Source organism: Oncorhynchus masou, chromosome 3 (assembly GCF_036934945.1).
Source record: "Oncorhynchus masou masou isolate Uvic2021 chromosome 3, UVic_Omas_1.1, whole genome shotgun sequence".
NCBI lineage: Eukaryota > Metazoa > Chordata > Actinopteri > Salmoniformes > Salmonidae > Oncorhynchus > Oncorhynchus masou.
The window spans coordinates 46182032-46425824 of record NC_088214.1 but is presented as its reverse complement, the minus strand read 5'-3'; the positions used below and the strand labels follow the sequence as shown (position 1 = coordinate 46425824).

At 41.8% G+C, this 243793-nt stretch overlaps 1 protein-coding gene across 3 annotated transcripts; it reads left to right on the top strand.

Moving 5' to 3' along the window:
- The first annotated feature begins 1118 nt into the window (after positions 1–1118).
- efr3a (EFR3 homolog A (S. cerevisiae)) lies at positions 1119–236804 on the top strand. 3 transcript variants are annotated; one of them, XM_064942642.1, is made up of 24 exons: positions 1119–1179; positions 1449–1607; positions 53568–53644; positions 59660–59787; positions 72243–72393; positions 98860–98981; positions 103297–103446; positions 124939–125079; positions 143007–143085; positions 145909–146044; positions 151560–151730; positions 167944–168058; positions 173186–173237; positions 198163–198335; positions 200211–200286; positions 205198–205359; positions 208377–208508; positions 208671–208738; positions 217670–217797; positions 225441–225526; positions 225965–226013; positions 226377–226480; positions 232335–232384; positions 232702–236804. In XM_064942642.1, the coding sequence occupies exons 2-24, from the start codon at positions 1598–1600 to the stop codon at positions 232805–232807; spliced, it is 2466 nt and encodes an 821-aa protein (XP_064798714.1). In that variant the 5' UTR covers positions 1119–1179; positions 1449–1597; the 3' UTR covers positions 232808–236804. The 3 variants fall into 3 exon arrangements, with proteins under 3 accessions (XP_064798714.1, XP_064798723.1, XP_064798704.1); XM_064942651.1 differs by having other exon boundaries at positions 1124–1179; positions 1490–1607; XM_064942632.1 differs by having other exon boundaries at positions 1129–1607.
- Positions 236805–243793: the final 6989 nt, after the last annotated feature.

The following is a 243793-nucleotide window of genomic DNA, read 5'->3' as shown; positions in this document are numbered from 1 at the left end:
TCAGTGCCCTTGAACGGGGTATAGTAGTAGGGTCCCGGTTTGTGTCAAGAACTGCAACACTGCTGGGTTTTTCATGATCAGCAGTTTCCTGTGTGTATCAAAAATGGTCCACCACCCAAAGGACATCCAGCCAATTTGACACAAATGGGGGACGCATTGGAATCAACACAGGCCAGCATCCCCGTGGAACGATTTCGACACCTTGTAGAGTCCATGCCCCGACGAATTGAGGCTATGAGGGCAAAAGGAGGGGGGTGCAACTGAATATTAGGAAGGTGTATGACAAGTAGTATGGCGCTGTGGCTCAGAGTATTGTCTCTGCATCCTATTTAAAGTATTCTCATTGAATTTATTTATTTTTTATCTGTTCAGAGAAATTTGTATTTGAAGTTGTTAGATTTATGTCCCATTCTACATCCTGATTTAACCAGGTTCTGATCACTAGATAGTATTTTTATTTTGTTTAATTTGTACATTTACAATAACATGTATGTGGATTGTTCTAAAATGTGGTAGATTCATGAAGAAATAGGATCATTTTATCTGCTAGGATGGTATTGAGGCATGTCAGTTAGTCTGTTTTAACAGATGCTAGGGATGCCATCTGTGGGATAAAAGCTTTTAATCACAGATAAATCCATTGGACTGTGCAGCAAAGGCATTTAAGAGATTAAAAAGCAGTCCCTCTGGGAGACTTTCACACGCTTAACCATGCTGATTTCCGACTTCACAACTTCATCGACAGGCTATCGTTTTTGTATAAGTAATTGATAGGCCCTACAAAAATTCACTTGGAGTAATACCAAAGAGCAGTGACCATTGCTTGTCTGTCTTTGGCAGGCTAAAATGACTGTCATGCATAAACATGGCTCCTGTATGAAAGTTTTGGTACGAGTGGGAGGGACTACTTTAGGTCACACTTCCTTATTGATTGGTTGGCATAAGCAAACGTGACAGTCCCCTTCAAATAATTGTCTGGTAAGAATAACTAACTTGCCAAATACCTATATTTCCCCCATTAAACAGATAAATATGTAATAAATGATATTGTTTAGGAGCGAAGAGGTGACATATCGCTTCAAGAGCGACTCCTACTTCCGTGTTGTCCCTCAATGTAAAGCAGTCCTATTACAGGAAGCTGTAGCCTAATCTGTAGGGGTTAATCCGCGTAGTTTACAGGTATTTAACCATTAAAACCTTCGAATGTTACATTGTATCGTTGAGCAACATACGTTAGAATCAATATCAATGTTCGTGACATTCGAATCCACCGAGTAATTATTATTATTTTATTTTTAAATACATACATAGGTTGCGTTATAGTCTATCACAGTGCCATTTATGTAGGTGATGTTAAAACGTAGACTTTTGAATAAACCTACAATTCAGTTTACACAACGTTTTAACGAATTCACGACTGAACTCGTGTTCATGATTTAATGTTACAGTGTGCCCTTGATCGACCCTCTTTCAATGTAATTTGATGAAGTGAAGGAGCAGCGATTTCGGAGAATACGGACGATATAAACTACATGTAACAAAACAGAAGATTCAATCGCTGCCCACGTCAGAGGAACTGCGGTACATTAGCGGAAGAATGCCAGCGGGTAAGCGAAGTGATTTGTTTTTCAAAGATGTTTTAATTTGAAAGGTTGTGGTACTTGTTATCAACAGCGGTACATTGACGAAGGGGGTCGCTTGTTCAACCCATAGCGTGTTTCACAATGAATCATTTGTCCATCCAAAGGTGTTCAAAGCATGGTTTTGATGGAATTATCAGGGCCATCAATAATTGTTTAAAATCGAGCAGACATTTCTTGGGTGCACAAGGAAATCGCTCTGTTGCGTCGTTTTGTGTGTGTCGCAACATTGTATGTTCACTCAACTCAAATATGAGAGATTTTCTAGGCATTGGTGGAATTAGCCTAGTAGAAATGCAATTGTGGTGTTTCAATTAGTTGTCAGTACCTTGACTTGAAGACTACGTTTAGGACTGTGGGCAATATGACATAAAATAAAAAAGGTAAACACAAGGTGTAAAATTAGGCCTGGTTTCTGATTGACAGTGGATGTGTTTGCACGTTCTTGGTTCTAGGTCAAAGATTGAGTGCTGGGTTCAATCTGTATCGCTGACGGGAAACGCACTTTTCACGCCATTTCGATAACGGAGACGTTTTCGTAGCAGGGTAGGAGCCTGCGGTTTGGGTTGGAGAAAATGCTGTCCTAACCTGCGACGAAAATCACTTTCTCGAAGTGGCTTGAAAAGAATGTGGCCCTATAACTGAATTATGTTCACATTTTAAAGGTAATTTCTGCAACCAGCGGGAACATTGCCTTTTAATTGTCAATTGCGCTATACAGCGGATCGTCAGGCTACGGATTGAATAGAGCCCTAATTTGTCTGTAAACCACCCTAAATTCTTCTCATATGCTTCACGATGACGCTATCTAAACAAATGCATATATTTTGAGCCAGGACGTCTTTGAGTCTTAATCCGGAGCAGATATTTAAACGTTTTTGGAAAATGTGGTCACATAAATCGAGGGAGATATGAACGTAATTATGTTACCAAATTTAGCATCTGCACCGTTCTTCCAGTAAATGTGTTTTTGTGACATTCTGTGTACATTTTCGAAGTAGTCCTTTGTGCATAAAAAGTGTATGATTTGTTGAATTTGAAATCAATGGTTTTTGTTTTGCGTAGATTTTGAAGTGAGAAATCTGAGTCTCCGGGTCATTCTGTTACTGTGGAATTGCCCAGCTGTAACATGATACCCTCATACATTGATATTGCTTGGGCCAATCTATCAGTGGAATATGGCCTGTTTGTGTAAATGCTCAAAGAGTGTGTGTTGGAGCAGGGTTTATAACATTTTCTTGCTCTGGCAAAGCGGTGACCCAGGGATGTTTGCAACCCTTCCAAAAAATATTCCAAACATTTGTTTTAATGAAAATATTTGTAGACCGTTTCATTATGTTGACATCACCACAGTTTATTGGAAGTGTAAACTCGATCATACCTTTCTAGCTTTCTTGGCAGCATAGTAAAAATGTTGCTGTTGTAAAGCAAATTTCTGCAATTCAACATTTTTCTATTGAGCTGAAGGACAATTGTTTAGTTTTATGGCTAATGTCCTGCAGTTTTATGCATTTTGCTATGGCTAATCCTGTGTTCCTCTGCTCAAACATAAAAACAAAATCAATGGGCATTTTCAATTGGAATTTCAGATTCTCCCTGACTGTCAAGCTTTTATTTGATTGTTAGTGCTCAAAAATGGTATAATACAAAAAGTGTGTGTGTGTATGATATATCCCCCGTCCAAAGTTTGGACACCTACTCATTCAAGGGTTTTTCTTTAATTGGACTATTTTCTACATTGTCCAATAATAGTGAAGATATTAACTATGGAATCATGTAGTAACCAGAAAAGTGTTAAACAAATAAAAATATATTTGAGATTCTAAAAGTAGCCACCCTTTGCCTTGATGACAGCTTTGCACACTCTTGGCATTCTCTCAACCAGCATCACCTGGAATACTTTTCCAACAGTCTTGAAGGAGTTCCCACATGCTGATCTCAATTGGCTTGAGGTCAGGTGATTTGTGGAGGCCAGGTCATCTGATGCAGCACTCCTGTATGTGTGTTTTGTGTCAATTGTCCCGTTGAAAAACAAATGATAGTCCCACTAGGTGCAAACCAGATGTGATTGTGTTTCGCTGCAGAATGATGTGGTAGCCATGCTGGTTAAGTGTGCCTTGAACCCTAAATATATTAGACAGTGTCACCAGCAAAGCACCATCAAACCGCCACCTCCATGCTTCACGGTGGGAACCACACATGTGGAGATCTTGATCTTGAATTTTTCCTGAATTGATTGACCTTCATGTCTTAAAGTAACGATGGACTGTAATTTCTCTTTGCTTATTTGAGCTGTTCTTGCCATAATATGGACTTGGTATTTTACCAAAACAGGGCTATCTTCTGTATACCACCCCTACCTTGTCACAACAGAACTGATTGCCTCAAAGGCATTAAGACATAAATAAATTAACTTAACAAGGCACATCTGTTAATTGAAATGCATTCCAGGTGAATGCCACATGAAGCTGGTTGAGAGAATGCCAAGAGTGTTCAAAGCTGTCAAGGAAAAGGGTGGCTACTTTGAAGAATCTCACATAAAATATTTAGACTTATGACTGGGACCGTATATGTTGTGTATATGAGTCAGAACACAATCAGAAGATATATTTATCTGGTTTGGGTCATTTAAGTTGACACTGAAACTGAAAATTACCACTTAGACGCCCCACCTAAGAAAAAAAAACCTGTAATTAGTTCCAGTGCCTGTAATTTCCTCCATATTAAAGGGATGGTTTGAGATTTTGTCAATGAAGCCATTTATCTTCTCATTAACACCTAAAGTGTTAAGCACCTCAATTAAGTAATTAGCTAAGACAACCGTTGCTATTATGTCCGCCAAGGCTTGACTGAAGCTGGGGGAGTTATTAAATAAAAAAAGAATACAAAAAAAGGCTCAGCAGCACCGCAGTCTCAGCTGATTAGTGTAGTGCTGTACTTTTGTTTTGTGGCTTCCCATTGTTTCCCTGCACACTATTGTTCAGCTGAGAACTCCACATGTTCCCTGTTTTGAAGTGTAGGCCTAATTGTTTTCCACAGACGAAGGCCTTGTTTACACTAAAGACTGATGGAGATGACAAGTTGGATTGCTTTCTAACGTTCCCTTGGGTGAAGTTGCCCTAGAGGGCCTGGACACTGATCTTGAGTCAGTGTAGCATTTTCCCAACTGGTTAAATATGATCGACAAATGAGGCCCATGGAGTGCCCCCATTGTTGAAGGGAAGACCATGATCTGTTTACACACAATATTAATACTTGAGGTCGTGCAGTGTCTACTGGGTTTATCTTCTCACTGGTAGTCAATGATTCCATGAATTACAGGTCTTTCAATCATTGAATTTAAGATCCTTAATTTACCATCACGTCCACACACATATCTGGGTTGTGACTGGTAGGGAAGAAACATTTTGAAATGGCGAGGTACTACCTGAACTTGTTAGATAAGTGACTTTTTTTTATTTTACTTTAGCGTGCCTTACTGAACAGGATCTTGGTTTCCCAAGTGTAGGCCTAAATCCATTTCAGATTTTTAGACAAATTCCAGACATACGCATGCGTCACCAGACTCAATTACCGGGATGGCTAACTCTGGAAATCCGTTCGGTCACCACTGAGTAATAAGGTAGATCTGCATTTTCATTTAAAGGTTTGAAAGTTGCATGTTTTGGTGCCGCTAGGGCAGTTCAGACGGCTGGGTGATTACTTATCTTAAATTGCTTGTAAATATTGTATGTTTTTATTGCATTGGAATTGTAAATATTGTGTGATTGGCTCCCTTGCAAAGGAGGCTTTGGTCTCAATGGGATTTCCCTGTTTCATTACAAGTGCATTTATTTTTTATTTTTAACCTTTATTTAAACATAAGCAGCCTAAATGGGGAGGGACCTACCTAAATTTGTCAATTTTAATCATTTTAATAAACTGTTTTTCAACGTTGTACATTAAATGAATACACCCCATAGTAGTGTTGCACCCCTGGAAGACTGGACACATTCTGTAGCACACAATGTGAGGGCACCAAAACCTCTCCAATCAGAGCAGTTTCTCCTATGTGTGCCTGCTGAATGCAACCCTGGTCAAGTTTTACAACTTTGAAATTAGTCAAAGCTTATTATACATGGAATTCAGCTATGTCAAGATGCATCCCAAAATGTAATGGCGGTTGCGTCAAATTGGCGGTTGCGTCAAGTCGCCTGTTCTCCATTGTAATTTGTCTTTGTGAATAGAAAACTTAACACAGGCTTCTTTGCTAATTCAATGAAGTCGAGGGATGATGGGCCTTGCCAGATAATGGATTTGATATACATACATACATCCTGCTGTCTCTCTTTGCGATGCTAATTGTGAAACTCAAATGCATTAAAAAGGCAACTCTTACATATGGCTGCATTGTTTTGATCTTCTATTAAGGAATTGGATGTTTGGTGGTACAGGCATATTAAGGATCGTTCCCCCTTTTTCGCAAACTGTAATTTGTATGCATCACCAAAGACTCGTTCGGTAAAGAAGGATTTGGCTTAAATATATGTAAATATATTGCTTTTCCATCGCCTAATTCGCGTATCTTTTTGGGAATGGAATTGTATGCTTGTGTGGGATAAGATTCCTTTTCCCTTTGTGAAATTTCCTGTTTTGGGGGATTTTCACTTTTTAAAGTAGATCTATTTTTGTGTATGTGTGTGCACAGGTGTGTTTCATATTTCACTGGGTCTTTGTCATTATTTTTGCAGAGCGGAACACTAACATTATAACCCACTGCAAAGATTTGTCCCTGGTCTGCCTCCTGCATTGTACTACACAGAGCACCAAGGATGCCAGGTGAAGCCAAGTATATAAGCGCAGTGTTAGTATGACCAGCTTGCAAAATCAGCAGTGAAATGTAAGCAAACACTTTAGTTATTAAGATAACACAAGTAGCTTGTGTGTTTGACATATTTAGCCTATTGGTGATGTAGGCATGGATAGCCCCAGGAAAGTAGGTTACACAGGCATGTACTTATTGCGTAAAGTATACATTTCCATAGTTTCAGGGGATCAGAGCTCCCAAATACTTTGATACTAATGGTGTTGGTGGCAAGCTTGCTGTCTGTGTGGGTAGGTGGCTAGCTAGCTGGCTGGGTGGGTGGGTAGGTGGCTAGCTAGCTGGCTGGGTAGGTGGCTAGCTAGCTAGCTGGCTGGGTAGGTGGCTAGCTAGCTATCTGTCTTGGTGGGTAGGTGGCTGGCTAGCTAGCTGTCTGGGTGGGTAGGTGGCTGGCTAGGTGGGTGGGTAGGTGGCTGGCTAGCTAGCTAGCTGTCTAGGTAGGTGGGTAGGTGGCTGGCTAGCTAGCTAGCTAGCTGTCTAGGTGGGTGGGTAGGTGGCTGGCTAGCTAGCTAGCTAGCTAGCTGTCTAGGTGGGTGGGTAGGTGGCTAGCTAGCTAGCTGTCTGGGTGGGTGGGTAGGTGGCTAGCTAGCTGTCTGGGTGGGTGGGTAGGTGGCTAGCTAGCTAGCTGTCTGGGTGGGTGGGTAGGTGGCTAGCTAGCTAGCTGTCTGGGTGGGTGGGTAGGTGGCTAGCTAGCTAGCTGTCTGGGTGGGTGGGTAGGTGGCTAGCTAGCTAGCTGTCTGGGTGGGTGGGTAGGTGGCTAGCTAGCTGTCTGGGTGGGTGGGTAGGTGGCTAGCTAGCTAGCTGTCTGGGTGGGTGGGTAGGTGGCTAGCTGGCTAGCTGTCTGGGTGGGTGGGTAGGTGGCTAGCTGGCTAGCTGTCTGGGTGGGTGGGTAGGTGGCTAGCTGGCTAGCTGTCTGGGTGGGTGGGTAGGTGGCTAGCTGGCTAGCTGTCTGGGTGGGTGGCTAGCTGGCTAGCTGTCTGGGTGGGTGGGTAGGTGGCTAGCTGGCTAGCTGTCTGGGTGGGTGGCTAGCTAGCTAGCTGTCTGGGTGGGTGGCTAGCTAGCTGTCTGGGTGGGTGGCTAGCTAGCTGGCTGGGTAGGTGGCTGGCTAGCTAGCTGTCTGGGTGGGTAGGTGGCTGGCTGGCTAGCTAGCTAGCTAGCTGTCTAGGTGGGTGGGTAGGTGGCTAGCTAGCTAGCTGTCTGGGTAGGTGGGTAGGTGGCTAGCTAGCTGTCTGGGTGGGTGGGTAGGTGGCTAGCTAGCTGTCTGGGTAGGTGGCTAGCTAGCTGTCTGGGTGGGTGGCTAGCTAGCTGTCTGGGTAGGTGGCTAGCTAGCTGGCTGGGTGGCTGGCTGGGTGGGTGGCTAGCTGGCAAGCTGGCTGTCTGGCTCTGTTGGGTAGGTGGCTAGCTAGCTAGCTGTCTGGTTTTGTTGGGTAGGTGGCTAGCTAGCTAGCTGTCTGTGTGGCTGGCTAGCTGTCTGGGTAGCTGTCTGGTTGGTTGGATAGGTGGCTAGCTAGCTGTCTGGTTGGATAGGTGGCTAGCTAGCTAGCTGTCTGGTTGGAGGGTAGGTGGCTAGCTAGCTAGCTGCCTGGTTGGATAGGTGGCTAGCTAGCTAGCTGTCTGGTTGGGGGGGGGGTAGGTGGCTAGCTAGCTAGCTGTCTGGTTGGGGGGGTAGGTGGCTAGCTAGCTAGCTGTCTGGTTGGGGGTAGTCGGCTAGCTAGCTAGCTGTCTGGTTGGGGGGGTAGGTGGCTAGCTAGCTAGCTGTCTGGTTGGGGGGGGTAGGTGGCTAGCTAGCTAGCTAGCTGTCTGGTTGGGGGGGTAGGTGGCTAGCTAGCTAGCTGTCTGGTTGGGGGGGTAGGTGGCTAGCTAGCTAGCTGTCTGGTTGGGGGGGTAGGTGGCTAGCTAGCTAGCTGTCTGGTTGGGGGGTAGGTGGCTAGCTAGCTAGCTGTCTGGTTGGGGGGTAGGTGGCTAGCTAGCTAGCTGTCTGGTTGGGGGGGGGGGTTAGGTGGCTGGCTGGCTAGCTAGCTAGCTAGCTGTCTGGTTGGGGGGGCTGGCTAGCTAGCTGTCTGGTTGGGGGGGGTAGGTGGCTGGCTAGCTAGCTGTCTGGGTGGCTGTCTGGTTGGTTGGGTAGATGGCTGGCAAGCTGTCTGTGTAGGTGGCTGGCTAGCTGTCTGGGCGGGTGGGAAGGTAGCTGTCTGGTTGGTTGGGTAGGTGGTTGGCTGGCTGGGTGGGTGGGTTGGTGGGTGGCTGTCTGGGTCGATAGGCGGGTCGCTGGGTACAGTGCCATGCAAAAGTATCGCCCTTGGCATTTTTTCCTATTTTGTTCTATTACAACCTGTATTTGAATTGTTTTTATTTGGACTGCAGGTATTGGACATACACATAATTAGTTTAATGAAAGTCCACCTGTGTGCAATATAAGTGTCATATGATCTGTCACATGATCTGTGTGTGTGTGTATATATATATATATACAGTGCCTTGCGAAAGTATTCGCCCCCCTTGAACTTTGCGACCGTATGCCACATTTCAGGCTTCAAACATAAAGATATAAAACTGTATTTTTTTGTGAAGAATCAACAACAAGTGGGACGACATTTATTGGATATTTAACTTTTTTAACAAATCAAAAACTGAAAATGTCGTTCCACTTCATGAGTGAGTGTTCGCCACATGTGTTCGCCAGATGTAGCCTGACTGCCATTCGGTACCGAGATGAGATCCTCAGACCCCTTGTGAGACCATATGTTGGTGCGGTTGGCCCTGGATTCCTCCTAATACAAGATAATGCTAGACCTCATGTGGCTGGAGTGTGTCAGCAGTCCCTGCAAGAGGAAGGCATTGATGCTATGGACATCATGTCTCGCTCCATCCACCAACGCCACGTTGCACCACAGACTGTCCAGGAGTTGGCGGATGCTTTAGTCCAGGTCTGGGAGGAGATCCCTCAGGAGACCATCTTGCACCTCATCAGGAGCATGCTCAGGCGTTGTAGGGAGGTCATACAGGCACGTGGAGGCCACACACTACTGAGCCTCATTTTGACTTGTTTTAAGGACATTACATCAAAGTTGGATCAGCCTGTAGTGTGGTTTTCCACCTTCATTTTGAGTGTGACTCCAAATCCAGACCTCCATGGGTTGATACATTTGATAATTTGTGTGATTTTGTTGTCAGCACATTCAACTATGTAGAGAAAAAAGTACTTAAGAATATTTCATTAATTCAGATCGAGGATGTGAAACTTTAAACATCCGACGGAGCACCATTAAATCCATTATTAAAAAATGGAAAGAATATGGCACCACAACAAACCTGCCAAGAGAGGCCCGCCCACCAAAACTCACGGACCAGGCAAGGAGGGCATTAATCAGAGAGGCGACAGAGACCGAAGATAACTTTGGAAGTAGCTGCAAAGCTCCACAGCGGAGATTGGAATATCTGTCCATAGGACCACTTTAAGCCGTACACTCCACAGAGCTGGGCTTTACAAAAGTGGCCAGAAAAAAGCCATTGCTTAAAGAAAAAAATAAGCAAACGCGTTTGTTGTTCGCCAACAGGCATGTGGGAGACTCCCCAAACATAAGGAAGAAGGCACTCTGGTCTGATGAGACTAAATTTGAGCTTTTTGGCCATCAAGAGGAACGCTATGTGTGGCGCAAACCCAACACCTCATCACCCTGAGAAAACCATCCCCGTGGCAGCATCACCCAATTTTGTGGTATCCAATTGTTAGTAGTTACTATCTTGTCTCATCATTACAATTCTCGAGACGAAGTTTGAAAGCCATGCGTCCTCCGAAACACAACCCAACCAAGCCTTACTGCTTCTTAACACAGCATGCATCCAACCCGGAAGCCAGCTGCACGAATGTATCGGAGGAAACACCGTGCACCTGGCGACCTGAATAGCGTGCACTGCCTCCGGCCCGCCACAGGAGTCGCTAGTGCGCGATTAGACAAGGATATCCCTACTGGCCAAACCCCCTCTAACCCGGACGACGCTAGGCCAATTGTGCGTCGCCCCACGGACCTCCCGGTTGCGGCCGGCTGCAACAGAGCCTGGGTGCGAACCCAGAGTCTCTGGTGGCACAGCCCTAGACCACTGCGCCACCCTGGAGGCCCAGTTGGGATGTTTTTTTTATCGGCAGGCACTGGGAAACTGGTCAGAATTGACATGATGCTGCCACGGGGATGGATGGCTCTAAATACAGGGAAATTCTTGAGGGAAACCTGTTTCAGTCTTCCAGAGATTTGAGACTGGAACGGAGGTTCACCTTCCAGCAGGACAATGACCCTAAGCATACTGCTATAGCAACACTCAAATCGTTTAAGGGGGAACATTTAAATGTCTTGAAATGGCCTAGTCAAAGCCCAGACCTCATTCCAATTGAGAATCTGTGGTATGACTTAAAGATTGCTGTACACCAGCGGAACCCATCCAACTTGATGGAGCTGGACCAGTTTTGCCTTGAAGAATGGGCAATATTCCCAGTGGCTAGATGTGCCAAGCTTATAGAGACGTAGCTGTGTTGCAATTTTACCACATGTTCTGTGGTAAAATGTAGGACTGGTGAACTAGCTATTGTTATCTGGCTTCAACTGATGTTGTCTGGCTCTAGCTAGCTAGCTAATGTCTGAAGTTATTAGTGTAACAAACTAGCCATCTTTCTCTGCCTGTTCGTTAGCGAGCTAATTTTCAGCTGACTGGTGTTGGTAACTAGCTACAGAGGCTAGCTGCTGGACTTTGTACAATCAAGCTAACATTAGCTAGCTACCTCGCTCAGTGTTTCTTAATCCTTGTCCTGGGGACCCAAATGGATGCACATTTTTTGCTTTTGCCCTAGAACTACACAGCTGATTTGAAAAAAAAAAAAACTATAATCCTGGTCCTATCTAATCAAAATGTTTGTATTTATTGATTAACCTGAGTGGATCCCAGGTGACGCAGCGGTCTAAGGCACTGCTTCTCAGTGGTAAAAGCATCACTACAGACCCTGGTTCAATTCCAGGCTGTATCACAACCGGCCGTGATTGGTAGTCCCATAGGGCGGTGCAAGAAATACTCTTAAATCAATTGCTAACGACCCTGTTAAAGAAATCTGGTATGTGATTCTTGGTAACGGCCAGACGGCTCATAACAAGAGGCAGGGAGTATATTGTGTACCGCCAATCAAGTTGTTTCGCAAAACTTCATCGAGATTGGCTAAAATATGATGGTAGAGAGACTTGAATTAACACTGTGCTTCACCTAATGCCTATCATTGCTTCTATAATAAATCCCCTGATGTCATATTATCAGTCTTTTTAATCTCTTCTGGCAAACCAGCTTCACCACATGCACAGTGCATTGTTCAATACTAACTGTATGCCTTGGGTGTGTTCACTATAAAGGCATGCTACGCTCTCCTTTGCACTATAGGCTGAACAAGCTGAGATGTGCTGATCAAGTCCATACAGCTGTGACTCATTGGCTAATTAAGGGTATAATTGACCGCACAATTACATCAATATGTGTTGCATAACCTGCATGTGTTGTACTGACTTTTATGTTACAACAAATAATGTAATCACACCAGATAGTGTATTAAAGGGATAGTTCCCAATTTTACATTGCATCGGGTTTTTGGTCCAACATTTTTTTTATATCTGCATTTAACTATCCCTTTTAACTTTACAAGTTAGGATTCCTTGGGCTCTTTGCAATCACTGTTTTTCTCTTTGTAAAATGCCCTTTCCTCAGTTATCTTTAATGTACATCTCTGGAAGAGAAACATCTAAGGGCTCTGGTAAAGGACTCTCTAACAATGCCACCTAGGACTCAAATCAGTGTCAGGCTGGGCTATTGTGCTGAATAGATGGGCATGGAAGTGCAGCTACTGCCTTTAGCCACCTGGGTCTGTTGTTTTGTTGTCAAATACCGGGTCCAAAACTAGCCAGTGAATATTGTCATTTCTAACCGCCTGCATAGTAATGGGACAGCCCTGCATCTTGTTTGTTTGAGCTACTGCACATTTGCAGCTACCCAATGAGGGCATACAGCAGGGAACTACCACCATAGCCACCCCGGCTAGGCTGCTGCTGCAGTGCTGCTATCTGCACCATTCAGCACTTCTGCTGTTAGCAAGGAGAACCGAAGCACTGCAAGGTCAGAGCTGAGGCTCACAGGGAGAGAGGGGGGAAAAAGTCAGAGGTGTAGGTACCTGCCAGGTCTTATGCAAACCACCCCAGCTGACGAGATGGATTTGGAGAACGATTCTGGTAGGGTGTTTTTTATTATTATTTTTAATATATATATTTTTTGTGCCTGGGGGTGGGGTGTATGATGAAGTTGGGAGCAAGAGACCGGCTCTTGTTTGTGTACTTTTTGAAAGTGAAAATGCAGTAGCTGCAAATGCCCCTATCAATACGCCCGCTTTTGTAATCTGTTAGTAATCCACTTCGTCATGAGTCCCAAATGGCACCTTATTTCTTATGCAATGCACTACTTTTAACCAGGACCCAAGGGATCTCCAGCTCTGGTCCTGGGAGAGCTATACTGGGTCTGTACTGGCTTTGGTTCCAGCCTAGTACTAAACCACCTGAGACCAGGTCCAAGACATTAATTATTTGAAATAGGTTATTTAAAGCTGGGGTTTAACAGAAACCTGCACTCCTAGTAGCTCCCCAGGACCACATCCACCCTTCCGCTGTTCCAGTCTCGAACTTACCTCTTTCAGTTTTACATTACGTAAGCTTTTTCCATCATTGAACAACATTCTGTCATGGCGACTATTTTAGATGACGAATAAGATGTTTGTGACACAGCCTTCTAAACCTCTCCCCTTTTCACTATATGCATTCCCCATTCTACCCCTCCCGACTGACCAGTAAATCCAACTTCTTCTTTTCCTAGTCCCTTTGATGATACACAGCATGGACCATCCCCACGTTTAGCCACCTGATGTTTTCAAATAAAATATTTCATGATAGTGAACCACCAGGAAATTCAAATCAGTGTTTCTTATTCTTAAACAATGTCATTATAAGCGCCTAGGTAATCCTTTCCCGTGTCTGTCCATTTTCCTCATTTTTGATGCCTTATGAACACAAACCAGCTATTTAAAGAAAAGAGAACACCTCTGTTTTTGTTTGACACCACATTGAATTACCCAGGTGTCCTTCTCCCTTGTGACTGGAGACGTGCAATTGGTTGCTGTGCTGCTGCGTTAAAACTGCTCTAAACCCGGAGGTCATCTGTTGTCTTTCATGCTCAATTGCCCCCTAGACACACGCACCCTCACCAGCCAGACCGCTGCCAGACACACAAGCCCAATCCCTCAGTTATCTTGGTGAAGCCTATATTCTCGCTTCCTCCCCCTCATGGTTTTCTCTGTCAACGGACTGTCCCCGGCCTGGGGCCACAGCTTTTAAACCTGCTGCGACTCCACCAACGTCCTACACAGTGTATTCAGACCCCATGACTTTTCACACATTTTAGTTATTTTACAACCTTTATTCTAAAATTGATGAGGAATATTTAAAACTATCTACACACAATAATAATGACAAAGCGATAAATAACGTGTTATTAGAAATGTTTGGAAATTTAAAAGAATAAATGAAGATACCTTATTTACATAATTATTCAGACACTTTGTTATAAGACTGGAAATTGAGCTCTTTTGCATCCTGTTTCCATTGATAGTCCTTGATGTTTCTACAACTTGATTGGAGTCCACCTGTGGTAATTTCATTTGATTGGACATGATTTGGAAAGGCACACATCTGTTTATATAAGGTCCCACAGTTGACAGTGCAAAGACCAAGCCATGAGGTCGATAGAATTTTCCATAGAGCTTCGAGACAGGATTGTGTTGAGGCACAGATCTGGGGAAGGATAACACAAAATGTCCCCAAGAACACAGTGGCCTCCATCATTTTTAAATGGAAGATGTTTGGAACCAACAAGACTCTTCCTAGAGCTGGCTGACTGGCCAAACTGAGTAATTGGGGGAGACGGGCCTTGGTCAGGGAGGTGACTAAGAACCCGATGGTCACTCTGACAGAGTTCCTCTGTGGAGATGGTTGTCCTTCTGGAAGGTTCTCCCTTCTCTGCAGCACTCCACCAATCAGGCCTTTCTAGTATTGTGGCCAGATGGTAGCCACTCCACAGTAAAGTAACCTGGCACCATCCCCACAGTGAAGCATGGTGGTGGCAGCATCCAGCATCATGCTGTGGGGATATTTTTCAGCAGCAGGGACTGGGTGACTCGTCAGGATTGAGGAAAAGATGAATGGAGCAAAGTACAGAGATCCTTGATGAAAACCTGCTCAGAATCACAGACTGGGGTGAAGGTTCAACTTCCAACAGGACCACGACCCTAAGCACACAGCCAAGACCATGCAGGACTGGCTTCGGGAAAAGTCTATGAATGTCCTTGAGTGGCCCATACAGAGCCCGGACTTGAACCCAATCAAACACCTGGAAATAGCTTTGCAGAGATGTTCCCCATCTAATCTGACAGAGCTTGAGAGCGACTATCAAGAAAAAAACGGCTTTATAATGAATATTAAGTTTACATATGACAGCAAAAATAGTCAATTGTCAGCTTGTGCTTGTGTGCATAGTCACGCAATTGCATGAGTTGGATTAAATGTAGTTGTTATCCCTTGTCCTTAATAGTTGTCACTATTTCTAACTTAACCTTGCTTGACACACTTTTACATACCTTTTGTTTGCTTGTAGTACATAATAGTCTCTGTTTTTCCTCTGTGTCACATTGTCTTGTCATTCTTCAGAACCTTTGCACCACAATGCAGGTGCCTTATTGGAGTATAGAATTCCCGTCTCTCTTTGTTCATGGAGCCTGCCAGAATTGTTTTCTTTGCAATCAACTTGTTTGCCAATGACCGCGAAGTGAAGAAATTGTACATGGTGACTTTTCTCCCCTTCCCAATGTAAGGTTCCACAAGCCTCATCATATTCTCCAACACTCGTTTGCTCACCTGCTGTCCGATGTGGATATTCTTCCAGATATTGACAGCTGTGCAGCATGTACAATTATGCACGCTCTGTGTAGCCTACTCCAAGTGGGTCAGAGTAGACTGATAAGACTGCTTTGATTTGGTGAACTGATATAGGTAACATACCATTTTAAGATTAAGCATATAATTACAATGGATACAATAGAATGGCCCATCGTGTTATTCATTCACAATTGGTGATTACATAATTAGGCATCGTTCGCTTCCCCTTGTTCTTCAACTCAACCATTCTCCCCATACTTTTCTGAATTGATTTAATCTGTTATTTCCGTATAGTTTATGTTCACATTCGTGGCATATGTTGAGGTGATTATCAGCTGGGCACTGCACTGTCAGAAGGAGCGGACCGTGCTGTTGGGGGGCGGTAACGGAGGAAAACCCAAAAATGACATGCCTTCCTAAAATTCCAGTTCTGTTTGTGATAATAAGATTCTGACAATGGCTGTGGGTTTTAAATATATTTATTTAGGAAAAGTGAAGGACAGAGAGGGGGGGGGTTCTAGTGTTAATTATGTATATTTTCAAATTGTAGTTTGGGGGGTAGAAGGCCGCCAGTAGTGGATCAATTAGGCCTTGTGTGTGTCTGTAAAATGTCACCCTATTCCCTAGATAGTGCACTACTTTTGACCAGTGCCCTAGGCCTTGGTCAAATGTAGTGTACCATATAAGGAATAGTGGTCGAGCCAGCACAGCACTTTGTTATGAAGGATTTAGGTTTATGGCTATGTGGAATCCACTGAGTGATGACTTTGCATAATTCACAGCGTGCATGATTATGGAGACTGTCTGGATGATGATGATACGTTTGCATATATCAAATTTACATATATACCCCCCCCTCTTAACCGTAACAGGCTAAGCCATGTCACACATACCTTCTGACTTTTGGGAGGGGGTGTGGGTCAATTGAGTATATTGCTAATCTAGATTGTATTGCATTTCCTACAGCAATGGAATATAATTATTTTAGCTGTAACCTTTCTGCAACGCATGCCACACCAACACCCTCAACAATAGTTGGGCCTTTGCAGGATCCATTCTGATATGGACCTTGATATAATAAAGTTGCGCATAAATAATCTCTAAGGATGCATTGGCAGATTTTTGGATTGTGCAGTTTAATTTCAATGGACAAAAAAATGCAGATTTTTAAGCTGAAGTTGCCTATATTGAGTAAAATAAACCTTTTGTGATTCTTGTATTCTGCCGTTCTTGGAAATGGATCAAGAAAGGAGACGAGTAGTGCATTTGTCCCAGGAAAAATATGAAGGTCAGTAGTCCATGGAAAATGATCTGTACAATAGGATTGATTGGCTAGACCTAATAATTTGATTAATGCAGTTGCTGGCACGTCAAGTAGATTACTATTACAGATTCATTTAACTTCAGAGGCAGTAATTGTTTTCTATCAGGCTTGGTAAAAATGACAGTCATTTACTGTTTATATGGATGTATACTCAATTGTGAAATTTATATACCATCACTTCTCTGATTATACAAGAGTTTACTGCCTCGTGAACACACCTCTGGTGTGAAGATTGAACATGGTGCACCATGGGATAGGTTCTTCAGATGATAGCAGAACTCACAATGATTCTGTGATCTGAACTATACTGAACAAAAATATTAGTGAAAAAAAAAGCTTATATATATATATATATATATATATATATACATACACACACACAAATACAATATATTCATTAGGCCCTAATCTATGGATTTCACATGACTGGGCAGGGGTGGAGTCACGCCCAGCCAATCGTGTGGCTGGTCTCTGATGATCCACCCCGGTGAAGCCAGTTGTGGAGGTCCTGGGCTGGTGTGGTTACACGTGGTCTGCAGTTATGAGGCACGTTGGCCGTACTGCCAAATTCTCTAAAACAACGTTGGAGGCGGCATATGGTAAATTATCTGGCAACAGCTCTGGTGGACATTCCTGCAGTCAGCATGCCAATTGCATGCTTCCTCAACTTGAGACATCTGTGGCATTGCATTTTATTGCCCCAGCACAAGGTGCACCTGTGTAATGGTCATGCTGTTTAATCAGTTTATTGATATGCCACACATGTCAGGTTGTTGAATTATCTTGGTAAAGGAGAAATGCTCACTAACAGGGATGTAAAGACATTTATGCACAACATTTGAGAGGAATAAGCTTTTTATGCATCTGGAACATTTATGGGATCTTTTATTTCAGCTCATGAAACATGGGATCATATTTTTGTTAACTATAGTTTCTGTACTTCCCTCTAACCCCCTCCTGAAACACTCAACCAAGCAAACTGACTTTGATTTTTGAAGTCATATAGCGTTGGTTTCCTGTTTTTTTGCTTGGCACAACCTTTGGCTCTCCAAAACTAGGCTTTCTTAACCCAGACTCTGTATGTTTTTATGAGGACATGACATGTTACCTATTCACAGGATAGCTGTAAAACCATAAAGCCCATTCATTATCGTTTACACAGCAGGAGGTTCTGTCCCCCCCCCCCGGTTGCTCTAGTTCAACAGGTTGCGGCCTATTCCCAGAGATAATCTCTAATCTGCCTTATTTCACCAATTGAGATTTCCTTGCTGATCCATCAAGGAATTTCTCAACCATAATCTTTAAGTTGCGGTCGGATTTATAGTGAAGAACATTAGATGAGAAGGGGGTGGTTAACTGAAAGTTGGTTTAAGTCCATGGCACATTCAGTGATTTAACCGCCTGGGGTTTTTGGGTAATGGGACTTTATGGCCTTTGCAACTGGTTGAGGGTTGATTTTGTTGTTATGTCCTGTAAACAGGCAGATTTGGACAGGGGAAAGGAAGAGCTGAGCTGAAATTGCATGGTTTTGATGGGCATCATGATGAACTTCTCCCTTGGTGGTTGGAACAGATGTATTGTCAGCACAACACGCGTTTCATAAAGTAAACGTATGCCTGAACACCATGTCTGCTAGTGGGCAGACTACTAGTGCTATAGGATGATCTAGGTCTGTATTCATTAGGGCAAGCAACGGAAAATGAAAAATGTTTCTTATTGGTAGTACCTGCCTGTTTCAGTCATTTTTTAAATTCTGTTTGTCTAATGAACACAACCAAAAAAGCAACTACCAAATAATTAGACAGCACACAATAGAATATGTGGCTGGCTGAGAAAAGGCAAACAGGTTTTTGAAGCTCACAGTATGGTGCCAAACACTCATTTTATTTCTGTCTCAACCCTCCCCCTTCATGATCAGACAAGAAGTTGAAGGGCTGTGTGTGACACCAAATGGAGGCCATCACTGCTGGTGTATTGGTCCCATAAATGCAGCGATGATGTTGAAAGATTGTAGAAAGAGGTCACTGCCAGATTACCGAGCTTTTAAAGATATGGTAGTTGTAATTTATAGCCTCGTGTCTTCTTGGGTATGACGCAACAAGCTTGGCACACCTGTATTTGGGGAGTTTCTTCCATTCTTCTTTGCAGATCCTCTCAAGCTCTGTCAGGTTGGAAGGGGAGCATCGCTAACTATTTTCAGGTCTCTCCAGAGATGTTTCTTATTGGTAGTACCGTCCTGTTTCAGTCAGTTTTTCTTCCGTATGTTGTGGCTGTGCCGCTCAAGGACATTCCGAGATTTGTCCCGAAGTCACACCTGCATTGTCTTGGCTGTGTGCTTAGGGTCGTTGTCCTGTTGGAAGGTGAACCTTCGCCCCAGGTTCTGAGCGCTCTGGAGTAGGTTTTCATCAAGGATCTCTCTGTACCTTGCTCCGTTCATCTTTCCCTCGATCCTGACTAGTCTCCCAGTCCTTGCCGCTGAAAAACATCCGCGCAGCATGATGCTGCCACAACCATCCTTCACTGTAGGGATGGTGCAAGGTCTCCTCCTAGATGTGACACTTGGCATTCAGGATGAAAAATTCACTTGGTTTTATCAGACCAGAGAATCTTGTGTAGGTGATTTTTTTTTTTTTTTTTTTTTTGTTAAACGCCAAGCTTGTTGTCATGTGGTTCCATTTGGCCACTCTACCAGAAAGTCCTTATTGGTGGAGTACTGCAGAGATGGTTGTTCTTCTGGAAGGTTCTCCCATCTCCACAGAGGAACTCTGGAGCTCTGTCAGAGTTACCATCGGGTTCTTCATCAGCTCCCTGACCAAGGCCCTTCTCCCCCGATTGCTCAGTTTGGTCGGGTGGCCAGCTCTAGGAAGAATCTCGGTGGTTCCAAACATCTTCCAATTAAGAATGGTGGAGGCCACTGTGTTCTTGGGGACTCTCAATGCTGCAGACATTTTTTTGGTACCCTTCTCCAGACCTGTGCTTCGACACAAGCCTGTCTTGGAACTCTACGGATATTTCCTTCGACCTCATGGCTTGGTTTTTGCTCTGACATGCACTGTCAACTGAGGGACCTTTTTATATAGACAGGTGAATTTACCACAGCTGGACTCCGAGTTGTAGAAACATCTCAAGGATGAATAATGGAAATGGGCTGCACCTGATCTCAATTTTGAGTCTCATAGCAAAGGGTCTGAATAACAAAGGGTCTGAACAGGTTTCTAAAAACCTGTTTTTACTTTGTAATTATGGGGTATTGTGTGTAGATTGCATTTATAGTTTTCAATCTATTTTAGAATAAGGCTGTATGTAAACGTAACAAAATTGGAAAAGGGGAAGGGGTCTGAATACTTTTGAAAATTACCATTGCTTTGAAATATTCGCATTCATCGTGCCAAATCGGAGGGATCCAGCACTCATCTGACATTCTAGCGTGATCTCAAGCGTGCCACAACAACTATCTCGCTGGAAACTTATTCCCAGAGGAAATGGGATCGTCGCCATGCTGGAAATGTCATAGAAAGCAATTACATTGTCAGTCTCATAGACCCACTTCAGTGACGCTAATAGCACACCCGATACACGTGTGTGCATCCATCTGTGTTACATGTTTCGTTTTTTTCCATTTATAGGTAGCACGTAGGGAGCACCAATTGGTGTTAGTATGTGTTACACTTGTGCTGGCTTGTCCACCTTGTTAATTGGAAGGTTTCACTTGTGCTAGCCCAGCTGGTTTATGCCCTGCTGGCCTGGGCTTCAGTTGGTTCTTCTGAGATGTTGAGAGAGTAACACCTTTTTGTTGGCTCTCACTATTTAAGTACTGAAACAAAGCCTTTTATGTGTGTTTTCCCTGTTTTTCGTTTTGATCCACATTCAATTTACTCTCCAATTTATTTCCTAAATTGATGTGGTGTTTTCATTTTCCCTTCCCTTGACAAATTTAGTGGGCATCCATGTTGCCACATTTCCTAGTTGCTCAACAACCTTCAGTGGAGAACCACATGGGTGCCTTTTCAGAACTCCTTTTGAACCCTCTCTGTTTTTGTTCTCAAAGTGATTTTCCTTTTGAGAGACATTTTTGAGTTTGTCTTGTGGGACATAATCTCTTCACTCAAGTGAGTGCAGCTGTGTTATTTTATGCTAACAAGCAGGTACATTTTTATTCTGTCGCACCAACAAAATGTCTCAAATTTGGTCTTTGTAGCTTGGTTTCCATCCAATTGGCAACAGACTTTCATGTGAATATTACAAATCTGTATTAAAACAAAATGCACATTTTCACACCAGAGATGTTTCCATCAAACTAACTTGATAAAAGGCTCTGCGTGATGAGGTAGTGCACATAAAAATAACTTGCGGTTCAATTCCCAAGTACTGAATAGTTAAATGGGTTTCCATTGCATTTTCAAATCTACTGATGGTTTTGTCTGTAAGAATGTTTTGTTCTATATAGCAAATGTTCCCACTCTGGTCTTGGCACTTGCACTCTTGCCAACAGCTTGTAGATAGTGTTGATATAGCCTACAGTACATACAGTACATTATTATGGATAAAAGAGCAAGATTATTTCTCCAACGGCAGTCAAGCATCGGTCATCATGTTATTGGAAAGGAGCATCAAGCTCATCACCATGCACTTTCACCACCCTTCCTTCAACTTCACAAAGAAAAAGGGTTTTGACATCCACCAGTTTTAGGTGGTAAACATTTTAAACCAAAAATGATGGACCTTTGTCTGCCATGGTTGTGCACTTTATCAAAGATGACATGCTGCTGTACCAAAAGCAATTAACTACAGCAACTTCAGAAAGTATTCACACCCCTTAACTTTTCTACATTGTTGTTATAAAATTGTTTTAATTGTCGTTTTGTCAACAATCTACCTTTAATACTCTGTCAAAGTGGAAGAAAAATATATCTTGATTTATATAAGTAACCAAAAATCTCAAATGTGGACTCATCAGACCAAAGGACACATTTCCACTGGTCTAATGTTCATTGCTCGTGTTTCTTGGCCCAAGCAATTCTCTTCTTCTTATTGGTGTCCTTTAGTAGTGGTTTCTTTGCAGCAAGTCGACCATGAAGCCCTGATTCATACAGTCATACAGTGAACAGTTGATGTTGAGATAAGTCTTGTTACTTGATTTCTGTGAAGCATTTATTTGGGCTGCAATTTCTGAGGCTGGTAACGCTAATGAACTTATCCTCTGCAGCAGAGGTAACTCTGGGTCTTCCTTTCCTGTGGCTGTCCTCCTGAAAGCCAGCTTCATCATAGCGCTTGATGGTTTTTGCGACTGCACTTGAAGAAACTTTCTAAGTTCTTGACATTTTACAGACTGACTGACCTTCATGTCCAAAAGTAATGATGAACTGTAATTTATCTTTGCTTATTTGAGCTATTCTTGCCATAATATGCACTTATGCACTATTTGGTAAAAGACTGTCTTCTGTATACCAACTCTTACTTGTCACAACATAACTGATTGGCTCAAACGCATTAAGAAGGAAATAAATTCCACAAATTGACTTTTAACAAGGCACGTCTTTTAATTGAAATACATTCCAGGTGACTCATGAAGCTGGTTGAGAGAATGCTAAGCGTGTGCAAAGCTGTCATCAAGGCAAAGGGTGGCTATTTGAAGAATCTCAGAAAATATATTTTAATTTGTTTGACACTTTTTGGTTACTACATGATTCCATGTGATCTTTCATGATTTCTTCACTATTATTCTACAATGTAGAATAATATGTAATTAAAGAAAAAATGAATGATTTGGTGTGTCCACATTTTTGACAATTTACTGTATTTCACCAACAAAAAAACTGTATACCCTTGTCTAAGTATTTTGTTCTGTCGACCATATAGGAAGGTTCTCCGACAATTATACTTTTTCTGTCATGATGATTATTTAAAAATAATAATCTTGACAGGTACTTGGTTGGATGGAAGCCTGGTTTAATATTGATAATTTCTAGACTGTAAAGCTGTTTTTATGTTCTTTAAGTGCACAAAGCTCACGTCTTCTGATGTCCATTTTAGTGCTGTGTAACATGCTTGACCACACGCTTCAATAAACAGTTTCTGTAGTGGTGTATTGTCAGATCCTATCCACATTGCAGCCTGGTTCCAGGTAGCCTAGTGTTAGGCCAGTAAGCGAAAGTTTATGGGTTTGAATCCCCAAGCCGGCAAGGTGGAAATATCTACCGTTCAGCCCTTGAGCAAGGCAATTAACCCCCCAACAACATCGGGCGCCGACGACGTGGACGTCGATTTAATGCAGACCCCTGCACCTCTGATTCAGAGAGGTTGGGTTAAATGCCGAAGACGCATTTAGTTTGAATGCATTGTGGTGCAACTGGCTAGGTATCCCCTTTCCCTTTCTATGTGCTCTTGCCAACTCCATTGTCGAGCCAAACCTATGGCATGTCAATGAGTGACAAGGAGTTGGCATGATTGGCACTCCAGCTAATCACTGTGCTGTAGAGAGGAAAGTAAGTATTGTTCATGAAGAAATCACACCATATAACCTCTGCATCGTAAAATAGCCTAGAATTTTTGAGACCGCTAAATCTGCCAAATTAAAATGTACCAGCCCTTTGAAGTTAATGCTGCCAGACCAGGTTGTTGCGAGACACTCCTCTGGGACACTGTTGTTTAAACCTGCCTTTGGCCCGAGAGTGTGCTTGCCTGTATAGGTGATTGATGCCCTTTTTGGGCTCTTTAGAGATTCATAGTCTGTAGGTGGAATGTGGGAGAGGGCCTTTTTTTATATTGGGCTCATTTGTCACTTGGCGGCAGCACCCCCCCCCCCCCCACCCACCCTCATTCTGTTCTTCCCTCCTCTCCCTGGCGTTGATCTCTCCCTTGCAGTGCCTGTAATTCCGCCCGAGATGGATGGGGCAGGGGCGCAGTCATTCCCAGCGCCTTGATGGATCCTGGCCTTGTTGTTTTCCACCTTCGTCATTTTGTTTTGCGCATGGCTTTTCTGCCCCTCGGTACTCAGTGATATGAAATGGTAGAGAAAAGGACTGGGCTGCTTCTCTTAATGCGTCTGAATTCTTGAGGAATACATTTAGGTCATTTTGTTTGTTTGTAGTTCACTGAACACATTTTCCATATACTGTTTTTGGTTGCACTTTCTGTAAGCCACCTGGCTTTCAATTCACTATAGGTATTTATGCATTTAAATAGTCTCTGTATAAATGAGCCATTATCAATGCTTATACAGCATGTTAAATGCATATGACCACCTTTGTCCTATCAAAATGAACAGTGAGCTGTTATAGATGCTTATAGCAAGTCTGGTGCGCTATGCAATTATAACAGGTACTTTAAGTGCATTTGTAATGCATTGTAAACAGGTGGACCATCAAGTGTTACCAAAAATATTGTAGTTCTACACAGGTTTATTCCCTGAACTATAATTTGTTGTTTTTAATTTGCAAAACAGACATTTAGCTGAGATTCTGTTTGCTTTCGTTTTATGTCATAGCTTGATATTTGATAAACACCTATGCAATTCCAGAGGTGGCACCACAGGTTCAGAAGTGGTGAGGCAAAATTTGTATGTCTTTTCTGGGACCTGAAGTTTTTACTAATCTCTCAACCTGGTCAGGTAAAATCATTCGTAAGCTATGACAAAATATTATTATTGCTGTTGTTGTTATTATAGGTAGCTTCCCTTTTCATCTGTGCGATGAATATATCAAATTCATTTGATTCCTTTTAATGTATGCATATTTTTGCGCGATATTCCAAATGCCTGTATCACAAGAATCAATGTTTTTTGTTGTTGTTATTTGTCATTTTTATGTATTTATGTCCGCTTGTTCTCATATTGTATTTTTGGTCTCGTCTCCTTCGCTCCTCTGTGCTGTGTGCACCTTCCCATTTACACCAGAGATCTGTGTATAGAATGATGAGATGCACGTACTCCCCTAACAATGGGAGTCGGGAAGGCAGGCGACAAACTTCGGTCCAAAATAAGGCTATATAAATGCATTGGGTTTATTTTTGACAGATGATTTTTAGCAAGAGTGAAACCTCTCGCTTCGCCTCTTCCTCTAATGGTTTACACACACACACACACACAGCCCCTGCCTCTCACGCCAACAAAGTTGAGATATCATATCTGCGGTTTGGTCCAGCAGAATCGGTCATATGGACACCAAAACACATTGAGACATTATTTTATTGTAATACAGTAGTTAACTTTTTTTAACGATACCCTTTTTATGTCTCGACTACTGAAATTGAGCGCAAAGCAGACACTACTAAAACAAGACTATTGATTCTGGAAATTGAATGCTCAGTTTGTCACATGTGGCATTGGGGTACCCGCTAGCAGCATTTTAGCCTAAGACTGTTATGCAAGTTGTCTAGTCTGTGTTTTTATAAATGTGCAATAAGCATAAAACACAATTATATGAGGAATTGAGAACGAGTTGCCAGTCTGAGAAATAAGTTAGGCCACTTGATTTTCCAATCTTAAGCAATTGGACAGGCTAACATCCTTTTCAAACAATTGGAGACAAACAGAAGGGTGTGTTCATAACAATTCAACTGTTCAATCTTGTTAGCTAGCAAATAATCCAGGCTGGCTAAACCTGAAATGTAAAGATTAGCTGGCTAATAATTAGGACATGGGTTTGAGACCTGTGTTCATTTTCTGTAGCCTAATGCCTGCTACAAGAAGTTATTCTTTATTAGTGAATGTGCATTATGCATGGTTGTAGTTAAATTTGACGAGACAACCTCAAGCTCTGTCTGGTTGAAAGGGGAGCATTGCTGCACAGCTATTTTCAGGTCTCTCTAGAGATGTTAGATCAGATTCAAGTCCGGGCTCAGGCTGGTCCACTCAAGGACATTGAAACTTGTCCCGAAGTCACTCCTGCATTTTCTTGGCTGTGTGCTTAGGGTCGTTGTCCTGTTGGAAGGTGAACCTTCGCCCCAGTCTGAGGTCCTGAGCGCTCTGGAGCAGGTTTTGATCAAGGACCTCTCTATATTTTAGTCAGGATCGAGGCAAAGATGAATGTAGTCTCCCTGCCACTGAAAAACATCCCCACAGAATGATGATGCTGCCACCACCATGCTTCACCATAGGGATGGTGCCAGGTTTCCTCCAGATGTGACTCTTGGCATTCAGTCCAAAGAGTGCAATCTTTGTTTCATCAGACCAGTGAATCTTGTTTCTTATTGTCTGAGTCTTTTAGGTGCCTTTTGGCAAACTCCATGCAGGATGTCATATCTTTTACTGAGGAGTGGCTTCCGTCTGGACACTCTACCTAAAAGGCCTAATTGGTTGAGTGCTGCAGAGATGGGATAACCTTCCAGAATGACAACCATCTTTGACAAAGCTCCAAAGTTCCTCTGCAGAGTGACCATTGGGTTCTTGGTCACCATCTTGACCAAGGCCTTTCACCCCTGGTTGCTCAGTTTGGCCTTGTGGCCAGCTCTAGGAAGAGTCTTGGTTGTTCCAAACTTCCATTTAAGAATGATGGAGGCCACTGTGCTCTTGGTTAGCTTCAATGCTGCAGACATTATTTTGGTACCCTTCCTCAGATCTGTGCCTCGACACAATCCTGTCTCGGAGTTCTATGGACAATTCCTTCGCTCTCATGGCTTGGTTTTCGCTCTGAGACTGCACTGTCAACTGTGGGACCTTCAATGGACAGGTGTGTGCCTTTCCAAATCATGTCCAATCAATTTAATTTACCACAGGTGGACTCCCAAGTTGTAGAAACATTTTCAATTATGATCAATGGAAACAGGATGCACCTGAGCTCATTTAAGGCTCATAGGAAAGGGTCTAAATAATTTTGTAAATAAGGTATTTCAGTGTTTTATTTGTAACAAATTTGCAGAAATTTCTTAACCTGTTTTCGCTTTGTCATTATGGGTTATTTCATGTAGATTGCTGTGGAAAAAATATTTACTACGTTTTAGAATAAGGTTGTAAAGTAACAATGTGGAAAAAGTCAAGAGGTCTGAATACTTTCCGAAGGCACTGTATATAATGGCCCCACAGTTTTGGTAACACTGGACTGCTGAAGTTACACAAAATTCAAACGGCACTAAGGCACATTTCCGCATATGACCAATTTCAACGTTTTTGCTCTCCGTTTCATACACATCTATGTGCTTCTAAAAATAAAAACGGCTACAAGGATTATGTCTATATTCGTAGTTGCATGCATCTTGATAAGAAATAAATGACAATGGTTGGCATGTTAATTAGTTGTTTTCCCCCAGCTGCTATGACAGATTGGGGCACTAAGGCAGTTGGCTATTAGTTCAGTGGTTGTGAGTTCTAATCCCACATTGGGCACATCTTTAATTTTTTTGAATCCTTTATTTACAATATCTATCTAATTCTAAAAAGTGAAAGCATTCCTGTAAGAGGGGTCACCTTGGTAGTAGTTGTAGGTTTTTAAACAGTACCCCAAACCAATCAGAGTTAATTTGACCATTGGAAAAATTGCTGCTGCGTAAACACTGCAATGCAGGTTGGATTAAATTGAGCTAATCTTTATTTTCAAGGTGATGATTGCACTTTTCTTCCCGAAACAATTGCTGTGGTATTGTTGAGTCCACGTTTCAAAGATTAACACCCCATGGGGGATTAAAATTTACACCAAGTGGCAGTAGATGTCAGGAACTCCACACTTTACCACTCTAACTTTCCAGAGCCGAAGTAGCTGGTGATGCCTATCATTTTAGTATGAGTGTGACATTACGTACAACTACGTTTACCCACCCCCAAAATATATATTTATGAGCAATTCCCCCCCCCCTGAATTCTCACCTGAATGCATTTTTTATTTGGAGGGGTTGGACAGAGGCTGAAATTGGGGTTGAGAGTCTTTTATTTTTTATAAAATAATACCCAGAGGATATAAATGTGCTTGAAAAATAATTATTAGCTCACAAGAATTCTCATCAATGATATTCTCCAATAATGAGTCAATAAAAAAAAATGGATATGTATCATCTTGTACCAAAGAGAAACATTAGTACTATACCGTAGGTCTGTAGATTTATATTATATCACTGGCTAGTGGATTGAGTAGTGAATGTTGAGATAGTAAAGATTGGTCATATGCCCCCCAAGTCCACCACACACACAGTGAATCAATCAAGAGGTGACAGGCATTGGGCCTAGGCTGTAGACCAGGATTAGACTATCTGATAGAATGGGACTTTTCAAGAAGATTACGGATCCATATTCAAGCGGGACTTTGAGGTTTCTCTTTTCAAATAATTATTTTTGGAGATTAACCCTCCGGCCAAGAACTGAATTTGGCTATGATTGTGCCGGATTAAACATTCATGATGCTGCTTCCCAAATTGTACTCTGTTCCCTATAATAGTACTACTTTTGAATAGGGTGCCATTTGAGGCACAATATGGGCCATCTCTCTTAAATGTAGATGTCCTGTCTGGCTAGGACTGTGATAGATAAAAAATGTATGGTGTGGTGCCCCAAATTGCACCCTGTTTCCTATATAGTGCACTACTTTTGAGGTCTAATGGCCCTGGTCAAAAGTAGTGCACTACATTGGGAATAAGGTGCCATTTGGGATACAACTTAGGTCATTGTCTATTTTTGTGTGTGGCCTTCAAGGTTCTGGGGCAGGCTGTAAAGTGGTCATCTCGGTAATAGATGAGAATTGTAATGTTTTATGCAATCGGACCGTCCCGGCTCGCCCCAATGATACACCTGTTGGAGTTTTGCCCTGGTCGCCTGCATTATCTTCTACAGAGGCTTGTGAAAGTATTCACCCCCATTTTTCCTATTTGTTGCCTTACATCCTGGAATTAAAATAGATTTTTGTGGGTTTGTATCATTTGATTAACACAACGTGCCTACCACTTTGAATATGCTAAAGATTTTTTTCTTGTGAAACAAACAAGAAATAAGACACAACAAAAACTTGAGCGTGCATAACTATTCACCCCCTCAAAGTCAATACTTTTTGTAGAGCCACCTTTTGCAGCAATTACAGCTGCAAGTCTCTTGGGGTATGTCTCTATATGCTTGACACATCTAGCCGCTGGGATTTTTGCCCATTCTTCAAGGCAAAACTGCTCCAGCTCCTTCAAGTTGGATGGGTTCCACTGGTGTACAGCAATCTTTAAGTCATATCACAGATTCTCAATTGGATTGAGGTCTGGGCTTTGACGAGGCCATTCCACGACATTTAAATGTTTCTCCTTAAACCACTCGAGTGTTGCTTTAGCAGTATGCTTAGGGTCATTGTCCTGCTGGAAGGTGAACCTCTGTCCCAGTCTCAAATCTCTGGAAGACTGAAACAGGTTTCCCTCAAGAATTTCCCTGTATTTAGCGCCATCCATACTTCAATTCTGGCCAGTTTGAAAAACATCCCCAGAGTACCTTCTTCCATATGTTTGGGGAGTCTCCTACATGCCTTTTGGCAAACACCAAACGTGTCTGCTTATTTTCTTCTGGCCCCTCTTCCGTACAGCCCAGCTCGGTGGAGTGTACGGCTGAAAGTGGTCCTATGGACAGATATTCCAATCTCCGCTGTGGAGTTTCGCAGCTCCTTCAGTGTTATCTTTGGTATCTCTCATTTAATGTCCTCCTTGCCAACGCTGTGAGTTTTGGTGGGCGGCCCTCTCTCTACCTAACTATCCATTTCCTTTCCCAGAAGAAAATTGACGCCAAAGGATATTTATTGATGTTATGGATTTTCTTTATAAGAAAAGGTATTGGATTTAACTTTTTTTTTACCATGTCTGTAAAATTCCAACAACACATTTGTTGAGTTGAAAGTGTGAGTAGAGACATTTTATTATTAGGTTTATTACTATAAACTATATATCAAATTGTACAAATATACTTAGGTCTAGCTTTAAACACTCTATAGTTGCTCAATGTGAATACAGACTTTAATGCTGGATCATGAGTCTGATGCTGTCATCCTTGCAATTCCTCATCCCAGTCAAATTTATTTAAAGTGTGTTTTACATAGACCTAGAAAGTAAAGTGTGCAGAGTGTCTTTCTCTTCTTCTGGGTTGTATGACCTTATCCTCTCTATTACCGTCCAATGAGGAAAAGTAACCTGACCCGGGGCAGACGGACACAGATAACAGCCCAATGGCGTCTCTCCTTTTCTCCGTCAGACTGGCTGATAATTGCAGGTGTTGACTGACAGAAGAGTAGGTTGAGAGTGGCTTGTGTTGGAGTCTGGTGAAAAGCCGCACGTTAATTTCGCATAGGTTTTTAGACAAGTGGGAAAGCAATTTGTTGAATCTAGTGATCCGAATCTAGAATTCTTGCTTGGACTACTGAGTTATGCAGCTCTGCTGAGGTGGAACGGTTACATCATAAAGTTCTGTGGACAAAGTTCTGAAGTTTTTACTATGATCGGATCAACGGAATCTAACCTCCAATAGCCCAGGCATGTTGGGCTCTATTGCAGGCCAGTAAGGTAGAGCAAGCTATACCTTGTTGAGTTCATGGGAATTCTTGGATAATCTGAATTAGCTTCTTGGATTATCTGAGTGGACCAGTAGCTTGTGAGGACCAGTGGCCCCTGTGGATCCTCTAGGGGTGACCATGAGGAGAATCAGGAGATACATGCAGGTACCACATACCGAAGCCAATGGAGCTTCCAACTACAGCAGAACTTGGAACGGAAGATCCCTCCTGAGTTTTGGTAGGTTTTGTTTTGGTTGTTTTGTATTCTGTGCTTCAGGCCACGGTCTCTGCAGACCATGGGTTATGAATGATGGGAATCAACATAGTATCCTGTCCGTATAGGGTAGCAGGTAGCCTAGTGGTTAGAGCGTTGGACTAGTAACCGAAAGGTTGCAAGGTCGAATCCCCGAGCTGGCAAGGTAAAAATCTGTTGTTCTGCCCCTGAACAAGGCAGTTAACCTACTGTTCCTAGGCCGTCATTGAAAATAAGAATTTGTTCTTAACTGACTTGCATACTTGCTTAGTTAAATAAAGGTAATATCACAGGAGGTTTGTGGCACCTTAACTTGGGAGGACAGGCTGGTACGGGAGCAGAATAAGTGGAATGGTATCCATTTGCTCCGTTACGGAAATTACGAGCAGTCCTCCCCTCAGCAGCCTCCACTGGTCTATATACTGAGTGTGTATATGATATAAACTACTCTGTAGGCCATGAATTGTTTGTTAAACCTTTTCTCTGTTATGAAACCAATGTTTTTTTTTCTCTACGCATTCTCAAACTAAAGAAATATTGTTATTTTAAAGTCCCAATGCAGTCAAAATTATTTTGTGTGTTTTGTATCATATTGCACAACAGCTGAAACTAACACTGTAAATGTGTGATTTTTTTAAAATATTTTTTTACCAATGTCATATCCAGTCTCTGGTTGAAAATACAATCTACACGGGACCTTCTAATCAGCAGGTTTGCATGGGTGGCTTTCCATGGTGACATGGACCAATAACAAAAATAGTTCCAAACCTCTCTGCCAATGTCCGCTAGTTTTCCATTTTCCCCTTCCCACTCAGACCACTCCCAGACAGTCCTAATCCAGATTCTTGCTTGAGAATTGTTTTGTTGTTGCTAAAAAGCTATTTTGGCCCATAAATGGAAATCTATTATAGTAAGGTACTTATAGTAAGGTACTTAATTGTTAACCAGAAATGATTTGATATTGATATAAAAATGGCTGCATTGGGTCTTTAATGAAGCATGTTCTTTGCCTTGCATTGTCAAGTGAATGAAATCAGAATTATGTAACCTTATTAGATTCCTTGTTTGTCTGTGGCAAATACGTAATGAATGAGATTGTATTAAGTCATCTTGGATTACATTGATGGAAATTGATTGACTCAACACCACAGCTTTTCATAATGGGCCATCATAGACATTCATAGCTTGTTGTGCCCTGTACACGTGCAATTTTTCAATCAATGAGACTTTAGTGTAAGAGTGTTGGGTGGTGTTATTGTGAAATCTAAGGAAGTCATGACATATGAAAGGGGACTTTTATACTTTGGCCCCTCATTGAGTTGGTGAGTGTTTATCTTTCCTTTGTCATTTAATCAGTTGAATGAAAAGAAACCTATTTCTTGTCATTTCTATGTTGAGTTAATGCCACAGTCAAGACCTTTTGCGGATGCAGTACACTGTCTTTATTGTAGAAGAGACAATCTGGAACATTCCCACAGTGTACTGCATCTGCAAAAGCCTTGAATGTCAGTTCTTCTGGAAAGTTATTCCTTGAGAACTACCAATATAGCATATACATCGCTTGCATGTGAAAATGGAATACAAAAATGATGTAGTCTTTGAGGAGAGTGGAAGTTGCTTCCACAATAAATGCTTCCTCATTGTTCTGACCAACGGGGTATTTAGAAGCATTATGTCAACCTCCACTGTCCAGAGGGGTATCCTATGAAGCAAGCTAGATCTACTCAGGGTTTTCTAACGCTAGCCAGCTTCAATTTCACATTCCAGCCTAGGCTTCATCCGTACTACGATGGTGGATACTGCCGCTAACTCTAGCTTTCAAGTATGCATGCATGTCACAAGTGGCTAGTCGAACACTGAACTGTTCGAGACAATACTGAAACATCAATCCATTGGTGTTTCAGTACCACATTTTTAATTTGTGCCGAAATCAAAATGAAAGAAAAGTTATCTTGCATTTCAGCAGGCTATGGTGTTAAATGAAGCAACAACAAAAAAGTAACACAAAACCTTTGATTGAATAAAATATTTTCAGTCTTCCTCAAATGAAGGAGATGATGATGCAATCTTTGCGAGGGGGAGGGAATATGATTTCATTGGTCCTCAACTTGTGGCTCAGACACTTTATTCAGTATAAATGAAGTTAGCCCTGAGTTAGCCTGCCACGGAAAAGGTTCACTCTGAATGATTTGTTTAACCTGACTAAAAGTTGAGCGACATTCGTATGACTGGTTAGAGCCCAAGTGTAACTTTGAGTTGACCACTGTCATTATTTAGATATTTGTTGAGTGGCCCACTGTGAGGGTACAGTATATGAAATGTATTTATTTGACTGTCATTATTTAGATATTTGTTGGTGGCCCACTGTGAGGGTACAGTATATGAAATGTATTTATTCGACTGTTAGAATATTGATGGCTGTCAAAGTGTCAAATTGGCTTTAGGCCTATATTTTTCACTAGGACTTTGTAGAATTCTACAAAACATATTCTTGATTCTATTTAAACAAATAACTATTGTTGTATTTTTACATGGATATATTTCTAAATGCAATTAATGCTTTACAATTGTTTATGTACTATTTATCAAGCGTTGGTGCGTATGTTTGCCGCTCCTTGCGGGTTGATATGCATCTGACGCATAAGGCGACATCCAGCAACAATCTCTAGCGGGTTCTTATAGGATGAAAGGCCTGGCGGTTCTGAGAGTTATGCGACAGGATTTTGCCATTTTGCAGTGTGGTGAATGGGAGCTCCGGGGTGAAGTTTCTTCTAGGTGCAGATCTAGGATCAGCTTCCGCTGAAACTGACCCAAGATCAATGTCTAGAGGTAACCCTACACCTGAATGGGATGTATGTATCTGATGTAGCATGGCACCTCATACCTATTTACAGCCTCTTCATCCTCTGCGTTTGCTGTGTTTTACTGATCCGAGGAGAGAGATTTAGGGCTATGACCTTTTGGCAAGGTGAAGAAATGACTTCTGAGTAAAATTATTGTTACTATTGTCGTCTGTTTGTTATAGTTCAGATGTCAGTTACTGTAAGGCTTTATCAGCTGATACCTTGTCAAGAGAAACATTTTCTCAATGGATGTCCATACATGTATCTGCGTGGGTGTGCAGATCACTGCCATGTTTTGTGTACAGTTACACCATGTTGTGGAATGGATGGGTAGAGTTGCATTTTCACTGCTCATATTTCAGTCATTTCCTGTGTTTGGGCTATCAGCTCATTAACTATGCTGACCTAGTTAATTATGCTGACCTGTTCCCAGCCTAGTCCTTCACTGTGTTTGCCCTCTCCCTCCCTAAGACTTTCCATTAGGCCAACTGAAATGTCAATGAGTGCTCATCTGCATATTTCTGTCTCCAAGTTGTATTGAGTAGAATGTCAGAATTTTCGGGTTGTCCGAAACAAAAGTCCTCCAAGATTAGATGAGGCTCTTTCAAAAGTCCTCCAAGATTTGAATAATCTATTTTTGAAAAATGTGCTGGGAAGTCCTATTGGGTGGGGTTAGTGTTCAGAGTAGTATGGTAAATTGCTGGTTGGTTTGGGCATTATAGCTCAATAACAATAAGCACACACAGATTAGAGAGAGACATTCGGTGAAAAGCAGCATGGGCTGAAGTCCACAAACAATGCCTGTGCCTTCAATTAAATGAGGCAATCTGGGTGCATCCATTTTTTAAAACTTTTAACCTGAATATGTGTAGCCATTGATTTTTTAAATTTTTTATTTCATTTAACCAGGTAGGCTAATTGATAACAAGTTCTCATTTACAACTGCAACCTGGCCAAGATAAAGCAAAGCAGTGCGACACAAACAACAATGGAGTTACACATGAACAAACGTACAGTCAATAACACAATAGAAAAAAGTATGTACTGTGTGTGCAAATGAGGTAAGGCAATAAATAAGCCATAGTGGCGAAATAATTACAATTTAGTAATTTAAAAGCTGGAGTGATAGATGTGCAGAAGATGACTGTGCAAGTAGAGATACTGGGGTGCAAAGGAGAAAAAAATAATAACAGTATGGGGTGAGTTAGTTGGATGGGCTATTTACAGATGGGCTATGTACAGGTGCAGTGATCTGTGAGCTACTCTGACAGCTGGTGCTTAAAGTTAGTGAGGGAGATTTGAGTCTCCAGCTTCAGTGATTTTTGCAATTCGTTCCAGTCATTGGCAGGAGAGAACTGGAAGGAAAGGCGGCCAAACGAGGAATTGGCTTTGGGGGTGACCAGTGAAATATACCTGCTGGAGCGTGTGCTATGGGTGGGTGCTGTTATGGTGACCAATGAGCTGAGATAAGGTGGGGCTCTACCTAGCAAAGACTTAGATGACCTGGAGCTAGTGGGTTTGGCGACGAATATGAAGCGAGGGCCAGCCAACGAGAGCGTATATGGTGCTTTGGTTGACAACGGATGGCACTGTGATTGTATCCCATTTGCTGAGTAGAGTGTTGGAGGCTATTTTGTAAATTACATTGCCGAAGTCAAGGATCGGCAGGATGGTCAGTTTTACGAGGGTATGTTTGGCAGCATGAGGGAAGGATGCTTTGTTGTGAAATAGGAAGCCGATTCTAGATTTAATTTTGGATTGGAGATTCTTAATGTGAGTCTGGAGGGAGAGTTTACGGTCTAGCCAGACACCTAGAATATGTGGACAACTACAAATACCTAAGTCAGAACCGTCCAGAGTAGTGATGCTGGACGGACGGGCAGGTGCCGGCAGCGATCGGTTGAAGAGCATGCATTTAGTTTTACTTGCATTTAAGGGAAGTTGGAGACTTGGAGAATATAACTTATGAATGTGTCATCAGTTTAGTTCAACTGACTTACCCCATCAGAAACTAAAACATAAGCTTGTTAGTAAACAATGTAATTGAAAACAAACTCTCTAAAGCATTGTAATAACTCTGTTTAAATATTTGAGAACTTACGTTTCCCCATCCCTTAGCTTTTTACCAAATAACTGGCAGAGGTGATTGCTTTGTTGTGGTTTGAATCCCAGCCCTTTAAAGTAATTTCAGTTCACTATGAAGTTTTCCAAAAGTTTCCCTTTATCCCTGATGTAGTTCCAGTGCGCCTTGGGATATATTAAACTGTTTCCCGCTAATCCCACGGGACAGGATCATTTGGGAATAGCACGGAAATTAGTTTTGCAGATCAGAGCCCCCGTAATCCATTTTAATTTACACACACACTGTTTTGACGGGACCGAACGTTTCTTCTGTCGCCAGATCGCGCTAGTGCCCCAGCAGCCCCGGGCCCAGAGTGTGGCGTGTGTGTAATCTAACCAGGCATGATGAAGCGTGACCCCCATCTAATGATTTCACCCGAGCCTGGCAATTGCTGGCAAAATCCCCTCTCCCATGCTTTTCGTTTTGGACTTTCTGCACATCAGAACGTGTACGCCATCTAGTCAGTAGTCAAACGCTACAACATAGAATGTGTGACCTTCTTCGAAAGTCTTGAAGCGTTCGGAGTTTTCTCATGCTTGTTTTAATCTTGACACCAAAATACAATGCTCAGCAGTCAAATGTCATACCACTGATGGTATGTGTCATTTTCTTGGCTGTTATTGTAGGGATTCCTGTATATTTTTTTACATGACACCAAATGACTACAAGACATGCTGTGCACTGGTGTTTCAGTGCCCACAACCCTAGTGCTATGACTCACTGGGTATACATATTCATTATGCAAGTGGAATTTTTGTATTTTATATATATTTATTACGAGGGCTCTTTGATGAAGGGGAGATTTAAGATATGAGAACGACTCATATCTATAATTAACCGTTTGACGGGGAGTATGCTGATGCTTTGAAATATGATCTGGAGCCTTTTGGTGGATAAGGAGGGAAAACGTGGTGGAATTTATTCTTTGTTACTTGTAAATATTGCCTTGAAAGCAAAATGGTAATGATCTTGAAGTGGATTAATAAATGACTGAATGGAGAGCGAAGTGAAACAACCCTTAATGATTGCACTCAAGACTCTTCATATTCACAATGCACAAACTTGATATCAAGGCAAATAGCTTGGGATTCCTTATAAGGGTTGCTATCTTTGAAAGCTTCACAGCAGGATCCTTCAAAAATGGAAAGTACATCCACACTCTTGGCATTCTCTCAACCAGCTTCATGAGGTAGTCACCTGGAATGCTTTTACAACAGTCTTGAAGGAGTTCACACTAGAGGTCAACCGATTAATCGGAATGGCCGATTTAATTAGGGCCGAATTCAAGTTTTCAAAACAATTGGAAATTGGTATTTTTGGGTGCCAATTTGCAGATTTTCTTTAATTTGATTTTTTATATACTTTGTTTAACTAGGCAAGCCAGTTAAGAACACATTCTTATTTTGAATGACGGCCGAGGAATGGTGGGTTAACTGCCTTGTTCAGGGGCAGAAAGACAGATTTTCACCTTGTCAGCTCGGGGGATCCAATCTTACAACCATACAGCTAACCTCTTAGAGTCCCCCCTACTTTGCAATTTCCGCCTGAAGACATACCCAAATCTAACAGCCTGTAGCTCAGGCACAGAACCAAGGATATGCATATTCTTGGTACCATTTGAAAGAAAACACTCTGAAGTCTGTGTAAATGTGAATTGAATGTAGGAGAATATAACACAATAGATCTGGTTTAGATAAAACAATGAAAACAACATGTTTTTTAATTTTATCACCTTTTAAAATGATCAAACAAACATTCAGATAGGATGATGGTGACAATTTCAGTGAAAAATATGAGGGCAACAGTACTTGTGCAAAGTTTCAGAATGATAACTTCCAAAATGAGTGTGCTACATGACATTCATCTTGAAGTCACCCAGGTGTCCCACACAAGTAGCCCAAATGTACCCAAGTGGCCAAATTGGTGAAGGTATACATTTTGAAACAAATAACTATATACAAAATGGTATTCTAACACACCCCCCCAAAAAAAATTGAGAATAATAAATGAAAAAAAAAAATTGGAGAAAAAAATAATGATTGATAAAAAAAAATGAAAAAAAAAATATATAAACATTTACAAAATAACATGGGTAACTATTTACACACTTTCAATATTTGGAAGACCCTCAGTCCTCTATCAAATCTATTTATATAGCCCCAGCCTAAAACCCCAAACAGCAAGCAATGCAGGTGTAGAAGCACGGTGGCTAGGAAAAACTCCATGGAAAGGCAGCAACCTTGGAAGAAACCTAGAGAGGAACCAGTCTGAGGGGTGGCCAGTCCTCTTCTGGCTGTGCAGGGTGGAGATCACAGTGGTTGTGGAGGGTGCAACAGGACAGCACCTCGAGTAAAAATGAACAGTTTAGGGTTCCATAGCCGCAGGCAGAACAGTTGAAACTGGAACAGCTGCAAGGCCGGGTGGACTGGGGACAGCAAGGAGTCATCATGGCAGGGAGTCCTGAAGCATGGTCCAAGGGCTCAGGTCCTCTGAGAGAAAGGAGAGAAAGAGAGAGCAGACTTAAATTCCTGCAAGACACCGGATAAGACAGGAAAAGTACTCCAGATATAACATACTGACCCTAGCCCCGACCCACTTTGCCATATAACCCCACCAACTTTGCCAAAACTCTAGACAATATTCTGCTGCTGATGCCAGATGCCATAGCAGTCTCTTTCTGATGTAAAGCAGAGGGTCACTGAGCATGTGATGGGAGACTTCATCTTGCAAACAACACAGCAATGCCTCCATGCTGTGCCCTTTTGGCCCTTATGCACATCCATGCCTGAACAAATATATTTGGGCAGATTAACACTTGTGGCCGGAGCAGAAGGGACAGGGCTTGGTGCTGTCGCCAGCAAGCTCCTTGATGCTCCCTCCAATGTCAATGTAGACTGATTGGAGGAAGCATGCTGGATGTGTTGAGATGTATGGGTTTGCATTCTACACAATACCATTTTATATATACACATGTATATACATACATACACACACACACACACAGACAGACATAGGCTATGGTCGTTCTCATACAAACAAACAGACCCTCACTCACAATGACTAGCTAACGTGTGCTTTACCCATTTCATTACATCTTTATATATTGCAAATAAAATGTAAAAACAATCACAAATAATATTTTATATTAATTTCAAACAACAGCATTCGCATGAGAGCAACTTACCAGTCCAAAACAATGTCCTCTCCGTTCAAAAAATGTCTGTTTCAGTCTTCCAAATGGAGTCTTCAAAAAGCAAATCTGTCTCACTTTCACGATGAATTTCCTCTAAAATTGTTTCTACATTCGTATATCTAGTCTTAGAATTAGCTTTCATTGACTTATTTGCCATGATGTTGGATAAGTAAACAGCTGAAGATGCAAGTCACCGAAATACTGCTGTGCGTAATAAGCTTTGCACCTTCATAGTTGAATTGGCAATGGTGAAAGAACGGTCCTTATGCCAGCGTTCAATGGAAAGGTTTGGCTTACAACACAGAATCATGGGATAATGCCGTTTACCTCTGCTCATTGGCTATCTACCCAGCTAGATTTCAAGACGATCAGTGGTCATTGGGTTAAAAGACAGTCAATCAACAAGACAGTGGTCATATAATTGGTGCACAATGGGCTCGTCACTTGTTGTCTTCCAATCGTTTTTTCCGGGTCAATACGTTCCGCAAAATGACCCATCAGGTTTGTTTGTGTTACAAACAAACTGTTGATTGCAAGGTAACCAAACATGACTGGATAAAGTCAGGGAAAGTCTGTCTATTTTACGTTGGATGTTACGTTGAAAATTGAATGACACGAAATTCAACAAGATAAGCGTACACAAAATGTTTTGTGTTAGGCTATAAAAAATGGATATAACTGAACACAATACCATTCATTGTGTAACAACGAGCCTTGGGATTGCAACCAGAGCAAGATCTTCAAAGGTAAACAATTTATTTCAATGCAATCTGATTTTGTTACGCAAGTGCTGGCTGAATAAGTAGTTTGATATGGGGGTCTGTGCTCAGATAATCGCAGCGTATTCTTTCACAATAAATCATTTTTTAACAATCTGACAACTCAGTTGGATTAGCAAGATTCTAGGCTTTCGACCATGTGAGACACTTGTATTTTCATGAATGTTTAATATGACTATTTATGTAGCGATCGGTGCACAGAGAGGTTAACAAGACCAACGCAATAACGACCTGCCTCTCTCTCGTTGCACTCCACAAGGAGACTGCCTGTTACGCAAATGCAGTAAGCCAAGGTAAGTTGCTAGCTAGCATTAAACTTATCTTATAAAATAAAAACAATCATAGTCACTAGTTAACTACACATGGTTGATGATATTACTAGATATTATCTAGCGTGTTCTGTGTTGCATATAATCTGACTGAGCATACAAGTATCTAAGTATCTGACTGAGCGGTGGTAGGCAGAAGCAGGCGCGTAAACATTCATTCAAACAGCACTTTTGTGCGTTTTGCCAGCAAGCTCTTTGTTGTGCGTCAAGCATTGCTCTGTTTATGACTTCAAACCTATCAACTCCCGAGATGAGGCTGGTGTGACCGAAGTGAAATGGCTGGCTAGTTAGCGCGCACTAATAGCATTTCAAACTTCACTCGCTCTGAGCCTTGGTGGTTGTTTCCCTTGCTCTGCATAGGTACCGCTGCTTCGACGTGGTGGCTGTTGTCGTTGTGTTGCTGGTTTGAGCCCAGGGAGGAGCGAGGAGAGGGACGGAAGCTATACTGTTAAACTGGCAATACTAAAGCGCATATAAGATCATCCAATAGTATAAGGTTAATGAAATACAAATGGTATAGAGGGAAATAGTCCTATAATAACTACAACTAAAAACTTTTTACCTGGGAATATTGAAGACTCATGTTAAAAGGAACCACCAGCTTTCATATGTTCTCATGTTCTGAGCAAGGAACGTTAGCTTTCTTACATAGCACATATTGCACTTTTACGTTCTTCTCCAACACTTTGTTTTTGCATTATTTAAACCAAATTGAACATGTTTCATTATCTAATTGAGGTTCAATTGATTTTATTGATGCATTATATGTATTATATTAAGTTAAAATAAGTGTTTATTCAGTATTGTTGTAATTATTACAAATACATTTTTTAAAATCTATTTTATTTTTAATCTGCCGATTAAATTAATCGGTATCTGCCTTTTTTGGTCTTCCAATAATCGGTATCGGCGTTGAAAAATCATAATCGGTCTACTTCACACATATGCTGAGCACTTGTTGGCTGCGGTCCAACTCATCCAAAACCACCCAATTGGGTTGAGGTTGGGTGATTGTGGAGGCCAGGTCATCTGATGCAGCACGCCATCACTCTCCTTCTTGGTCAAATAGCCCTTACACAACCTGGAGGTGTGTTGGGTCATTGTCCTGTTGAAAAACAAATGATAGTCCCACTAATCGCAAACCAGATGGGATGGCATATCGTTACAGAATGCTGTGGTAGCCATGCTGGTTAAGTGTGCTTTGAATCCTAAATAAATCACAGATCTCGTCACTAGCAAAGCACCATCACACCACTACCTCAATGCTTCACGATGGGAACCACACATGCGGAGATCATCCATTCACCTACTCTGCGTCTCACAAAGAAGATGTGGTTGGAACCAAAAAACGCACATTTGGACTCATCAGGCCGAAGGGCAGATTTCCACCGGTCTAATGTCCATTGGTCATGTTTCCTGGCCCACGCAAGTCTCTTCTTCTTCTTGGTGTCCGTTAGTAGTGGTTTCTTTTCAGCAATTTGACCATGAAGGCCTGATTCTCACACACTCCTTGATGTGTCTGTTACTTGAACTCTGAAGCATTTATTTGGGATGCAATCTGAGATGTATTGAACTTTCTAATTTGTCCTCTGCAGCAGAGGTATCTCTGGGTCTTCCTTTCCTGTGGCGGTCATCATGAGAGCCAGTTTCATCATAGCTCTTGATGGTTTTTGCAACTGCACTTGAACCTTTCAAAGTTCTTGAAATTTTCCTGATTGACTGACCTTCATGTAATGAAGGACTGATGTTTCTCTCTGCTTATTTGCGCTGTTCTTGCCATACGGGTGGCAGGTATTCTAGTGGTTAGAGCAGTAACCAAAAGGTTGCTGGATCGAAGCCCTGAGCTGACAAGGAAAAAAATCTGTTGTTCTGCCCCTGAACAAGGCTGTTAACCCACTGTTCCCCGGTAGGCCGTCATTGTAAATAAGAATTTGGTCTTAACTTCTTATGGGCAGGTGGTACGGTAGCGTCCCACCTGGCCAACATCCGGTGAAATTGCAGAGCGCGTAATTTAAAAATACAAAATTCAAATATTTAACGTTCTTGAAAATATATGTTTATACATCAAAATAAAGCTTAACTTCTTGTTAATCCAGCCGCCGTGTCAGATTTCAAAAAGGCTTTATGACAAAAGCAAACCATGCGATTATCTGAGGAAAGCGCCCTGCATACAAACACATGACAATCATATTTCAATCAGGCAGGTGCGCCACAAAAGTCAGAAATGGCGGTATAATTCATCACCTTTTGAAGATCTTCTTCTGTTTGTCCCAGAAACAAATGGTCCTTTTTGTTCGATAATGTCCTTCATTATGTCACAAAAATGTCCATTTTTATTAGGCGCGTTTGATTCAGAAATACACCGGTTTCAACTCTCCCAACATGCCTACAAAGTGTCTAATAAGTTACCTATAAACTTGGTCCAAACATGTCAAACAACGTTCCTAATCCAATCTCAGGTACCCTAAAACGTAAATAATCGATACAATTTAAGACGGGATAAACTGTTTCCAATACCGGATAAAAACAACGTGAAGCTCCAGTTCACATGCATCAAAACAGTAGAGTCCACCTGGAGTGACACTTACAATGAATAGCACTACTTCTTCATTTCTCAAAAGAAAACGATTGAACAATTTCTAAAGACATCTAGTGGAAGCCATGGGAACTGTAACCAGGTTTCTAATAATAAGGGTATCTCATAGAAAACAAATGGAAAATCCTGTGATCTCAATTTTATTTTTTCCCTGGATGGTTTGTCCTCCGAGTTATGCCTGCCATATCAGTTCTGTTATACTCACATACATTATTGTAACAGTTTTATAAACGTTAGTGTTTTCTATCCAAATCTACCAATTATATGCATATCCTAGCTTTTGGCCCTGAGTAACAGGCAGTTTACTTTGGGCACACTTTTCATCCGGAGGTGAAAATACTGCCCCGTACCCAAGAGAGGTTAACTGACTTGCCTAGTTAAATTAAGGTTAAATTAAAAAATCAATATGGACGTTAACAAAATAGGGCTATCTTCTGTGTATACCACCCCTACCTTGTCACAACACAACTGATTGGCTCAAATGCATTAAGAAGGAAAGCAATTCCACAAATTAACTTTTAGCAAGGCACACCTGTTAATTGAAATGCATTCCAGGTGACTACCTCGTTAAGCTGGTTGAGAGAATGCCAAGTGTGCAAAGCTGTCATCAAGGCAAAGGGTGGCTACTTTGTAGAATAATAGACCTCAACACCATGAAATAACACATGTAATCATGTAGCAACCAAAAAAAAAATGTATTTTATATTTGAGTTTCTTCAATGTAGAAAATAGTAAAAATAAAGAAAAACCCTTGAATGAGTAGGTGTCCAAACTTCTGACTAGTATTGTATATGGAAAAACTCAAGCCCCTTAACCAAACCAACACAATAACACTCAATTATCATAAACAAACAAATCATCCACAGCATGAAAAAATTTACTTTACTTGAAGCCTGCAGGTATAATGCATTATGATGAAGTACGTTTTAATACATTGTAAGACTTCTTATAAGCATGTTATAGCTGTCATTGATATGTTGTATACTGTATGTATCAGTCATAACATCTCTTGTCTTTACTATTCATAACATCTGTCAAATCATTATTATAATGTTGCCATGAACGTCTTGCGAAGGAGGGTTACCTTATGTTCCTACCAACTGTTCCCTGACCTGGTTGTTATTGAAAGAGCCATTATAAAGAATGGCTCTCTTCTTGGAATGCCTTCTGGATAAACAAAGGTTATTTTAATCCCCCAGTCCTTCGCAGTTTCACTCAAAGCTGGCACTGTGAGGCTTATGGCTTCCCACATGGCACCCTATACTTGTGTCCCTCCCTGGTCAAAAGTAGTGCACTTCATAGGGATTAGGGTGCCATTTGGGACGTAACCTATGGGCAGAGTCGTCCATTAAGCGAACTAACTAACACACATTCACAGGCTCCCTGCTTTCCTCTGTGCTTTAATGTGGCAGGTAATTGCCAGCTCCATAATGACCATCTTACAGGCTGGGCCTGGAAAGGTTGCCTGCTGACTGGCTTTTGATACACTGCATTAATGAAGTTTATGACTCTTGAGCCCTGGGGATCTGTCAAGCTCCCTTGTGCCAGGAAGATAACTTTGCTTAGGTGTTAAAGTGACCTCGCTTTGCCTGTATGATGAGAATGTATTGTATACCAGAAAGCGCCTCTGCGCTGGAAGGGGCAGCTGGGAAATGCTTTTGCAGAAGTTTGTTTGAGCTTTGAAGAGTGGTTTTGTCAAAGACCTGTTAGCAGTAATGATCGTTTTTTTTCTTTTTTTTCTCTCTTCCCCACTGCGTTTTCTGTCTCTTTACTTTACTGGTGCGTAATCTGTCTCATCAGCCATCTTTTTAGAGTACCCACTTTAGTACTCAGATAATTAAAACGTTTGTCGTTACAGAGCGACTGCCCCTATAAATCAACTAATCCCTTTTGAAAATGGCATCAATATGAGTCCGAAACATTTTCTAGTTTTAGAATTGACTACAAAGTGTAATTAGGATAATTTGAGTAATAAAGTCAGTCTTGTCTAAACATTGTATGTTCCAAACTCCATTTTAACAAATCATGCCCCCTTTTGCCAAACTCCACATGCAAATCGCCACTCAGCCCGCTTCGTTCTGTTCATTAAGTGGCGCTCCGTTGTTTCATCGCCCCCAATACTTTCAAAGGATTGCTGCCATTTTAAACTGAATAGCCCTGTACGGATTGACCATGCAGTGCTTCCAGCAGGATGCACAGCCAACTGGTTTGCATGCCCTGCCGATGGAACCTATCATGCGGAGTTCGTTGGTCCCCAGTGGTGGTGAGTATACAGGTAGCTAGACCGCAAATTGCTGGTTGTACGTCTGTAGATTTTGATAATCATTGTCAGCTATGCAAGTGATGATCGTGACGAGTGATGTTAGCTAGCTAGCTACCCTAACGATCTAGGAAAACGATAGGCTAACATTAGCCAGCTAGGTAACGAACTCGGTACAACGCCGATTTTGCTTTGAAACACAAAAATATTACAAAACAAGAACCTTTTTTTATGATTGTGATGTCGCCAGATTGACTTTAGATGCAGTATAACTTTAGCCAGCTAACTTAAGTTTGAGGGGACCACTGTATTTGATCTATTTTAGCATTGCTAGCTATTTTTTTTACAAACTTGCTAGCAACAGTAATGGCAACATTACCATCTCTATAATGAATTTGACTACATCATTGGCAGTTTCCTATTAATTATATGTTACCCTATTTCCATGCCACTAAGGGCTCTATTCAATCCGTATCTTGGAAGTTCAGCTTTACAGCGTGATTTAAATTAGAAAGCAACGTTTCCGCTCTAGCTGAGACTGCGTTCACGGTAAACGCGTCTCAATTCAGAAATTACCTTTTACATTTATATCGTGGAAAATGTAATGCTTCATCTTTACAGATTGAATAGAGCCCTACATTTTTGTGTATTAATACGAAACAGTCACATTAGCCTCTGAGGTGCAACCCCATATCCAGGGAACAAATACATATTGGATGCAGCTATGGTGGTACTAGCTAACTCGTGTCTGACTACAACAATGTACTAACTAGCAGCAACAAACTCAAGCCATCCCAGGGCCATAGCAAAACTTGTCATAGCTGGTTTCATAGTATAATGGCGTCACCGGCCTGAATCTAATTCAATCTCGAGCCAGTCAGCCTACATCTGTTAAGCATAGATTTAGCATCCAAACAAGGTTACGTTATTTCTCAAACTATGTCTATAATTGAGGGTTGATGACAGTCGTTGACCCTGTTTTTCTGTTAGACAAGGTGCATAGTCGGGTGCCAGTTTAGTGACCTCCAACAATAATTTAATTCACTGTTCACTTGCCATTTCACAGCTTGTCAGGCAAGACCTCCGACTAAGTGTCTTGCGACACAATTACCCTTGTGACACCACCTCCGTTGTTGCCAGACTCTTCCTCGACTCCTATGAAAAGGACACGCCATCATGAGGCCTTTGATAGTGACCCGAGTTACTGCCATGATGACAAACTGCTTCGACTACGACAGGTAGTGTATGTTATGTGAAAAGTCATATTCTAAATGAGTAGGCTAATTCCCCAGCAAAGCAGATGCAGCTAGTAGAGTCCTTTTGGTTGTGAAGCGCATCATAAAAAAGCTTCTCCTTTCTTTAGAACAAAATGGCATTTACCACTTGGCTGTCTATATATCACCCTGTCACAGGTCCTCACAGTCAACACCACCTCATAAGATTGCCTGCTGCAGTTGTTCGAGAGCTGTCCAGTTAACAGCAAAACATGCACCACAGAAAAGACCAGAAAGGGGAACCTCTTCAGCATCATCCAAACATGCCCTCACTGCATTCTATTTCACTTCACATTTGATCATATCTGAAGTGAAATAGGAAGGTGAATGCAATGACCAGGTTGGTTCCACCAGGCTAATCATAACCACCATTGATAATGTAATCAGTGGTGTGTGTCTGAGCGAGCAGTATCTTCGATGAGCCAGGAGCAGATCTATGCTACTTTGCCCATCAATTCGGCCTCTGTCAAAGACCTCACCTCCAGCCTCACCTCTTGTCTGCTCGCCTCCAGGTTGTCGATAGGGAGAACATAATTAGTTCAACATAGTATGCAGTGCCTTCGGAAAGTATTCGGACCCCTTGACTCGTATACTGAAATTGATTATATAAAAATAATGCCTCAGCAATCTACACACAATACCCCATAATGACAACATAAAAACAGGTTCATACAAATGTATAAAAAAAACCATAAATATTCAGACCTTTTGCTATGAGACTTGAAATTGAGCTCAGGTGGTACATTCAAATTGATTGGACATGCTTTGGAAAGGCACACACCTGTCTATATAAGGTCCCACAGTTGAGCAAGAATGTCTGACCAAAAACCAAGCCATGAGGTCGAAAGAATTGTCCGTAGAGCTCCAAGATGGGATTGTGTCGAGGCACAGATCTGGGGAAGGGTACTAAAAAATGTCTGCAGCATTGAAGGTCCCCAAGAATACAGTGGCCTTCTTCCATTTTAAGAATGATGAAGTTTGGAACCACCAAGACTCTTCCTAGAGGGGTGACCAAGAACCCGATGGTCACTCTGACAGAGCTCTGGAGTTCTTCCTTCCAGAAGGACAACGATCCAACAATCAGGCCTTTATGGTAGAGTGGCCAGATGGAAGCCACTCCTCAGTAAAAGGCACGTGACAGCCCGCTTGGAGTTTGCCAAAAGGCACCTAAAGACTCTCAGACCATGACAAACAGGATTCTCTGGTCAGAAACCAAGATTTAACCATTTGGCCGGAAACCTAGCACCATCCCTACAGTGAAGCATGGTGGTGGCAGCATCATGCTGCGGGGATGTTTTTCAGCGGCAGGGACTGGGAGACTCGTCAGGATGAAGGCAAAAATAACGGAGCAAAGTACAGAAAAATCCTTGATGAAAACTTGCTCCTGTGTGCTCAGGACCTCCAACTGGGGCAAAGGTTCATGTTCCAACAGGACAACGTCCCAAAGCCGCTCCTGCGTTGTGTTGGCTGTGTGCTTAGGGTCAACTCTCTGAATGTCCTTGAGTGGCTCAGCCAGAGCGCGGACTTGAACCCGATCAAACATCTCTGGAGGTACCTGAAAATAGCTGTGCAGCAACGCTCCCCGTCCAACCTGACAGACCTTGAGAGGATCTGCAGAGAAGAATGGGAGAAACTCCCCAAATACAGGTGTGACAAGCTTGTAGCGACATGCCCAAGAAGACTCAATGCTGTAATCACTGCTAAAGGTGCTTCAACAAAGTACTGAGTAAAGGGTCTGAATTCTTATGTAAATGTGAAGTATCAGTTTTTATTTTATGAATTAGCAAACATTTCTAAAAGCCTTTTTTTGCTTTGTCATTATGGGATATTGTGTGTAGATTGATAAGAAAAAAACTACAATTGAATCAGTTTTAGAATAAGAACTTAACAAAATGTGAAAAAAGTCAAAGGGTCTGAATACTTTCCGAAGGCACTGTATGTTTGTGTCATATCACCAAGCCATAACTGCCATTGGTAATAGAACCGTGACTGTGTGCATGTGTTCAGAGAGACATGGCACTCAACACATCCGCAAGGATGTGAGTACTAATAATACTGTACAGGACAAATGTCCAGTAATAGCAACACCATTTTCATTCCATGTGTCACTGACAAACTCTGCTTATCATTTCTACAGATGGACTGGAGATGCTTTTGCCATATTTCAGCCTAATTCATTTGACCATAGTTGGGAAGGTTGTATCTGACCTGTTCAAACTTCAACATAGTACCCATTTGTGTTTCAGATATTACCTATCCTAACTGCCATTGGTAATAGAACAGTGACTGTGTGTATGTGTTCATGGAAACATTTATATAGCCAGCACATTGATATTTTCAAGATGATGTGATGAAGTCCTGACTGACAGACAGGCTTGGTATTGAAGTCTCTAAATGGAGAGGGACCTGGCACTCAGCATTAAACTTTTACTGGACACAACTTTTACCGGTGTTGTCTTTTTTTATTATTGAATTGAGTGGTAAATATGGGGAGGGAGAAACCATATGTATTCTGCACCAGGATCAGGGAACTCCTGTTGTATACGGGACACCACACATGCAGATATAACCACCATGTTAGCCAAGGTAGCCCCATTACCAACAGACAAAATGCAGATAGGCACAGTATGTGTAACAGCTGGGAATGACAATGAAAGGCGCACATTGTTATATTGGTAGAACACTGCCTCGATGGTATTATGTAAATTATTTTTCATTCTACATGGACCTGTTGCTACATTTGAAACTTATCAAAACAATTTTGTTTAGGATATCTATATACAGTTGAAGTCTGAAGTTTACATACACCTTAGCCAAATACATTTAAACTCACTTTCTCACAATTCCTGATATTTAATCCTAGTAAAAATTCCCTGTCTTAGGTCAGTTAGGATCACCACTGTATTTTAACAATGTGAAATGTCAGAATAATAGTAGAGAGAATGATTTATTTCAGCTTTTATTTCTTTCATCACATTCCCAGTGGGTCAGAAGTTTACATACACTCAATTAGTATTTGGTAGCATTGCCTTAAACAATTTAAACTTGGGTCAAAGTTTCGGGTAGCCTTCCACAAGCTTCCCACAATACGTTGGGTGAATTTTGGCCAATACCTCCTGACAGAGCTGGTGTAACTGAGTCAGGTTTATAGGCCTCCTTGCTCGCACACACTTTCAATTCTTCCCACAAATTTTCTATAGGACTAAGTGATTGGCTTTGATTGCCACTCCAATACCTTGACTTTGTTGTCCTTAAGCCATTTTGACACAACTTTGGAAGTTTGTTTGGGTGTATTGTCCAATTGGAAGACCCATTTGCAACCAAGCTATAACTTCCTGACTGATGTCTTGAGATGCTGCTTCAATATATCCACATAATTTTCCTTCTCATGATGCCATCTATTTTGTGAAGTGCACCAGTCCCTCCTGCAGCAAAGCATCCCCACAACATGATGCTGCCACCCCCCGTGCTTCATGGTTGGGATGGTGTTCTTCGGCTTGGAAGCGTTCCCCTTTTCCCTCCAAACATAACGATCGTCATTATGGCCAAACAGTTCTATTTTTGTTTCATCAGACCAGAGGACATTTCTCCAAAAAGTACAATCTTTGTCCCCATGTGCAGTTGCAAACCGTAGTCTGGCTTTTTTATGGCAGTTTTGGAGCAGTGGCTTCTTCCTTGCTGAGCGGCCTTTCAGGTTATGTCGATATAGAACTCATTTTACTGTGGATATAGATACTTTAGTACCTGTTTCCTCCAGCATCGTCACAAGTTCCTTCGCTATTGTTCTGGGATTGATTTGCACTTTTCCCATCAAAGTACGCTCATCTCTGAGACAGAACGCGTCTCCTTCCTGAGCAGTATGATGGCTGCGTGGTCCCATGGTGTTTATACTTGCGTACTATTGTTTGTACAGATGAATGTGGTAACTTCAGGTGTTTGGTTCAACCTTGGGTGCAAGTTCCAGACTTTTGGAGGTCTACAATTATTTTCTGAGGTCTTGGCTGATTTCTTTAGATTTTCCCATGATGTCAAGTGAACAGGCACTGAATTTGAAGGTAGGCCTTAAAATACATCCACAGGTACACCCCCAATTGACTGAAATGTCAATTAGCCTATCAGAAGCTTCTAAAGCCATGACATCGTTTGTCGGAATTCTCCGAGCTGTTTAAAGGCACAGTCAACTTAATGTATGTAAACTTCTGTCCCACCGGAGTTGTGATAGTGAATTAATATGTCTGTAAACAATTGTTGGAAGAATTACTTGTCATGCACACTGTAGATGTCCTAACCGACTTGCAAAAACAGCAGTTTGTTTAACAAGAACTTAGTGGAGTGGTTGAAAAACAAGTATCTCTCAAGCATGGACTTCAGTCAGGAGAGCCTGTGGTATTCCATGGGTTTTGATCGGTTTTTCCTTGGCATATTTGAGGGTTGGGTTTTGAGTTCTAGTACTGCCCATTAACATGTGGCATTGAGTTTGTAAATTATCTCTCTCTGAACACACACTGAATGTGGTAAAGTTAGTTTATTCTTGGATATATCTATGGGTCTAGTTTTGTAATGGGACAATATTTTCGCATTTCAGCCAGTTCCTTATTTGTTTTCACTGATTACACATTTGTCTTTCTGCTGCTCATAAAAACAAATAAAATGGAGTCTTGGGGGTTTGGTTCCATGTGGATGTGTCACTGCAGACCATATCGAGTTAGCAGCTGCCGACTGTGATCAGGACGGATTTCTTAGAACATGTCTACAATTTAGTCTTCAGCAAGCTGTTAGTGTGTAGCTTGTGCTTTATTTGTGCCCAAAATCACTAGATACTTCCATCTCTGTGTTTGTCAATGAAGGTAGTTCGTAGTAGCTAGCGGGCACATTTTGAAGCCAGGCCACATTAGCGAAGTCACAGACGACTAGCAGAGTCTGTCCTTCTGACCATTTTTTTTTTTTGCTTTACAACTTTTTCACTATCTACTACCTGAGTGTCGATCTGTCTATCAGTGTTTCATAGCGAGTCAAGTTACAAAACAGGTTGCAGCAGGACACAGGATGCTCACTAATGGGTTTTGAATTTTGGAGTATTGACAGCTGGCAGTTGGGATGTAAGTGCGCATCGTCTCAATGCAACTTTTTCCCAAAACATTGGCAGACTTGCATGATCACAATCAAGCAAATCAGGACGTGGTCACTCCATGAAGGGCTTAGGGGTCAAGTGTTTGTTCAACATGTCATGGTGACGTGTTGTCTTATGTAAACAAGACACCAAGTCATAATGGGAGGGTCTGTCCCGCTGTCTGGAGATTCTGCTGCCACAATTGGATAGAGTGCAATCAGTTCATTACAATCCCGTGTTGGTGGGCAAATCAGCATGATTGTAATCCAAAACTTAACCACTCTAAACAGTTAGTTTAATGGTTGTGATAATAGAGAACTGAGGATGGATCAACAACACTAGGTACTCCAAAATACTGTACAGAATAAAAATATTCCAAAACATGCATCCTGTTTGCAACAAGACACTATAGCAATACAGCAGAAAATGTGGCAAAGCAATGAACTTTTTGTCCTGAATACAGTGTTATGTTTGGGGCAAGTACAACACATTACTGAGTACCACTCTACATATTTTCAAGCTTAGTGGTGGCTGCATCATGTTTTGGGTATGCTTGTCATCGGCAAGGACTAGGTTTTTTTGTGGGGGATAAAAAGAAACAATAGAGCTAATCACAGGCAAAATCCTAGTGGTTGTCTGAATTCCAGCAGACACTGAGAGAGGAGTTCACCTTTTCAGCAGGACAATTACCTTAAACACAAGGCCAAGTCTACATTGCAGTTGCTTACCTTGAAGATGGTGAATGTTCCTGAGTGGCCAAGTTGCAGTTTTGACTTAAACCTACTTGAGAATCTATGGCAAGACTTGAAAATGGTTGTCTAGCAATGATCAACAAACAATTTGACAGAGCTTGAAGAATTTTGAAAATTATAATGGGCAAATGTTGAACAATCCAGGTGTGGAAAGCTCTTAGACTCACAGCTGTAATCGCTGCCGAAGGTGCTCCCACTCTGGGGTGTAAATACTTATGTAAATTAGATATTTCTGTATAGCATTTTCAATAAATTTGCTAAAGTTTCTTAAAACATGTTTTCACTTAAGGTTTATTGTGTGTGTGTGTGTCTAGATGGGTGAGAACCCCCCTCCCCCAATCCGTTTCGAATTCAGGCTGTAACACAACAATGTGGAATAAGTCTAGGGGTATGAACACTTTCTGTAGGCACTGTGACGACATTAGTTACAAAACTCCGTTTTGGAATCTACTCACTGACTATCACCAAAATAATGCTACTTACACTTTTTTGTAAATTTTGCCACTGGAATTAATGTTTCTAATATCGAGGATACATAGGACATTTTCAACCAAATAAGCCGTTTTTTTGCGTTGTTGCCCTTTATTATATAAAATGTTACTGTTAATTTTTTTGTGTGTAAAGTAAAATTCTATGGTTGAACATTTTGTTTAATAAATTTGTTACTTTTTACCCCATTTTTGTTTTTGTCCCCAATGATTATGTAATTGGTAGTTTAGTCTTGTCCCATCGCTGCAACTCCTTACGGACTCAGGAAAGGCGAAGGTCGAGAGCTATGCGTCCTCCGAAACATGACCCGCTGAGCAGCAATGCTTCTTGACACACTGCTTGCTTAACGCAGAAGCCAGTTGCACCAATGTGTCGGCAGATACACAGTACAGCTGGTGACCGAAGTCAGCATGCATGCGCCTGGCTGCCACAAGGAGTCGCTAGAACGCGATGGAACAAGGACATTCCAGCCGGCCAAACCCGTGTGATGCTCTGCCAATTGTGCTCCGCCTCAGGGGTCTCCCAGTCGTGGCTGGCTGCGACACAGCCTGAGATGGAACCCGGGTCTGTAGTGACGCCTCTTGCTCTGCGATGCTGTGCCTTAGACCGCTGCGCTGTGTTTCTTATTGTTTCTTTCCTGAAGCCGTTATATAAAATGTGGCCATAGTGTTGGGCTCTGTTCTTAATGTGAAACACCTCTCCACATTGATCTGTTGTCACAGGACTGACTTGTTATTTTACCTTTGCTTTGGTCCACTGCATCCTGAGATCTGTAAAACACCCTCGCTCTGACGTTTCTCTGAAGATGGACAATGGCCTCGTACTGGCCATGAATATGAATTGAACACACACGCGCACACACACACACACACACACACACACTTGTGTGAGCAAACAAGCATACATGTGCACAAACGCATTCAATCTCTTTTTTTCTTTCTTGCACACGCTCGCGCACACACTTTGTCGCCTGTCACTCTAAGTTATTGGTTAATGTTGATTATTCAACTGAGTGATGTTAATACTAATTTGCCTTAATTAAAATTGTTACCCTATTCCATTCTATTTTGTAGCTTTCTTGCTTTTAAGGTCAAGATTCAGCGTGTAGGAACAGTCGCTGTACATAAACAGTCAAGGCAAAATTGAATTACCCATATTAAGGATGTGTGGTAATTTATAGAGTAGTGATATGGTATTTATTGATGCAATGTTGGGATCAGATGATAATCATAATTTATGTTTTATTGTTGTGTTATCACCTGTTGTGTGTTTTTTTTGTTAAATTAGTATGTTTTGTGTTCCAGGTGTGTGTGGCTGCTGTGGACCCCTGAGGCCCAGGTACAAACGCCTGGTTGATAACATCTTCCCAGAGGACCCCAAAGTGAGTATTTTACCTCTGTTCCAAGATGCATTTGACAAGACATTTTAATGACATTTACTTCAATGTCTATAATCAAAGATGTGTTATAGACAGACATTTGTTTAAAATGTCAATCCTTTCCTGTAGTTTTTCCCTAGACTGAGTGGAAATGCCCTCAAAGTAGCATACACGACTGCCAAACAAACATTTCGGGAAGCGTAGGTTATAATTTTGTAGTCATGATGACTTATTCAAATGATTTCCTTTGAGTTTGCAACCATCTTTCAAAATCTAAATTTGCTTATGACGCGTAAATGGCAAACACCATCTCATTATCATAATTAAATCTCACGATTTAAAAAATTGCCTACAGCCCTAAACTGTCATGATGAACAATGGTCATCATCAGCTGACAGACCAATATTAACACATCTAGTCCTAACCCTTGCACTCTAACCGTTTATCATAGCGATAAAAGCCATTTATAAAATAGCTGTCACAACAACCAACTTGATAACACAAATAGGATTGTGTGGTAGTGCATGCATCCAAGCCCATTGTTACTCTAGTGCTTAGCTTGCTTTGGAGACCCTGTGTCGCTGTTATGATGAGAAATTTGCCTCAAGTTCAAACACCATTTTTGGTCAAAAGTAGTGCACTATGTAGGGAATAGGGTGCTATTTCAGACATTACCCATAATTGGCCTGCCGTAACGCGGCACGTAACCGTTATAGTTTGACAAATCTATTTGTGTGACATCGCTTTTGATAACCTTGACACGACAACTTATTAACGGCTGTTTGAATCCTTAACCCTGTTTTTAATGAAAAAAGCAAATTTGTGTGTGGTATTCAGAATCACATAAACAAGGGAGTCTCTTTTTGCTCTCTCACACTGTGTCTGTCTCAATGTCAAGGGCCTTTAGTGTACGCAAACAGGTGCAGGGGGAGTCGGAATGCTCAAATGGTCGCAACATTGTCAAGTGAATTATCACTCAGAGCAGGTGCTGGAAAAATACTCTGGCGACATTACTCTGGGGACAGTTTTTTTTTTCCTCCCCCTTGTGTAAAATGTGTAGGACATACAACGAAGTCTCTCTGTTGTAGATGTATCAGATACACTTTCTATGTGCAATTATAAAACACTATATATAGTAGGTATTTGTAGTCTTTAAGTAGAGCCTGATCATCTTCTTGCCTGATGACTCACCCGGAATTTAGTTTCTCTGCTCTATCAGTTGCTACGTACAGTCGGTCTGAAACTGCCATCCTAGAAGTCATTTTTGTGACTTCAAAAGGAGGTGTGTTATACAAAACAAATGCATCAGTAATTGGATAGTCTCTAACAAATCTAGAAAGAAAGAAAAATGCATGAGAGTTAGCTGACGTGGTAACATTTTATTTGACGGTGTCAATGTATGATATGGGCATTTAAGCGAAGCTGTGCATGCAACTCATAAATGATGTTATACATATGTACTTCATAGAAAGTGTTACCAAAATGGTTTCACTTTATTGTGCTCTTCCTCTCTCTTTTCAATTCACTATAGTAATAGTTCAATATTCCAACCATGTTCTGAACATACAGAGTAAAAACTCAAACGGACGACAAAAAAAAGCTCAAACCAAGTTTATTCAACAGCTGCAAAGACGAAGCATGATGACAACAACGTATATTTATTCCCTCCAACTAGGCGGGGTCAACTCCTTGCACATCTAGACAGCCAATGCATCTCTGTTGCTAGGCAGGAACTTAATTGGTTCCTCTCACTGGTGTAGTCATGACCCTGCCTGATGCTAGATCCTTCGTGGGTGTGGAAGTGAATGTTTTTGAGATAGAACTGTAGTAGGAGGATTGTTGCATTGGGCCCCTCTGGCCCCAGTCCCAGGGGTTTCTTTTCACTTCATCTGTTGACTTGACCTCAAGCTGAATTCCTCGCTCCTCCCTGGTTCCGCAGCTGGCCTGCCTTATCAGAGACGAACTGCAGTATCTTGAAAAGACTAACATGTAATTGGAGGACACAGGATGTAATCTTTACTTGTCGTTTATTAGGAACTGATTTACACCACTATCATGGAGACCAATAACCAACTAACTTTCTCTATTGCTCATAGAACAGTTACCAACCTAGGACCAGTGATAGTGACGCCTATTGCTTAGATAAGTCAGCATCATTTATCACTCTAAAACACTAACTATTGCCCTTCACCTCCCTCCTTGGAAACATGGGACATAATATGAACTTTCTGCTCTTCCCCTTGTCTCACTCAGTAACTTTCCATACACCAAGTTCCTATTAACCCTTCATTGACCCCAACATAATCATTCCTTATACATGTAAAGTAATCAATACATTCTAGTGTGGTACTATTAATAAGTATATTACGGGGTTGAGGTCAATTCCACATGAGCTCAGTCATTTCCTGAAGGGAATTCAATTAGTTGGATATCAATTCATTTCAGGAATTGACCCAGTTAAAATGTAATGGACCGTATTCCATTACTGTATAGTGAAGTATGTGCATAGTTAGGGTTGCAAAGGGAGAGCATGTTACTGGTAAATGTCAAAATTGACTAGTAAACTACCATATTGTTGGGAACTTTAAAGGATTTAAGGTAACATTCATAACATGTAAAATATATGAAAAATAACAAGATGTTTTAATATGAAAAAAAGAATGCCAAAGCTGTAATACAAATAAACCAAAAAACTAAGTGAATACCACTGGTGTTTTTAATTTGAGGGTTTCGGTGTGGAATATCCTTGTTTTACACACTGATTTAATTTATTATCTCTGTCTTTGTTGTAAATGTTTTGTGGCCAAACTGGTGACAGTTCTTAAAGGCAATAGTTGGAAGGGTTGCAGAGTTGATAGCAAATGATATCATTGTTGATTTAGATGCTTTTAAAAATTAATTAGGCTATTTTCTCTTGAACCGTCTATCAGATAGAAAGTCATGTAAATATGGACACGGATATACAGTATAATGTAATACTTTATTTATTATGTATTTTTATTTAATATTGCGTGTTATCATTGTAATGGGCTTGGAGGACATCATGTCATGCAAACACACACACACACACACACACACACACACACACACACACACACACACACACACACACACACAGTATGTGTGGGATGGAGAAAACAACCTGATCGGGAGAAAGCAAGGACACAGGGAATGTGAATTGCCATAAAGCATGCATCCCAAATGGTACTCTATTCCCTTTATAGTGCACTACTTTTGAGCAGAGCCCTCTGCGACCCTTGCCAAAAGAAGTGCACTATATTGGGAATAGGGTGTTCTTTGGGATGCATCCAGAGTGTCAGGAGATCACAAGTTTAATGAACACCCTCCCTCTACATCAGACAGACATCCATCTGAACACGCATGTTCCAGCGCGTGACAGCGTTTTACCATGTCTTAACCTCTGTGATTTACCTCTGAACCTTGATTAATACCTCAACTCTGAAACACTCTTTCTCTCCCGTCCCCCATCTGACCCTAACGTTAACAGCTATATGATTTAAATTCAAGGACAACACTCCGTAACTTCCACCGCCCACACATCGGGTTGAAGTACAGTACCAGTTATAAGTTTGGACACACCTACTCATTCCAGGGTTTTTCTTTATTTTTAAAGAAGACATCAAAACTATGAAATAACACATGAAATCATGTAGTAACCAAAAAGTGTTAATTTAAACACATTTTATTTTTGAGATTCTTCAAAGTAGCAACCCTTTGCCTTGAGGACAGCTTTGCACTCTTTTGGCATTCTCTCATCCAGCTTCATGAGGTTTGTGTTACTGGAATTAAATTCCTACATGTTTTAATACCCAATTAAATTAAACACTCTGCCCACTTCTAAGAATTTGTAAGACTCTTATTTGCATAAAATGGACAGAGACCAGTCTCAAAATCAATCATTAGCGTTTATTCTCGAGAGTACTGAACATGAAACATTTTACCACAGGTTATAAACTGAAAATGACGTCATTAGTTTTTTGAACTGTCCCGTCTCTTCTTCACCCTGGTACAAAGGCAGTATCTCAAGCCTTCCCACATCGTCCCACACCAATGTAATATAATTTATGAGCCAAGGTCTTCCCGTGTAGATAAGCATTCTAGCCAGTCTGACGATAAGTTCATTCATTTCTACCAAGGAACAGACAGTCATTGTTCTAATTCTTGATTATATTTACACACTTTATATTCAGTGCTAGGATAAAAAGAAAAATCATATATCTATACAGTAACATAATAGTATTCTGATTAGTCAGTCCTGATTGAAATGTATACATAATTAGTCATTATTGATAAAAAATCCCTTAAGTTTGTTACCTGAAATGCATTTCAATTATCAAGTGTGTGTTCTTTAAAGTTAATTGGTGGAATTTCTTTTCTTAATGCGTTTGAGCCAATCAGTTGTGTTGGTATACAGAAGATAGCCTTGTTTTGGTAAAAGACCAAGTCCATATTATGGCAAGAACAGCTCAAATAATCAAAGATAAATGACAGCCTATCATTACTTTAAGACATGAAGGTCAGTCAATCTGGAACATTTTAAGAACTTTGAAAGTTTCTTCAAGTGCAGTCGCAAAAACCATCAAGCGCTATGATGAAACTGGCTCTCATGAGAACCGCCACAGGAAAGGAAGATCCAGAGTTACCTCTGCTGCAGAGGAAATGTTCAGCCCAAATAAATGCTTCACAAATTTCAAGTAACAGACACATCTCAACATCAACTGTTCAGAAGAGACTGCATGAATCAGGCCTTCATGGTCGAATTGCTGCAAAGAAACCACTACTAAAGAACACCAATAATAAGAAGAGACTTGCTTGGTCCAAGAAACAGGAGCAATGGACATTAGACCAGTGGAAATGTGTCCTTTGGGCTGATAAACCCAAATTGGACATTTTTGGTTCCAACTGCCTTGTCTTTGTGAGAGGTGTGATTCTGTGGGGATGCTTTACTGGTGACACCGTCTGTGATAAATGTAGTATTCAAGGCAAACTTAACCAGCATGGCTACCACAGCATTCTGCAGCGATACGCCATCCAATCTGGTTTGCACTTAGTCCCACTATCATTTGTTTTTCAACAGGACAATGACCCAACACACCTCCAGGCTGCTTAAGGGCTATTTGACCAATAAGGAGAGTGATGGAGTGCTGCATCAGATGACCTGGCTCCCACAATCACCCAACCTCAACCCAATATTGAGATGATTTGGGATGAGTTGGACCGCAGAGTGAAGGAATAGCAGCCAACAAGTGCTCAGCATATGTGGGAACTCATTCAAAATTGTTGGAAAAGCATTCCAGGTGAAGCTGGTTGAGAGAATGCCAAGAGTGTGCAAAGCTGTCAAGACAAAGGGTGGCAACTTTGAAGAATCTACATAAAAAAAAAAAGTTTAACACTTTTTTGCTTACTGCATGACTCTCTGTATTTCATAGTTTTGATATCTTTACTATTATTCCTCAATGTAGTAAATAGTACAATTAAAGAGAAACCCTTGAATGAGTAGGTGTGTCCAAACATTTCACTGGTACTGTATGTGAATTACAATTTGAATTAGAATTTATGGGCATTTTCAGTGTTGTTGAATTGGACATTTCTCATGAATTGAAATTTTCAATTCCCTGTCCAGTTCAAGTGCTGATTGGGCTAGAATTATTTAAAACATGGCAGAATCTGCTTTTCGAACTGCCTTTCCTGAAAATGACTTGCCCCCGACCCACCCTTATGGTAATACTACAGCGCTGAATTCCAATTCTCCACTCTTCTTCCTGATTTGTTCACTCCGCTCATGGATTTCAATTGCTGTAAGCTTAAGCTAGAGGAATTTTCCACCCTATATCTTACACTTTTCCATTCCTTTGAAATCCATGAAGGGAACTGAACAAGTGCATCATGTTCATTATGCCCGTTTAACAAAACAACAATACTTCTCCTTTTACCTCAGTTTCTGACAATGTTCTTACGTTTGGTGCTTCTGTAACCCCTTGTGTACTACTCTTTCAGGATGGCCTGTCCAAGTCAGACATGGAGAAGCTCACCTTCTACGCGGTTTCAGCCCCAGAGAAGTTGGACAGGATTGGGGCCTACCTGGCGGAGCGACTGAGCCGAGATGTGGTCCGCCACCGCTACGGGTAAGTGACCTTCGAGTGACCATTGACCTTGAAACAACCCCTACCCCAATAAACTAATCAACTGTCTTCTTGTGGCTTCTTTTTCAAATAATAATTATTTTCATTTACATTAAGTTTTTTGTGTATTTCCAAAGTTGTACATCAACAAATAACCTTAAATTCATTACAATTTCATATCTTATCAAAATTAAGACAACCAATATATACATTCACTCAATAAAAATACATTTTCCAAATGGTCTTTCTAAAAACAATGGTATATTGTCCTGTTTAATGCATGGAAAAGGACACCAATAATTAATGCAGGGAAACTTAAATCAGTTTTACCTCATTTCTACCAGCATGTTGAATGTGCAACCAGAGGAAAAGAGAACTCTAGACCACCTTTCCTCCACACACAGAGATCTGTACAAAGCTCACCCTCCATTTGGTAAATCTGACCATAATTATATCCTCCTGCTTACAAGCAAACACTAAAGCAGGAAACACCCGTGACTCGCTCAATATGGTAGTGGTCAGATGACTCCGATGCTAAGCTACAGGACTGTTTTGCTAGCACAGACTGGAACATGTTCCAGCATTCTTCCGATGGCATCGAGGAGTGCAACACATCAGTCACTGGCTTCATCAATAAGTGCATCGATGACATTGTCCCCACAGTGACCATACTTACTTACCCCAACCAGAAGCCATGGATTACAGGCAACATCCGCAATGCGCTAAGGGTAGAGCTGCAGCTTTCAAGTAACTGGACTCTAACCCGGACGGTTATAAGAAATCCCGCTATGCCCTGCGACGAACAATCAAACAGGCAAAGCATCAATACAGGACTAAGATTGAATCGTACTATTGTGGCAGGGCTTGAAAACTATTTCAGACTACAAAGGGAAGCACAGCCGCGAGCTGCCCATTGACACGAGCCTACCAGTCAAGTTAAATGATTTTATGGTCACTTTGAGGCAAGGAACACTGAAGCATGCATCAGCTGTACGACTGTGTGATCATGCTCTCCATAGCTGATGTGAGTAAGACCTTTAAACAGGTCAACATTCACAAGGCAGCAGGGCCAGATGCATTACCAGGACATGTACTCCGAGCATACGCTGACCAACTGGCAAGTGCCTTCACTGACCTGTAGCAGTCATGTCTGTAGCCATTAAGTGCTTTGAAAGGCTGGTGATGGCTCACATCAACATCATTATCCCAGAAACCCTAGACCCACTACAATTTGCATACTGCCCAAACAGATCCACAGATGATGCAATCTCTATTGCACTCAACACTTCCCTTTCCCACCTGGACAAAAGGAACACCTATGTGAGAGTGCTATTCATTTACTACTGCCAGTGTTCAGCACCATAGCTTAGTGATGCGCTTTGAGGGCACTAAGGACCCTGACTTCCTGATTGGCCGCCCCCAGGTGGTAAGGGTAGGTAACAACACATCTGCCACATTGATCCTCAACATGGTGGCCCCTCAGGGGTACGTGCTCAGTCCCCTCCTGTTCTCCCTGTTTACCCAGGAATGACTTTAACACCATCATTAAGTTTGCCGACGACACAACGGTGGTGGGCTTGATCACCGACAGCGATGAGACAGCCTAGACCTGGCCATGTGATGCCAGGAGAGCAACCTGTCCCTCAATGTGATGATGACAAAGGAGATGCTTGTGGACTACAGGAAAAGGAGGACCGAGCACACCCCCATTCTCATTGACGGGGCTGTAGTGGCTCCATCCATCTTCCCATCAATTTTAACCATCTTCCCTGTCCTGCTGAAGAAAAGCAGGCCCAAACCATGATGCTGCCACCACCATGTTTGACAGTGAAGATGGTGTGTTCAGGGTGATGAGCTGTGTTGCTTTTACGCCAAACATAACGTTTTGCATTGTTGCCAAAAAGTTCAATTTTGGTTTCATCTGACCAGAGCACTTTCTTCCACATGTTTGGTGTGTCTCCCAGGTGGCTTGTGGCAAACTTTAAACGACACTTTTTATGGATATCTTTAAGAAATGGCTTTCTTCTTGCGACTCTTCCATAAAGGCCAGATTTGTGCAATATGCGACTGATTGTTGTCCTATGGACAGAGTCTCCCACCTCAGCTGTAGATCTCTGCAGTTCATCCAGAGTGATCATGGGCCTCTTGGCTGCATCTCTGATCAGTCTTCTCCTTGTATGAGCTGAAAGTTTAGAGGGACGGCCAGGTCTTGGTAGATTTGCAGTGGTCTGATACTCCTTCCATTTCAATATTATCGCTTGCACAGTGCTCCTTGGGATGTTTAAAGCTTGGGAAATCTTTGTGTATCCAAATCCGGCTTTAAACTTCTTCACAACAGTATCTCGGACCTGCCTGGTGTGTTCCTTGTTCTTCATGATGCTTCCTGCGCTTTTAACGGACCTCTGAGACTATCACAGTGCAGGTGCATTTTTACGGAGACTTGATTACACACAGGTGGATTGTATTTATCATCGTTAGTCATTTAGGTCAACATTAGATCATTCAGAGATCCTCACTGAACTTTTGGAGAGAGTTTGCTGCACTGAAAATAAAGGGGCTGAATAATTTTGCACGCCCAAGTTTTCAGTTTTTGATTTGTTAAAAAAGTTTGAAATATCCAATAAATGTCGTTCCACTTCATGATTGTGTCCCACTTGTTGTTGATTCTTCACAAAAAAATACAGTTTTATATATTTTTTTGAAGTCTGAAATGTGGCAAAAGGTCGCAAAGTTCAAGGGGGCCGAATACTTTCGCAAGGCACTGTATTACCTCGACTAACCGGTGCCCCTGCACATTGACTCTGTACCTGTACCCTATGAATATAGTCATGCTAATGTTATTTTACTGCTGCTCTTTAATTATTATTTTTACTTAACACGTATTTTTCTTAACCTCTTTGGGCTGAGATCCTGCTAACAGGATCGATATGACAACAGCCAGTGAAAGTGCAGGGCGCCAAATTCAAAACAGAAATCCCATAATTTAAAATTCTTCAGATACATCTTAAAGATACACTTCTTGTTAATCCCACCACAGTGTCCGATTTCAAAAAGGCTTTACAGCGAAAGCAAACCAAACGATTATGTTAGGTCAGAGAGAAATTATGTTAAGTCACAGAAAAACACAGCCATTTTTCCAGCCAAAGAGAGGAGTCACAAAAAGCAGAAATAGAGAGAAATTAATCACTAACCTTTGATCTTCATCAGATGACACTCATAGGACTTCATGTTACACAATACATGTATGTTTTGTTCAATAAAGTTCATATTTATATCCAAAAATCTCCGTTTACATTGGCACTCCCAGGAATCCCAGTTCCACAATAAATGTTTGTTTTGTTCGATAATGTCCATTTATGTCCAAATACCTCCTCTTTGTTTGTGCATTTAGTACACTAATCCAAATTCATGATGCGCGATCACTAGGGGTTGACAAAAAGTGTAAAAGTTCCGTTACAGTACGTAGAAACATGTCAAACGATGTATAGAATCAATCTTTTGAATGTTTTTAACATCTTCAATAATGTTCCAACCGGAAAATTCCTATGTCTGTAGAAATGCAATGGAACTCAAGCTAACTATCACGTGAATGTACATGGTAAGGTCGTGGCATTCTTCCAGACCACTGACTCAAAGAGCCCTCATTCCACCCTCCTTCACAGTAGAAGCATCAAACAAGGTTCTAAAGACTGTTGACATCTAGTGGAATTCTTAGGAAGTGCAATATCACCAATATCCCACTGTATCTTCGATAGGCAATGAGTTGAAAACCTACAAACCTCAGATTTCCCACTTTCTGGTTGGATTTTTTTCTCAGGTTTCTGCCTGCCATTTGAGTACTGTTATACTCAGACATCATTCAAACTGTTTTAGAAACTTCAGTGTTTTCTATCCAAGTATACTAATACTATGCACATCTTAGCTTCTCGGCCTGAGTAGCAGGCAGTTTACTCTGGGCACCTTATTCATCCAATTTACTCAATACTGTCTGTCCCCCCCCGCCATGAGAAGTTAACTGCATTGTTGGTTAAGGGCTTGTAAGTAGGCATTTCACTGTAACGTCTTTACCGGTTGTATTCGGTGCATGTGAGAAATAAAAATTGATTTGATACAACAATCTGTACTCTTAATTTTTTTACTTAAAAAAAAAGATATCTGGCAACCCCACTGCAATTTGACCCAGACCCCACTGTGTTGTGTGATCATTTAGAAAATCCCTCTTTTGTGAGGCTCTGGTTTTATAGTCATATTCTAAGTGATTTCTCTCCTATGATTTAATGTGTTGCGAAATGCTTTGTGGAAAGTAATAAACATTCATTAAGGACTAAAACTGGGGTCTGTCTGATGAAATGTGCAAAAATAGAGTGGCAGCGCTGAATCAATACAGAGATTTATATTGACAGGAACTACATTTCATTGGGATTTATCCCTGAAGCTGAAAACCAAAGAGAGAGACACACGTAGACCTAGAAAGTGTTAGTTTCAAATGGCGCCTTATTTCCTATAAAGTGCACTGCTTTTGCTATGCGCGATTAATCACTTGGCGTTGTAGTATGTGTGACTTAACTGCTTGTCATTGCCCAATACTGCCCATCTAACGTGTTCACTGTCCAAGGGTTGCCAACCCCATTCGCTGGGCAAGTTCTGATTTTGCTGAAGCACCCACAGACCATTTGAATGACAATGAATGGAATGGAAATGTAAAACTAGAGTAGTACTACATTGTTAAATCGTGTACATTACAGTGGCTTAGTTGCTAGTTGTTCATCTTATTTTTTTGGCACAATATCCTGCATTTTTTTCAAACAACATCTTGACTTTTTGGCACAATATCTTGAATTGTTGGCACAATATTCATTCATTTTATGTACAGTCACTTGTGAAAGTTTTCACGTTTTGCTGCCTTAAAATGTCATCTAAAACATTTTTTTTTCTACCTGATTCACTTCTTCAAAGTTAACAAATAAATACAATTTTTTATATATATATATATATATATATATATATATATATATATATATATATATATATATATATATATATATATATATATATATATATATATATATATATATATATATATAGTGCCTTTGGAAAGTATTCCCTTGAATATTTTTGAATATTTTCACATTTTGTAGGCTTACAGCCTTATTCTAAAATGTATTAAATAGTTTTCCCCCCCTCATCAATCTACACACACTAATGATGATGCAAAAACTGGTTGGAAGAAATTGACTAATTTATAAAAAATTGAAAACTGAATTCAGACCCTTTACTCAGTACTTTGTTGACGCATCTTAGGCAGTGATTACAGCCTCGAGTCTTCTTGGGTATTACGCTACAGGCTTGGCACACCTGTATTTGGGAAGATTCTCCCATTTTTGTTCTCTGCAGATCCTCTTAAGCACTGTCAGGTTGGATGGGGAGCACTGCTGTACAGCTATTTTTAGGTCTCTCCAGAGATGTCAGATAAGGTTCAAGTCTGGGCTCTGGCTGGGCCACTCAAGGACATTCAGAGACTTGTCCCAAAGCCACTCCTGCGTTGTCTTGACTGTGTGGTTAGGATTATTGTCCTGTTGGAAGGTGAACCTTTGCCCCAGTCGGAGGTCCTGAGCACTTTGGAGCAGGTTTTCATCAAGGATCTCTCTGTACTTTGCTCTGTTCCTCTTTGCCTGACCAGTTTCCCAGTCCGTGCCGCTGAAAAGCATCCCCACAGCATGATGCTGCCACCACCATGCTTCACCATAGGGATGGTGCCTCCAGACATGACGCTTGGAATTCAGGCCAAATAGTTCAATCTTTGTTTCATCAGACCAGAGAATCTTCTTTCTCATGGTCAGAGTTTTTTTTTTGCTCTGACATGCACTGTCAACTGTGAGACCTTATCCACAGGAGTGTGACTTTCCAAATAATGTCTAATCAATTGAATTTACCACCGGTGGACTCCAGTGAAGTTGTAGAAACATCTCAAGGATGATGAATGGAAGCAGGGTGCATATGAGCTCGATTTCGAGTCTCGTAGCAAAAGGTTTCAATACTTAAGTAAATACGTTTTTTAAATTTGTAATACATTTGCAAACATTTCTAAAAACCTGTTTTCCCCAATGAGGAAAAACAAAGTATATAATCCATTTCAGAATAAGCCTGTAAAGTAACAAAATGTGGAAAAGGTCAAGCGGTCTGAATACTTTCCGAATGCACTGTACTTACTGTAGCCAGCAAATGCAGTTAGCTAGTTTAGCTTACTTAAACACCCTGCTCAAACAGAGGGATGCTATATTAGCTAGCTGGCTATGACTATCCAACACAACAATGGAACTCTTCCAAGGCTAAACTGCTTACTGATTATACACTGCAACATTACTGCATAATTGTAGCGGGTTTACTAATGCGTTAGTTCTATTAGCTATGTTGACTATGACTTTACTTTTGCGAATATGTGACTGACCGGCTTGAAAGGGTGTTTTTTTTTACATTGGAATTAAAGTAGAGACTCGGAGCAAGAAAGGGGTATATCATACACTACAGTTGAGGAACAATGGGAAAGTAATTCTGCTTTGAAAGTTGATAAACTTGTAACCTCACTTTTGAGAAAATGGTCATTGAATGTTTTGGCACCCCCACATGGACAGCTCCTCTCTGTCTACACCCTTTTGAGAAAATGGCTCTTGAATATTTTTGGTACCTACTGGAGAGCTCTTCTTTGTCTACACCCATTCAGCATCGTTCAAACCCTCTAAATTCTTAGCCCCACCCATCCCTTTAAGGATTCACATGTGAGGCCACCAAAGATTTCAAGACTAAAGGCTTGTTTATACTACAGGTCTGTTCGTCAATTTAATCTGGAGTGCCAGAGTGTGCTCCGAGTGAGCTCTGGGCGTTCATAAACTCAGAGCGTTGTCAGATTGGCTGTTCGTAAATTCAGAGAGTTTTGGTATCAGAGTGTTCAGAGCGCACACTGGAAGACGAGTAGGGTTGATCCGAGCATTCTGACCTAACAGCAGTCAAGCACCCAAGCTAAATGGCTAACGTTGTCTATTTTGCGAGCAACTTCTAGACCCAAATGAGAGAACCGCTCATTCAGACCATTTTACTCACCCTAGCAGAGCTGGTTTGGCTGTTTTTATATTATTCAGAGCGTTGGTGACTGCAACAATTTAATTACACTTTTTTCCAACATTTACGGACACTGCCATATTCAACAGGTGTTGAGCGTTCGTAAATTCGTCAGATATTCTTTTAGTTATTGGAATTTACTGTCTATCGACAGTTAGCAGTGACATCATGAACATTCTTTTTACATGGTTACTTGTATAGTGGTCTTTTGTTTAGACATGTAGGTAGTTAGCTAAACAATGAACCATAATCCAAACTCATGATGTTATTACCCTTCATGAAACTGCAGGTAGCGAACCAACCAGGTTCAATGTTAGCTAGCTAACATTAGCCTATAACTAGCAATAAAAATGGCTCAGAGATACAAATATTATAATCATACAGGTAGCATTAGCTAGTGAGCCAGCCTAGATTCCTGAAACAAGTGATATATGGTGACAACGATGTCTGTAGCGGATATATGGAAGGTTTTATCGCCTGGTCACACACAGCTTATGTGTTGTGCATTGAAGTCCACAAAAGAAGGGAAAAGGTGAGAGGTGAGTGCATACATGCGAGAAGGAATACAACGTGGTTGCTATGAAAGTGAACTACTGTATGCTTACACATGATCATGAAAGATGATCTGAGTACTTATGTAAGTAAGGTATTTCTGTTCTATTTTAAAAAAAATACATTTGCAAAAATATCTAAACCTTTTTTCGCATGGTCATTATGGGATATTGTGTGTAGATTTATGAGGAAACAATTCATTTAATACATTTCTGTAATGTAATTCAAGGGGCCTGAATACTTTCCAAATTGTGTGTGTGTGTGTGTGTGTAAACTCAGCAAAAAAAGAAACGTCCTCTCACTGTCAACTGCGTTTATTTTCAGCAAACTTAACATGTGTAAATATTTGTATGAACATAAGATTCAACAACTGAGACATAAACTGAACAAGTTCCACATATGTGACTAACAGAAATGGAATAATATGCCCCAGTACAAAGGGGGGGGGTCAAAATCAAAAGTAACAGTCAGTATCTGGTGTGGCAACCAGCTGCATTAAGTACTGCAGTGCATCTCCTCCTCATGGACTGCACCAGATTAGCCAGTTCTTGCTGTAAAATGTTACCCCACTCTTCCACCAAGGCACCTGCAAGTTCCCGGACATTTCTGGTGGATTGGCCCGAGCCCTCACCTTCTGATCCAACAGGTCCCAGACGTGCTCAATGGGATTGAGTTCTGGGCTCTTTGCTGGCCATGGCAGAACAATGACATTCCTGTCTTGCAGGAAATCACGCACAGAACGAGCAGTATGGCTGGTGGCATTGTCATGCTGGAGGGGCATGTCAGGATGAGCCTGCAGGAAGGGTACCACATAAGGGAGGAGGATGTCTTCCCTGTAACGCACAGCGTTGAGATTGCCTGCAATGACAACAAGCTCAGACCGATGATGCTGTAACACACCACCACAGACCATGACGGACCCTCCACCTCCAAATCAATCCTGCTCCAGAATACAGGCCTCGGTGTAACGCTCATTCCTGAGACGATAAACACAAATCCCGACCATCACCCCTGGTGAGACAACACCGCAACACTTTTTACCAGTCCTGTCTGCACTGATGGAGGGATTGTGCGATTTTGGTGTAACTTCGGCAGTTGTTGTTGCTATCCTGTACCTGTGCTGCATGTGTGAAGTTCGGATGTTCCGATCCTGTGCAGGTGTTGTTACACGATCATCTGTCCGTCCTGTCTCCCTGTAGCGCTGTCTTAGGCGTCTCACAGTAACGGCATTGCAATTTTTTGCCCTGGCCACATTTGCAGTCCTCATGCCTCCTTGCAGCATGCCTAAGGCACGTTCACGCAGATGAGCAGAGACCCTGGGCATATTTCTTTTGGTGGTTTTCAGAGTCAGTAGAAGGGCCTCTTTAGTGTCCTACGTTTTCAGAACTCTGAACTTAATACCTACCCTGTGGAAGCCTAATACCTACCCTTGATTTTTATGAATTATCTTTGAAAGACAGGGTCCTGATAAAGGGATGTTTCTTTTTTTGCTGAGTTGAGGTATACTTTTTTACTTACTACCGGTCAAATGTTTTAGTACACCTTCTCATTCAAGGGGTTTTCTTTATTTTTACTATTTTCTACATTGTAGAATAATATTGAAGACATCAAAACTATGAAATAACACATGGAATCGTGTAGTAACCAAAAACGTGTTAAACAAATCAAAATATATATTTTTTTGAGATTCTTCAAATGGCCACCCTTTGCCTTGATAACAGCTTTGCACACTCTTAGCATTCTCTCAACCAGTTGCATGACTGCATTTCAATTACCAGGTGTGCCGCCTTAAAAGTTAATATGTAGATTTTCTTTTCTTAATGCGTTTGAGCCAATCAGTTGTCTTGTGACAAGTTGGAGGTGGTATAACAGACGATATCCCTATTTGATAAAAGACAAAGTCCATCTTATTAAGCAAAGCGATATGACAGTCAATAATTTATTTTAGACATGAAGGTCAGTCAATCTGGAAAATGTCAAGGAATTTGAAAGTCGCAAAAACCATCAAGCGATATGACACTGGCTCTCATTAGGACCGCCACAGAAATGGAAGACCCAGAGTTACCTCTGCTGCAGAGGATAAGTTCATTAGTCACCCGCCTCAGAAACTGCAGGCCAATTAAATGCTTTACAGATTTCAAGTATCAGACCCATCTATACATCAGCTGTTCAGAGGAGACTGAGTGAATCAGGCCTTCATGGTTGAATTGCTGCAAAGAAACCAGTACTAAAGGACACCAATAATAAGAAGAGACTTGCTTGGGCCAAGAATCATGAGCAATGGGCATTAAACCAGTGGAAATTTGTCTTTTGGACTGGAGTTCAAATTTGGTTCCAACAGCCGTGTCTTTGTGAAATTATGATCAACTTGTGTTTTTCCCCCAGTAAAGCATGGAGGAGGAGGTGTGATGGTGTTGGGGGGCTTTGCTGATGACACTGTTTGATTTATTCAGAATTCAAGGCACACTTCACCAGAATGGCTACCACAGCATTCTGTAGCGATACACCGTTCCATCTGGTTTGCACTTTGTCCTACTATAATTTATTTTTCAACAGAACAATGACCCAACACACCTCCAGTCTGTGTAAGGGCTATTTTTTCAAGGAGTGATGGAGTGCTGCATCAGATGACCTGGCCTCCACATTCACTGAGCTCAACCCAATTGAGATGGTTTGGGGATGAGTCGGACTGCAGAGTGAAGGAATAGCAGCCAACAAGTGCTCAACATATGTGGGAACCTCTTGAAGACTGTTGGAAAAGCATTCCAGGTGAAGCTGGCTGAGAGAATTCAACAGTGTGCAAAGCAATCAAGGCAAATAGTACCAGCAAAACACTAGTCTCAACTTCAACAGTGAAGAGGCTGGCCTTCTAGGCAGAGTTCCTCTGTCCAGTGTCTGTGTTCTTTTTCCCATCTTAATTGTTTGTTTTTATTGGCTAGTTTGAGATGGCTTTTTCTTTGCAACTCTGCCTAGAAGGCCAGCATCCCAGATTCGCCTCTTCACTGTTGACATTGAGGCGGGTGTTTTGCGGGTACTATTTAATGAAGCTGCCAGTTGAGGACTAGACACTCTAATGTACTTGTCCTCTTGCTCAGTTGTGCACCGGGGCCACCCACACCTCTTTCTGTTCTGGGTAGAGCCAATTTGTGCTGTTCTGTGAAGGGAGTAAAAAAAAAGAGATTTTCTTTAAAAAACAAGGACATTTCTACGTGATGCTAAACCTTTGAACGTGTGTGTGTATATCTCTTTATATATATATATATATATATCTATCTCTATCCTAGATCCTAATTAATTCAAAATGAAGATGTATGTCTTTACACCCCAGATGTATTCCTTGGTGGAAGTACCTTTGGCAGCCAGTGAAATTTTTTTTTTATAAACTTGTGCAAATGTATTAAAGATGAAATACAGAAATATTTCATTTACATAAGTATACACTCCCCTGTTTCAATACTTTGTAGAAGCACCTTTGGCAGTGATTATAGCTGTGAAAACTTTAAGTCTCAAAGACCTTTCCACACCTAGATTGTGTAACATTTATTATTTTCAATATTTATCAATGTCAAATTGGATGTTTATCAGTGCTGGACAACCATTTTCAGGTCTTACCATAGATTTTCTAGACTAACTCGGCCACTCAGAAACATTCACTGTCTTCTTGGTAAGTAACTCAAGTGTAGATTTGTCCTTGTGTTTTAGAATATTGTCCTGCTGAACGGTCATCTCCCAGTGTCTGGTGGAAAGCAGACTGAACCAGGTTTTCCTCTAGGATTTTGCCTGTGCTTAGTTCAACTACATTTGTTTTATCATGAAAAACTCCCCAGTGCAGCCACCACTATGCTTGGAAATATGGAGGGTTGTACTCTTTAATGTGTTGTTTGGGGAGAATCCAATACACAGCACTTTTTAGTCAGGACAAAAATGTATTGCTTTGCCACATTTTTGGCAGAATTACTTTATTGCAATGTGGTAAACGGAATGCATGTTTTGGAATATTTTTATTCTGTACTGGCTTCTGTTTTTTTAAACTCTTTTAAATTAGGTTAGTATTGTGGAGTAACTACGTTGTTGTTGATCCATCCTCAGTTTCCTCCTATCACAACCATTAAACTCTAACCGTTTTAGTCACCTCGTGGTGAAATCCCAAGAAATGTGGAGTAGGTTGTCTAGATCTGCACTAAAAAAACTGTGCCATGGGTGTTTAGACTAGGCACTGTATGTTATGTTCTGCATGTAATGGCTGTGACATGAAAACTAACCCCGCTGCCTGCTTGTCATTGCCCTGCACCCTCAACACATAATACATCCAATGCCAGTCTTCGAGAATGGCTGCCTGGCTACCCAAACTCCTTGCTCCGGCCAAACGAAACGCCATGCCCACGGTTGTTAGTTTCTTCTCCGCAATGAGTCTGAATCTGAGTACTTCCCCAACTATTTCTAGAACACACACATTTTGACCATTCTGATTGGTCCCTGAAATACTGATGGGCTGGGCCAGAGATGGAACACATTTGGGTCATGCGGCATTTAGAAAATGTGTCATTGGCTTTGATTCTCTGATTGGTTCGAGATTTTCCAATCGCCGATAACTTAATTTTGTACAACACCTCTCATTTTGACGTCACCACAGACTACTTCAACGATGGCAGTCTCAGACTGAATTATGTAGCAACAAACAGCAGTGGAAGAATGCAGTTTGAGTCGTTAGGCAACCAGAATGGCTACTCTGCTACCTGAACCATTTTATATTTTATAAATATACTGAAAATAATTAACATTCTCTGCAGGTACGTAGTCATCGCCATGGAGGCTCTGGACCAGCTCCTGATGGCCTGTCACTCCCAGAGCATCAAGCCCTTTGTGGAGAGCTTCCTCCACATGGTAGCCAAGCTGCTGGAGTCCCGGGAGCCAGACCTGCAGGTCCTGGGGACCAACTCGGTAAGTAACACCCCATAGTCCTTTGTGGCTCAGCTGCTCCACCATGGCACTTGCCACGTAAGGATTGTGGGTTTGATTACTGCTGTTGACCACCCATACGGAAATGTATGCACACATGACTGGAAGTCGATTATAAAAATGCAGTGCCTTCAGAAAGTATTCACATCTTTTGACTTTTGCCACATGTTGTTACATTACAGCCGTATTCTAAAATGGATTTAAAAAAAATCCTCATCAATCTACACACAATACCCCATAATAACAAAGCAAAAGCAGTTTTTTGAAATATCACATTTACTTAAAGTATTTAGACCCTTTACTCAGGTACTTTGTTGAAACACCTTTGGCAGCGATTACAGTCTCAAGTCTTCTTGGATATGACGCTATAAGCTTTGTACACCTGTATTTGGGGAATTTCTCCCATTGAGTGTGCATTGTGTCAAGAAGCAGTGCCGCTTGGTCGGATTGTGTTTCGGAGTACGTACACCTCTCAACCTTCGCATCTCCCGTGTCCGTACGGGAGTTGCAGCGATGAGACAAGACTGTAACTACCAATTGGATACCACAAAAATGGGCTAAAGAAGCTGTGTCTTTCTGGGTAAGTCTCTAAGAGCTTTGCACACCTGGATTTGACAATATTTGCACATTATTCTCTAGGCAGCCGTTTTCAGGTCTTGCCATATATTTTCCATAACAAAGGGGTTTAATACTTATTTAACATGTCAGCTTTTCATTTTTATTAATTTGTAAAAATTCCTAAAACATAATTCCACTTTTTGGGTTATTGTTTTTAATTTTTTTAGATTTCACCTTTATTTAACCATGTAGGCCAGTTGAGAACAAGTTCTCATTTACAACTGTGACCTGGCCAAAATATTTTTTGTAATTTTTTGCAATTCGTTCCAGTCATTGGCAGCAGAGAACTTGGAAGGAAAGGCGGCCAAAGGAGGTGTTGACTTTGGGGATAACCAGTGAAATATACCGCTGGAGTGCATGCTACGGGTTGGTGTTGCTATGGTGACCAGTGAGCTGAGATAAGGCGGAGCTTTACCTAGCAAAGACTTATAGATGACCTGGAGCCCGTGGGTTTGGCGACGAATTTGTAGCGAGGACCAGCCAATGACAGCTTATTGGTTTCAGTGGTGGGTAGTTGGTGACAACAGATGGCACTGTGATAGACTGCATCTTATTTGCTGAGTAGGGTGTTGGAGGTTATTTTGTAAATTACATCGCCGAAGTCTAGGATTGGCAGGATAGTCAGTTTTACGAGGGTATGTTTGGCAGCATGTGACAGTAGGTTTGGTGTCGCCATCTTGAATGGTGAGTCATTTTATGGAAACATTTATATAGTTATAGTTTTAGAAAGATTTTGAAGAAATTGAAGTTCTTAAAAACTTTAGTACATCACTGGGGCTGAGCTCCCTGCCATCCAGGACCTGTATATCAGGCGGTGTGAAATGAAGTCCGGAAATTAATTAAAGACTCGAGCCACCCACCGCCTGCTCCCTCTGCTTCTGCACGGCAAGCGATACCGGTGCAACAAGCAGACCTGCCAACGTGCACGCTGTCGTGTCTTTACTATCATTAAATTGAAGACTTAGTTTTTATCAAAGATTCTCTGTAATTAGTATTACGTGATCGAACTGATTAACCAAGGAAAATATTCAGATTACAAAGTTATAATTTCCCAATATAACCTTTCAAATATTTTATATCTGATCAATTAGTGTTCGTATTAATGAATGATTTACTTTACCTCACGTCAGTCTCATTCCAAACGTCGTAAATTGTTGGTTATCTGCACGAACCCAGTCCTCACTATGAGTCATCCATACATCAATTGTCTTAAATCATTTATTTATTACTAACTAAGTAATTCACAGAAATGCATAAACAAACAAAGTAAATATGGTTACAAGAAATTATAGGAGAATGTGCCCTAGTGGGCTAAACCGGAATGGCGGCTTGTTAGACAAGAGGGAAGTGGGGGTCGACTAAGAAGTCACTACAGAATTAATAATTATAACAATTGAAATGCTAATCCTTTACACATGAATACTCACTCATTTGGGAACAATTGCAATCAATATATATATATTTGCGCTCAGTGTGTCGTTTTGATCTTTGTTGAAAAGTTAGTTTCTGTTGGAGAGTTTTCGTCCTCTCTCTCTCTCATGTTTAGAAATGATTGTTCAGAGCGACGTTCATTCCTTTTCTTGTAGAATGGATGTTTCAGCGGATGTTGTTCTTCGCTTTCAATGATACCGAATTCCTAGCTGCAGACTTGTAATTAATATCAAAGACTTGTTCTTATTCTGTCGGTATCGATAGTCTAAGAGTTTAACCACGTGGTATGGTTAAAAGATTCAGCAATGGTCTGCAACCTTTGTCCTCCCGTGATTGAGAGAAACATGCTTTACTGAGAATTTCTCAAAGTTGGGTTTTATTCGGAATTGCAGAAAAGGGTCCCAGGATGCCTGACTGGACTCGTGGGCGGTCCTCTGATTTTGTTTAACTCAAAAGGGAATTGGAGTTTCCTTCATTAAACAGTCCAAAATCACATGACACAATTTTACAAACAGTATCATACTCACTCATTAATCTTATACAACATTTAGATGTAAACCTCATATCTGAGGCTATTATATAAACAGCGTTATGGTAATGTAGCCGTACCGTCTCCCATGAGCTTCTCCAAGTTGTAACAAACGGACCAGTTCGTAGCTGGATTCTTCACCAATATTTTATACCTTCTCCGGAACGTAAACGTTGTTTGGACCTCAAGTTCTGTGAGGTGTAAGAAATTCCTTTGTTCTCTATGAAACTTCACTCTATCTCTATACTGTGTGGCCATGAGGAGATCCTCAGGAATTTACAACCTCCCTCTGACCACAGAGGCCTAGTTGAAGGGGGAGTCAGGGAGAGGGGGATGGGTCTTGCTGTACCCAAAGAGGGCAACGTCATGACAACACATTTTGCGTGACAGCTACGCAATTCTCTGTCCATGTACGAGATTGGAGTTAATGTTACGCTGAAATGAATAGGTCCTGATAATTATTGTTATTGTTTCTTTTTTTAAACATTTGAATAAAACATTCATCCACTGAGTAAATCTAACATCCTGATTCTCAAACTGCAACACCGACATGTACAGAGTTTGTGTCAACGGACATGAAGAATGATGCATCATTATTCGACATAGCTACCTCGCGTCTGCCCCTCTTCCTGTTTGTTGTGATGCTGAGATTCCCGACTGTCAGCTGTACATAAACACATGGACAAATCCCTTTGACTCTGTGTGTTGTGGAAAGGTAAACACTAATTGTTTCAAGCTAACTTTAGAGAACATAAGATGGACATTCAGTGGGCTCTGAAGTGCCAGCTGTTCACTCACTTTTGCTAGTGAAAGAAATTAAATGCAAATACAAAAAATAACTGGTTGCATTTGTGCGAGTGTGATATACATTTAATTCCGGGTCCCAGTAGTTGTATTTTCCACGTAACATTACAAGGATCACGCAACCTGATAGACTTTAACTGTAATTTTGATCCACGTCACAAAAAGCATTACAAAAGTATAATCAAATATAAACATCTTGTCGTTAAACAACCTCTTGGAACTACCCATCTCGGATCCGGGAGAATTGTCATCAACTACACTAATTAGCATAGCGCAACGGTCAAAATATATTACTAGAAAATATTCATATTCATGAAATCACAAGTGAAATATAGTGAAACACAGCTTAACCTTTTGTTCATCACCCTGTCATCTCAGATTTTGAAATGATTCTTTACAGCCAAAGCAAGACAAGTGTTTGTGTATAGCATTAGCATTATGTCCAGCTAGCAGCAGGAAGCTTGGTCACGAAAATCAGAAAAGCAATCAAATTAATAGTTTACCTTTGAGCTTCGGATGTTTTCACTCACGAGACTCCCAGTTAGACAGCAAATGTTCCTTTTGTTCCATAAAGATTATTTATATACCCAAAATACCTCCGTTTGTTGGCCATGTTATGTTGAGAAATCCATCGGAAATAGCGGTCACGACAACGCTGACCAAAATTCCAAATTATATCCATAATATCGACAGAAACATGGCAAATGTTTTTTATAATCAATCCACAAGGTGTTTTTCAAATATCTATTCGATTAATATATCAACTTGGACAATTGGCTTTTCAGTAGGAGCGAGAGGAAAAATGGCTACCTCTGTCTTTTACGCGAGAATCACTCTGAGAGCCCCCAGCTGGCCATTTACGCAATGTAGTCGTTTAAGCTCATTCTTCAACAAAAAGGCATGAAACTACGTCAAAATGCTGTAGACACCTTAGTGAATACGTAGAAAAAGGAATCTGTTTGATATCCCTTTCAATGGCCAGTAGGGGTGCATAGGAACACAACTGTTTCAAAACATGAGTCACTTCCTGATTGGATTTTTCTTAGGCTTTTGCCTGCAATATCAGTTCTGTTATACTCAGACAATATTTTTACAGTTTTGGAAACTTTAGAGTGTTGTCTATCCTAAGCTGTCAATTATATGCATATTCTAGCATCTGGTCCTGAGAAATAGGCTGTTTACTTTGGGCACGTTATTTTTCCAAAAAGGAAAATAGTGCCCCCTAGCTTCAAGAAAACGAATTCGGGAGTTTAGAAGACTGTGCGATGAAGAATGAATGACTGTCTGGTATCAGCTATAGAGGCAATACTTCTAAAATGCCTTTGGACTAGATTTGAGATTTGATCAATTTCGAAAATCTGAAATTATTTATGCACTGCAAAGAAATACAGTAGGGCAGAGTCTGGTCAACATGCGCACAGATCAGACCTGGAGAGAAATTGGCACAATGAAAGGGGGAGCGGGCAGCCTGGTCTACTCCCACCTTTCGTCTGTGATGTTGGTGATATTGTTCATATTCCACAGTAATGAAGACTGTGAACCAATATTTAGTCTCGTTGCCAAGAACAAAACCCAGTACAGAGCCTCCCTCAGTACAGACATGCTGAGTGACCTCGTTACCAGGAAGGTTTCAATGATTGCCAGAGGAACTGTTTGCCCTGCTGCGTAAGGCTAAATCTGTTAGCTACCAGGCAAATCTGTCTAGGAAATTATTTCCTGAACGTTTGAAGGTCTCCAGAAGATTTGTGCTCACCCACTGTTTCCTATCATAGCTTTTTCATTTTTTATTATGGATAATATGTTGATTTGATACTGATGCTCTGCTTCAAACATTTGTTCTTCTCATATCAGAGTTTTAAAAAATAAGACATTTGTACCTTTTAAATGTACCTACATTTAAAAAAACTCTAAGTATAAAAGCCCTTTGTGTGTTCTTTCTAATTACATCTTGTTAATGACATTTACCATATGTGTAAATGGAATGCTATAGCAAGTCTGTTGTGTCCTGTACAAAGTAGATGTCCTAAGTGATTTTTTTTCCAACAATTGTTTACAGACATTATTTCACTTGTAATTCACTTGTAATATCACCAGTGGGTCAGAAGTGTACATACACTAAGTTGACTGTGCCTTTAAACAGCTTGGAAAATTCCAGAAAATAATGTTAAGGCTTTAGAAGCTTCTGATAGGCTAATCGACATAATTTGAGTCAATTGGAGGTGTACCTGTGGATGTACTTCAAGGCCTACCTTCAAACTCAGTGCCCTTTGCTTGACTTCATGGGAAAATCAAAAAGAAATCAGCCAATTTCCAAATGTCTGAAGGTACCACATTCATCTGTACAAACAATAGTACCTAAATATAAACACCATGGGACCACGCAGCCGTCATACTGCTCAGGAAGGAGACGCATCCTGTCTCCTAGAGATGAACGTGCAAAAAGTGCAAATCAATCCCAGAACAGCAAAGGACCTTGCAAACGGGTACAAAAGTATCTATATCCCCAGTAAAACGAGTCCTATATCGACATAACCTGAAACGCCGCTTAGCAAGGAAGAAGCCACTGCTCCAAAACCGCAATAAAAAAAGCCAGACTACGGTTTGCAACTGCACATGTGGACAAAGATTATACTTTTGAAGAATTGTCCTCTGGTCTGATGAAACAAAAATGAACTGTTTGGCCATAATGACCATCGAAGACTTACGAAGAACACCATCCCAACCGTGAAGCACGGGGGTGGCAGCATCATGTTATGGGGGTGATTTACTGCAGGAGGGACTGGTGCACTTCACAAAATAGAAGGCATCATGAAAAAGGACATTTATGTGGATATATTGAAGCAGCTTCTCAAGAAATAAGTCAGGAAGTTAGATTGGTCGCAAATGGGTCTTCCAAATGGACAATGTCCCCAAGCATACTTCCAAAGTTGTGGCAAAATGGCTTAAGGACCACAAAGTCAAGGTATTTTAGTGGCCACCACAAATCCCTGATGCCCTGCTGCGTAAGGCTAAATCTGCTAGCTACCAGGCAAATCTGACCTCAATCCTATAGAAAATGTGTTGGCAGACCTGAAAAAGTGTGTGCGAGCAAGGAGGCCTACAAACCTGACTCAGTTACACCAGCTCAGTCAGGAGGAATGGGCCAAAATTCACCCAACTTAGTGTGGGAAGCTTTTTTTGGCCCTCCAATAATCGGTGTCTGCGTTAAATAATCTGTTGACCTCTGTGTGTGTGTGTGTGTGTGTGAGAGAGAGAACATGTGCACAGATGGAGAAAGTAACAGTCAATTGGTGATGAATGAGCTGTCTTACCGTAGAAGGCTTGGCTGGCTGTGTGTTGTAAATTGGGTCAAATGTTTGGCTGGATAGAACTTGAATAATTATTTTATTATTTTATATTATCATCCTCTCTTCTGTAGTTTGTCCTTCAAAATAAGAAGCTGTGATTTAGAATGTGTCTCCTTGAGAATAGACTAAGTTCAGTTCTGTCTTTTTGAAAGGAGACAATTTAGGACATGAAACACCAGTGTAGAGTTTTTTTTCTCAGTATCAAGTCATCACCATATTGTCCTCACAGGAGTCCTCAGAATTGAACAATTACAGCTTAAAATGATTTTTTTTTAAATGAGGGCTGAAATCAGGGAATAAATGCATCACAGAAAGAGGGAAGAAGATAAGACTTGAGAGGAAAGCGTGAAGAAGTGATACAGCTCAAAGCAGAAATACTTTTTCTGCAATGTCACACTGTTCCCAAGCAAGGACATCTCAAAACGGGGGACTGTTGCACTTACCATCCACAAACTGACACAATATACTGTTTTTAACAGGGGTGGTGGAGAGGAGAGGTCACATTTATTTCTGTTTTACACGGATGCACTGTATACAGTTTTACAAAAAATTGTTTGCTCAAATTCCCCCACGCTCGAGACAATGTGTTTTTGTCCAATTTTATGTTTATTTGGTCATTTTTGGTCAGGGTTGCGCTAAATGTGTATTTGCTAATCAGCGTGGACCGAAGGTTGTGGCTATGTTTCACTCTTAAGCATTCTAAAGATGACTGAGAAGTTGCTGTTTTTTTTTTCTTGGCACTGCCGCCTGTTCATTTGAGCCTGGAAACCGAGCCGGTTGTTTAGATGTGAAAGCCGATGAATTACTTATGTGTGGTATAGAGGCTGACTGAGGAGAGGGAGGAAGGAGGGTGTGGGTGGTAGGTTAGAGACTGCCTTTATGTGTGAGCCATGTTCATGGCATGTTCCCTTATGGCACAGGCTAAAACACCGAACTGGTCTCTTTTTAATTTGGTTGTGTACTTCTCATGGTTTCCCCCCCCATTTTAGCCAGTTAGAAAATTAGCTAAGCATCCATGTTTTTGTTCGCTCAGACTCGGTTTATGTTTCATTTGAAAAATATAGGCACCTCAGAGATTACGAAATGTGAAAGTTGTATATGTATGTAGGTGTTTGTATTGTATGGTAGAATATATACATATGTCATGTATCTGAATGTTTGGTGTATGTTCGGTATATTTGTATTATGTTATTTAACGACATAACACATGAAACTGTTGAAGAAGGCAATGTGAAAACTCACTACAATTTTCCAAAAAGTGACAGTTGAAAAGGATCTATATCCTCCCTGTTAGTTTCGATAGATGAGCCACAGTCGACTTGTTACACAGACACATGTAGTCATTGAGTCAGTCACACAAGCGATCTTGGACATGCTATATTCATAACCACAGGGCAGTCATCCACACCGCGTGTCTTATGGATACAACAAAGTTACGATGGAGTGACCCGGGGTACCTGTGTTTGCCCTCGTTCACACTTTCCTCCCATCTTTGGCTGATTAGGCTGCTACTAATAGCCCTTCTTCAATTTTCAGTGTCTTTCACTTCCTGGCCCAAGTTTCCAAACTGAGGAATGGAGATATCAAATGTTATTGGTCACATACACATGGTTAGCAGATGTTAATGTGAGTGTAGTGAAATGCTTGTGCTTCTAGTTCTGACTATGCAGTAATATCTAACAAGTAATCTAACAATTTCACAACAACTACCTTATACACACACGTGTAAAGGAATGAATAAAAATGATAGTGGGGTGAACAGGAAGTGGCTCAGGTGGTTGTTGTCCTTGATGATCTTTTTGGCCTTCCTGTGACATCGGGTGGTGTAGGTGTCCTGGAGGGCAGGTAGTTTGCCCCCGGCGATGCATTGTGCAGACCGCACTACCCTCTGGAGAGCCTTGCGGTTGTGGATGGAGCAGTTGTCATGCCAGGCGGTGATACGGCACGACAGGATGCTCTCGATTGTGCATCTGTAAAAGTTTCAGTGTTTTCGGTGACGAGCCAAATTTCTTCAGCCTCCTGAGGTTGTGGAGGCGCTGTTGCGCCTTCTTCACCATGCTGTCTGTGTGGGTGGACAGTTTCAGTTTGTCCGTGATGTGTACACCGAGGATCATATCTTCCACCTTCTCCACTATTGTCCCCTCTGTGGATAGGGGGCTGCTCCCTCTGCTGTTTCCTGAAGTCCACGATCATCTCCTTTGTTTTGTTGACGTTGAGTGTGAGGTTATTTTCCTGACATTACACTATGAGGGCCCTCACCTCCTCCCTGTAGGCCGTCTCGTTGCTGTTGGTGATCAAGCATACCACTGTATTGTCGTCTGCGAACTTGATGATTGAGTTGGAGGCATGCATGGCCACGCAGTCATGGGTGAACAGGGGGTACAGGAGAGGTTTGAGAATGCACCCTTGTGTGGCCCCAGTGTTGAGGATCAGTAGGGTGGAGATGTTGTTTCTGACCCTCACCAACTGGGGGCAGGCCCGTCAGGAAGTCCAGGATCCAGTTGCACAGGGCGTAGTCGAGACCAAGGGTCTCGAGCTTAATGAAGAGTTTGGAGGGTACTATGGTGTTAATTGCTGAGCTGTAGTCGATGAACAGCATTCTTACATAGGTATTCCTCTTGTCCAGACGGGTTAGGGCAGTGTGATTGCGTCATCTGTGGACCTATTGGGGCGGTAAGCAAATTGGAGTGGGTCTAGGGTGTCAGGTAGGGTGGAGGTGATATGATCCTTGACTAGTCTCTCAAAGCACTTCATGGTGATGGAAGTGAGTTCAACAGGGCAATAGTTGTTTAGCTCAGTTACCTTAGCTTTCTTGGGAACAGCAGACTGAATAGGGATTGATTGCATATGTCCGTAAACACACCAGCCAGCTGGTCTTCGCATGCTCTGAGAACACGACTAGGGATGCTGTCTGGGCCATCAGCCTTGCGAGGGTTAACACGTTTAAATGTTTTACTCACGTTGGCCGCGATGAAGGAGAGCTGCAGGTTTTGGTAGCGGGCCGTGGCACTGTATTGTCCTCAAAGTGAGCAAAGAAGTTGTTTAATTTGTCTGGGAGCAAGACGTCGGTTTCTAAGACGGGGCTGGTTTTCTTTTTATATTCCGTGATTGACTGTAGACCCTGCCACATACGTCTCGTGTCTGAGACGTTGAATTGCAACTACTTTGTCTCTATACTGACGCTTAGCTTGTTGGATTACCTTGCGGAGGGAATAGCTACACTGTATGTATTCTGTCTTTTTTGCAGTCGCCTTGCTGTGATTAAATGCAGTGGTTCACGCTTTCAGTTATGCGTGAATGCTGCCATCAATCCACAGATTCTGGTGGGGAAGGTTTTAATAGTCACCGTGGGTACATCACCACCAATGCACTTGCTAATAAACTCACTTACAATGAGCCTATACGTCAATGTCGTTGTCTGAGGCTATCCGGAACATATCCCAGTCCACGTCATCGAAGTAATCTTGAACCGTGGAATCCGATTGGTCAGACTAGCGTTGAACAGACCTGAGCACGGGCGTTTCCTGTTTAAGTTTCTGTGTGTAGGCTAGGAGCAACAAAATGGCGTTATGTTCAGATTTGCTGAAAAGAGGGCGAGGGAGGGCTTTGTATGCGTTGCGGAAGTTAGAGTAGCAATGATCCAGAATGCTGCCAGCCCGGGTTGCGTGTTCGATATTGTGATAGATTTTAGGGAGCCTTGTTTTCAGATTAGCTTTGTTAAAATTCCCAGCTACAATAAATGCAGCCTCAGGATTTATGGTTTCCAGTTTACATATAGTCCAATGAAGTCCTTTCAGTGCCGTCGGGGTGTCTGCTTGGGGGGGATATACAAGGCTGTGATTGTAGATAATGCGGTCGGCATTTGATTGTAAGGAATTCTAGGTCTGGTGAACAAAAGTACTTGAGTTCCTGTATGTTGTTATGAACACACCATGACTCGTTAATCATAAGGCAAACACCCCCGCCCTTCTTCTTACCAGAGAGATGTTTGTTTGTCGGCTCGTTGCGTGAAGAAACCGGGTGGCTGTACCGACTGATAACGTATCCCGAGTGAGCAATGTTTCCGTGAAACAGAGAATGTTACAATCTCTGCTGTCTCTCTGGAAGTCAACCTTTGCTCGAATTTCATCTACCTTGTTGTCAAGAGACTGGACATTGGCTCGTAGTATACTCGGGATCGGTGAGCGATGTGCCCGTCTACGGAGCCTGACCAGAAGACCGCTCCGTCCACCCCTTCTTTCGGCGCCGTTGTTTTGGGTCGCCTACTGGGATCTGATCCATTGTCCTGAGTGGTGGTCCAAACAAAGGATCCACTTCTGGAAAGTCGTATTCCTGGTCAAGATGTTGGTAAGTTGACGTTGCTCTTATATCCAACAGTTCTTCCCGGCTGTGTGTAATAAGACTTCAGATTTCCTGGGGCAACAATGTAAGACATAATAAACAAAAAAACTAAATACGGCATAGTTTCATACGAACGCGAAGCGAGGCGACCATCTCATAAGGAATGGAGACTTGGTTTCCAAACTGAGGAATGTAGACTTGGTTTCCAAACTGAGGAATGGAGACTTGGTTTCCAAACTGAGGAATGGAGACTTGGTTTCCAAACTGAGGAATGGAGACTTGGTTTATTTGAAGTGCATCTTACAAAGGCTTCATATATCCTTCATATAGGCTTCATAAGCACTACATAGATGCTTCGCAAATCATCTATAACCGTATATCATGCTCTAAAGAGATTCATGTGGCATAACTGTGTGACATAACCATACATTAATTTGGTCACATTCGTTAATCCTTTTTACCTTTTATAAATACAGTTTTTTTCTCATTTAGATAACATGTCTTTTCCAAAAGAGACCTTGTCCAATAGCAGCAGAGGGAACAACGTTTCAGACAAAACAATTTACATACACTAACTCAACATTAAACAAAACGACACACACATACAGTACAAAAAAACACATTTAAAATTAAAACACAAACGTCTTGACTAACAATAGCTGGCCTAAAAACAATTACACTCTTCTATGATATATACATCGATCAAGTTTTTAAACTCCACCAACGAAACTAGATCATCAAATTTTATAATGTTCAGGAGAGAATTCCAGGACCACGGGGCTAAGTAACTAAAACTATTTCTACCATGACCTGTTCTAATTTTTGGTACTGTTAGAAGCAAATCAGAATGGGACCGTAATTTATATTTATTTACTGACCTGACTAAAAAAGAACAGAGATAAAATGGCATTTTACCCAATATGGCCTTATAAATCAGTGTATACCAGTGTTTAAGCCTACGCAAGGTCAATGATGACCAGCCAACAGCGCTGTAGAGATCACAATGATATGTTAGAAGTTTCTGATTTGTACTGAACCTGAGGGCTGCATGGTACACTGAATCAAGTGCTCTCATGGTAATGGCTGAGGCCTGCATATATATATATATATATATATATATATCACACACACACACACACACACACACACACACACACACACACACACACACACACACACACACACAGTGGAGCAAAAAACTATTTAGTCAGCCACCAATTGTGCAAGTTCTCCCCCTTAAGATGAGGGGCCTATAATTTTCATCATAGGTACACTTCAACTATGACTGACAACATGAGAAAAGAAATCCAGAAAATCACATTGTAGGATTTTTAATGAATTTATTTGCAAATTATGGTGGAAAATAAGTATTTGGTCACCTACAAACAAGCAAGATTTCTGGCTTACATACACACACACACACACACACACACACACACACACACACACACACACACACACACACACACACACACACACACACACACACAGTGGGGAGAACAAGTATTTGATACACTGCCGATTTTGCAGGTTTTCCTACTTACAAAGCATGTAGAGGTCTGTCATTTTTATCATAGGTACACTTCAACTGTGAGAGACTGAATCTACAAAAATCCAGAAAATCACATTGTATGATTTTTAAGTAATTAATCTGCATTTTATTGCATGATGTAAGTATTTGATACATCAGAAAAGCAGAACTTAATATTTGGTACAGAAACCTTTGTTTGCAATTACAGAGAAGATATGTTTCCTGTAGTTCTTGACCAGGTTTGCACACGCTGCAGCAGGGATTTTGGCCCACTCCTCTATACAGACCTTCTCCAGATTCTTCAGGTTTCGGGGCTGTCGCTGGGCAATACGGACTTTCAGCTCCCTCCAAAGATTTTCTATTGGGTTCAGGTCTGGAGACTGGCTAGGCCACTCCAGGACCTTGAGATGCTTCTTACGGAGCCACTCCTTAGTTACCCTGGCTGTGTGTTTCGTGTCGTTGTCATGCTGGAAGACCCAGCCACAACCACAATCTTCTATGCTCTTACTGAGGGAAGGAGGTTGTTGGCCAAGATCTCACAATACATGGCTCCATCCATCCTCCCCTCAATACGGTGCAGTCGTCCTGTCCCCTTTGCAGAAAAGCATCCCTGAAGAATGATGTTTCCACCTCCATGCTTCACGGTTGGGATGGTGTTCTTGGGGTTGTACTCATCCTTCTTCCTCCAAACACGGCGAGTGGAGTTTAGACCAAAAAGTTCTATTTGTGTCTCATCAGACCACATGACCTTCTCCCATTCCTTCTCTGGGTCATCCAGATGGTCATTGGCAAACTTCAGATGGGTGTGGACATGCACTGGCTTGAGCAGGAGGACCTTGCGTGCGCTGCAGGATTTTAATCCATGACGGCGTAGTGTGTTACTAATGGTTTTCTTTGAGACTGTGGTCCCAGCTCTCTTCAGGTCATTGACCAGGTCCTGCCGTGTAGTTCTGGGCTGATCCCTCACCTTCCTCATGATCATTGATGCCCCATGAGGTGAGATCTTGCATGGAGCCTCAGACCGAGGGTGATTGACCGTCAGCAGTTCGACACATACAACGACACAGAGTTACACATGGAGTAAAACAAACATACAGTATAAACCCGTTTATATACAATGTGAGCAAATGAGGTGAGATAAGGGCAAAAAAAGGCCATGGTGGCAAAGTAAATATAATATAGCAAGTAAAACACTGGAATGGTAGATTTGCAGTGGAAGAAAGTGCAAAGTAGAAATAGAAATAATGGGGAGCAAAATAAATAAATTAAATAAATACAGTAGGGAAAGGTAGTTATTTGGGCTAAATTATAGGTGGGCTATGTACAGGTGCAGTAATCTGTGAGCTGCTCTGACAGTTGGTGCTTAAAGCTAGTGAGGGAGATGAGTGTTTCCAGTTTCATAGATTTTTGTAGTTCGTTCCAGTCATTGGCAGCAGAGAACTGGAAGGAGAGGCGGCCAAAGAAATAATTGGTTTTGGGGGTGACTAGAGAGATCTACCTGCTGGAGCATGTGCTACAGGTGGGAGATACTATGGTGACCAGCGATCTGAGATAAGGGGGGACTTTACCTAGGAGGGTCTTGTAGATGACATGGAGCCAGTGGGATTGGCGACGAGTATGAAGCGAGGGCCAGCCAACGAGAGCGTACAGGTCACAATGGTGGGTAGTAGATGAGGCTTTGGTGACAAAACGGATTGCACTGTGATAGACAGCATCCAATTGGTTGAGTAGGGTATTGGAGGCTATTTTGTAAATGACATTGCCGAAGTCGAGGATTGGTAGGATGGTCAGTTTTACAAGGGTATGTTTGGCAGCATGATTGAAGGATGCTTTGTTGCGAAATAGGAAGCCAATTCTAGATTTAACTTTGGATTGGAGATGTTTGATGTGGGTCTGGAAGGAGAGTTTACAGTCTAACCAGACACCTAGGTATGTGTAGTTGTCCACGTATTCTAAGTCAGAGCCGTCTAGTGATGTTGGACAGGCGGACAGGTGCAGGCAGCGATCGGTTGAAGAGCATGCATTTAGTTTTACTTGTATTTAAGCGCAATTGGAGGCCATGGAAGGAGTTTTTTTATGGCATTGAAGCTTGCCTGGAGGGTTGTTAACACAGTGTCCAAAGAAGGGCCAGAAGTATACAGAATGGTGTCGTCTGCGTAGAGGTGGATCAGAGACAGAGTCGAAAGCCTTGGCCAGATCAATGAATACGGCTGCACAGTAATGTTTCTTATCGATGGTGGTTAAGTTATCGTTTAGGACCTTCAGCGTGGCTGAGGTGCACCCATGACCAGCTCTGAAACCAGATTGCATAGCAGAGAAGGTATGGTGAGATTCAAAATGGTCAGTAATCTGTTTGTTGACTTGGCTTTCGAAGACCTTAGAAAGGCAGGGTAGGATCGATATAGGTCTGTAGCAGTTTGGGTCAAGAGTGTCCCCCCCCTTTGAAGAGGGGGATGACCGCAGCTGCTTTCCAATCTTTGGGAATCTCAGACGACACGAAAGAGAGGTTGAACAGGCTAGTAATAGGGGTGGCAACAATTTTGGCAGATCATTTTAGAAAGAAAGGGTCCAGATTGTCTCGCCCTCTGATTTGTAGGGGTCCAGATTTTGCAGCTCTTTCAGAACATCAACTGACTGGATTTGGGAAAAGGAGAATGGGGAAGGCTTGGGTGAGTTGCTGTGGGGGGTGCAGTGCTGTTGACCGGGGTAGGAGTAGCCAGGTGGAAAGTATGGCCAGCCGTAGAAAAATGCTTATTGAAATTCTCAATTATGGTGGATTTATCAGTGGTGACAGTGTTTCTTATCTTCAGTGCAGTGGGCAGCTGGGAGGAGGTGTTCTTATTCTCCATGGACTTTACAGTGTCCCAGAACTTTTTTGAGTTAGTGTTGCAGGAAGCAAATTTCTGCTTGAAAAAGCTTGCCTTGGTTTTTCTAACTGCCTGTGTATAATGGTTTCTAGCTTCCCTTCTAGCTTCTAAATGGTTGGTAGGTGATCAAATACTTATGTCATGCAATAAAATGCAAATTATTTACTTAAAAATCAAACGATGTGACTTTCTGGATTTTTGTTTTAGATTCCGTCTCTCACAGTTGAAGTGTACCTATGATAAACAATTACAGACCTCTACATGGTTTGTAAGTAGGAAAACCCGCAAAATCGGCAGTGTATCAAATACTTGTTCTCCCCACTGTATAAATTGACAGTAATGTACATCGTACCAGCTCCTTCCTGGCCTCTAAAGAAAAACCAGCCTTATGCCGGTAATAAAATCATATTCTCAGTTCTGTACATGCACAGTGAAGCTCAGCTTCTCATCAACACACACACCCAAATATTTGTACACTTAAACTTGCTCTATAGTATGTCCAGCCAATGTAGCAATGACATGATTTGTAACATGTCTGGCATTTGAAAATACCACGCATTTTGTTTTACCTGAATTTAGAATTGGCTTTAAATCATACAGATTCTGTTATGATGTTAAATGCTCTTTGGGCATTTTCAAAAGCTAAAGATAAATTACTACTACTTGAATAAAGAACAGTATCATCTGCATAAAAATGAACATCCTCTGTTTCAAAAAGATCCCCAATGTTGTTGATATACAAAATGAACAACAGTGGGCCCAAAATAGAACCTTGCGGAACACTTGAGCACACCTCTATGGACTGCACGATTTGATAGGTAATTTATTAACCAATCTAGAGCATGACCAGTAATTCCACAACATTTCAACCTTTGCACTAACACAGCATGGTCCACGGTGTCAAAAGCCTTCGACAAATCAATAAAAACAGACACACAGTGTAACTTCTTATTAAGCGCACAGTGGATGTCATTTAAACCATTCAATGTTTATAGAGCATGAGAGCAGTTATTTTTGCTGAGGTGTTTTCGTACATGCATTTTCATGCTCCATAAATTCTCTTGCCAAAAAAATAGCACAAAATACACCGAATATTTTAAATGAATTTGAGGAGAAGTTCACAAAGCAATACTGCTCCATTGCTCTCTGTGTGTTTGGCTGTGATTTGCAATCTCTTTAGTCCTTGTTTGCTTATGTAGTTCCACATGGTTGTTCCACTTCCAGGGCAAGCCATTGAAGGACCAAGCTCTTGTTTTCTGACCGAGCATGGTCAACAGAGTCCCACTTCATAAGAGGAACAGGAGAGTCTTTGTTTGAGGGAGAGGGCCGAGAAAGCAACATTAGAAAGCAATGAAGTGGATGCTTCTGACTCAATAAAGTAAAATAAACGTACGTCCTTATCCTAGCTTGAAGCACTAGATGACTGCCATGTCGAGTGGAAAGTGGACACTGCCTAGCCAGGCTACAGTCAGGCTCAGACCCTATTGCTTCCCCCACTTTCCTTACAGATCAAGGAAATTGGATACAAGGAAGGAAACTGATTTGAGTTTTGGGGCATGGCCAAAGATTGAGATTCTCCAACATTCTCCTAAATTGTGCACTTGCACACATCCTGTCATGTATTTAAAAGCATTTGGATTGTTGAAATCATTGGCTAGAGGGAGTTTCCACCAATGTTGAATCCATGATGACACTTTGGGAAAATGGTCGAAATCAGGATGCAGCCTTAGTGGGTGTGGCAGGTAGCCTAATGGTAAGAGCATTGGGCCAGTAACCGAAAGGTTGCTAGATTGATTCCCCGAGCTGACAAGGTCCAAATCTGTTGTTCTGACCCTGAACAAGGCAGTGAACCCACTGTTTCTAGGCCGTCATGGTAAGTAAGAATTTGTTCTTAACGGACTTGCATAGTTAAATAAAAATTGGGTTTCCTATGAACGTGATAATTTGGATAGCCACGTTAGCTTCGCCCTTATGTGGGTGCTAGCAAGCAGGCTAGGTAGTGCTTGGTATCAACAGCCTATCCAGAGGGGTGGAAGCTATAGTTAGCTTCAACTGTTCAATATCACTGAATATTTGCATAAAGTTCAGCTTTCCCCGACTTTGGTCCCATCCTGTTCACGCTTCCTCGCCCATGCTCGCATTGCACAACAGTCCCCCCTGCCAACCTTGCTTTCCTCCATTGAAAATGAATGACTTTCGAGGTTTCATTGACCCCTGTCTTCTTCTATGGTAACCCACTGTTAGATTTATCTTGAATAATTGTGACAGGAAGAGTGGGAGCTGTGACCTTAGTTCACCACCACTGTCCACCGCCTACTTCAGAAATTACACCTACACTTCTACAAGTCTGAAAAGTAACTTATTTTCCTTACACCTGGCAAAGTCCCATATCAAATTTTTAATTTACTTTTCTGTTCATGTAGAAAAAGCTTGTATTTGTTTTAATTGTTCAGATCTTCTTTTGAATGGAAAATCCTTCATTGCAGACGTCACAGAAGTGTTTCCTCTAGTTTATTTCCCTGGCCGGGAACAAAGACGATATGCATGGTGTGACTGCATGGAGACTACCTAGAAAAAAAAAAAATCTCAGGTTGCAACTACAGATTAAAATCACTTTATTCATCAATGTAAAAAATGTCCAACCGAACTTTGACTTAGTTTGTACCCCAACCCCTCCGAAAGAGACACACATAAACAGGTTGGACCAGGTCTGCCTCACTGGGCGCCCGTGGACAATTGTTGTTGTGGAGGTTAAGTGCTTTGCTAAAGGGCACAACGGTAGGCAATGGCATTTTAAAGATTTGATACCAGCAACCCTCCTGTTATCAGCTCACTTCCCGACAGATTATTTCTGTCAGACCCGTGATTCAAACGGTTAAAGTCTCTACCCCCCTGGTTTAATCACTGTCTCCATCTGAAAAAAAATTAATATATTGAAGATAAGTTGAACTCCACTCTCCTTTAAAACAGAAAAGAAGAAAAGCGACAACCTGGAACGTGTCCAGTGAAATCACAGCTGTTGACCTCTGACTCGATGCCTCTGAACTGTGACTGCCTGGTGTTCTAAATAAGATAAGATCACTTTATTGGTCCAACCAAAGTATGACTTCCACTTTGAACCCAACCCCTCCGAAAGAAACACATACATATATAAAGGTTTTGGAGAGATGCTACACTGGATGCCCTGGGAGCTGTTGTTGTGGGGAGGTTAAGTGCCTTGCTCAAGGGCACAACTGCAGGAAATGGCATCTAGGATTTGAAACCAACTTTCCCACAGATTCTTCCCGTCTAACCCGGGATTCGAACTGGCAACCCTCCGGTTGCTGACTCACCTCTCTAACCGCTAAACCTCCCTGGATAAATGGATTATCTACACTAGTTATGTAATAATCTTACTGGGTGTATGAGTAAATCAAGGCTGTTTAAAACGGGGAGTTATTTTTAATGGTTATGTTTTCTTCAAATGTTTTTTTCTTCTTCATTAGAATTTTGCCAAACAGACTCTAGCCAAAGAAATTGATCTGTGCCATTTTGTATATGCGACCGACCGGCTCAAATCGGTCTTATGTTGCAAATATATCTTTTTTTACATTGGATAAAAGAGGAACTGCAAAATAGTATATCATACACTGCATTTGAGGAACAATGGGAAAGTAATTCTGCTTTGAAAGTTTATAAACTTGTAACCCCACTTTTGAGAAAATGGCCTTTGAATATTTTGGTACCTACTTCATAGCTCTGCTCTTTCTACACCTATTCAGCATTGTTCACACCCTCTTAATCCTTAGCCCCACCCATCTCTTTAAGGATTCACATGTGAGGTCATGTACTAAACAGTGAGTAGTGTAGTAAAGATTAAGACTAAAAGTGGTAGTAGCCTACAATAAGGAACCATTCCAGGTAAACAGAAACTGTACAAACAAAAACACGTTATAAATATTATATGATGCTTACCCAGACACACTAAATAGATGGGTCCCGTGAAAGAAATGCTATAACCACGTCTTGCTAAGTGGATGGGTCTCTACAGAGGGTGTAAACGGTGCAATCAAATGGGTACTTGCTCATTAGCAATATAATACAATAATATAATACAAGAATATCAATGATATATGAGGTAGTTATATGCTATCAATCAGGGGTAAAGTGGCTGAGCAGCAGGATAACATGTCTTTATTGTAGCAGCAACGTATGGCGTGTGTGTTAGGAGAGAGTCATTTGAATAGAGGCACTGCAGATAGTGCTGTTGACTGGTCTGTCCAAACCACATACGAACAAGGGAATCTATATTCGGAGAGCCTGTTTCTGTCCTGCCCTTGACTTTGGTGCAGGGCATGTGATGATGTCCTGATCTTCTCAAAAACATACGTTTGTCTAGCCGTGTCCAGTCCAGGTCTTGCTTGTACAGGCAGGCCATCTATGGGAGGAAGCATGTCAGCGTCCCGACTGAGTCTGAACGCTCCTTGGCGACAACACATCGAAGCTGTGAAACAGGAAATAACAAACAAATGTAGAAGACATTACAGCCTTGCACAACATCAATTCACCTCCCATGTCCAAATAAGAATAATAACCTCATACAATGCAATGAAAATGATATTCACCTGAAATGCTGGTACTGTTTGAACTGTGGCAGCGGCCTGAAGTTCGGAGTCAGGTGTTGTTGCCAGCCATAGCTTTCCACCAGCACTGTACCATCCTCAAGTCCGACCAGCTGTGGGATGTTGACCCCTGTCACAGTGCTATCATACACAACACCAGCAATCTCAGACAAAGCGTTCACTCTGGTCATTCTGCTCACTCTGGTCAACTCCGTAGTTGGTGAAGAAATTGTGCATTTAGTTGATGACTGCACTGCTGCCTTTGCTGGATGACATGCCTTCATCAATCAAGTAGTTGACTTGTTGTGGGTTTCCTTCACAGCAGACACCAAACAAGCCACACTTGCGAGGGGTTAAAAAGAAGATGGGGTCTGGCTGCATAGGGTCAGAAGGATAGTGCACCTGCCAACAACACAATAATATTAAGATAAGTTAATGAAAAGAAAATGTAACGTAAAACATATCATTTAAGTTTCACTTACCTATAATGTGCAGAGCAGCAGAACTGCATACAGAAACATCATCTTGTAAACTTGAAGAACACAGTCCGACAACACGTACCTCTGGAAAATACAGAAATAATGTGAGATCAATAAAAGTGGTGCCAATCGTGTTGGAGGTCAATTAAATAATCAAAATGTGTTGTTTGTGCTTTACATACCAAGTGTTGTCATTGATTCCTTGTAAGGACGCCTCACTGCTGCTTTTATCACATGAGATGGCAGCAGCTTTCCACCAAAATGTTTGTGTCCTGGGTGGTGTCCTGGTAACACTATTGCATTATCTGCTGCGCAGTTATTGATGAAGTTCACCACAGTCCTCATGCTTCAGGTGTAATCTGTGCTTGGGCCAGCTCTCTTTCTGATGGGAGGCATTATACCATTCTCCTTGTATGACTGGTGAGGATATACAGGTGTGTTCTACGGGTCTTTTTGATGGGAGGCATTAGACCATTCTCCTTGTACTACTGGTGGAGGAGAGTCAGGCTTGTTCTACTGATGCTGAAAGACAACTTCCAGATACAAACATTTTGGCATTATTATACAATGATAAACGTAATCATCGTCAGACACAGCTGGCTAACTTGAATAGTCACGTAATCATCTGGCGAAATGGAATCTTTTGTTTAGACATGTTGCTAGAGTACTAGCAATACAAACCTAATGTTAGATAAAGTTAACCAAATAGGTTCAATGTTAGCTAGCTAACATTAGGCTATAACTAGCAATGCGAAATGGAATTATGAGAACATTCCTACACACTGATCATAAACATAATGTTAGCTAGCGAGCCAGCCATCTAATGTCAGCTAGCTAGCGAACAGTATGCTTTAACCTCTTGGAACTCCCCATCCGGGATCGTGACTAAAGCCTCAGGCTCATTAGCATAACGCAACGTTAACGATTTCTGAAAATCGCAAATAAAATGAAAATAATGCGTCTGCTCTCAAGCTTAGCCTTTTCTTAACAACACTGTCATCTCAGATTTTCAAAATATGCTTTTGAACCATAGAAATTGACTAATTTGTGTAAGAGTATGCAAAGCTAGCATAGCATTTTGAGTAGCATTTAGCACGCAACATTTTCACAAAAACCAGATAACCAAATAAATAAAATAATTTACCTTTGAAGAGCTTCTGATGTTTTCAATGAGGAGACTCTCAGTTACATACCAAATGCGCAGTTTTTCCTGAAAGCGTCTGTGTGTAGGAGAAATCGTTCCGTTTTCTACATTGCGTCTGGCTACCGAAACGAACCGAAAATTCAGTCACCTACAACGTAAAACTTTTTCCGGATTAACTACATAATATCGACCGAAACATGGCAAACGTTGTTTGGAATCAATCCTCAAGGTGTTTTTTCACATATCTCTTCATTGATATGCAGTTCGTGGAAGCTTGCTTTCCTCTCTGTATCCCATGGAAAAATACTGGCAGCTGGCTTTTGCGCACCAATTTCGGCGCAGGATACCGGGCGGACACCTGGTAAATGTGGTCTCTTATGGTCAATCTTCCAATGATCTGCCTACAAATATGTCACAATGCTGCAGACGCCTTGGGGAAACGACAGAAAGGGCAGGCTCATTCCTCTCGCATTCACAGCCATATAAGGAGACAATGGAAAACAGAGCCTCAAAAATCCTGCTCATTTCCTGGATGCCGTCTCATCTTGGTTTTGCCTGAAGCTCACGTTCTAGGGCACGCACAGAAAATATCTTGGTAGTTCTGGACACGTCAGAGTGTTTTCTTTCGAAAGCTATCAATTATATGCATAGTCGAGCATCTTTTTGTGACAAAATATCTTGTTTAAAACGGGAATGTTTTTCATCCAAAAATGAAATAGCGCCCCCAGAGCATCAACAGGTTAACTTGCAATGAAAACAAAATTAGAAATGTATAATATCTGGAAATGAAGCTAAACTTGCTTCACGGCAGACTGCAACCCCTTTCATTAATTAAGAGGTCCTGTGTCATTTTCGTTGCTTGGCACGCTGTTGTGTCAAGTCACTGGTTCACACTGACCGTGTACAGTGTCATAAGAATCATCTTAAGCTTTAGCCCACAACAAAACTGACCATTTCACTCACCCTAGCAGAACTGGTTAGGCTGTTTTCACGTTCTCTAGAGTGTTGGTGACTGTAACTGTGCTCCTTACAACAATTTAATTATGCTTTTTTTTGCCTAAGTTTACCTACACCAGCCATATTCAACCCGTGTTGAGCGTTTGTGAATTCATCAGTTATTCTGCGCTCTGGTACACTCAGACGAGAGTGCTCTGAAACAGTTGTTGCAGTAATGTTCTATTGAAATGGATAGTTGAGTCTATTCTTTAAGTTTTAATATAAAAAAGCCACGTTAGACAGGTTTACCTACTGACCACCTCAAATAGTCAGAAGCATGCTATATGGCAGACCAATCCAAACTCATATCTATGCATGTCCAGTCCACTCATTATCTCAACCAATCATGGTTAGTGGGAAGGTTGCTGACTTTTTCTGTGGCTTAACCAACAAGGCTCGTTATTTAGCTATTTGAATCACATTTACAGATGTCATACAACTTTGTTATTAAGACAGAAGGCATTTTTGATAAAAAATTAAGTTTACGTTCAAACGGCTCTCCTGTGAAGTAGTGACTTGCGGCATATCCCTAGTTTCCTGAAACGGGTCACATATATTGTTTGTAAAGGTCTCGCCGCAAGGCATTCCATCCAACCCATTATTGGTTTCTCTCTGGCTCATTTGCATGTTTATACACTACCAAACTACAAAGGTTTGGACACACCTACTCATTCCAGGGTTTGTCTTTATTGTTACTAGTTTCTACATTGTAGAATAATAGTGAAGACATCAACACTATGAAATAACACAACATGTAGTAACCCATTTATTTAAAAAAATATTGCATTTGAGATTCTTCAAAGTAGCCACCCTTTGCCTTGATGACAGCTTTGCACACACTTGGCATTCCCTCATCCAGCTTCATGAGGTAGTCACCTGGAATGCATTTCAATTACAGGTGTGCCTATTTTGTGGAATTTCTTTCCTGAATGTGTTTGAGTCAATCAGTTGTGTTGTGACAAGGTAGGGTTGGTATACAGAAGACAGCCATGTTTGGTAAAATACCAAGTCTATATTATGGCAAGGACAGCTCAAATATGCAAAGAGAAATGACAGTCAATTTCTTTAGGACATGAAGGTCAGTCAATGCGAAACATTTCAAGAACTTTGAAAGGTTCTTTAAGTGCAGTCACAAAAACAATCAAGCGCTATGATGAAAATGGCTCTCATGAGGACCGCCACATGAATGGAAGTCCCACAGTTACCTCTGCTGCAGAGGTTCATTAGAGTTACCAGCCTCAGAAATTGCCGCCCAAAAGTAAGACACATCACAACATCAACTGTTTAGAGGAGACTGTGTGAATCAAGCCTTCATGGTTGAATTGCTGCAAAGAAACCACTACTAAAGGAAACCAATAAGAAGAAGAGTCTTGCTTAGTTCAAGAAACACGAGCAATGGACATTAGACCGGTGGAAATTTGTCCTTTGGTATGGATCCAAATTGGACATTTTTGGTTCAAATCGCCGTGTATTTGTGAGACGCAGTGTGGGTGGAGGTGATGTTATGGTGTGGGGGTTCTTTGCTGGTGGCACTGTCTATGATTTATTTAGAATTCAAGGCACACTTAACCAGCATGGCTACCACATCATTCTGCAGCGATACTCCATCCCATCTGGGTTAGGCTTAGTGGGACTATCCTTTTGTTTTTCAACAGGACAATGACCCAACACACCTCCAGGCTGTGTAGGGCTATTTTACCAAGATGGAGAGTGATGGAGTGCTGCATCAGATGACCTGTACCCAATTGAGATTTTTTGGGATGAGTCAGACTGCAGAGTGAAGGAAAAGCAGCCATCAAGTGCTCAGCATATGTGGGAACTCCAAGACTGAAAAGCATTCCAGGTTAAGCTGGTTGAGAGAATGCCAAAGTTGTCATCAAGGCAAATTTGAAGAATCTCAAAGAATCTAAAGTAAAAATACATTTTGATTTGTTGGTTACTACATGATTCCATATATGTTATTTCATAGATTTGTTTCTTCTGTTCTAAAACGTAATTAATTTTGTTAAATGTAACCTATATTTAAGTCGTCAAGTCAGTTAAGAACAAATTCTTATTTACTATGATGGCCTGCCGGGGAACTGCCTTGTTCAGGGGCAGAACGACATATTTTTACCTTGTCAGCTCGAGGATTTGATCCAGCAACCTTTCGGTTACTGGCCCAATGCTTTAACCACTAGGCTACCTGCCGCCCCATTAAGTGTATGTGTCGGCCAAATAGGAGGCCTATACCTGACATTCAGCTGTGTTTTACTCTTAGTAGTCGTCTTGATATCAGTAACCAATCCCTTATCGACGTAACAATAACCAAATTTGATATTCTCCTATTTTATAGTCTAAGGGCCAGTTTTGCTAACATAAATTAAGACTAGTCCTGGACTAAGAAGACATTTCATTGGAGAATCTCCATTAAAATACTTTTTGGATCCAGGACTAGGCTTAATCTGACTCCGGGAGACTGTTACTGAGAGTATTTTGCCGGAGACTGGTCTAGTGGTAGTGGCCGTCAACACTGTCCACTCTGTACCACATTTCCCCCCCTGGCGACTCCAGAGCCCTTCACTTTTCTTCTTGGTAAAATAGCCCTTACCCAGCCTGGATGTGTGTTGGGTCATTGTCCTATTGAAAAACAAATGATAGTCCCACTAAGTGCAAACCAGATTGGATGGTGTTTCGCTGCCTAATTCTGTGGTAGTGGTGCTGGTTAAGTGTGCCTTTAATTCTAAATATATCACAGACAGTGTCACCAGCAAAGCACCCCCTCACCATCACTCCTCCATGCTTCTCGGTGGGAACCACACATGCAGAGATCATCCGTTCACCTACTCTGCTTATCACAAAGACACGGCGGTTGGAACCAAAAATGTCAAATTTGGACTCAGACCAAAGGACAGATTTCCACCAGTCTAATGTCCATAGCTCGTGTTTCTTGGCCCAAGCAAGTCTCATTTTCTTATTGATGACTTTTAGTAGTGGTTTCCTAGCAGCAATTTGACCATGAAAGCTTGATTCACTCAGTCTCCTCTGAACAGTTGATATTGAGAAGTGGATGTTACCTGAACTCTGAAGCATTTATTTGGGCTGCAATTTCTGAGGCTGGTAACTCTAATGAACGTATCCTCTACAGCAGAGGTAACTCTGGGTCTTCATTTCCTGTGGCGGTGACAGCCAGTTTCATGACAGCCAGTTTCATCATAGCACTTGATGGTTTTTGCGACTACATTTCAAGAAACGTTCAAAGTTCTTGACATTTTCCAGACTAACCTTCATGTCTAAAAGTAATGATGGACTGTCATTTCTCTTTGCATATTTGAGCTGTTCTTGCCATAGTATGGACTTGATCTTTTACCAAATAAGGTGATCTTCTGTTTCCCCCCCTGCCTTGACACAACACAACTGATTGGCTCAAATGCATTAAGAATTAAAAAATTCCACAAATTAACATCTGTTAATTGCAATGCATTCCAAGTGACTTCATCATAAAGCTGGAATACAGAATGCCAAGAGTGTGCAAAGCTGTCAAGTGATGGCTATTTTGAAGAATCTCAAATATAATTTAATTTGTTTAACACCTTTTTTTGGTTACTACATGATTCCATGTGTTATTTCATAGTTTTGATGTCTTCACAATGTAGAAAATAGTTAAAATAAAGAAAAACCCTTGAATGCGTAGGTGTCAACTTTTGACTGGTACTGTATTTTCCAATAAGTTAATTGGGCCATTAGAATTTCTATTTACACTAGTCTCTGCCTCCAACAGTTTGTCAAGTTTGCCAACATCGAGGAGGACACACCGTCCTACCACCGGCGCTATGACTTCTTTGTCTCCCAGTTCAGCGCCATGTGCCACTCAACCCATGAAGACCCTGAGACCAGAACCAGGTGAGGAAATAACAGGCTTGAAAATATACCTTGAACAAAAAAATGATTAAAGGAATTGTTCACTTGAATTAAATTATGCTCACTGGGAGGAAATTGCCATTTTCTCCTTGTCCATAGACAAGTAAGGAAGCAAATATGTAAAGTTGTAATTTTGGTTAACCAGTGTATCCCTTTAAAGCTACACACAGATTTTCATGCCATAAAAGAATGGGCCACCAACAAAAAATGTTTAATGGAGAATGTAAATCTAAGTAGTAGGCTAGTTAATTACATACAGTAGCCAGGCTTACTGATTGTTATAATAATCCTAAAATGTTAAAATGAGAATGTAAATCTAAGTAGTAGGCTAGTTAATTACATATAGTAGCCACGCTTACTGATTGCTATAATAATCCTATTCATCTACAAATCACCGTTCCATAGCTCGCTGCTTTCATGAGATGATAGAAAGAAAGCAACAGTAAACAACCAAAGAATACCCATAACAGTGGAAAGAAAGGCAGCGCAACGTTTATTAGATAACACACTGTACAGACCAAACACTAGCAATCCAACCAACCAGTGAAAGAATCTCTAGAACAGTGGTGGTGCATACATCGCTTTATACGCAGGCGCTTTATAGGGACGCCTACTCCACCAGAGATGCTCTTCCTTAATCTCATAAAGACACCAGGAATATATTCAGATGACTATGATTCACTCTCTGCAGAGAGACCTCATCCCACCACCAATATTGCTGTAATTATTTGTTTTAAAAAAATGTGTTGTTTCCTAACCTTACCACCTGGGGGCGGCCCATCAAGAAGTCCAGGATCTAGTTGCAGAGGGAGGTGTTTAGTCCCAGAGTCCTTAGCTAACTGGTGAGCTTTGAGGGCACTATGGTGTTGAATGCTGAGCTGTAGTCAATGAATAGCAATGTCACATAGGTGTTCCTTTTGTCCAGATGGGAAAGGGCAGTGTGGAGTGCAATAGAGACTTTATCATCTGTGGATCTGTTAGGGCGGTATGCAAATTGGAGTGGGTCTAGGGTTTCTGGGATAATGGTGTTGATGTGAGCCATGACCAGCCTTTCAAAGCACTTAATGGCTACAGATGTAAGTGCTACGGGTCGGCAGATTACCTTGGCGTTCTATGGTGGTCTGCTTAAAACAGGTTGGTATTACAGTCTCGGACAGGGAGAGGTTGAAAATGTCAGTGAAGACACTTGCTAGTTGGTCAGCGCATGCTCGCAGTACACGGCCTGGTAGTCCGTCTGGCCTTGTGAATGTGGACCTGTCTAAAGGTCTTACTCACATCGCCTGCGGAGAGCGTGATCAGTCTTCCGGCACAGCTGATGCTCTCATGCATTCTCAGTGTTACTTGCCTCGAAGCGAGCATAGAAGTAGTTTAGCTCTTCCGGTAGGCTCGTGTCACTGGGCAGCTCTCAGCTGTGCTTCCCTTTGTAGTCTGTAATGGTTTGCAAACCCTGCCACATCCGACGAGCGTCAGAGTCGGTGTAGTACGACTTGATCTTAGTCCTGTATTGATGCTTTGCCTGTTTGATGGTTCGTTGGAGACCATAGCGGGATTTGTTATAAGGTTAGAGTCCCACTCATTGTAAGCGGCAGCTCTATCCTTTAGCTCAGTGTGGATGTTGACTGTAATCCATGGCTTCTGGTTAGGGTAGATATGTACAATCACTGTGGGGACGAGGTCATCGATGCACTTATTGATGACGCCAATGACAGATGTGGTGTACTCCTCATTGCCATTTTGCTAAGTTTATTCAAGATGTATTGCATTAGTGGAAACTTGCACTGTTCTCAGGGCAGGTCTGCCGGTTTTGACTAGCAGATGTGACTTTACGCAGCAGGTTAGGAGAATGTAAACTGCAGGTTAGGAGAATTAGCGTGTCAGGTTAGGAGAAGGACATTAATGTTAGGAAAATGCTCAAATTGACCCATACGCGACTCTGAAATATCTAGCCTGCCATTAGAACAGTCTTGGTTTGTTATTTTTTTAACACATTAAGAAAATGTTTGTAAACAATACAAAACATACACAATTAAATGACAGCATACAGACAAACATCAACATCACACCTGCCCAGATCCACCTTCTCACACCCCAGTGCCCACATCACACTCCGCCACATGGCTGCACAAACTGCACCATTTTGTTTCTCTCTGTCACCTATGCACTTAAGTCGCTCTGGATAAGAGCGTCTGCCAAATGACTTAAATGTAATGTAGATATGTAGAAAAATTTGAAATGTTTTTTACATTGGATAAAAGTAAAGACTCAGAGCTAGAAAATGGTATATCATACACTACAGTTGGGGAACATTGGGAAAGTAATTCTGCTTTGGAAGTTGATAAACTTGAGAAAATGGCCCTTGAGTGTTTTGGTAAACCTACTGGAGAGCTCTTTGTCTACACCCATTCAGCATCGTTCACACCCTCTTAAGCCTTAGCCCCACCCATTTCTTTAAGGATTCACATGTGATGTCATGTACTAAACAACCCAAAATTTCAAGACTGAAGACTGGTTTATACCACATCTATCGATAGTTGTCACAGTTACATCATGAACATTCTATTGTCGCCCAACATCATCAAACTTGTCGTTTTCATTATAAAACAGTATAAATACAAAAACTACAGGCTGCCTGTTTGTCCAAAATAGCATAACTAATGTATTTTAACACCAATTAACCCACCTGTTTAAATATGTATTCAGTATATGTCAATCTAGCAACTTTCTAAACAATGTTTTGGTTTGTTTTTAGCTTCTTAGCTATCTAGCTAATGTTACGCTAGCTGGCTAGTCAGGTCAAATAATGACCATATCATATAGCTGACAACTTCTTCACTTTAGCTAATTTGTCTTCATTATTACAGGAAAATAAACTCACAACAAGATCATTATTTACTAGTTAATGGCGAGCCAATTACAGAAAATATCTTGCGGTTGTGAGTTTGTTGAAAGAAAATGAGTGCATTCTACCAGAGTTTTTATTTTATTTGGACCATGTCTTGTTGGCCTAACATTATATCCTAATTTGACTTTGGTCCAGGTCATGTTCTTCACATTACCGTCTGGTAGACACATATAAAATAAAATCAAAGTTGATTTATCACGTGCACTGGTTACAGAAGGTGTAGTGAAATTGATACTTGCATAGTGGAGTCTTTTGTTTAGACATGTAGCTAGCTTGCTAAACAATGAACCTTAATCCTGATTTATACTACCCTGTATGAATCTGCAGGTAGCTAACCAACCCAGTTCAATGTTAGCTAGCTATCTAACATTAGGCTATAACTAGCAATGCAAATGATACAAGTAATATTACTACAAAGATCATACATGTAACATTAGCTAGCTAGCTAACAGTACGCTTTAACTTGCAATGAAAATGACTTTCTGATAAATTAGAAACGTATTATATCTGAAAATGTAGCTAGCTGGACTATCTTACCCATATAGATGGACTCTTCTCCCTCTCTGTCACGGATACCATGGTTGCACTTGAATATGTAATCTGGAGACCGGTTTGTTATACAACCGCCTTCTGTGTGTTGTCTATTCAACTCCCTCTATATATTTGCAATCAAACAGCCGGATTTTCTCCAGTTCCTTAGCTATCACACTGCTTCCACTGGGCATTCCACTGATTTCACATCTCGGCCCTCCAGAAAGTGGAGAGCCACACTTTTTTGCTGTTCTACTATGTGATATCTTCAAACAAAGATGTGTTAGAAAGGATTGCCTACACATACTGATCAGCTCATGTTATAATCCCCAGTTTACAACTGGCTCATTCATCCCCCTCCTCTCCCCTGTAACTATTCCCCAGGTCGTTGCTGTAAATGAGAATGTGTTCTCAGTCAAGTTACCTGGTAAAATAATGGATAAATAAATAGATAGAAGCGTACTGCATGGCAGGCCAATCCAAACTCATCTTTCGACATGTCCAGCCCATCTATCTCAGCCAATCATGGCTAGCGGGAAGGTTCCAGTCTTTTCCGTGGCTAAATAAACTTGTCTCGTAATTTTACATTTATTCTCATTTACAGATGGCCATTCACGTTTGTTATGAAGGCAAATGGAAGTTCACATGTTCCAGAAGGCATTTCTGCCAAAAAACAAATGTTGAATAGAAATGGCTCTCCTGTGAAGTAGTGACTTGCGACATAGTTTCCTGAAACATGTCAGAAATGTGGAAGAAGGGAAGGTGTCTGAATGCTTTCCCAATAAACTGTGACCTCTGAAATGTTTAAGTCCTTCAAATATAGTATTTAAAGTGTGTGTGTGTGTGTGTGTGTATCCTGTTTAGGATCCGTGTAGCCGGTATCAAAGGGCTGCAGGGTGTGGTGAGGAAGACGGTGAACGATGAGCTTCAGGCCATCATCTGGGAGCCCCAGCACATGGACAAACTCATCCCCTCCATGCTGTTCAACATGCAGGATGCTGAGGACCTAGACAGGTACTTAAAAAATGTATATACCCACATGGCAGTCATAGACATTGAAATATATATTTATGCACTAACATCAATACATCAACAATTATTCCTGGGAGGTGGTCCTGACTGTCACAACTTGTGTCCTTAAAGTAGTCATGTGCAGTTAAAATCACAACAAACAGGCCACAGATCAACAGGCCACAGATATGGCAAACAGCTGAGGGATGGGGCTGGAAAAATGCAACCACTCAAATTCATAGACAGACCTATGGATGCATGGACTGACTGTCCATGAGATCAAAATTATAGTTTTAAGCTTTTTTAAATCTTTTTATTTGACCTTTTACTTTAGTTTATTTAGTGAATATTTTCTTAACCAACAATGCAGTTCAAGAAATAGAATTAAGGGCTTGTAAGTAAGCATTTCACGGTAAGGTCTACACTTGTATTTGGCGCATGTGAGAAATAAAATTGGATTTGTTTAGTGTTTATTTACGAACAAAGCAGTAAAACATCATTATATTTTGGGTTCTGATGAGGTTAGACAGTTGAACTAAGTTCCAGAGGCATTTTACATTCTATTCTTCAATAATCAAATGCTATATAACATAAATGCAAAAGTCCAAACATGGATGTTGCCATCGCAGATTGCCTCTTTAATTATATAATACTGCATTTAGCAGATGTTTTTATCTAAATAGACTTGCAGCACAGTGAGAGCATATATTTGTATATAATCCCTTCGGGAATTTTAACTAAGAAACAAAATATTGCCCCTTGAGGCAAGGGTTCGATCCCTCTGTCATTTCCTCTTGTCTAAGATATCAGTTAGACAAGAGATAAGTTCAAATATTTTAGCTAGGCTTGATTTAGTTTTTCCGGTAACTTATGGAATCAATAGTCCTAAAAATGCGAACCCTACCCATCTGGCACAATCAAACACTCTGGGACAACAAATAATATTTGAAACCAGTTCTTAAGGTGAACCTGTTTATCCATAAGAATATAAGGCTTAGATCAAGGGCCCTAAGTTCCAGTCTAAGGACGATGGGAAAATCTGGACAACACTGGCCACTTTTCATGAATCTTCACTCTTTTTTCACTATACAGACTCTAGTAAAATTCCCACAGGGATCACATGCACATATTGAAAGTGTATGCACACATTGTACTGTACGTCACTTTGGTTAAAAGCTTCTGTTAAGTGACATTTTTATATTATAATTAAAGACTGTTTGAATTGACATATTTCTTCTCAATAGACATCAGCTGGCTCTAAGAAAATGTGTCCCTTCTCCATTTCCCCTCTCTCACACCCCCTTCTTCCATTGCTCTATTCTCCCTTTGTCTCTCTTTCTAAGTGGTAATCCACCACCGCTCTTCTTTCTTAATTGTAAAAGAACCCCCCTGAATCTACGTCTGCACCTTTTTATGATCTGTCCGCTGTGTACAGTGCATTCGGAAAGTATTCAGACCCCTTGACTTTTTCAACATTTTGTTACATTACAGCCTTATTCTAAAATGTATTAAAGAGTTTTATTTCCTCACCAATCTACACACAATACACCATAATGACAAAGCGAAAACAGGTTTTTAGAAGTATTTGCAAATGTATTAAAAATAAAAAACAACTATTCAGACCCTTTTCTATTAGACTCAAAATTGAGCTCAAGTGCATCCTGTTTCTGTTGATTATCCTTGATGTTTCTACAACTTGATTGGAGTCCACCTGTAGTAAATTCAATTGATTGGACTTGATTTGGAAAGGCACACACCTGTTGACATAAGGTCCCAGTGTTGACAGTGCATGTCAGAGGAAAAATCGAGGGAATTGTCCGTAGAGCTCCGAGGCAGGATTATTTCAAGGCACAGATCTGGGGAAGGGTACCAAAAAATGTCTGCAGCATTGAAGGTCCCCAAGAACAAGGTGGCCTCCATTCTTAAATGGAAGATGTTTGGAACCACCAAGACTCTTCCTACTGCATAATTGGGGGAGAAGGGCCTTGGTCAGGGATGTGACCAAGAACCCGATGGTCACTCTGACAGAGTTCCTCTTTGGAGATGGATAAACCTTCCAGAATGACAACCATCTCTGCAGCACTCCACCTATCAGGCCTTTATAGGAGTGGCCAGACTGAAGCCACTCCTCAGTTAAAGGCACATGACAGTCCACTTGGAGTTTGACAAAGGTCCCCTAAAGGACTCAAACTGTAAGAAACAAGATTCTCTGGTCTGATGAAACCAAGAACTCTTTGGCCTGAATGCCATGTGTCACGTCTGGAGGAAACCTGGCACCATCCCTACGGTGAAGCATGGTGGTGGCAGCATCATTCTGTGGGGATGTTTTTCAACGGCAAGGACTGGGAAACTAGTCACGATCGAGGGAAAGATGAACGGAGCAAAGTGCAGAGATCCTTGATGAAAACCTGCTCCATAGCGCTCAGGACCTCATTTTGGGGGCGAAGGTTCAACTTCCAACAGGACAATGACCTTAAACACATAGCCAAGCCAGCGCAGGAATGGCTTCGGGACAAGTCTCTGAATGTTCTTGACTGGCCCAGCCAGAGCCTGTAGCATGGGTAATATTGTGTACTACAAACTCCCCAGATGGCCTCGCGCAGTCTCAGTTTGAGTCCCAAATGGCAACCTATTCCATATATTGTGCATTGCTTTTGACCAGGGCCCTATAGGGGCTTTCCTATGCGCCCTGGGCAAAAGTAGTACACTATACAGGGAATAGTTTGCCCTTTGGGACCCAGGCCCTCTCCTGAGATTTTCCATTAGCCCGAGGAGGATGAGTGACGATGGGGAATTGACATAGTTCTTCTGGAGAAGGGAGAATAGCTTGATGATATTTCATACAGCGAAACCGTTAGGAGAGGAGGCGGAGGGAGCCGTTGAGCTCTTGCTGGAGATGAAGATTTAGACACCTTGACAGGCGGCGGCTCGGCTTGATGAGACAGGACAGGTTTGTGGAGATAAAGCTTTACCCTCCTCTCCTCTACTCTCCTCCTATCCCCCGGTGCAAAATACAGACATCTTTCTCTCTCTCCTCTCTCTCTAGTCTCTCCTTCTCCCCTCTCTTTCTAGCCTCCTTTCTCTTTCTGTTCTTCTTCCCTCCAGGTCGTTTCCATGTGAACAAAGCTATTTTTGGTGGCAGAGTTTTTTTTTCTGTCCTTATACATGGAGCTGTCTTAGAACACGAGCTGCCGCATGCTGAGGAGTTCCTACCACAACAGTGTTTGTCTCTTAATAATATTGTTTCGCCACATGTTTACCGCCTTATGAAGGTAAAGCCACTTGGGGCTAGGTGGGGAGGGGTAAACAACACATTCTACAGCACCTTTTTAGCTCGTCGCCTGTCAATCACATGGTATTCACAAAGTACATGGCTTTTCTGTGACTACAGTATAACCAAGGAAATTGGTTGCACCCCTTTCTCTTGAATTTGTTGCATTGCACAATGTGGTCAAGATAAGAGTGAGCAGTCATGATACACCCATCTTTGTATGTGCACAGGTTATTCATGCTAGCATACTTTTTGAATCGTGTAGTTTACCTGCAGAGAAGATCAGAAGTAAAGAGGTTCATTCAAATACTATTTTTTATGCAACACAATGGGATTCGCGGTAGGCGGATCACTACTAGGAAGAACCAATCACGCAACATCTTTCAGAAACAGACCGGTTGACTGGTGAAGGAGGTGAGCCCCTCCCGTTTTTTTAAGGCGCCACTCACCCGCCCACTGGTTATTCTCGCTCCCTTCCTTGCGAAGTTTACTACGCTCCGGAATCTCCCCTCAGCACGACTTGATCCTGCTTAAATGTTCTCAAGCGAACCGCAAGGTTAACGCTGCCGAACGTAAGACCTCTGCTCTTGTCTCTTTGTGTTGAAGTACAATTCATTTTCTACTTTTCTGCATTTTCTACTCTTTCTACTATATTTGTGACCAACTGCCTCAATTCGGTCTTATTGTAGCAAAATTTGAAATGGTGTTTTTTAGATTGTATAAAAGTAGAGACCTAGAAAATTGTATATCATACACTGCAGTTGAGGAACATTGGGAAAGTAATTCTGCTTGGAAAGCTGATAAACTTGTGACCCCACTTTTGAAAAAATGTCCCTTGAATATTTTGGTACACCTACTGGAGAGCTCTTCTTTGTCTACACCCATTCAGCATTGTTCCCAACCTCTTAAGCCTTAGCCCCACCCATCTCTTTAACGATTCACATGTGAGGCTATGTGCTAAACAGAGTGAGTAGTTTAGTAAACTACCAAAGATTTCAAGACTAAAAGTGGTAAAAGTAGTAGCCTACAATAAGGAAAAACTCCAGGTAAAAATACACTATCTAGTCCTTGGCCTATATCCTAATCTGACTTTGGTGCAGGTCATGTTGTTCTTCACTGATAAACACACTATATAAAAAATATCTAAGTTTATTTGTCACACACACACAGGATACAGAAAGTGTAAATGGTACAGTGAAATGGTTACTTGCATAGGAGCTATATCAAAAACAAAGTGACCAGATAAAAATAACAAGATAAAAGAGATTGTATAATTATTAGATGACGCTTGCCCGACACACTTGTCTAAATTGATGAGTCATGTGAAGGAAATTCTATAACCACCCCCCAGCCACATCTAGCTAAGTGGATGGGACACTATTGTCTAGACATGTTCAATAGATTGCCGTAGTCACCCCCAGACACATCTGGCTAACTGGAAGGGTCATGTAATCATCTGGCGAAGTGGTGTTTAGACATGTACTTTAGCTAGCTATTTAGCAATAACTAGTAATGCGAATGGATTTCTGATTCAAATAATATTACTACACAGATCATACACATAATGTTAGCTAGCGAGCTAGCAAGCTAACATTCACTAGCTAACAGTACGCGTTAACTTGCATTGAAAACATATAATATGTGAAAATGTAGCTCGACTCTTACCCATATACATGGATGAACGCTTCATGGCAGACTGGAACCAAAACTCAGTTTTGTTTGTAGCTGCATCTTGTTCGGCCAGCATTGTCAAGTCACTCCGGTTCACACTGACCGTGGCATGTGCAGAAAGTAGTCCATGACTTTTTCCAACTGATCTGTCGATAGCACCTGCTAAATTCAGGGTTTCAATATTGTTGAGAAAAGTAACAGCATTTTTGTAGTTTGTGGCTAACGTTAGTCTTTTCTACCGCACTGTTTTTTGAAAGATATATCAACACATAGTTAGCTAGCTAACCACCGTCTAGCAATTGCTAGCTTAGCTCTCGTATATAGTTCACCTCAGATTAAATGTAGACTCAGCTAACCTAAGCTAGGTGAAATGCTCAGATGGCCTACCTCAGCTAGCACACCAGTTCAGCTTGCATAGTTCACATAACGTTCAGTTGTTTTTGTGCTTACTTACTTGACCAGCCCGACCTACTAGGTTCTCTGGGCAATAGACTCAAAAACAGATTCAGCTCTACTGGGTGGGCCAGTGGTCTAGGGCACTGCATCGCAGCGCTAGCTGTGCCACCAGAGACTCTGGTGAGAGTCAATCAAAAAGTTAACGATAAATATCTCTCGGCTGTCTGTCACTGGAAGAGCCCCTCGATCTTTGTTTCTGGTCCCGACAGCTCTGCCTCTCGTGTAAACTACCTCAAACTTCTGACAGTGTTCCTTTCATTGAAATATTTTCAGCCCCTCAGGAATTATCACATCCTGATCAGGACAGACAATACGACTGGTGGCATACATCAACCTCCAGGGTGGCACTTGCTGTCAAGATTATTCTGTGGAGCAGAACACACCTACTCTCACTATGTGCGACTCATGTCCTGGACGTACTGAATATAGGAGCGGACTTGTCCAGAGGGAATCCCCTATACGGGGATTGGAGACTCCCATCCCCAAGTGGGGAACCAGATCTTGGAGAGATATGGTTGAACACCATTGATCTCTATGCATCGCACAAAGAGAGAAACTGCCTGCTGTTCTTTGCGCTAGAAGTACTACTGGAGGTAGACGCACTGGCACATCCTTTGGCCAAGGGTGCTGCTCTACGCTTTTTTCCCTCTATGCCTGAGGCTTGTCCCTCATCTTAGTAGTCCCAGGATGGCCAGGAAAGCTCTGGTTAGCGAAGATCACTCTCTTACTTTGACAAGCCCTGGCAGCTACTGTTACGCAGGGAACTTCTGACCCAAATTAACAAAGAGATTTCCCACCCTCACCCAGAAACCATGGCCCTCTGGGCCAAGCCTGTGAGAGGATGAATCTGAATGTGACAGGCTTACCACTCATTGAGACTATTCAGAGTGCCAAAGCCCCTTTTTCACTGTTTGGAAACAAGTGACATGTTTTTGAGAAGTGGCTTTGACAAAAACACAGTAAGGATTGCGTCGTTTACGTCCTGTCTCCAAGCCTTTAGCCCCGTCTTGGGATCTATTTTGCTTGAGGCTATTTCACAGCAGCCTTTTAAGCTTCTGGAAGGTGTGGAGATAAAATATCTCTCCTTCAAAACCCCTTTGCTGATTGCCCTTATGCCTGCAGAGTGAGTGAGCTTCACGCACTGCCAGTCTACCATTTGTGCCTACAGTTTGCACTGAGGTTATCCAAGTTAACTTAAGCCTTCCTTTATGCCTATGGTCAGCGATAATTATAATTGTCTTCCCTTGGAGCTTGTGGCTTTCTTCCCGCCGCCATTCACTAACATGGAATAAGAGCCTCTCCACCGTTTGTCCAGTACTCACGTTGCACAGCCGTACGCAAGAGCGACCAACTCTACATCATTTCAGCGCCCCCCTGCAAGGGTAGGCTCCTCTCTTGTCAACGACTATCCCATTGGATAGTGTAGGCTATTATATTGGTTTGTAATAGCAACTGTTTACAGCCCCCGAAGGGCCTGAGGACTCTTGGGCACTGTTCAAATGCTTCTCTTTACAAGGGATATGCAATGTGGCATGTTGGGCTACATTTGAGGTTTTACCAAAAGGATGTCACTGCACCTTCGTTGACGCCTACTGTCCCCTGTGTCGGAGCCTCTGAGGGATGCTTTTTTTGGAACTACCCTGGCTTCGGGGGACACGTGTCTGCATTATTGGAGTTGGCCATATCCCATTGCGATACTTCAAAACATGTATTTGAAAGAACTCTAATCAAATGTAATTGTCACATGCTTCGTAAATGACAGGTGTGGACTAACAGTGAAATGCTTACTGATGGGCCCTTCCTAACAATGCAGAGAGAAAGAAAATGGAGAAATAATAGAAAAGTAAAACATGTAGTAATAGATACACAATGAGTAACAATAACTTGACTATATACAACAGGTAGATATGTACATATAACTATGAATAAAGTGACAGAGTCAACAACAACATCATATGTGTTGAGTAAAATTAAATAGTGTGAAGAGTGTGCTATTTAGTTAACTATTCAACTAAATATTTAGCAGTCTTATGTCTTTGGGGTAGAAGCTGTTAACGGTGCTTGGTTCCAGACTTGGTGCATTGGTACTGCTTGCTGTGCGGTAGCAGAGATAACTATCTATAACTTGGGTGGCTTGAGTCTTGGCCAATTTTTAGGGCCTTCCGCTGACACCGCCTGGTATAGAGGTCCTGGATTGTGGGGTGCTCAGCCCTAAGGATGTACTGAGCCATATGTACTACCCTCTGTAGCGTTTTGCGATTGAATGCTAAGCAGTTACCATACCAAGCGGTAATGAAGCCAGTCAAGATGCTCTCAATGGTTCAGCTATAGATATTTTTGAGAATCTGAGGGCCCATGCCAAATATTTTCATCCACCTGATTGGAAATAGGCATTGTCGGGCCTTCTTCACGACTGTATTGGCGTGTTTGGACAATGATAGATCCTTAGTGATGTGGACACTGAGGAACTTTAAGCTCTTGACCCGCTCCACTTTAGCACACTCGATGTGAATGGTAGCGTCCTCGGCCCCCCGTTTCCATTAGTGAAGGATCCGCTACTTTGTATTGGTGACGTTTAGTGAGAGGTTGTTGTCTTGGCACCACACTGCCAGGTCTCTGACCTCCTCCCTATAGGCTGTCTCGTCGCCATTGGTGATCAGACCTACCACTGTCGCGTCGTATCAAACTTAATGATGGTGTTGGAGTCGTGCGCAGCCACACAATCGTGGTTGAACAGAGAGTACAGCAGGAGACTTAAGAATGCATGTGTTGTTGCCCACGCTCATCACCTGGGGGCTTCCGGTCAGGATCCAGTTGCAGAGGGAGGTGTTCAGTCCCAGTGTCCATAGCTTAGGGATGAGCTTGGAGGGCACTATGGTGTTGAACTCTGAGCTCTTGTCAATGAACAGCATTCTCACGTAGGTTTTTATTTTGTCCAAGTGGGAAAAGGCAGTGTGGAGTGCAATAAAGATTGTGTCATCTGTTGATCTGTTGGGGTGGTATACGACTGGGTCTAGGGTGTCAGAGATTATGGTATTAATGTGAGCCATTACCAGCCTTTTCTAAGAATTACATGGCTACAGATGTGAGTGCTATGGGGCGATAGTCATTTAGACAGGTTACCTTGGCGTTCTTGGGCACAGGGACTATGCTGGTCTGCTTGAAACATGTCGATATTACTTGAAGACATCTCACTCATATTATCCTAGAACCAGGGTAATGAACATTTTCATCCCCATGGGGAGTCAGTAGGATCAGGTGCCCCCTGTCATGTAATTTTATTCACTGTGATCTCAAAGGCAAAACGGATCTGAAAACGGAAATCCAATTAGTATAATAAAAAAATCCCCATTAAAAATGTCAGTTTAGATATCTGTTTTTTTTGCCTTTGATGCACCTCAATCCACCATATCCGCCGATGTAGAACTTCCGCATCTGCCGTGAAAGGTGACAGAGCTAGAGCGGTGTTTGTCAGACCATGAGACATCTCAAAAATCGTCTGTAGGGTCTGAACGGTTTGGCCTTTCAAACTATTATGGAAAGATGAGACTCACAAACACAATGGTGATCTCGGTTTTGGGCTCGTCTGAAGTCGGTACAGCCGATCTGCCAACTTCTGATTTTCCATCCGTCTTGGAGTTCCCACATATGCTGAGCACTTGTTGGCTGCGTTCCTTCACTCTGCGGTCCAACTCATCTCAAACCATCTCAACTGAGTTGAGGTCGGATGATTGTGGAGGCCAGGTCCATCTGATGCTGCATCACACTCCTTATGCTCAAATAGCCCTTACACCGCTGGAGTTGTGTTTTGGGTCATTTCCCTGTTGAAAAACAAATGATAGTCCCACTAAGTGCAAACCAAATGGGATGGCGTATCTCAGCAGAATGCTATGGTAGCCATGCTGGTTAAGTGTGCCTTGAATTCTAAATAAATCACAGACAGTGTCTCCAGCAAAGGACCATCACACCACCTCCTCCTTGCTTCACGGTGGGAACCACACATGCAGAGATAATCTGTTCATCTACTCTGCGTCCCACAAAGACACAGCAGTTGGAATCATCAGACCAAAGGACATATTTCCACCAGTCTATTGTCCATTGCTCGTGTTTTAAGCCCAAGCAAGTCTTCTTATCGGTGTCCTTTAGTAGTGGTTTCTCTGCAGCAATTCGACCATGAAGGCCTGATTCACACAGTCTCCTCTGAACAGTGGATGTTGAGATGTGTCTGTTACTTGAACTCTGTGAATCATTTATTTGGACTGCAATCTGAGGTGCAGTTAACTCCAATGAACTTTTCCTCTGCAGCAGAGGTAACTCTGGGTTTTCCTTTCCTGTGGCGATCCTCATGAGAGCCAGTTTCATCATAGCGCTTGATGGTTTTTGCGACTGGACTTGAAGAAACTTTTAAAGTTTTTCAAATGTTCCGTATTGACTGACACTCATGTCTTAAAATAATGATGGGCTATCGTTTCTCTTTGCTTATTTGAACTGTTCTCGACATAATATGGACTTGGTATTTTACCAAATAAGGCTATCTTCTGTATACCACCCCTACCTTGTCACAACACAACTGATTGGCTCAAATGCATTAAGGAAAGAAATTTCACAAAATAACTTTTAACAAGGGACACCTGTTAATTGTAATGCATTCCAGGTGACTACCTATTGAAGCTGGTTGAGAGAATTCAAAGAGTGTTCAGAACTGTCGTTAAGGCAAAGGGTGGCTACTTTGATTGTTTAACCCTTTTTTGGTTACTTCATGATTACATATGTGTTATTTCATAGTGTTGATGTCTTCACTAGAAAAAGAAAAACCCTGGAATGACGTGTGTCCAAACTTTTGACTGGTGCTTTATATGGACTGGACTGTTTAGTGTAAAAAATAAAACGAGATTGGTGTGGAATAACTTGAGTGGCCTGCAGAGAGCCCTGACCTCAACCCCATCGAACACCTTTGGGATGAATTAGAACGCCGACTGCAAGCCAGGCCAAATCTCCCAACATCAGTGCCCAACGTCACTAATGCTCTTGTGGCTGAATGTAAGCAAGTCCCAACATCTAGTGGAAAGCCTTCCCAGAAGAGTGAAGGCTGTTATAGCAGCAAAGGGGGGACCAATTCCATATTAATGCCCATGATTTTGGAATGAGATGTTTGACGAGCAGGTGTCCACATACTTTTGGTCATGTAGTTTATCTCCAATATATTGGACTTGTCAGAACAATCTCCCTGTAGATGTTCCCTGTAGATTTGTTGTTCCATGTAGTGCATCTGTTCAATGCTTTTGTTTGGGCTAATATACCAAATGATTTGAGTATATATTTTTTACCATTACAATTCTAAATCAAATAGCGAAATGATCCTTGGTAGGGTCTTTCTAAAATAATTCCACATAGCTTAGTCGAACCCTGGGGAAGCAACTCCAGTGTAGATTTGGCCTCGTGTTTTAGGTGTCCTGCTGAAAGGTGAATTTGTCCAGTGTCGGTTGGAATGCAGACTGAAGTAGGTTTTCCTATAGAATTTTGCCTGTGCTTAGCTCTATTCAGTTTCTTTTTATCCCCCCCAAAAATTCCTTAGTCCTTGACGATGACAAGCATACCCAAGGGGTTGAATACTTATTGGCTGAAGCCATTTCAGCTTCATTTTTAATCTATTTGTAAAAAATGATAGAAAAAGGATTCCACTTTGACATTGAGGTATTGTGTGCAGGCCAGTGACACACATTTCAATTTAATTCATTTTAAATTGTAACACAACAACATATGGAAAACGTAAAGGGGTGTGAATGCAAACTTATATATCTGTAAGTTTGTACAGGGGAAGGAAGGAGGAAAGGAAATGTACCCATTGCTTAGGCAACTCTGTAAAATAATTCAACAACAAAGGAATGTAAGGATGCATTTCTCAAGCCACCATGGGCCATAATAATTCCCCATACTCCCTGGTGACTTTCTTCCCTCCCTGGCCCCTCATAAGGCGGAGCTATTGAACTGTCAAGTCTGCTCGTAGGAGGATAACTGTCCTCCAGATCAGGGGAGAAATATGTAGCCCCCCACTCCCGGTTCAGTCAAGGTGGGAGATGTGTTGGTATGGGGGAGGGGTGTAATTTGAAAGAGGCGAAGCACATCAAAGCTATTGTGTATGCTGAAATTGGACGCCGGGTCTGGCATCGCGTTTAATGTCATATCCACTGACATTTATGCAATACTCAATACTTTATGCAATACTCTCGAAAACCGCCGTTTGCCCAATGTCTGGTTGACTATCTTTCGGTCGGTCTGTGGTAGACTCCATTTTTTGGAAAGAAGGCTCGGCCTACCAAAACCCTGCCAGCATAGCGTGAAGGATATCTGATACATTTTAATGGTCTTTGTGGTGCCAGAGTGTGACCTGAATGCAAAGCTGATAGTGTCATATAGACTCTGAGCTACGGCGGTGTGCGATATGAAGCCCATGAAGAAATTAGCTCCACAAGGAGACATTGATATGATCTCAGCTGAGCTACTGTGCCCCAGCTGTCAACTTATAACTGCCATTGACTCGACCAAGGCTGCATGTGCTTGGGTTGGGTTATACTGGATCATCATCATCATTCAGCAAGGGGTCTTGGAGACCTTTTTCTTGAAAAAGGATATTGACAATGCAATCAGAATGACTTCACCCTCATTACCAACAAGGTTAACCTTTTTGTCTCATTGCTACATGAACCAAGGTGCTGCTTTCTTGGAAATGACCTCTGAGGAATGGGATGATGTGGATGGTGATGATAATGAGGATTCTGAATATAGGGGTGTCAATAGTTGGGGACCATCAATGATGGGCAGTAGAGGCCACAGAAGAGTGGGGTTGCTCAATCTTTGCCATGTGCACCTCGGGAGGTATCCAATCCTCCTGGAGAGCTATTTGGTGTTGGTCCAGCCCTGCTCTTGTAGCTGATTAGTAAAATCAGGATTGCTAGCTAGAACAGGGTTGAGAGAAAAAGCCTGGACTCCCCTTTGTATGAATGCTAATGCCTAACCAGGTGCAAATTGTGGCGTCGTCCTTCAGAAAGGATGCTCAGGGCCCTGACCCTCTGTGGGCACAAAAACATCCCGTGACTCATGTGTACACAGGAAATATATGTAGTTGTGTAAAGAAAGACTGATTTTAAACAATGTTAGTTGGATCAAATCTGGCCTGAACAGACGGAGACAGGCGCACGCACACACTCAAAATGCTTCTTATTACATTACGTTGCAATCCATGTTGTGCCTTTTTTAATTTAACAGCATCGCTTGTTCTTTTTGGGATATAACTAAACATACCTGGTAGAAAGCGTTTGGTCAAGGACATTTGATTCTGTTAATTGTTTTACTCAGGGAAAAACTTTGAGTTGACCAGAATGGGGAAAGAAGCTCCGCTTTAATCCTTAAGTCTATTGACGCACCATAGCATCAATCTTAGTAATATAATACAAATCTCAGTTTGGGCTACAGATATCAGTTTTTTTTACATGGGCTGCGTCTCAGTCCATAACATCTGACTAATAAGTCTGGCTGCACAACCAATTGGCAAACGTACCTCAAATTGAGAAATCACGTAACTAAACTAAATAAAAAGATGACACTACACTATGAAACAAAGATAAATGACATAAATAGTGAAAGTAAAAAGCTTTGGAGCACCTTAAGTTGACAGCAGGAACATAGCACGCATGTTACCGAGTAAGTCCTGCAAAATAGAAAAGGGTCTGAGTTGTTTAATCATTCCTACAGTCCTATATCTTAGTGATGTCACTGCCTATGTCATTACCTTCTACTCATGAGACCAAAACCATGCCTACACAGCTATATAAAACAAGAGTTTTAGTGTTATCTAAATGCTCAGCAGTAATGGTCCACTCCCCAAATGTATTTATAGTGGCATGTCTGACTAGTCTCTTATCTCTTACACTCCCCTGCAGAGTTCCGTCTCAGTCATACATTCCTCAGACAGTTTCTTTATAAGAGGCAGAGATTAGAAAAAACTGTGGAACTATATTAAACCTTTATAATGAATATATATATTTGTTAATCTGTAGTCTAGGACCCCATAAGGACCCCATAAATGTAAGGAGGGAGGGGTCTTATTACCCCTCCCCTTCTATTAATACAACATCATTTATTATCCTTATTATAATACATTTCCCTATCATGACCCCAAGGTGAACCCGAAAGTGGCAAGGAATACGTTCGTCCTAAATATTTAAAAAACTAAAAGCCTTGTATTTGGGACAAATCATTCACTAAACCCTAAACCTCAACTAAATCTTGTAATAATTAATATGGAAATTGAGCCTGTTGAGGTGACTAAACTGCTTGGAGTAACCCTGGATTGTAAACTGTCATAGTCAAAACATGTTGATACAACAGTATCTTAGATGGGGAGAAGTCTGTCCATTTATAAAGCATTTCTCTATTCCACATCAAGTAACTCATGCAAGCAGTAAAAATATATTTAAAAACAGATTAAAATAAAAATGCACCTCATGGAACAGCGGGGACTGTGAAGCAACACAAGCATAGTGTGACGGCCCTGAATTTTTCTGAACCGTCTCAGTGCTTCTCCTTCCAATAGGGCGCTTCTCCTTCAATTCCCATTTGAATAGTGCTCCTTCCAATAGGGCACTTCCCCTTTAATTCCCAATTAAATAGCCAGCATCAGCTGCGCAAAAGTGGGGTTGTTATGGAGACGTGAATGAGGATGTGTTCAACCCTCAGTTCCGAAGCTTCTCTATTCCGTTTGTTTTGTTGCCGTTAATATAGTTTACCCAGGATCGGATCCACTCTGCGTCCGTGGACGACACCTCTCTGTCCTTCGTGGCCTTTCTCCGCTGGAGATCCGTTGGCGGACAGGATCCACTCTTTGCGTCTGTGGACGACACCTCTCTGTTCTTCCTGGTCTTTCTCCGCTGGAGATCTGTTGGCGGACCGGATCCACTCTGTGCGTCTGTGGACTACACCTCTCTGTTCTCCGTGGCCTTTCTCCGCTGGAGATCTGTTGGCGGACCGGATCCACTCTGTGCGTCCGTGGACGACACCTCTCTGTTCTTCGTGGCCTTACTCCGCTGGAGATCTGTTGGCGGATTGGATTGTCTGACTGACCGACTGACTACAACCTTTTTGTGTATGGTATTTAATTTGTTTTGATGTGAGGTATACTGTGATGATTTGTGTAGTCAGGTGTAGGGGAGGACTTAGTTGGAGTTAATAGGCTTTATATTGTTTGTATGATTAATACTGGGTTTACGCTAGACTGAATGAATGGACAAACATTGCGTGACAAAAGTCACTTGGGCTGGACTCTTTTAAGCCCGAGGTATAGGACATTTCTGGAGGAACCAGAACTCATTGTTATATTATTATATGTGTGTGTAATCATTGATGTTGCTAATAGAACCCACGCAAAATAATATAGTTGTTTTTGAAGTTCTTTCCAATGTTTTAAGGGTTTATGAAAAGTTTATTTCCATCCTGACTTTTACATAAGTCCTTTGTATTGGTGTAGACTTGACGGACCAGATGGGACTCATTCCCTCCCAAACTGAAAGGACAAACCAATGTGTTCTCTGGTAGGCACAACCTACCTGGCACCCCTATAAATAATAACCTCAAGTCAAAACCGTTACAATAGACACAGGCACACACGCACGTGACAAAAAACGCACTAAACACACACGTACACATGGATTTTGTGTTGTAGATACAGTTGAAGTTGGAAGTTTACATACACCTAGGTTGGAGTCATTACAACTCGTTTTTCAACCACTCCACAAATGTCTTGTTAACAAATTATAGTTTTGGCAAGTTGGTTAGGACATCTACTTTGACACAAGTAATTTTTCCCACAATTGTTGACAGACAGATTTTTTTCACGTATAATTCACTGTATCACAATTCAAGTGGGCCAAGTTTACATACACTAAGTTGACTGTGCCTTTAAACAGCTTGGAAAATTACAGAAAATGATGTCATGGCTTTAGAAGCTTCTGATAGGCTAATTGACATCATTTGAGTCAATTGGAGGTGTAGCTGTGGGTGTATTTCAAGGCCTACCTTCAAACTCAGTGCCTCTTTGCTTGACATCATGGGAAAATCTAAAGAAATCAGCCAAGACCTCAGAAAAAAAATTGCAGACCACCACAAGTCTGGTTCATCCATTTCCAAATGCCTGAAGGTACCACGTTCATCTGTACAAACAACAGTACGCATGTATAAATGCCATGAGACCACGCAGCCATCATACCGCTCAGGAAGGAGACGCATTCTGTCTCTTAGAGATGAACGTGCTTTGGTGTGAAAAGTACAAATCAATCCCAGAACAACAGCAAAGGTCCTTGTGAAGATGCTGGAGGAAACAGGTACTAAAGTATCTATATCCACAGTAAAACGAGTCCTATATCGACATTAACCTGAATGGCCGCTCAGCAAGGAAGAAGCCACTGCATAAAAACCGCCATAAAAACCCAGACTATGGTTTGCAACTGCACATGGGGACAAAGATTGTACTTTTTGGAGAAATGTCCCCTGGTCTGATGAAACGAAAATTGAACTGTTTGGCCATAATGACCATCGTTCTTTGGAGGAAAAAAGGGGAGACTTGCAAGCTGAAGAATACCATCCCAACCGTAAAGCACGGGGGTGGCAGCATCATGTTGTGAGGGTGCTTTGCTGCAGGAGGGACTGGTGCACCATGTGGATATATTGAAGCAACATCTCAAGACATCAGTCAGGAACTTGAAGCTTGGTCGCAAATGGATCTTCCAAATGGACAATGAGGCCAAGCATACTTCCAAAGTTGTGGCAAATGGCTTAAGGACAACAAAGTCAAGGTATTGGAGTAGCCACCACAAATACCTCAATCCAAATACCAAATACTAATTGAGTGTATGTAAACTTCTGACACACTGGGAATGTGATGAAAGAAATAAAAGTTGAAATAAATCACCATCTCTACTATTACTCTGACATTTCACATTCTTAATTTTAAGTGGTGATTCTAACTGACCTAAAACAGGACATTTTACGAGGATTAAATGTCAGGAATTGTGATAAACAGTTTAAATGTATTTGGCTAAGGTGTATGTAAACTTCTGACTTCAACTGTTCTTACTTACGTTTATAAGATGTTTTTTGTGTTTTTTTAATACATTTACAAACGTTTAAAACCCGTTCTCTTTATCATAACTGGGTATTGTGTGTATATTGAGTTTTTTTTAAATTAAATACATTTTAGAATAAGGCTGTAACGTAACAAAATGTGGAAAAGGTTCAGGGGTCTGAATACTTTCAGAATGTACTGTAGGTGTAAAAATGCCAAGTATACCAAAACCTAAATCAAGCAGAGATGTACGACTGTTTAAACATGTTAATCATTACTGAAACATGCAAACTACAAAAATGTTAAAGATAATGAATACATGACAACGACCACTTGGGGCAGCAGGTAGCCTACGATTAAAAGTCAGGAATTGTGAAAAAACTGAGTTTAAATGTATTTCAACTGTATGTGATAGTAGAGTAAGGGCCTGCGGGCACAACCTTAATGTGTTGTGAATTCTGAGAATGTTTGTAATGTTTTTAAAATTGCATAACTGCCTTAATTTTGCTGGACCCCATAAAGAGCAGCTACTGACTTGGGAGCAGCTTATGAAGATCCATAATAAATCAAATGGTATGCCCATCTTAAGACAATTCCAGATGTTAGCTTTGTACCCCCCCAATCCATTTCTTTGCTTTTAAATGAATGATATACAGTGGGGCAAAAAAGTATTTAGTCAGCCACCAATTGTGCAAGTTCTCCCACTTAAAAAGATGAGAAGCCTGTCATTTTCATCATAGGTACACTTCAGCTATGACAGACAACACGAGAAAAGAAATCCAGAAAATCACATTGTAGGATTTTTAATTAATTAATTTGCAAATTATGGTGGAAAATAAGTATTTGGTCAATAACAAAAGTTTATCTCAATACTTTGTTATATACCCTTTGTTGGCAATGACAGAGGTCAAACATTTTCTGTAAGTCTTCACAAGGTTTTCACACACTGTTGCTGGTATTTTGGCCCATTCCCCCATGCAGAACTCCTCTAGAGCAGTGATGTTTTGGGGCGGTTGCTGGGCAACACGGACTTTCAACTCCCTCTAAAGATTTTCTATGGGGTTGAGATCTGGAGACTGGCTAGGCCACTCCAGGACTTTGAAATGCTTCTTACGAAGCCACTCCTTTGTTGCCCGGGCAGTGTGTTTGGGATCATTGTCATGCTGAAAGACCCAGCCACGTTTCATCTTCAATGCCCTTGCTGATGGAAGGAGGTTTTCACTCAAAATCTCACAATACATGGCCCCATTCATTCTTTCCTTTACATGGATCAGTCGTCCTGGTCCCTTTGCAGAAAAACAGCCCCAAAGCATGATATCACAGTAGGTATGGTGTTCTTTGGATGCAACTCAGCATTCTTTGTCCTCCAAACACGACGATTTGAGTTTTTACCAAAAAGTTATATTTTGGTTTCATCTAACCATATGACATTCTCCCAATCTTCTGGATCATCCAAATGCTCTTTAGCAAACTTCAGACGGGCCTGGACATTTACTGGCTTAAGCAGGGGGACACATCTGTCACTGCAGGATTTGAGTCCCTGGCGGCGTAGTGTGTTACTGATGGTAGGCTTTGTTACTTTGGGCCCAGCTCTTTGCAGGTCATTCACTAGGTCCCCCCATGTGGTTCTGGGATTTTTGCTCACTACTGTTGTGATAATTTTGACCCCACGGGGTGAGATCTTGCGTGGATCCCCAGATCGAGGGAGATTATCAGTGGTCTTGCATGTCTTCCATTTCCTAATAATTTTTCCCACAGTTGATTTCTTCAAACCAAGCTGCTTATCTGCTTATTGCAGATTCAGTCTTCCCAGCCCGGTGCAGGTCTACAATTTTGTTTCTGGTGTCCTTTGACAGCTCTTTGGTCTTGGCCATAGTGCAGTTTGGAGTGTGACTGTTTTAGGTTGTGGACAGCTGTCTTTTTATACTGATAACAAGTTCAAACCGGTGCCATTAATACATGTAACGAGTGGAGGACAGAGGAGCCTCTTAAAGAAGAAGTTACAGGTCTGTGAGAGCCTGAAATCTTGCTTGTTTGTAGGTGACCAAATACTTATTTTCCATCATAATTTGCAAATAAATTCATTAAAAATCCTACTTTTCTGGTGAAAATTACAGGCTTCTCTCGTTTTAAGTGGGAGAACTTGCACAATTAGTGGCTGACTAAATACTCTTTTGCCCCACTGTATACCCATTATATCTTGAAAAATATAACTGTAATTTATACATTTCTCATGAGCTTAGTTCAACTGTCATACCCCATAAGAACCCAAAATATAAGCTTGTTTTACTCCATTGTTGGTCTTTGATGTCTTTGCTCAGTCTATGAATTTGATTTCTCCAGCCCCATCCCACAGCTGTTTAACAGAACAGTAGCTGCTTTGTTGTTGTTCGAACTGCAGATTACCGTTTAATGGTCGGCTGCGAGGGAATGGCTCTTTGTCTCAAATTAATTCCTGCTGTTGCGCCGGTCGCTTCCTCTTTGTAAATGGTGTCACACCACGGATCAAGTAAGCGACCTTGTGGACCACCTTGACTGCCGCATGGCTGCAAGACGGATATTATTTTCTCAGTGGTTCAAAGTGCATTATCTCTCTCTCTTTCTGCCCCTATCCCCCCTCCGTTTGTCTCTCTCTTTCTGCCCCCCCCCTGTCTCGATCTTTCTGCCCCCCCTTTGTTCTCGCACTTTCTGCCCCTAACCCCCCCCTTTGTTTCTCTTTCTGCCCCTATCCCCCTCCCTTTGTCTCTCTCTTTCTGCCCCCCCCCCTTGTCTCGATCTTTCTTCCCCCCCCTTTGTCCCTTTGTCTCTCTCTTTCTGCCCCTACCCCCTCCCTTTGTCTCTCTCTTTCTGCCCCTATCCCCCCCCTCCCTTTGTCTCTCTCTTTCTGCCCCCCCCCTTTGTATCTCTCTGAGCAATCACCCTTAAGCCTATTTGAGACATTTATCGGCTTTTTTTATTTCTCAATTATTTTCCCTAATTTTGAGGCTTGGTTGGAAAAAATCAATAAGCACAACATTTTCCATTGAACTGTGTGTGGGCTGCAAATAATTGTTTTTCTCTCCCGAGAAACAGATGCCGACAGCCCATCTGTGGCCGGGCTTATTGCGGGGAAATGATTTAGCATTTCATTAATTTGCCAATATCAGACATACCAGACACACTGTTTATTCAGTACAGACAAACTCATTAGGCTTCACGTAGAAATATGACAATTTTTTTCCACTTCTAACTCCCCCTCTATAGGGAAACTCATAGGGAGAATCTCAATTGCATACTCGTGTCCTCTCTCCTCACCCCTTTCTCAAACCCCATTGGAGAAGGTTGGCTTTCTCATCCAATTGGTTTTGAGAAGGAGGCAAGAACAGAGGATGTGTTTATATTTGAGATTATCCCACAGAGTCCCAAATTGTACCCTATTTCTTATATAGTGCACTCATAGGGCTCTGTTCAAAGGTAGTACATTATATAGGAAATATGGTGCCATTTTGGACACAGTCATACACTACATGACCAAAAGTATGTGGACAACCTGCTTATCGAACATCTCATTCCAAAATCATGAACATTAATATTGGGTTGGTCTCCCTTTGCTGCCATAACAGCCTCCACTCTTCTGGGAAGGCTTTCCATTAGATGTTGGAACATTTCTGCGGGGACCTACATCCATTCAGCCATGAGCATTAGTGAGGTCGGGCACTGATGTTGGGCGATTAGGCCTGGCTCACAGTCTGTGTTCTAATTTATCCCAAAGGTGTCCGATGGAGTTTAGATCAGGACTCTGTGCAGGCCAGTCAAGTTCTTCCACACCGATCTTAACAAACCATTTCTGAATGGACTTCGCTTTGTGCACGGGGGCATTGTCGTGCTGAAACAGGAAAGGGCCTTCCCCAAATTGTTGCCACAAAGTTGGAAGCACAGAATTGTCTACAATATCATTGCTGCGCCAGAGTCCAATAGCAGTGAGTTTTCCACCACTCTAGCCGATACTTGGCATTGCCCATGGTGGTCTTAGCTTTGTGTGCGCCTGCTCAGCCATGGAAAACCCATTTCATGAAGCTCCCGATGAACATTTCTTGTGCCGAGGTTGCTTCCAGAAGCAGTTTGGAATTCGGTAGGGAGTGTTGCAACCGATCATCACTCGGCGATCCTGTTCTGTGAGCGTGTGTGGCCTACCACTTTGCGGCTGAGCCGTTGTTGCTCCTAGATGTTTCCACTTCACAATAACAGCCCTTACAGTTGTCCGGGGCAGCTTTAGCAGGGCAGACATTTTTCCAACTGACTTATTAGAAAGGTGGCATCATATGACGGTGCCACGTTGAAAGTCACTGAGCTCTTCAGTCCATTCTACTGCCAATGTTTGTCTATGGAGATTGCATGGCGGTGTGATCGATTTTATACACCTGTCGGCAATGGGTGTGACTGAAATAGCCGAATCCACAAATTTGAAGGGGTCCACATACTTTTGTTTATATAGTGTAGTCGTGTAAATCGTCATGAAGACGCGGATTAACTTGTCTGTCTCTCTCTCTCTCGCTCGCTCGTGGGCGCGCACACACACACACACACACACTCTTAAGTTGATTGAATGCTATTAGCGCGCACCTGCTAACTAGCTAGCCATTTCACATCAGACACGAACATCTTTTCTCTGATAGACTGATTATTTACAGATTTATTGCTGATGAGACTTACACTAGACCTGCACTCTCTCTCTCTCTCTCGTTGATTTCTTCTGTTTTCTCTGATGGACTGATTTGTCTCCAGTCACCCCCCCCCCCCCCTCGTTGCAGCGAGCTAGAGACAGCGTCATAACAGCTGGACCAAAACTGCTGAGAAGTTTACATTTTCTTATTCAATATCTTTTGAGATACTGGTACTTTTTATGCATTTTTATTTCAAGCCAATACATATAGTCTGTATGAGTGCATTTATCTGTGGTAAGGAAACAGTGATTTTGATCAATTCTCTCTCCTTCTCTCAGGGTGGGCCCACCCGGCACGCCTTCGGAGACAGGACAGGATGGTGAGGAAAACCCAGCGTCTCTGGCCGAGAGCTGCTTCAGAGAGCTGCTGGGAAGAGCCGCCTACGGCAACATGAACAACGCCGTCCGCCCTGTACTTGTGTAAGTACTAGTGTTACCAGGCTGTACAGACTTCTCATCAGAGGAGGCTGGTGGGTGGCTATATAGGAGGATGGTCTCGCCCACCAGCGACCACTGCCACACGCACAGACACACATAGACTCTGACTGGGGTGGTCTCATTATGTCTAGTCACGTAGTGTAGGAGGCGGCAAGGGACAAGGTCATTTTAAGATTGATGTCGAATATGGCAAACAGCATTCAAGGTGCATTCCAAATAGCAACCGCATCTTCCTTTTTCACTATTGGGTTGAAAACAGGAACCATAGCTGGTCTCTCTTGAAAATATATCTTTAATATCAATTCGATTTGATTGATGCCTATCTATTGATCCAATACCTACTGAGGTGAAGTTCTACCAACCAAGACTAATAGTTTGACTGCGTCCAAGTAACATGGTCACCCACTCTCACAGACCTCTGTGACTGAATCTAATTCACACTTTCTCATTGGCTGTGGTTCCCTCCACCGAGCAGAAGCTCAAACATTACCCAGTTACTGTCTGAATGGCGTGGGGGGATTGAGATGGCGGTCATTTTAGCCGAGGAGTCATTATCAGTCTCAAATCCACAGCCTCACAGGGTACTGTCTGGGGGAGCTGGAATGATATTTCTTCTCTGTAACACACGCACATACACACTTCTCTCTCTTCTCTCCCTATCGCTCTTTCTCTCGCTTTCTCTTAAATCACTCACCCACACCTTGCAGTGGAGTGTGCAGAGCTTTCTGCTGGGCTCGGGAAGTTGTTTTTACCCCCTGTGCTTTGCTAATTCAAATCCGGTTGGTTTTGCAGGAGGTGGTGGCAGATTGAAAATAGTGTTGCTTCATTACACTCGTTGTTGTTGTTATTATTATCATCATCAAGGTGCTGTTATTATTGCAAGTCAGTTGAAGAAGCAGTGCCATTATGGTGTTGTTGTTGGTCCTGTTGAAAACTGGTATGTAGTATTCACAAGGAACCAAACAGAAGCAAACAGGCCAAAATGAGGGACATAACTGAATTTGTCCAATGAGAAACACTTGCTTACATGTTTCCATGTAAATTGTTTTAATACCGTGTGCATTCTAGAATACAGCCCTGGGGATGGCCTGTTTTACATAGTGTTTTGGTTTCTACCCAGTCAGATTCAATTCATTGACAGTTATTGTTGGCATCTGGAACAATGTCCGTGCAGGAGGAGCGTCTAGGTCGAGGAGATCGTTTGTACCACTCGATTACAGGATCATGTTCATTTGTTTGAGTTTCAAAGCATTGCCGTAATGAACATGACCCAGTCATATAGATGGCATACAATTGCGGAAAGATAGAATAACATTGTTGCAAATGTGTTGTCTTTTCGTAACTATTTCTTGTTATGAATTGTTGGTTAAGGGCTTGTAAGCATTTCACGCATGTGACAAATACAATTTCATTCGATGTACACTCTCCCTAATCGTCTAGTGTTAGAAAACACCTCTGTTGCATTCAAGTTCAAGATTACCCAGGGTTTTACTTAGGTGTCCTGACGGTTTTTCTGCAGATAATTGCATCTCTACAGTCTTTTTACTTTACGGTTCCGATGACCAACCAGGTGAGGAGCAGATGTTTGCTTGAAAATATTCTGTTCGTGAAGCATAGTTCCCCCTGTCATTAGTTCCAGGCAAACACAACCAAAACATTTGTAGGAACGGTGGCGATTTATATCATGTAAATCTTGGTGGGGCAAAAAATTATAATTTAGATGCATGCCAGCAATGCCACTACACAACACAACACTAAACAATACATTAATTGCACTATGACGGTGCCAAACACTAAACAGTACATTAATTGCACTATGACGGTGCCAAACAGTGCCGGCAAACTGTTAGTCCCAACAGCAGTCCCAACACCCTCACCACTGCTACACCTGGCTGTCAGTGGCGCCTTGTCTGCCAGCAAAACAGTTCATTCAGCCTAATTTACTGCCTTTGAAAAAACATAGCTGATATGGCTGACTTGCATAAACAAATGTGGTTTCTACTGACAATTGATATGTGCAAGCGATGGCATAAGGGGACGTTGAGCGGATTAATATAATTCAATTTTTATTTTATTTAACCTTTAATAAATTAGGCAAGTCAGTTAAGAACAAATTCTTATTTACAATGACGGCCAAATCCGGACGATGCTGGACCAATTGTGCGCCGCCCTATGGTACTCCCAATCAAGGCCGGATGTGATACAGCCTGGATTTTAACCAGGGACTGTAGTGACGCCTCTTGCACTGAGATGCAGTGCCTTAGACTGCTGCGCCACTCAGGAGCCAAAGACAATGAGCGAGCTAGGATGGACGTAGTCAATATAACTGTTTGTTCAGCACTTTTGAAATGTACAGCGACAGAATTCAGAACATGGGGCGTTCTTACAGTATTCTCCCTGTACACCAAGTCAGAATTGTAGGATAAAGGGGGCATATAAGCAGCCAATGACAATATTCAATGTTGACAGTTCTCTAAAACAGGTTATATAAATTGAGCTCAGGTGCATCCTGTTTACATTGATGTTTATATATACAGAATCAGTAAAATGTTTGTACACACCTACTCTTTCCAGGGTTTTTCTTTATTTTTACTATTTTCTGAATTGTAGAATAATAGTGAAAAACTATGAAATAACATGTATGGAATCATGTAGTAACCAAAAAAGTGTGAAACAAATAAAAATGTATTTAATAAATTACATTCTTTAAAGTAGCCACTCTTTGCCTTGATGACAGCTTTGCAAACTCTTGGCATTCTCTCAACCAGCTTCATGAGATAGTTACCTGGAATGCTTTTCAATTAACAGGTGTCCCTTGTTAAAAGTTAATTTGTGGAGTTTCTTTCCTTCTTAATGTGTTTAAGCCAATCAGATGTGTTTCGACTAAGTAAGGAGTATACAAAAGAGAGATTTGTTAAAAGACCAAATCCATATTATAACAAGATAAGCTCAAATAACCAAAGATAAATGACAGTCCATCATTACTTTAAGACAAGTGCAGTCGCAAAATCCATCAAGCGCTATGATGAAACTAGCTCTCATGAGGACCGCCACAGGAAAGGAAGACCCAGGGTTACCTCTGCTACAGAGGATAAGTTCATTAGAGTTAACTGCACCTCAGATTGCAGCCCATATAAATGCTTCATAGAGTTCAAGTAACAGACACATCTCAACATCAACTGTTCAGAGGAGACTGCGTGAATCAGGCCTTCATGGTCGAATTGCTGCAAAGAAATCACTACTAAAGATTTGCCTGGGCCAAGAAACACAAGCAATGGACATTAGACCGGTGGAAATCTGTCCTTTGGTCTGAGTCCAAATTTGAGATTTTTGATTCCAACCGCCGTGTCTTTATGAGACGCAGAGTAGGTGAACGGACGATCACCCGCATTTATGGTTCTCACCGTGAAGCAAGGAAGAAGAGGTGTGGTGGTGGGGGGGTGCTTTGCTGGTGGCACTGTCTGTGATTTATTTAGAATTCAAGGCACACTTAACCAGCATGGCTACCACAGCATTCTGCAGTGATATCCCATCTAGTCTGCCGTTAGTGGGACTGTCATTTGTTTTTCTACAGGACAATGGCTCAACACACCTCCAGGCTGTGTAAGGGCTGTTTGACCAAGAAGGAGAGTGATGGAGTGCTGCATCAGATTACCTGGCCTCCACAATCATCCGACCTCAACCCAATTAAGATGGTTTGGGATGAGTTGGACCGCAGAGTGAAGGAAAGCAGCCAACAAGTTTTCAGCATATGTGAGAACTCCTTCAAGACTGTTGGAAAAGCATTCCTCATGAAGCTGTCATAAAGAGTGGCTACTTTGAAGAATCTAAAATATATTTTGAATTGTTTAACACTTTTGTTTGGTTACTACATGATTCCATTTGTGTCGTTTCATAGTTTGGATGTCTCCACTATTATTATAAAATGTAGAAAATAGTCAAGCGTACAGAAAAACCCTTGAATGAGTAAAAGTGTGTCCAAACATTTGACTGCCACTGTATATAGATGTATCTAGTTTTAGAAAAAGTTCACACCACCTCCATTCCCTCATCACAAGTCAAGATTCAGCTGCTCTTCTTCCCCGCCTCCACTTTTATGAAGAGGAGAGACATGCACATACATTTGTGTGATATTTTAATGAATCGCCTGTCAATGTAATTGGCTTGTTAGATGCTTTTTATGTGGGGATTTGTATCTGTATACCAGACCAGGGAGTTTGAGTTGGTACATTCAGCTACAGTGACTATAGGAGTCAATTGGAATTCAGGACCTTTTTTTACACTTGAAGCACAGGGCTAGAGGTTATGGGTTTATTTCTGGACATGACAAGGGCCTTTGACTATTCACCCCCAGGGCCTTTCGGCTGCTCTACTCAAATCGTTTCTACGTTGGCTCCCGTGGTGTCAGACCTGATTCCAGGTCAAAGGCTTACCATGGGCCATGGGCCAGCTAGAGCCATGTTGCCGCCACCACACACACACACACACACACACACACACACACACACACACACACACACACACACACACACAAGGGTTTCCTTTTGCAGGTAAATTGCGCCCTTTGGCCCAGATGTATTTATTTTTTGCAGATTAATACATGTTTTACTGGCCAAATTGTCTGGGAGAAATACCAGTCGATGTGCTCCAAGTTCAAAGGAAAATATACGTAATAATCTGGTAAATCCTCAAGCTGCTTGGAAATTAGTGTGCGTGTATTTCTAATTTTCCTCACACAAAAGACGCAAGGTCTTCATAAGGGACTTCAGCGAAGTGTACACCGACTGAACACAATTTACGTAGATGGTGTTGATTATCCCTGTTTCCAGTGTGTCCGCCGAGAGGGAATTCTTTCTCCAGAACAGATGGCCTCAAGACCACGCCGTCTTGAGGACAACGTAACGAGGCTGATGCTCATTGCAAGCTGTTCCAAGGAGTTGGACAATTTTGATGTCCCAACAACAGCAGCTCAATTTGAGCAGGCCAAGGTCCACCGCAAACGCAAGTAAATTAGAGGCAAATGATTGTTCTTCAAGCCCAGTCCTAGCAGTGTTGCTGCATCCTAACCAAGATCAACATATGCCGCCGCTTTGACATGTATTGTATATAGATTTGGAATGGATTGATAGACGTGTAGAGTGATGTGTATCATGGTGCATTTCAGTAGCACTTGGAAAGGAAACATCTTTGCCAACTATTCACATTGGAGAGTTACAATGTTGTCATCACTAGGTAGGTAACTGCCTACAATAGGAAAAATAGTTTTTAACAATAAGCCACGTATATCACATATGCCAAGAGTCACGACCCCACAATAGTTGAAATTTCTATAAACACAACATTTATTAACATCATCCAGTAGAACTGTGCTTTCATAAATTCCTCGGGACTCATTTCACAGAAGCATTGTAAATAAGCTTTCTTGTAATGAACCAGCCTTAACGAATTTAGTTTATTTACATATAGAATTTAATTGCCCAACATCAGTTTTATAATTTCTTCATTTTGTCTGCCTTGTTGTCTTTCCATTGCTGTGCTGCTGAATGGGTAGTGAGGTGGGACAGGCCGGTCGTGGATAGAAGGGGTCCATCTTTTGTCAAATTAACATCAAGTAGATTTTTATCCTCACCTGCTGCTTAAGTTTTCCTAACCTGCTGTGACTGGTGTAGATTGCCTCTGCGATGTGTGTTTTGCTGGTACTATTTAATGAAGCTGCCAGTTGAGGACTTGTAAGGCGTCTATTTCTCAAACTAGACACTCTAATGTACTTGTCCTCTTGCTCAGTTGTGTACTGGGGCCTCCCGCTCCTCTTTCTTTCTATTCTGGTTAGAGCCAGTTTGCGCTGTTCTGTGAAGGAAGTAGTACACAGCGTTGTACGATATCTTAAGTGTCTTGGCAATTTCTCACAAGGAATGGCCTTAATTTCTCAGGACAAGAATAGACTGACGAGTTTCAGAAGAAAGGTTTCTGGCTGCCCAACCCTCTTCCTGGAGATCTACCGTCCTGTGGGTTTTCAGTCCAACCCTAATTTAACACACACAACCGTTTTCAGATGTGGTAACTTAATTGCAAAAGGGTTTTCTAAAGTTATAAACTTGGATTAGCTAACACAACATACCATTGGATCACAGGAATGGTGGTTGCTAATAATGGGCCTCTGTACACCTTTGTAGCTATTCCTTTAAAAATCAGCCATTTCCAGCTACAATAGTCATTTCAACATCAACAATGTCTACACTGTATTTCTGATCAATTTTATGTTATTTTAATGGACAAAAAATGTGCTTTTATTTCACAAAACAAGGACATTTCTAAGTGACCTCAAACTTTTGAACGGTAGTGTAGGTATGTCTGTCTATTTCACAAAATATCTCGCAATGTGAATTTTCCGTTTTTTTTTATTTATTTTTTATGTCGGACATCATTTTAATCAGGATGATCTACTCTTTCTAATTATGTAAGGCTGGGAAGCGTACTCTGCTGTAATCAATCACTCGACCAGAAATAGTCAGATTTTGCCATTTTTTTCCTACTTCCTCATTATGTTATGCAGACAAGCACACTCGGCACCATCAAGTTTTTATTTTTCAGCTTTGTCCTAAAAACAGATTGTAGTGGTAAAATAAAAAGGTGTACATTTTTTGGTGTCATTTAGGGAAAATGGAATTCTAAGGATCATTCCAGTCAGAAGAGGCTCGAAGGGTCGTTTAAATTAATTTGCTATGACTAGTGTTCCAGCTCAACCAATTTGAACTGAATGTGTGTTTATGTTCTTTGGCCATTTTTCAACCTTGGATGAACTTTGACTCATTCTGTTGTCCAGCCTAACAAGCATGCATTGGCAGGAAAGCTGCAGATGGGTGAGCAGGCTACTATTCCCCATCGTTTATCAGTGCAATTTTGACAGCCAACTACAGTATGTGCTGAAAAAAATTGAGGGTTTATCTACTCTTACCTCATTAGATTTTACCTTCCCTTGCTCTGGTTACATTAGTTGCTAATCTTCGGGAGGAGAGATGGCCTACTTGTTCATGGTTGTTTGATAAATTTGACTGTAAAGTTCCCAAATGTAAGGACTCCTGTGATATTTACATATTTGCAGAAATACATTCCGATGTACAGTATTTTATGGCTTTCGGTGAATGCTTTCTAATGCTCTAAAGTCGCGTTGTTGCTACTGCCTGTAAACACACATTCAGTTCAAAGATGGCAGACCTTAATGGCAAATTGGCCTACTGTAGCTCTGATCTGCTATTAATTGTCGAAACACGTGGCTGGGTAGGGGGTAAAAAAGACAGTAGGTTTTATCCAATAAAATACCTGCTAAAGACCTAGTCAATAACAAATGGAAGCAACGCAAACTGACAGATTTATATATTACCTTGGCATCTGTAGCTATTGAGATGTAAGGACAGGTATGATTTAGCTGCAATATCCATTGCCCGTGTCTGTGAGAGAAACAGCTTTCGGGGCGTTGGCTCTAACGCACTTCTGATTCAGCGAAAATGTTCTGAGCAAAATCGTAACACTTATTGCTATTTGTTTTGGATTGGACTAGTGGATGAGACAAAAGGCTATACGGTTTAAATTGCGCTTGCAATGCGACGTCCCAACTACATTCAGTATGAACACTGTACAAAACACAGACTGACCAGGTGAAAGCGATGATGGGTGTGTGTCAAGAATGGTCCACCACGCAAAGGACATCCAGCCGACTTGGCACAACTGTGAGAAGCTTTGGAGTCATCATGGGCCAGCATCCCTGTGGAACGCTTTCGACACATTGTCCTGGCGAATTGAGGCTGTTCCGAGGGCAAAAGGAAGGTGTTCTTAATGTTTTGTACACTGTGTATATCTATGTATTATATATCTATTTGGTCCCATCAGCCTATGTAGAAAGAGGCAACCTAAGATTGGTTCAGTACATTTCAATTCAACTGAAATTCAGTCTATATGTGTACCAGTCAATTCACTCTTTAACTGAGTTCAACTGCGCACATATGACTTGTCATGGAATATATTGCAAGTGAAACGGCTGAGTTAAACTAGGGTGGTGTTCAGTAGGGCCCACCATAACATACATAATGTTTTTAAATGGAAAGTGAAAAGGAGCCTTTCGTATTGTAAAAGTCCAGGTAGTCCCAATCTGTCTTGTTTTCTTCTATTTGGTGCCTAATGAACATGGCCCAGGCAACCCTTTTGTCTTGTGTTGCTACAGAAACTGACACCATTACTCAAGACTTCCCAACTCTACAACAGACCCAGGAGAGAAAAATGAGAGGAATGCATCTTGAAGTCAGGTCTAAAAATAGCAGGGGTTAGGAGGGGGGGGGGGTTGAAGAGGAAGAGGGGTTTGCTGGGTTGGCTAGGGTTGGATTGACGTCACCGCGACGACGGTAGGCCCATTATGACACAGTGAGCCTCCTCTCTGTCTGCTCCAGCTCACCAGATGGCTGGTTTTCCCCCATGCCTCTGCGTAGGGAGAGTGGGGCAGGCAGCGGGAGAGTGGGGCAGGCAGCGGGAGAGTGGGGCAGGCAGCGGGAGAGTGGGGCAGGCAGCGGGAGAGTGGGGCAGGCAGCGGGAGAGTGGGGCAGGCAGCGGGAGAGTGGGGCAGGCAGCGGGAGAGTGGGGCAGGCAGCGGGAGAGTGGGGCAGGCAGCGGGAGAGTGGAGGGCGGAAATGGATAGCGAGGGTAAGGCTGAGGGAGACGGCCAGAGAGGAAGGGGGAGCCGGTGAGAGGGAGAGCCGGCCGGTGAGAGGGGGAGCCGGTGAGAGGGAGAGCCGGCCGGTGAGAGGGGGAGCCGGTGAGAGGGAGAGCCGGCCGGTGAGAGGGGAGCCGGCCGGTGAGAGGGGGAGCCGGCCGGTGAGAGGGGGAGCCGGCCGGTGAGGCGGGGAGCCGGCCGGTGAGAGGGGGAGCCGGCCGGTGAGAGGGGGAGCCGGCCGGTGAGAGGGGGAGCTGACTGACAGGAATATATAATCGAGCACACAGCCATGCAATCTCCATAGACAAACATTGGCAGTAGTATGGTCTTAATTTAGAGCTCATTGACTATTTGTCCTTTTTCCTATTTTTGTTGGTACTTTTACCCCTTTTCTCCCCAATTGGTAGTCAAATCAAATGTTATTTGTCACATACACATGGTTAGCAGATGTTAATGCGAGTGTAGAGAAACGCTTGTGCGTCTAGTTCCGACAATGCAGTAATAACCCATGAGTAATCTAACCTAACAATTTCACAACAGCTACCTTATACACCCAAGTGTAAAGGGATGAAGAATATGTACATAAAGATATATGAATGAGTGATGATACAGAACGGCATAGGCAAGATGCAGTAGATGGTATCGAGTACAGTATATACATATGAGATGAGTAATGTAGGGTATGTAGACATTATATTAAGTGGCATTGTTTAAAGTGGCTAGTGATACATGTATTACATAAAGATGGCAAGATGCAGTAGTTGATATAGAGTACAGTATATACATATGAGATGAGTAATGTAGGGTATGTAGACATTATATTAAGTGGCATTGTTTAAAAGTGGCTTGTGATACATGTTTTACATGTATGGCAGCAGCCACTCAATCACAGTTTTGTCCCAATGCTGCAACTCCCGTACGGACTCGGGAGAGGCAAAGGTCGAGCACCATGCGTCCCCCGAAACACGACCCTGCCAAGCCGCACTGCTTCTTGATATACATTTAAAATCCAAGATGTCGGCGCAGTAGGACGTGTATATCGGTCTTTGTCTTATCCCGTGTCTTAACCCTTGTAAATAGCCAGTCTTTTTTCGTATATACAGTATATCTTAATCTCACTTCTTAATCTCACTGCTTCTCTCCACCATATCACCGGAATCCTGCCTCTCTGGATCATTACACTGGATCAATACTCCTCGCTAGCTGCCAGCTAGCCTCCTTTGCCAATTGGCCTGGACCCTTTTATTGTCGACACGGAGCCCCGCCGGTCCATCACGACTGGACTGCCGATGTGATCGCCCGATGTCGTCTCAACAGGCTATTCTGTAACCATCTACTAGCCCCGGCCCGTTAGCTTTTTCTGAATGCCTTGTCCCCTCCTCGCCCAGTGTAGTAGTGAATACCGTACAGCACCCTGTCTCACCTATTGCTACTCTTTTGACACTATGACCACTCGGCTACACAGCTGATGCCCCCTGGACTGTTTCAATAACACGGTACCTCATTTTGTTTACCTGTCGGCCCCAGCCTGAAACTCAGGTCCTGTTCGTATCGAACTGACCCGCTCTGCCCTTTCTTCGCCATTTACCCGCTGTTGTCTTAGCTCTCCTGATCAACACCTGTGATTGCTTTATAACTCTCTCTAATGTCAATATGCCTTGTCTACTGCTGTCTTGGCTAGTGTTTATTGTTTTATTTCACTGTAGAGCCCTCAGTCCCACTAAAATTGCCTTAGATAGCTCTTTCGTCCTGCCCCACAAACATGCGGAGACCTCACCTATGTGAATTGATGCTTCCAGAGGCGAAACCTCTCATCATCACGCAACGCATAGGTTTACCTCCACTGTACTCACATCCTACCATACCATTGTCTGTACATTGTGCCTTGAACCCAGAAATCTGCTCATTTTACTCTGTCCCCAACGCACTAGACGACCAGTTCTTATAGCCTTTAGCCGTACCCTTATCCTACTCCTCCTCTGTTCCTCTGGTGATGTAGAGGTTAACCCAGGCCCTGTAGCCCCCATTTCCTCTCCTATTCCCCAGGCGCTATCATTTGTTGACTTCTTTAACCGTAAAAGCCTTGGTTTCATGCATGTTAACATCAGAAGCCTCCTCCCTAAGTTTTTTTTTCACTGCTTTAGTACACTCTGCCAGCCCAGATGTCCTAGCCGTGTCTGAATCTGGCTTAGGAAGGCCACCGAAAATTCTGACATTTCCATCCCCAACTATAACATTTTCCGCCAAGATAGAACTGCCAAATGGGGTGGAGTTGCAATCTACTTCAGAGACAGCCTGCAGAGTTCTGTCATGCTATCCAGGTCTGTGCCTAAACAGTTCGAGCTTCTACTTTTAAAAATCCACCTTTCCAGAAATAAATCTCTCACTGTTGCCGCTTGTTAGACTCCCCTCAGCTGCACCCTGGACACCATATGTGAATTAATATACCCCATTTATCTTCAGAGTTTGTACTGTTAGGTGACATAAACTGGGATATGCTTAACATCCTGGCTGTTTTACAATCTAAACTAGATGCCCTCAATCTCACCCAAATTATCATGGAACCTACCAGGTACAACCTCAAATCCGTAAACTCGAGCACCCTCATAGATATCATCCTGACCAACCTGCTCTCGAAATACACCTCTGCTGTCTTCAACCAGGATCTCAGCAATCACTGCCTCATTGCCTGCATCTGTAATGAATCCGTGGTCAAATGACCACCCCTCATCACAGTCAAATGCGCTCTAAAAAAGATTCAGCAAGCAGGCTTTTCTAATCGACCTGGCCCGGGTATCCTGGAAAGATATTGACCTCATTCCGCCAGTAGAGGATGCCTGATTATTCTTTTGAAAGTGCTTTCCTCACCATCATAAATAAGCATGCCCCATTCAAAAAATGTAGAACCAGGAACAGATATAGCCCTTGGTTCACTCCAGACCTGACTTCCCTTGACCAGCACAAAAACATCCTGTGGCGTACTGCATTAGCATCGAATAGCCCCCACGATATGCAACTTTTCAGGGAAGTTCTGAATCAATATACACAGGCAGTTTGAAAAAGCTAGCCTTTGCTAACAGAAATTTGCATCCTGTAGCACAAACTCAAAAAGTTCTGGGACACTGTAAAGTCCATGAAGAATAAGACCACCTTCTCCCAGCTGCCCACTGCACTGAGGCTAGGAAACACTGTCACCACCAATAAATCTATGATAATCAAGAATTTCAATAAGCAGTTTTCTACGGCTGGCCATGCTTTCCACCTGGCTACCCCTACCCTGGTCAACAGCTCTGCACCCCCCAACTTGCACAAGCCTCCCCATTCCTCCTTCACCCAAATCCAGATAGCTGATGTTCTGAAAGAGCTGCAAAATCTGGACCCCTACAAATCAGCCAGGCTAGACAATCTGGACCCTCTCTTTCTAAAATTATCCACCGCAATTGTTGCAACCCCTATTACTAGCCTGTTCAACCTGTCTTTCATATCGTTTGAGATCCCCAAAGATTGGAAAGCTGCCGTGGTTATCCCCCTCTTCAAAGGGGGAGACACTCTAGACCCAAACTGTTATAGACATATCTATCCTACCCTGCCTTTGTAAGGTCTTTGAAAGCCAAGTTAACAAACAGATCACCGACCATTTTGAATCCCACCGTACCTTCTCCACTATGCAATCTGGTTTCCGAGCTACTTCTCAGAGTTCAGTGTGTTAAATCGGAGGGCCTGTTGCCGAACTTCTGGCAGTCTCTATGGGGGTGCCACAGTGTTCAATTCTCGCGCCTACTCTTTTCTCTGTATACATCAATGATGTTGCTCCTGCGGCTGGATATTCTCTGAACCACCTCTATGACACCATACTGTATACTTCTGACGCTTCTTTGGACACTGTTAACTAACCTCCAGACGAGCTTCAATGCCATACCTTCTGTGGTCTCCAACTGCTCTTAAATGCAAGTTAAACTACATGCATTCTCTTCAACCGATTGCTGCCCGCGACTGCCCGCCCACCTAGCATCACTACTCTGGACGGTTCTGACTTAGAATATGTGGACAACTACAAATACCTAGGTGTCTGTTTAGACTGTGAACTCTACTTCCAGATTCATACTAAGCATTTCCAATCCAAAATTAAATCTAGAATTGGCTTCCTATTTCTCAACAAAGCATCCCTTCACTCATGCTGCCAAACATACCCTCGTAAAAATGACTATCCTACCGATCCTTGACTTCGGCGATGTCATTTACAAAATAGCCTCCAACACTCTACTCAGCAAATTGGATGCAGTCTATCACAGTGCCACCCGTTTCGTCACCAAAGCCCCATATACGTTACCCACACATGCGACCTGTATGCTCTCGTTGGCTGGCCTTTGCTTCATAGTCGTCTCCAAACCCACTGGCTCGAGGTCATCTACAGTTGATGTCGGAAGTTCACATGCACCTTATCCAATTCTTGACATTCTTGACACAATTTGTGACATTTAATCCCATTACAAATTCCCTGTCTTAGTTCAGTTAGGATCACCATTTTATTTTAAGAATGTGAAATGTCAGAATAATAGTAAAAAGAGAGATTTATTTAATATGTTCTTTCTTTCATCACATTCCCAGTGGGTCAGAAGTTTACATACTCTCAATTAGTATTTGGTAGCATTGCCTTTAAATTGTTTTAAGTGGGTCAAACATTTCAGGTAGCCTTCCACAAGCTTCCCACAACAAGTTGGGTGAATTTAGGCCAATTCCTCCTGACAGAGCTTGTATAACTGAGTCAGGTTTGTAGGCCTCCTTGCCTGCACATGCTTTTTCAGTTGTCCACAAAGTTTCTATAGAATTGAGGTCAGGGATTTGTGATGGCCACTCCAATACCTTGACTTTGTTGTCCTTAAGCCATTTTGCCACAACTTTGGAAGTATGCTTGGGGTCATTGTACATTTGGAAGACCCATTTGCGACCAATCTTTAACTTCCTGATGGGCTATTTACAGATGGGCTATGTACAGGTGCAAGGATCTGTAAGCTGCTCTGATAGCTGATTCTTTGAGTCATTAAAACTCGTTATTCAATCACCCCACAAATGTCTTGTTAACGAACTATAGTTTTGGCAAGTCGGTTAGGACATCTACTTTGTGCATGACACAAGTAATTTTTCCAACAATAGTTTACAGACAGATTATTTAACGTGTAACTCACTGTATGACAATTCCAGTGGGTCAGAAGTTTACATACACTAAGTTGACTACTGTGCATTTAAACAGCTTGGAAAATTCCAGGACATCATGTCATGGCTTTAGACATTTCTGATAGGCTAATTGACATCATTTGAGTCAATGATTGGTCGATCATGCCTGCTAAATTCAGTTCATCAATGTTGTTGAGAAAGATAGCATATCTTTTGTAGTTCTCGATGGCTAACATTATATCTTTCAAAAACGGCGCGGTAGTAAGGACTGTCAACACATACTGAACAGCTCACGTTATAGACAGAAGCATGATGCAATACAAGTTATTTATTATCATAAAACCTGAGCAGATTTAGCTTGTGTTCACATACTAAAATATGTCTACGATGTCAAACAATCAACAATATGGTTCTGTCCCAATTTGCTTAATTTCATTGGTGTGTATTTTTTTGTTTATCTTAGAGCAATAAGACGATGGACATCACATTATCTGAGCTGGAGGGGTTGAAGAGGACTAAGTAGTTTGTTGACAGTGCTGAGCTAGTGGTTGAAACCCTCATCATTGACCAAAATAGGCAGATCATTAAATTGATCCAGGAGAACATGCCAGATACAAAGTATCACTTGATATTTGGCGAAATGTAAGAAATACATTTTTTTATGGTCATGATGTAACTGGGTAGGATTATTCTTCTCATCTATGTGTACATTTGTATTATATATTCATATTCGTCTGTGATTAGCTCTACGCAAGACAAGCACTGTGGTAGAACTCCATGATCATCTCTCTCTACTGGTCATGTGCAATGTCTCCTGAAGAAAGCAGGGAAATGATTGTGCCAAAATGGAAAGTTGTGCTGTACCTCATACAGAACCAACACACCAACCTACCGATGCCACTCATGCCTTTGTGTCCTCATGCACCACTGCAAGCAGAGGAACGGACAAAGGACTGGCTGAAACCAAGTAAGTGTCCATATCCTACATGTAGTACATTTGTTTTTGCAGAACAGCCCATCTTAAAATATAATGGTTATTTCTCTTTTCATATGTAGTGGGGTTGGAGAAGATTCTACATGGGACCTTGATCCTGAAAGACATCTTCCAAATATCCACACTGACGACCAGCCATCAGGGCTAGAGGCATACCACTCTCTGATGCTGCACTTCGTGCCAAAGCACACCGCCTTCTCCTACAATGGAATGCATGCAAAGCTTAAAAATAAGAATTGTTCCTACTGCTGAAATTGTCATTATTGTAGTCAATTGTATCACAGCCATTTCTATTGGTTGTCTCTCAAATGTCGCCAACCCGTCAAATGTATCCTGTGTTTCTTTTATCTGGGGGGGGGGGGGGGATCATACCTTGCAGCCTTGCATTACAATGAGAACAATGGATGGATGCATGCAGTGAGAAAAGACAACCTGCTCAAGTACTCCCTCTCTGTCCCAAATGCCAAGAAGGGCCAGCGTCACCCGGGTTAGGGTTTGGCCGTCATTGTAAATAATAATTTGTTCTTAACTGACTTGCCCTGTTACATAAAAAAAATAAAGGGTTGACAATTCGGCCAGAGAAGACCAACCCCACCAACAGTAAGAGTTCTTTATATTCTTTCTAGTGAAATGATATAAAAAAATATATATTTTGTTAGTCTGCCAATATTATTGAAAATGCCTGTTTTTTTATTTGTCTTTACAGACTACGCTACCAAAATAGTGAAAGCTGTGGTTTATCCCAGGATCCTGGAATCACCTCCACAACTCTCTAGCCAGTTTCAGCGTCCCACGAAGGACCAGTGATGGAGTACACTACCGTTCAAAAGTTTGGGGCCACTTAGAAATGTCCTTGTTTTTGAAAGAAAAGCAAAAAAAAAACAATGTCCTTTAAAATAACATAAAATTGATCAGAAATACAGTGTAGACATTGTTAATGTTGTAAATGACTATTGTAGCTGGAAACTGCAGATGTTTTATGGAATATCTGCACACAGAGGCCCATTATCAGCAACCATCCCTCCTGTGTTGCAATGGCACGTTGTGTTAGCCTTTTAAAATGATAAACTTGGATTAGCTAACTGATCATTAGAAAACCCTTTTTCAATTATGTCAGCACAGCTGAAAACTGTTTTTCGGATTAAAGAAGCAATTAATCTGGCCTCTTTAGACTAGTTGAGTATCTGGAGCATCAGCATTTGTGGGTTCCATTACAGGCTCAAAATGTCTAGAAACAGAACTTTCTTCTGAAACTCGTCAGTCTATTCTTGTTCTGAGAAATGAAGGCTATTCCATGTGAGAAATTGCCAAGAAACTGAAGATGACGTACAACGCTGTGTACTACTCCCTTCACAGAACAGCGCATAATGGCTCTAAGTCCTCAATAGGCAGCTTCATTAAATAGTACCCGCAAAACACCAGTCTCAACGTCAACAGTGAAGAGGTGACTCTGGGATGCTGGCCTTCAAGACAGAGTTGCAAAGAATCCCAGGCTGGCCAATAAAAATAAAAGATTAAGATGGGCAAAAGAACACAGACACTGGACAGAGGAACTCTGCCTAGAAGTCCAGCCTCCCGGAGTCGCCTCTTCACTGTTGACATTGATACTGGTGTTTTGTGATCCACATTTGTTCATGGGGCAGAGAGAAGATGTAGCATTCTTAAAGCTAATATCATGCAATTCTACACATTTTTCAATGTCTGATATGTGATACCAGGGGGGCAATTTTGTGGGGTTGGGACCTGCAGCATGTATTGACTTTGTTCTTAGTCCGGATCCGGCCCATGGTCCACCTGTTCAGTATGGGGCAAAAAGGCCATACAATTGGTACAGTTCATTGAGCATTAGTCTTCCGAGCTTTGTGAGTAGCCATCTTGATAAGGACCAGGAAGTGACCAGGACGTGTTGACTTCACTGGTCGGCCATATTAGGTGAGGCCCATAGAAAGTATTGGGAGCGATTTTATGGCATGAATAGCTAAGACACTTAACCTACACCAAAGGGCCATGTTTTTCTCTGTATAACATGAGAATCCTCTGTGGTTATCAGTGTAATTGTAGCGTGACACTGAGCGTAAAGGAGACTGAAGCCCCAGCATCAGTGTTGTATACAGTAGAACCTCAAAGATGTAAACCTAAGTTACAGACTGACCAATCGACCGAATAGATGCAGTTGAACTGGGTCTTTAGAAAACACGGAATTTCAAACAACCTCCATTCCTGACGTGTTCGTATCTCTGAGATTCCAGTATTTATGTGCCTGTGTCTTTATCCTCGTGTCCACCCAATACGTCTACGGATTCAGCTGTCTCTGATGTGAATTTGCTATTTTATTTCTTCGCGTCACACCCTTTTCATCTCTCTCTCTTCTCTCCTCTCTTTGTCCTCTCTTCACCTCTCTCATCCCTTTAATTTCTCATTTTTACACTTCTGTCTCACTGAGAAAAACAAAGCAGAAAAGCAAACCCAGTCTATGCAGTCTGTTTGATGGCCAAACACTAGCAAACTCTCCCTTACTCTCTCCTTTTTCCTCCGGATGCGCTTTCTCTCTCTCTCTCTCTCTCTCTCTCTCTCTCTCTCTCTCTCTCTCTCTCTCTCTCTCTCTCTCTCTCTCTTTCTTTTCCCCCCAAACTCGCATACTATTTAGAAAGAAGCAATGTATTCGAAGTGGTACAATAGTACGTACACTGGAATGTAGCTCATAGGGCTCTGTTCAGGAGGGTGAAACATTACACATATAAGCTTGACAGAATAGAACATTAGGAAAGTATCCCTGCAATAGACCCCCTGTCCAGGGGTGTACTTGGACAGCAAGCTGCCTCACACTACAGAAACCGGAGATTGGGCAGGAACCTATGAGCCATTTTGACTCAAATAAGGCCATAATAAAAGTTGTAGTGCCTGAAATATATTAATGCATTTTTTCATGTAATGTATCGTGTTAATCTATTCTCAACAACTTAGTTTGTTGTCCCATTTGTTATGCGCAGTACTATAATGTCATTGAAATGTGTTTCCTTTGTGTTCTTCCCTCTCCAGTCATCTGGACAACCACCGGCTGTGGGAGCCCAACGAGTTTGCTGTTTCCTGTTTCCGGATCATCATGTACTCAATACAGGTGGGTTCAGTCATAGCATGTTAGTGTATTGTGAAACACTTAACCTATTGGGAGACACTTAAATGGTATCTTAATTGGTTAGTTAAATTTGTTGACGTTTTACCTCATTGTCTACTTAGTGTGATGTCGAATTTGGATTGTGGCTCACTTGCTTTACTTTACAGTTGTTAGTTAAAACCTCTTAAGGAGCATGTGAATTTTTTCAGCTTTTTGTTAAAAATCGCGCAAAATTTCAACGTCCTGCTACTCATGCCAGGAATATAGTATATGATTAGTATGTGTGGATAGAAAACACTGAAGTTTCTAAAACTGGTTAAATCATGTCTGTGACTATAACAGAACGTCTGTTGCAGGCAAAACCCCATACTTTTGGGGGTTTTTTTGGAACCCTGACGTCTCCGTAGAATTTAGTACAGCCATGGTGTCATGAAGCTGTCTCAGAAGAGCTGTCCATCTATAAAGAGTTTGTCCACAATGAGAAAGGCACGCTTACCCCTCTCCCTTTGCTAACTCTGCACAGGATACAGCTTCTTGCCAAGTTCGTTTATCTCCCGGGGAAATCTGTTCACAAAAAAACAAAAACAAAAATATCACTCCGCCAGTCTCTGTATTGTCTATGGCAAGAGAAAATAGATACGGCCCAGTTTACAGTTCCTACAGCTTCCGCACGATGTCGGCAGTGTTGGGAATTGGGTTGAAGTTAATCCTTGGTGAAATAGGCACTTCCTGTCATCGAGTACACAAGAGAAAGTTATGGAAGAGAGAAAATCGTCCATGATTTGTTGTCTTGCTGCTATTGAATACAGATCGCTCTGTGATCAATTTGATCGATTATTAACGTTTACTAATACCTAAAGTTGGATTACAAAAGTAGTTTGAAATGTTTTGTCAAAGTTTATAGGCAACTTTTTTTATTTAAAAAAAAGATGTTGCGTTTTGAAACAGAGTTTTTTCCTGGATCTGACAGTCTTCATAAATGGACATTTTGGGTACACGATTTAATCGGAGAAAAAAAGACACAATTGTGATGTTTATGGGACATATACGAGTGCCAACAAAGAAGCTTGTCAAAGGTAATGAATGTTTTATATTTTATTTCTGTGTTTTGTGTAGCGCCGGCTACGCAAATTATTTTGTTTACATCCCCTTCGTGTATTTCGGAGGGTTGCATGCTATCAGATAATAGCTTCTCATGCTTTCGCCGAAAAGCATTTTAAAAATCTGACATGTTGGCTAGATTCACAACGAGTGTAGCTTTAATTGAGTACCCTGCATGTGTGTTTTAATGAAAGTTTGAGTTTTATCGAGTACTATTACTTGTCACTCTGAAATTTCCCCTGATTTTGATCCCTGTACAGGGACAGCAGCCATAAAAAGTTATAAAACTCCTTTCGTTGTTCCCCTCAATGGAATCAGAATCTGTCTCTGTCTGGTCGTACGTTAGTCTCACGTGATCTTAGACACCACTCCCCAGTGGGATCGGTGCGAGCACTCGAGCAAATTGGAGGTGTGTCTCTTTTCAGATAGTTCTGCATGAGAGTGAACTTCCTGAAGGGGAAGTGTTGGTTCACTCTTCTGCATGTTATCGCTTTTTGATTTGTGAGAACAAGCTATTCCCACAAACTCTGACTAGATTATACACACACGTACATACACACACACACATGGATATGTTAGCCTACTGCAGTATTCAAGCTTCAATAACTACATTTCACAACAGCAACACTCATATTAACCCCATATTAAACACACCAACTTACCTCAATCTTCCTAGTGCACATACAGTATATCATATTCCCACACCTCTTGGTTCATATACATCCCTCACTCACTCATTCACTTACAGACAGAGACACTCCCCGTCTAACCCAAGGGACACCCCTAGATCTCTCACTCCCCCCTCAGATGTGTCTGGCTCTCCTCTTCCTCTCCTCTTCCTTTTCCGTTATTTTAATTGGCCCGCCGGCATGGAGTCCCCAGGTGGCCCTAGGTGGCTTTGCCAGATAAGAGACGATCGATGAGGCTCGGGACGAGGTGTGTCGTGTTTTTAAGAGCTTTGTTTGAGCAGTGCTCAGGGTCAGCCCTAATCCTAGTCTGGGTTTTAGTGTCTTGGCTAGATGAGACTGTGTCTGGTCCGTCTGAGAGAGAAATTGTTTATCTATCTGCAAGATAAACTCTGTACATCTGTCATAATGTAATACCATATATATATATGCCTTTTATCCAAGGTCAGTAAGTCATGTCTGCATATATTTTACGTATGGGTGGTCCCGGAAATCGAACCCACAATTCTGGCGTTTCAAGCGCCATGCTCTACCCAGCTGAGCTACAGAGGATCTGTCTATTTGCCTGTCCGCCAGTCTTTGTTTTTGTCTGTGTTGGTCTTTGTCAGTCTGTCTTTGTGAATCTGTCCGTCTGTTCACTCAATAGCAGGAGAGAACATCCCAACACCTCTGAGTGAAACAGTATGTCTGTTCGTCCATCCACCTGTTTTCGGATGGAGTGGGGATATTGATTGTTGCTGATTGTTTTAGTGTTTGGAAACAAGGAAATAAAAAAGGAGAAATTAAGTCCACGTGTTCATAAAGGTAAATGTACATTGTGTTGAACTCAACAGATTAGACCGACTGTTTCCCCCAACCCCCCCCCCCCCTGCCATTGTGCCCTTGAGCAAGACATGAACCTCTAAATTTGCTCCAGGGGTGCTGCAGTAGCTAACCCTCGTTTCTAAACTGTGTGTGTGTGTGTGTGTGTGCATCGACCTTAAAGTATTTTTATCTTCACCTCCCTCCCCCTTTCATTCTCTCCCACTGTCTTTCCCAGGCCCAACACTCCCACCACGTCATCCAGCAGGTCCTGGGCCACCTGGACACGCACAACAAGAACACCCCTCGCATGAGGGCCGGCATCGTGCAGGTCCTTCTCGAGACGGTCGCCATAGCAGCCAAAGGCTCCGTCGGTGAGTTGGCTTGGGAAGTGCCTCTAGTGACTCAACGGGTGCGTCCCAAATGGCACCCTATTCCATGTGCAGTGCATTACTTTTGACAGGGCCCATAGATTTCTGGTCAACATTTGTGCACTATATAGGGAACAGGGTGTCATTTGGGACACACACATGATGTGGTCTGTCAGATGAGTCACAGGTACATAAGCTCTATGGATGGATAGGGAGATTGGTTTAGAGATGGATAGGGTATAACTGATTATAAACACCTGAGGATCTGTTGACATGACAGATTGATGGCTCAGGGTGAAATTTTCATCTAGATCAGCCTTTCTCAAACCCAGTTCTAGGGAGGAATGCCTTCAGGTCTGCGGCATATTCCTCATGACAAACTCGTACTGATTGCGCATGATTTGTCTCAATCCACTGAATACGCCTCTTGGTTCATAGAACCGCGGTTATGTGAGTAACCTCCGATCTCCGCTTACCGGTCGTGACAAACCGAGCAGTTTCTGACTCCTTCCTACAGATTTGGCTCTAACTTTATTATGACCCCATTCCTGAAAGCTACGACTCCCATAAACATGTCTCCTTTTCCTCTCCAAGCCGTTCAAGGCACGTTAGAAGGGACTGTGAGAATATCATTTGAAAGCAATGCAGGATCTTTTCTACACACACACACACACACAATTAGTACCTGATGAACTTTGCCTGAACTTCCCGATACCTTTCTAATGCATTTCAGGTACGACAAAACAGGCTCCTTCAAATTGAAATTTGGCCTACCGGATTTGAAGTATCTTTGTCTGTTATTTATATGTATTGAAATAATGAGCAAATTGAGCAAAAAAGGGCAAATTCTAAAGTTTCATTATGATATATATTTTTTTACATATTTGTTTCTGATTAAGATCACTGTACCATACAATTTTTGAATTCCTCAATCCACTTAGATTTAACTGTTTTTAGTCGTTTTCTTAATCAGTGCTTGCTTGTTAGTAACGGGAATGCCTTAGCACAAAAATGTTTGAGAAATGCTAATCTAGATGTAGGCAATGGATTGGTCTATGGGTAGAAGGATACATAGGAAATTATTATTATTAAATTATTAGCTTGGTTAAGCTGTCAACTCGCAACTTTTCTGTTGTGACAGTATGTAGCTTTATTGTCAGTATGATAGCTACAAGCTATCCATTTAACTTTTTGGGGTAATGCTACTGTAATGATGGGAGACAAAATACTGTCAATAAATCTTTGATTTAATAGTAGATGTTCAGTTTGGAGAGGAAGACTAGAAGGAGGAAGATACTTTGATCACGTGTTTATTTAAACCCAATGACTTGGCCCTCTTTTTCCCTCCCAATAAACCGCTCTCTCGACAGGACTGACCCGTTCCAACAAACATACATATGACAGTGCATACACTGTTAACCCAAACTCCCTAACCTCATCCCCACCAAATCTCTGGTTAGGTATGTTCAGGCTGCAGGGTGCTCCATAGCTGGAGGTAGAAGGGGGCCCCTAATCACAGATCTATGATCATCCTAACCTTGACCATCATTTTTATTTTAATCTGGCCCTGGACCAGTGGTTATGGGCAACTTCTATGAACACCATATCCGAACCAAACTTCAACCCATCCAAGCTATATTTTGGACAAACACATTTTAAATTCCATAGATACAGTATAACATACGGTGTGTGCTCTGGTTTGGTTTGGTCTTAAAGCCACACTTTGTACCTTTCAAGTTTGGTCACTGCCGTTGTTTGTAAATGGGGTGGGTCTTGGTAGATCTAACTGCGCCTCTTAGTTATTTGAACTATGTGGCAACCTCACCTACCTCCCACATCATCTGTTTACTGGTGCAGAATATTTGACTGGAATTGAATGTGACCCATTTTGTCTTTACCTGCATTGGTGGATTTTGGATTTGGTGTTTTGGTGTCTCTTGTTGTGGTACTGTGTAAATGGTGTAAATTACTATGCCAACTCCCTCCACCCCTGTGCTAAACTGTGTATCAATTATATGGTATTTTGTAGTTTTCCCTGTTGTGATTCTCTGTGATATATTGGGGGGGGGGGGGGGTACAGTGACATTAGTAGTGTCAAAAATGTCATGTATTAATTGCTTGTAGTCCTTTCTATACAATTTTGTTTTTATAATATGAGAAAATAATTTTGCTTAATCCACTAAACCAAACTGAGCATGGTTTACTTGTATCATTACCCAGTCCTGTGTGGCCCAGTTAGGAGGAGCATGGCACAAGCAATGCCAAGGTTGTGGGTTTAGTTCCTGCAGGGATCACATAGACTGACTATACCAAACAGTAGGAACATCTTCCAAATATTAAGTTGCATCCCCTACCCCGCCCTGTTGCCCTCAGAACAGGGATGCTGGCCCATGTTGACTACAATGCTTCCCACAATTGTGTCAAGTTGGCTGGATGTCCTTCGGTTGGTAGACCATTCTTGATACACATGGGAAACTGTTGAATGTGAAAAACCCAGAAGCATGGCATTTCTTGACACAAATCGGTGCACCTGGCACCTACTACCCCGTTCAATGGCACTTCAATAGTTTGTCTTACCCATTCCCCCTCTGAATGGCACACATACACAATCTGTCTCAATTGTCTCAAAGCTTAAAAATCCTACTATAACCGGGCTCCTCCTCTTCATCTAGACTGATTTGAAGTGGATTTTAACAGATGACCTCAATAAGGGATCATAGCTTTCACCTGGTCGGTCAGCCATGGAAAGAGCAGGTGTTCTTAATGTTTTGTATACTAAGTGTATGTGTGCATTCACTGTACTGTAAGTCACTTTGTAAAAAAGTGTGTGCTAAATGGCATATAATAATACAGACACATATCCCCATTTAAAATGAGTTTACCATCTAAAGAGACATGAGGGAATCTTTATGCTTTTGAGACCAAATTCGAGGTATAACATCCAATGGCCTTTGGTTTTCTATGGAAAATGGCCTAATGAATCAGGGGAGGCGTACCAGTCCAAGGATGCAACTAGATGCGTGCTCTGACTTGGGGTCATAACTCAGCCAAGTAGGTTTGGTTTTCTATGGAAAATGGCCTAATGAATCAGGGGAGGCGTACCAGTCCAAGGATGCAACTAGATGCGTGCTCTGACTTGGGGTCATAACACAGCCGAGTAGGTTTGGTTTTCTATGGAAAATGGCCTAATGAATCAGGGGAGGCGTACCAGTCCAAGGATGCAACTAGATGCGTGCTCTGACTTGGGGTCATAACTCAGCCAAGTAGGTTTGGTTTTCTATGGAAAATGCTAAATCCGACATGCTCAAATTCTGTCAGTAACACTTAGTTGCTGTTGCCAAGGGTTAATCTGACTTGAATGAAAAAGACAGCCAGCACTTGCAAATAAAGTGTATATTTGAGTTATTGACATAAGCAGTCAGTTGAGTGTGATACATTTTTTTAAAGACTTAATTTGCAAGTGCTGGTCATTTTTCAGTCAAGTTGTCTGTCTATGGATCATTAGGATTAGGACCATTGTGCTTCTTGACTCAAAAAAATGGTGAAATGTCAAGACTGGTCCACGTCCCACATCATCTTGTGATATGCCTCAACCCTAAATAAATGGGAAATAGCACAGTCTAATTTCCTATTTCATGGGGTCTTTTTATACACTGGTGATGTTTGTAATGTATGTATAGGATATGTTAGCCTGGTGGAACCAGCGTGATACTGCGTTCAGCATTCTAATTTACTTGGTAAATGGTGAACGTAGCCATCAGGCTGGTGCCAGTACCAGTCAAAGGGTTGGACACACCTACTCATTCAAGGATTTTTCTTTATTTACACTATTTTCTACATTGTAGAATAATAGTGAAGGCATCAACACTATGAAATAACACATATGGAAACATGTATTAACCAAATAAAGTGTTAAACAAATCAAAATGTATTTTATATTTGAGATTGTTAAAAGTAGCCTCCCTGTGCTATGATGACAGCTTTGCACACTCTTGGCATTCTCTCAACCAGCTTCACCTTGGAAGGTTTTTCCAACAGTCTGGATGGAGTTCCCACAAGTACAGAGCACTTGTGGGCTGCTTTTCCTTCACTCTGCAGTCCAACTCATCCCAAACCATCTTAATTGGGTTGAGGTCGGGTGATTGTGGAGGCCAGGTCATCTGATGCAGCACTCCATCACTCTCCTTCTTGGTCAAATAGCCCTTACACAGCCTGGAGGGGTGTTTTTGGGTCCTAGTCCTGTTGAAAAACAAATTATAGTCCCACATAGAGCAAATCAGATGGGATGGCATATCGCAGCAGAATTATGTCGTAGCCATGCTGGTTAAGTGTGCCTTGAATTCTAAATAAATCACAGACAGTGTCACCAGCAAAGCACCCCCACACCATCACACCACCTCCTCCATGCTTCACGGTGGGAACCACACATGCGGAGATCATCCGTTCACCTACTCTGAGACACGGCGGTTGGAACCAACAGTCTCAAATGTGTGGTTTCTTAGCAGCAATTCGACCATGAAGGCCTGATTTCACACAGTCTCCTCTGAACAGTTGATGTTGAGATGTGTCTGTTACTTGAACTCTGTGAAGCATTTTTTGGGGCTGCAATCTGAGGTGCAGTTAACTCTAATGAAACTTATCCTCTGCTGTAGAAGTAACTCTGGGTCTTCCTTTCCTGTGGTGGTCCTCATGAGAGCCAGTTTCATCATATCTCTTGATTGTTTTTGCCATTGCACTTGAAGAAACTTTCAACGTTTTAGAAATGTTCCAGGTTAACTGACCTGCATGTCTTACAGTAATGATGGACTGTCATTTGTCTTTGCTTATTTGAGCTGTTCTTGCCATAAATGGACTTAGCCCGATTTGGTAACATACCATATTCTCTATACCCCTACCTTGTTACAGCACAAATTATTGTCTCAAATGCATTAAGTAGGAAAGAAATTCCACCAATCAACTTTTAACAAGGCACTCCTGTTTATTAAAATCCATTCCAGGTGACTACCTTATGAAGCTGGTTGAGAGAATGCTAAGAGTGTGCAAAGCTGTCAAGGCAAAAGGTGGCTACTTTGACAAATATATTTTGATTTTGATCTGTTTGGTTACTACTTGATTCTATGTGTGCCATTTCGAAGTTTTGATGTCTTCACTATTATTCTACAAAGTAGAAAATAGTCAAAATAAAGTAAAACCCTTGAATGAGTAGGTGTGTCCAAACTTATTACTGTACTATGGTGGAGTATATACCCTGGTGATGTTTTATTGTATTGTGCTAGAACATGGAGTGTAGTATTCCTTGGTGATTGTATAGTTTTAAAAGCTTTTATATGTGATAATAGGATCCAATAGTCTTTGGTGACCAGATGGTGTGTTGATCGCAGTCCCTAACTGTGTGTGTGTGCCTCTGTGTGTGCTTGCTTGTTTGTTTGTGTGTCTGCATGTTTGTGTGTCTGTGAGTCTTTGTGTGTGTGCTTGCCTATGTGTGTCTGTGTGCTTGTGTGTGTATGTGTATCATCAGGCCCTACGGTACTGGAGGTGTTCAACACCCTGCTCAAGCACCTGCGGATGAGTGTGGACTTTGAGCTGGGTGAGAACTCCAGACGGAACTCTGGCGCCAGTGTGTCCTCGTCCGGACGGGTCAAGGAGAGCGAGGAGCGCATTGTCCAGAACGCCATCATCCAGACAATCGGTTAGTTGCCCTAACATGCCTGTTGCATTTGTTTTTTTGGTTCCCCATTAGCTGTTAGTCATGACAGCTACTCTTCCTAGGGTCCACACAAAACATTCATATGCCCATTACATTTTTTTATTGAACTTTTATTTCACATTTATTTTTATATTTATTTTATTTAACTAGGCAAGTCAGTTAAGAACAAATTTTCATTTAAAATGACGGCCAAACGCTGGGCCAATTGTGCGCCGCCCTATAAGACTCCCAATCACGGCCGGTTGTGATACAGCCTGGAATCAAACCAGAGTCTCTAGTGATGCCTCTTGCACTGAGATGCAGTGCCTTAGACCGCTGTGCCACTCAGGAGCAGCGGTCTAAGTTCTTTCATGGCATGCCAAATTTCATGTATCTGATTTAACTCGTTTCCTGTTGCGTCATGCTGGTGGCAGAGTCAGGATTTTGCTGAAGCAGTATGAGCCCATGGCCCCATTCTGACTGGTGTTAATCGTACAGGCTGGTGGCTGTGGTGTAATGATGTGGGGAATTTTTTCCTAGCACATGTTCGGTCCTTTGATACCAACTGAGCAACATCAATGCCCCAAAGAATTCAGGCTATTCTGAGGGGTCGAACTCGGTACTAGATTGGTGTACGTAATTAACTGGCCACTGAGTGTATATTTCAAATAACACTATCAGTTTCATTAGTTTATGTTACTGTAGGCTATATGTAAAAACAAAATACCACAAACTTCAAAATTCTAATGTTCAATCAATTTTGTTTGTGGAGTGCCTTTGTTACAACTATAAAACAGAAAGCATACAGTGCCTTCAGAAAGTATTCACACCCCTTGACTTTTGCCACATTTTGTTGTTACAAAGTGGGATTAAAATGGATTTTGTCATTTTTTTGTCAACAGTCTACACAAAATACTCTGCTGAAGTGTAAGAATTTTTTAAAACTTTTTTTAAAAAGTCTAAAAAGTTTTTAAATATTCAATCCTCTGAGTGAATATATTTTAGAATCCCCTTTGGCAGAGATTACAGCTGTGAGTCTTTTGGGGTAAAGGCGTCCACATGCTTCCCTTCCCGAAACAAATTTTTTTTGACGTTTTGGTTCGTCTTGGTCTTCGGCAAGGGTGTTTTCAACTGTTCGTGCACATACGTCTTTTTCTTGAGGCAAGTTGAAATCGGTAGCCAAAGTCTATGCCCCTTCGTTGGTGAATGGTCAACCGTAGGGATTATTCAATTAAGGGTTTGTTGTCATTCAGCGAGATAAGACTCATTTTCATGCACATTTTTTCACTTGAAATACTGCACCAAACAAATTAGAATTTGCATGACTAACATCTCCTCTGCAAAAACATCTAAATGATTGACAGAGTTATCTTAGATTATTTATGACTATTCCAGATAAGATGTCTCAAGATGGACAAACAGTACTATTGCCATTTTTCAAGCAAAGGTCTTTTAAGGGTGTATGCGAGCACACTCGTTCGGTTTGGCAAGGCGAACCGAAGCATGCTGGTGCCTTCAGTCTCAAAGAGCTTTCCCCAACTGGATTGTGCAAAATTTGACCATTTTATTATTTTAAAAATTATTCAAGCTCTGTCATTGTTTGTTGATCTTTGCCCGACAACTATCTTCAGGTCATAGATTTTCAAGTAGATTTAAGTCAAAACTGTAACTCGGCCACTCAGGAACATTCACTGATTTCTTGGTATGCAACTCCAGTGTAGATTTGGCCTTGTGTTTTAGGTTATTGTCCTGCTGAAAGGTGAACTAATCTCCCAGCGTCTGGTGGAAAGCAGACTAAACCAGGTTTTCCTCTAGGATTTTGCCTGTGCTTAGCTCTATTCTGACTTTTTTTATCCTGAAAAACTCCCCAGTCCTTAATGATTACAAGCATAACCATAACATGATGCAGCAACCGCCATGCTTGACAATATGGAGAGTGGTACTCAGTAATGTATTGGATTGGATTTGCCCCAAACCAAACATTTTGTATTCAGGACAAAAAGTGAATTGCTTTGACACATTTCTGGCAGTATTACTTTAGTACCTTGCTACAAGGATGCTTGTTTTGGAATATTTTCATTCTGTAAAGGCTTTTTTCACTCTGTCAATATTGTGGAGTAACTACAATGGTGTTTATCCATCTTCAGTTATTTCCCATCACAGCCATTGAACTTTGTAACTGTTTTAAAGTCACCATTGGCCTCACGTTGAAATCCCAGAGTGCTTTCCTTCCTCTCCGGCTATTGAGTTAGTATAGACGCCTGTATCTTTATAGTGACTGGGTGTATTCCACATGTAATTTGACTTCAGCATAATCAAAGAGATTCAATGTCTGATTTTTTTTTTTGTAGGCGCTCTTTGCATTGGAAAACCTCAGATTTTTTTGTGGCTGAATCTGTGTTGGAAATTCACTGCTCAACTGAGGGACCTTAAAGATCATTTTGTGTGTCGTGTACAGAGATGAGGTAGTCATTACAAAAAACATGTTAAACAGAGTTCATGCAACTTATTATATGACTTGTTAAGCACATTTTTACTCCTGAACTTATTTAGGCTTGCCATAACAAAGGGGTTTAATACTTCGACTCAAGACGTTTCAGCTTCTCATTTTAATAAATTTGTTTAAAATAGTTACTCTTCTACATGATGGGGAATTGGGTGTATGCCAGTGACAAAAATATCTACATTTATTCCATTTTAAATTCAGGCTGCAACACAATTTTGGGGGGCAAAGTTAAGGGGTTTGAAAACTTTCTGAAGGCACCGTATGTGTTGGAACACTGTAACAGCTTCTTCTTACAACGACAAAAATACCCCAACCACCAAGACACACGGTCAGCAACACAGGATGAAAACATCAGTAGCCTAAACATCACTATAAGCACCAAGTGTGCTTTATAAATAGTGAAAATTGTCGCAAAAGCAATAATGGCATTATAATGAATATAAGTGTTTATGACAGTAGTCAAAAATGGTCAATTATTGTCAGCTTGTGCTTACATGTTTTATTCCGCTTAGGTCTCAGAGGTGTAGGTTCAGGATGATGCTCAGAATCAGAAGAATAATCATCAGAGATGTCATGATTCATTTCTTCCGTCTGAGTCGTTTTCATTCAGATTTTGTAGCAACGCTAACGCAGCATGTGCGTTCATTCGTCTTGGTCTTCTTGCCATTGTAAATAATGCACGCTCTCACTGTGTACACCAAGTAGGCCTGAGTAGACTAATAAGACTCCTTGGATTCGGTGGACTGATATAGGGTACATACCGTTTTGAGATTAGAATAGATTAATACAATAGAATGGCCCGCCTTATTCTCGGGTGATTATCAACTGGGCATGGCACCTTCAACTATTGGGAGAAGGAGGGGTAACGTGGAAAATCGTTAAAAAAAGGACATGCCCTCCTAAAACTGGATATAACTTCAGTTATTTTTGTGATATTAAGATTCTAACAACGACAGTGTGTGCTATAAACGTATTTAGGAAAAGTCAAGGACAGCGGGGGGAATGACTATGGCAGAGTAATATATTTTTTTAAATTCATGAGCAGTCCAAATTACTGATTTATGCACTTCTCGTGTTAAAGCCACAGTCTGCAATATTTCCAGTTTTTCTATGGTCAATTGGTAATATCTATATAATAATATGCAAAGCCTTGTAAACTGAGGGAGGATCTCCACCTAAAAAATTGCACAGCTTTTCTTCATTTTAGGCTCAAAAGAAGCTCGTCGTCCTCTTACAGTATATCTGTCTTTATCCCGCTCTGTTTTGGATTACACAGGGCTGTCAAACTGTATATATATTTTTTAATCAAGTTAATCGCTGGATTTGCTATGATAAATTGTGATTAACGCACATTCAGATGTAATTAAACTAATTTAAAGGGCAATTCTATGATTTTTCAACCTCCATTATCATAATCTCCCGCACAATACCAATGTTTACATTTTGTAGAAAAAATATAGTTAAGTTCTACCAAAGACATTAATAAATAGTGATTATCAAACATTATGAGATTCACAGTGACGTGGGTAGCATGAAACTCGTTGCAGGTTTTGAAAGTTTTTCCTACTTTTAATCCTACCCTGTAATGCCACAGAGAATTCAATTTTAACCACACATTATTAAAACGCACCATGTTCACTTATGTAGACCCTGGTATGGTGCTGGAGATAATGAATATGAGGTTGAAAAGTGGAAGAATTACACTTTTTTGAGTTGTTTTGTTTTCATACAAAAAACCTTCCAAGAATATTGACGTCCTGACTTTGTCCAAAGTAATGGTTAGCAAAACAAGACATTTGATCAAACACTCTTTAGCTGTATATATATGATGTATTTTAGATATTTTCAGTGCATTTTAACCTCTTGTGTGTAGGGGGCAGTGTTTTGATGTTTGGATAAAAAACGTACCCAAATGAAACTGCCTATTTCTCAGGCCCAGAATCTAGAATATGCATATAATTGTCATATTAGGATAGGAAACACTCTAAAGTATCCAAAACTGTCAGAATATTGTCTGTGACTATAACAGAACTGATATTGCAGGCGAAAACCTGAGGAAAATCCAACCCGGAAGAGCTGTTTTTTCCTGAAATGTTATTCCATTGCATGCCTTCCCTCCATTTAAAGGGATATCAACCAGATTCCTTTTCCTATGGCTTCCCACATGGTGTGAACAGTCTTTTTAGACCTAGTTTCAGGCTTTTATTCTGAAAATGAGCGAGAAAGATCACATCGCGTCATTGGATGGCTGGGTGCCAGCAGAGTTTTGCATGCATGAGCAGACATTTTCTCTCACTCCTATTGAAAACTCTACGGTCCGGTTGAAATATTATAGATTATTTATTGTAAAAACAACCTGGAGGATTGATTATAAAAAAACGTTTGACATCTTTCTACGACCTTTACGGATACTATTTGGAATTTTCGTCTGCCCCGTCGTGACCGCTCGAGCCTGTGGATTTCTGAACATAACGCGGCAAAAATAATTTTTATGGAACAACTGGAACATTTATTGTGTAACTGGGAGTCTCGTGAGTGCAATCTAGAAGAAAAAGAAACGCACACCTATTTAGGCGAGGTGCTGGTTAACGGAGTAGAAAACTTAAAAATAAAAGAGCACACTCTAGGAGCTCAGATGCAAAAAATGTAATTACCAACGTTTCGACAGCCAAGCTGTCTTCATCAGGGTATAATCACAAACACTGCGGGATGACTCGTTTATGTAGTGTCAAAAGACACAGGTGTCTATAATCATGGCCAAGGGTCGCCTAATATCATTGGTAAATTCTCAAATATTAAAATGGCATACAAAGAACAGCATACAAACAACAAATGGATAGCATACGATCATAAATTCCTTTTAGACTACACAAGCTTACAAACAATTACAATGGCAAAGTCACAATAATCACAAGAATGGCTTCAGATCAAAGTCTACGTTGAGAACGAAGGGAACAAGGGTCTTTAAGTTAAAGATCCAGGCAGCCTCTCGTTTTAACAATAAATTATCAAGGTCACCCCCTCTCCTAGGGAGGGTGACATGTTCGATGCCAAATTAACGTAGAGACAAAATCGAGTGGCCTGCCTCCAAAAAGTGGGCCGCAACTGGATAAGTAAAGTTTTTACACCTAATGGTGCTACGATGCTCTGAGATACGTGCTTTTAATTTGCGCTTTGTTTTACCCACATAATTTTTACCACAAGGACAAGTTATAAGATAAATAACTGCCTTTGTGGAGCACGTAATAACACCTTTGATTGGGATCTGTTTCCCTGTTTGTGGGTGTTTGACGGATCTACATTTATAAGTGCCATTGCATTGAGCACAACCATTACATGTAATTTCCATCCAGTAGGGGCGCAAATAGACGTTGTTCAGGAATATCTTGGTGGTAAATCAGAGTTTACCAATTTGTCTCTGAGATTTCTGCCCCGCGAGAATACGACCAAGGGAAGGTCCGAAAACACATTACCGAGACTATCATCGGATTTTAGAATGTGCCAATGTTTGAACAATTCCCTTAATTTGTTCAGAACGCTTTGAATAGCGGGTAGTTGGAACACAAGAATGCGTCTTTTTGCGAGACTGACCTTGACAAAGGTCATGTCTCGTTTTGTTTTGAATTTTCTCAATGGCAATATTAATCTGATCATTTTTGTAGCTCCTCTCCTTGAACATTCTTTGCGTCTCAGCCATATTTCTGTCAAAATCTGATTGTTTTTGCAAATTCTTTTGATTCGACAGAATTGGCTGCAGGGCAAACTATTTTTCAAGGGAAGTGGGTGACAACTATCAGCCATCAACAAACTGTTACGATCAGTAGGCTTCATGTAAAGATCAGTGTATAAAACATTATCTTCACACAAGATCAGAAGATCAAGAAAACGGATTTGACTTGTATCAGATTGCATAGTAAATCTCAGATGCTCAGAACAGGAGTTAAGAAAAGCATGGAACGCCTGGAGCTATTTTGCATCACCCCTCCATAGAACAAAAATATCATCAATATACTGTTTCCAAATAATGATGTTCGGCAAGAAAACTTTTGAGAGGATTGAAAATAGACTGTTTCTCCATGTAACCCACATACAAATTAGCATAGTTAGGAGCCATGGAGGATCCCATAGCAGTAACCTTCGTATGAATAAAGAAATAATTTAGAAACATGACATAGTTGTGTGTGAGTACTATTTCAGCCAATGTTATAATGCATGCACTGGAAGGTAGTTCATTAGGGTCACGTTGCAGAAGAAAATGTTCCATAGCTTCAATACCGCCCTCGTGTGGAATATTTGTGTATAACGACTCAACATCAAAAGTAACTAACAAGGTATTCTCAGGGAGAGGACCAAGAGATTCAATGATAGAGATCATACTGCTGGTGTCCTTTACAAAGGAGGGGAGCTGTTCTGTGAGTGGTCTAATAAAAAAGTCAACAAAAGTAGATAGAGGGTCTGTTACTGCATCAATGCCCGCTACAGTAGGGCGCCTTGGAGGTTTTGTAACATTCTTGTGTAATTTCGGCAAAGTATAGAAAGTGGCAATTTTAGGGTGTTGAATAGCCAAAAAGTCATGTTATTTTTTGGTTATCTGACCAGACCTTAATTACCCATCTAGGACAGTAAAGATAGTATTCTGAAATTGGGAAGTGGGGTCACTTCTGAGTTTCTTGTAAGAGGTGATGTCAAGCAGCTGTCTATGACCCTCATGTCCATAAAGGGTCCTATCCATGAGTACAATCGACCCACCCTTATCAGCAAAGCTTGTTTTTCATCCTTAGGTAAATTATGGAAAGATTTGAACTCCTGTTTATTCTTAAGGAGATGTCCAACATCTTTTTCCACAAGTCTGCAATATGTCTGGATAGAGGGTTTGCGATTGGCTGGAGGTATAAAATAACTTGTGCTTCTAAAAGGAGTCAGAGTATGTACAGGTTAGCAACCTACTGGTCTCAATAGAAGTGTCAGAATTAGGGGAGCTCAAGTTTTCCCTTAAATGGATGTTTCTAAAAACTTAAACACGTCTACCTTAACATTAAATCGTTGCACTGAGTTGTAGGCACAAAAGATGACCTTTTATTAAGCAAAGAGATATGGGCAGGGCTCAGTATCTTGCTTGATAAATTAAAGACACTCAGTCCCGTGGGTTCTGAGACCGTGTGAACGGTCTCCTCTGCCTCTGATATTCGTTTCTTCTTACCCCGTCGGGTGTGGCATCTTGTCGATGGCCACCTCCGCCCTTCCATCTGTCCAGTCTCTCGTCGAATAAAAAACTGCCGCTGGAAGCCGATGAGGCGCTGGTTGTAGAGCGTTGATCGGACCGGGGTGAATCGAAGTAAGCGGCATCCCTCCTGCGTCTGCCATGGAGAGGAGGAGCAGGACCTCCCTTGTCAGGGTTTCTCCAGAAGTAGACTTTATCCTCGGCCTTGTCTTTTTTGTCTTGGTTGAATTTCTTGATTTTAAGTTCCTTTATTTCTGTAGACAACTTGTCCTGGAGCGCTTGGTTAGTTTTCATCAGTTCATTGAATATGCCATCATCATTAACAGCTATTTGTAGAGCTGGGCATTTGTCTTTAATCCTGTTATCCATTTCAATAAAATCCTTCTTCAACTGGTCAACAATTAATGTCATTAAATCAATAGAGCATTTATTCAGGATGGCACACCAGCGTTCACAGTAATCATCTGTGCGCTGTCCCAATGATGGTTCTTTTTGCCACCTCCGTCCCCGTGGAATAATGCCTTGACGCACATAATCACTAACAGTGACTATATGTAGATGCGTTCTCGTCTGGCTCTTAGATACGTGTAACAGTTCTTTCGAGAGGTCAGAATTACCTCCCGGCATGTCAAAAAGGGACTCAGAAACAATGATCTTATCACGCTCCCTTTGGCTATATTCAAAGTAATCTTGTATGGGTCTATGACCAGTGTCAGGAAAATAATTATCATTCTGCATCGTTTTAGAGCTTTTTTGTCGGCAGGGTGCTGTTTACTAGGTAACAGAACGATCTAGAAGAAAAAGAAACGCACACCTATTTTGGTGTCTGTAATCATGGCCAAGAGTGGCCTAATATCATGTCAATAATTGTTTGTAAGCTTGTGAAGTCTAAAAGGAGTTTGCTGTTCTTTGTATGCCATTTTAATATTTGAGAATTAACCAATAATATTAGGCCACTCTTGGCCATTTTTTTTTATTTTTTACCTTTATTTAACTGGGCAAGTCAGTTAAGAACAAATTCTTATTTTCAATGACGGCCTAGGAACAGTGGGTTAACTTGTCAGCTCGGGGATTTGAATTAGCATCCTTTCGGTTACTAGTCCAACGCTCTAACCACTAGGCTACCCTGCCGCCCCATGATTACAGACACCTGTGTCTTCTGACACTACATAAACGAGTCATCCCGCAGTGTTTGTGATTATACCCTGATGAAGACAGCTTGGCTATCGAAACGTTGGTAATTCAATTTTTGCATCTGAGCTCCTAGAGTGTGCGGCTCTCTTTTATTTTCAAGTCTCGTGAGTGCAAACATCCGAAGATCATCAAAGGTAATCTACCAATCTACTTTGCTGCTAGCTGTTTGTAATGTTTTGTCTGCTGAGAGAGTTGTCCTAACATAAATGCTTGGATAGCTTTCACCAAAATCTTATTTTTTTTTATCTGACATGCCAGGTGGATTAACAACAAGCTAAGCTGTGCTTTGCTTTGCTATATTGCACTTGTGATTTCATGAAAATTAAATATTTTTAGTAATTTAATTAGAATTTGGAGCTCTGCAATTCATCAGATGTTGTTGAAAATGATCCCGCTAACGGGATGGGTGCGCCAAGAGGTTTTAAATGCTTTCAGACAATGAAATTAATCGCAGTAAATCCCTGCAACCGATAAATGTATATTTTGGCTTTGGGCCCCATCTATAACCACAAGCTAAACTTTTTGGGTATAGTGATATTTAGAGAACATAATGACACGAGTTGATTTCGCACATATATAACCACCACTCCCTTTTTGTCGGTCTGTCACACCTAAAGATGTTGTAATCAGTAATGTTAATTTCCTTATCCGGGATCGAGCCATTTACCCAAGTCTCTGTGAGAACCAAAATATCCAGGCTCGTGTCATGCACCCAGATATCTTGATATGTAATAGCCCAAGCCCTCTACGTGATCTGTAGCAGTATGACGATAACACTGTGAAACAGTGGGAATGGGAACAATTACATGAGCAGGGGTTGGGCTGTTGTTGAGTCAGGTGAATTCACCAATTTGTAAGTCGCTCTGGATAAGAGCGTCTGCTAAATGACTTAAATGTAATGTAAATGTAATAAGAGCCTCCTCGATGTTGGCCAAGATAACTTTTGTCACTTTCCTATTTGGATTCAAGCCATTGTCAATGAACTTCAAATCCATGGAGGAACAGTAGGATTTAATCCAGTAGTGTAGCCAGAGGACTAAAGGAGAGGACTAAAGCATCCCATTTCATGACGTATTGTTGATAGAGGCCTAGAAATTACAACCTGCCTGTCTGTCTCTTTTAACCTGTATATGAGCCCTCTGATGTCATCTTTTAATTGCTCTGATTTGTGAAGATTGTTGTAGTTTGTACCAACATGAATAACTGCTGTGAGCATTCGGAAGCTGCTTCATTACAGTAGGGACCTAGTGATCTATGTCATGAACATGGGCTCCAAGAAAGCAGTGGGTCCTTGCTTCTGCGATCACTATATCCCTAACTATGGATCTCCCGATAACAACAACCACTGGAAGACGACGAGAAGGTCGCTGCAAGCCTGTGGGACGTGCTATGGGGGCTGATCCAGGGATGGCCGACTCAGTAACCCAGGACTATATTCAGAGGAGCTTGCGCTAGGTGCTAGGGTGGAAAGACATTTGGAGCGGCAGAGGACCTCGTCGGAGGGCCCCAATGAAGTCGGGGCTCAGAGCTGGAAAACGGTTAGAGAGCTACAGGTCTGGATGAGAGGGCAGAGGGAGGATATGTTGTAATGGTCCTCCTCTCCTACTTCTAACTCGATTCCACTGTGCCTCCGATGATGTAGTGCAAGACGCAGTAGTTCGTTGGTGGGATGTGTTAATAAAGGAAAGTGGTCCAAGGTAGTACCCTCAGTAGCTACTGTAGAGAAGACCAGTCTCATAGAACAACCTGGATTATCCTCTTTGTCAGCATGCAGTCTTGAAGACGATCTTTTAGGACCCTGTTCTCCTCTAGTAGTTCAATGATACGGTCTCTGAGGCAACGAGTTGCTTACACTTTTCACAAGTGTACAAGTCAGTAAATTCTTTCACTATGGTGAACAGATCACAGTTCTCACAGTTTATGGCTTTACTGTGCATCTCCAAATCAGAGGACTCCGACATGCTTATACTCGGGTCAGAAACAGCGGTTCCAAGAGTCAACCGCGATGTGAGACAACCTTTGCCGGTGACAGCCGTATAACCTAGCTAGCCAGGTCTAGTCTGATAATTTTAGCTCCAAGTTACGGTAAAATCCAGCCAAACATGGTGTGTTAAGAACAGCATTAAGACTGTGGTCCCGAAAGTAAAACAGAATGCCTGTGAAGTGTAAGCACATACCTGATTTGCAGTTGAATGCTCTCACAGGCTCCTGGACACTCTACGAGTACTTATGACATCCCAATGATGTTCAAACATGTTGAATATATTCTGCCTCAAATTAGCCATTACCTCCATGTGTGAGCAGTGCTCAGAGCAGATGCGAGGCATATCCCACATAGCCAATCAGCGACTCAGAACTATAAAGTTGTTTTTTTTACCCCTTTTTCTCCCCAATTTCGTGGTATCCAATTGTTTTAGTAGCTACTATCTTGTCTCATCGCTACAACTCCCTTATGGGCTTGGGAGAGACAAAGGTTGAAAGTCATGCGTCCTCCGATACACAACCCAACCAAGCCACACTGCTTCTTGACACAGCGCGCATCCAACCCGGAAGCCAGCCGCACCAATGTGTCGGAGGAAACACCGTGCACCTGGCAACCTTGGTTAGCGCGCTGCGCCCGGCCCACCACAGGAGTCGCTGAGGCGTGATGAGACAAGGACATCCCTACCGACCAAGCCCTCCCTAACCCGGGCAACGCTAGGCCAATTGTGCATCGCCCCACGGACCTCCCAGTCGCGGCCGGTTACGACAGAGAATGGGCGCGAATCCAGAGTCTGCCCTTAATCACTGTGCCACCCGGGAGGCCCTATAAAACGTTATCTTCAACTACCTCACAAGTTAATAACAACTGGCACCAACAACACACGCTGGTCTTGATCCATCTGTACAACTGCCAACTCATGCCAAAGTAAAATATTGACATTATCGTCGTCATCATCAGCATCATTACAATTTTCTAATTATAATTATAAAATAGGCCTAAATGTCTTCATCTCTTTGATAGGGTTGATTTGGATAACAGAGTTAAGCGGAGTTGGTATTTTCCATTATCCAATGCTGTTGTCTTCAGGCATAACAATGCACATACAAGGATCGCAGCATCTTCCTTCATTGCCATGAAGATTTCCTTACTACACCAGCCCAGCAAATATAGTCCGACTCTGGCCTGATTGCCAATTGCACTGGTGGGTGCCGCCAAGTGTATGTACTACACCGATTACTAGATCACTACGATTTGGCTTGATGGTTAGAGCCTGTAGACTGGGCAAAAATTGTGTAGTGTGGGCCTTCCTAGTGGCGCAGCGGTCTAATGCACTGCATCGCAGTGGTTGAGGCATCACTACAGATCCGGGTTCCATCCCGGGTGGTGTTGCAGCCAGCCGCGACCAGGAGGCCGATGAGGCGCTGCACAATTGGCTCAGTGTCGTCAGGGTTAGGGGAGGTGTTTGGCCCATCTCCAAACCCTCCCATCGCGCTCTCGCAACTCCTGTGGCGGGCCAGGCGCATGCACGCTGACACGGTCGTCAGTTGTACAGTGTTTCCTCCGACACATTGGTGCGGCTGGCTTCCGGGTTAAGCGAGCAGTGTGTCAAGAAGCAGTGCAACTTGGCAGTGTCGTGTTTCGGAGGACACGTGCCTCTCGACCTTCGGCTCTCCCGAGTCGCTATGGGAGTTGCAGCAATGGGAGAAGACTGTAACTACCAATCACGAAATTGGGGAGAAAAAGGGGGAAAAAATATATATATGTAGTGTAGTGTAGTGTAGTATAGTGTATTGCGGCCATAAGCAGCACTGACTGTGTTGGCATGTGCGTAAAATCTTCAACTACATCAATCTCATGAACCGCTGCCCTGTTTTCCCAACTCTTAAACTAACCCTTTAAATCCTTTCAAATAATCAAATGCATTAGCATACTTAATGAGTCAAATAAGCACTTGGACGTTTGGGGTGTGCATGCAACAGACATGCAGGACCAGCCCTTGCCTACATAACCACAACCTTTAGTTGCATTTTGTGACCCTTTGCTGTGACTTTTGGAGTACAGCTAAAGATGAGATTTACCATTGAACTACTATTCACTGTTAGTTCTGCCCAAAAATAAATGTACATTTTCAGTTTGTAAAATGTACAATTCTTTATTTTTGATGAAAATAATGATGGTGGTGTGCTGTTGCTTGTATGCATTGTATGTGTGTGCTTACTGTGACTGTCCCCCTGATATTGGCTACAACACTAGGCTAACGTCCCGCAAAGTTGCAGCCCAGACAGCAGTGCATGGCAAGCTGGAGCGAAGGACACTCTGTCCCGGTGTTTTTGCTGTTCATGCTTGTATCAAGATGACATCTAGATGGTTATCAATATTAGTTATTTCTTGTGTTGGCTATTATCCTACTTGCAATAAAATCATGGGAGGGAAAATTGGCCAGGTTAGCTACTGCCTGCGACACTGTGATACAGCTGCCCAGTGCAAGCACCTTACGTTGGCAAGCACCTCGATTAAACACTAGTAATTCGCTCCAGCTTGTCTTCGTGCTCCCCGAGGGCAGTAACTTTAGCTAATTGTCATGTCACTGTAACTTCCATATGAACACTAGTTATGTCATGTCAGATGAATGGGTTAACAAATATACAGTGGGTTAAAAGTATATTTTTTGTCATAGATAGCTAGTGTCCCTCATCTAACTTACCGAACTGTCGATAGCTATCGCCATAACAACGAAAAGCATCAAGTCGTGGTCTGGCTTCAAAAGATGAAGTCAAAGTTTTGCTGTTGTTCAATGGTAAATCTCATCCGTAGCGGTACTCCATCTAGTCACAACCAGCTTTCTGTAGGTAAGACATTTTTTCCCCAACTCTCCATATTGACCATTTTAGTACCGATTAACCCTGTATCTATGTATCTAAGTATCTATGGAGCACGGGAAGCCCATATTGCCATTTGAGGGGATTGTATAAGCCTTTATAGAGGCAACATCTTATGCTGCAAAGTATTTTAAGATATTAGGCCTACATTTACTGTTATATTATTCTGTTACACGGCTAACTAGCAGGAAATTATATTTAAAGAGAAACTTCGGGATTTTCACATTGAGGCCCTTTATCTACTTCCCCAGAGTCAGATGAACTCATGGATACCATGCATGCTAGAATATATGTATATACTTCCAGTCATTGTGCTAACTCTAGTTAGCATTTACTCTCAAAACTACTTACTTCTAACTTCCTTCATACTGGACACACAGACATAAAAAAGGTATCCACAAGTTCATCTGACTCTGGGTAGTAGATAAAATGGCTTTAATTATCTGGATAAAGGGTTTTGAGTTTCCACTTCCTCAGAGTCAGATGGTAAATTAGCCCCAAATTAAATGTAATTTAAAATATATATATATATATTACTGTCTATTGAGCAAAATAATCTAATAACCATATTTAGACAGTAAAGTTATAGCAACAATAGCGTAATTGTCAACCCATATTGAATTTCAATCACTGGTTAGGTGTTGCACATCAAAATATCATTATCATCTTTCCTGGTTGGACATGCTAGATTTAAATGTAGGCCTATCTCAAACATGTCTTGAATCATGCCATCTCAATACCACTTTGAAGGACTTTAGAACATGTTTAGGGCTGCCAAATGTGGCTCACCACCTGGTATGTAGCAAATTTTGAAATGGCTTTTTTTGTATGGGATAAAAGTAGACTAAGAGCAACAAAATGGTATATCATACACTGCATTCAAGGAACAATGGGAAAGTAATTCTGCTTTGAAAGTTGGTAAACTTGTAAACTCACTTTTGAGAAAATGGCCTTTGAATGTTTTGGTATCTAGTGAAGAGCACTTCTTTGTCCACCCATCTCGTTTTGCTCTCGGAATGTTCAGAGTGAACACTTGACGCTCTGGACGATGATTTGTTTACCTCTGGATAACATGAAAACAGCCTAACCAGCTCTGCTGGCAACAACTTCATTGTTTTTTTTGCAGATGTTTACTGACACCGGCCATATTCAACGGGTGTTGCACACTTTAGCTTAAGATCCATAGCTAGCTTGCTAGGTAAACAATGTGTAAGATGACACAAGTCACGTAACATTAGCAAACGATCCAGCCAGCTAATGTTAGCTAGTTAAACAACAATGAACATAGTGCCAAATCATGTCGTTACTACCCTGCATGAATATGCTGGGAGCTAACCAAAGAGGTTCCATGTTATCTAGCTAACATTAGGCTCTAACCTGAAAAGCAAATGGGTCTGGGATGGGAATAATGTTCGGTAGGGAGCCAGCCAGCTAACATTAGCTAGCTAGCTAATGGTACAATTTAGCTCTAAATTAAACCTATTTCTGTGAAATGTGTAATATCTGAAAATGTAAAATGTGTGATATCAGAAAATGTAGCTAACTATCTTACCTGTATACATCATCATGCATGATGGACGCGATTACCAACAGACTGACCAGTTTAAATAGACAGAAGCATTCTTTATGGCAGACCAATCCGAACTCCTCTCTCGGCATGTCCAGCCCACTCAATATCTTAGCCAATCATGGGAAGTTTGCTGACTTTTTTTGTGGCTTAATTTAACAATTTTATTCGTATTTACAGATGGCATACAAGTGTGTTATTAAGGCACATGAAAGTTCACATGTTCGAGAAGGCATTTCTGCCAAAAAACATTTAGACGTTTAGATTTTTTAAATTATGGTAACTGCTTGGATTAATCGCATATTTGGAATTTGCTGAAATTGAGCTGTAATTTAAGATGTTTATACAAAAAGCATTACAGGAATATTGACGTCTTGTTTTTGTCCAAAGTAATATTAACCAAAATCCGGTAAATTGATAAAGCACAATTTCTTTCATCTCAATACCAACTTGTTTTGATGTCAGACTGTTTTTGCTGTGTAGATGATGTATTTTGTACGTTTTCAGACAATACAATTAATCACAAAAGAAATAATAATAATTATAAGGACCAAATTATTGATTGGGGAAAATGTTGGTGCCACCACAGGGAACAGTTAATCTGGAGCCCTCCTATACTGTTTTTTAGATGGATATCTATCTATAAATACATTTCCAGGCTGTTGAAATTGCAGAGGGGGGCTTTAATGTTGACCACGTAGTTACATGCATTTGAATTTGTATGCTCTACACACAGTATGATTTGAAATAGCTTGTCTTTGTGCCATTCCTTTAAAGTCAGAGTGCCAAAGAAAAATAATTGCATCGTTTGACAATTTAACAGACAAAGTTTTGTAACGCATAAATTTACCCCATGGTCACACAGGGTTCTTTGGTGGCAACCTGCCAGACTACCAGCGCGCGGAGGTGATGATGTTCATCATGGGCAAGGTGCCCGTGTATGGCACCCCCTGCCACACCCTGGACACTGTGAAGATTGGGTGAGTCACACTCATTACCTCCACGCTACAGGGTTTCCCATGGACATTAGGTTCATCTCGGGGGTTCTCCTTTCTGAGTTAGGGGTGGCTGGTTTGGTAATAGGGTTTAATATTTTCCTGGTATTTTACAAATGCTTCATCCCGAGAACAAATCACTTTTCTCCCAGGTAACCTGGTATTTCCCACCAAAATCAGAAGCATTATCAAATCTAATTTATTTATATAGCCCTACGTACAGCTGATATCTCAAAGTGCTGTACAGAAACCCAGCATAAAACCCCAAACAGCAAGCAATGCAGGTGTTGAAGCACTTTGGCCAGTCCTCTTCTGGCTGTGCAGGGTGGAGATTATAACAGAACATGGCCAAGATGTTCAAATGTTCATAAATGACCAGCATGGTCAAATAATAGGTCTAGGACAGGTAGCACGTCCGGTGAACAGGTCAGGATTCCATAGCAGCAGGCAGAACAGGTGAGACTGGAGCAGCAGCACGGCCAGGTGGACTGGGGACAGCAAAGAGTCATCATGTCAGGTAGTCCTGAGGCATGGTCCTAAGGGCTCAGGTCCTCCGAGAGAGAGAAAGAAAGAGAGAAATAGAGAGGGCATACTTAAATTCACACAGGACAACGGATAGGACAGGAGAAGTACTCCAGATATAACAAACTGACCCCAGCCCCCCGACACATAAACTACTGCAGCAGAAATACTGGAGGCTGAGACAGGAGGGGTCAGGAGACATCCGAGGACACCCCCGGACAGGGCCAAACAGGAAGGATATAACCCCACCCACTTTGCCAAAGCACAGCCCCCTCACCACTAGAGGGATATCTTCAACCACCAACTTACCATCCTGAGACAAGGCAGAGTATAGTCCACAAAGATCTCCGCCACGGCACAACCCAAGGGGGGGGGGCGCCAACCCAAAAAGAAAGATCACATCAGTGACTCAACCCACTCAGTGACTCAACCCACTCATCTTCTCTCCTCCTTATCCCTTTGCTTTTTCTTAATTGTTGGAGGAGATTAGAATTCCTCTGTTTGTCTGCTGCCCCTGATGCCAAGGAGAGGACTAGCTAATAGAGGAAGCACTTTCAAGTAGAGGTCTGCACGGGACTGATATCTTCATCCAGCTCCTGCTGCTTTTCACGCCTCACCCGCCCGATGCCACGGTCTTCTTAACCGAGTCGCCCCAGCAAGAATTAGTCCCGTACCTGACCACAGTCCAGCAATGTTATTTTAGATGTATCTGACACAGATCACTTTGCAGGCCTGGTCCCAACAAGAATTAGTCCTGTACCTGACCACAGTCCAGCAATGTTATTTTAGATGTATCTGACACAGCTCACTTTGCAGGCCTGGTCCCATCAAGAATTAGTCCCGTACCTGACCACAGTCCAGCAATGTTATTTTAGATGTATCTGACGCAGCTCACTTTGCAGGCCTGGTCCCATCAAGAATTAGTCCCGTACCTGACCACAGTCCAGCAATGTTATTTTAGATGTATCTGACGCAGCTCACTTTGCAGGCCTGGTCCCATCAAGAATTAGTCCCGTACCTGACCACAGTCCAGCAATGTTATTTTAGATGTATCTGACACAGCTCACTTTGCAGGCCTGGTCCCATCAAGAATTAGTCCCGTACCTGACCACAGTCCAGCAATGTTATTTTAGATGTATCTGACGCAGCTCACTTTGCAGCCGTGGTCCCAACAATTTTGCCACCCTAGTCAAGATCAAAATGTGCAAAAAATAGGTCAAAATACCAGAGATTCTGACTGTGCCCAATATATTCGGCTATCCGTATTAGGCTAGATGTAGTTTGAAAATTTGTAGAGTTGGGCCTAAATACAGGAGAGTGGACACTTGCTTGACTAGATGAAAGAATAACTTTTAGGAACGGGACGATATGCAAGCACACTAAAATACATGTGTTGTCATGTGTTATTCCAGTCAATGTCAGAGTTTAAACTATAGCCTATCATGTTTTTTATTTGATTGCACATGCCCAGTAAAAAGGAAGAAAGGTAGGCTACAGAATCAAAATCATCAATATAACGAATTATCTACAAACAGAAAGACAACCATTTTGAAATAATACCAACTTTAATAGGAGCTGGACAATTTGCAGGCAGACAGAAAAATGTGTTATCAATATTTATTTCCTGTCAATGTCAGAGCCTAAACTATAGCATGTTATATTTAGGAAGTTAATTTCCTTGGAAAGACAACTGCGTATGCTTTTCCATCCTACAGGCTATTTATTTGGGACCATGCATTTGATCTCGCACACCCAACACAAGTGAGGTGAGGTAGGCTACAGAACGTGAAGCAGAATTAGCCTATAACAGTTTCTGAATAGTATGGCAGAGGTTATTTTAATACAATAGATAACGCATCCAAAACAGAAAGACAACCGTTAGAAATAATCCCAAAGTTGTTTGTCTGGATGCCCACTCCCACCCTCAGCATAAAAAATGCAGACCACACCTCAATGCTATCTGTCGGGGCCAGTGGGAATGCAGCTCTCTACCTTAGTTACGCTTGCTAGCGTAACTCACTTTCATGTGCAACGATGAGCCAGCTAGTTAACATTAGCCCACCTCATCTAGCTACATATTGAACTTCCATCCTCTCAGGCAAGGGGCACAGTGTATAAATGTATGGTTGGATCATAATCACCGTCATAATAATTGGCCAGTAGGGAGAATTAAGGAAAACCCCTAGTCCAAATCACTATCTCCATCTATGGCTAAGTTGGGAAAGGGACAACAATTCAACGAGATGCAACAATTCAAGTTTTTTTTTCTAATTACGTTTAGCTTCTGATGTGATGTGATTGGTGTGAAGCCAAATCCAAACTGCCTTCACTTTACACTTTTTTTAGGTGCTCCAGGACCATGAACAGTTGAGCTCTCTTTTAGCTCAACGCTGATTGACTATTATTTTATATTTTTTTTATAGGGAGGCCAAATGCTCTCTTGCATCCCATGCATTCAATGGTAGGGGCGGCAACAATGTCATACTCTTTTTGACCAGACAGCATCAGATAGATGGGTTACACATACAGAGACAGAGGGGCGCTGTTTCACTCGATCAGCTGCTTTCTCCGGTGACATACATTCAGCCTCTTGTAAATTGAAGGACAATTATGAAGCAAAGAGAGACAAAAATATAAATGATTTAGTTTTTTCTTTGTCAAATTTATACGGAAGCCTGGCTTCCCTTAGCACTGATGAATACACACCACTGGATGACACACTTTTATGAGTTAGTGCTGCACAGGTACTGTGCTTATGAAGGTGCTTATAAACATCTGGGAATATTCACAACACACTTCCAGGATGCCATTGGAATTAAAATGTATATTTTTCTATTATAGCTCTATTTCTAGTAATAATATAAGGATGTAGATACCTTTTATTTTCATACTTGACTTTCCACACAGATGTACTATAGAGTGTCACGCCCTGGTCTATATTTATTATGTTTATCTTCATTTATTGGGTCAGGCCAGGGTGTGACATGGGTTTACTTACTTGTGGTGTGTTTCGTCTTGGGGTTGTGTGGGGTGTATAGCATAGTCATTGGCTGCCTGAGGCGGTTCTCAATCAGAGTCAGGTGATTATCGTTGTCTCTGATTAGGAACCATATTTAGGTAGCCATATTGTTTATGTGTTTCGTGGGTGATTGTCCTTAGTGTCCTTGTTCCTGTCTCTGTTAGTTTACACTACTATAGGCTGTTTCGGTTTTCGTTACGTTCTTTTTGTTTTGTAGTATTTGTATTGATTCGTGTTTTACGTTTTCATTAAACATGGATCGCAATCTACACGCTGCATTTTGGTCCGACTCCTTCGCCTACAGAAAACCGTTACATAGAGAATATACCTAGTTAGTAGAGCTATATGTTATACTACATATACAATTCCTTCAGAAAATATTCAAACCCCTTGACTTATTCCACATTTTTATGTTTTACAGTCTGAATTGAAAATGGATTAAACATCATAATAATCTCAACCATTTACACAATACCCCATAATGACAGTGTTTTGAAATGTATTAAATAGAGAAATCTTGTTTACATAATTCACACCCTGAGTAAATACTTTGTAAGAAGCTAATTTTACAGCTGTGAGACTTTCTGGGTAAGCCTCTAAGAGCTTTACACACCTGAATTGTGCCCATTATTCTTTTAAAAATGCATCAAGCTCTGTCAAATTGGTTGTTGATCATTGTTAGACAACCATTTAAGGTCTTGCCATACAATTTGACTTAAATCTACTTGAAATTCTAACTTGGCCACTTTGTAAGCAACTCCAGTGAAGATTTGGCCTTGTGTTTTAGGCTTTTGTCCTGCTGAAAGGTGAATTCATCTCCCAGTATCTGGTGGAAAGCAGACTGAACCAGGTTTTCCTCTAGGATTTTGCCTGTGCTTAGCTTCAATCCGCACATTTTTTATCCTGAAACTCACAGTTCTTAACGATTACACATATACCCATAATATGATGCAGCCACCTCTATGATTGAAAATATGGAGAGTGGTGCTTAGTAATGTGTTATATTGGATTTGCCCCATTTTTGTATTTAGGACAAAAAGTGAATTTCTTTGCCACATTTTTACAATATAACTTTAGTGCCTTGTTGCAAACAGGATGCATGTTTTGGAATATTTGTTTTCTGTACAGGCTTCCTTCTTTTCACTGTGTCAGTTACGTTGGTATTGTGGAGTATCTACAATTGTTGTTGATCCATCCTCAGTTTTCTCCTATCACAGCCATTAAACTCTGTAACTGTTTTAATGTCACCATTGGCTTCATGGTGAAATCCTTCCTTTCTGGCAACTGAGTTAAGAAGGATGCCTGTATCTTTGTAGTGACTGGGTATATTGATACACCATCCAAAGTGTAATTAATAGCTTTACCATGGTCAAAGGGATATTCAATATCTGCTTACATTTTTTTTACCCACCTACCAATGGGTGGCCTTCTTTGCGAGGCATTGGAAATTGTATGTGTGGGATAGAGAAATGAGGTAATCATTAAAAAAAACATGTTAAACATTTTTTATTGCACAAAGAGTGAGTCCCCCCCACCATTTGCTAACAAACTGTTGTTGATATTCCATTCAGGCACCAGGGCACCAAGCGTATCCAGGCCATGCTGCTGAGCTCGCTCATTATGGTGAGTACTTCTATAGCCATATCATTTATTCAATAGTACTGTCTAACGGTAGCCGCATCCGCCTATCGTGATCACAACAGACTGATCAAGAATAGTGTCAATCGAGAAGAATGCCAACAGATGAATCCATTAATTGAGTCTATTCTAATTCTGCCTAAAGGGACCTCAATGTTCTCTGTTGGTATATCGGAGTGGCGCCGAAGGAGATGACTGCCGTTTTAAGATCCCGTTATTTTGTACTTAATGTTTCTGCCACCATGTCTTATGACCGAAAAGAGCTTCTAGATATCATGACAGTGATTATTCACCCCATACTGGAGAATTACTTTTTCTTCAACAAGTCGTACGGTAAGTATTTACTTCAGACGCCCTACAAGGCCCTCATCCCCGTCATATGCAGGAGAAAGGGGTGATTGTAAAGGGTGATGGTCTATGTATATTTTTAAACAACTGCAGGTACACGAAATCTAAGGAAGTCTTGAGGTTTTGATCGCCTGAGGGTAGAGTATCTCATGATAAGCTTTAGACCTCACTATTTACCAAGAGTTTTCATCTGTATTTTTCATAGCTGTCTACACATACCACCACAAACCGATGCTGGCAATAAGACCGCACTCAATTAGCTGTATACGGTCATAAGTAAACAGGAAACACAAATCCTTTTGACCTAATTTCTACCAGCATGTTAAATGTGAAACCAGAGGGGGATAAAACTCTAGAACACCTTTACTCCAGACGCGTGTAAATCTGACCATAATTCCATCCTCCTGATTTCTGCTTACAAACATAAACCAAAGCAGGAAGCACCTGTGACTTGGTCAAAAAGAAAGTGGTCAGATGAGGCAGATGCTAAGCTATAGGACTGTTTTGCTAGCACAGACTGGAATATGTTCCGGGATTCTTCCGATGGCGTTGAGGAGTACACCACATCTGTCACTGGCTTTATCAATAAGCGCATTGATGATGTCATCCCCACAGTGACCGTACGTACATATCCCAACCAGAAGCCTTGGTTTACATGGCAACATCCACACTGAGCTAAAGGCTAGAGCTGCCGCTTTGAAGGAGTGGGACTCTAACCCAGAAAGCTTATAAGAAATCCAGCTATGCCCTCCGACAAACCATCAAACAGGCACAGTGTCAATACAGGACTAAGATTGAATCATACTACACCGGCTCCGACGCTCGACGGATGTGGCAGGGCTTGCAAACTATTCCAGACTACAAAGGGAAGCACAGCCGCGACCTGCCCTGTGACACAAGCCTACCAGATGACCTAAATTACTTCTATGTTCGCTTCGAGGAAAGTAACACTGAAGCATGCATGAGAGCATCAGCTGTTCCGGACGACTGTGTGATCATGCTCGCCGTGGGTAAGGATCCGTCCCATTTTTTACATTTTTGCCCAAAACGACATACCCAAATCTAACTGCCTGTAGCTCAGGCCCTGAAGCAAGGATATGCATATTCCTGGTACCATTTGAAAGGAAACACGTTGAAGTTTGTGGAAATGTGAAAGGAATGTAGAAGAATATAACACAATAGATATGGTGAAAGGTAATATAAAGAAAAAAACAACCATTCTTTTGTATTTTTTGTAATGTCTTTGAAATGCAAGAGAGAGGCCATAATGTATTATTGCAGCTCAGGTGCAATTGAGATTTTGGCCACTAGATGGCAGCAGTGTTGGTGCAAAGATTAGGTCTGATCCAATGAATCATTGTATTTCTGTTCCAAATTTTGTATCAATTGGTTTATTATTAACTTTTCAAGTTCCAAACTGTGCACTCTCCTCAAACAATAGTATGGTATGCTTTCACTGTAATAGCTGAATAGCTGTGAATTTGACAGCACAGTTAGATTAACAAGAATTTAAGCTTTCTGCCAATGCGATTAGCATATGTCGGCTCAACCGTCCCGTGGACGGGACACCGATCCCGAAGAAGTTTTAAACAGGTCAACATTCACAAGGCCGCAGTGCCAGACAGATTACCAGGACGTGTACTGACCAACTGGCAAGTGTCTTCACTAACATTTTCAACCGGTCCCTGACTGAGTCTGTAATACCAACATGTTTCAAACATACCACCATAGTCCCTGTGCCCCAGAACACTAAGCTAACCTGCCTAAATGAATACCGACCAGTAGCACTCACGTATGTAGCCATGAAGTGCTTTGAAAGGCTGGTCATGGCTCACATCAACATCATTATCCCAGAAACCCTAGACCCACTCCAATTTGCATACCGCCCCAACAGATCCACAGTTGATGCAATCTCTGTTGCACTCAACACTGCCCTTTCCCACCTGGACTAAAGGAACACCTATGTGAGAATGCTATTCATTTACTACAGCTCAGTGTTCAACACCATAGTGCTTTCAAAGATCAAATCAAATAATCAAATGTTCTTTGTCACACACACACTGTTAGCAGATGTTAATGCGAGTGTAGCGAAATGCTTGTGTTTCTAGTTCTGACAGTGCTTGTGTTTCTAGTTCTGACAGTGCAGTAATATCTAACACGTAATCTAACAATTCCCCCACAACTACCTAATACACAAATCTAAAGGAGTGAATGAGAATATGTACATGTAAGTATATGGATGAGCAATGGCCGAGTGGCATAGGCAAGGTGCAATAGATGGTATAAAATACAGTATATACATGTGATATGTAAACATTATTCATTTGGCATTATTTAGAGTGCATTGTATAAAGTACTAGTGATCCATTTATTAGAGTGGCCAGTGATTGGGTCTCAATGTTGGCAGCAGCCTCTCTGAGTTAGACTGCTAAACAGCAATCACTGATGGATGCAATCTGATGGCATTGGGATAGAAGCTGTTTTTCAGTCTCTCGGTCCCAGCTTTGATGCACTTGTACCCGGCAGTGGCTCGGGTGGTTGATGTCCTTGATAATCTTTTTGGCCTTCCTGTGACATTGGGTGCTGCAGGTGTCCTGGAGAGCAGGTAGTTTGCCCCTGGTGATGTGTTGTACAGACCGCACCACCCTCTGGAGAGCCTTGCAGCTATGATAGGAGCCCGACAGGATGCTCTAAATTGTGCATCTGTAAAAGTCTGTCAGGGTTTTGGGTGACAAGCCAAATTTCTTCAGCCTCCTGAGGTTGAAGAGGCGCTGTTGAGCCTTCTTCACCACACTGTCGGTGTGAGTGGACCATTTCAGTTGGTCTGTGATGTGTATGTCGAGGAACTTAAAACTTTTCAGCTTCTCCACTGCTGTCCCTTCGGCGTTGATAGGGGGGGATGCTCCCTCTATTGTTTCCTGAAGTCCACGATCATCTCCTTTGTTGAGTGAGAGGTTGTTTTCCTGATGCCATACTCCGAGTGCCCTCACCTCCTCCCTGTAAGCTGTCTCGTCGTTGTCGGTAATCAAGGCCCCTAATGTTGTCATCTGCAAACTTGATGATTGAGTTGGAGGCGTTCTTTGACACGCAGTTGTGGGTGAACAGAGAGTACAGGAGGGGGCTGAGCAATGCACCCCTTTGTGTGGCCCTAATGTTGAGGGCCAGCAAAGTGGAGATTATGTTTCCAGACCTCTTTCCATTGTTAAATATGGTGGATCGCGCTTTCAGTTTTGCATGAATGCTGCCATCCATTCACGGTTTCTGGTTAGGGTAGGTTTTAATAGTCACAGTGGGTATGACATAGGGCCTTTGTGTGGCAATAATGTTGAGGGCCAGCGAAGTGGAGATTATGTTTCCAGACCTCTTTCCATGGTTAAATATGGTGGATCGCGCTTTCAGTTTTGCATGAATGCCGACATCCATCCATGGTTTCTGGTTAGGGTAGGTTATAATAGTCACCGTGTGTACAACCTCTCCAATGCACTTCTTAATAAACACTCACCGAGTCAGCGTATAGGTCGATGTTGTTCTCTGAGGCTGATCGGAACATTTTCCAGTCTACGTGATCAAAACAATCTTGAAGCATGGCTTCCAATTGGTCGGACCAGCGTTGATGGTTCTCGTCACTGGTACGTCCTGTTTGAGAAAGATGGTGTTGTGATCGGATTTGCCGAAGGGATGGCGGAGGAGTGCTTCGTATGCATCGCGGAAGTTAGAGTAGCAGTGATCAAGGGTATTGCGCATACGTGTAGCACAATCAATAGGCTGGAAGAATTTAGGTTGTTCTCAAATTTGCTTTGTTAAAATCCCCAGCTACAATTAATGCAGCCTCAAGATGTATGGTTTCCAGTTCGCATATAGTCCAGTGAAGTTCCTTGATGGCCATCTTGGTGTCTGCTTGAGGGGGAATGTACACAGCTGTGACTATAACTGACGAGAATTAATTATTTTGATAGGTAAAATGGCCGGCACATGATTGTAAGGAATTCTAGATCAGGTGAGCAAAAGGTCTTGAGTTCTTGTATGTTGTTATTATTACACCATGAGTCGTTAATCATAAAGCATACACCCCCACCCTTCCTTTTCCCAGAGGTGTTTATCTCTGTTGGCGCGATGCAAGGAGAAGCCCGGTGGCTGAACCGATTCCGACCAATATATTCCGAGAAACCGAGAATGTTACAATCTCTGATGTCTCTCTGGAAAGCAACCCTTGCTCAAATTTCGTCTACCTTGTTGTCAAGAGATTGGACATTGGCTCGGGAGCAGTGTGCGATGTGCACGTCTACAGAGCCTGGCCAGATGGCCACTTCATCTGCCCCTTCTGCGTCATCGTTGTTTTGGATCGCCTACTGGTATTAGTTCCATTGTCCTGGGTGGTGGTCCAAACAGAGGCTCCGCTTTGGGAAAGTCGTATTCCTGGTCGTAATGTTGGTAAGTTGACGTGCTCTTATATCCAATAGTTCTTCCCGGCTGTATGTAATAAGACTTAAGATTTCCTGGGGTAACAATGTAAGAAATAATACATAAAAAAACGAAATACTGCATAGTTTCCTAAGAACTCGAAGTGAGGCGACCATCTCTGTCAGCGCCATGATTAGCTCATCACTCAGCTAAGGACCCTGGGACTAAACACCTCCCTCTGCAACTGGATCCTGGACTTCCTGACAGGTCTCCCCCAGGTGGTAAGGGTAGGTAACAACACATCCGCCCACGCTGATCCTCAACACGGGGGCCCCTCGGGGTGCGTGCTCAGTCCCCTCGAGTACTCCCGGTTAACTCTTGACTGCATGGCCAGGCATGACTCCAACACCATCATCAAGTTTGCCTATGACACAACCGTGGTAGGCCTGATCACCAACAACGAGACAGCCTATAGGGAGGAGGTCAGAGACCTGGCCGTGTGGTGCCAGCCAGGAAAACAACCTCTCCCTCAACGTGATCAAGACAAAGGACATGATTGTGGACTACAGGAAAAGGAGGACCGAGCACGCCCCCATTCTCATCGACAAGCTGCAGTGGAGCAGGTTGAGAACTTCAAGTTCTTTGGTGTCCATATCACCAACAAACTATCATGGTTCAAACACACTAAGACAGTCGTGAAGAGGGCAAGACAAAGCCTATTCCTCCTCAGGAGACTGAAATGATTTGGCATGGGTCCTCAGATTCTTAAAAGGTTCACAGCTGCACCATTGAGAGCATCACTGCCTTGTATGTCTACTGCACGGCCTCTGACCGCAATGCACTACAGAGGGTAGTGCGTACGACCCAGTATATCACTTTGGGCCAAGCTTCCCGCCATCCAGGCCATAAAAATAGTCAGACTCCAGCCACAGCTACTGCACGGCAAGTGGTATCGGAGCGCCAAGTATAGGTCCAAAAGGCTTCTTAATAACAGCCTCTACCCCCAAGCCATAAGCCTCCTGAACAGCTAATCAAAGGGCTACCCAGAACCCTCTTTTACACTGCTGCTACTCTGTTTATCTAATTATCAAATTACTGTTGTAACTCTATATTTTAAAGCTGACAGGTATAATACACTGTAATGCCTATGACAAATCATAAGATTTGTCATAAGCATGTATACACAGTGCTTTCGGAAAGTATTCAGACCCCTTAACTTTTTCCACATTTTGTTATGTTACAGCCTTGTTCTCGTGCTCCCGAGTGGCGCAGCGGTCTATTGCACTGCCTATCAGTGTGAGAGGTGTCACTACAGTCCCTGGTTTGATTCCAGGCTGGATCACATCCAGTCGTGATTGGCCCAGCATCGTCTAGATTTGGCCGAGGTTGGCCGTCATTGTAAATAAGAATTTGTTCTTATTGACTGAAGGTATTATAAGCCTTACTAAAATACATTATTCTACATCATACGAATATGCATAAACATTCCATATCAAGGGTTGATAATTCATGGAAGAATCGGTCCATGTTAATTATAGTCCTATGGTTTAGTTGGTAAGAGTGTGGCACTAGCAATGCCAAGGTCGTGGGTTCAATCCCAGCAGGGATCACATACACATACCAATGTATGCACATTGTTGTTTTGGGTAAAGCATCTGCTAAGAGGCATTTATATTATACAGTATATCTATAATTATTTTAGACAGATTGAAGTGTTATTCTCTAGAAATGGGCTCGATTATTTGAATATCCAAACAGATATTATTCAATCATTTGTATTAATAAAAAAAATATTGTAAAAAAAAAAAATATTCCAAGTGTAAAAACAAAAAAAGTGAGCAAAAAAATTTTTTTAAGGATATAATTGCGAAATTCAAGGAGTTCGCAATTCATTGAGTTTATTTGATGGGGGCGCTCAGTCATCGGCCTCCCCCTTGCTTGCGGGACCAATAGAGGACAAAAAAGCAAATGCCTCCATCACGCAGCAAGTGCTCAGGTTAAACACACATATTTCTACTATCCAGATATCCGAAAACATTTTATGATATTGTAACCCAAAACCTTGTAATAAGAATTAAGGGTACTTTACCATGTACAAGTTGTATTACTCTCATTAAAATGTTAAAATAAATATCTATTCTTTGAGCTGGAGCGTATATGAATAATGTGACTGTAAGTCCGTATGTATTGACTTATGTTTTCAGTAAAACAACGACAACATTCCTACATCAAACCAACACAGTTATGCAAATGCAATAACACTCTATTTTTGGTGTACACCATAAAGCTCCTATGGTTGTGCACAGGCTAAAATGAATATAAACAACCTTGTATATTAATAAAATGTTTCCTTTTTCAAGTAGATGAGATGAGGAACAGTCCCACGTAGTACCGCACAAACAAGTGATTTCGCTGGTGATTACAACAAACTGCTTCCTCCAGCTTCCATGACATGCTTGGAAGGAAGACAAATGTTCAATATGTGCCTATCGTCGGAAAATGATATTTCATGCACGTGCAATGTTCAACAGCATAAATGCGATGCATTAGCTAAATATGCTTAAAACTTATTCGGGATAGGGGCAGCATTTTCACTTTTGTATAAATAGCGTGCCCAAATTCAACTTCCTGCTACTCATGCCCAGAATATGAGATGTGCATATTATTAGTAGATTTGGATAGACAACACTCTGACGTTTCTAGAACTGTTTGAATCATGTCTGTGAGTATAACAGAACTTATGTAGCAGGCAAAACCCAGAGGACAAACCATTCCGATTTTCGTTTTCATTGAGGTCACTGTCTATTCAATGTCTTTTCATTGGGAAACCAGATTTCTAAGGGACTTGTTTACATTTACATTTACATTTAAGTCATTTAGCAGACGCTCTTATCCAGAGCGACTTACAAATTGGTGAATTCACCTTCTGACATCCAGTGGAACAGCCACTTTACAATAGTGCATCTAAATCATTAAGGGGGGGTGGTGAGAAGGATTACTTATCCTATCCTAGGTATTCCTTGAAGAGGTGGGGTTTCAGGTGTCTCCGGAAGGTGGTGATTGACTCCGCTGTCCTGGCGTCGTGAGGGAGTTTGTTCCACCATTGGGGGGCCAGAGCAGCGAACAGTTTTGACTGGGCTGAGCGGGAACTGTACTTCCTCAATGGTAGGGAGGCGAGCAGGCCAGAGGTGGATGAACGCAGTGTCCTTGTTTGGGTGTAGGGCCTGATCAGAGCCTGGAGGTACTGCGGTGCCGTTCCCCTCACAGCTCCGTAGGCAAGCACCATGGTCTTGTAGCGGATGCGAGCTTCAACTGGAAGCCAGTGGAGAGAGCGGAGGAGCGGGGTGACGTGAGAGAACTTGGGAAGGTTGAACACCAGACGGGCTGCGGCGTTCTGGATGAGTTGTAGGGGTTTAATGGCACAGGCAGGGAGCCCAGCCAACAGCGAGTTGCAGTAATCCAGACGGGAGATGACAAGTGCCTGGATTAGGACCTGCGCCGCTTCCTGTGTGAGGCAGGGTCGTACTCTGCGGATGTTGTAGAGCATGAACCTACAGGAACGGGCCACCGCCATGATGTTGGTTGAGAACGACAGGGTGTTGTCCAGGATCACGCCAAGGTTCTTAGCGCTCTGGGAGGAGGACACAATGGAGTTGTCAACCGTGATGGCGAGATCATGGAACGGGCAGTCCTTCCCCGGGAGGAAGAGCAGCTCCGTCTTGCCGAGGTTCAGCTTGAGGTGATGATCCGTCATCCACACTGATATGTCTGCCAGACATGCAGAGATGCGATTCGCCACCTGGTCATCAGAAGGGGGAAAGGAGAAGATTAATTGTGTGTCGTCTGCATAGCAATGATAGGAGAGACCATGTGAGGTTATGACAGAGCCAAGTGACTTGGTGTATAGCGAGAATAGGAGAGGGCCTAGAACAGAGCCCTGGGGGACACCAGTGGTGAGAGCGCGTGGCGAGGAGACAGATTCTCGCCACACCACCTGGTAGGAGCGACCTGTCAGGTAGGACGCAATCCAAGCGTGGGCCGCGCCGGAGATGCCCAACTCGGAGAGGGTGGAGAGGAGGATCTGATGGTTCACAGTATCGAAGGCAGCCGATAGGTCTAGAAGGATGAGAGCAGAGGAGAGAGAGTTAGCTTTAGCAGTGCGGAGCGCCTCCGTGATGCAGAGAAGAGCAGTCTCAGTTGAATGACTAGTCTTGAAACCTGACTGATTTGGATCAAGAAGGTCATTCTGAGAGAGATAGCGGGAGAGCTGGCCAAGGACGGCACGTTCAAGAGTTTTGGAGAGAAAAGAAAGAAGGGATACTGGTCTGTAGTTGTTGACATCGGAGGGATCGAGTGTAGGTTTTTTCAGAAGGGGTGCAACTCTCGCTCTCTTGAAGACGGAAGGGACGTAGCCAGCGGTCAGGGATGAGTTGATGAGCGAGGTGAGGTAAGGGAGAAGGTCCCCGGAAATGGTCTGGAGGAGAGAGGAGGGGATAGGGTCGAGCGGGCAGGTTGTTGGGCGGCCGGCCGTCACAAGAAGCGAGATTTCATCTGGAGAGAGAGGGGAGAAAGAGGTCAGAACACAGGGTAGGGCAGTGTGAGCAGAACCAGCGGTGTCGTTTGACTTAGCAAACGAGGATCGGATGTCGTCGACCTTCTTTTCAAAATGGTTGACGAAGTCATCTGCAGAGAGGGAGGAGGGGGGAGGGGGAGGAGGATTCAGGAGGGAGGAGAAGGTGGCAAAGAGCTTCCTAGGGTTAGAGGCAGATGCTTGGAATTTAGAGTGGTAGAAAGTGGCTTTAGCAGCAGAGACAGAGGAGGAAAATGTAGAGAGGAGGGAGTGAAAGGATGCCAGGTCCGCAGGGAGGGCGAGTTTTCCTCCATTTCCGCTCGGCTGCCCGGAGCTCTGTTCTGTGAGCTCGCAATGAGTCATCGAGCCACGGAGCGGGAGGGGAGGACCGAGCCGGCCTGGAGGATAGGGGACATAGAGAGTCAAAGGATGCAGAAAGGGAAGAGAGGAGGGTTGAGGAGGCAGAGTCAGGAGAAAGGTTGGAGAAGGTATGAGCAGAGGGAAGAGATGATAGGATGGAAGAGGAAAGAGTAGCGGGGGAGAGAGAGCGAAGGTTGGGACGGCGCGATACCATCCGAGTAGGGGCAGTGTGGGAAGTGTTGGATGAGAGCGAGAGGGAAAAGGATACAAGGCAGTGGTCGGAGACTTGGAGGGGAGTTGCAGTGAGGTTAGTGGAAGAACAGCATCTAGTAAAGATGAGGTCGAGCGTATTGCCTGCCTTGTGAGTAGGGGGAAGGTGAGAGGGTGAGGTCAAAAGAGGAGAGGAGTGGAAAGAAGGAGGCAGAGAGGAATGAGTCAAAGGTAGACGTGGGGAGGTTAAAGTCGCCCAGGACTGTGAGAGGTGAGCCGTCCTCAGGAAAGGAGCTTATCAAGGCATCAAGCTCATTGATGAACTCTCCGAGGGAACCTGGAGGGCGATAAATGATAAGAATGTTAAGCTTGAAAGGGCTGGTAACTGTGACAGCATGGAATTCAAAGGAGGCGATAGATAGATGGGTAAGGGGAGAGAGAGAGATGACCACTTGGGAGAGATGAGGATCCCGGTGCCACCACCCCGCTGACCAGAAGCTCTCGGGGTGTGCGAGAACACGTGGGCGGACGAAGAGAGAGCAGTAGGAGTAGCAGTGTTATCTGTGGTGATCCATGTTTCCGTCAGTGCCAGGAAGTCGAGGGACTGGAGGGAGGCATAGGCTGAGATGAACTCTGCCTTGTTGGCCGCAGATCGGCAGTTCCAGAGGCTACCGGAGACCAGGAACTCCACGTGGGTCGTGCGCGCTGGGACCACCAGATTAGGGTGGCCGCGGCCACGCGGTGTGGAGCGTTTGTATGGTCTGTGCAGAGAGGAGAGAACAGGGATAGATAGACACATAGTTAACAGGGTACAGAAGAGGCTACGCTAATGCAAAGGAGATTGGAATGACAAGTGGACTACACGTCTCGAATGTTCAGAAAGTTAAGCTTACGTAGCAAGAATCTTATGACTAAAATGATTGAAATGATACAGTACTGCTGGAGTAGGCTAGCTGGTAGTGGCTGCGATGTTGACACTACACTAATCAAGTCGTTCCGTCGAGTGTAATAGTTTCTACAGTGCTGCTATTCGGGGGCTAGCTGGCTAGCTAGCAAGGTTGATTGCGTTCCGTTACTTTAAAAGAACGACAATAGCTGGCTGGCTAACCTAGAAAATCGCTCTACTGTTTGCAGTTCCTACCGATTCCACTGGATGTCACCAGTCTTTAGAAATTGGTTTAGGTTATTCCTTTGTGTCATGAAGAAGTACGGCCATCTTGAACAAGTGTCACATCATGTGTACTGTTTGAATAGTTGCGCAAGACCAGAAAGCATGCTTGAGTTTGTTGTCTTCCTGTATTGAACACAGATCATCCCGTCTTCAATTTTATTGATTATTTACGTTTAAAAATACCTACAGTTGTATTACAAAAGTAGTTTGAAATGTTTTGGCAAAGTTTACAGGTAACTGAGATATTTTGTAGTGGAACCAGTGTTTTTCTGGATCAAATGTGCCAAATAAATGGACATTTTGGATATATATGGACAGAGTTAATCGAACAAAGGACCATTTGCGATGTTTATGGGACATATTGGAGTGCCAACAAAAGAAGTTCGTCGAAGGTAAGGCATGAGTTATATTTTATTTCTGCGTTTTGTGTCGCGCCTGCAGAGTTGAAATATGCTACTCTCTCATGTTGTGCTATTATCAGATAATAGCATCTTATGCTTCCACCGAAAAGCCTTTTTGAAGTCTGACATGTTGTCTGGATTCACAACGAGTGTAGCTTTAATTTGGTGTCTTACGTGTGTGATTTAATGAAAGTTTGATTTTTATAGAATTTTATTTGAATTTGGTGCTCTGCATTTTCCCTGGCTATTGGCCAGATGGGGTGCTAGCGTCCCGCCTATCCCAAAGAGGGTATTAATGCTGAGTTAAGCTGAATATGAGGAGCTGCAAGGTGCATTTGTCTACTTGCATAGAGTAATTACAACATGGATAACAGCTAATGCATTCCAATGTAATTCTAAGACCATAGCTGTAAATCGTACCACTGCTGAAAAATGACCAAAAGAATATACTTGATGCCTTTTTTTAAATTTCACATTTATTTAACCAGGTAGGCTAGTTGAGAACAAGTTCTCATTTGCAACTGCGACCTGGCCAAGATAAACCATAGCAGTGTGAACAGACAACACAGAGTTACACATGGAGTAAACAATTAACAAGTCAATAACACAGTAGAAAAAAGAGAGTCTATATAGATTGTGTGCAAAAAGCATGAGGAGGTAGGCGAATAATTACAATATTGCAGATTAACACTGGAGTGATAAATGATCAGATGGTCATGTACAGGTAGAGATATTGGTGTGCAAAAGAGCAGAAAAGTAAATAAATATAAACAGTATGGGGATAAGGTTGGTAAAATTGGGTGGGCTATTTACCGATAGACTATGTACAGCTGCAGTGATCGGTTAGCTGCTCAGATAGCAGATGTTTGAAGTTGGTGAGGGAGATAAAAGTCTCCAACTTCAGCGATTTTTGCAATTCGTTCCAGTCACAGACAGCAGACAACTGGAACGAAAGGCGGCCAAATGAGGTATTGGCTTTAGGGATGATTAGTGAGATACACCTGCTGGAGTGAGTGCTACGGGTGGGTGTTGCCATTGTGACCAGTGAACTGAGATAAGGCTGAGCTTTACCTAGCATGGACTTGTAGATGACCTGGAGCCAGTGGGTCTGGCGACGAATATGTAGCGAGGGCCAGCTGACTAGAGCATACAGGTCGCAGTGGTGGGTGGTATAAGGTGCTTTAGTAACAAAACGGATGGCACTGTGATAAACTGCATCCAGTTTGCTGAGTAGAGTGTTGGAAGCTATTTTGTAGATGACATCGCCGAAGTCGAGGATCGGTAGGATAGTCAGTTTTACTAGGGTAAGTTTGGCGGCGTGAGTGAAGGAGGCTTTGTTGCGAAATAGAAAGCCGACTCTATATTTGATTTTAGATTGGAGATGTTTGATATGAGTCCGGAAGGAGAGTTTACAGTCTAGCCAGACACCTAGGTACTTATAGATGTCCACATATTCAAGGTCAGAACCATCCAGGGTGGTGATTCTAGTCGGGCGTGTGGGTGCAGGCAGCGAACGGTTGAAAAGCATGCATTTGGTTTTACTAGCGTTTAAGAGCAGTTGGAGGCCATGGAAGGAGTGTTGTATGGCATTGAAGCTCGTTTGGAGGTTTGATAGCACAGTGTCCAAGGACGGGCCGGAAGTATACAGAATGGTGTCGTGTGCGTAGAGGTGGATCAGGGAATCGCCCGCAGCAAGAGCAACATCATTGATATATACAGAGAAAATAGTCTGCCCGAGAATTGAACCCTGTGGCACCCCCATAGAGACTGCCAGAGGACCGGACAGCATGCCCTCCGATTTGACACACTGAACTCTGTCTGCAAAGTAGTTGGTGAACCAGGCAAGGCAGTCATCAGAAAAACCAAGGCTACTGAGTCTGCCGATAAGAATATGGTGATTGACAGAGTCGAAAGCCTTGGCCAGGTCGATAAAGACTGCTGCACAGTACTGTCTTTTATCGATGGCGGTTAGGATATCGTTTAGTACCTTGAGCGTGGCTGAGGTGCACCTGTGACCGGCTCGGAAACCAGATTGCACAGCGGAGAAGGTACGGTGGGATTCGAGATGGTCAGTGACCTGTTTGTTGACTTGGCTTTCGAAGACCTTAGGCAGGGCAGGATGGATATAGGTCTGTAACAGTTTGGGTCCAGGGTGTCTCCCCCTTTGAAGAGGGGGATGACTGCGGCAGCTTTCAAATCCTTGGGGATCTCAGACGATATGTAAGAGAGGTTGAACAGGCTGGTAATAGGGGTTGCGACAATGGCGGCGGATAGTTTCAGAAATAGAGGGTCCAGATTGTCAAGCCCAGCTGATTTGTACGGGTCCAGGTTTTGCAGCTCTTTCAGAACATCTGCTTTCTGGATTTGGGTAAAGGAGAACCTGGAGAGGCTTGGGCGAGTAGCTGCGGGGTGGGGGGGGCGGAACTGTTGGCCGAGGTTGGAGTAGCCAGGAGGAAGGCACGGCCAGCCGTTGAGAAATGCTTGTTGAAGTTTTTGATAATCATGGATTTATGAGTGGTGACGGTGTTACCTAGCCTCAGTGCAGTGGGCAGCTGGGAGGAGGTGCTCTTGTTCTCCATGGACTTCACAGTGTCCCAGAACATGCTGGTTGCTGGTTGTAATGGGTGAGGTCACCGCATGTGTTGGAGGTGGGACAAAGGAGGTATCAGGGGTATGAAGAGTGGAACTAGGGGCTCCATTGTAAACTAAAACAATGATAACTAACCTGAACAACAGTATACCAGGCATATTGACATTTGAGAGAGACATACAGCGAGGCATACAGTAATCACAGGTGTTGATTGGGAGAGCTAGCTAAAACAGTAGGTGAGACAACAGCTAATCAGCTAGCACAACAACAGCAGGTAAAATGGCGTTGACTAGGCAGAGAGGGTCGGATTAACTACACACAGAGCCTGTGCGGCTGGGGCCGACAGATAAAACATAAACAAACAGAATGGAGTACCGTGATTAATGGACAGTCCAGCAGGCATCAGCTATGTAGCCACGTGATCACAGCGTCCAGGGGGCAGCGGTGGATGGGACAGGGAAGCTAGGCTGGCGAGTATTATCCAGGCTAAAAAACTGGCTGGCTGTGCAGAATGTTAAAGCCGCTAGCAGTGGCTAACAATGACTAAATAGCTTGTAGCTAGTTAGCTGGTTTGCTTCTGGAGGTTCTTAAATGTGTTCTACAAATTAAAAATAATAGCAATTCCGTATCACATTGGGTGAGGCAGGTTACCAGAATGTATAATCGAATTAAAAATCGAAAAGAGATTGAAAGTAAATATGGGTCCAGTGAGTGGTTGGGCTGGCTGGAGACGCGGCGATTCAGACAGTTAGCAGGCCTGTGCTAACAAGCTAACAGTTTGTAGGCCGGGGCTAAACAAGCTAGCAGTTAGCAGGCCGAATTAGCAAGCAAGCAGATAGCAAGGGCTAGAAAGTTAGCCTTTGGGGGACGTCGCGATGGGGTTAAGTCTGAAGCTATCTTAAAGTGATACACCCCCTGTTATTGTATTCTAATGATAAACTGAGTAAATCTGCATATGGGTTACAATATTATTTGAATAGTGAAATGATTTCAAATGCTCATCCCTATTATACTCCCTATTAAGGAATGCTAAAGGATGGAAAGCCATCATTCACTCTCATTCCCTGTAATGTAAATTAACTCCCTGTGTGTCTCCAGTGTGTGTGGCTCCCGCATTGTCAGGTTAGCTCAGTCTATATTCCCCGCTGTTCTGTTAAGCCTCTCTCTTGTTCAACTGACTGCTGTACGAGATGGCTATACGCAGGTGGAACAAAGAGGAAACGTTCACACAGAGAAGACTTTACACACACACATACTGTATGTGCGCTCAGACATGTTACATATGCACATTCTCCTATATTTTCCCCATGACGCATATGTCACACACTTTTCCCATGGGGCATCTGCATGATCGACCGGGAGCTAGGAGGGTGGCTTATTGCAAAGTCTATATATATATTTCTAACACCATGCAGATGCAGATGGGTCCTTGGCAACTGGGATCAGCACATGTAACACAAACTCGACTGTCTGATTATGAGTCTGAGGTGGGGGGTAGGGGTCAGGGGTGTTAGGGTGGGGGACTCATTATGTTTTCTGTACACACAAAGAATACAGATGCTCCTACTGGAGCATGTGCACAGTGCACACACACCTTTTCTCTGTACACATGATTCTGGGACACTAGTCACCACACACACACGCACAGGGAGGTTTAAAAAAAAAAACAGCCCTGGATTTTGATGCAGACAGGCCCACCAAAACCGGCACGTGGATACTCCACCGCCCCCACCCCGCCGACGCACGCACCTACACACCAGCACCTAATACCACCACCTAGCTGCATCAAAGCTATTGTACAAAAATCAGTACTATTTTCAGAGTGCTACAAAACATACACAGAAACTCTTTACACTGTTATAAGAGTTCTACAGAACACATACTGAATTGTCCTGATTGAACAACATTCCATCTGAAGCATAAAACAAAACAGAGAAGGTTTAATAGCTAGAATGTTCACTGAGGCGGAACACTGTCTGGCTGCTTCTCAGGGAGGGCTGGCTGGCTTTAAAGAGGCAGTGCGGTTTAAAACATGTTTTCCAGTTTTTCGGACGATGTTTCCACACTATGAGGTCGAAATAACACTCTGAAATCGTGAAAATTATGACAGTCATTTTTGTGTAAAAGCACGTGGGATTTCAGCCTGTTCAGGTGGGATGTAATTTTGGCCCACGCACATAACGTCACCCGGCGATCTGATAATAATACATTTTTAAAAATTCATTTGTTATTTACATATTCCCTTCTAGTTTTAGTGCCGGTCCCACCCAAAAGCAAGAGAGATTGTGCAGCATGGCTGCCTTTGCACTGTATTCCCTCCAAACAATCACTTCATCTGATTTGGCTTTGATGTATTTTTCATAATCTAACTGTCAGAGGAGTTGAGTCAAACCTGCACAGCACACTTTGGCATCAGACTACATTGCAAATCAGCCTAGGTGCACGTGGATTTCCCAGCAGTTCGGTCAAGCATCGCATTGATTTTCTAATCGGCAGCAGCATCAACCATTCATGAAGTAAGTGTCTAGATATTTTTTTTTTATCTTATAAGTTAATGACATGCTATTCATGGGTGGCATCATTCATCACAATATTGTTTTGAATGTTGTCTTGAGGACTGATGCCCAAATTAACGTTCTAGTAGCTACTCAATGGCATTCTGAGCCGCCATGTGCTGATGAAGATTTTGTCTAAAGTGCATTGTAGTGACTTGGAAAAAATATGACATTTCTAAAAGTCCCACATCATTAGTAGGAAAACCTCTTTTCATCAATGTGATGGAGTATAAATGTAGCTTGTCACAAGATACTGACCCTACCGTTACACTTGTTTACACTGAGCTGCACTGGAGTCGGAACGCAATTATGATTCCGTTAAGACACCGTGGAGCCGGTGTGAAAATGGGTCGTAAAACGTTCCTTTGCAGCGATGGGAAATGCCACTGTACTCCGAATTGTACCTTTATTCATACTGCTCCACCGAGAAGACTGGCTGCTGTGGCTACTGCTAGCTAGCATGGGGACGAAATGGGCAGTTTTCTAGGAAAACTAGCTGAATTTCAATCTTCTCGGTGGAACAGTGTCAATAAAGGTCAGATGTTGGTGTACAGTTGCCTATCCCATGCCTGCATTGAGGTACGCTTTCCAACCCATATCTCGCACTAACTCCACGGTGTCTTTATGTAACCATGATTGCGTTCTAACCCCAGTGCAGCTCGGTGTACACCAGCGTAACGGTAGGCTCGGTATCTTCTGGCAAAACTTTAGCTAGCTGCTTAGGATTTAAGGACAGGACTGGATTTTAGCTAGCGGACATTGGCATTGCTAGCTAGCTATTTTTTATGAACTTTTCTAGTTATGGCAATTGCCGTCTCTAAAGTAAATTTGGTTACATGATAATGATGGCAAGGTTATTTCCTACTAATTACTTACCTACATTAGCTATGTCATCATATTTCCAGGCCACTATAGTGTCACTTCAGATAATGTTAGCTAGATTGATAGCTACCAGTCTGTGATCTAACTAATGGTAGCTAACCTGTTGACTGTTGTTCAAGCTGCAGTCAGTCAGTCACCCAACGGACCAAGGTAGCCTACTTGATTTAGATCGTCTTGTCATTTTTTTATGTTTGTGTTTTCTTTGACAGTATGTCATTGGGTATTGGAGCTAAAACTAACTTGCTTGCAATTGGATTTGTAGCCAGAAGAGAGAGGGATATTATGATTATTAGCGAGCACGATCTCTCATTAGGGTGTATGTTTATCTGTGATATGATTCCTAAAAAATAGTTGATTGAATATATAACCCTTATGATAGATCATAGGGCTTATGGAACCTCAGGCTGTAGGTATAGCTGGTCAGACTTTGCTACAGACATACAGTACCAGTCAAAAGATTGGACACCTACTCATTCAAAGGTTTTTCTTTATTTTTACTATTTTCAAACTTTTGACTGGTACTGTACTTGAGTATATTATTTCAGTTATGGACTATCAGATATTTAATGGTTACGTTTTCACACATTTTGTACAAACCTTTTGGATTGTACAATTTGACTTTTGTCACCTTGCCAACAGGTTGATAACTACACAATTCCCTTCCATTCATCCTGAGGAAGGCCTGCAGGATGAGGAGGACCATGAGATCATGGACTTCTTGAATGAAAATGCCTTTGATGAGGAGCTACTTGGTGAAGACTAGAGAGCTCCAGAGTTCCTCTGTGGAGATGGGAGAACCTTCCAGAAGGACAACCATATCTGGTTGTCTCCCATCTCCACAGAGGAACTCTAGATTTCTGTCAAAGTGACCATCGGGTACTTGGTCACCTACCTGACTAATGCCCTTCTCCCCAGATTGCTCAGTTTGGCCGGGTGGACAGCTCTAGGAAGAGTCTTGGTGGTTCCAAACTTGTTCCATTTAAGAATGATGGAAGCCACTGTGTTCTTGGGGACCTTCAATGCAACAGACCTTTTTTGGTACCCATCCGCAAATCTGTACCTCGACACAATCCTGTTTCGGAGCTCTACGGACAATTCCTTTTTGCTCTGACATGTACTGTCAACTGTGGGACCTTATCTAGACAGGTGTGTGATTTTTCCAAATCATGTACAATCAATTGAATTGACCACAGGTGGATTCCAATCAAGTTGTAGAAACATCTCAAGGATGATCAATGGAAACAGGATGCACCTGAGCTCAATTTTGAGTCTCATAGCAAAGGGTCTGAATACTTATGTAAATAAGATATTTCTATATTTTATTTTTAATACATTTGCAAAAATGTCTACAAACCTGTTTTTTCTTTGTCATTATGGGGTATTGAGTGTAGATTGCTGTAACAAAATGTGGAATAAGGCAAAGGGTCTGAATACTTTCCAAAGGAACTGTGGAGCACTCTGGTAGTTTACAATAAAGAATACTGAATTGCAGTATATCTGTTTATTATGTTATGTAAATAACAGTAGATAATTCATAAAGAAGGACAACAACCTGACATTGCAGTCTGGTTTCTTTATTTACTTTAAACAAAAGTCAAGTGTTTACTCATTAGAATATTTATGAATATTTATGAATTATAATCTCCAGTCACAAAATGATGAAATAGACTTTTGGATTATACTGAAGAGTATACCATGGGCCATTGTGTCTGAGGCCTTCCACAGCAAGTAATACCATGTATAGTTAGTATTGCTTACTGTGTTTGGCCTCAGATGCAGAGGCCTATAGTCTGTCCTGTATATAATCATGGTATTCTGCAATGAAGAGACAGCAGATAGGGTATATGCCAGGATGGTCCACCATGCAAACAGGCTGTTCTGGTTGTGCATCTGCTGGTGACATATTGAAAACAGTACAACAATATAACAAATTAAGATGCATTGTGTATGCCTTTTGTTTTGATGACAAGACAAAGTAGCCTACACCTACTTTGGCTCCCGAGTGGTGCAGCGGTCTAAGGCACTGCATATCAGTGCTAGAGATGTCATTACAGACCCTGATTCGATTCCAGGCTGTATCACATCCGGCCGTGATTGGCCCAGCGTCGTCCGGGTTTGGCCAAGGTCGGCCTTTATTGTAAATAAGAATTTGTTCTAAACTGAGTTGCCTGGTTAAATAAATAAATAAATAAAACCTGTGGAAGTTCGTCACTTTAAGGTCCAACTCCAGCTTCAACTGACAGGTAGAATACCATGTGCCTTTGTTGTTGTGTTTTGAAGGCGTAAGGGAGCGGCTGGAAAAACACCTCTGTGGCCTAGAATAATCAAATGAATTATAAAGGCCCAATATTGTTAAAATACAAACAACACAGAAGCAGCCCTGTCATTTGATCAAATGAATGAATAATATTAATAAATAATAATAGGAGACGATACAGGTGCATCGAACCTGGGACCAAGAGACTGAAAAACAACTCCAGGCCATCAGACAGTTAAATAGTCACCACTAGCCGGCTTCCGCCCAATATCCTGCTCTTAACTTTAGACACTGTTACTAGCAGGCTTCAACAAGGTACTCAAACCTGCACCTTAGAGACTGCTGCCCAATGTACATAGTCATTGAACACTGGTCAATTGAATAATGTTGACATACTGTTTTACCCACTACTTTCCAAATTGTTGTGTGTGTAAACTCAGCAAAAAAAGAAGCGTCCTCTCACTATCAACAGCGTTTATTTTCAGCAAACTTAACGTGTAAATACTTGTATGAACATAAGATTCAACAACTGTGATAAACTAAACAAGTTCCACAGACATTTGACTAACAGAGATGGAGTAGTATGTCCCTGAGCAAAGGGGGGGGTCAAAATCAAAAGTAACAGTATCTGGTGTGGCCACCAGCTGCATTAAGTACTGCAGTGCATCTCTTCCTCATGGACTGCACTAGATTTGCCAGTTCTTGCTGTGAGATGTTACCCCACTCTTCCACCAAGACACCTGCAAAACACTGACATTCCTGTCTTGCAGGAAATCACACACAGAGCGACCCATATGGCTGGTGGCATTGTCATGCTGGAGGGTCATGTCAGGATGAGGCTGCAGGAAGTGTACCACATGAGGGAGGAGGATGTCTTCCTTATAGCGCACAGTGTTGAGAATTGCCTGCAATGACAAGCTCAGTCCGATGATACTGTGATACACCGCCCCAGACCATGATGGACCCTCCACCTCCAAATCGATCCCGCTCCAGAGTACAGGCCTCGGTGTAACACTCATTCCTTCGACAATAACTGCGAATCCGACCATCACACCTGGTGAGACACAACAGTGTCTCGTCAATGAAGAGCACTTTTTGCAAGTCCTGTCTGGTCCAGCGACAGTGGGTTTGTTTCTCATAGTACGGACATTGCCATTTATTGCCCTGGCCACATCTGCAGTCCTCATGCCTCCTTGCAGCATGCCTAAGGCACGTTCACGCAGATGAGCAGGGACCCTGGGCGTCTTTCTTTTGGTGTTTTTCAGTCAGTAGAAAGGCCTCTTTTGTGTCCTAAGTTTTCATAACTGTGACCTTAATTGCCTACCGTCTCTAAGCTGTTAGTGTCTTAACGACCGTTCCACAGGTGCATGTTCATTAATTGTTTATGGTTAATTGAACAAGCATGGGAAACAGTTTTTAAACCCTTTACAATGAAGATCTGTGAAGTTATTTGGATTTTTACAAATTATCGTTGAAAGACAGGGTCCTGAAAAGGGAACGTTTCTTTTTTTGCTGAGTTTATCTATATACTTTATTCTAGTCAAGGCTCATCCTATATAATTACTGCTGAACACACCTTTTCTATTCATATACTGTCCATAATGTCCATACACACCATATTCTGTTGTTTTCCCATGCAAAACTAGACAGATAGCTAACAACTAAGTCTTCAATAAAACTCCCAAGGCGTGACTTTTCTTGAATGAATATATTGAAAACGTTTGTTGTGAAACTGCAAAATACAGAAAAGAATATACTTTAGTATTTAATTCACACCGACATACTGTTGCTGTACATTATACATTTGAAGTTGCATAAATACAAAGCATGTGATAAGGTGCCATGCATCTGGCATGATGCCAAACCATATAGCTAATTGTTATTCATATGGTAATTGGCTAACTCCTTTCATTACTCTAATAATGTACAACCATCTATGTAGAATAAGAAAGCATATTACACTAGAAACAGTAACAAAACTACAGTATTGTATATTTTACAATTCGTTTGCATGACGCACGAGAAAAGTAATACAGCTAACTACATACATGAAAGGCATTGCAATTTGTGTGAGTAAATGCAACCAACCAACATTGATATGTAAGCAACTCTATCAATAACAAAATGATCATCATTAGCTAAATGCTTGAATCAAACTTACAATCAAATATTTTCCAAGGCTGAAGCGTGACATGAAATAACTACACTGAAAGACCTGCACCGTAGCGTTGTTTTTAACTGCTTCTATGCGTGCGGAACAATTCTCTACTTCCTGTTTGCGTACAGTCTAAGTACCAGAAAGCTCCACTAGGGGGAGAATAACTCCATTGAACACAATGAAAACACATCTTAACCATTGTAATAAAATAATCTGTTACCTTCTAACAGGATGGCAGCACACACCATCATATACACTGAGTGTACAAAACATTTGCCCTTTCCATGACATAGCTTTCACCTGGTCAGTCTATGACCCCTTATTGATGTCACCTGTTAAATCCACTTCAATCTGTGTAGATGAAGGGGAAGGGAAGTTAAAGAAGGCTTTTAAGTCTTGAGACATTTGAGACATGGATTGTGTGTGTGCCATTGAGGGTGAATGGGCAAGACTAGATTTAAGTGCCTTTAAACAGGGTATGGTAATATGTGCCAGGCGCACCGCTTTGAGTGTGTCAAGAACTAGAACGCTGCTGGGTTTTTCATGCTCAACAGTTTCCCCTGTATATCAAGAATGGTTCACCATTCCAAGGACATCCAGCCAACTTGACACAACTGTGGGAAGCATTGGAGTCAACATGGGCCAGCATCCCTGTGGAACGCTTTCTATACCTTGTAGAGTCCATGCCCCCGACGAATTGAGGCTGTTCTGAGGGCAAAAGGAGGTGCAACTCGAGTTGTTTCCCGAATGCATATATTTATATTCCGTTCTCTGACATCGGTCATTCTAATATTTCTATATAATAATATATATATATATTTGCATGTATTGTTCTGTATTGCTGTACTGTTGGAGCTAGGAACATAAGCATTTCGCTACACCCGCAATAGTCTGCAAAATATGTGTATGTGACCAATATAATTTGATTTTGAGGACACAAGCTCAAGTGCATAGTAAAAATCGGATAAATGTTTATCATATGATGTAGATCCCATTGAACAAAAGTTGAGCTTAAAATGACTGATAAATGGGTTAGCTGACAACGTCACGGAAACAATGTGTACACTTCAATGGGGCGAAAGGTAGTGTGTTGTTGTGATTCTGGATGGCCAGATGGCTGCTTCATGTCATAGTTGCTATGGTTGAATCGTAGGTGGCTCATTTCAGCTAGTTTTATCTTGTTCTTGATGTCTTGTTTACAAATCAAATGTTATTGGTCACATTCACATGTTTAGCAGATGTTAATTTAAATGTAGTGAAATGCTTGTGCTTCTAGTTCTGACTATGCAGTAATATCTAACAAGTAATCTAACAAATTCACAACTACCTTACACACACAAATGTGAAGGGATGAATAGAATATGTACATAAAAATATATGGATGAGCGATGGTGTGCGCCATAGGCAAGATGCAGTAGAATAAAGTATATACATATGAGATGAGTAATGTAGGAGATGTAAACATTATTAAAGTGGCGTTATTTAAAGTGACTAGACATACCTTTATTAAGTCCATTTATTAAAGGGACCAGAGATTTGAGTCTGTGTGTTGGCAGCAGCCTCTGAATGTTAGTGATGGCTGCTGAACCGTCAGATGACCTTGAGATAGAAGCTGTTTTGCAGTCTCTCGGTCCCAGCTTTGATGCACCTGTACTGACCTCGCCTTCTGGATGATAGCGGGGTGAACAGGCAGTGGCTTGGGTGGTTGTTGTCCTTGATGATCTTTATGGCCTTCCTGTGACATCGGGTGGTGTAGGTAGGTGTCCTGGTGGGCAGGTAGTTTGCCCCCGGTGATGCGTTGTGCAGACCGCACTATCCTTTGGAGAGCCTTGCGGTTGTGGGCGATGCTATTTCCGTACCAGCCGGTGATACGGCCCGACAGGATGCTCTCGATTGAGAATCTGCACCCTCTGCTTTTTCCTGAAGTCCATGATCATCTCCTTTGTTTTGTTGACGCCATGTTTTGACTGATGCCACATTTATGCTAATATGGTTAGCTAGCTAATTACCAACAACTGTAACAATGGCTCCCCATTGCCTACCGCTTTGGCTGCACAGACTTTGCTTGTGCTTACAATTCCAGATGCGGCATCCCCCTCTGCATGGGCTATCTGCACATTGACGTGAGCATTGGCACTGGCACTAGTAGCATCACAACATAATAAGTCAGTTAATTTCCTACATGTGGCTGCATCTGACCCAAGGGACTTTACTTTTTTGTCCCTTAACTTTTCAGCCCCACCTTTATGTGTTTTGCTGTGTTGCTTATCAATGTTGATTTGGGATTTTGCGTAAGTTGACTTCTATTGATAGCTACATCAACGTCTCGTGGCTATGTCACTGTCAGTGTGTATGTGAGGGAAGGGGGCTGGGCTAAGTACTGCAGCCGCTGCACAGAGGGAGGAATGGACCAATGGGCCAGGTCCGGTGGAAGAGAAGGACCAGTGGGCCGGCCCGTGTCGCTCAACTTCTCAGCCCCCACTATAATTGGACCATTGGGCCCGCCCAGATGCACATTTTTCTTGTGCTCCATATTGCCATTCCACACACACACACCAGTGTCCTCCCTTTCATCACCTCATCATGTAGACCAGACAGAAGGGTCACAGTGCAGTGACATTTTGCACAATCTGAAATCCGCTCGGATTGAAAGAGAGAGGTGTTGGCAGAGCTCAAAGTTTTTAAGTCGGTTTATTGTGAATGATGGCAAACTCGCCAGTCTGTCGGTGGTGGCGATGCAATAAACACCTGCCACCTGTCAATTACGTGTGATTGATGGAGTGTGGAAATATGCTGGAGTGTACTCTCGAACACCCTTCAACCATGAAATATACATATACCAAGACATTTATCCAGAAATGTATGGAAAATTGAAATGTATATCATGATATAGATGTACGATATGTATACTTTATCATAAATTGTACATGGTGTGTTGTTAACACATGATATATATAGACTGTGATCAAGACTGACCTTTCCCCCTGACACCTTTGATGTACCTCAGGTGACCTCTGGTTTCAAGTCCAAGACCATGGTGGCAGCGCTGCCCGCACCCTTCCTGGACCCACTTTTCTCCATTTCACTCATGGAGGACTGCGAGCTTCGCCAGTTGGTCCTTGAGATCCTGCTCAACATCATCGATCGCCACGACAACCGCGCCAAACTGCGGGGCATCAGGTAACAGCTGTTGTCAACATGCCCACTGCCGGTGTCGGGTGTTCCGCAGGGGTGCATACACCCCCCGATAGCTTTTAGTTGTTGGGTTTGAGGTTGTACTTTATCTTAAGTTTTGTAAGCTATTTAATTGTAGGCTGCTCTGGGTAAGAGCATCTGCTAAATTACCAAAATGTAATGCACAGTGGCTGTTGAAATTCTACACAACCCTTGCACAGTCTTCACATTATGCTGCCTTAAAATGTAATCTAAATATATAGTTTTTTTTTTCCTACAGATCTACACAACCTACTCTTTCAAAGTAAAAAAAAAATGTATACAATGAAGATGTATTGATTGCGTATATCTTAAGACCCCAGAGTTAAAACTTGGTCGAAACACCTTTGGCAGCCATTACAGCTGTGAATAATTTTGAATAAGATTCTACCAACCTTGCACAAATCATAAAGCAACATAGATCAATTGTTTTGGTCAAAATTGCTCAAGCTCAGTAAAAGTAGTGGGTGATGTTTGTTTTCACAGCCTGGTCGAGCACCGGTACACACTACCAAGTGCGCTGTTTTTCAGATGTTGCCCAACCGGAGTTACACAGTAATAGTGTCATTGCTTTTAGCTTCAAGACATGCATACTATGGAATGCTGTTTGGGTCTTTGCGTGTCAAAAAAGATACAGTAGCACTGTCAAAGCTGTACAATAAGTACAAATACGGGCCACAAACGATGTGTTTACAGTACCACTTTGGTAATAAAGCATCATTTGTTCGACCGCAACTTCTGAGGTACCTAGCTAGCACCAATATAATCAGCCTGAACCGGACCGGGTTATGTGTTGTGAAGCGAGCCACAATAAGGATTAGGCACAATAGTGGAATTTGTGGTTTGCCTTCAAAATAAAGTATGTAATTGACAGTGATGCAAATTAATACAAATAGTAGAATTATGCAATACTTTTATTTTGAAGGCTAAATACAAAGTACACTATTGTGGCTGATCCTTATTGTGGCTAGCTTCACATAGATGGGTCCGTCCACCATTAATCAAAGAAAAACTGTCTTATAAATCAGTGTTATTTTAGATGATGACACCTAGCTATATAGTTAGCTAGCTAACTATAGCTGCTGAATCAGACTGTCATCTTGATATGTTTTGGGAGAAGAAAACACATCCATTTGCATCCATGAGCTAGCTAGCATTTATGACCAGCACTGTAGGTGCGCGAGACAACTTTACCAGCATCGTACGTAGCATATGTATCGATGAATCGTTGTGACATGAAATACAAGTGATAGTGTAATCCATGTGTAATAACTACGTAAAAAAAAATATGAACGCATTAAATTATTATGTGACGTGCAGTCATATTCAGGTCCTGATTGGTCAACAAGCGTTCCATAGCAAAGACATTTATTTAACAAGGCAAGTCAGTTAAGAACAAATTATTTTTTACAATGATGGCCTACCCTGGCCAAACCCGAACGATGCTGGGCCAATTGTGCTACGGGACTCCCAATCACAGCCGGATGTGATAGAGCCTAGATTCGAACCAGTAGTGATGCCCTCTTGCACTGAGATGCCGAGCCTTACACCGCTGCGTCCATGTGTGTGTGTTAACTATTTAGCTGTACTAGAATGCTTAAAAGGCTGCTAAAATGTTAAATATTGGTTATCGGTATCAGGTTTTTTTTGGCAAGAAAAATATCGGTATTGGCCAAAATTGTCATCAGTGCATCACTAATTATTTTCTTTCACCTTGAAAGTGTGGATTTGGTTGTGAAAATCAGTAGGGGGAAAATCCAGTCCTTTTTAATACTGTGCAAGGGGTGTGACTTTCACGACTATATATATCTTTCATGTTTGAATCTTTCTCTAATTTGTTAGGATCATTCCTAATGTGGCGGCCTTGAAGATAAAGAGGGAGAAGATATCGAAACAAGACGTTGGGTTCATGAAAAAGGTGAATTAAAAAGTTGTACTTAAAAAATTCAACACTTCCAGTATTGCACATTATACTACCTGTTTGTGATGCATTATGATTGCGTAATGAAGTTCTGCATTTATAATGCTTAGTAGAATGAGTCGTTAGCTTGGGTGATAAAATCCATCTTTTCATTCATAGACGGTGTTAAAGGTAAAGCAGCACATGAGTAGCTCTGATGCAATAATTGACTTTCACAGACAGTGTTACCATCCGTTTGTCTTGGAATAAATATCAAGCTGGGGCCAGTTGCAACGCACCATTACAGCTCCCCATAGAAAACCACTATGGATCACAAATGGTTCTGCCACAGCTCTTTACTGCAACAAGCTCTGTCTCACTGCAGCACAATTCCACTTTATTCTACATTTCTCCAAACTTAACATTTCAGTGTTTTTGTTGTTGCTGGTGCTGTATCGTTCCATTTCTCCAAAAGTCCATTTTAGAAGTTAAGAGTTAAGTTTAGGCACTTATTCCAAATGGTTATGGTAAGGGTTAAGTTTAGGCACTCATTCCAAATGGTTAATGTAAGGGTTCAGTTTAGACACTCATTCCAAATGGTTATGGTAAGGGTTAAGTTTAGGCACTCATTCCAAATAGTTAATGTAAGGGTTCAGTTTAGACACTCATTCCAAATGGTTAATGTAAGGGTTCAGTTTAGACACTCATTCTAAATGGTTAAGGTAAGGGTTCAGTTTAGACACTCATTCCAAATGGTTAATGTAAGGGTTCAGTTTAGACACTCATTCCAAATGGTTAATGTAAGGGTTCAGTTTAGACACTCATTCTAAATGGTTAAGGTAAGGGTTCAGTTTAGACACTCATTCCAAATGGTTAAGGTAAGGGTTAAGGTTTGTGATAGGGTTAGAACATTAAGTTTAACCATTTGGAATGAGTGTCTAAACTTAATGTTCTAACCCTATCACAAACCTTAACCCTTACCTTAACCATTTGGAATGAGTGTCTAAACTGAACCCTTACCTTAACCATTTGGAATGAGTGTCTAAACTGAACCCTTACCTTAACCATTTGGAATGAGTGTCTAATGTAAGGGTTCAGTTTAGACACTCATTCTAAATGGCTACGGTAAGGGTTCAGTTTAGACACTCATTCTAAATGGCTACGGTAAGGGTTCAGTTTAGACACTCATTCCAAATGGTTAATGTAAGGGTTCAGTTTAGACACTCATTCCAAATGGTTAATGTAAGGGTTCAGTTTAGACACTCATTCCAAATGGTTAATGTAAGGGTTCAGTTTAGACACTCATTCCAAATGGTTAAGGTAAGGGTTCAGTTTAGACACTCATTCCAAATGGTTAATGTAAGGGTTCAGTTTAGACACTCATTCCAAATGGTTAATGTAAGGGTTCAGTTTAGACACTCATTCTAAATGGCTACGGTAAGGGTTCAGTTTAGACACTCATTCCAAATGGTTAAGGTAAGGGTTAAGGTTTGTGATAGGGTTAGAACATTAAGTTTAGACACTCATTCTAAATGGTTATGGTAAGGGTTCAGTTTAGACACTCATTCCAAATGGTTATGGTAAGGGTTAAGTTTAGACACTCATTCCAAATGGTTGGTTCCAGCTGATTTTAAAAGACGTGTGTTCGAAGACATACATTTTTCGTAAACCCTTAATAAACCCTTAAAACATTGTAAATAACTTCAAAACAACTTATTTTGCGTTGGTTTGTATTATCAAAATAAATCATTTTTTTTATAATGTTTTTTTTACTAATCCTTAACAATGAATCCAATATGACCCCACTGTATATGAGGAAGGTAAGCTGAACATAGTCTAGAGACAATGTCATCCACACAGAGCCCATAGCTCAGGCTCCCCTAGCTGCGATATGCTCCACAACATTTAGCATTTACCCTCGACTCTTCCAAGTCCCCCCATAAAGAAGCTATTGCCACTGAATACATTGCAGCATTTAGCATTCATGCTATCGCTGCCACTGTCAAGGCTAATTAATGGAGCTCAATCCGCCTTTGTCAGAGGAATATGATAAGTAGCTAGATAGAGAGCTATGTCTCCAGCTGGGTCGTGTTGATTAGGGTGCTAGGTAACAACATGCAGCGAAATGTTTTTACACAGAAAGTGAGTGTTTCTTATTGGATATGTTAAAATGTATAGTTCTGTCCTTAAGCTGTTCTTGTCTATTAATGTTCTGTATTATGTCATGTTTTGTGTGGACCCCAGGAAGTGTAACTGCAGCTTTCGCAACAGCTAATGGGGATCCTAATAAAATACCAAATAGTACCTCGCTTCTTCACCCAGTTTCGGACCGTTTTTTAACATTTATTGCCTACTGAACACGACCTTGCTTAAGGCTATTAAGTGTCAGAGGCAGTCTTGTAGGTTGGTTATTTTTAGGTCATGGCTTCAAGTTATTTTCATGAGCCATCGAGTGTGTATTTGAATATCTGACTAAATTAATAAGCAACTACCCCACCACCTCCTCTTTCGTTAAAGATGGTGACACTGCTCGCTGACTCAGAAACATGGCTATTTTAGGTATTTGCTCCAGTGATGTTGTCCACTTTACTAAAGCTTGTGATGTGTTGAGTGATTGTGCAAATGTGGGTTCTTCGTTCACAGTGCTGCATCTCCCTCATTGCTCCACAGTCACATTTACCTGTCTCTGGCCTTATTGAAAGTCTGGTGCTATATTTAGCTCTGTCTGTTCTAGGAATGTACAGGTACAGTGGGCCCACGGTTCTATATGTATCACAGTTTCTGGGCCACTATAACGTTACGGTTTCGGTATCTTTATATTTAAGAAAATAATTAAAACACATCACCCTTTAATAAACAATTAACTCTTTATTTTGCCTATAGACAAATCATACTTTCCTTTCAGAAAAATGGCAGCCTGACTGACTAGGCCTGGTTTCTGTCTCTACTGTATGAAATCGAAGGGAGAAAACATCACAATTAAAAGTGCTTCTTAGTTTTGACAACCTGTAGCTCTTCATCTCCCAATCCAGTACATAGTGAACCGTCACAGTGAGGTAGCTTGGAATTGCTCTGGAGGTCCAACTATCAGTGGAGAAAGCGAGAGAGGGTGTCTGCGTCAATTCCTTTTCATTTTCTCCCCGTGATGTTTCAGAGTTTGGGAATTACTTTGCTGCTGAAATGTGTGCGGGAGGGGACATTGTATCACGGTAAAAAAATAATAAAAAAATCATTAGGTGACGAAATCCCGAGTCAGTAACCACTGAATAGGGCTGCAGATCTTTGGCTATGAATACTCCCACTGCTTTCATTATTTCTTTATGTTTCTGAATTTAATGCAAATTGTGTTTGGAAGGTGCCTCTTCGATAGTGCTCGCCATTGGCGCTCAGAGAATATTTGTTTTAGTTTCCCCTCTCTTCATGAGGCCCCTCTTAGGGAGGTTTCCTACTGAGATGTCATTGCAAATCATCCATTAGTTGTTGAAAGGGAATGGGGTTGCTGTCACTACATTGAGACATTGCTGTGGAGTAAAGTTTGTCAGCCCTCAGGAGCCCCGTAACGGCCACAAGCTGCGCGTCTGGTTCTGTGGATCTCAATGTACAACGTGCTTGTAGTCTTCAGCGCAATCAACACGTTTTGGAAATTATAGGAAAATGACAGGCATACCGTAATTCCGCAGTTAACGTGTGCGTATTGAACCGTGGGGGGCGTACGGAACGGTTCGATAACATACTGTGTACCTTTGCATCCTTAGTCTGTTCCATGGACATAGATTTTTCTTTCTTTCCCTCAGTCTCTCGTTCACTCTCTCTCTCGCTCTCACGCTCTTCAGTTATCTAAAAACCTACTCTCTTTCATTTGTTTGACAGATTTTTTTTATCTTTCTCTCTTGCCGTCTCCTCAATGGTTCGAAATACTCCATTCGTAGAAATTGTAATGACTTTTTCTTTCTTTCAGTAACTTAATTTCAATAAATACCTTGAACCCACCTGTCCCTGACTTTTCCTAAATACTGTGTGTGTATGTTCCACTCCAGCAGTAATTTGGAGATATCATAAATTACTACAACTTTCAGAGCATTTCTACCTCAAGCATCATATGGTCAAAATGACCATATGCATATTTAATATGTTATAGAAGGGTCCAGACACTTTTTTTGGGGGGGGGGGAAATTTCACTTGGAAACCTACCACATCCGCAATAGACTACATCGTTGCTTGTTCTACAGTAGGGGGGCTACAGAAAACATGAACAATGGCTCCAAAAACACCCAAATACATCCTTTTAAAAACGGAAAATGATTTAGATTTTGTATACATGAAACTCTGTATTTCTGAACTTTATACACAACGTTATATTCCATTTTATGCGACTCGAGCGGTTTCCCCTACCAGTTGTGCTGTGCGGGCTGCACGGAGAAGCAGCACAGCTGGTAGGGGAAAAAGCTTTTTGGTAAACTCCATTCCCTTTGTCAATGCACGCTGCTGCCCTGGTCATTTAATTCTCAATTTGACAATTGATAATTTTGTCACCCGTCAGACTATATCTATTATTATATGTGTGAAATTAGTTTCAATGTAGTTTAGGGTTGGGCGGGCCATTAGCTGGCCACGCAACTGTTGTCTTACACATAGAAATGTTTTCAAATGCACATATTAGAATGACCGTCATGACCATTCTAGTTATGAAATTCCGGCTCTTCCTTTGTTCAATTCTGTGAAATGCATTTGTGTACCGTATGTTGCCAAAGAAAAATGACTAAATCTGAAGATATTGATGGACTGGTAAATTACATGCCCAAATTACAAGAATATGAAGTTATTATTTTTTTATTTAAAATAGTCTTTCTCTCCATCCATCTACCCAATCATTCTTCTTTCCTTCTATCCATCTACCCATTCATCATCCCTCCCTTCCTCTCATCTCAGCATGGGCAGCAGTTGTACCGTCACATCTACCTGGGCTGTAAGGAGGAGGACAACGGTCACAAGAACTTTGAGCTGCTCTTCACTACCCTGGCCGTGCTCACCATTGAGCTGGCCAATGAGGAGGTGGTGGTGGACCTCATCAGGCTGGCTCTTGCCCTGCAGGTAGGACAGAAGACACTGATAGCGTGGTGTAACTTGCACATGCAATGTGTGTGTATGTAATAGCTGTCCTGTGGCATCAGTCATTGTGTCACAGGACACATTTTACTAAAGTCAATGTAATTTATTCATAATGATGGGAGGGAAAAAACTGTCAACAAAACATTGCCTTAGCAACGATACCAGCTTTTAGTTGTTTTTGTAGGAATTCATATTTACAACAAGAAAGATAACGCTATAACGAGAAGATGTTGATATTATGAGAAATAGCCTTTAGTATGTTGAAATGTTAGCACAGACTACTTGGCAGAATTGGCTTCCTCTCATGCACTGGTTGACATTATGGCATTATGGATCAACTTTAATTTTCTCCTCGGTTTGAAGTATTGCGAGATAGTAGTGTCATTGAGCCATATACAGTTGAAGTCAGAAGTTTACATACACTTAGGTTGGAGTCATTAAAACTCGTTTTCAACCACTCTACAAATTTCTTGTTAACATACTATAGTTTTGGCAAGTTGGTTTGGACATCTGCTTTATGCATGACACAAGTCATTTTTCCAATAATTGTTTACAGGCAGATTATTTCACTTATAATTCACTGTATCACAATTCCAGTATGTCAAAGGTTTACATACACTAAATTGACTGTACCTTTAAACAGCTTGGAAAATTCCAGAAAATGAAGTCATGGCTTTAAAAGCTTCTGATAGGCTAATTGACATAATTTGAGTCAATTGGAGGTGTATCTGTGGATGTATTTCAAGGCCTACCTTCAAACTTAGTGCCTCTTTGCTTGACATCATGGGAAAATCAAAAGAAATCAGAAAGAAAATGTAGACCTCCACAGTTCTTTGTTTCTGGGCATTCAAACCCACAAATGCTGATGCTCCAGATACTCAACTAGTCTAAAGAAGGCCAGTTGTATTGCTACTTTAATCATCACAACAGTTTTCAGCTGTGCTAACTATTACAAAGGGGATTTCTAATGATGAATTAGCCTTTTAAACTGATAAACTTAGATTAGCTAACACAATGTGCCATTGGAACACAGGAGTGATGGTTGCTGATAATGGGCCTCTGTACGCCTATGTAGATATTCCATTTTAAAAAATCAGCCGTTTCCAGCTACAATAGTCATTTACAACATTAACAATGTCTACACTGTATTTCTGATACATATTGTTATTTAATAAACAAACAAAAATTATTTTAAAAACAAGGACTTTTCTAAGTGACTCCAAACTTTGAAACAGTAGTGTATATATGCATAATTTGGCATAAGTCCACTTTTATAACCAACAGCTCACACATTTTGGTGACAAAGATGCTAAGAGTGCATGATGCTATTAGAGAAGATCTTACATAAATAGCAACCCCCCGTCCTTTCTCTTGTCCGCAATAGCAACGTCCTTATCCATAATCAAATATTATTCAGCCAAGTCTCTGAGATAACCAGAACGTCTGGGCTTGTCTCATACTCTCAGACATCCAGAATGTCCCGTTTACACATTTATATGTATCACTCCAAGCCCTCTGCGAGATTTGAAAACAGCAGGAGTATCCATGGTGACACTGGTCAACAGCACTGTATGAGCTCGCCACAATAGGCTTCCTGGTTGGATTCAAAATGTACAGAGCTAATAGTAGAATTCAGGATAGTGTGTACAAGATTACTATTGACAATACTCCTATGCTTATGATCACATGTAGCAAAATGATAGCTTGGTACAAAGCTATTAATAGGTTGAGCTAACGACAGTGGGTTTCTTAAGGTAGCTAGCAGAGCTATCAATTGAAATTAAATTAACAGGCACAGAATTACTACTTACAATAGCCCTATCAACATGGGAAGCTGTGGCGAAATGATATCAGCTGTGATTTTTTTTTTTACCTTTATTTAACCAGGCAAGTCAGTTAAGAACAAATTCTTATTTTCAATGACGGCCTGGGAACAGTGGGTTAACTGCCTGTTCAGGGGCAGAACGACAGATTTGTACCTTGTCAGCTCGGGGGTTTGAACTCGCAACCTTCCGGTTACTAGTCCAACACTCTAACCACTATGCTACCCTGCTGATTGAATGGGAGTAAATACTTTTGAGGAGCTTGATTTGATCAGTCAATGCCTCAGATACAAAAATGCCAGTGATGTCCTCTCAGAATTGTTGCAGTGCAACAAGTTTGTGTTCAGTAGACACACAATTGAAGAAAATCCTCAAACAGACTGAAGGAGGAAGATACTATCTGGGTCGGGGAGTAATACATGTAATCTGATTAGAAAAACAGGAACTGTAATTGGTTACACAAACCAGCAAAAATGTTCCAATCAGATTAGAGATACTTTGTAAAAACTAGATTGCATTTTAGATGACTTTTAATTTCAGAAAGGATGTTTATAAAAAATGCATTGACACCTTTCTGTTTTCTCAATGACATTCAATTCAGCATTGAAAAAACGTGTACGTTTGTTTGTTCCACCTGAGTCTGACCACAAGTCAAGGACCACTATGATAACACGCTAAATGTGTTTGATGGATTCTTTTTGTCTTCTTCTAATGCCTCTTAAGGGGAAAGTACTCCCAAAAGTAACAGAAAGTAATCAGATTGTTACTGAGTTTAGGTAATCCAAAAGTGAAGTTATGGATAACAATGTGGCAGGTAACTAGTAACAGATTACATTTAAAATGTAACCTATCCAATCCTGCTGATACTATCCAATAAGAAACGCTCATTTTCACTGATGTGCTGTAAAGAACATGACCCTGAGTCAGGTGGTTGCAAACTCCCTTCATTGTGGATTGAATGTAAATATTAGTTGAATGCCTGACTGAATTAATTGCAACTAGCATAGAATTCTATAAGATAGCTAGCTAGCCATAGAGCTGTTGTAATGTGCTCTATGCTACACTAAAGCCAATGTTCTACTCTTCTCTTCTCTAGACAATCCATTTTTCCCCTTTCTATCTGTTGCAAAACAAGCCCATGTGTAGCATATTTCTAAAGCTTTTCATTGGTTGCAGGATATGTCCTTGGCTAATGAGGAGAACATGCCCATGGTCATCCGCTGTGGCATCATGGCACTGGTGGCGGCCTACCTGAACTTTCTTAGTCAGATGATCGCCAACCCAGCCTTCTGTCAACACGTCAGCAAGGTAAATTACCTTGGAATTAAAGAGAGGTCAGGAAAAAATGATGAGTTGATTTGTCTGTAGGCCAGTAGTAACAGCATCCACAATAATATGTTTAATTTTACTTCTCTCTCTCTCTCTCCCCTCAATCTCTTACTGTCTCTCCATCCCACTCTACTCTTCTAGGTGATTGAGATGAGGAACCTGGAGGCCCCTTACCTCCTCCCTGAGCACATCTTCAGAGAGAAGTGTCCGTAAGTGTCGTCTGGTCGCCTACTGACTCCAGATCTTTTGGCAGCTACCCTTCATGCACTGACCTCCTCTTCACCTTGCATTCAAATATTCATTGATCAGATTTGTTGAAATATTCTCTCATGCGATGGATGAGAAGCACAAATTTAAAGAATTTAAAATGCCCCGTCCCTAGTCCGTAGTAGTCAGTAGTACTGTGTGGTTGTGGTCAGTAGTTGTGATGTTGTGGTCAGTAGTTGTGTGTTTGTGGCCAATATGTTAGGTCAGTAGTAGTGGTAGGTTTTTGTGGTTATGTTCAGTAGTTGTAATTCAGTAGTTGTGTGGTTGTGTTCAGTAGATGTGTGGTTGGTCATTTAGTTGTGGTTCAGTAGTTGTTTTCAGTAGTTGTGTGGTTTTACTCAGTGATTTTGGTCAGTACTTTTGGCTGGTAGTGGAGGTCAGCAGTTGTGAGGTTCTGTAGTGGTGGTCAGTAATTGTTGGCATGAGTTGTGGTCAGTAGTTGTGTGGGTTTGCTCAGTGATTGTGGTCAGTAGTTTTGGTCTATAGTTTTGGACAGTAGTTTTGGTCAATAGGTTTGTGGTTGTGTTAAGTAGTTGTGTGGTTGTTGTCAGTACTTGTGGTCATTCGATTTGGTCAGTAGTTTTGTGGTCAGGAGTTGTGTGGTTGTTGTCAGTAGTTGCGTGTTCAGGAGTTGTTTGGTCAGTTGTTGTGGTCAGGAGTTGTGTGGTTGTGGCGGTCACAACATTTTGTCAGACAGTGATTGTCAAGCAAATAACTGTCTGTTTCACGGTAATTGACCGTTAATTAACAAAAACACATTAAGCATCTCCTGGCTTCCACACACAGCCTACAAGCCACTGATGCAGACCTTTGGAAGATGTCAAAAGTCTAATAAATCCATGTAATATAGCCTACATTTTATTATTTTAGACAGATCTAAATAAGCATGATATGAAGAAACTTTAGTCCATTTCAGAGGAACAGAATAGCATACTCTGAGTTATCCCTATTGTCATGTCTACCCCTCTCTGGCGCTCATTGGCGCCAGTTTACTTATTATGCACACCTGCCACCATCGTTACGTGCATCTGCGCCTCATGAGACTCCCCTATATCTGTCACTCCCTTTGGTTCTTTCCCCAGGCAGTATTAGTTATGTTTCTCATGTCCAGACGCTACTCTTGTTTTGTATTAAATTCACCCCCTGTACTTGCTTCCAGACCCCCAGCGTCTGCGTTACACGTATGTTACGTCCTGATCTGGCTATGCCAAATGGCTTTGTGCTACAACCCCCGTCTCACAGCGGTGGCGGTCTGCCTGCTTCTTCTGACAGTGGACGGCACACGGAGTCTAACGTGAGCCTCGCTCCACATGTCTTCTGTGCTCCTGAACTACTCATCAACTGCAGGAGCGTCAGTCTGTCCCGGGCTCCACTGAGCCAGGGCTGGCTAAAAATCGAGAACACACTAGAAGGGAGTCAGCCCGGTAGGAGGAGTAACGTAACAAATTTTGTGCGTACTCCACCCATGGAAGCGTACTCCGCCCATGGAAGGAATGAGACTTATACCCGGAAGTCCAACGCTGTAGAAACAGTACATAAGGGAAAGTCGACTACGTGCAATTGACAAAAAAAAGGGGTTGGCAGAAAGTGATGAAGAGGGGATAGATACTCACACCTGCCCCAGGAAGTGGAAAATCACGTGACCATCCCTCGGCTCTTGTGGATCCCGAGCTGGGATGTACCGGACACTGCTGTAGCTGGAGCCCTCCTTGACCACAATAGAGAGAGAGCCTCAGCTGTCTCCGCCTGCGTCACTTTGCCTCAGGGAAGCATGTGACCCCTACCTCCATGGGTTCAGGCTCTGATCCAGAGTGGTCACTGAGGGATGGAGTGAAGCGATGAGAGTGCCGACGCTCCTGAAGTAGGTTATCCAGACAGATGGCCAGCACGATGAGTGTGTCCAAGGAGAGGTTGTCGTCTCGACAGGCCAGTTCCGTCTGGACCTCCTCGCGCAGTCCTCTACTGAATAGCTTACGAAGCGCCGGATTATTCCATCCGCTGGATGCTGCTACTGTCCGGAAGGGGAGTGCGTGCTCTGCAGCAGTCTTGTCCTCCTGCCCCTCCGGTGGATGATCGAAGATACCTCTGAACAGAGCCATGAACCACTTCTACGAATCCAGCTCCTTCTCTCCTCTCTCCCAGACAGCCGATTCCCATTCCAACGCTCGCCCACTCAGCAGAGAAATAACCGTGGCAACCTTGGTCCTCTCGTGGTGGGGACTCCGGGAGGGACAAGCGGGCATCGCTGACCTGGGCGGGTTGCTGAATGGGCTGGTGTGCTGGGTCGACTGGTGGTAGAGTATCCTCCGCTAGTTGAATGCAACGCCTCTCGGGTATGTTCAAGATGTTGAACAATGCGAAGAACCTCTTCCATAGCCGTCCCCAGTTGCGCCAGCTGGTCGTGGTGTTGACGAAGTAGGTATCCCTGTTCATCAACTGTCTGGGAGAGGTTCTGATTTCTTGTTGCTTCCATTTTGTGAGGCAGTGTTCTGTATAGTAGACGCTGGGAGTCGAGAAGCAGGTGGTAAGTTTAATATAACAAAGGACATGGAAATATACAACATAGAAGTAGTGTCTTGAAATAGAAACAATACTGCCTGGGGAAAGAACCTAAAGGAGTGCAAGATAAAGGGGAGGTAATGAGTGAGGTAATGGAGTCCAGGTGTGCCTCATGATGAAGTGCAGGTACGCGTAATGATTGATGCCAGGTGCGCGTAATGATAGTTGCCAGGACCGGTGGTTAGTAAACCAGCGACGTCGAGGGGAGGAGCAGGATTAGAAGTGAGTGGACGGAACACTAGTTAATTTAGCAGACAGGATTTGCTTAGAATTCCGTGGCATTATTTTATATATATATTATTTAATGGAATGAAGACTACAATTGAACAAAGCTGAATTACATAGAAAGGATATATTTTCTCCAAACGATTTGAGGGAGTGCGCACATGCGGCTATTCTGTGTTGAGCGGTTAATAAAGAAATAGGTTCTCCTATATGCTCCATTTGCCGCATAATGCAACTCTAATGATGATTTGAAAAAAGTTGCTTGAATGGCATGAGCTCTGCTTTGTTTTTTTTGCGCAGGCTGTACACACTCGGTCTCTCATTCACAATTTGACAAGCACTTGATAATGGCTCGAATTTGATGGTGGCATCCCCTTTGTGTGGTCGTAATGCAGCCTAAAAAATCTATTCCTTTTGCGGTCCGTGGCTGTTGTGCACATTATACAGTTTGATTGGCGTTTCTAGCTGAAACTGTGTAAGAGGAGTAGCGTGAAGAAGAAAGATTTGAAGTTGGGACTTTTGCTTCACAATAATGTGAGTATGTAAGAAATCTGGAGTTGTGCATTGCTTTGCATGCATACCTACACTGAACAAAAAGTCAAATTTAAATGAATTAATCTACTGTACTCTACTATACTGTGTACTGTACTCTGCTCTGCTCTACTGCACTGTGCTGCATTGTGCTGTCCAAACTTGTGAAACATAGATGTCTATGATTGGTTCAGATTTGGACCGGACCAAATCTGACCGTCTATGTTTGGGCCAAATATAGGCATAAGTGCCCATCTTTGGTCCTGGCTCGTGTACGCTAGCCAAGAAAAATGATGTGAACCCTTTGGAATTACCTGGATTTCTGCATGAATTGGTCATCAAATTTGACAAACACAGTGTGCTTACAATAATTTGTCTGTTATTACTTTATTTTTCTTGTCTATATTGAATACATCATTTAAACATTTACAGTGTAGGTTGGAAGAAGTAGGTTAATGGTTAATGACCTCTCTAAAAGCTAATTGGAGTCAGGTGTCAGCTAACCTGGAGTCCAATCAATGAAAGGAGATTGGAGATGTTGGTTAGAGCTGCCTTGCCCTCTAAAAAACACTCACAAAATTTGAGTTTGCTATTCACAAGAAGCATTGCCTGATGTGAACCATGCCTCGAACAAAGAGATCTCACAAGACCTAAGATTAAGAAATATTGACTTGCATAAAGCTGGAAAGGGTTACAAAAGTATTTCTAAAAGCCTTGATGTTCATCAGGCCATGGTAAGACAAATTGTCTATAAATGAAGAAAGAACTGTTGCTACTCTACCTAGGAGTGGCCGTCCTGCAAAGATGACTACAAGAACACAGTGCAGAATGCTCAATGAGGTTAAGAAGAATCCAAGAGTGACAGCTAAAGACTTACAGAAATCGCTGGAACATGCTAACATCTCTATTGACGAGTCTACAATACATAAAACACTAAACAAGAGTGGGGTTGATGCTTTCCCGAGTCGTAGTGGGAGGACGACACAACATATCGCGTGACTCCAAGCTTACTTCAATATTATTTTTTTTATATCATTTCCACCAGCACCATTTCTTACAAAAAAAAATACTCAAAGATTTGGAACGTTTACTGACAAATTTGCTGTTTCCATCAGGCCTGTCATTGCATGTTTTATCCGACATGTACTGTACTTTACTCGCATAAAAAGGTTGGATGGAAACCTGGTGTATAATATATGACCCAACACACCTCCAGGCTGTGTAATGGCTATTTGACCAAGGAGAGTGATGGAGTGCTGCATTAGATGACCTGACCTCCACAATCACCCGACCTCAAACGAATTGAGATGGTTTGGGATGAGTTGGTCGGCAGAGTGAAGAAAGAAGAAAAAAAAGCAGCCAACAAGTGCTCAGCATATGTGGGAACTTCTTCATGACTGTTGGAAAAGCATTCCTCATGAAGCTGGTTGAGAGAATGCCAAGAGTGTGCAAAGCTGTCATCAAAGCAAAGGGTGGCTACTTTGAAGAATCTAAAATATTTTTAGATTTGTTTTACACTTTTTTTGGCTACTGCATGATTCCATATGTCTTATTTCATAGGTTTGATGTCTTCACTAATATTCCACAATGTAGAAAATAGTTTTTTTTTAAATCCCCTGTATGAGTAGGTGTGTCCCAACTTTTGAATGGTACTCTAAATATAGTATCCACAAGTTCATTTGACTCTGGGGAAGTAAATAAATGGCTTTATTGCCAAAGTCCTGTAGCATACCTTTAACATATGGTGGTAATTGCCGAAGGATGAGGACACACCAAGAAACGCGAGTCAAAAAATCCTATATGATTCCAATAGAAAATCCAATCAGATTTTGGAACCTCGGATTTTATCCAATAAGACTGAAAAATCTTATCAGATTAGAATTGATCATACTGCAAATTAACTTGCAGCCTTTAATCTTTCCTATATTGTGATGGTGTGCTGAAGAGGTTGAGAACCTCAGGGAATTGCCACTGGTGTGAGTCGGCAGAGATCTGGAAACACGGGAAAGAGGATGTTTCTGTGCCATATTTAGCTGTGAGATTGTCCATACAATGTGGTTTAAAATAGCAATGAATAGAATAATACCAACACTATGACCGGTTATTATTAAGTAGTGAATGAACGGGCTGCTGCACAGTCATTATGGGAGCTCTTTCTAGTGCGCCCGGTTAAATTGTGCTTAAGAGCTCTTTTTAACTTTAGAAATGGTTAAACTAGTGAGAAATGGGTTCACTATCAGTCTAAATTGAAATATACATGGGTACACTATCAGCATAAATTGAAATGTATAATATTATGAATATCATATATTGCACTAATTTCCTGTACGTGGACAGTATGCATTACTACATTACACAAGCTCACGGTTTGACCACATCCAATTAGCTAGCTAGTCAGTTGACAGGCAATATGTGGCCAACAGTAGTTTCTTAGTTAGCATAAAATGAGTGCATAAAATGTTGTACAATGACAAATATGACTAAAACATTGACCACTTCATCAGGAAACATAAGGAAACAAATACTGTACTCACAGTTGTTGCATTCATGCACAGTGAAGGATAAAACACTTAGAACAACAATGTTAGAAAACCGGAGAGTCTCTGCACAGCCACATGTGGCGAGTTTGCACTAGCTCGCAGCGTTACTTAGCCTATCAGTGAAGTCATCAGTCACTTTTGAAGACAAAGGTTTTCTTACAAGTGAATGAAACAGAAATTAATATAGAACTGTTGTTTTCCGATCAACGAAAATGTTGTATTATATTGGAACTAATGACAACAAACTATAATTTAATGGGTTCAATTAAGAAGAAAAAAGTTCTAATGATATTCTGATTGGGGAGACAAAATCCTACCAGTCTTATCAAAAACCTCTAGGATCCAACAGGATAACTTTTGATTTTCATTAGGAAAAAAAGGTAGTCCAATATGATTCTGATAGAGTGGATACAAAATCCTATAGGATTCTATATGATTAAAAAAAAACATATAATTTAAAAAAAGACATACATAAATACAGTACAATTATCTGTAAGGTCCCTCAATCAAGTAGTGAATGTCAAGCACCGATCCAACCACAAAGACCAGAAGTTTTTCAATGCATCGCAAAGAAGGGTAAAAAATAAAATAAAAAAGCAGTCTCTGAAAATCCCTTTGAGCAAGGTGAAGTTATTAATTAGGCTTTGGATTGTGTATCAATACTCCCAGTTACGACAAAGATACAGGTTGCCAGAGAGTAAGGAAACTGCTCAGGGATTTTACCATGAGGCCAATTGTGATTTTTAAACAGTTACAGAGTATCAAGATTGTGATAGGAGAAAACTGAGAATGGATCAACAACACTGTTGTTACTCCACAATACTAACCTAAATGACAGATTGAAAAGAAGGAAGCCTGTACAGAATAAAAAACATGCATCCTGTTTGCAACAAGACACTAAAGTAATTCTGCCAGAGATGTGGCAAAGAAATTAACTATAGGGTTTTCGCAAATCCCACACAACACATCATTTCATATTTTCAAGCATGGTGGTGGCTGCATCATGTTATGGGTATGCTTGTCATTGGCAAGGACTATGGAGGTTGTTTTTTTTAAATAAAAATGAACTGAAGAGAGCTAAGCACAGGACAATTCCGAGAGGAAAACACGGTTGTCTGCTTTCCAACATACACTGGGAGACTATTCACCTTTCAGCAGGACAATAACCTAAAACACAAGGCCAAATCTACCCCGGAGTTGCTTACCAAGAAGACATTGACTGTTCCTAAATGGCCCAGTTATAGTGTTGACTTATATCGGCTTGACAATCTATGGTAAGACATGAAAATGGCTGTCTAACAATGATCAACAATCAACTTGACAGAGCTTGAAGAATTTTTAAAGAATAATGGGCAAATATTGTATAATCCAGGTGTGCAAAGCTCTTAGAAATGTACCCCAAAAACTCACAGCTGTAATCGCCACCAAAGGTGCTTCTACAAAGTATTGACTCAGGGGTGTGAATACTTACACTACCTTTCAAAAGTTTGGGGTCACTTATAGAAAGGTCCTTGTTTTGAAAGAAACGCACATTTTTTGTCCATTTTTAAAACAACATCAGAAATACAGTGTAAATGTTGTAAATGACTATTGTAGCTGGAAACTGCAGATTTTTTTAAATGGAATATCTAGATAGGTGTACAGAGTCCCATTATCAGCAACCATCACTCCTGTGTTCCAATGGCACGTTGTGTTAGCTAATCCAAGTTTATGATTTTTCATGGCTAATTGATCATTAGAAAACCCTTTTGCAATTATGTTAGCACAGCTGAAAACTGTTGTGCTGATTAAAGAAGGAATAAAACTGGCCTTCTTTAGACTAGTTAAGTATCTGGAGCATCAGCATTTGTGGGTTCCATTACAGGCTCAACATGTCTAGAAACAAAGAACTTTCTTCTGAAACTCGTCAGTCTATTCTTGTTCTGAGAAATTAAGGCTATTCCATGCGAGAAATTGCCAAGAAACTGAAGATCTCATACAAAGCTGTGTACTACTCCCTTCACAGAATAGCGCATACTGGCTCTAACCAGAATAGAAAGAGGAGTGGGAGGCCCCGGTGCACAACTGAGCAAGAGGACAAGTACATTAGAGTGTCTAGTCCTCAACTGGCAGCTTCATTAAATAGTACCCGCAAAACACCAGTCAACGTCAACAGTGAAGAGGTGACTCCAAGATGCTGGCCTTCTAGGAAAGTTGCAAAGAAAATGCCATATCTCAGACTGGCCAATAAAAACAAAATATTAAGATGGGCAAAAGAAAACAGACACTGGACAGTGGAGCTCTGCCTAGAAGGCCAGCATCCCGGAGTCGTCTCTTCAATGTTGACGTTGAGACTGGTGTGTTGCAGGAACTAGGGTTTTCTAATGAGCAAATAGCCTTATAAAATGATAAACTTGGATTAGCTAACACCATTGGAACACAGGAGTGATGGTTGCTGATAATGGGACTCCGTACACCTATGTAGCTATTCCATAAAAAATCTGCCATTTCCAGCTACAATAGTCATTTACAACATTACCGATGTCTGCACTGTATTTCTGATCAATTTGAGTTTATTGTAATGAACAAAAAATGTGCTTTTCTTTCTAAAACAAGGACATTTCTAAATGACCCCAAACTTTTGAACGGTAGTGGATGTAAATTTGATTGTTCTGTATTTAATTTTCAATTCATTTGCAAAAATTTCTAAAAACAAGTTTTCACATGTCATTATGGGATATTGTGTGTAGATGGGTGACAAAAACTATTTAGAATTCAGGCTGTAACACAACAAAGTGTGGATTAAGTCTAGGGGTATGAATACTTTCTGAAGGCACTGTTTACAAAGAGTGTGTGGTTGTCTTTAATATAGCCTACCATTCATTGTGTCACTCATTAACCATTCTCCATGCCTCAAGTTACCACACTACCAAATAAATGTATGGCTCTGTTTTTGTCATAGCAAATAAGAGAGCTTTACCTGGAATTAGCATTATCATTAGCATTAGCTCTCTCACTATGGGTTTCCTTCCTCTTCAGGATTCCAAATTGTCTTGAGAAGGAAGACCGGAGCCTATATTTCCAGACGGTTGACCTGGCGGAGTGCCTGGTCGCACCAGGATACAACGCTGAGCGTCTCTCAATCCCCTACGTCCCCCAAGTGACAGGTACGCACAGTTTTGTAGATAGGAGAAAACACAGATGGGGTGGTATAAGATTTACATGGACAGGAGGGACCTCATCCCAGATCACCATTCCTATTCGCCATCCCTATTCCGAGAAGCTTGATCCATCCAGCCCCTGTAAACACATTAGAAAAGAAAGGAATGTAGCAGCTTGCTGCCGAAACATTGGATATCAGATCAATCGGTTGCATTGGAACTATAAAGTGTAAGGTGTAAGCACATTTATCGCAATATAGTTTTCACATTTGCTCATGTAGGACAGGGCTCTCCAACCCCAGTTATAACTAACCTGATTCAGGTTATCAGTAAGCTAATTATTAGAATCAGGTATGCTAGATTAGGGTTGGGGCGAAAACCTACAGGACAGTAGCTCTGCAGGAACGAGGTTGGAGACCCCTGATGTACAGAAATATGGTTTCATTTATTGCAGTTGTTCATGTAGGTAGGGTGTCGTTATTTCTATACTCTTGATAAACATTGACTATAAATAATTTAATTTCTTACTTGTACAGTAAGAGTGTGGTAAGTCTTAAATTGACTCAGAAAGCAACATGGTAATTAGCTGTTTGTTTTGTTTCCTTCCCACTCCTATTGTTTGACTCAGTCCTATACACGGTAGGGAAGATCCTCCACAGGTGCAGGCAGACGTCGCAAGGTAACCCGACCAAGTAGGGGAGTTTAGTTTGACGCCCAATCCTCTGTAGTCATAGTACCTGTGTCACTGCTCTCCCAACATGGTGCAACAGTCTCTGTTGGTGTCCATTTTGGCACAACACTAAATGAATGCAGTGAATATTTGGGTTTCTCTTTAGTGTATTGTCAAGTGAGCCAGATTCTGACCTTTTCAACACAAGTATGTTTATAAGTGAAGCTAAATTAGTGGATTATTTAAAGCGAACTGACCCATTGCACATCGATAGCATCAAGGTTGGAGGTCGTTGACCTATAGATTACCCTTTCGCCTCAACTCCGGACCAGAGCCCCAATTCTCACATGTTCACCTTTGACCTCTAAAAAAGTGCGTTCCCTACTGCCCATTCCCCAAATACACTGTTGCTTTGAAACCAGAAGCCTTGTAGATTCTAGAGCATCGTTGTATGATTTGTCAATTAGATATGTCTTTCAATTCATACTTCAAGTGTACTGTATGATATTAATGTTTGTAACTATGGCACTTGCATTTGGATTTATGTTATGGTGAGTACAATTTATAGGTGTATAGCAGTAAAGGGTTTTGTGAGTAATGTTGATACTAGTCATCTCTGCAGAATTTGCTGTGTAGCATAGATATGTCAAATGTGTTAGATATTTTAGAAAGCTGCTTGTCTTTGTCAGTACTTAGTACAGTAGTTGCATTGAACTTGTACTGTTTATAATTTTTTATTGTATGCTGTCACATGTACAGTGCTTTCAGAAGTTATTCACACCCCTTCACTTTTTCCACGTTTGTGACCGACCAGCTCAAATCGTACCTTATGTAACAAAACTTGAAATTGTGTTTTTTTTAATTGGATAGTAGAGTAAACTCCCTTTTGAGAAAATGGCCTCTGAATGTTTTGGTATCTAGTGGAAAGCTCTCCTTTGTCTACACCCATTCAGCATTGTTCACGCCCTCATAAACCAGCCCCACCCAGTTCTTTAAGGATTCACATGTGAGGTCATGTACGAAACAGTGAGAAGTGTGGGTCTCTACAGAAGGTGTAAACGGTACAGCCAAATGGTTACTGGCATAGTAGCAATATCAGTAATAGATACTGTCAACATGAAATACAGTATGTACCATAACAATATCAGTGATAGATGAGGTAGCTATCAATCAGGGGTAAAGTGGCTGAGCAGCAGGATAACATGTTTTTATTGTAGCAGCAATGTATGGCGTGTGTGTTAGGAGAGAGTCATTTGAATAGAGGCACTGCAGATAGTGCTGATGATTGGTCCGTCCAAACCACATACGAACAAGGGAATCTATATTCGAAGAGCCTGTTTCTGTCCTGCCCTTGACTTTGGGGCAGGGCATGTGATGTCCTCTTTGTTGCAAAACTCCCTGATCTTCTCAAAAACATACGTTTGTCTAGCTGTGTCCAGTCCAGGTGGTGCTTGTACAGGCAGACCATCTATGGGAGGAAGGATGTCAGCGTTGCGCAGCAGCTTGGTTTGGCCTGTGATCAGGAAGTGAAGTTCCAGACTGTGGTGGAGCTTGTGCATGGTCTGCCAGGCACAATACCAGAGCACAAATTTGTTCTTGTTTTAGCCACTGCAGATATCACAATTCAGGTCCACACGTGTTTCCCAAATCCGTAGTTGGTCAAGAAAAGGTGCATTTAGTTGAGGACTGCGCTGCTGCCTTTGCTGGATGACATGCCTTCATCAATCAAGTAGTTGACTTGTTGTGGGTTTCCTTCACAGCAGACACCAAACAAGCCACACTTGAGAGGAGTTAGAAAGAAGATGGGGTCTGGCTGCATAGGGTCAGAAGGATAGTGCACCTGCCAACAACACAATAATATTAAGATAAGTTAATGAAAAGAAAATGGAACATGAAACGTAATATCAGTTTTTAATGCGTCATTATCAGGTAAGTTTCACTTACCTACAAGTGTGCAGAGCAGCAGCACTGCATACAGAAACATCATCTTGTAAACTAGAGGAACACACAACTACACGTACCTCTGGGAAATACAGAAATAATGTGAGATCAATAAAAGTGGTGCCAATCATGTTGGAGGTCCATTAAATAATCAAAACGTGTTGTTTGTGCTTTACATACCAAGTGTTGTCATCGATTCCTTGTAGAGACGCCATACTGCTCCTTTTGTCACATGGGATGGCAGCAGCTTTCCACCAAAGTGTTTGTGTCCTGGGTGGCATCCTGTTAACACTATTGTATTATCCTTTGCGTAGTTGTTGATGAAGTTCACCACTCGCTGCAAGTCCTCATGCTTCAGGGGTAACTTGTGCTTTGGCCAGCTCTCTTTTTGATGGGAGGCATTAGACCATTCTCCTTGTACTACTGGTGGAGGAGAGTCAGGCTTGTTCTACTGATGCTGAAAGACAAATTCCAGATACAAGTATGTTGTCATTATTATACAATGATAACCGTAATCACCTTCAGACACACCTGGCTAACTTGATGGGTCACGTAATCATCTGGCGAAGTGGAGTCTTTTGTTTAGACATGCTAGCTAAACAATAAACCAACATAATCCCAATCCATAGAGTACTAGCAATACAAACCGATTTTCATAGCTAGCTAAAGTTAACCAAAAAGGTTCAATGATAGCTAGTTAGCTAGCTAACATTAGGCTATAACTAGCCATGTGAAATGGCATTCTGAGATAACATTACTATACACAGATCATAAACGTAATTTTAGCTAGCGAGCCAGCCATCTAATGTCAGCTAGCTAGCTAACAGTAAGCTTTAACTTGGGGTATTTCGTTTAGACATGTAGCTAGCTGGCTAAACAATGAACCAACATAATCCCAATCCATAGAGTACTAGCAATACAAACCGATTTTCATAGCTAGCTAAAGTTAACCAAAAAGGTTCAATGATAGCTAGTTAGCTAGCTAACATTAGGCTATAACTAGCCATGCGAAATGGCATTCTGAGATAACATTACTATACACAGATCATAAACGTAATTTTAGCTAGCGAGCCAGCCATCTAATGTCAGCTAGCTAGCTAACAGTAAGCTTTAACTTGGGGTATTTTGTTTAGACATGTATCTAGCTGGCTAAACAATGAACCAACATAATCCCAATCCATAGAGTACTAGCAATACAAACCAATTGTCATAGCTAACTAAAGTTAACCAAATAAGGTCGTCAAAAAAAGAAACGCCCTCTCATTGTCAACTGCGTTTATTTTCAGCAAACTTAACGTGTAAATATTTGTATGATCATAACAACCGTCACGCCCTGACCATAGAGAGCCCTTGTTTCTCTATGGTGTAGTAGGTCAGGGCGTGACGAGGGGTGTTCTAGTTTAGATTTTCTATGTTGGTGTTTTGGTTTGGTTCCCAATTAGAGGAAGCTGGTAATTGTTGACTCTAATTGGGGATGTTTGTGGGATATTATTTTGTGTTTGTGCATGTGCACCACGTAGTCACGTTTCGTTGGTCCTTTATTTGTTTTTGTTCGAAGTTTCACTTGATAATAAAGATGTGGAACTCTACGTACGCTGTGCCTTGGTCCGTCTCTACACACGATCGTGACAATAACTGACAAAAACCTGAACAAAAGGTGGGTCAAAATCAAAAGTAACAGTCAGTATCTAGTGTGGCCACCAGCTGCATTAAGTACTGCTTTGCATCTCCTCCTTATGGACTGCATCAGATTTGCCAGTTCTTGCTTTGAGGTGTTACCCCACTCTTCCACCAAGGCACCTGCAAGTTCCCGGACATTTCTGTGGGGAATGGCCCTAGCTCTCACCCGCTGATCCAACAGGTCCCAGACGTGCTAAATGGGATTGAGATCCGGGCTCTTCACTGGCCATGGCAGAACACTGACATTCCTGTCTTGCAGGAAATCACGCAAAGAACGAGCAGTATGGCTGGTGGCATTGTCATGCTGGAGGGTCCTGTCTGGTCCAGCGAAGGTGGGTTTGTGCCCATAGTTGACGTTGTTGCCCAGTGATGTCTGGTCAGGACCTGCCTTACAACAGGCCTACAAGCCTTCAGTCCAACCTCTCTCAGCCTATTGCGGACAGTCTGAGCACTGATAGAGGGATTGTGCAATCCTGGTGTAACTCAGGCAATTTTTGTTGCCATCCTGTACCTGTCCCGCAGGTATGATGTTCGGATGTACCAATCCTGTGCAGGTGTTGTTGCACGTGGTCTGCCACTGCGAGGATGATCAGCGGACTGTAATGTCCCCCTGTAGCGCTGTCTTAGGCATCTCACAATACGGACATTGCAATTTTTTGCCCTGGCCACATCTGCAGTCCTCATGCATTCCTTGCAGCGTGCCTTAGGCACGTTCACGCAGTATGTTTTGGTGTTTTTCAGAGTCAGTAGAAATGCCTCTTTAGTGTCCTAAGTTTTCATAACTGTGACCTTAATTGCCTACCGTCTGTAAGCTGTTAGTGTCTTAACGACCGTTCCACAGGTGCATGTTCATTAATTGTTTATGGTTCATTGAACAAGCATGGGAAACAGTGTTTAAACCCTTTACTGTGAAGTTATTTGGATTTTATTAATTATTTTTGAAAGACAGAGTCCTGAAAAAGGTCAGTTTATTATTTTGCTGAGTTTATTTGTTCAGCACTTTTGAAATGTACGGCTACATATTTCAGAACATAGGCCGTTCTTACAGTATTCTCCCTGTACACCAAGTCAGAACCGTAGGATAAAAAAAGGGGTCATATAAGTAGACAATGAAAGCTCTTATAATATTCTATGATGACATTTCTCTAAAACAAGCTATAGGCTACATATGCACCAACAAGTCAGATTAGTAAGCTAAATTATGAGGGGGGAAAGGGACCACATTTTTAGGTGAGGTACATGGGCTACTAACGGCTTACTACACCTCATACACGTTCTTAGCTACAGTATACATATTTCCCTGGCGTATTATGCAATTTATGCAGCAGCATACAAGACATTTTTGGACTCACCCTTGTGCTCTGCTCACTTGAACAGGAAGGTAGCGCAGCGGCCCTTCCTGTGGGCAAATTTATGGTGCTAGAATAAAAACAAGGTCGACTCATGACGTCAGTGATCTTCAGGTCGGCACATCTAGAAAGTGGTTAGAGCGTTGGACTAGTAACCGAAAGGTTGCAAGATCGAATCCCCGAGTTGACAAGGTAAAAATCTGTAGTTTTTCCCCTGAGCAAGGCAGTTAACCCACTGTTCCTAGGTCGTCATTGAAAATAAGAATTTGTTCTTAACTGACTTGCCTAGTTAAATAAAGGTAAAACGATATGTATTTTCCCAGTCGGCAATATTTTTTTTTTTTACCGGAGTTCCCAGTTGTCTTGCGCTCACTGAAATCTGAGATTTCACAGTTACGAGTTTCCAGTTGTTTTGACCGCAGCAGAAGTCATGCTGGATTGACAGCATGGCCAATCTATTCAACCTCTTCTGGCCCATGGTGTTGCGTGTGAATGTTTATCCTTTTAAGCTTGGAAAAGAGACCCTTAAACCCAGAACACACCCTCTCCACCAAATAGCAGTGAGGGGAAGCAAAATAGTGATTGCTTTGCAACGCTTGCCTAGCTTGCTTGATACGATTTTGAAAGTAGGATGTTGACATGATCAGTCCAATCAAAGCTATAGTAGATATAACGTGATTTGAGGTCATTTTATCAGCGGGCAATGATCTTGAGCCTTCTTGGATGGGCACTTCTAATGTAAATCTATGGCAGCACCCAAGGGGCTTGAACTTTCTAGCTCTCCGTGTAGATTTTGCGGTGAGGTAGTGTCCCCATGAGTAACAGAACACCGAGCCAATCCCGGCGCGAGAAGATTACCAACCCCTTATGCCCTGTATTTTCCGCTGGCTGCCCCTCCACCACAGAAAGTACTGAGATGGGCTGAAACACCTGCATGTTGGAGCTGTCTTACTCGACCCCTGAATGACGGGTCGCCACTGACTATTCGACACCATCATGTAGATCCATGGTAGTCGCCATGTTAGTGTTTAGGTACCAAACTGCTTTAGTCGAGAGTATTCAGTGTGAATATGGTAATGCCAATATCCACAACACACACACACACACTGGACACACACACTGAGCTCTCATTAGCGCCTTTCCACAAGTGGCTAGCTCATTAGTCATACCTGTTTAGTGTGTTTCAAGCTGTATGGGTCACATTGGTTTACACAGGTTTTTACCTACAATAATGAACACTTTTTTTCCCTTTTTTTCTCTTTTCTTTTTAAGACTTTTTAAAATGTATTTTATTTCACCTTTATTTAACCAGGTAGGCCAGTTGAGAACAAGTTCTCATTTACAACTGCGACCTGGCCAAGATTAAACAAAGCAGTGCGACAAAAACAACAACACAGAGTTACACATAGACAAACGGTCTGGCTCGGACAGTGCTTGCTTGCTTACTTACTTACTACCTTGGACGGGCACCACAACAAGTATATGATTCAGTTTAATTTAAGCATTTGACAGACCGTCTCCCAATACTATACTTAATGGTACCTAACAAATGTACTGCATTCAATCTTGATTTAGAAACCCATTCATCTGACATATTTGTTTTTTTCTTTATTTTCTTCCTTTTGCATTATTTTTGAGACATGCAGGTGGGGGGAAACAGATTAGGGTTGGAGTGGGGCTTCAAACCCCTGTCTCCAGTGGTGAGAGGAGTGCATATGTGTGAAGCTGGGAGTGTTTCTGCTCCACTACAGGCTCTGCACATCAGAGATGTTTAATGGCGTTGAAATGCATTTTGTATCGTATGTATGACGCGGTTACAAAAAAGACAGTAAGCTAGATAGCACGTGTGTTACAGTACTATTCTTGACTAACACTATACTGTGTACTTCAAACTGCAGTATGCCAACCTCCACTGAAGTAGTTACAGTACTATTCTTGACTAACACTATACTGTGTACTTCAAACTGCGGTATGCCAACCTCCACTGAAGTAGTTGTTTTCTGATGCAGATGAAGACCGCCTCACCAGAAGAAAGAGTTTGGTTGACACCATTTCTCTTCAAGTGGATTTCCCTTCCGATAGCCTACCAGACAAGGTACGTCTGGACATGTGTATGCTGTCCTGATACAGTGAAAATAATTTAACAAATCAAATAAAGGAAAAGGAGGCGAGCTCTGAGTGCGGCTCTATTATGTTTTTGCATGTCTGAACAGAAACAAATGAAACTTTCAACACTCCAACAACATTGAACACCCAAGCAGTGCTCCTACCTTCGCTTTTCTATCGCTCCGAAATGTACATGTCATGTCTTTTGATTGTGATTTCTGAGATCGCTGTGGGGATAATGGGGGTATCCGGTTTCACTTGGTATCAGGAAAAGTTGTTTTCTCTAATATATGGGATAAAGCCATACATTGTAGGTATTCGAATGATTATAAAACCATATATGCACCTGATATAGTGTAAGTACAAGGAAGATTTGTCAATGCCCAGGGTTCTGTTGAGTAAAGAACTCCACTTTCTTTCTTTGCAGTCTCTGCTGGCTGAGGAGATCACCTTCGAGACTCTGAAAAAGGCCATTGGTAAGGCATTGGAAACCCTGTAGTTATTCAACCGTATTAGTCTTTGTAAAGTCTATCATAGCACACAGCATTTTAGCAAGCATAGTTAATAATCGACCAGGCAGGCCAAAATGACAAAACAGGCTGGAATTTCAGGCGGTCTTTTCAAAATGAAGTTTTTGACTGCACTGGGCCTTTAAGCCTTTAAACATGTAATCTAACAATTCCACAACAACTAACCCTTTCTTGATAAAGTGATGATTGTATAACACAAAACTGATGATTTCGGATTCACGTTTACATATCTTGCATTACTCATCTCATCTCATCTGTATATACTGTATTTTACAAAATGGCATTTGTAAGCGGCCCTCTTCTCTCCAGACACCACAGGGCTGGAGGAGCAGGAGAAGGAGAAGAGGCGCCAGGTCATGGAGAAGTTCCAGAAGGCTCCATTTGAGGAGATTGCCGCCCACTGCGAGTCCAAGGTAAACCAAAGATTACGTTGACCACAGTGCTGCCACACACACACACACACACACACACACACACACACACACACACACACACACACTGCTTGCTCTCTGTTTCACATACATACACCCACACCCACACACCTGTAGATCTTTACATTACTCCCTTTTTGTTTACAAGGCCTTACTTCATAAGCTTCCATCTTATCTAACTTTGTTGTTGAAGTATAGACACCTGAGTTGCCTAACCCGTTCATTCTTGAGGTTCGTAAGGTCTCCTTTTAGTTTTAATGCACCGTATTGCTGGGAAAAAATGTAATACGTTTCATCTTGATGTTCTGGTGCCGTTCGGGGAATTTAAAAGTTTTGATTGGGGACTTATTTGTGGAGGAATGTAACTCATTGTCTTGGTGATTTGTGATGTTTTATTTGTGCTTCCCATGACTGTATTTTGTATTTTAATGTGTATATGTTTGGGTATAATGTATATTTATTTTGCACGGTGAATTCGGAAAGTTTAGTCCCCTAGACTTTTTCCACATTGTTTTGCTTTACAGCCTTATTCTAAAATATATATTTTTTTATCTACACACAATACCCAATCATGACCAAGCGAAACAGGTTTAGACATTTTTGCTAATTTATTAAAAATAAAAAACAGAAATAACTTATTTAGCTAAGTATTCAGACCCTTTGCTATGAGATTCGAAAAATTTGAGCTCAGGTGTTTCCATTGATCATCCTTGAGATATTTCTATAACTTGATTGGAGAGCACCTGTTGTACATTCAATTGATTGGACATGATTTGGAAAGGCACACACCTGTCTATATAAGCTCCCACAGTTTACAGTGCATGTCAGAGCAAAAACTAAACAATGAGGTTGAAGGGATTGTCTGTAGAGCGCCGAGACAGCGTTGTGTCGAGACACAGATCTGGCAAGGGTACCAAAATATTTCTGCAGCATTGAAGGTCCCCGAGAACACAGTAGCCTCCATCATTCTTAAATGGAAGAAGCTTGGAACCACTAAGACTCTTCCTAGACCTGACCGCCCAGCAAAACTGAGCAATTGGGGGAGAAGGTCCTCGGTCAGAGAGGTGACCAAGAACCCGATTGTCACTCTGACAGAGCTCTAAAGTTCCTCTGTGAAGAACCTTCCAGAAAGACAACCATCTCTGCAGCACTCCACGAATCATGCCTTTATGGTTGAGTGGCCAGAAGGAAGGCACATGACAGCCTGCTTGGAGTTTGCTAAAAGGCCTCTAAAGGACTCTGACCATGAGAAACATGATTGAACTATTTTGCCTGAAAGCCAAGCGTCACATCTGGAGGAAACCTGGCACCATCCCTACGGTGAAGCATGGTGGTTGCAGCATCATGCTGAGGGGATGTTTTTTAGCGGCAGGGACTGGGAGACTAGTCAGGATCAAGGGAAAGATGAATGGAGCAAGGTACAGAGAGATTCTGCTCTAGAGTGCTCAGGACCTCAGACTGGGGTGAAGGTTCACCTTCCAACCGGACAACGACCCTAAGCAACGACCCTAAGCCAAGACAATGCAGGAGTGCAGGACAAGTTTCTGTATGTCCTTGAGTGGCCCAGCCAGATCTCGGACTTGAACCGGATCGAACATCTCTGTAGAGACCTGAAAATAGCTGTCCATCCAACCTGACAGAGCTTGAGAGGATCTGCAGAGAAGAATGGGAGAAACCCAAAGCTTGTAGTGACATACCCAAGAAGACTCAAGGCTGTAATCGCTGCCAAAGGTGCTTCAATAAAGTACTAAATGGTTTGAATACCTATGTAAATGTTATATTTCAGTTTTTTATGTTTAATACATTTTGCAAAAATTTCTAAAAATTGTGTTTTTGCTTTGTCAATTTGGGGTATTGTCTGTAGATTGATGAGGAAAAATAACACTTGAATCCATTTCGGTATAAGGCTCTAACATAACAAAATATGGAAAAGGCCAAGGGGTCTGAATACTTTCCAAATGCACTGTATATACAGGGCACTTTTGCCTGTTAAAATAATGTTCAATGAAAAATTATAATAAAAAGTGCAAACAGTTTTTTTTTTTAAAGCTAATTTCTTGCAATTCTATCATGGAGCTGAGAGAATCATTTGCAGTTTTAATACATGTTTCCTGAGATTCTATGCGTTTTGCCATGGTTAATGCTGTGTTATTTTACTAAACTATAATAACATTACTGCCCAATACCTCTAAATTACTGGCTTTTTGGATTTTAAATTCTCACTGACTGTCTAGCTTTTATTATTGGGAAAATTAAGAATGTTTTTCATCTTTTGGCTCGATAATCAAAAGGATAAAGTGTACACCGTCAGCTTTAATTTGAGGATATTTTCAAACATATCGGGTGAACTGTTTAGAAATTACAGCCATTTTGGTACATAGTCCCCCCATTTTAGGTGAGCTAAAGTATTGGGACAAATTCACTTACAGTTGAAGTCGGAAGATTACATACACCTAAACCAAACACATTTAAACTCAGTTTTTTACAATTCCTGACATTTAATCCTAGTAAACATTCCCTGTCTTAAGTCAGTTAGGATCACCACTTTATTTTAAGAATGTGAAATGTCAGAATAATAGTAGAGAGAGTGATTTATTTCAGCTTTTACTTCTTTCATCACATTCCCAATGGGTCAGAAGTTTACATACACTCAATTAGTATTTGGTAGCATTGCATTTAAATTGTTTAACTTGGGTCAAATGTTTCAGATAACCTTCCACAAGCTTCCCACAATAAGTTGGGTGAATTTTGGCCCATTCCTCCTGACAGAGCTGGTGTAACTGAGTCAGGTTTGTAGGCCTCCTTGCTCGTACATGCTTTTTCAGTTCTGCCCACACATTTTCTATAGGATCGAGGTCAGGGAGTTGTGATTGCCACTCCAGTACCTTGACTTTGTTGTCCTTTAGCCATTTTGCCACAACTTTGGAAGTATGCTTGGGGACATTGTTCATTTGGAAGACCCATTAACTTCCTGACTGATGTCTTGAGATGCTTCAATATATTCATATCATTTTCTTTCCTCATGATGCCATCTGTTTTGTGAAGTGCACCAGTCCCTCCTGCAGCAAAGCACCCCCACAACATGATGCTGCCACACCCGTGCTTCACGGTTGGGATGGTGTTCTTCGGCTTGCAAGCCTCCCCCTTTTTCCTCCAAACGTAACGATGGTTGTTATGGACAAACAGTTCTATTTTTGTTTCATCAGACCAGAGGACATTTCTCCAAAAACTACGATCTTTGTCCCTATATGCAGTTGCAAACCATAGTCTGTCTTTTTTATGGCGGTTTTGGAGCAGTGGCTTCTTCCTTGCTGAGCAGCCTTTCAGGTTATGGGACGGCAGGGTAGCCTAGTGGTTAAGAGCGTTGGACAAGTTCAAACCCCCGAGCTGAAGAGGTACAAATCTGTCGTTCTGCCCCTGAACAGGCAGTTAACCCACTGTTCCTAGGCCGTCATTGAAAATAAGAATTAATTCTTAACTGACTTGCCTAGTTAAATAAAGGTAAAAAAATATATATAAAAAAACATGTCGATTATAGGACTCATTTTAATGTGGATATAGATACTTTTGTACCTGTTACTTTCAACATCTTCACAAAGTCCTTTGCTTTTACTGTTGTTCTGGGATTGAGTTGCACTTTTCACACCAAAGTACGTTCATCTCTAGGGGAGAGGATGCATCTCCTTCCTGAGCGGTGTGACTTTTCACACCAAAGTACGTTCATCTCTAGGGGAGAGGACGCATCTCCTTCCTGAGCGGTATGACGGCTGCGTGGTCCCATGGTGTTTATACTTGCGTATTCTTGTTAGTACAGATGAGCGTGTTACCTTCAGGCATTTGGAAATTGCTCCCATGGATGAACCTGACTTGTGGAGGTCTACAATTTTTTTTCTGAGGTCTTGGCTGATTTCTTTTGATTTTCCCATGTCAAGCAAATAGGCACTGAGTTTGAAGGTAGGCCTTAAAATATATCCACAGGTACACCTCCAATTGACTCAAATGATGTCAATTAGCCTATCAGAAGCTTCTAAAGCCATGACATCATTTTCTGGAATTTTCCAAGCTGTTTAAAGGCACAGTCAACTTAGTGTATGTAAACTTCTGACCCACTGGAATTGTGATACAGTGAATTATAAGTGAAATAATCTGTCTGTAAACAATTGTTGGAAAAATGACTTGTGTCATGCACAAAGTAGATGTCCTAACTGACTTGCCAAAACTATAGTTTGTTAGCCGAAATTTGTGGAGTGGTTGAAAAACGAGTTTTAATGACTCCAACCTAAGTGTATGTAAACTTCCGACTTCAACTGTATGTGTATTAAAGTTGTTAAAGTTAAGAATTTGTTCCCATATTGTAAATAAGAATATATGTTTCTAAATACTTCTTCATTAATATACCATGATTAGGGATAATCGTGAATTAATCGTGAATAATGACGAGTGTGAAAGTTACAGACGCAAAAATATCATACATGCTAACCTCTCACCATTACAATAACAGGAGGTTAGCATTTTTGGGGAGGTATAATACTGTATTTGTGCTGTATTTTGTGCGTCAAACTTTCTCTCTCATCATTATTCACAATTCATTCAGGATTATCCGTAACGATAATACCGAAGAAAAGGAATATAAACGATACAATTTGCAGGAAACTCACTCTACATGCTTAAATGAAGTTGCGTGGGAAAAGGAATGGGGGTGATGAAATATTTTTCTTCATGCGTTTGAGCCAATCAGTTGTGTTGTGACAAGGTCGGGGTGGAAGATACGTCCTGCTGTAGCTCCGTGTCCACGGCCTGTGTTCCTGGTCTCCTCTTCGACCACTTGCCTCTCCTACATTGTTTATTTTCTGTCATTTGTTGTGCTGCTTTTGTGCACACAAAAAAACAGTATGTGTGCGATGGTAGCTGGAGTCGCTGTCTGTAGGGTATTCGCTCAGTGGATGCCTCTGTCTGTGTTTTCCCTCGACTCCAACCCCAGTTGATGCATGGAACAGATGTGGATGGGGCCACGGCAGGGTGCTCATTAAAAACGCTCTGATGAAGGCCTTGAGGTCGATACATAAAGCTTATTAAAGAACAGTGATACAATCAGGAGCAGTGTGCAGGTTTCTTATTTTTTTCGGATGTTTTAATATTCACAACAAGAAAAAATGTTTTGCCTGAGGGAGAGTCGTCTCTCGTTGAATGACAACAGGCACTTAATTGAATAATCTCTACTGTTGACCAGTCGCTGATGAGGGGGCATAGACTTCGGCCACCGACTTTGGCTTCGAGAAACAATTTTGTGTGTTCGAACAGCTGACAAAAAACTAACAACAACTTAAATGTCGTCATAATATATGTAGATGCCTTTAGGCAGCCCAAAAAACACGGATTTATATGGCAGAAAAATCCATGAAAAGCACGCACGCACGCACGCACGCACGCACGTACGTACGTGGGCGGCAGGGTAGCCTAGTGGTTAGAGCGTTGGACTAGTAACCGAAAGGTTGCAAGTTCAAATCCCCGAGCTGACAAGGTCAAAATCTGTCGTTCTGCCCCTGAACAGGCAGTTATCCCAGTGTTCCTAGGCCGTCATTGAAAATAAGAATTTGTTCTTAACTGACTTGCCTAAAGGTAAAATAAAAAACCAGACGCACACACACACACAAACCTACAGTGTATAGTGACTTTGTGAGCTACACAGGTTCAATTAAGTTTATCACAGACTGAAAGCATTGCTAATTGAAACACTGACATCACATCTGATTGAATTGTATAGAGACTCCTTTTTGATGAATATATGCTAATAATATTGAACTCCATCTTCACTGTGGTCACTCTTTATCAACAGGCCAATATGTTACATGACAGACTGGCACAAATCTTCGAGCTCACTATCCGGTAAGTGACTATTGAGGTCAAGAGAAGTCCCTTTAACGTCAGAGGAATCTTTTAAAAGGGAGACCTTGTATTGAATTATTAAATGTATAAATGTGTTGTCCAATCACTTCCGAGACTGCCCTGAAGGTTTACCTAACTGCTTTCTGTCCATCTGGTCTGTTCTTCTCAGACTATAGAAACTGTGGTGTTGAATTGTGTTTGTAAGAACTATAACCTTCCCTCCTTTCTGCTCCCTTTTTTCTTATTCCTCCATTTTGTCCCTCTCCCTTCCCTCTCTCTCTTTTCTACCCCCTGGTTTTCTCTCACTCTTTCCCCAGGCCCCCTCCCAGCCCCTCTGGGGTGGTGTCTATCTCTGCGGGCCACCCTCAACACCAGTCTGTCCCTGTCTACGAGATGAAGTTCCCCGACCTGTGTGTCTACTAGATCAAAGACCAGCCACTAACGCCTTGTATCCTCAACCCTAACCCTGACCACTAACCATACCCAGACCTGTGTGTCTACTGGAGCAAAGACAACCACATAGCCCTTACCCTAACCACTAACACATTTTAGCCTCAACCCTAACCCATTTCCTAACCCCTTGTGGCAGGATAGAACCACTAAAACCCTATACCCTCAACCCTACCCCCTAACTCCTTAGCCCTATACCAGATATGTCAGCTACAGCAGAGACTAGCTGTGGTACTGTACCACTAAGCCCGAATACTGTGTTCCCTATTTCTTAACACTGCACATTGTTCCTGCCCCTCCTCAGACTAACGTGTCTATTACCAGATGAGATGACTGTAGTTTCCAGTCACACGCACAGTCTACACACACGTGAACGTGCGCGCACACGCACATTCGTATTTAAGGTCTAATCAATTAGCTGTGGTGTGTTGGCTTATACACTTGGAAAGTGGAGATGTCATAGAACATCGAAAAGTGAACATTACTGGAGGCACATTGTCGTTTCAAAGATACCATCGCTCTTGCTAGCGAAGAGATTTGTAGTGGCTAATTAACAGTAAATAAGTTAATTGTTTTGCCTCACAGTTAGCCAAGAGGCTTACCTAGCCAGCTAAAATAGTTTACAGCTGGTTAGCAATCGTTTAAAAAAACTATTTTGCTAGCAACATAGTGCTGCCGTGTTAATTATAACCGGGCTCACAAAATGTGTCTCCAGTTGTTTACCTTTTACCATTGTGCATTTCTGTGCATATTAGAGAAAAGTCATTTTAGCAGCCAGCCTGAAAAATAGCTTATTTTATTGGCTTTTTCAGACAGATAAGCTGCAGAAAGCTAATACTTTTTTTTTTATGTCCCAATTTATTGAAAACCAATTCATATATGTTAATCTGTGTGGACAAGGTGAATTTCAGGTAGAACATTGAGAGTCTTGGAAATGTGGAAATTCTATTCTGGAATAGACATCTTGGTGGATTGAGCGGGGTTCTTTATTGCAGGTCCATTATGGCAGTGTTTCAAAAATGTTGGATATGAGACCAGGCTAGTAACCCCCCCCCCTGTTATGTTATGGTCTTGGCTTTTGGTTCCTTCCATAGGAATCCAGTCACCACTGTTCAAAACCTACTGGAGTCATGCCCTTCAGGACCTGTACTGAGGAATGGTATTGTGGACCAGCTAACGCTCGCACTTCACCACCTTTTTCATCGCTCTTTCACAATATGGTACAAAAACATGTAGTTATTTTTATTACACCCTCTTGACAAGATTCATGTGAAGGCCTATTAAGTCGTCTTTTTCTTCTCAATCCTCTCACCGACGCTGAGCACAATACAAATATTCTAACGCAATGGACTTTGGATAGTTCCATCTATTTTCTTGTAAGGCATTTTACATGAACATTTTAGAGATTTTTCATTATTGATTATCACATTTCAAATCTCTGTCATTTCTCTTTCCAGTAATTTGAGGAACCTGCAATTTGACATGACGTATTGGTTTGATATCACAATGCATCAAATAAATCTAGATACAGTATATACAATGTTATGCTTATTGCTATAGGCCAGATGTTTGTGTGCAGTATAATTGGTATTGTTCACATGGGTTTCATAGCTTGCAGCTTCCTGTGGATATGTGTCACGATGATTTGTCCTGATTGTTATTTGTATTGATTGTTATTTAGAGTATGTGGGAAAATATAATTGAGGGTTCACCAATATCATTTTCCAACTTACCTGGCAGGACAAGATCTGTCATAACTCTGTTGGCCATCTAGAATACCAAAATGCTTTCATCTTTACCAAAGAATCCATTTGCCACGGCCCCCATCCATCCCCTCCCTCCCTCTAACGTCTTAATAACGATGTCACTCAACATTTTGTTTCTGAGGGAACCAAATATCTGTCTGTGTGCTGTTTGGGGCTCGCCACTGGGCTGTTTAATAACCCAGGTTGTTATCTTACTATTGTTACATCCTGGCTTGGTGCGGGTGTCTCTCCTGTTTCTAGTGCTTGGTATGATGCAGACATGCTGTGTAAAACGCTGCATTAGTCGAGGAAAAAAGGTCCTCGATTTGCGGTTGTCGGATTATAACAGATTATTTTGGAAGGACCCATCTAAGCAAAGGACCATTCGACGAAGGGATGGGCGTAGTTCAGTCCTACAGAGGTTAGTGTCAGGGAGGGGGTCTACAGTCCTCCCAAACAAGACACTCTAATAATGATTATGAGGCTATTTGAAAAGAGGCTTCAGCGATATGGGTGATGTTGAGATGGTTAATAGCGTGGGCTCAAATTGAAGAATAGAGAGGCTAAAGTGATGTTGGTTATCAAAAGGTTCTCTGTGATGGCATCCTGTTGTGCCTTCTGTAGCAGGATACTGCAGAACGTTGCTGTGGGTGGTTTTGTATGTTCAAGGTGGTTTCGTGTTAAGGGTTGAGTCAGGCTTTCAGTCCCAGGTAACCTGAGCCACTGAGAGACTTGAGTCCAGCTTGCGAGACTAGTGGATCAAAATTGGTTAGTATAGTGAGGAAAGACGGCGGGCGGTACGGTGTATGATTGTAAATGGGAATCACTAAGGTGATTCGTGGACACTAGCTTCATCCATTTTAATTGGCTGGTGGCGGAAAATTACCTTTTGGGATGTAGCCTCTTGGATTATATATATATATATATATATAACGTGGTGCTTTATGACTCAGACCTAAGACACTTGTGAAACGGATAAATAACACATTTGGCACAGATGATTGGCCCTCAAACATAGATTTTTCCAATTGTTTTTCAATCGCGACTGGGTTGTCGAGATTGCTGCCTTAGCTAAGAAACTTTCGGGAACCTCACCCAAGAGCAGCAGAAGACAATAATGTTCATCCATATCCATTGTCGAATGGAACATTTTTATTTTTGTCTGAGACCTTTTGCTCATTTTGACCTAATATGTAGAAATGCCCCTATTGATGCATATAATCTGAAGTCGTATCAGAAATGTGTAATCTCATTCATGGCGAAGTGCAATATGTTCTCCTCTGTATGGTTATAGGATTGTTTTTCTTTTGCAACACGTAATGTCTTATCTTGAACTGTGGTGTCACTTCAGATAGCATATATTACTACGAGTTTATCGAGAGATTCATTATGAAATATCAAGTGTGTATGTATAACCTATGGGAGTTATGACATGAGGAATGTAGACCATACAGCATCATTGACTGAGATCGAGTGCCAGTCTGTTTTTTGCTATCATTCCAAATTCCCTGTCACTCATTGGCTTGACAATGACTGCAATGGAGTACTCAAGAGCACAAACAGGTCTGGGACTAGGCTATCATTTACTTTCTTTATGCTGAATTTGTCAATAGTCTAATATGGTATGTTTTTTTATAGATATTCATCATACGAGTGGCATGTTGCCTGATAGAAAATGGGTTGGGAGTTCTTCTGTTTATTGTTCAAAATCAGCACTCCTCTTAACTTGAAACGGTGCAATGGGAGACCACTGTTTTGGCTAAACCAGCATTTTTGAAGTCTGATGTATTCTTGGTGTTTTGAGACGCCCCCATGTGTGCTGGTTTTCCTTCCAACATATCCACAAAATCTTTCCTAAAGGACAAAATCCTGACAAAAGTTAGGTTAATGCCAGATACAAGTCAATATTCAATAAGCAGCTCGATTTAAGTCTTGTGTGGATAAGCAGATGAGTTTGCATGAAAACCAGCAACCACAGGGGGGTCTGAAGACCTGGTTTGACAAAAGGCTTCGCTGTGGTGAAGAGGCTGCAGGGATATTGAGTCCATTTTCTCTAGTTATTACAGTAACGAGATAGAGAATAGTGATTATAGACTGAAATGAACAGTATAACAATTAACAATCATTTGAGCGACTGGTCAGCAATGGCTACAATTAAGCATCATGCTGTGTTTTTAATTTAACATCACTTTGTGTAATAAATAAGTGTTTTGGTTGTTGTTGTATATATATTGTTTATTTCTCTGAGACTCCTTGGGCCACTGAAATGCTCAGTCAGATTGTGTGGGCGTTCGGAAACAAAATGATTACAACCTATGTTGTGATAATTGCTCTGTAACCCATTTCATATGCCACATGATATACAATAAGACCGACACAACAGATACATTCAACCACACATACGTTTGTTTAATCACAAAACCGGAGGCAAACATCTGTCTGGTGAAGTCCACAAAGCAAATAGTACATGTTAAAAACAATTACATGACCTACAGCATGGTCCAGCAAGTTAATGTTTCTCACAGTTTACTAAACAATTACTGATTTAGAACCACAGAGAGTTACCGTGTGTGTGTGCGCGATCACAAGTTTAAAAAAACATGTTGACTAGTTGTAGACTAGATGAACGCCAATTCCATCCTGCTCTTTCATGTTAGAAAAACGGTCTATGACTCTGTCATACAGTAGTGCACAATGTTAGTTTTTGTTGTCGTAGGCTACCTAGCTAAAGTGCTTGCTTGCTGAACTTCCTGGCATGGGCAACAATGAACCAGCTAAGTTAGCTAGCTAGTTAACGTGAGCCTACTAGACTACATCTAGCCTACGTATTAAACTTCAATCGTCTCAGGCAAGTAGCACAGTATATTAATTTATGGTTAGATCAGAATCGCCGGTATAATCAATGGCCAGTACGGAGAATTAAGTCAGAACCACAAGTCCAAATCCTCATCTCCATCTCTGCTTAGGAAAGGGCCAATTTAGCTAACTAGCCTACTGCAGGACAACAAGCAGACCAGAAACAGACACTTTTGTCTGACAATTATGTTTTTCTTTTGATGTGATTTGATTGGTGTGAAGCCAAATCCAAACTGGCCTCCCTTGGGTTGATGTGCAGGACTACCCACAGTTGAGCTCAACTCAACACTAATTGGCAATTTAAAATAAAAAATAAAATAAAAAGTTTTTTGTCAAGGGAGACCAAATGCTTGCTGGCACACCTTCCTAATATTGAGTTGCACCCCCTTTTGCCCTCAGAACAGCCTCAATTCGACGGGACATGGTCTCTACAATGTGTCGAAAGCGTTCCACAGGGATACTGGCCCATGTTGACTCCCAATGCTTCCCACAGTTGTCAAGTTGGATGACATTTAGGTGCTGGACCATTCTTGATACACAAGGTAAAACTGTTGAGTGTGAAAAACCCAGCAGCGGTGCAGTTCTTGACACTCAAACCGGTGCGCCTGACACCTACTACCATACCCCATTCAAAGGCACTTAAATATTTTGTCTTGCCCATTGTGTGTGTGTGTGTCGTCCTGGTCTTCACCAAGTAGCTCCTCATCAAAAGTATCTTCCTCCAAAAAGTACATGATCTCATGGTCCTCCTCATCCTGCAGGCCTTCCTCAGCGATGACTCTTTAGCACATTATACACATAATTTATTTGTACTATGTTCTTCATTGTCGAATAATAGTGAAGACATCAACACTATGAAATAACACATATGGAATCAACCAGCTTCACCAGGAATGCCTTTCCAACAGTCTTGAAGGAGTTCCCACATATGCTGAGCACTTGTTGGCTGCTTTTCCTTCACTCTGCACTCCAACCCATCCCAAATCATCTCAATGAATGTTTGCTGCTGTTGCCGATGTCAAGATCCATGTGATGCTTACTGGAGCTGCTGCAAAATCCTAGCCTGGTTTGCAATGTTGTCCGATGCAAAGTGTGCTGTGCAGGAGGTTCAACTGAACTTCTGACAGTTGACATGATTGTTCGGATGGAATACAGCCATACTGTTGTACTCTCTTGCTTCTGGGTGGGGCCAGCACCAAAACTAGTAGGGAATATGTAAATATTTGCAAATATATCAGATCACCAGATGGCGGTTTGTGGCGGGCCAAAATGACATCCCACCTGAGCAGGCTGAAATTACAGGCTTTTTATTTCAAATCGTTCTCACACAAAAAGGGCAATTATCATAATTTCCACTCACAATTCTGTGTTATTTCGACCTCGTGGAAATATCATCAGAAACGTTTTAACTGCGCTGCTTCTTTAACATATGAATATTGACATTGTTTGCACTTTTATAATTATATACCTGGTACTATGGTTGATATAGTTATTGTTGGATTTATGGTATTTGTCATTATTATTGCAACAATGCATGATGGGTAAGTTTCCCAGTTTCACATTTCTTGGCTACTTGTGGCGGGTTCTATTTTCTTGCAGATCAGAACAACTCAATGCATCATTTTAAATTGATTTGTGAAACAGATAGTGACCACATTGATACGGAATTAAGGCCATAGATTCTCTTATGGTTGTGATACAAAACTAAGTATTTTGTGCCTGTTTTAGAGATACAATGGCCTGATGTCAATGCTAAAGGGGCACTGTAGTCAAAAATGAGATTTCCCTGTTTTCTTTCATTATATTTCTACACTATGAGGTCAAAATAACAAATTGTGAAAATGATGATAATGCCCTTTTAGTGTAAGAGCTTTTTGGAGAGAGAGAAACACCTGGATTTTCAGCCTGTTCTGGTGGGATGGAGTTTTCGGCAGACAGCATGACATCACAATCTGATTATTCTGACCAATGACCAGTCATCGTTTATTTGCATATGTATCCTTCTACTTTGAAGGGGTAAGCGGCGTAGGCTCTAGACTAGAGTCTGGACGATCCTATCTGGCAGTCAGGGCTAAATAAATACATGAACACGCTCAGCCTGATCGTGTGGGCATTTCAATGGCAAAAGGAGGCTCAGTGAAATATATGAAAAATTATTGTGTTTGTTTTTTTCAAAAATAAACAGTGATTTATTAGACATATACAGTGATGATTTAAAAAATAAATCCAAGATAAAAATACTTTGATAAAATTAGAAAGACTTACATGGAGGCTGGTAAGCTTTCACAATTAAAGCATGTTAATTTAAATTCATGACCGTTGCAATATAATTAAAAACCACTGAACTGCAAATAATAAAGCTTGGCTCATTTCAAACTACACATTGTTCATTTAATCACTATGACGACAGCTTCTATTCAATAGTGAAGTATTGTGCATAGAGATTATTAGAAGATAAATATACAAGATCAAAATAAAATGTTTCTATAAAATCTATGAGTATGGTGTGTTTTGTTTCTGTCTTTCAACACTTTAAAGACATACTCCATAACTTTGGCTACTACTAAGTACTCTTTAACCTATTGCTTTTGGGGGGTATGTGTCAATGTGTAGTTCATACATACATGATCTATGAACAGAATTACTGATTTACCTCCCTAGTTTAAAAGCTAATGTTTTTCTAAAAGCTGTGCCGTGCCATTTTCCCTACATTTTCCCCCACTGGGACCAGCATCTAGCAATTCGAGTTATCCAATGAGCTTCAGCCCCTCGCCATTTGAGTGACGGCGAGTAAGATGCGCACAGCAGGGTGCGAGAGCAATGACATGGTGCCCATATCTGCACATATGTGATGTAGTACACGCCCGTGAGAGCAATGACATGGTGCCCATATCTGCACATATGTGATGTAGTACACGCCCGTGAGAGCAATGACATAGTGCCCATATCTGCACATATGTGATGTAGTACACGCCCGTGTACTACGCACGCTCGTTTCGATTCACTAACCTCAACATAACCTCATGAGTAATTAAAGAACGAAAAGAAATAAAACATATCACTTTCTTGAATTACCAGTCTTGACAATGGTCTAACTTTTAACTACCACGCTTTTCTCAAATTGCCAAATCCTAACATGTCGGTTTATTTTTATTCAGTCTTTTATTGAATACCGGAGAGACAATAGTCTTACTTTCAACTTCTTCACGTGAATTGCTTCATCGTTAGTTCTCGCTTTACTACAATCTCACTTTTATTATACCATCTTTCCTCACACAAATTACCTTGCCATTTGGAGAACATGCTCACACTTACAGTAGACCTAAAATACTATAATATATTATATACTAACTTCCACCCATTGACTCTTGGGGATGCCAGAGGTGGAAAAATAAATGAATAAAAATACATCGTTCTTTGTATTTTAATGGGAGGGTCCTGATGTGTTATGTGGGTGCCTTAGCCCTCCCGTTAGTCAAACCATGCCTACATTAATATCTCAATTTCATGTGATGTGGGCATTAAGCTTTCTCTCTCGCCTGCAACCCATTGTTAGGTTCTGAACAAAACGAGTATGAACTCAAACGGACGACTAGAAAAGGCTCAGAACAATTTTATTCAACCTACTGGATGCTTCAGCTGCAAACACAACATTCAAGTCACACAAGCATGTATTTATACCTTCCGACTAGGCAGAGTCCCCTCCTTGTATGTCTAAGATAAACAATCTGTCTCTGTTGCTAGGCACAAACTGAGTCTGCTCCTCTTACTGGTATTGTCATGGCCCAGCTTAAGTCTAGAACCTTCATGGGTGTGGGAGTGACTGTCGTTAAAGGGTCGTCAGGGTGGACCCCTGAGGTTTCTTCTCTCTTCAACTGTTGGCTTTATCTCGAGTTGAGTTCCACGTCCCTCCGGGTCCTAGTGTCACTGGCCTGTTTTATCAGGAACTGAGACTAGACTGTTGCTCTTCACCTCCTTGCTTAGAAATATTCATATTCAAAATTAACACGTTTGAACAGACACTTTTTGTACTTCCAAATACAAAGTTCCTATTGATGTGTTCTGACTCCTAAACTTGGAATAGTGTTAATCATCAGGTGTCCTATGGAAATGAGGAGTGACATAGTCAGGTTTCTACATCCGAAGTTAATGGGTATCTGTAGGAGGAATATATATGGTTGAGGCCATTAAGTTTGGAATGTGCTGAGTAAAGGTAAGCAATCACATGTTTGCAGTCACTTATAAGGGTGGAGAGCTGTGGATTAGTGAGTAATGGGGCCCAGGTCACATTAAGGGAGAAGGAACAGTTTATTACCTGGTTTATTAACTTCCTGCCTAGCAACAGAGATGGAATGTTTAGAGGGAAGGAGGAGACTTCACCCAAATTGGAGTATAAATACTGGTGCTGGTGGAAACATGTTTTTGTCTGTTCAGCTGTCAGACCCTTTGGGTGAATAAACTTGGTTTGAGCTTTACTAGTCGTCCGTGAGTTTCGACTTGATTCATTTAGATCCTAACACTATGCACCCTTCACTGACCCCTAACATATACATGTATTATACATGTAACATAATCAGTAGGTTCTAATATAGGAAGAGGTATATTTCAGGTTAGCACCCAACATCATGGTCCTGATCTGTTCCACACAGCACCAGTGGAAGAAACAACACCTGAGAGAAAAAGAGAGACACATAGAGACAGATGAAAAGAGAGGGAGTGGGAGTGAGAGAGAAATAGAGAGGACGAAAGAGGGAGGGAGGGAGGGTCAAAGAAAGTGATGGAAGAGATGGGAGGAATACCTAATATTTTCCATTTTATGGACGTGTCAATCTGATTTTAACCTCCGCTTTCAGTTACAAAACCAGTTTTGATTGGTTGCTATTTGACTTATGACCTCATGTCACATGACTGACCTGTCGAGCTGGTTCAGTGGTTGTCCTCCTGGCCTCAGTAGCAGCCATACATCTCAAACTCATGTGGACAGCAGTCAGTCAGACAGTGCAGCATCTGGCCCAGAGCAGGCACCTCCCGGCTGGCTCACCTGTCACTGCCTTACTGAAGGAGTGACTGTATTCTACAGAGAGGGAGACAGAGACCAAGAGAGTGAGAGCAAAAGACGAGGAGAGAGACGGAGACAGAGCGGAGGATGGGGAGAGACTGGGTGACAGACGGGGAGAGAATGGTGAAAACCCATTAAAATCACTGAGCATTCTTTTGTTGCCATCCTACATTGATGCACTACCCATAAAACATATTTAGAACTTACACTACATGACCAAAAGTATGTGGAAACCTGCTCGTCTCACATCTCATTCCAAAATCATGGGCATTAATATTGAGTTGGTCCCCCCTTTGCTGCTGTAACAGCCTACACTCTTCTTGGTTGTTGGAACATTGCTGTGGGGACTTCCAATTCATCCCGAAGCTGTACGATGGGGTTGAGGTCAGGGCTCTGTGCAGGCCAGTCAAGTTCTTCCACACCGATCTCGACAAACCATTTCTGTATGGACCTTGCTTCGTGCACGGGGGCATTGTCATGCTGAAACAGGAAAGGGCCTTCCCCAAATAATGTTGGAAGCACGGAATCATCTAGAATGTCATTGTGTTCTGTAGCATTAAGATTTCCCTTCACTGGAATTAAGGGGCCTACTGGTAACCATGAAAAACAGCCCCAGCCCATTATTCCTCCTCCACCAAACTTTACATAGTTGGCACTATGCATTTGGGCAGGTAGCATTCTCCTGGCATCCACCAAACCCAGATTTGTCCATTGGACTGCCAGATTGTGAAGAGGGATTCATCACTCCAGAGAACGCGTTTCCACTGCTCCAGAGTCCAATGGCGGCAAGCTTTACAACACTCCATCCGACTCTTTTCATTGCGCATGGTGATCTTAGGCTTGTGTGCGGCTGCTCGGCCATGGAAACCATTTTATGAAGCTCCTGACGAACAATTCTTGTGCTGACAGAGGCAGTTTGGAACTCGGTAGTGAGTGTTACAACCAAGGACAAACAAGTTTTACGCACTACGTGCTTCAGCACTCTGTGGTCGCATTCTTTGAGTTTGTGTGGTCTACGCATTTCCCGGCTGAACCATTGATGCTCCTAAATGTTTCCTCTTCACAATAACAGCACTTACAATTGACCAGGGCAGCTCAAGCAGGGCAGAAATTTGACAAACTGACTTGTGTCATCCTATGACAGTGCCACATTGAAAGTCACTGTGCTCTTTAGTAAGGCCACTCTACTGACAATGTTTATCTATGGAGATTGCACGACTGTTCTCAATATATACACCTGTCAGCAACGGGTGTGGCTGAAATAGCAGAATCCACTAATTTGAAGGGGTGTCCACATAC

Bases quoted from the DNA above. Each gene is read 5' to 3' on its own strand.
- efr3a (XM_064942642.1), top strand. The intron at 200,287-205,197 runs GTGAATTAAAAA...CTCTCATCTCAG, and splicing joins ACGTTGGGTTCATGAAAAAG to CATGGGCAGCAGTTGTACCG. The intron at 208,509-208,670 runs GTAAATTACCTT...CTACTCTTCTAG, and splicing joins TCTGTCAACACGTCAGCAAG to GTGATTGAGATGAGGAACCT.